The sequence below is a fragment of the Trichosurus vulpecula genome, chromosome 1, assembly GCF_011100635.1.
Source record: "Trichosurus vulpecula isolate mTriVul1 chromosome 1, mTriVul1.pri, whole genome shotgun sequence".
Classification (NCBI taxonomy): Eukaryota; Metazoa; Chordata; class Mammalia; order Diprotodontia; family Phalangeridae; genus Trichosurus; species Trichosurus vulpecula.
The window spans coordinates 35,708,771-35,984,201 of NC_050573.1; the positions used below are offsets into that span (position 1 = coordinate 35,708,771).

Below are 275,431 nucleotides of genomic sequence, written 5' to 3' on the forward strand. Positions count from 1 at the left end.
AAATCAGGGTCAAGTGAGTACCACAGTCACTCAGACCAATGACAAGGCAGGCTGCCAAGGAGCAAAGGAGAAGGACGTGATCTGTAGGTTTGGAAGAGGAATGCTTTAGAAGCAGGGAAGTGCTTGGTGAAACGCTCAGACCAAAAGGAAAAATGTTTCTTTGGTTTCTTTCTTATGAGAGAAAATATTTCTGAGGTTCCAATTTCCTTTATACAGCCCAGGAGTACAGCCAGGGGAAAGGCAGATGATTCCCCTTTTCCTCCAAACCTTTCAAGACAATGTGATATTAATCCGTGCTTCAATTTTGAATTAAAACCTGCCTCCACCCCCGTGTCCCCTCCCCAGCCCCGACAACCACACCCTGCCTCTGGCTGCTCCCCTCCCCATAGATGGTCTCTGGGGCCTCCACCACCCACATTGAATGCCAGCTGAGGGCAGACCCCAAGCTCACCTGCTCGGCGTGGAGCTCAGCTAGGTGACACAGCACCACTGCAAACGACTCCGTGTTGTTCTGCTGCACGCCCAGGTTTAAGGCTTCCAGGCTGTTCATGCTAAGCAGCGTCTGGGCCTGCTGGAGAGCCATGGTGCTGCACATGGAGAAGGACCAGAACCGAGCTTCCACAGCAAGCCCAGGCTCCTCCCTCGACCCCGGCTGGCTACCAGAGCCCACAGCCGGGGACCTGGTCACACTTGGCTCATTTGTTGGGGAGTTCTGCTGAATACCTTTTCTTTCTAATTTTGGTTACAACGGAAGGTTCTCTGAATAAGGACCAGGGGAGGGATACATTTAGAAATAAAGGTGATGTAAAAACAAAAAATACCAACATGTTTTTAAAGTGGAAACATGTGGCTACCTGCCCCTCCCTGGCTCTTGGGGTGCTTGTTTGGGTCTGCAGCAGCCCCAGAGCCCTGCTCTCTTGCCCATAGCCACAGACATTAAAAGCTGAGCCAGGATGGCATCGAGTTGCTATTCAGTGTAAGTGGGAGCTCAGTCTAGACTTACTGTTTCTCCCAAATCCCAACTCCCCACTTTAAAGGCAGTCAGGTAGGCGGCATGTCTGGACAATGCAGACTTGGTGCCATCCTGTCTGAGGCTTTCCTGGAAAGGAGAACGTTTGCTAGGCGGACCAGCTACTGTCCTCACAGCAGAATGGCAGGAAAGGGAACACAAGGAGACCAGGTGAGATGATGGGTGTTTGTGAAAACCAGTAAATTGCTGTGGGGGGAGAGAGCAAAGCAGAAGTTGACCCATCGGGCTTCAGGCTTTGAAGGCTGGTTACAGAAGATCACTCGCAAGTGAGAGGAAACTAAAGGTCCAGGAAAATGAGGGGGAAACAAGCCATTTAAGGGCTTCCCTGGAAAGATGAGAGCTGATGAAGATGCAGCCTTCTTTCTCCCTGCAACAAGGATGAGGGCAGGGAGTCGGCCCCGTGAAGGACGGAGCTCAGTCTGGACCACAACTGATGGCAGAAAGGTGGAGTGTTTTAAACTGTGAGGGCCTTGTCATCCCCTCTCTTCAACTCTGAAGGAGCCCCAGTCCCCAAGAGCCCCCTCGCTCAGGGTGACTTCCCCACTTCCATGCGGCTCATCCCTGAAGGGAGGTAAGGAAACGGACGCCCTATGGGCACACACACAAGCGCAGGAGGGGAGACCCCCTGCTCAGAAACATATACCTGCGCCCATAGAGCCTCCAGATGGCAGTTTTCTGGGCAATGCTGATGTCGATGAGCTCCGACAGGCTGTGCTTCCAGTGCAGGAGGTCAGAGTCCTTCAGGGCGTCCATCAGCTTATTTGCCGTCTTCCCAGCAAAAGCTCTTTGTTGGACTAAGGACTGGATCCCAAGGGATGCTAAATACTAGGGAAACATACCCAGAGGCAGGGTCAGGTTACAGAGCTTCCTGCACTGAAGAACACTGTGACACCCAACAGATTATGAAAAATATTGCTCGAGGGCCTAAACTGTACTTCTGAAAGCTATGTGAAAGGAGAAAAAATGCCATCAGACCAAATTTTCTCACTGATTTCCACTGTAATTTCCAGCAATCTATTTCCAGCAGGGGGGAAAAAAGAGGGCTCCAACAGAGGATAAAACCACCTCGGAGCTTTCTTTTTCTTGCCTTCTCAGTGGGTGGGGAGAGGGGGAAGGAGGATTTGAAGCTGAACAAGAAATAAAACTAAATTAAAAAGTCACTTGTGAACATTCCTTTCTTTTCAGAAGTCCCAGGCACCACTGGTTCTCCTACAGAGCTGCTGCCAGAGAGGAGGCAAAGGGAGGCCCAGGCAGCGTGAGCATGACTCCTTCTACCCCACCCTGCCCCAGAGCAGTGATGAGCATGGTCACTGACTCTCCGGGACCTAAGCAGTGCAGCAAGCAGGCGTCCAGGGACCAGGCGGTGGCCACAATTCTCCAGCCAGGGTCCTCCTACCTCCATTGTGAGGCACAGCTCAGGCAGAGGATCGCCCATACTAACCGTCAGCGATTCCTGACCCAAAACCCTTTTCGGGGGCCACTCAGACTCTGAACAGTCCTGGCCTTGTGAGGGCTGAGAGGAAGCAAGGCTGCACCAATGAGGCTTCTTCCCTAAAAGGGAGGGCATCCTCGCTAGGCACCATGGGGGGAGGGATGGGGCTTGCGCCCCAATTCCTCAAAGCCAGGAAAGGACAAGGCCCAATGTCTGGAGGCTGAGCAAAGGCAACAGTTCAAGCAGGGACTTTTAAAAATGAATTCCCCTCCCCTGGAATTGGGAGTAGGCAAATTACATCACTGGCTCCGGACACTATTAAAGGGGCAAAATGTTAGCCTTTCTCCTCTTTACTAAGTGTTGCGCTAAGCACCCATGACCTGTTATCACAAAACTAAAGAGCTAATAAATAAATGAATAAATAAATGCAAGCTAAAACGAAAGAGACTCAGGTGGGCTAGCAGAGTGCAGAGCACCAGGCCTGGAGTCAGGAAGGAACACTCCTAGCTGCGTGGCCATGAGCAAGTCACTTAACCCCCTGGGGCCTCAGTTTCTCCACCTCTAAAAGGGGTACAGCAGCTCCTACCTCACAGCACACCGTGAGGACCGACTCTAAAGCGCCACGCGTACCAGCTACTGTTACTACTATTATTTTCAGAGTCACATCTGAGAGCTGAGCTCCCTCAGGGATCAAGGGCAGAACTGGCTAAGTCTGTGTGTTGCTAGAATCAAACCAATCATGAAAGGAGTCCCTGCATCAGTCCAGGAGCGAGCAGAAATACGAACGAAGGCTCTGGCCGCCTCCTGCCTCCTGAGTGTAAGAAGCCAGAGTGGCAAGGGGTCCTTACCGGTAACCCAAAATGCACGGCTTTCTTCACCGAATGTTCCAACAGAACGCAGCTGTCGGATCTCTTCTGCTCCAAGATATAAAGCCAGCTCTGGAGGGGGAATCAAGAAAATGTATCACTGCAATGAAATAGCCAAAAAGATCCTGAAATTTCACTGTGAGACGCAGGAAGTATTAATGAGGGATCTGAAAAATCCTCAGAAACATGTGCTTTCAGAAATGAAGCGCCCGTACCAACCTGCCCTGCCTACATCTGACTGGCACTGATGACCCATCAATGATCTCTCTCCCCAGGAGAGCACCGCCCACAACCACCAGTGGCGGGTGTTGGAGAGAAAAGCAGAAAAGCTCTCCATGCCCTTCGATTAAGGGCTCAGGGCTCTAGGGTGATTGCTGAGCGGGTTCTGTGTTCGACACAAACTCATGCTTGCTGACTCTGAGTCTTGCAGGCCGTTGCCTCAGCCAGTGTCTAAGTTTGGCCTATGCCTTTTTATCACCACACTGAAGGAAGGAGGAGGTCAAAGGCTTGCCTTTGGCAGTGAGGGCTAGGTTAAAACACCTAAGTCATAAAAGCTGGATAAGAAGAGAGTGTGTTTCAGATTTGGATATTTGGATAACTCAGACCAGGTGAGACTCTCATCCCTGCCAACATCTGGGGGGCATCATCATCCCACCTGCCTCAGACGGGATGCCCCGGAAGATGGCCTAGCAGGGCCTGGCTGCCTTACCAAGCAGTGCTGGAGACACACATGGTCGTTGGATTCCTGGGCAATCCTGATGGCCTCCTGCAGGGCAAGCTCTGCCTGTTGGCTAATGACAGACTAAGCATTACTATCCCCTTCATGTTAAACACATACAAGGCTCATGCAGAAGCTGAAGAAGTGACAGAACACCACTTATGTCCTCCTTATATGGCTCTGACATCTGGCCTAGAAGACACAGACTGGCCTCCTTCTGGCAGGACCCCAAGCACCAGGGCACGCTCCTTTGTGATGGCAACGTTCAGACACGGGAAGGTGCCCCTCACTTAAGGAGATGGAAGAAATGGCTGTCCCCCACCTTAGCTCTAAAGATTTCTTTTTACAGACCCCATTTCTGTCCTCTGACGTAGGATGCCTTCTCCTGTCCCCATCTCTCCAAATCTTAGACATCCCTCCAGGTTCCTCAAGTCCCACCCAGGGAAGCCTTGATCCCACAGACCTGAAGTCTCTCTTGTTGGCTGCCAGGTGGCACAGGTGCTGAAAATGACAGCTCCATTTCTATCCCAAGTTTAGACTGGCCCAACATTTTAAATGCAGCCTCTCATTAGATCCTCACAACAAGCCTGTGAGGAGTGCTGGGCCTGGAGTCAGGAAGACTCACGTTCCAATCTGGCCTCAGACACCTCCTGGTTGTGTGACTCTGGGCAAGCCCCTTAACCCGTGCTGCCTCAGTTTCTTTATCTATGAAACAGGGATAATAGCAGCGCCCACCTCCCAGGGTTATAGTGAGGATCAAATGAATTCTCTGTAAAGTGCTAGAGAGACGCTGGCTGGGGTCATCATTATCATTCCTGGGTGTATCCACAGAAGCTCCTTGAGGGCAGGCATCAGAGCTGGCGATTTCTTCCTGTCCCCCAATGCCCTGCACGGTGAGTGCTTGTGGAGAGAACACCAACAGCAACGTGAAAGGGGCATTTCTACACTGAAGTTTATTTCAGAAAAGGATGAAGTAGAAATCTTCCAAACATATTCTTATCAGTGGGAAGCACCGCCCCCCCCCAATTTGATTTAGTCCTTCAGCATCACCCTCAGCACCGAGCTACTGAAGAAATCCCCAGGGTCAGAACTAGAACAAGAGCCCCCACAGGAAGATGCTCAGCAGAGGGGGAGAGTGAATCAATAGGGCTTGGAAGAAACAGAGCCCAGAAGCCGGCTAGACGTCCTTATGGAGCAAGGCTTGGGGTCACCTGAGCAGGTAAGTGTCTGCTAGGAAGAAAGGGAACTAAGGACAGGGTGGGGAGGAGCTGTGCACCTGGCAGTTTACCAACTTCCCACTGGTGCTGGCCAGAGGCTGTCAGACAAACACCTGAACAATGCCAGGTTCTCGGCTGCTTTGGCACTGCCATGTCAGAAAAATCCAGAGGCCGCAAATTTCTGTGACAGTTCTCTGGACACCTCCCCATCTCTGACAAGGCAAGTCATAAAGCTGAACCAAGGCTCAGGAAGCGGGAAAGCACTTTAATAAGAAAGTCACCCTTCACCCGCAGCAACTGACACACTCACTGCCCTAAGATGCCTATGCCGTGACAGATGCTTCACCATGGAAGCCTCTGAATCTCCAGAAGGCTCTGGGCAAGTGTCCAAACCCAAGTACAGGCCATTTCTGCACTAGACAAGGCCATCCCTGGGGCCTGTGCAATTTCCTACCCTGGACTTCTGCAGAGGAGGTCATAGGCCTGCCCTGGATGGAACAAGAAGAATGGCTACAGGGATTCCAGACCCTTTTGGCACTGTGACTATGAATATGACACACCAGAAGGGTAACCACAGAGAACCCAGACCAGGGCAGTGACCTTCAGTACAGACATGAAGGGCACCTGGGAAGCAGCCCAGGGCAAGGGCTTGAACCCTCTGCTGAGGTTGGGGCGGGGGGGGCAATGACCACTGACCAGTTCTATCCCTGAGCTTTTCCTCCATGTTCATGTGGAGAAAGGGAGACACAGGAACTTACTAGTGTCCGAATCGGCAGTGCAAGGCAGCCAGATTGAGAGCAGCGTATCTCAAGCTTCGCCCATAGCCTTCATCCCCGTTGCTTTTGCTCTCTGCCCCAGTGAGAATCAGGCGGTCAAAATAATGGAGAAGACTGTGCGTAGAACTAAAAACGTCTTGGACCCGAAGACTGTTTAAGTAGCTTAAGTAATGCTAAAGTCAAAGACAATGAACAGTATTTACAATTTTCTACTACTTGTGGAAATCGGTTCTTAAAGACTGCATGGCAGAGTAACACAGTGATCCCCGGCAGCACATAAGACTCTATCATTGCGGTTAGAGGATGACAGTCCTTGCTAATTTTCCCTCCTCTATGCCAAAGTAAACACTGCTCACAATTCACACAGCTCCCAAGTGGCTTAGATTGCAGGACTTTCAAAAATAATTTCACACTGAAATCCGCATCACATCATAGACTTGTTAGGGCCCATGTGCTGCAAAACATGATTCATGACTTTTTGAAATTCTATTTAATTAAGAAGAACCAAGATGAAAAACAATTGTGCTTCAAAGCAGTCTGAGTTAAAAATAACATTTACAGTGTGGTATTATTGTCAAAACGAGTGTGGCTAGTCTGATTCCAATTCTCAGAAGATGGCGTGTGGAAAGACTTACCGCTTCGGCAAAGTCGGGATTAAATTTCAACAAGTTATTCAATTCTCTCTGTAAAGAAGCTGGAGTGAGAGCTTTCGTCTCATCGTTCTTTAATAAAGAAGCCTGAAATGAAAATAATAAATCAGCTTCAAGAAAATGCAGAGAAATGTAAGCTGAGGATCACATGATAATCCTTTCCTGCAGATGTGGGCTCAGAGAAAGTTTCATAAAGAGGTCAGTGATGCTTAAGTATCAGCCCTAGATTAAGTGATGATAGGGCTTGACCTCCAACTACATACGATAGCCCCTTTATCCAGACAGGTTTTTCCAATTTGTTAAAAATACATCTGCTGAGATCATTTCTTCAAGCTTATCTGGGGCTCTGGCCGCTAAAATGTGCAGATACCAGCAGAGAGCACACTACTCCCAAGTTAAAGGAGGGGAAAGCCCACGGCGCCACCCCCTAAGGCGGGCCACCACAGCAGGCTGGGTCACTGTTGTGTGGCATCACCCCACATCCAGCTGCACCGCTGAGGTGCCACAGGAGGCATCTTTCCCATGCTAGTGGAAGGAAACCACAAGCAGGGAAACCCGAAGGCTGTCAGAGGATGGTATCCATCACCACAGACAGCATCACTGGCCAGGGACTGAGGGAAATGCTGATGTCTGGTGGATTTGTGGATAAACCCAGCGGTATTAAGATCTACTTTGGATCACCACATGGAAGGGGCAGGGCAGTTCAGGCTGCCTTGCTGCAAAGTTAACGCACCTGTTGGGAAAGGAAATATTCAGCCTGTTTCTGGGAAAGAGGCCCACTGCAAGAGATCTCCTCCTCTCTGAAAAAAGAGAAAGACTGTGAGCATGAGGAAGGGCAGCAAACACAGCTACACCACCAAAGCCAGAGAGGGTTTCCTATGAGACCACCTCAAAACTCTTCCTAACAGATTTTCTTTCAATTTCTAAATAAGAGTCAGGATTAAAAACAGGGCAAGAATTCCCACTTTGGAATGATGGTCAGATCTAGAAGTAAATTCAGAGCCCCCCCAAGAAAGCAGCATCATGTAGTGAGACAAGCCTCAGAGAGAGACCCGGGTTCAAGTTCTGGCTCTAACTGTGGCCACGTATGGAGGGCCCCCACCCTTGCCATCCAGATCCATTACAAATGGCCTCTATGTTCTGGAATTGCAGCTGGGTCCCTTGATTCCTCCTTGACCGATGCGTTATCCCCCTCCCCACAGTAGCTGTTACAAACCTTTTCATTTCTCCTCAAGCCTCCTAGCCCCTCCCCACACCCTCCGGACACCCTCTTCATTGTTCGATGCTCCTCACAAGGTACGTCTCCTCCCTTCCCAATTACACAGTTCGGATGACCTCAACAGCCCCAAATCTTCCTTTGCTCCAGTAACCCAGGAAGAGGGGCCCATTTCCAGGTCAAGGCCAACCCCTCCTCCTGAGCCTCTACTCCCATTCTCTCCTCTCTCCTTGGGAGCTCGAATCCAGGACCAGACCATCTCTCGAATCTTCAGTCTTCCTCATCCAAGAGGGTGCCTCCCCTATTGCATACAAACACACCTAAATCTCCATCCTAAAAAATCCTTCTCCTGACCCCACCATTGATCCTCCTTCACCAAATTCTTAGAAGTTGTCTCCATCCGTCACCGGCCCTTTCTTACCTCCTGCTTCCTTCCCGACCCCTCCCAGTGTGGCTTCTAAACCTACCCTCTCCAAGATGACCAATATCTAAACTGCCAAATCACAGATCAGAGCTCTAGAGCTGGAAGGGACCTAAGATACCCATGGCCTTTCTCAGTCACTCTTCTTGACCTATATACAGGCAGCATCTGACACTATGGACCACCCCCTCTCCAAAAACAGTCCATGGGTTTTTGAGACACTGCCCCCTCCAAGCTCTTCTCTGGCCTATCTGGTCCCTCCCTTCCAGTCTCCTTTGCTGGGTTCTGGTTTCACATTAGCAACTGTCTAGTGGACATTTTTTTAAAATCCCTCACATAGATACAAAAATTTTTACCATTAATTTTTTAAAAAATTTTGAGTTCCAAATTCTCTCCCTCTCCTCCTTCCCATCCCCCTCCTTGGGAAGGTAAGCAATTTGCTACAGATTACACACGTGCAGTATGCAAAACACTTCCATGTTATCCATGTTACAAAAGAAAATGAAGAACAAAAAAAAACCAACCCAAGAATAGTAAAAAAGTAAAAAAAAAAAAAGTATGCTTCAGACTGCATTCAAACTCCATCATTGGCTCTCTGGAGATGGGCAGCATTTTCCATCACAGGTTCTTCAGAATTGTCTTGGATCACTGTATCACTGAGAAGAGCTATGTCATTCACAGCTGATCATCACACAGCGTGGCTGTTACTGTGTACGATGTTCTCCTGGTTCTGTTCCCCTCACTCAGCATCTGTTCATGTAAGTCTTCCCAGGTTTTCCTGAGAGCTTCCTGCTCGTCATTCCTTATAGCACAATACTATTCCATCCCAATCACCTACCACAGCTTGTTCAGCCACTCCCCTACTGATGAGCATCCCTTCAATTTCCAATTTTTCCGCCACCACAAAGAGAGCTGCTATAAATATATCTATACATATAGATGCTTTTCCTTTTTCTTTGATCTCTTGGGATACAGACCTAGTAGTGGTATTGCTGGTCAAAGGGTAGGCACAGTTTGGTAGTCTTTTGGGCACAGTTCCAAACTACTCTTCCAGAATGGCTGGATCAGTTCACAACTCCACCAACAATGCATTAGCATCCCAATTTTTCCACATCCCCTCCAACATTTATCATTTCCCTTTTCTGTCATATTAGTTAATCTGGTACCTCAAAGTTGTTTTAATTTGTATTTCTCTAATCAATAGTGATTTAGAGCATTTTTTCTAGATACTTTTGATTTCTTCTGAAAACTGCCTGTTCATATCCTTTGATCATTTATCAATTGAGGTAACTCATTTTTTTATAGATTTTACTCAGTTCTCTACACACTGGAGAAATGAGGCTTTTATCACCCCTGCCAAAGCCTCTGCAGCATCCAAATTAGAGCTTGGGCTTCTCTGAGAGTGCTGAAGGGAAGAGTTCCGACAATCGGAGAGAGGCGACTTCCACAAGGGAAGGAAGAAAAGACAGCCTCCCACAGCAGGGAGGAAGGAAGCCAGGCCACAAGGAAGGAAAAGGATATAGAAAGGGCACCTGAGCAAAGGCAGAGTGGCGGGAAAGGGACAGCGAATAGCTACGTCAGGCTGGTACATAAGGTTCTTGCTGGTAAGGAATAAGTGGGAGCCAGAATACACAGGCCCTGAACAGCAGACTGAGTGGCTTCAACTTCTCTGCTAGGCAACGGGGAGCCGCTGAAGGTGTTGGAGGAGGGGAGGCACATGATGAAAGGATAATGTGGCCTGGGCGTGAAGGATGAATGAGAGAGGAGAACAGAAGTGGGGAGACAGTGAGGAGGCCACGGCAGGAGCCAATAAAGACCTGGTCAAGGCCTGGGATCCTACAAGTTGTCAGCAGTTACTAGTATGAAAGCAAATACATTTTTTCATCTTGCAAACCGGACGACTTCTACATTAAATTGCCAGTGGCCACTTCCAGGGGGTCCCTTGGCAGCACTGGCTGAGGCAAGCCCCCACGGCCTGACCCAAAGTCTGGCACAGCCAAGCCCCCGCTGCTGCCACCGTAAGGGCTGAGACCAGAGATGCCAGGGGAGGCCCGGACTGGTCTCATCCTGCAAATGCAAATGCCGCCACTTGGTGGCAACAAAGCAAATTTAAAGCTAGTTTCTATTACAGCATTTCCCAAGCAATCTGCCAAAAGTACAAGGGAAAAGACACCATCTTCGTTCTCTCCTTTCCAAAAGAGCTTAGCTCCTGTTTTACCAGAAGAACAGCAAGGGCCTCCATGGGGGTTTTGGAAAACTAAGTGCGTGGTGTTCAAGACACGAACAGTCCTTGTTCCCCACCTTCCCAGTTTTACCAAGAGTGACTAGGTGAGGAAAAGGAATGTTAAAATAGAGGTTCTTTAAAGGAGCAGAGATTTTGAGCAGGAAGGCCTCATGATGTCATTTTAGAGAACTCCCTAATTTTATGGAACACAGAAGAAACTGAGACCCAGAAAAATTAAGTGACCTGCCCCATTATACCCATGTACGAAGCAGCAGAGCTGGAATTCCATCCCAAGACCTCTGCCTCTCAATCTTTCGAGTGCATCAAAGACTCTTGAAGGGAGGGAAGGAGAGAAAGGGAAAGAGAGCAAAATACTCTTTCATAAGGCAATCCAAGGTCATGAACTGAACACCACCACAAAAGCTGCCTTTCTAACCGAGAGCAAACGGTGGATCACAGGACTCTGACAAAGCCCTGACAGCAAGCAAAGTGACTTCTTTTCAGACCAACAATCAGCATCATGATGCTTAATGAGAAGGAGGGATGAGCAGCGAGGCACAGTGGAGAGAGGGCTTGTCTTGGAGACATCCTGGCTGTGAGCAGGGACGGGTCATTTACCTCCCCTAAGACGAAAAGTTCCAAACAAATGGCCAGCTGCATCTGTGGAAGACATTTCCACTCTGGAAGTTCCCCACGTCAGTGAAATCCTAGGCCCGGACCACCCCTCTCCCAGAAGACAGCTCAAAGACACATCACACTGCAGCTTCTCCTTTCTACGACTTGGAGCCTCGACAGAAACAACGCTGAGCTCACTGTGCAACAAGTCCTGTCCTCAAGGAGCTTACGATCTAGTCAGAGGAGCCAGCATAGGCACCTCTGGACGTACAGAAAATAAACACGAGGTCATGGGGCCAGGAGAGGCGGCAAACAGAGGAGCCTTGAAGGAGGAGACAGGGAGACAGATTCCAGGCCAAGGGGACAGCCGAGGAAAGGGCACCAGGTGAAACATCACACGTGAGTGACACTGAGAAGAGTCTGGCTTTACAGGAAATGCAGCAAGTGGATCCAGGCAAACCACAGGTGGCCAAGACGTCTACTGAAGCCCTAAGAAAGCCCTTTAACCCACACCTGGAGCGTGTAAAGCCAATGGGTTCTTTTCATAGATCATAACTGAGAGCTGAAGGGATCACCTAGACCAACTCCCTCATTGTACAGATGGGGAAACTGAGCCCCAGAGAGAGGCAGTGATTTGGCCAGTGTCATTAGAAATGGCAGGCAGAGCCAAGATCTGAACCCAGGTCCTTGGTCTCTGAATGCAGAGTACTTTCTGCTGCAATCCCAGCCTTGTGGATGTTGGAAAACAGCTGGTTTCTCTTCAATAGTCTCACATATTCACCCTCCCTGTACACAATTAATTTGCCTAGTAAATAAATCCTTCCATTGTAGACAGTGCCAAGGTAAACGCTGTCTAGATTCTGAGTGAACAGCACCCATCTATCCCTGGCCAGCGTGCTGTCTCAGCCAGGGGATGTGTGTCAGCAGACCAAAGGGTTTACCTTGAAGGCACATCCAGATCTTCTCTTTCCATCGTCCCCACGAGCTGCCCCTCAGGGCTGGTCATGTCCATCTCAGCCTCTTCCACAGCTGCCTTTTTTTCTGCATTTTGAAAGTATTCCTGCAGGGCGGTGTACAGCTTGTACACCTGACTGAAAGAAAGCTTATTGTATGCCAAGATCATGTGACGCAGAAATAAGCCTGGAAGACACAATGCATTTAAGTTTAGTTAATTATGATAGTAGAGGGCTGGACTTGTGAGGGCATTGAGACGGGGACCTCCCAGTATGGAAACTCCCTCTGCGCATCCAGAGTAGCAAGAGAACTGCCCTGGGCAGTGAGAATTCTGTGACCTGGACACCGTCACACATCTAGCATGTGTCCGAGGCAGCATTTGAACCCGAGTCTCTGTAACTCAAAGGCCTTCTAGCCTCATGCTATGTGATCTTTAGGTAACCTACAATTAGTAGGCTCTAGACAAAAGTTTGCTAAATTGAATAGTGATCTTTAAATACAGATGCCAGAGATTTTGAGTAGTACAAACTATTTAAATTTCATTTAAAACTGCAGTAATCCCAAAGGTCAAACTGGAAAGACGTCATTCCTATGCTTGTGAAGTTTAGCTACTATCAGTCCTCTGTGGAAAACTCAGGGATGCTGGATGGGAGCAGTCCCTAAAAGACCGCACACATGAACTTGGTGAAGCAGGCTGATGCATGAATGCAAAGGAGAGCACGGATGAATGGACAGGGGTGAGTACTGAGGAATAACCTGTCCATATGATCTGAAGAAAAGACTCTTCTATTTGACCAAGATTTCAATGGAGAAACAGTGCAGCGTGGTAAACTGAGGGCCAACCTTGGAGGCACAAAGTTCTGGGTTCAAGTCTCGGCTCTGACACATACTGTCCACAACCACAGAGAAGGCCTTAACCTGTCAGCTCCCTAAACCTGCAGATTACAGGTAAGTTGCTGATCCCCTTCAGTACAGGGAACTTCCATACCAGAAATTTTCCTTACCAATGAAATCAGAGAGCTGCCTACCCTCCCTCCCCCAATGATAAAGTTAGTACTTTGTGATTAGACAAAGGCATAGAGTGCTTGCTATGGACTGGTTATCAGATAGAGCTTTCAAAAGGCATTGGCTGATACAAAGAACCAGCTTGCCCTGTTGGAACACCATGGAGATGCACTACAACAAAGAGCTGTGTACTCTGGGGGCAGCTAATGCACAGAAGCGCTCGCTCTCTGACCCTCCTGGAGCAGCCCATACCTACGACACTCGTTTTGTGAACCTCAGGGTCAGTTCCAGAGAAGGAATCCGAAAGGTCATCAAAGAATTGCTCCATATCCTTCAGCTCCCCTTCAGCCATGAGCTTGATTCTGAATGAAAACATTTAGAACCATTCATTTTTATAAAGTCCTATAACCCTCGACCATTTTATGTTTCACAAGGAAGTCTATGATTAACCTACCCCACCACTGTTTCACACTGCAGTGAGGGAGGGAGGGAACCTTGGGGGGAAGGGCATTTCAGACAGAGGAGCAGGGGGCGGGGGGGGGGGGGGCTGGTGCGCAGAGGGGAAGAGTGGGGCTACCCTTCATTCACAGAAGAAGAGGCACACAGTTGATCAGACATGAATCCCAGGATCCCACAGCAGGAACTATATCCAAAGGCTATTAAAACAAAGGCACTTTCCTTACAAAAATACAGCAGGGTGAATTACAACAGCAAAAATCCAGAAGCAATCTTATCTACTTCTTCAGGCATGTGGCAGACCACCCAGTGGAACACGAGCTCCTTGAAGGCAGGGACTGTCCCATTTTCATCTTGGGCTTTGTACCCCACAGCCAAGTACACTGTAGGCAACTAATACATGCTTACTGAATTGATGTCCACTGGCTGAATACACCTATCATTCCATATCAATGTAATGAAACCAGACAGTCCCATAAAAACAGATAATATGAATACAGCAAAATAGAATCTGTAATAAGTAATGCAAAGTCCCGAGAATATACAAACATACAGACTATGACCAGACAGAAACAAACAGCAACAAAACTTATCAAATACACAAATGAAGTGATATTGGAAAGAACGAATGATTACCATTTACATGACTACTTTGAAAATCAAATATTATAGGGCTAATGGTTTTACACAGGAGCCAATTCTCCATTGTGTGTTTATGTTAAGCGTTGTTAAATTTATTATTTCAAAACGCATTTTTTTAAAAAGAAACTATTTACAAGACCAGAGACAAGAGAACCATGACATACGACAAAATCTCCAAGAATATTATTTCCACATTCCCATAAAACAATATCCCAGGTCATTTTCTTCAGTGCCACAAAATTTACCAAAGGATAATGGCACCAGGTGTGGGGATCAATGCCTGCAATCAATCCCAGTGAATCAACTGAGCTTAGGCATTCCGAGCTGCAGTGGGCTCAGCCAATCAGGTGTCCTCGTTACCTTAGGGGGAAAGGCAGGGAAGGGACAGGCTTCCTAAGGGACAGACCAGCCCTGGTTGGAAATGGAGCATGGTCAAGTTCTCACACCAAAAATGTCAGGAAGAGGGCCCACAAGCAGCTGCTGCACCTCTAGGCTGGGTGAGACACAGAGCAGCCAGTCTCAAAACTTAAGGGAAAGAAAAGATGACTCTCACATCTCAGTAAAGGTGGGAGACTACAGCAGAACACCACAGACACTGCTATCCATTATCACATACAGCACCGTATCAGCTATTTTGGCTTAACTGGTCTCCTTTGTTACAAGGGGAATGTTCCAATCTGGGGTTGGGAATCAAGTATCTATTCAGAAATGAGTGTTATATAAAAACAAAAGATAGCAAAAAAAACTTCCTTTAAAAAAAGGGAGAGAGAGAGATAAGCAAAGATTTATTTATCTGTTGCTGACTGGAGAAAATGTGATAGAACAAAACAGTAAACTAAGATTCCAGAGACCTTGCTAACTACAGGACCTTGGCCAAGACCCTTGATCTCCCTGGGCCTTATGTATCATCACCTGTAAAACTAAGTGGTTGAATGTGAATGATCTCTACAGAGCCTTCCAAATCCAACATCTAGTAGTTCTAAAAGAAAACTGGAACAACAAACAGACAGTGAACTCTGGGCTAGTCACTTAACCCTGTCTGCCTCAGTTTCTTCATCTGTAACATGAGCTGGAGAAGGACATGGCAAACCAGTCCAGTACCTTTGCCAAGAAAACCTCAAAGAGTTGGACATGACTGGAAAACAACAACCAAGCCCAAGGACAAAATCTGAGACCTGGAAGAACTCTCAGAAATTGCCTAGAACAAATCACTCATTTTGCAGCTGAGGAAATTAAGCCCTGGGTTGCCCAGAGCAAGCTAAGGGAAGAAACAGATTTCTTGGGTCTCAGGCTAGCATTTTTCCCACTATTTCAAATTATGGAGTTTCTCAAAAGACTTTCTGGGTACTTTCAAAAGACTTTAATTTCATAGGACTGACTTTTAATCATTTAAGTATTTAATTCCTCTTCAAAATGCAGTCATGTCTGACTCTTCTGGGCCCCACTGTGGGGTTTTCTTGGCAAGGATATTGGAGTGGTTTGCCATTTCTTCCTCCAATAGATTAAAGCCAACAGGGTCAAGTGACTTGCGCAGGGTCACACAGATAATAAGTATGTGAAATCACTTTTGAACTCAGATCTTCCTGACTCTGGGCCCAGTGCGCTAACCACTGAACAATCTAGCTGCACATCTTCCCCTAAAAAACAAAAACAAAAAAACCCTACACAGGCTTTAGATCTGGAAGAGAAATTACAGATCAACTAACTTGACTCAGTCATTTTAGAGAGGAAGAAGTTGAGGCCCCACAAGAAAAGGGACTTCCCCAAGGGTACACGTGTTATTCTGGGCCAGTCGGGATGTGAAATCAGATCCTGGGGCGCTGCAGTTTGTACTGCACCCCAAACCATCAATAGGAAAACTAAGTCTCCACTTTCTGTGCCTCAAAAGTGGAATGACAAGAGTGAGGGAAAGAGAGAAAGAGATTTTCAGGAGGTAACAAGGCGAGAGTTGGGCGGTGGAGAACGTGTGTATGTGTGTGGGGGTCTGTGTGTTGTGTCCTGGGAAAGCTGGATTTGCCCGTGAGTCCACAGAGAAAACAAAGCAGTGTCTGAGGCAGAATGACCCGAGCTGCAAACGGTGGAAGACAGAGGAAAGCAGGGGAATAGAGCACGTGCACAATCTCCCAAGGAGGAAGGAGGCAGTCGTCACCTTCACAGCTGGTGTGAGCGGCCACTTCCTCATGGTAATAAGCGAATGGTGGAAAGGCACTATCTGACTTCATAACTCCCTTCTTTACCACTGATAGTTTTACTTGTCTCACGAATCTGAAATCCGGCCTCAGACACCCTGTGTGACCCTGGGCTGTTTTCTCATCTATAAAATGGGGATCGTAATGGTACCTACCTCCCAGAGTTGTGAGGATCCACTATGACAGCTGTAAATCGCTTAGCACAGAAGCTGGCTTATAACAAGTGCTAATATTAATGTCAGTTATTACCATTCTCACCTCAGACAGGGATGTTTATCTTTTGCCTACTGACCTGAGGGAAGGCCACCCACTGAAAACTGTGCAGAACAATAAGGAACCGTGAGCGCGCCACTCGCAGATTCGTGCAGCTGCTAACAAGGCCCGTAATTCCACAGCCAAGGAGCTTCCCTTCATCCAGAACTTCTAAGCCCCATCATGCACCAGACCCAGTCGAGACACTGGGGCCCCAAAGACAAAACCCAATCCTCCTTCCCAAGAAAAGAGAGGAGTTCTTAAGGCAAGCAAACCTCTGACTACGGCTTGTGTTCCTAATATAAACCTGTGCCACCACTACCAGGAAGGCCTAAAACAAACGTTTATATGACAAGGAGCACTTGGGAGAAGAGCCCAGCTCAGTCGCAGGGCTGCTCACACTACGACTCCTTAGAGGGCAATGCAGAGAAAGGGCCGGCCTGGAGTTGGGAGGGCGGGCCAGAAGCACTGACATGAGGCTGTTGAGGCAACTCTAAGCATCTCACCTGACCTCTCCAGCATCAGCTTCTGCATCTGTACAATCATTACTTGGACTAGATGCAGACCACCATGTCCAGCTCTATGGCCTATGGCCTTCAAACTGCATCTACTAATGCTGCTTAAGCATTTCCCTTTGTTACAAGGTTTGGGGGAGAAGAAAAGAGAGGAAAGATGGGGGAGGGGCAGTAGGTGGTATAAAAAGAAACATAAAAATAAAAGACACCAACAAATCTAGACCATCAATCCCAACCTTCAAAGTGTGTCTTTGCTTCTGTGAACCTTAGGTTCATCTGCAAAATGGACATGGTAACATCTGCCCTGCCTACAGTCCCCATAGGATTAGGGGATCAAGGGCTGGCCTGGGAGAAAAGCAGCTGAGGTGGACTCTTCCTGGCTGTGTGACTTCAGGGTCCCAGCCAACCAAGCTTCTAAAGGAGCTATCGATCTGCACTAATGGGAGGCGTGTCCCACACCAAGGAAACCCTGGTCTGTGTCTAGTACCCTGCCCCGCCCCCCAACAGAGCCCCTCCCACTGTCTCTGAACTAGTCTTAGCATTAAACCACCTGCCACTCACTCCCTAAATTATTTTGGCTTTTTTGATAATTATCGAAGTTGTGCAGCAAAGGTAGAGATGTGCAGTTCTACTTTTCAAAGCACTCATAAAAAAAGAAATGAATTTCTTTTTAACATGAAAACCTTCCCATGTGAGCTTCAAGGAAGCAACACTATCAAGGTGTATTTGCCCAGGGTTTACTTTTATTCCCATCCACCTGAACACTTCTTCAAACTGATACTAGAAAAAGGGGGATTTACCTGATTTGAACTGAATTTGCCAACTGTGGACAGGACTCATCGATTGCCTTGTGGAGCCGAGTTAACGTCATATCGGGGCCCTAGGTGACATTAAAGATGAAAAAGGAAAGGGTGTGAACAGACAGGTTTGAGATTGAACACTGACAAATAGCCGATTTGTCCACTTCTTGTGTTCCTCTTCTCTCTCACCCCCATGAGCTAATCCCCCTTCTCTGACCTAAACCAATAAGGAGTAATTAAGTACCTACTGAGTCAGACACCAGGATAAGTGCTGGGCATGCAAAGACAAAAATAAAAACCTCTGCCCTCAAGGAGCTTCTATACTCCTGCAGAGACATACAAATAGGTAAGTGAACGAGTGATCATCTGAGGAAGGAGAGAGTGCTAACAATTTGGTGGGGATCAAGAGAGGCTCCTGATGGGAAGCAGAAAAAGAGCTAAACCTAGAAGCAAGTTGGGAATTCTAAGAACTAGGGATTGGAGGGAGAGAATTCAAGGTATAAAGGTTAACCCACAAAGAGGCAGGAGAGGCCAAGAAAGAGCAATCAGGCCAGTTAGCCAGAGTGCGTGAAGGGGAATATCATGAAACAAACTCAGAAAGGGAGGATGGCTGGGGAAAGCTTTAAATGCTGAGTGGCAAAGGTTGTATTTTAACCCAAAGGTCCAACTAGAGGATAAACTAGGTCTTGAGCAGTGAAGTAACACAATCAAACTTGTGCTTGGGAAAATTACTGCCACAAGTGTGTGGAAAAAGACCCCAAACTTTCTTAAAACAAAGGACTCCTTTCCTGTGAGTGGTCCACAGCCCTGCCAAGCACACATCTTTTTTGTATCTGGGTGGAGGATGAAATGGAATGGAGAGTCCAATGTTGCTGCAAGGGTCCAGGGGGACAGATGAGGGCCTGACCTAGCAGCCATTTCAGTGCAGGAAAGGTGATCAATGCAAAGATGTCACAGGGTCACTAGCAGGAGGAGGGGGGTGAGCGCATAGAAGACACACACATCAAAGTCCCCAATGAGACTGGCCATGAGGGAGTCCCACACAGAACTCTGGGGCCAGGGGGAGGTCCTTTGGATGGCCTACACAGTGAAGCTAGTGACCCTTCTCTTTCCTGCCTTTGCTACCACAGTTCCTGCGCCTAGCATGCTCTCCCTCCTCCTCTTCTTTGCAGACAGACTCCTGACCTGTTCTTTGAAGTCCACCTCAATTACCAAGTCCTCCAGGAACCTACTTCCCATAGGAGTTGTAAAGCTAAATGGGTCATTTCTAACGTGCTTTGCCAACCTTAAATTACCACATAAACGATGGCTATTAATTAGCTATTTAACCATTCGACCCTGACAACAACCCTGCGAAATACGTGATATTACTATACAGATTTTAAAAAGAAGGAAACTGAGGCAGAGGGATTTAATTCACTTGTCCAGGGTCGCCCGGCTACTATGTACCAGAGGGGGAATTTAAACTGGGGTCTCACTCACTCTAAGCATAATATGCCTGACACATATTAAGAACTTAATAAACGTTTGTTGACTGAATCAACCCGTAGCGCATTGGAATCAGAGAATCTTCAGTTGGAAGGAAGCTCAGACACGTTCTAGTCCAATCCAAACCTGAAGAGGATCACCCGCTAAAACATTCTCAGCAAGTAGTCACCTGGCCTTTGCTCGGAAGACCTCTAGTGACAAGGAACACCCCCCACCACCACCACCGCAAGTGCTGCCCATTCCACTTTAGTCAGCTCTCACTGGTCCGGAATTTCTCTCCACCCATGGGTCCTGTTCTGTTCTCTGGGGTCAAAGCACACAAGGGTCTTCCCTCCATCCACAGGATGGTCAAATCCCTGAAAAACTAGAAGAGTAGAAAAAGCACCAGGCAAGCTTGCGATGGAAAAAACAAGTTCTAGAGTGATACTGACCAGCTATAAAACCGTGAGCACTTCACATGGCTCAGTCTCCCCTGATGAGAAATAAGGTGTGGGATTTTGGTGAGGTTGAACTAGAAATCTCGAAGGATCCCGTTCAGCTCCAAATCCCCCACCTTGCTGTCTCTCACTGTCTCACTCTGAGACTCAGCTTCCGTTTCTACAACACGGGGACCACGCGTGGGTGACCCGTCTCTCCCTCCTCATTGCAGCGCCTGAATTCCTTCCTAGCTCTGTTAAAATCTCACCTTATAGGAAAAGCCTTTCTCAAATCCTCTTAATTCTGGGGCCTTCTGGCTAATCATTTCCACTTTTCCTGCCTATAGCTTGTTTGTATATAGTTGTCTACACGCGGTCTCCCCCGTTGGACTACAAGCTCTTTGAGGGCCGGGGCTGTCTTTGCCTTTGTACCCCCGGAGCTTCATAGCAGGTGTGTAATTTCTTTGCCCAACAGACTGTAAGCTCCTTGGGGGCAGGGACAGGGCTTTGCGTTTCCTTGTATCCCCAACACTTAGCACTGTTCTTGGCGCACAGTCAGCGCTTAATACAGGCGTGTTTCCTTCCATCTTTCCCCGTTAGATGATAAGCTCCCTGGGGGCTGGGACTGTCTTTGCCTTTCTTTGTACCCCAGGCCCCTAGCACGGTGCCTGGCACCCAGCGGGTGCTTAATAAATGCTTGCAGACTGTCTCCCCCAGGGCCGCCGCTTAGTGGGCGTGCTCAGTCACCCTGAGGGCGGGAGTCCAGGGGCTCCATCTCCCCGAGCCCGCCGGCTCCTTCCGAGGGCCGGCACGCGGGCGGGCTAGGCCCGGGGCCGGGCGGGACCCCCGCCCCGGGCCGCCGTGGGGCCGGCGCGCGCGCGTCACCTGCAGCAGCGGCAGCAGGAGCTGGTTGAGCCGCCGCCGCTCCAGCAGGCCGATGGCGGAGCCGCCCGCGCGGCCCATCTCGCTCAGCAGCACGAGCACGGCGATCTTGTAGGGCGTCACCCAGTCCTTGATGCCGAACACGTTGGCGTGCACCACGCCGTTGGTCATCATGGGGTTGAAGTAGAGGCTCTCGTGCACGCTCGCCATGACGGCCGCCCCCGCCCCCGCCGCCGCCGCCGCCGCCGCCGCCGCCCACAGCGGCGACTCTCGGAGCCCCGGCTCCTCCAGCGGTAACAGCGGGCCCGTGCGCAGCGCCGTAACCCGGGAAACCAGGCACTTCCGGCCGGCTTGTGCCCGCGACAGCCAACCAGGGCGGCCGGGCCGGGTCAGGTGGGAGGGAGCCGACCAATGAGGAAGCAGAACCCGAAGCGGGACGGTGGAAGTTGTGCGGCGCGAGCTGTGCGCTGATAGATTACATCCCCGTGGAAACCAGCGCTGAAGTGGGAGGGAGTTCAAGGGTCCCCCGGGAAAGAGGCTCCGGCTGGGAGATAGGGAGCCTGGGAGGCCTACGGGAGATAGGGAGAGCGTAGTAACAGGAAGGAAGGAAGGAAGCATGCCACGCGCTTTACAAATATTTTCCCATTTGATCGTCACAACCATCCTGGAGGCGGGTGCTACTGTCATCGCCAATTTACTATTGAGGAAAGAGGTTAAGCGACTTGCCCAGGGTCATACAGCTAGTAACATTTGAACTCAAGCGCAGGGCTCAACCACGGGACCCGCTGGACCTGTGCTGTCACTGATGTAGGGAACTAACAGGCGAGAAAGCGCAGGCACTTTCTCTACCATTTGTAGTCCTAGAGAATTGCCTGGAGCTCTGAGAGATTATGTGTCCGACCAGGGGTCACCGGGCAACATGGTTCAGAGGCAGGATTCGAACTCAGGCCTTCCTAACTCAGGCCTTACTTTATCTCATTTCTGTCTCACAACAACCTTGTCAAGGAAGGAAGGAAGGAAATATTGATGCTAGCTACAACAATAATAATAACACATTATTACATTATAGCTAGCATTTATATAGCGCTCTAAAGTTTGCAGAGCACTTTACAAATGTCTCATTTCGTCCTCACAATACCTCATTTCATCCCCATTTTACAGATGAGGAAACTGAGGCAAGCCGGTTAAATGACTTGCCCAGGGTGTATTGTTAATATATTTTTTGCTTGATGGGAAGATCTGTCCCATCCATTAATAGGCCCGTGTGACCTGCTTAAGTCACATTGAAGCCTAAGTCACATGAGCCGGGGTCACGAGGGTTGTGATGCCCCCTGACCCTGAAGACGTATATATCTACTTGGAGGTTAGCATTTGGCTTTGGGACTCACTCATGGGAAGAGTGTTGGTGACTCTGGGTAGGCTTTAAGGAACTAGTTCCCCTCCCCCTCCCTTTGAAAAACCCAGATGCTTCTCTCTGTGACAACTATGTATGTGTTGTTTTTGGTCAGATGGTTGGAAGCCCTGTCTGTGGGTCTTTGCTTTATATAATTTATATAATTTCTGTTTGTATTTTCTCTGAAGTTCAGGGTGCTGACCTTTCCCCTGAACTAAGTGAATGGTATATATGTTTGATTAAAGTAAGATTGATGACCCCTTAAAGTTGCTTTCCTTTAGAAAGGCAGATCATAGAACCCATGCTAGCAGCCCTCCTGTGTGCTGGTGTTATTGGTCTTACACCCCCACAGCAGCTGCAAGTGACACTGACGTTACACAGGGTCACATAGCTATTTAGTGTCTGAGGCTGGATCTGAACACAGGTCATCCTGACTCTAGGCCCAGAGCTCTGTACACAGTGGTGCCACCTACTGTACGAAGTGCTCAATATGTGCTGAAAAGTAAGGAAAGTGAGTCACATTATTACACAGCTAGTAAGAGAAAAGGCAGATTTGAATCCACTTCTCTCCTGATCCCCAAATCCAGGTTTTTCAACACTATACTACTCCACTTAAAAACACAGCCAAGGGTTGGGAACCTGTGGGCTCAAGGCCCTCAAGATCCTTGGGTGCAGCCTTTTGACTGAGTCCAAGTTTTACAGAAGAAATCCTTTTATGAAGGGGATTTGTTCTTTGCAGTTTGGATTTAGTCAAAGGGCCACACTTGAGGACCTAGAGAGCCACATGTGGCCTCAAGGCCACAGGTTTCCCAGCTCTGGTAAACTACTCCAAATGATACTGCATATAGCTAAGAGCTTCTAAGATCCTTGAGAAGCAGAGTTTGATTCATTTTTGGCTCTGTCTGCCCAGTACCCGGCATAGAGTACATTCAATAAATACTTTTTGACTCATCGATTGATTAACTGATGTCTCCAGTGAGACTATTTGCATCTTCAATGTGGCAGAACCATCTATAAAATGACAAATTCTACCTGCAGAGAAAATTTTAAGAAAGATTTTTTAAATAATCCAGTGTATTTTATGAGTAGAAACAACAAAAAATATGAATCATAGGAATAACAATAAGTCAAAAAATTGACTAGAAAATAGGGATCATTTCATTATTTTGTATTTGTATCCCATTATTGTGCCTGGTACATAATAGGTGCCTAATTAATGCTTGTTAATGGGCTGATTGTATCATTGTTTATTGACTTCATTGTTTAATACCAATATCAGTATCAACAAAAAAAACTTCTGGGGATAAAGGTTTTGAAAAACTAAATGTTTTTCTTAGCATGTCAGCAACAGGGTAAAACTGGGCAGGCTTGCAAATAAATGAAAACTACTGAAGAGAAGAAAATTAGATTCCTACTGAGAATAGAAAATTTACTTCAATATCCTTTTCTTTTTCCAGGTTTCCAGAAACACTCTAAAGATAGGCTGACTAGATTACAGATGAGGGCTCTTGAGCCATAAGAGGTGCAATGTTATAGTTTCTATTGCATGTGTAACAAGCTAATAAGAGATTAAATACTCTTAATTGTAGTTTACCCCCTCAATCTACTACTTGACTCATTCCCATATCATCTTATCATTTTGAACTCTATGATAATTCAGGGTTATGTTCAGATACTTTCTCATTAATCACTATAATAACCAACTAAGCTCAGAGCCCCTAGTCTGGTTCATCAACTATCATTTGTTTGGCAAACTGAAGAGACCTGTTTTTCTCATGCACAGTTGTTTCTATCCCTTGATATATCAAAACTCCTTATCTCCTGTGTCAGTTATTAACAATAATCAATAATAATAATGCAAACACAAGTAACTATTTATAATATTTTAACTGTGCCAAAGACCATAGCCAAGGTCACTTCGAGCCATCGCTAGCTGTGACTGCAGATGATTTTTCCTTACAGTTTCACCAATCAGTTTATTCAAGATGCCAAACAAGTTCTCTTCTCAAGAATTCCTTTTATCCTCTCTTCAAGATAAAGGTTGAAATAGTTCCATTAAGAAAGAAGGGCTCTCCATCTTTTTCTCTCTATTTTTTCTAGTTTCTCTTCAGCAAAGGTAGGAAAACAGTTTCTTCAACTTCTCTCAATCTATTATTCTTTATAGTGTCTCCAAAAAGAGTTTAAAACTACTCACTTACTCAACATTCCATTTGGCTCTTAAAGAGATACTGCATCTGTGATCTTTGTGTGAGAGCCTCTTGAAAAAGGTGCTATACAAGTAATAAATATGAATTGTCTGAGAAGGCGCCAGTGATTGGAGTAACTGTATAGTTCCATTGGGGGTGAGAGGGAATTGTTTAGGTACAGAATTTGGGAGAGAAAAAAAATGTACTCCTTGAAACAAAAACCACCCCATTTGAAAGGAACAGCAGGAGAGGGACTGACATGATGACAAAACACTAGGATGACCAGATTTTAAAAGTTTAGAACCAGCTAAACCAGTGTCTGAACCTCGTTTACCTTTATAACCTAACCTTAGCACAAGAAATAGCATAGGCAGGAAAAATGGAAAGGACAGGTAACCAAAATTCATCCAGAAGCACAGAGTTTATCCATTTTTTTCATCTTAGTCCAAACATGTCTTTTCACCTTATTTTTTTCCTTTCAACTCATTTCTCCTTCCCAAGCTGAATTTTGAAATTGAAACCGACCAAGGCAATAACTGAAGGAGGTGCAGTGGATAGAGTGTTGGGACTAGAGTCAGGAAGATCTGAGTTCAAATTCAGCTTTGTGACCCTGGACAAGTCACTTAATCCTGTTCACCTCTGTTTCCTCATCTGTAAAATGAGCTGGAGAAGGACATAGCAAACCCTTCTAGTATCTTAGCCAAGAAAATTCCAAACAGGGTCACAAAGAGTCAGATATGACTGAAAACAGCAACAACAAGGTATTAACTACTAGTGTCTCCATTTTACAGATAGAGAAACTGAGGAAAATAGGAAAGGTTTAAATTGTTTGTTCATTCTATCTGTAGAGTGCATGAAAGGTAAATCACCGATAATGAGACTGAACAAAGTGTGAAGTGCTTTGCAAACCATAAAGCACCATATAAATGTGAGCTATTACCTATAGATTGTTATTATCATCACCAAGAATTTGTGTATTTCAGATACTGGATAGAAACACTGAGAGAGGCAGTTTGGTTTAGTGGGTAGAGGACAAGTCTTGGAGTCAGGACAGTCTGGGCTGTGGGAATAGCAAAGTCATTTAACCTCTTGGTGTTCTCACTCAACTCTCTAAGACAATTAGTTGCAGAGGAGTTCCTAATGGTATCAGTGAAGGGAGTTCCATATGCTAATGAAATCACCAGTTTGGACAAGAAAAAGAAGAGATCTCCTGGAAGTAATTGTAACACTCTCTCACATACACACACTCTAATATATATATTTTAATTTGAAGAGGGAGTAATCCTTCCTTCTGAGAGAATCTATTAATCAATTAACAAGTCTTCATTAAGTACACACTATGTGGGGGGTGGGGTACTGTCCTAGGTGCTGAAGATACAAACGCTAAAACAGCCTCTGCCGTCAAGAAGCATACATTCTATTGAGGAAATATTTGTATTTTTTTTTCTTACTAGAGCTTTGCAGTAAATATACCTTCATAGAAGCTAATTGGTATTAAGTGTTTAAATGGAAATGGGGTGACAAGGTCTGTTCCCTCAGACTCAACTCAAGCATTACCTTCTACATCCAACTTTTCCTGACCTTGTGCTTTCCCCCCAGAATTATCCTGTTATCTATTTTGTGTGTGTATGTATGTATATCTATGTGTGTATGCATATATACATGTGTGTACACATATATACATGTGTGTATATGTACAATACTCTTGTGGGGGGAGACAACACATGTGCATATACATTTATATCAACACATTGTGTGTATTTATAAATGGATATACATGAATGCATGTATACGTGTGTTGTGTCCCCTCACTATGTTATAAGCTCCTAGAGGAAAAGAATTTTTTTATTGTATGCCCTTAATAAACACATACCGACTGGTTGATAGTCAACTTCATCTTTTTTAATTCAACACAATGATCTAGTCTATCAGGGTCTTTTTGATTATTTCATCATTCAATTCAGCTGATTGAATTCAACAAGCATTCACTGAGCACCCACTTTCTGCAAGTTACTGTATCAGGAACTGGGGATAGAAAGCAAAATGAAACCCAATCCCTTACATCTTGAGGCTTACATTCTAATGGGGAGGGAGTGGGGGAAGATACAACATATTAAGAGATAATCATATGCATGATAATATGAGGAGAAGGGAAAAAACACTTACAACTCAAGGTGTGTGTATGGGGAGGGGGGGTATTGTGAAAGGTTTCCCATTGGAAATGGTACATGGAGAGACCTAGGGATTCTCCGAGATGGAGGTGAGGAGGAAAGTCATCACATGCATAGGAGACAGCATGGGCAAAGGTGCAGAGAGTGGAGATGAGAGAAGGAGAGCCAAGTGTGAGAAATAGCAGATAAACCAGTTTGTCTGAAACAGAGTACATGAAACTGAGGGAGTAATAGAAACTGAGAAAGGTGGGTTAAAGCCATATTGCACAAGACTTTAAATGCCAAGCTGAGGAGTTTGTATTTTATCATAGAGGCAATATGTAGTCACTGAAGTTTCTTGAACAAGAAAACATGACGGTCATCCCTGTGCTTTAGGAAGATTATTCTGACAGCTGTGAGGGGAATGGATGAAAACAAGGGAGGGAAATTCAGGAGATGTTATCAGGGAGAATTGATGAAACACACTGACTGGTGGGACATGGTGGGAGAGGGAGGCAGGGTGAGGAAGAGGGAAGAGTCAAAGATGGCTCCAAAGTTGAGAAGCTGGGTGAGTGGAAGGATGGCAATGTCCCTCAACAGAAGTAAGGAAACTGCTGTGTTAGCTACCTCTCTGAGCTCTGTGCCACTTGAAACATGATGGACAGGGCCATCTATGCCTTTTCCAAGTCAATGATGAAAATGTCAAACAGCACAGGACCAAGTCTAGATCTCTGTGGTACCATGCTGGGCACTTACCCCCTTTTTTATTCCCCTCCCCTTTTGAGGCAATTGAGGTTAAGTGACTTGCCCAGGGTTACACAGATAGTAAGTGTCTGGGGCTGGATTTGAACTCAGGTCCTCCTGAGTCCAGGCCTGGTGCTCTATCCACTCCACCACTTAGCTGCCCATGGGTATTTCTTTCCAAGTCATTGTTGAAACACTGACATTGGCACAGGTCCAGCTAATCTCAGGAAACTATATCTACAACTTTTACCTGATGCCCATAACCTGGAATAATGGCTCTTGGTCAAACCGCACTGGCCTTTTGTGATCACTGCTCCCTTTTCTAGATGTACACTAACCATCCTTTTAATAATAAATGCATCCTAGAATTTTGCCAAGAATTGAAGTCAAGCTTGATTTTGAAAATCTGGATAATGGCCTTTGTCCAGCTGTCCAGTTCTGAAGCTTCTCTTCCCATTCCCACAATCTTTCAAAGGTCACTTACAGTCCCCGAGGATGTATCACTTGGCCTAGTGACTCACATCCATCAAGGCCAAGTTAGTGTTCTCTTTCTATCTCTTTCCTTCTTGGGTGGATGGAAACCCCCATTAGCCATTTTTGTTATGTCAATGATCTTTCTGCAGATATCGATATACCCAATACTTCCAGTATCTATATTCCCAATCTCACCGCCTAGAACACCCATTTACATTGCCAACTGCTTAAGATGTCCAAAAGACAATGAGTTGTTTCTCCCCCAGAATTTATCTCTCCTCTAAATTCCTCTCTTTCCGTTGAAGGGGCAGCATTATCCTTCCAGTCCTGAAGGTTCATTATTTCAGTCTCTTTTTTCTTCCCTTTTCTTTCTTCCCTTTTTCTTTTCTTTTTCTTAATTTTGTTGTTGTTGTTGAGGCAAGTTCATCCCATCTCTCCCAGGCTAAAAGTTATAGTGTTTATTTTGTTGTTTGTTTGTTGTTTGTCCTTCAGTCTAGAAAGGGAGGTGATGCCATGATTTGCAAGTGAATTGGATTTAAGTGAGGCAGGGCTGTGCAATCACCAGCCTCACTTTCTCCTCTGGAACCATCTGGGTCCAGTGGCCAGATATAGATCAGGAAGAATGGAGACGGCCCAGGACACCTGATCCCCAAACTGATCAGCACAGAAGCTTTAACCTGTTCTCTCATCAGGCTGCCTGGTGGCTCCACCCCTGGAGGCTCACCATATTGGTGCAGGTCTTAGTGTAGACACCCAACTGACTTTGGTTCTACTGTAGCTCAGAATCACCAGACAGGATCAATTCATCAGCTTCAGCCTCTGCAGTGGCGGACACAGGCACGCCCAGCTCAGAGTCATCCTCAACTTTTCCCATCCCCTCATCCCTCATATCTAATTAGTTGCCAAATCTTGGGCAACATCCATACCTTCTCTTTACTCACCCAGCCGCCATCCAAGTGCAGGCCCTCAAAAGTTCTTATGTAGATTATTACAAGAACCTAAGTAATTAATCTCCTTGCTTCCTATATCTCCCCTCTCCAACCCATCCTGCATACACTGGCCAAGTTGATATTTCAAGGACAATGATTTAACCATCTCACTCCTCTACTCAAAAACCTTCGGTAGCTCCCTATTACCTCTAGGATAAAATACGATCTCCTCTGCTTAGCAATCTCCTTCTCATTTTTCCAGACTCATTTCATTTATTCCCCTTTATCTGCTTGACATTCTAGACAAACGGCCTCCTGGCAGTTTCCCAAATTCAACTTGTCCTTGTCTCTGTATCTCGTGTATATCTATTACCTGGGCTCTCCTCATCTCTGCCTTTTAGAAGCCCTAGGTTTCTTCAGAACTGAGCCTAAGGACCACTTCCTGAGGAAAGTTTTTCCTGGTGTCAGGAACTGCTGGTTCTCTCTCTCCTGAAAAGACTTAGTCTATGCTAAATAACCTGTGTGCGTGTTCTATTCCACCCCCACCGGGAGAACTCCTGCTCCTTGAAGGCAGGTACTGTTTCATTTCTGTCTTTGTATTCCCAGCACCTAGCACAGGGCCCAGCATAGGAAAAACATGTTACAAATGCTTGTTGATCGATTTACAGAGATAGGTGAGAAACCACACAAACACTAAATACCATGCAGTGAATTTTGAAGTGTTTCAAGGAATGGATGAGGACATGAGCGATCTTGTACAGACCACAGTGCATACCAAACACAGGGTTTTTCCATCGCTCATTCTTCACGTCCCTCATTAGGCAGGGGTGCACCAGGAGCAAAGTGTCTGCACTGAGGCTTCGCCTCCCACAACAGATGGGAAAGCCAGCCGCGTGGCAGAAATCATGCATTACCTGCTGTTGATGTCAGTCGAACAAGAGCTGATACTTTGGAAAATTACAAACTCCAACTACGGTTTTTGGGCAATTCTAAGACAACATGTTAGGGAAAACAGATCACCACTGTGATGGTACTAAACAGGAATTACCCAACAGGGCCTTCCCAAGGAAAATGTAATACACAAACCAACTCTCCTGGGAACATACATACAGAAACTTGGAACATCCTGAGAAAATACAACGTTACCTAGAAACTGAGCCTCCAGGGAGGAAAAGGTCTTTGATGTTGAGTGAGTGCTGACTTTGAAAGGATCAGATCGGCTCCTGGCCCAATCAATACAGAAAGTTCTGGGTAATTAACTGAGCCACTGGAGAAACGTTATCTATTCCCTGACAAGCATCGCTAAAGATTTCCAGACACAAGGTAAAATTCCAGCTTTAAGGCACAAAAAGTGAACTGAACTCCCTCCCTGGGGAAAGCAGATACTTCTCAGCTGCTCACAAGCCCCAGTGTCCCCTGGAAAATAAATGTCACCAGCTGCAGTGGAGAAGATCAATTACCAAATTGATTCATTCAGGCCTAGTTTACACTTCAGTTGCCAACTGGAATAATTTGTTTCTTTAAGCTGACTGCCCCCCTCTTCATTAGAACTCGTCAGCAAGAGATAATATGCTTAATTTCTAGAATTGTGAATTTCATGCCTCCTGCATTTCCTTGAAGGGACCCCACTTATTCTGCCATTACGACAGTTGTAATCAAGAAATAGGTTATAATTTAAGATGATGAATGGGTGATTTTCACAATAGATCTATATATAAGCAGGACTCTGTTTAATGAATAAGCTCATGGCCCTTTCCTCTTCACAACATATTAATTCCTGTTCTTTAGTGTGGCCCAGCAATGAAAGCATAAGCTATGAAGCCAGAAAAACCTGGATTCAAATCCCACCTCTGACACTTATTGGCTGGGTGACCCTGGACAAGTCACTGAACCTCTCAGCAGGCTAGGGTCATGCTCTAAGACTGTGAGTGGCTGACCTGCATTTGGTAGAGGGTATGTCTTCATCTGGGAATTTCCTGTACTGTTAGAATCACAGGTGCAGTCCCTGCCCCCATCTTTAGCATAACTGAGAAAATCCATTTGGATTAGTTGGCTGAACTGTGGAACACAGGCCTTTCCCCTTTAATGTTCCATTCTTGATCCTTTTCTGCATAGCAAAGTGGCAAGACTAGGTCCCAAAAGGGTAGAAACAATCACAATTTGTGTGGTTTTCTTTTTTTAAATATAAAAGTTTTTGTGCAGATGTCAACCACTAGAAGTCCTGGCTCTGCCATTTCATGAGCTGACTTGATTTGTCCTCATCTGTAAAATGGGACCAAAATGCTAGTGGCATTACCCTGGTCAGAACACCACTGGAGCGCTGTGAGCGGGTCTGATCCCAGAGGATATCGATAGCCAGGAAAGCACCCAGGGAAAGAGAGCCAGGGCCTTCAGCTCAGGCCATGGAGGATCAGTCAAACTTCCTGGTTGACATTTACCCTGGAGAAGAGAAGACTTAGAGTAGCTCCCTTGTCTTTGGGAGGAGACAAAGATTGGGGAGGAGATGGAGGGGAAGGACCTCAGTGAGATAAGACAGTTGTCTTCAAGTATTTGAAGGCCTATCTCGTGGAAGAGTGATTAGCTTTCATCTGCTTTGCCCGGAGAGCAGAACAAAGTCACAAGGAGGTGGTTTTAAGCAGGATGTCAGGAAAAACTCCTTCAAATGAGAGCTGTCCCAAGGTGGGGTGGGCTTCCTCAGGAGCCTAGAGGATCCCCCCCCACCCCCCGCCACTGGAGTTCTTCATGCAAAGGACAGGAGATGCTTGTTGGTTACATTGCAGAGGAAATTACTGTCCAGGTATGAGTTGGGCTAGATGGCTGCTGAGGAGCCTTCCACCGTCGCTTTAATTCTGTGAAAATTAAAATCTGTGAAAGCTCACAGGGTTCTTCTGTGCTCAGAAGGAGATGATGTGGGCAGAGCATTTTGTAACCACAAAGCATGATGTAAATGGAAGTTGTTATTCTTACTTATGGGCTGAATTTAATTACTTTAGATGTGGATTTACAACTCTCTTTCATCTACTCCCTTTCTCTCTCACTCACTCTCTCTCTCTCTCCCCGCCCCCTTTCTTTTTCCTCTTCTCTCTTCTTTCTCCTCTCCTCCCTTTTCTCTCTCCTGTCTCTCTCTCTTTTCCCTCTCCTGTCTCTCTTCTCTCTCCTCCTGCTCTCTCTCTCCTTTCTCTCTCTTCTCTCTCTCTCGTTTCTCTCTCTCTTCTCTCTTTCTTTCTCTCTCCTTCTTCCTCCCTCTCCTCTCTTCTCTTCTCTTCTCTCTCTCCCCTTCTTTCTCCCTATCCTCTCTGCTCTCTCTCTTTCCCCTTCTTTCTCCCTATCCTCTCTGCGCTCTCTCTCTCTCTGTCTCTCTCTCTCTCTCTCTGTCTCTCTCTCTCTCTTGCTTTCTCTCTCTCTCTCTCTCTCTTGCTTTCTCTCTCTGTCTCTCCTGCCTTCTCTGTCTCCACCTTTCCTTCCCTCCCCTCTTCCCCTCACTCCTTTCTTTTTCTCCTCCTTCCTGTTCTCCCACAAAGACTAACTTCTTATTGGAACAAGCCAAGAAAAGGCATTATTCCCAGCTGCAGATGTCAGACAGTGCTCTCTGGATCTGAACTTTGCAGCGCCTCTGAGTCTGATCAGAACAAATCAGAAACCCATTCTTAGCGTCTCATATTGAGTCATTATGGTACACTCTCCTTCTTACCCATGCCCAGCATGTGGTATGTACTTGATTCAAGTACTACCTGCTTTGGGTTGATAGTCCTTGTCAAACCAGATTGACAGGACAACTCAAAGCAGTTTCACATTTCCTAGCCTTGGCAATGGAGGGCCCATTTTATGTGAAGCCCTGTAACTTCAGGACACTGATAATTAAATCTCAGAAACTGAATGCTTCTATTCTTCTTTGCTTTCATTATTCTAAATGGCCTTGTACCAAAGAAGCAATTAAGCTACTGGCAAAAACCTGTAATGTTTTGAATGTTTTATGTTCTTGCACTATTATAATCAGTGTATTTCATTGAAAAGCTATTGTAAAAGGCATCATTTCTCAAATATATAGAGAATTGAATCAAATTTGTCATTCCTCAATTGATAAATGGCCAAAGGATGTGAACAGGCAGTTTTTAGTCAAAGAAATCAAAGCTATCTATGGTCATATGAAAAAATGCTCTAAATCACTATTGATAAGAGAAATGCAAATTAAAACAACTCTGAGGTACCACCTCACACCTATCGGTTTGGCTAATATGACAGAAAAGGTAAATGATAAATGTTGGAGGGGATGTGGAAAAATTGAGATGCTAAAACAGTTGTGAACTGATCCATTCTGAAGAACAATTTGGAACTATGCCCAAAGGGCTATAAAACTGTGCATACTCTTTGATCCAGCAATATGACTACTAGGTTTGTAGCCCAAAGAGAAGAAAAGAAGGGGAAAGGACATATTTGTATAAGGGTATTTATAGCAGCTCTTTTTGTGGTGGCTAAGAATTAGAAACTGAAGGGATGCCCATCAATTAGGGAATGGCTGAACAAGTTGTAATGGAATACTATTGTGCTATAAGAAATGATAAGCAGAAAGATTTTGGAAAAAGCTGGAAAGGCTTAAATAAACTGATGCAGAGTGAAGTGAGCAGAACATTGTACATAGTAACAGTAATACTGTAGGATGAATCAACTGTGAATGACTTAGCTCTCCTCAGCGATGCAATGATCCAAGACCATCCCAAAGGGCTCATGATGAAAAATGCGATCCACCTCTAGAGAAAGAACTGGGGAAGTAAGAATACAGACTGAAGCATACTATTTTTCATAGAGGAGGACAACTACAAGTAGGTCCAGAAAGAATGAAGTGGCTGGGCCAAAGGAAGTTCAGCTGTGGATGCATCTGGTGACCAAAGGAAGTCTGATGCTATAAAGATCAATATTGCATAGGAACCTGGAATGGAAGATCAGTGAACTGAGGGAAATTATTTTTCTATTATATTGATAACCAATTATTAAATTGGGATCCAAGCTTTTCATTTTCTATTTCCTCAGTTACGGTCCAACCCATGGAGGTCAGTCGGCCAGTCTCTGAAGGACAAGGCTGATAGATAAGATTGCCCAAATCCTCCTGGAGCATGCTCCTTAATCTTGGGCAACACCCCACCCAACTAGGAGAACCTTACTTCTGTTTAGGGTGTAAATGGAATCTAATCTAGGTTAATTCCAGCCCCAAAGCAATGAACTTATGCCCTTGTACTCCCACAATGGAGTTTAGAGGTAGCCCAGCACATGAAGGAGAAAACCAACCAGAGTGGTCTGAGTGGAGATGGAGGCATCTGAGTCTCATGATCAAGCCACATCCTCAGCAGGAGGAGCTGAAGACTTTTAACCTATTTCTTCATTAATGTGCCTACCCTCTCATTAATTGTTCACAAATTAGGGTCGATTTCTCCTGTCAGGGGCATTCCCTTTCAAAAAAGTATTTAAGATATTCAGTGTCTCCATTAGGTGTCTTTGGTTACAGAGAGAAACCACTATCAATTTATTGATTATTAGCTAGCCTAATTAATAAATTGATTTTTAATTACCGAGAAACTCTGTCTCTCAGGTTTTTCATTTGTCTCAGAACCAAGGTAAACTGAATATGGTCAAAGAGGAGATGGAAAGATTAACATTGACATGTTGGGTGTCAGTGAACTTCATTGGACAGGAATGGGTGAATTTAATTCAGGTGATCATTACACATACTACTGTGGGCAATAATCCCTTAGAAGAAACAGAGTAGCCCTCGTAGTCAATTAAAGGGGAAGAAAAGCAGTACTGGGGTATAATCTCAAAAATGGCTGAATGAGATCTGTTTGAATCCAAGGCAAACTATTCAACACCATTGTAATACAAGTCTATGGCCCAACCACTGATGCTGAAGAGGCCAAAGTTGATCAGTTCTATGAAGACCTACATCTTCTAGAAATAAACCCCCCAAAGAGATGTCACATTCATCATAGGGGATTGGAATGTTAAAGTAGGAAATCAAAAGATAGTTGGAACAACAGACAAGCTTGGCTTTGGAATACCAAATTAACCAGAGGAAAGACTAATGGAGTTTGCTGGTCATAACAAACACTCTTTTTCTACAACCCAAAAGGCGACTCTACACATGGACATCACCAGATGGTCAACATCGAAATAAGATTGATTCTACACTTTGCAGGCAACAGTACAGAAGCTCTATACAGACTTGGAGCTGACTATGACTCAGATTAGGAGATTCGCATTGCAAAACTGAGATTTAAATTGGAGACAGTAAGGAAAACCATCAGACCATATAGGTACGGCCTGAATAACATGCTTTATGAATATGAAGTGGAAGTGATGAGTGGATTTACAGGATTAGAGCTAGTAGAGTGCCTGAAGAACTATGGACAGAGGTTAACAATCTTGTACAGGAGGCAGCAATGATAAACATTTCAAAGAAAAAAAAAAGCAAGAAAGCAAAATGAGATCTGATGAGGCTTTACAAATAGCTGAGGAAAGAAAGAAAGGGAAAGGATAAAGGGAAAGATAGACCCAAGTGAACTCCAGAATTCCATAGAATAGCAAGGACAGATAAGAAGATTTTCTTAACTGAACAATGCAAAGAAATAGAAGAAAATAATGGAATGGGAAAGACAAGAGCTCTCTTCAAGAAAATTAGAGATATCAAGGGAACATTTCATGCAAAAATGGTCATGATAAAAGCCAAAAATAGTAGAGACTTAACAGAAGCAGAAGGGATGAAGGAAAGGTGGCAAGAATATACAGAAGAACTATACAAGAAAGATCTTAGCATCATTCATAACCATGATCATGGAACAACTGATGGGTTTAAGACTGAGAAGGGAATACGACAAGGTTGTACAATGTCACCTTATCATTTAACTTACATGCAGAGTACATCATATGAAATGCCAGACTAAATGAATCTAATGCAGTGATTGGGTGCTTGTGCTTGGACCCCAATTCCAAGATCACATTTCTCCCTAGCCTCAAAACTCTATCCCTGACAGTTTTCTCTCCAGCCCAAGGAAACTATGCCTAGCAATAACTCATGAGTGGGCCCCAGTAAGACAAACTACCTTGCCCTGCTATTACTCATAAACAGGTCCTAGTAAAACAAACTATCTCTCCCCGTCACAAGAACAAGCTGACCTCCGAAGAAATTCTCTTGCGAAAACAGGACTATCTTGTAACCACAGAATTATCATATATTGGTTTCCAAAGTTATCATGTTCAATCCAGAGGTCAAGCTATGGACATCAACTCTCAAAGCTATCTCATTACAGACGTAACAGACCAAAAGTACTCTCCTGAGAAACTCCTTCCCCTGGTGTCCAGTAGTGAATGATGGCTGTGACCAAGGTTGTCAGTTATCACCTAATTAGCATATCGGCCAGATAATCCACTACTTTTCCTATATGAGCTTTAGCATCATTCCCATTAGGTCACAAGGTCCTTAAGGAGCTCTGCCCACTGTATTGGTGTTACAATAAACCTTTGCCACTTTGTCTTGAAGAATACTTGAGTCCACGAGTTCATTCCAGGTGACCCTCTCCTATATTTAAGTTCTTGAGGGGTTCCTCAAACCCCCCTCAAACCTCTTCATCACCACCCCAAAACTCAGCATTTAGGCATCACCTGAGAGCAGGCTGGAGTAGAACTCCCCTCCCCCTACACTGGTTAGTTAAACAGTGAAGTGGTAAGGAATTTAGCTCCCCAAGACTCAGGATGGGAAGGAGAAATAGGTCCCCCAAACACAAATTTTGATTTTTTTTTCGCTTGTGCATGAAGAAGGGAAGGTCTGAAGAAGAGACAGGTGAGTAAATGCACACATTTGCACAGAAATATAGGTATTCATAGATGGAGTGGGACTCCCAGGGAATCAAACTATAATAGTTTGGCAAAATCCTCCCAGGTATGTCCTCAACTGAGAGATGAGGCTCGGTAGGGACTGGGAAAATTATGAGAAAAAGGAAAAAATATTTTGGACAGTTAAGAGATGGCATGAATCAGTTATTATACTCAGTCACAAGTACATCCTGAACTTGATTTGAAGATATATAGCCTAAATAAGCATGGGACTTTCAGTGCTGTTGAGAGAGGCTTTGAAACAGCAATTGCCCTTTAGTGTCATATAAAAAAGGGATTAAAGAAGGGAAAGAGAGATTTAGAAAAACTTTTGGAGGGGCCAGAGGAAGGACCAACCAACCCACATGGGAACATCTACCCTACCCCCACCATAGCTCAGGCCCAAACCCTATTGTGAATAATGGAAATAGATTCGGGGAGAGGGGGAAGTAGGACCTACAAGTGTTTTTAAAACTTTCAAGTCTTTTAAAGAGAAAAAAAAGTGCGCTCTCTCTCTCTCTCTCTCTCTCTCTCTCTCTCTCTCTCTCTCTCTCTCTCTCTCTCTCTCTCTCTCTCTCTCTCCTCCCTCTCTCTCTCTCTCTCTCTCTCTCTCTCTCTCTCTCTCTCTCTCTTCTCTTCTCCCCTCCCCCTCTCCATCTCTCTGTCTGGCTATGGCCAAACTGGAGAGGCAGACAAGAGAGACAGATAAGAGGAAAAGATTTTAATGGCATAAAGTTTAGTTCTATAGATAGTCTGGGATGTAAGCATCTGATTGGGATATAAAAGAAAGTTGTAATCTGAGTAAAAGGAGATTCAGAAAGAGAAGTGAGGAAGGGTTTGATCTCATTAGATAAGAAGAATATGAGAAATTTTATGTGGTTGTTCTTCATAATATTCAGGTAGAAAATCTCAGGCTCAGAAGCTGGGAGATGAAAATTTGATGCTGCTCCTCAGGGCCACTCCTTACCTGAAAAGCTTCAGGGCCAGTAAAAGAGGTTAGGGACTAAGAACTGAGCCAGATCTTTGGGGAAAGCTTATAGGAAGCTGGGATTGCCGCCACATGTCTTTAAAAAATGAGTTTATTGGTAACAATGGGCTCTCTTTTTGGAAGTGCTGACAGTAAATGGCCCTTGGTTGAATTGAGATTTAAATGTTGCCATTAGCAATTATAAATCCAGAGTTGATTTGGTTGAAATCTGTCCTGAAAGTAAATTAGAATGTGCTCCCCTATGAGGATTGTTGTTAAATGCCTTCAGTGAGGACGAATACAGCATTAAGGTTAGCTACAATACTGAGGGTATGTTATTCAGCTTGAAAAGGCTACAAGCCAAGACTAAAGTGCAGGGAATGTTGGTGCATGATTTTCTGTTTGCAGATGATTGTGCACTCTGAGTCTGAGATGCTACAAAATATGGACCTATCCTCTGCTGCTTGTGGTAATTTTGGCCTAACAATAAACACCAAGAAAACACAGGCTCTCCACCAGCCAACACCACACCATCCATATGTGGAACCATCAGTTACTTCAAATGGAGAAATTCTGAATGCTGTGGATAAGTTCACTTACCTTGCTAGTGTACTTTCCAAGGATGTACACATTGATAATGAGGTTAATGCACACATTGCCAGAGCTAGCTCAGTCTTTGGGAGGCTCTGAAGGAAAGTGTGGGAGAGAAGGGAGAGAAGGGAGATTAGGCTGATTACCAAACTGAAGGTCTACAGAGCCATTGTGCTGCATTATTGTATGCCTGTGAAACCTGGACAGTCTACCAGCACCATGCCAGGAAACTGAATCACTTCCATTTGAATTGTCTTAGGAAGATTCTGAAGATCACCTAGCAGGATAAGGTACCAGACACTGAGGTCCTTACTCAAGCTAAACTGCTAAGCTGTCAAACTCTACTGTAGAGAGTGCAACTCCAATGGGCTGGCTACAGTGTTCAAATGCAAAAAATAGGCTTGCCAAAAGACTATTTCATGGAGAACTCATACAGGGCAAGCGTTCACATGGTGGTCAGAAGAAGCAGTACAGGGACACTCTCAAGAATTTTGGAATTGATTGTGTGACATGGAAGACACTGGCACAGGACCACCCAGCATGGCGTGCCCACATCAGAGAAGATGCTGTGCTCTACGAGCAAAGCAGAATTGCAGTAGTTTAAAAGAAACTCTTAAAAGAAAGCTTAAAAGAGATGCACATGGGCAAATTTAAAGATTCCACCCCAAATGTTCACATAGACTATTTGTGCCTGACATGAGGTACAGCCTTCCAAGCTTGTATTGGTCTGATCAGTCATAGTCAGACACACTGTAACTTGACTCTAACATAGTGATATCATTTTGGTCCTATTCAGGAACAAAAGACAAGAACCATTAGAATAGTTGTGGTAAATCAGAACAATGAAGCAATATATTTGCTGTTTGGCATTAAAGCATGAAAATGCTAGAAAATGCATGAATCAGGAAAACCTAAGTTTAAAAAAAACTACTCAGAAATTTGTTAGCTGCGTGACTTTACCTCTCTTAACCTCAGTTTCCCTATCTGTAAAGGGGAAAAATGAAATAATAACACGCACCTCTCAGGGTTGTTGTGAGGAACACATGATTGTAAAGTGTTTAACACAATGCCTGGCAGATGGCAAGCATTATATAAATGTTAACTATTGTTGTTATTATTAATTCTTTAATTAGATGTAATTGTTTCATAGTTTGATAACTTCATACAGGGTTTTAGATGTGATTTAGATTATAGAATGCCAAAGGTGACAGGAGGAATGATTTTCTCTGTAGGATAATTTGGAAATGCATTCCACTGAATTAAGGTCACCTAACTGGTAGTAAGTTTTATTTCAAGTTTCAAATCCATAATATCGTTTGCGTTATTGTTAGGTTTCTAAATTTTCTCACATTGTGAAATTTTGTAAACTATTAGCTGTTAGAAAAGCAACTTTTCTTATAATATGGATATTGTTAGATTATGAACTGAACTATTAAAAGAAGGTGAAAAACATATTTGAAAACTGTTATGTTATCAACTCTACCAGCCACTTGTTGTAATACTCTGAAATGCTGAAACTTAAGAAACTATAGTTATCCTTTCCATATTGTGGGGGTTAGGGACATGGTACCCCCTCAATCTGGAAGATCTGAATAGAATTTTTTGGCCCTCCTTTCATACCAGAGAATAAATCTGAATTTTTTCTTTTTTTATGAGTGTTTACAGTACCTTATTGTAAAATTTGGATTAAGTATTTGGTCACAAGCTCTGTGTTGTCTGCTGGCCTTCATCATCTGTGACTTCTGCAAACCTCCCCCAAATTCCTATTTAATTTCTATACCAATCTCGATATATCAAAACCTCAATAGGGAAAGTCACAATTTGGAAGGGATAACTGTAGAAACTTATAGGTTTGCCTATAGTACAGTGGAAGTTTGAGCTAAAAATTTTTTAGCTATCACATCTGAAAATTATGAGATTGTTAATTAAGTTATTAGGGGTTATTGTCATAGTGTTAAAAGCCTATCAAGTGTTTACATGGGTACATTTTGAAAGGAAAAATTGATAATTAATTACTATGGGAAAAGTACAAAGAAAGGACCTTATACAGTCCCCTTATTTGTAAACTTACAAAGTTTCTTAGGACCATCTAGTCATAAACTCTTATTAGCCATGTGCATCAGCTTGCTGTGTTGAGAAATTCCTAAACAATGAATGAGTTTATTGAGTAAAGGGGACCCCTTCCTCCATTACAAACACTTCTTGCCAAAATGGGGGTGAAATTTTCAATCCTGCTTATAACGTAGACTAAGTTTCATCTAAGGTTATTTGCCCATCACTTACGAAAATTATGAAGTTATACTTGTAATAAGATATGTTGAGGTTATATTTTAAGCCAATTTAATCTCAACAAACTCCAGTCTTAAAGATTTATTTTTGCTTTAAAGGGTAAATATAAAATACCTTGAGAGATGGATATCTGTTAGTGTGGAGATTTGCAGCAATAGGCCAGTGTTGTTTTTCTGGACTTTTGAGTAAACTGGCATATATTCACTCTCTATATTGTGGAATTTTTGAGTAGATTATCATATATTCAATCTATATTCTGGACTGTAATTATTTTCTTGATTTCCGGTGGTAGATGTTTACACCAGGATGAGTTTAAACTCAAAGAAAAGAAGAAAAAGAAGAAAAAGATAGTGAGTAAATTTTTTAAGGCCTGGGAAACTTATTATTGCAACACCATGAGAGATATAAGAATAACTTAGCCCTAAGCTATGACTAGTGAAACTTGCTATTTCAGGTAATGTCTTACAGGATTGTTTTCTGATATTTTTCTAAGTTTGATTTCAGGTGTGATTGTCTGCATTGTCATGAGGCCAATATTCCACCATTCAAAGGGGATGCCATGTGCTGTCTAGAGCAGGGCTGTCCAACCTTAGGTTATCTTAGGGCCGCATTAAAATAAAATAATTATTTGAGGGCCACACCCAGAATAAAAAATACAGTACACTAATAGAAAGTAGGGGAACACGTGCCACCAATATGACAGGCAAAGGTGCGAAGTATGAAAGCAAATACAAAACAACAAAGCAACAACACAACCGTATAAAGGTAGGTGCGTACTACCTAGTCTGCATCATACAGACAGAACGTATCTCACAGATCAATTGAAAATTCTGTGCGATATGTTCCATCCGTAATATTGCTTAAAAACACCAAAGAAAATTAACATCAATGAGATTATTTATTAGTGATGGAATTTAAAAATCTATTACGCATTCCATGCAAATTATTTTATTTTTTCACTCATGAAAATTAAAACCCATACACAGACCATATAAAATCACACTGAGGGCACATGTGGCCCACAGGCTGTATTTTGGAAAGCCCTGGTCTAGAAGAAGTGTAGTCTGGGAACTATTACAGATGAAATGTCAATGCCTAGGAGAGGCTCAGAGGCTGACCTTGGCGTGGCTGAAGGTAGGATGCTTTTGACCCAGTTTCCTCATGGTGTTATTTCCTTTTAAACAAGAATGTTTCCTACCTGATTAAATCCTGAGCCCTTAAACCCCTCGAGGCATAGAGCAGTATTTCAATAACATAATCTGCCTTGGAAGTGATCCTTCTGGGCCCCACCCAAGTAACAAACAGTTCTACTCCCTGTTAAACATAATGGTAAAGGAAATTCAGTTAGAAAACATGTACTAAACTCAAGTCTTAGGAAGGATTTGAACATTTAACTTTTTCTCCCCATTGATCATGAATTCATTTTGAAATTTTAATTTTCAACATATCTTTCCCTATTACAAACACTACAGAGTAATAGAAGAAAGACTGTAAGCCTCTGGATTTCAATCTTCATTTCCAAGCACCAATTATATTGAGTACATAAATTACATGGTTTACTAATTTTTTTTTTCCCTGAGAAAGAGTTAAGGAGGAAATTAAGCAGGAAAGCATCATGCCAATAATTTTATACAAGTAAATACCAGTGATTAAGTGAATGATGAAAATAGAAACAATTAAAAAACCAGAATCCATCCTGAATGGGGTTTATGTCCTACTGATTTTGGGTACCCGGTTATTTTGTCAGGGTCAGAATAATATGGATAAATTTATTTATTCTTAATCTTCCCCTATGCTTTTAGGAACCAGTATGACTCGGCCTTCAATTATTGTCTGAAACCTACTAGAGCAAAATGACTGGCTCCAAGCTCACTGGTGTCATTTTCATTTCACATTGCATTTATACAGAAGGAGAATGAATGAATGAATGAATGAATGAATGAAACAACATTTATTAAGTGCTTACCATGCACCAAGCACTGGGCTAAATACTGGTAGTGCAGATAGAAAATGTGAGGCAGCCCCTGCCCTCAAGGAGGACACTCACACTCTTACTGAGGCAGACATCACCTTCCTGTTATCATGGTCCTTTTGGAGAATGAAGGACAAACAGCAACAGACAAACAACAAGCAGACAGAACACAGAAGAGAGTTCAGCCACAGAGCAGACAGGTACAAAGATAGTATATATGACAAAGTCCAGGGATGGAGGTCTGATGGCAGAGCCCAGAAGTCTGGAAATTGTACTAATAAGAAAGCTGGTAAGACTGGAAGGACGTTAGGGCAGTTCAAGGGCAGATTGTGAGGCCTGGTGGTCCTCCATCTCATCTGAAGTATTGGTGAATCTCAGGTCATTGAAGTAGCATAAGCTGGAGCATCTGAGTCAATCTTCCCAACTGGCTGCTCCATAGGTTCTGAGCAGACCAGAGCTGGGGGAGGGGAAGAAAGGAAAGAGAAAGTGGAAACTCACTTGCTGGTGGATGGGGCCCCAAGGAAATGACATCTTTTCTGGAGGAATTCTTTAAGAACTGGGATAAATAAAACGCATGCTAGGGAAAGGGAAAATTCCAAACCTCTAGGACGTCTGAAGAAATGAAAAGTTGCCCAGAAGTAAGTATCTTGGATTCCCCCGATCAATTCAATAAATAATTCTTAAGTACTTACTAGGCGCAAGGCATAAAACTAGGTCTAGAGGAGGTAGGAGTAAGGGTGCCATATACAACACTTTAGAGCCAGAAGGACCCCCCCCCCATTTTAAATTAAAGGAAATGAAGGTCCGAAGGTTAAGTGACTTGCCTGGCACCACATAAGAAGCATGTCATAGAGGCAGGATTTGAACCTGGGTCCTCTGATTCCAAATCTGGCCTTTTTCTCCACTACATCCCATTGCCCTTTAGAGCCAGGACCAAGCCCACGCCATAATGTCTACTGTTCTTTTTCAAGTTTGTCTAAAAGCTGAGATCCTAGGGTTTGGTGGCAGAGTACAAAAACTTCTGGTTTGATAACTAGTATCTTTATTCCATCACCCAGTGACAGAGACAGAAAAGGAAAGAAAGAACAAAAGAGAGAAAGAAACGAAGGTTTGGGGATGTTACATATACAGTTGAGCCACAGTGTTATCATTTCCTACCTAATGACAGAAAAGTTAATTAAATTTTAAATGCAGTTCTTCAATGACTTTAATCCCTAGTCTTTGGCTTACTCATTCTGAATGGGATAACCGGAGTAATTCAATAAGGTAGAAATTACTATTTGTACTCAAGCGATGACTACAGCAGCCTACGAGGACTTACTCAGCATTCACTAGAACAGTGAGTACCCTGAGCAGACGATCAGGTGTGGTGCCTAAGCCAGAGAACACCCCCAAGAGAACATGACTGACTGGCTGTGGACAGAGCAACTATACAACAGATCACTGATGTCACCATCTGAATCACACTTTTCCCAAAATCAAATAAATGGGAAGTCCCACAATGGTCAGCCTAATAGTCACCGTCCCTCTAGAAATGGACAAAAAGGACTGAGACTGGACCTTGTCATTGCTGCTGTTCGTCCTTGGTTTTCGAAGAGGACCGTGACATAAGGAGGGTAACATGCAAGTGAGCTGGATTCAAGTGAGGCAAGGCTATGCAAAGTCACCAGCCTCACTTTCTCCTCCAGAGCCATCCGGGTCCAGCGGCAAGATATAGATCATGACGAATAGAGACGACCCTCGAGACTGGAGCTATGATTTCATTGGTATGGGAACTCCCAAAGTGGGAAACTACCCCCTGCCAATGCAGGTCTGCGTTTTATAATCTGAGAAGGGTGCCTGCAACAGAGGTACCAAACACACAGCCTGCAACACCCCAAGCGTGGCAGAACCTGGTGGAAGTGTAATTGGGAAATATTTAACAAAATAAATGAAAATATAATAAAACATAGATAATGTTAATACGTGGTTTTCTAAGTCAATATGCAGCCCACAGAGATCCTTAAGCATGACTTGACCCGTCAGAGCCCCCCATTCTACTTGGGTTTAGTGCCGCACAACCAGCATGTGTCTTCTTGCTTCTGAGGGCACCGATCCAATGTACAGCGTGGCCTCTAAAATACTGAAACCGAGTTTACCCTTTGACTTAGTGATCCCCCTCCAAGGATTATAGTCTAAAGGTTTTATTAAAAAGAAAAAGAAAAAAAAGGAAAAAAAAAAACAAGAAAAAAGGGCCCATCTTCACAAAAACATGTCCATAGATACTTTATTTGAGGTAGCTAGGTGGTACAGTGGATAGAATGTATCAGAAAGACCTGAGTTCAAATCCTGCCTTAGATACTTCTTAGCTGTACAGTCCTAGGCAAATTACTTAAGAAGCCTGCCTCAGTTTCCTCATTTGTAAAATGAGAATAATAATTGAACTTGCCTGGATGCTTTCAGAAAAATTCATGCGAAGTGAAGGAGAACCAGGAAACATTGCACACAGTAGCAGCAATATTGTGTGATGATCGACTGCGAATGACTTAGCTATTTTTAGCAATACAATGATCCAAGACAACACTGAAGGACTTCTGATGAAAAATGCTATCCATCTCCAAAGAAAGAACAGATGGAGTCTGAATGCAGATTGAAGCAGACTTTTTTTGCTTCATTATTCTTGGGGTTGGTTTTTTTTTGGGTCTGCGTTTTCTTTTGCAACATGGCTAATATGGAAATGTTTTGCAGGGCAGCACATGTATAATCTATATCGAATTGCTTGCCCTCTCAAAGATAGAGTAGGAGAGGGAAGGAGGAAGAGAATATGGAACTCAAAATTTTTTTTAAAGGAATGTTAAAATTTTTTGTATACATGTAATTGAGAAAAAATAAAATTAAAATTAAATGTAAAAAATGTATAATTGCACCTGCCTCTCAGGGTTGTTGTGAGGATCAAATGAGACAATATTTCTACAGTGTTTTGCAAATCTTAACGTACTGTATAAATATATTTGTGTCCCTTCAGAGGCCTGAGAGCTGTTCCCTGACCCACCACTCCTATCATATCATGACAGAGATAAGCAGAACAGGTGGCATGGATGACCTGTTATTTAATTCTTATCATCATGAGGCCAAAAGTCCATTCAGGACACATTTCTTACCATGGGTGTGCCCATCCCAGGGAAGTGAAAGGAGATTTCTGCAAATATGACGTCTGTGTCTTTAGCCACAAAAACCTGGCTGGAATTCCAAATGGTCATCTAGGTCAGCCTTCTGGCTCTAAGGAAAGAGGCACAAAACTACAGAAAATCAGATTGTTAAGTAATCAACCAATCGATGAAAGAGCATCAGTTGAGCACCCACTGGTATGCCCGGCACTATGCTAAGGATGGAGACAAAAGCAAAAAGCCCCTGTCCTCAAGAAACTCAAGACCTAACTGGGGAAATGATAGGTATATATTTAGGCATATGAACATATAAATATATACAACATTTTGGAATCAGAACACAGTCTCTTGTATAAATGATAGGCATGGGAAGGAAGCTCAAACAGCAGCAAGGGGCTTCAGAAAGGCCTCCCATAGGGGATGATGCTTGAGCTGAGCTTTAAAAGAAACCAAGGAGTTTAAGAGACAAAGGTGAGGAGAGAGGGTTTTCCAGGCAAGGAGGACAGTCTGTGCAAAGATGTGGAGTCTAGAACTAGGATATCATGTGTGAGGAATAGCAAAAAGGCCAGTTTGTCTGGAACATCGGGTCCACGGAAAGGAGTGATGTGCAATGAGGCTACAAGGCAATCTGAAGCTAATTTATTAAAGGCTTTAAATGCCAAACTGAAGTGTTTGCATCGCATTCTCATTGGGACGCCACTGGAGTTTGTGGGCACACCTTTTGCATAAAGAACATTGGTTTCACAGTGTGAAAAGCATGGAGGAGGGGGAAATGCTTGAGGCAGGGAGACCAAGGAGAAGGCTATTGCAGCAGTCCAGGCCAGAGGTGATGATTGTGTGAGCCAGGATGATCATATGAGTGAAGAGAAGGGGATGGATTCGAGAGATGCTACGGAATTGGAATCTGAAAGCGTTGGCAGCAGATTGGACATGTAGAATGAAGGTGAAGACATGTGGAGTGCATATGAGGAGTTGAGTATGACTCTGAGGTTGTAATCCCACATAACTGGAAGGGGGTACTCTGAAAAGAAATAAGGAAATCCAAAAAAGAGGGAGGTTTTGGGGAAAGGCCAATGAGGTCTGTTTTAGTCATGCTGAGTTTGGCATGACTCTGGGATATCCAACAGGAAACATCTTATAGGCTGCCATGACATAGGACCCAGTCTCAGGAAAGAGCCCAGGGCTGGAATTACATAGATCTGGGTGCTATCTCCTAGTGTCAAGATGGTTGTTGAACAAATAATTGTGGATAAAGTCATTAGGAGAGAGAGAGAGTGTAGAGAGAGAAGAGGACACAACCTTAATGTTGTGTTGGGGGATAGAATCGAGATCAAGAGTGTCAAACTCAAATGGAAAGGGGAACCACCAGTCCATTCAGAAGGATCCCCACAGATCACGTATTGACTTAGTTTTAAAATTAAATGTTATTTGTGTTTTTATTTATTCTATTAAATATTTCCTGACTATATTTTAATCTGGTTGGGAGAGCAGCGACTGATTGATTTAGATGATGATTTAGAAAAGAACCAAGAAAGAATAGGGGAGAGCCACCCTCATGGAGAGAATGGCCACCAACAAGAGCCTTGGCCCCAGCTGGTCCACTTTCCTAGCAGACTGCTACTCATAGTTGTTTGGACAGTAGGAGCCAAAGTGAATGTAAAATATCTAATTAGCAGTTCCACTGACAGCTTTATAGTTTGTTTTTTTTTAACACCTTTATTTTACTTTTAGATTCTCTTAACAACTCGCTGGCACAGTAGATAGAGTGCCTGGTCTGGCATCAGGAAGATTCATCTTCCCAAGTTCAAATCTGGCTTCAGACACTTCTAGACAGCTTTATATTCTCATGCAGTTTAAGAATCATCTTCCCAGCACACTAGTTATCATTTAAGCTGCTGAACCCTGTTTTTAAGTTTGTCTTTGTAAAATCCACACTTCTGAGTGTCCTGTGTTTCGCATTTATTTTGAGGGTTAAATGACCAGTCCCATAATGATAATAGCTAGCATTCATAACAAATCTGGCAAAGAGCTTTCCAAATAATATCTCATTTGATCCTTACAACAACCCTGCAAGGTAGATTATCCCCGTTATACAGATGAGGAAACTGAGGCAGACAGAGTTTAAGTGTTTTGTTGAGGGTTACACAGGCAAGTAAGTGTCTAAGGTCAGATTTGAACTCAAGTTTTCCTGACTCGAGGCAGAGTACTCCATCTACTACACCAGGAGTGGGAAACCTGCAGCCTTGAGGCTACGAGGCCCTCCAGGTCCTCAAGTGCAGCCTTTTACTTCAAAGGGCCACATGTAGCCTTGAGTCTGCAGGTTCCCCACCCCCGTACTAAACCATCTAGCTACTTCCTTAATTTGTACTCTGCGTTAAGTACCCTTTTCTACTCCCCCTTTTTGGAGGAGGGCCCTAGATGTTGGCCAATAAGTTAAACCATCCCTGGCAAGCTAAAATTAGTTAAGAGAGGGAACCTAACTCCTCTCAGTGTAGGCAGGCTCAAGCCCCATGCCCTGGGTCCAGAACAGGAAAGGCCCAGTCTTCTTGGATCCTATGTGACCCAGCAGCATTTCTTCCAAGGTTATATAAGTACCAAGTTTAGATCAATTAGGTCAGAATTTAGATCAATTTATTTTCAGTTGACACCTACAGAGAAGAGTGCCAAGAGCAAAGGCTAACTGCCGACCATCATTCCATTATTATCAAATGAGATAAAAATTGTGAAGCACTCAACACAGTGCCTGACACATAGTAAGATCTATAGAAATGTCAGCCATTTTTTTTTAAATTTTATCTTTTTATTTAATATTTTAGTTTTCAACATTGATTTCCATGAGATTTTGAGTTACAAATTTTCTCCCCATTTCTACCCTCCCCCACATTCCAAGATGGCATATATTCTGATTGCCTCATTCCCCAATCAGACTTCCATTCTGTCACCCCACTCCCCCCCCATCCCCTTTCCCCTTACTTTCTTGTAGGACAGGATAGATTTCTATGCCCCATTCCCTATATATCTTGTTTCCCAGCTGCATGCAAAAACAACTTTTTTTTGAGCATCTGCTTTTAAAACTTCGAGTTCCAAATTCTCTCCCCTCTTCCCTTCCTACCCACCCTCCCTAGGAAGGCAAGCAATTCAACATAGATCACACGTGTATCATTATGTAAAACACTTCCACAATACTCATGTTGTGAAAGACTATTTCCTTCCATATTATCCTGTCTCCCTTTATTCAATTTTTTCCCTTGACCCTGTCCCTTTTCAAAAGTATTTGCTTATGATTACCTCCTCTCCCTATCTGCCCTCCCTTCTATCATCCCCTTTTTTTATCTCCTTCCTCCTTCTTTCCTGTGGGGTAAGACACCGAATTGTGTGTGTATGTTACTCCCTCCTCAAGTCAAATCCAACGAGAGCAAGATTCACTCATTCCCCCTCCCCTGCCCTCTCTTCCCTTCCAACAGAACTGCTTTTTCTTGCCACTTTTATGTGAGATAATTTACTCCATTCTGTCTCTCCCTTTCTCCCTCTCTCAATATATTTCTCTCTCACCCCTTAATTTAATTTAATTTTTTAGATATCATCCCTTCATATTCAACTCACACTGTGCCCTCTGTCTATATATATGTATATTCCCTTCAACTACCCTAATACTGAGAAAGGTCTCATGAATTACACATGTCATCTTTCCATGTAGGAATGTAAACAAAACAGTTCAACTTTAGTAAGTCCCTTATGAATTCTCTTTCTTGTTTACCTTTTCATGCTTCTCTTGATTCTTGTGTTTCAAAGTCAAATTTTCTATTCAGGTCTGGTCTTTTCATCAACAATGCTTGAAAGTCCTCTATTTCATTGAAAATCTGTATTTTGCCTTGGAGCATGATACTCAGTTTTGCTGGGTAGGTGATTCTTGGTTTTAATCCTAGCTCCTTTGACCTCCAGAATATCATATTCCAAGCCATTTGATCCCTTAATGTAGAATCTGCTAGATCTTGTGTTATCCTGATTGTGTTTCCACAACACTCAAATTGTTTCTTTCTGACTGCTTGCAATTTTATCTCCTTGACGTGGGAACTCTGGAATTTGGTGACAATATTCCTAGGAGTTTTCTTTTTGGGATCTTTTGCAAGAGGCAATCGGTGGATTCTTTCAATTTCTATTTTACCCTCTGGTTCCAGAATAGCAGGGCAATTTTCCTTGATAATTTCTTGAAAGATGATGTCTAGGCTCTTTTTTTGATCATGGCATTCAGGTAGTCCAATAATTTTTAAATTATCTCTCCCGGATCTATTATTCAGGTCAGTGGTTTTTTTCAATGAGATATTTCACATTGTCTTCCATTTTTTCATTCCTTTGGTTCTGTTTGATAATATCTTGATTTCTCTTAAAGTCACTAGCTTCCACTTGCTCCAATCTAATTTTGAAGGTGGTATTTTCTTCAGTGGTCTTTTGGACCTCCTTTTCCATTTGACTAATTCTGCTTTTCAATGCATTCTTCTCCTCTTTGGCTTTTTGGAGCTCTTTTGACATTTGGGTTAGTCTATTCTTTAAGGTGTTATTTTCTTCAATATTATTTTGGGTTTCCTTTAGCAAGTCATTGATTTGTTTTTCATGGTTTTCTTGCATCACTCTCATTTCTCGTCCCAATTTTTCCTCCACTTCTCTTACTTGCTTTTCTAAATCCTTTTTGAGCTCTTCCATGGCCTGAGACCAATTCATATTTTTCTTGGAGGCTTTTGATGTAGGCTCTTTGACTTTGTTGACTTCTTCTGGCTGTATGTTTTGATCTTCTTTGTTACCAAAACAGGAATGTAGAGTTTGAGTTTGAGTCTGAGTTTGAGTCTGAGATAGTTTTCGCTGCCTGTTCCTGTTCCAAGCCAACTACTTGACCCTTGAGCTTTTCGTCAGGGTATGAGTGCTTGTAGAGTAGAGAGTACTTTGTCCCAAGCTTTAGGGTCCAAGCACTGCTGTTTTCAGAGCTACTTCTACTCCACCGTCACCCCAGGCTCTGTCACAGCAGTGCTCCTCCTCCCCCAAGAACTGCCCACCAGGATCGCAATGCAGATCCAAGCAGGGCACAGCAAGAGAACCTGCCTCTGTGGCCCACAAAGTGCTCTTGCACTCCCGCTCTAATCTGCTGCTAGATTCCTCCCATGTGTGAGCCAGAGACTCGGGAAGCAGCTGATGCTGGAACTCTGGAAGCAGCCTCAGGAGCTTCCTGCTGCTGCCACCGCCACGGCTGCACCACCTCCACCACCTGCAGGGATGGGGCCAGACTGCTCTAAACTCAATCCCACAGTTTCCCCCTGACCTGCTCTTTGGCATTTGTGGGTTGAGAGATCTGGTAACTGCCACAGTTCAATGATTCATGGCTCTAAGGCCTGTTCCAGCTGGATGATTCCCGGTCTGGTCTGTCCTGGTGCAGCCCACACTGGGCCACCCTCTGCTCCCAGCTCCGTGTGATAGACCCTTCCCAGGCACCATCCAGGCTCTCCTGGTCTGGAGACCTGTTTCCCTCTGCTATTTAGTGGGTTCCACAGCTCTAGAATTTGTCCAGAGCCTTTTTTTAATTAATTTATTTAATATATTTAGTTTTCAGCATTGATTTTCACAAGACTTTGAATTATGAATTTTCTCCCCATCTCTATCTTCCCGCCCACTCCAAGATGGCATATGTTCTGGTTGCCCCATTCCCCCATCAGCCCTCCCTTCTGCCACTCCACTCCCCTCCCATCCCCTTTTCCCTTCCTTTCTTGTAGGGCAAGATAAATTTCTACGTCCCACGTCCCATTGCCTATCTTATTTCCTAGTTGCGTGCAAAAACTTTTTTTTTGTTTTCGAACATCTGTTTTTAAAACTTTGAGTTCCAAATTCTCTCCCCTCTTCCCTTCCCACCCACCCTCTCTAAGAAGGCAAGCAATTCAACATAGGCCACATGCATATCATTATGTAAAACCCTTCCACAATACTCATGTTGTGAAAGACTAACTATATTTTGCTCCTTCCTAACCTATCCCCCTTTATTCAGTTTTGTCCCTTGACCCTGTCCCTTTTTGAAAGGGTTTGCTTTTGATTACCTCCTCCCCCTATCTGCCCTCCCTTCTATCGTCTCCCCTTTTTTATCTTCTTCTTCCTTTCCTGTGGGGTAAGATACCCAATTGAGTATGTATGGTATTCCCTCCTCATGTCAAATCCTATGAGAGCAAGATTCATTCACTCCCCCTCACCTGGCCCCTCTTCCCTCCCAACAGAACTGCTTTATCTTGCCACTTTTATGTGAGATAATTTACCCCATTCTATCTCTCCCTTTCTCCCTCTCTCAATATATTCCTCTCTCATCCCTTAATTTGATTTTATTTTTTAGATATCCTCCCTTCATATTCAACTCACCCTGTGCCCTCTGTCTATATATATACACATACATATATACATACATACACACACACATATATATATATACACAAATATATACATATATGTATATGTATATGTGTGTATATATATATGCATATTCCCTTCAGCTACCCTAATACTGAGGTCTCATGAATTATACACATCATCTTTCCATGTAGGAATGTAAACAAAACAGTTCCACTTTAGTAAGTTTAGACCCATTTTTACAGGTGTTTGGAGGGATTTGGGGGAGAGCTTAAGCAAGTCCCCGTTTTCTAGCCACCATCTTGGCTCCAGCCCCCAAAATGTCAGCCATTTTTATAATTATTATTCTCGTATGTTTCATAACAAATGGTAATCCTGGAGTCTTCAGAGACCAGCTCTGATCCAATATTCCTTATGAACAGTAACTTTTTTTAAAGTAATCTTCAACAAGGTTTTGATAGTAATTTAAAAGGTGTTCAGCATATCAATTTCACAGGATTATTATATAGGAAGTGTTTTGTAAAGCATTTATGTGTGTGAGTTTTTACTGCTTTAGGGGCCAGCAGTGGTGACCTTCTAAAGTCTGTAGAAGGTATCCTTTCTCAGATACCAGGAAATCCCCCAAGTCTTCTCTCTTCACCTCTGATTTAAGCCTGACCTACATAAAACAGCTCACAAAAAGTAATTTTAAGTATCAGATGGGAAATAAGGGACTGTTGGGATGGTTAGAAGGCAAGACTTGAAATGAATTAGATTAAGAGTAAAATGGAATTGGTTCTGCTGAAACCCAAATAACGTATTTAGAGCAATCTTCAAAACAAAAGTCAGGAAGGTTGAGGTTTTTATTAAAATGTGGCAGACCAGTCACAGAGTAAACCCAATGGATGATGGATGGTCTCACGGAGCTTACTATCTAATGGTAAAGACAATATGATGTGTGTGTGTGTGTGTGTGTGTGTGTACACACACATACACACAGTCACATACACACACATGCACACATACACACACACACATGACAACCTATATCAAGGATAAATAGGAAATAATTAACAGAGGGAAAACACTAGGATTAAGAGCGTTTGGGGAAGGCTTCCTGTAGAAGGTGGGATTTTAGTTAAAGGAAGCCAGGGAGGTCAGTAATCAGAGTGGAGGAGGGAGAGCATTCCAAGCATGGGGAACAGTCAGAGAAAATATCCAGAGTCAAGCGATGGAGTGTCTGGTTCATGGAACAGCCAGGAGGCCAGCGTCACTGGATTTAAGAGTATGTATTGGGGAGTAAGGTGTAAGAAGACTGGATGGAGCACACTGCAATACATCCCAAATAAAAAATGCAGAGGAGGGAGTAGAGAAGAGGATATCATGTCTATGCAAAAAAAAAAATAATAAAGATGCTCTAGTCACAGGGCGAAGGGGACAGCCACTGGACAAGGCATGACCATCTGCATCCTCATAAGAAAGCAAAAGCCTCCAGATTATTAGGTGGATCCTTAAGAGCAAACTTAGGAGAAGACAGAAACAAGAGTCAACCCAGAAGGGGCAGGGATGGAGGGAGATGATTTACATCATTCTTTGAGGAGGCCACAGATTCAGGTGAATGCTTAAGAGCTCCAGCTTATTCCCCATGATGGATCCCATTGGACAGTAAGTGTAAGTCAGCATCAGTGTTGGACTTGCCTTCAGAGGGCAGGGCCTAGGCCAGGGATGGGGTACCTGTAGCCATGTGCACTGACTGGCTGTGTCACATTTGAAAATTCATATCACCTCTCTTCACCTCAGTTTCCCCATCTGAGAAATGAGGATGGTAATGCCGTCTTCCTCACAGAGCTGTTATGAGGATTGAATGAAACCATATTTGTGAATTGGTTTGTAAACCTTGAATGCTAACCATTATTTTTTTTAATCTCTTGGCTCTGGCTGTCCCCCATGCCTCTCTCTTCCTCTTTGACACTGACCTCACTGACTTCCTTTAAGACCCAATTAAAATTCCGTCTTTTACTGGAAGCCTTCCCCAAACTTTCTTAAGTCTAGTGCCTTCCCTCTGATAATTATTTCCTATTTGTCCTGTATATAGCTTGTTTTGTATAAATTGTCTGTCTGCTGGCTTGTTCATTAGATTGTAAACTCCTTTAGGGCATGCTTCTTTTTGTATCCCCACTGCTTAGCACAGAACCTGGCACATAGTAGGTGCTTCAAAAATGTTTGATTGGTTATTTTTAGCACCTGCTAGTGGTTACCAGAGATCATCAAGGTCATACAATGGATAGAGGGCTGGATCTGGAGTCTGACAGAATCATCTTCCTCATTTCAAATCTGGCTTTGGACACTTCCTAGCTGTGTGACCCTGGGCAAGTCACTTAACCCTGTTTGCTTCAGTTTCCTCATCTGTAAAATGAGATGGAGAAGGAAATGGCAAACCCCTCCAGTATCTTTGCCAAGAAAACCCCAAATGGGGTCACGAAGAGTTGAATACTGTCAAACAACAAAAACAAAGTGGTTCCCAGGAGGATGGGTATCATGACTTAATCTCTTCTTAATAAATTAAGAGGTTGCACTTAGCTGCTAAAAATAATACCATTATGTCTGTGAGCGAATGCTTGAAATGTCACCCTTTCATATTTATATAAATGTTCCATTTGGTTACCATTCTATTAATTTGGAATACTGAAATAACTAAATTTAATAAATTGATCTAATTTGTGTGTTATTCAAAATTAACTAATTCAGTGGGCTGCCACAGTGGAATTCTCTGCCCTGTTCATTAATTAAAGACTTAAATGTTAGAGGTTTATTTTAATTCTTACCAATTGCTAATGAGAAAAGGTTACTTTAATTTTGAATTTTATAACAAATACTAAGAAGTTCTATTTGTTGTCCCAGGATCCAGCCATTGGGCAAAGGTGCTGGGAGTCCAAAGTTTTCCATATGCTGTCCTCTTCCTGGTTGGGGACAAATGACAACCTCTCTGCATTTCAGTTTAGGCCATCTGCTAAGAGGATTTAATGAACAACTATGATGCAGTAAGAGATTTTTGATTTACAGTTTCTCACTAATTTCAAAATGAATGGGAGAAAAAAAAGAAAATATTTTATTCCTCTAGCTATAGATACATTCTGAATCCTCTCAAAACGTAGTCAGTCATTTGGTCAACAAACATGAAAAGTGTAGTCAAGCAGCTAGGCACTATGTGCCAGGCACTCAGTAAGTGCTTAATAACCATTCCATCAATAAATATTTATTAAGCATCTGCTATATGCCAGGCACTATGCTAAGTGGTGGACTTATAAAAAGAGTCAAAAGACCATCCCTGCCCTTAAGGAGCCCACCATCTAATGGGGGAGACAACAAGCAAACTAATATACACATAGCAAGCTATATATAGGATAAATAGGAAATAATTAATATATGGAAGGCACTGGAATTAAGAGGAGTTGGGAGAGGCTTCCTGTAGGAGGTTGGCATTTTAATTGTGACTTACATGAAGCCAGGGAAGTCTGGATTCAGAGCTGAGGAGGGAGAGCATTCCAGGCATAGGGACAGAGAAAATGCCCAGAGCCAAAAAATAAGGAACAGCCACAAGACCAGCGTCACTGGATTGAAAAGTACATGTTAAGGAGACTCAAAAGGTAGGAGGGCACTGGGTTATGAAGGGTTTTGAAAGCCAAACAGAGCATTTTTAATTTGATCCTGAAGACAATAGGGAGCCACTGGAGTTTATTGAATAGGGGGATGTCATGATAAGACTTCCATTTTAGGAAAACCACTTTAATGGCTGATTGGAGAATAGATTGGAATGAGGAAAGACTTGAGGCAGGAAGGCTGACCAGCAGCTATGGCAGTAGTCCTAGTGCTGAAGGCCTGTACCAGGGAGATGGCAGTGCCAGAGGAGAGAAGGAAGCATGTTGGAGAGATGTTTCAAAGGCAAAATCAACAGGCCTTGACAACAGATTGGATATGGTGGGGTGAGAGGGAGTGAGGAGTCCAGGATGACTCCTAAGTTGTGAGCCTGAGGGACTGGGAGGAACATGTTGTCCTCCACAGTAACAGGGAAGGTGGGAGGGAGAAGGGTTTGGGGGAAAGAGAATGAGTTTTATTTTAGACATATTGAAGTTTCAAAAGTCCTCTGGTTGTCCACTTGGAGATGTCTAAGAGACAGTTGGAGATCTGAGTTTGGAGGTCAGCAGAGAGACTGGGGCAGGATAGATGGATTTGTGAATCATTAACACTAAGATGATAATTATATCCATGGGAGCTGATGAGATCACCAAGTGAAGTGGCTGGGATAGAGGGAGAAGAGAAGAGGGCCAAGGAGAGAACACTAAGGGACAGCTATCCTCTAACCTACAGTTAGAGGATATGATTTGGAGGAGGATCCAGCAAAGGAGATGGAGGAGAGGTCAGATAGGTGCAACAGGAACCGGGAGAGACTCATGTCTCTAGAAACCTAGAAAGAAGAGTGTATCAAGGAGGAGAGAGTGATCAACAACGTTGAAAGTTGAAGGCCACAGAGAGGTCAAGGAGAATGAGGACTGAGAAGAGGCCATTGAATTTGGCAACTATTAGACACCGGCAACACAGGTAGTTAGTGCAGGGGATAGAGTGCTAGGCCTGGAGGTCAAGAAGTTCTGAGCTGAAATCCATCCTCAGACATTTACTAGCTTTGTGACCTTGGGCAAGTCACTTAACCTTTCAGTTTCTCATCTGTAAAATGGGGACACACTGGAAAAGGAAATGGCAAACCGCTTCGGTATCTTTGCCAAGAAAATCCCACGGATGAGTCCATAGGGTCATGAAGAGTTGTGTCTGACTCAACAACAGCAAAACTTTGGAGAAAGCAGTTTTGGTGGACAACAAGGGTGGAAGCCAGATTGTAAGAAGAGAGTAGGGATTTAGTTTGAAGAAGGCATGTAGGCTTAAAACAATGGGATAAATAATATTTGAGTGTGAATATATAGTAGAAGGTTGGGAAATGCTGTTTACCGGAAATTTGTAAATGCCTTGTTGTAGAAGACTGACCCAAGCATAAATCTCCAATTCCTTACCCAAATTGTCAGATACAGCCTAGAGACTTCAATCTGGGTCTACTCCGTGATAAACAGTACAAAGAGAGATAAAGTTTTCCAGAGTTGCTAGTCCTATGGATAATGTTACTGAAGATGAAACTTCTGACAGACCCCTCAATTCAAGCTGTCCCATTCACATTACAAGTAAAACATTAATGAAACAAAGGCAGGGAACCCTCTAAAAAATAGAAATTAAAAAAAGGTTCCCTGTGTGAAAAAAAATTTTTCTTAGTAATTATTATCTTGGAGATTCGGAACTTCCCCCCAGCCTCCTTCTTGCAAAGTTCAGAAGGACATTACAAGGGGCAGCTAGGTGAGCCGGTGAGTAGAGCACCAGCCCTGGAGCCAGGAGGACCTGAGTTCAAATCCAGCCTCAGACACTTGACACATTTACTAGCTGTGCGACCTTGGGCAAGTCACTTAACCCCAATTGCCTTGCTTTCCCCCTTCCAAAAAAAAAAAAGGACTTTACTGATAATGAGTTTGCATTGAGTCTCCTTATCCTGGTCAAACCCCAACCCCAAGCCTGAATTGATTTAATCAAAGGTAGGGATGCTCCATTGTGTTCTGCTCTGGCTCAAATGGGAGACAGATTCTTTTGCCTAGATAGCCTAAGGCTGGGAGTGGTCTGGTATGGTTGCGGGGGAGAGGGGTCTGATAGAAGGGTATTTCCTCTGTCTGGAGGTAAAATGATGATGGGGTGATATCAGTCCGTGTTGAAAAGGTATATAAACTGGGCAACCCAATCCCAAAATGAGCTCAGTTCCAACTGTGCGGCTCCATGCATATGCATGCCGCCCACTTTGAGAGAAATAAAATAATGGATACAACCTAATTTCATTTGTCTTTCTTAGATCAGACTCTGCCAGGTTGTCACCTGTAATCTTAGGTTGATCTAAGCAAACAGATAACTCTGATTAGAATGTAAGCTTACATGTTTGTAGCGTACTTAGTATATTGCCTAGCATAACACAAACAGAGGAATGTGTATGATTGATGTCGTTGCTGGGAGGAAAGTAGAACAAAGGTCACCAGCCCATCCAGCAGCTTTCAATCTTACTAGGTGAAAGGCATGGTGGGAATTGAAAAGAGTTGAAAGGAATTTTTTTCACCCTAGCTCAAAGAGCTAGGAGTGACAGCCCAGGCAGAAAAAAAATTAGTTAAAAAGGCAGACACAATGCCTAAGGGTGTCTCTGACTGGCGGACTGGCGGCTGCGGTCTGAATCACAGAGAGCTGGGGATGGGAGCAGGGTAAGAAATATCACTCAGAAAACTGGCAGCAGCAGAAACTCAACAAATGGGAAGATAGCATGGAGCAACCAAGAAAGCATCACCAGAAACTGGTAGCTCTGCAGTAAGCAGCTGCAGTGGAAGTAGAAAAGGCTTCCACTGAGGTTTTTTTTTTTTAATTCAGTTTTATCTTAAGTATATTTCATTCATTGATTCGTTTATTTTCAATTCCAAATTCATTCCCTTCTCCTATCCATTGAGAAGGGAAAAAAACAAAACCCATTACAAATATGTATAATCACGCAAAAAAAAGTCCTACATTAGCTATGTCTTAAAAACAAAACCAACAACAACAAACAAGAAAGAGAGGAAAATATGCTTAAATTTATACTCTGAATATATCAATTCTCTATGTGGAGGTAATTGTCATATTTCATGCTAATCATTCGTCCTTTGGAATTGTGGTCATTGTGTTGATCAGAGTTCCTGAGTCTTTCAAAGTTGATTATCTTTGCAACATTGTTGCTGTTGCATAAATCGTTCTTCTGTTTCTGCTCATGGCACTTTGCATCGGTTCATACAGGTCTTTCAGGTTTTTTTCTGAAACCATTTCCTTCCTCATTTCTTAGAGCACAATAGTATACTTTCATATACCATTCCACTTATATTCCATAACTTGTTCAGTCATTCCCCAAATTGATGGACATCCCCTCAGTTTTCAATTCTTTGCCACATAAAAAGAGCTGCTATCAATATTTTCGTACATGTGGATCCTTTTCCTCTTTCTTCGCTCTCTTGCTAGGTCAAAGGATGTTTACAGTTTAACAGCATTTGGGGCATAGTTCCAAATTGCTTTCCAGAATGGTTATACTAGTTCACAGCTCCACCAACAGTATATTAGTGTACTTTAAGCATTTAGATGCTAAGCCATTTGGCGCACATATTTTTGGTGTTAATATTAATTCACTGTCTATGGTACCTGTTAGCAAAATATAATTTTCTTGTTTATCTCTTTTAAGTCATTTTTGCTTTTGCTTTGTTTGAGATCATGATGGTTACCCCTGCTCTTTAAACTTCAGCTGAAATATAACAGATTCTGCTCCAGTCCTTTATTTTAACTCAATGTGTATCTTTCTGTTTCTAGTGTGTTTCTTGTAAATAACATATTGTTGGATTCTGGTTCCTAATTCATTCTGCTATCCCATTGCATCTTATGGGTGGATTCATCCCACTCACATTCACAGTTATGATTGCTAACTGCGTATTTGCCTCCATTCTATTCTCTTACACTTTCTCTTCCCTTTTTTTTCCCTGCCCCCTCTTTAAGAAATCTGTTTTGCTTCTGACTAATGTCTCCCTTAATCTATCCTTCCTCTTATTCCCCTTTTTTCCTTTAGCCCCTTTCTTTCCTATTTGCCTGATGGGCAAGATGTTTTTTCTGTACTCCACAATGGTATAAGTGTATTCTTTCCTTTAATTCAAACGAGAATACATTTCAAGCATCATCTGCCCCACCCCCTCACTGCCACTTCCTTGCTGTATAAACCCTTCTTTGCACACCACATTCACATAAGATAATTTTCCCCATTCTTCCTCTTTCTCTGCACCCCCTTCCCAGTATATTCTTCTTCCCCACTATCCAAACATAACACAGAATCACATGCAAGCTCTCTTTCTAATTAGACTCCTTCTATGATCCCTAGTGATGATAAAGTTCTGAGGGGCTCTCCACATAAGAATCTAAACAGTTTAACCTTGTTTAGTCTCTTATGATTTCTCACTCATGTTTACCTTTTTCTGCTTCACTTGACTCCTGGGTTGATATATCAATTTTTTAAATTTTGCTCTGGTTTTTTTTTTTTAAGAGAAATGCTTGGAAGTCCTCTATTGTATTAAGGATCCATTTTTCCCCCTGTAGGATTATACTTGGTTTTGCTGAGTACATTATTCTTGATTGTAAGCCTAGATCCTGTGCCTTCTGGAATATCATATTCTAAGGTCTCCATTTATTTATAGTGGTAGCTGCTAAATTTTGTGAGATTTCGATTGTGGCTCCTCAGTACTTGAATTCTTTCTTTCCAGATGCTTATGGTATTTTTTCCTTGATCTTGGAGCTCTGTATTTTGAATATAATATTCCTGCAAATTTTCATTTTGGGATTTCTTTCAGGAAGTGATTGGTAGATTTTTTCAATTTCTACTTTGGACCCTAGTTCTAGGATGACAGTTTTATTAGTTTTTGAAATATGTCTAGGTTCTTTTTTATTTATGGCTTTCACATAATCCAGTAATTCTTAAACTATCTTTCTTTGATCTGTTTTCCAGGTCAGTTGTCTTTTCTATATTTTGAATTTTTTTCTGTTTTTTTCAGTCTTTTGACTTTATTTTATTATTTCTTGATGTCTCATGGGGTCATTAGCTTTGATTTTGATGATTCTAATTTTCAAGGAGTTATTTTCTTCAGTAAGATTTTATACATCTTTTCCTAAGTTGTTAATTCTCTTTTCATATCTCACTTCCCTAACTCTTTTTTAAAACTCCCCCCCAATAGTATTTTATTTTTTCCAGTTACATATAAATATAGTTTTCAATATTCATTTTTATTAAATTTTTAGTTCCAAGCTTTTCTCCCTTCCTCCTTCCCCTTCCCCCATCCCCAAGACAGCAAGCAATCTGATTATGGTTTATACATGTACAATCACGTTAAACATATTTCCACATTAGTCATGTTGTGAAAGAAGAAACAGAAGGAAAAAACCATGAAAAACAAAAAACAAAAAAAAGTAAAAATACTATGCTTCAATCTACATTCAGACTCCGCAGTTCTTTCTCCATATATGGATGGCATTTTCCATCATGAGTCTTTTGGAATTGCCTTGGATTATCATATTGTGGAGAAGAGCTAAATCAATCATAGTTGATCATCACAAAACATTGCTGTTACTTTGTATAATATTCTCCTGGTTCTGTTCACTCCACTCAGCATCAGTTCATGTAAGTCTTTCCAGGTTTTTCTGAAATCTACCAGCTCATCATTTCTTATACTACAATAGTATTCCATTACATTTATAAACTCCAACCTGTTCAGGCATTCCCCAATTGATAGGCATCTCCTCAATTTCCAATTCTTTGCTACAACAAAAAAGAGCTACTATAAATATTTTGGTACATGTGGGTCCTTTCCCCTTTTTTATAATCTCTTTGGGATATAGACCTAGTAGTGATAGTACTGGATCAGTTTTATAGCTCTTTGGGCATAGTTACAAATTGCTCTCCAGAATGGTTGTATCAGATCACAACTCTACCAACAATGCATTAGTGTTCCAATCTTCCCACATCCTCTCCAACATTTATCATAGTCCTTTTCTGTCATATTAACTAATCTGATAGGTGTGAGGTGGTACCTCAGAATTGTTTTAATTAGCATTTCTCTAATCAATAGTGATTTAGAGCATTTTTTTCATATGACTATAGATAGCTTTAATTTCTTCATCTGAAAACTGCCTGCTCATATCCTTTGATCATTTTTCAATTGGGGAATGACTTATATACTTATAAATTTGACACAGTTCTCTATATATTTGAGAAATGAGGCCTTTATCGGAAACACTGGCTGTAAAAATTGTTTCCCAGCTTTCTGCTTTCCTTCTAATCTAGGTTGCATTAGTTTTGTGTGTGTGTATGCATAAAAACCTTTTAATTTAATGTAATCAAAATTATCCATTTTGCATTTCATAATGTTCTCTATCTCTTGCTTGTTTATAAATTCTTCCCTTCTCCGTAGATCTGACAACTAAACTAACTATTCCTTGCTCTCCTAATTTGCTAATGGTATCACCCTTTATGTCTAAATCATGTACTCATTTTTACCTTATCCTGGTATATGGTATGAGATGTTGGTCTATGCTCATTTCGCTAACTCTTGCTTCTTTTGCCATCTTTCCCTTTACTGTTCTTATATGGTTTTTAAAATCATTTCTAATACCTTCTTTAACTCTTTTAGGAATTCTTGTTGGACTTACATCCAAGCTCATTATTCTTCAAGATTGTACTTATAGGTGTTTTTGATTCATCCTCTATGTTCATGTGTTTAGCTTCTCTGTCACCATATCTCTTTATGGTCCAGCATTTTGTTCATTTCTCTAGCCTGCTCCTTGATTTTAGACTGCATGCTAATGCTGGGCTCTGTGTACTTCTTGGGATGTGGGGGGAATGTCTAGCCTGAGCTTCGGTCTTCTTACACACTTCTGTAGTTTTCACAATTCAAGTTAGAGACCTACAAACTCTCAGCACTCCTACAGTGGTGTAATCCCAGGAGAAGGTCTGTTTACTGCCATCCTGGTCTAAGTTCTACAAGTTCCTGACCCACATTAGGACCTATTGTCTAATTTCTGGATGGGAATTTCATCAGACTGTTTCTTGACTCAGTCACTATTGGCCCCATGGGAAGCTCTACATGTTCTGTGAGAAAAATCATCTTACCAAGAATTCCACCTGGCCATGAGTGAATTTAGAAAAAAAAAAAAGATTTTTATTTCATGTCATTTCTGACGAGTGACTTGGCCTTTAATCCCTTGTGAAAAAGAGTCACTTTGAGGGCAAAAGTACACCTCAAGATAATTACAAAACTCTTTTTATAATCATCCTGATTGGAATTTCCCGCTTTGAATCCCACTGGTCAGCATTTCAGGGTTCACTAAACTCCATCCCCTGATTACATCTCATTTTCACATTTCAATCCCCCTCCCTGCTTTTGATCCGCATATACTTTATTCTTTATAAAAGGAAATGCCAAGCCAAAAACACTTTTAGTCTCCTCCCCATTTGTCTGCATCAGATAGCATGAGAAAAGATTTTTCTCAATTGCTAAAAGAATTGACAAAAGCCGAGAGTCTGAAGATTCAAACCCAGGATATCAATGATAAAAAGTCCCATTTTCTAATTCTGGGTTAATGGACCTAATCCTCATCTTTTTTGAGTGACACCTGGCCTGGCAGTTCTTTTGATATACAGGAAAAGGCCTTCTCAGAACAAAGAAAAGGATGTTGATTATCAGGTGGCCAACATCCCCCCACTCTACAAATGGTTTTATTTCTTACATTAGCCACCAGTATTACTTCAAATAATGTTTCATATAATTTCTGTGGAAACAAAATTCAATCGTCCTTTACAATTCTGAACAACCCAACTGCCAGCTCCCTTTTGGTCTATGATGCTACACTCTGCTCCTGGGATCAGAGCCACCCACATAGCTACTGTTTGCTTCTGGAACTATGCTCACTACATGGCTATGGACAGCACTCAGCACTGCTCCTCTCTACTCAGGATCTGTGACTCAGGACTGGGTAGTGGGTGACAGAGCTGCTTGATGACACTCATTCTTGCATCCAGCACTCACTCAGGGATCCCTTGGGATCTCTTTCTGGTGCCCTGCCTCAGCTGTCTCTCAGTCACTGGGTGCTGAAATGCCCACCCCTACTGCCTCAGTCACATGAAATCCTGCTTAAACCCCCTCCCCAATGTAATACACTTCTCTGTATCTCTAAGCCTCTCTGGGCTGGAAAAATGACTCATTGCGACTTTTTCTTGGCTTTCTTGATATGAATTCAGTCTGGTACATTTTCTAGGTCTTTGTTGAGGAGGTGTGGTGGGAGAACCAGACTCCGTTTCCTCCCACTCTACCATCTTGGCTCTGTCGTCTCAATAAGGTCTTAGCCGTAGGAGTGTAAGTTGCCTTGGTTATGTGTGTACCCTGGACATGCATGTTCCCTATGACTATGCCCTCTCCTACATATATGCCCTGGCATATATGTGTTCTCTACACATGTTGTAGCTGTCATCAATGGTGGAAATCTATGGGAGACTTCGTCCTTGTGTTATGGATAGTGGGAATTTTTATTGCCATTTATTTGTCTACATATGCTATTTTGTTAGCAGTCTTTTGCTTTTTAGCTAGTATATCCCCTTGTTGGTTTGGTAAAAAGAAACATTAGGAGGGCTTATGAGCTGTGGCTTTGAGTGGCTGCTGCCTCAAACTGTACTTTGAAACTGAAGTGGCTTTCAAAGCCCCCACCAGTGAGGGGACTTGGGCTACATGAACAAATAAACAAATAAACAAATAAATGGTTTCTTTATTCAATGAGAATTAACTTACAATTTGAGCAAAGGTATAAGAAATCAACACCTCAGAAGGAAAAACAAGCCAGGGAAAATGAGGAAGGGCCTTACTCAAAAATTATAACCTGAATACTGCTCATCAGCACACAACTCTTTATTTTTAAAATGTTTTGAAGTTCAATTCTCTCAATTCCTATCAAACTACTTCTCAAAAAATTATTTTTTAAAAGGAAAGCAAAAGCATCCATATACCCAAGCCTGAAGGGACTGTCACCATCTGATGATAGTGGCCAGAACATGACCATGTGCAGCTGGAAAATCACAAAGCAATGTTTTCATTCAGATCAGATCAGAGGAGCCCCTTCAGGCTCCCCATCCCCAAATGTTAGTCCTTGGGACCTTTTGTCCGCTGGAGTTTGGCTGGAAGCCCTTGGCTCTGAATTCTTGGCTGGAGAACAAAAGCTGAGACAAAGAGACCTTCCCAGTTCTAATCAATAGCCTCTTTGCTCTATCACAGCTGGTGTGCAAAGCCAGGAGCTTCTCTACTAGCAGAAGAAATCAAGTCCCTTTTTTTTGCCCTGGCTTAGAATAAAGGGGACAAGAGTATTTGAGGGTACTTTCTACAGCAAAGATGTAGGGAAACACTTGGGTTCTTTTTTTTCTTTTTTTTTTTTTAGCCAGAGATAACAGTACATAACACTCTGTAATCTCTTCTAAACGTGAAGTATATTTTCTTAGTTTCCTTGCCCTGGACTTTTCTTTCCCTCTTCCTAAAGAGAGAGAGAAGAACCCTGAATTTATTCCTTCCCACCTAAATTAGCTGTCTCACTACACTTGACATTTTTGTTCCCTTCTTTCATGTCCAATTAGTTTCTGTTATTTCAACTTACACCGGTGGGAAATTACGCCCAGTCAGGAATAGCTTCGTTTTATTGGCAGGTGAACTGTCTCCCCAATGTAATGTTTTTACTACATACAGAAGAAGTACATGGCACCATACAAGAATTAACTTGCTTTGTTAGGTCTGAGTCTTTAATAAGATGAGTGAGTGGAGCCCTGGAATGGAAATCAGAAGACCTGGGATCTCTTCCAACTCCCATCACTGACTAGGTAAGCAGGTCAATTAACCTCTGTGTCTCCATTTCCCAAGCTATGAAAAAGGACTGGGCCTCATTCCTTTTCTGTCTGAGAAAGATGGGTACAAATGCTTATAAAGTGCTCTAGCTGCCCAAGAGAAAGCATAAATTCTTCTAATATTATTTGTTATTGTCCTATGGAAACCTATTTAAAATTATATTGTTTCTGTAACACCTTTCATCTCAGAATTTTCAAACATTTAGTAAACTTTAAGACTGAAGCCAAGAAAGGTGACTTCGTAATTATCATCTCCAACAGCTGGAGAGCAGCAAGGCAAAGAAAGATTAAACAAGTTGCCAAACTCTATAAAATAAATCAATAATAGAAAGACCAAATGAACCCAGGAATCCCAAACTGTTAAGGAGCTGCCACCAAGCAGCTGAATAGGCCCGTGCAACATAATGAGGAACTCTTAACTTGGTGTCCATGGACTTGTTCTTTTTAATTCTTTGTATTTATTTTGTTAACTATTTCTCAATTACATTTTAAAAATGTTTAACAATCATTTTTAAAAAATTCTGTGTTCCAAATTCTCTGCCCCCTCCTTGAGAAGGCAAGCAATTTGACATAGGTTATACATGTGCGGTAATGCAAAACACATTTCCATATTAACTATGTGACAAAAGAAAATGCAGATCAAAAAAAAACCCCAAGAAAAATGAAGTTAAATAAAAGTATGCTTCAATATATACTCAGGGTTTATCAGTTCTCTCTCTGGAGGTGGGCAGTATTTTTCATCATGGGTCCTTTGGAATTGTCTTGATCAGAGTAGCTACGTCATTCACAGTTGATCATTCTTATAATGCTGCTGTCACTATGTACAATGTTCTCCTGGTTCTGCTCACTTCAGTTTGCATCAATTCATATAAGTCTTCCCAGGCTTTTTGGAAACTATCCTGTTTGTCATTTCTTATAGCACAACAGTATTCCATCATGATCACATAGCACAACTTGTTCAGCCATTCCCCAATTCCCCAACTGCCTCGATTTCCAATTCTTTGCCACCATAAAAAGGGCTACCATAAAAATTTTTGTACATATGGGTCTTTTTCCTTTTTCTTTGATCTCTTTGGGATACTAGACCTAGTAATGGTACTGCTGGTTCAAAGGGTATGCAAAGTTTGATAGCACTTTGGGCATAGTTCTAAATTGTTCTCCAGAATGGTTAGACTAATTCCTAACAGTGCATTAATGTCATGGACTTGGGTTTTTTCCTAAATATTTTGATAATTGTATTTTGATATAGTTTCCTTTGTAATCCTATGTATTTAAAAACCTTATTTTGAGGAGTTCATAGACTTCGCCAGACTGCCAAAAGGATCCATGACCCAAAAGTGGGCAAGGAACCCTAGAAAAAGCAGGCCAGACAATGAAGCTTCAGATGGGATTTGGATTAGAGTGAAATTAAAATAAAATCTTTTTTTTTCCCATTCCTAATAATTAATACTCACAATTTTGACATATACAAGCTCAGATTAACTAGGGTAGAAGCTGTACCTTGGAGTTTACTAGGGTCCTTGACTAGGACTTAGCTAGCTCTTTGAGAAAGAGTTTTAGTAGGGATTCCTTTCAGTTATATTAAGGATGATTTGTGTTGGTTCACACCTGGGCCATCCAATCCTACTTGGCCTTTAAAAGGGAGAACATGGACAAAGAGAAGAAGAGGATGAGAACTAGAGGGAGACACAGGGAGGACAGGGGCAATGCAAATGGACTCTTAGTTCCCTGGAGAGAAAAAGTCTCTGAAATTCTGAAGTCCCTCCATGGAAACATTCAAGAGAGCAGGAAAGAGTCAGGTTTCTCACCTTATTAATGGACAAATTTTGGCAAGGGTTTGACAAACCCTGGCTTCAGGAGACTCAGGGGGGATGAGCAGGTTCCTTACCGGGTTCCTCCTGGGCACACCCTCTAATACTAGAGTGTGCAAAGAGTCCCTTAGTTCTCCTAAAAGCCATGAAGGTTAAGGAAGATGGATTACACTGAATGGCTGAAATAGTCATTTATGAAGGTGCTCAAGGATAAATACAGCATTCCTCCTCCTCAGATGAACACATCTGGCTCCTATCAAGGCAGCTGGAGCCATGCATATGGATCCAAGGATAGAATTTAATCTAGAGCAGCGACACACTGCACAGTATGTCGAGCCAGAGGAAATATGAGGATTGATTCCATGTGCCCTGGAAATCTACCCAAGTACCTAGTCATACTCCCGTGTTTTAAGGCTCAAAAATACAAAATACTGGGTGACGCCTGTGACATAGCAAATAGGCCGACCACATTTTCTGAGACAAGCAGGTGGTTTGTAAGGGAACAATTTCCTTCAGCCACTAAAATGATATCATACTTCTTGAAATTCGATCCAACTAGCATTAAGTATTTCCTATGTGCTGGGCACTGAGCCAGGGACTAGAACAAAAAACAAAAGACAGACAAAAACAGTCCCTCCCCTCAAAAATCTTATATTCTCCTGGGGATATACCACGTAAACAGGTAAGTGTACACAGAATCATTTGAGGATGAAAAACGTACTAACAAGTTGGGGGGATTAGGGAGGGCTTCCCGTGGGAGGCAGCACCTAAACTAAACTTTGAAAGAAGTTACGGCTTCCAAGAGACGGAGTTGAGTTCCCATTCAGTCATGGGAGCCTCTGCAAATTTGGAGAACAGAAAGTGGGTCAGTTCGTCTTCAAGATGGGGGTGGGGGTAACATATGATAAACCCGAAATGGTAAGTTGGAGCCAGTTTGCGGAGGAATTTTAATACCAAGCTAAGGAGTTTGTATTTAAAATCTAAAGGCAATAGGAAAATACTTTAGATGGGCATTTATTAGGAATATTACGTGTTCTGTGTGGAGGATGGATTAGAGGGAGGAAGAAGAAGAAAGCAAGGAGTCAAATTAGAAGACTGTTACAATTGTGCACCAGAGAGGTGATGAGAGGTTGAACATAATGTGGTGAGGTCAAGCAGATGGGGAGAAGGGGATGGATTTGAGAGATGCTGAGGAAGTAGAATCAAGGGGACTTAGAAAATGACTGGACACTATTGAAATCAACGTATGGTTCTCTAATCAGGTCCATCAGCTCTCTCTTCCTGTTGTTGAAATGTGACCTTTAGATAAGGAGGAAAACCAAAAAATACAATTTGTCTGGAGGATTTAGACAGGAATTTCAGCTTTTGTCCTCTCTGCATGCAGTATATATCCATTTATTGAAAAAAAAAATGTTGACCGGATGTTCTGAGAGAATGTATTGATCTCTTCTTAAACTCTTCCCATGGTCTTTATCCTTTCAGACCATTTAAAAGGAATGCTCTATGTTTCTACTTTGGGGAAAACATGGAAGGTTCTAGTTTGTTTGGTCCATGTCAGAGGCAGAAGAAGGATTCTCAGTCTGAACCAAGTGTGATGACCACTGTTGGACAGCACCAATCTTTTCAAGTATCGACTTCCTTTTAGTTCTAATTTGATAACTCATTATGGAACAGAGATCATCTGGTATGCTCAAAGGTATTTGTGGAAGTTCTGGCCGAGTCCCACCAACCTGGAAAGTCTCTGTATTTGTGCCTTGTGGCAGGGTCTGTTGCTATGTCTTGTCTGTCGTATCTGTTGTGGAAGGACCCACCTAGCCAAATTTGGAGAAGTTCAACATGAGAGCTGATTATCAGGCAATCAGCCACAGTAATGCATTCTCCGCAGAATTCATAAAACTATCTACTATTACAGGAAAGGAAAGTAATCTGCATTGGTGAAGGGTGTTAACTCCACCAATTACATGTGACACACCCAGCAAATTGGCAGAGATAACGGGAATGATGATGATGACAGATTGAGAAAAGACAGGAATAGTGGATAGCAATTATGAAAAGATATACACATTGCATTATTAGTGAAGCTGTGAATTTATACAACCATTCTGTAAAACAACTTGGGATTATGCCAACAAATTGACCCACAGATTCCACTGCTGGGTATGTACGCCAAGGAAGTCACTGACAAAGAAAGTTTCTATGTACATCCAAATGTTTATAACTTTTTGTGGGAGCAAAGAAATGGGAACAAAGTAGATAGTCATTAGTTGGAGAATGGTTTAGATTAGATGAGTGTAATAGAACATTACTATGCAGTAAGAAGTGGTGAATATAGAGAAACATTGAAAGATATTGAACTAATGTTAAATAAAGTAGGCAGTCATGAAAATTAACATAAATGGAAAAAATAACCACAACGAAACAATGGACACTTTATGTTGTAAAGTATAAAGAACAAACTTGGTCCCATAGAGGAAATATGAGACTACTCCCTATGCTCCGATCCTTTGAAGAGGTGACGGTCCACAGGTGTGAAATAGGGCATGTAACATATTTTTTTTCAATGTAATGTTTACTTTTGCTGAAAATTTTTTATTCCTTTTTTTAAAATGTGTATCATAAATGGATGACTCTTGGGAAGGGGAGAGTGATATAGAAGGAACTCTAATAGGCTTTAACAGAGAAGGTGCCTCTTTGATAGGTGTGAACAACTTCAATAAAACTTCACTGGACTTGGATCAAACAGCTTTGGAGGGAGTGGTAAGTATCTTTGACTATACTTGTTGACCCATTCATACCATATTTTTGATGAATCATTGAGTCATGGAATTAATTGGGGGAAAGCAAAGGGAGTGGTTTGATTAGGTCAGGCTATTGTCCATCTCAGTTTTGGGATCTATAAAAAGGAGACAGAGATGCAGTGTAATAAACTGGAAAGGGAGTTGGATTTGGGGTCAAATGACCAGTATTTGAATCCCATCTTTGACCTTTGTTACTTATGTGACCCTGGGTAAGTCATTTTTCTTTTTTAGCCTCAATTCCTCATCAGTAAAATAAGTGGGTGGAACAAAATGACCTCTAAGATCACTTTCATCTCTTAATCGATGATCCCATGGAGAATAATCAATGACCTCATTCTTTAACCTTGTTTAGAAGCCCAGATTTGTTCCTAGTCATACTATCTACCACAATAACATATTCCTTGAACTTTCCAGAAAAAAAGTTTATAATTTTTGTGTAGTTTACTATTTGGAACTAGACTGAGAAGGTAAAGCAATTGATGGTCAGAGATAGTCTTCAACAGAAAAATTGCAAAAGATTAACAACCATATTTTTATAGGCATTCCAGTAGTGGGGGACAATTCATTCAGTACAAAGGTCTGGAAATAAGAGATCGGAGTGTCTCATGCAAATAACAAGGCCAGTTTGGCTTATAGGTCAAATACAGAAAGAAATGTCTCAAATAAACCTAAATATTCATTCCAGCACTTTGGGGCTAGAAACAAAAAAATATGCCCATTGACTTGGGAATGGCTAAACAAATTTTAGTACATAAATATAATGGAATATTACTATGCTTTATGAAATGACAAGACAGACAAAGCATTTTAAGAAACACTTATGGGAGTTGATATTTGTGACCATTTCAAAACTGAGAACAAAGAAACACAAAGCTGAACTGAATCATGTAAGCATAAGGGCAAAGCCTGGCCCCAGCAAAGAGCTCCCTTGGTTTTTTTTTTTTTACTTTTTTTTTCTGAAGTGGGGGAAGGCAGGGCAATTGGGGTTAAGTGACTTACCCAAGGTCACACAGCTAGTAAGTGTGTCAAGTGTCTGCGGTAGGATTTGAACTCAGGTCCTTCTGACTCCAGGGCTCTACTTACTGCGCCACCTAGCTGCCCCGAGCTCCCTTCTTTGAAGAGGTGGGAGGCTATGGGTATGGAATACTCACATAATGTCTGACATGTTTGGGGAATTGTTTGGTTTTGCTGAACAACTTTTTTCTACTTTTAAAGTCTTTGTTATGATGACAGTTTGCTGGGCAGACACTGGGGAAGGCAAAGGAATAAAAATAAGATTTTTAGAAATCAAGTCTATTAATCTGTAATACGAGTGTAGAGGGGTGTGGCTACACTCCCAAACCTGGAGACTGGCAAGGAGGGGCAAGTTAATTGATTCTACTGCCACCAGATCATCTTACATTGGCCCGTGACCAAGGTCCCTTGTCGCGTGGTGGGGCTTTGAAGGCCAAAGACAGAACGCAGTGCGGGGCGTGGGGGGAGTGGAGATGGCCGCGCCGTGGGCCTGGGGAATGGTCCGAGGCGGTCTTGGGCAGAGAGGCCTGGGGGAAGGCCCGGGGCGGGGTGGGGGGAGGGGCTGCTCCGGGCAGAGGCTGGAGCGGGCCTTCCTCTAAGCCAGGCTCCTACAGCCACGTGGCAGGCCTTGAGGGCGGCGGTGACGGGAAGGCGTAGCTCTCCGGAGGCGAGAGATTTGATTGGTGGGGCCCATTTCCTTCTGGACTGACGTCAGAGCCTGGAGGCCCCTGACACCGGAAGTGAAGCCCGAGGGGAGCGAGCGGCACGTGGCTCGAGGCTCGGAGCCGGCAGCGCGGCCAGGCCCACGGGGGACGGTGACGCGCCAGGCCCCGCGACACCGCGAGGCAGCCGGAGCCTTCCGGGACCCCAAAGGTGGGTGTGACGGGACCCTACCATGCTGCGCGGGTGCCCTTGCGTGCGTGCGTGTGTTTGTGTGTGTGTGTATGTGTTTGTGTGTGTGTGGATGCGCGCGCGGGTGCGCGGGTGTAGACGCACTTCCACACCCGTTCACAGACACATTGGCTACACTTATGTGTTGGAATAGGCTGTGTATATATAATCAAGATATTTGTCATAGTCATAGTTACTGGCATAATCATTACTGTGATGTGCATATATTTTCCACAGCTTATGCTTACTGACTCCACTCCCTTGTTAGGGGTATTTTCGGTAAGTATTAACATAAGTGTTAAAGTGTATATATTTTGTATATATTACACTTACAGACTCCGTTTCTGTTAGGGTGTACTGTGTTTATATGTAATTAATGATGATGATCCATATTAACAATTAATACACTGTGCATCTATTTTATGCATCTTATACTTCCTGCCTCACTTCCTTTGTTAGGGTAAATGCTTTTTTGTTGTCGTTTCGTCATTTTTTAGGTGCATCTAACTCTTCCCGACCTCTTTTGGGATTTTCTTAGCAAAGACACTTCTCATGTAACAGATGAGGAAACCGAGGCAAACAGAAGTGACTTGCCTAGGGTCACACAGCTGGGAAGTGTCTGAGTCCAGATTTGACCTGGGGGAGATGAGTGGTCTTCACTCTAGGCTCGGCACTAGCTGTCCATCCATATATACATAGAGAGATCCATAGAGATTTATGTAATCTACGTCTATATTTCTCTCCCTACTTATCTGTAAATCTGCATATCTATATGTACGTAATGACTCCCCTTCCCCATTTAGGGTATTGTGTGTGTGTGTGTACACACACAGAGAGGATATAGATATAGATATCTGTGTGTAAATAAGTGTGTCTGTATTATACATACTGACTGCTTTGTGTGTTACACTGTGTCTGTTTCTATAAATATATAGAGATATGTTTCTATCTCTCTCCCTTTCTATCTGCATACTTACTACTTCCTGTTAGGGCACACCGTATATAAGCTATAGCTATATCAAGTATATATACTTACTGACTTCACTTCCTGTATTCCCCCTCCCCCCCCCTTGACTCCACTTGCTGCGTTAGGGCGTACTTTGTGTGTGTAAGAGTGCACAGATGTGTACACATACTAAGTCAGACTCACAGGCTCCCGTTTTAGGGTAACCCAGTACTTAGGTCAACTTTTACGATCATTCTTTTTATTTTTTTTATTTTTTTAAATTTTTATTTTTAATTACAACTGTACAACAGACCATTTTATTCTTGCATCTTTTCAGTGGTTTCTTCTTTACATTTGTCCTTCTCCTTTCCAACTTGTCGGGATTTGGCTTTACATTCAAGAATCTTTTTGCGGCCTTTGTCCAGTTTTAGTCTGGTGATAACTACCTTACTAGGGTGAATTCCCACATGGACAGTCGTACCATTAGCTTTTTCTCGTTGCACACGTTCAATGTAGATGACATATTTCTTTCTGTAAACCTGGACTACCTTGCCAGTTTGTTGACCTTTGTAGTGTCCACGAACCACATGGACCTCGTCGTCCTTCCGGATGGGCATCGAGCGGACGTTGTATTTCTGCCTGATCCTATCATTCCTTTTATAACCCCAGTATTGAAGTCTCTCCATCCCTTTGATCATTTCCCTTGACCCTCTCTTGATGTTTTCACATTCTGCTAAGTGTTCCAGGTGAGAAGAATCATGGTTTGTACAGTTGACAACCATTTCCTGAATTCTTAGGTGCTGGAAATGCAAGAATGAGGAGGAGGGGTGGTTTGTGTATTACTTGAGGTGCAGAATAATTAGGTATGAGGCTTCTTCTATAGGATCAGCTGCTCTAGGGTTTTGAGAGGAAAGCAGGCTAGTTCAGAAAGGCATCTCTCTCCCACTGTTCAGACACTTACCGATCAGGTGCTTTTCTGTTCCAAGTTCTCCAGAGAGATAGAGGTAAAAGATAACCATGCATCCCAGTAGAAGGAACACTGAATGGAAAGTCAGGACCGGTAATTGGATAAATTGGATTCCTGTTGAAATGAGTGGTTTACAGAGGACTTTTCCCCGAGTCTCTGGATTAAGGTAACTAGTTCTCTTACGATTTTGTTGGGCATTTCTCAGATGCACTTGTGGAACATTGTGTATTACGTCTCTGGGGATTGGTCTCCTTTCTCCTTACAAGCTCCATGAATCAGAGACCAAAGTCTTTCTCTCCCACGGTGCCCAGCCTGTGGGTGGTGCTCTGCACACAGTAGGTCCTCATCACTCTTTCTTAAATTAGTCATGAGATCTCAGAGTTCCAGGATCTCAGCTCAAGTGCCACCTTCTGCACCAGGGCTTTCTTGGCCCTCCTTCCCCACCCAGGTGGTTGTGGCATAAATGACTGACCTCAGAGGGTCTTCGGGAATCTCCGGAGAGGCAGTGTGGTTAGGGGGAAAGAGCAATGAAGTTGGATCCTAGCTTCGTCCCTTCCTCTTTCTCTGTGAACTGTGTCCCTAATGTCTCCTTGTCCTCAGTTCCCTCATGTATAACAAGGAGGTCAGGTTAGAGCGGTCCTCAGGTTCTATTGGCCCTCTACTTGTAAGGGGCTGGGGTGGGGGCATGGTACAAAGCTACCTTTTGGCTCTCGGGGCTTGATGAGGTGCAAACACATCCTTGAATAAGACAAAGCCATGTGTGTGAGACGGGGTCACTCCCCTGAACACTTGGTTTAAAAGGCAGGTCTCAACGAATCCAGGAAGATGAGACTCTGAGGTTTGGAGGATTTTGTTTTCCTGAGGCAAAAACAACCTGAAGGGTGGGATTAGGAGAAAGGAGTGAGGGGGTGTTAGCCAAGAGGACAACCTGACTGGGAGTTGTGGAGTAAGGCATTGTAGACCATAGGGCACGTCGGGCAAGCTGGGGCCTAGAGGAGCTACCGGAAAGAAGGAGGGACCTTTCTTGATGTTAGCTCCATATTACAAATCCCTTGTGCCTTATGCTAGGGTGGAAGCACACTAAGTCCTTTTCCCTCCCCCTCCTCCCAGAAACACTTTCTCAATGTCTCCGTGGTCCAAACCTTTATCTGTATGTGATCATTGCCAAAGGGACAGTGTCTAAAGTCCTTGAGTTTCGTTCTTATCTAAGGCCTCACCATTTCCTGAAGGGACAGGCCAGATCATCTGGGGTAGTCTTCCTCCCTAAGACTGAGTACTCCACCTCAGATACTACTGAGCAGAAGCTGGAAGAAGTCACTGAGCCAGAATTGTGCTGACTAGATCGCAGGGGGGCCCTTGCTGTGTCAAGCCGTCCACTTACACCTCTCTGACTGATTCCCTCTCCCAGGCTTTTCTCAACCTTTTCATCCTTTCCTTGGGTCTCCTGGGCTCCCCTCTTGAACCCTCTCAGCTGAGAGCCTTGCTTCCTGTTTCACTGAGAACTCCCTCTTCTCCCTTTCACCTCCTTGTCTCATAGCCCTCAGGCACCTTCCCTCGCTTTCAGGAAGAGGGTGCCCTTCTGGTGGCCTAGGCACAAGTGATCCCAATCCATGCCATCTTCTGCCGTGTCTGCTGCTTACAGGTATGCCCATGTCTCTCTTATCCTCAGACCCCCCTGATCTTTCTCTCTGTAACAGCAGTGCTGCTTGCCACTACTGTGGCTAAGACCCACAATAAGAGTGCACAGAAAGCTGCCAACACAGGTTCTTTGATCTGCTTTTCTAAAGAAAGCAACTTTAAGGGGTTTACAGTCTCTGTTTAATTAAACTTATCCAATATATCATTCACTTAGTTCAGGGGGAAAAGATCAACCCCTTGAACTTCAGGCCAAATACAAACAGAAATTACACAATCACAGACCTTGTCTGATCAAATCACAATTCATAGTTGCCAGAGAAGTACCAACATCTGGGTCACAAAGCAGGGGGACGGCGGCTTCAACAACTTGCCCAGAGTCTTGTCACCCACATTTCTTTCAATGAGTGTACCCCCAAAAATCAAACGCTAACCTTCCGGTACACATACCCTGTTCAGGATCCTGAAGGCTCGAGGCTCACCATTTAGAGTGTGAGAAATGAGTGTGGGAAAAGCCCCAACCACCATCACCGCATCATGCACAATTCAGCGACTCTCGATTGGCTTAGTGCTGAGGAACGATTCAAGAAAAACAAGATCGCGCTTTACCCATCCCATCCAAACACAGGTCAGATTCATTAAAGTCACCAGAGAAGAACAGAGAAAACCCTGCCTTGATTACCGCAGCACTAGCTCTGCTAGCTTCCCCCGTCTCCTCCCTTTTGTGGCTGTTCTTGAGAAGGCACTCTGCACTGGCTTTGTTCCTGTCCTTATATCCCTGCAGTCTGGTTTCTGACCTCAGCACTCATCCCAAACTGCACCCTTCCGCAGTACCAGTGACCTCCTCTCATCTCTTCTCTCCCCTCATTCTTCTTGACCTTTTTGCAGCATTCAACACCATTAATCCCCCTTCTCCAGGCTGCTCTCTTCTCTCTGGGTTTTCATGAAGCTGTCCTCTCCTGGTTCTCTTCCTGCCTTCTCAGGCTCCTTTGGGTCTCCATGCAGGTCACAGCTGCTAATGGTAGGTTCCCCAGGCTCTGGCCTGGGCTCTCTTCTCTCTCTACTTCATTTGCTGATCTCATCAGTTCCCATGGACTGAATTACCATCTGTTGGCACATGATTCTCACATCTCCAATGGCCTATTGGACATCTGCATCTGGATATCCTGTAGATACCTTGAAACTCAGCATGTCCCAAAGTGAACTCATTAACTTCCCCCCGAAAATCTTCCCTTTTCCTAATTGGCTTATTGTAATCTAGGCTACCACTATCCCTAAAGACCAGTACATCCTCCATTCACCCCTCATGCTCCTACACAGTAAACTCCATGGTTCCCTGTGGCCTCCAGGATCAACTGCGGAATGCTGTGTTTGGATTCAAAGCCCCTCATAACCCACCCCCCTCTTACACCTACTCCCAACCCCTGGCCTTGCTGTTGTTGCATGCGCGGCTCTCTCCCATGCCTGGAACTCTTCCCTTCTCTGCTCCACTGCTGACCCCCCCTGGCATCCTTTAAATCCCAGCTAAAATCCTGCCTTCCACAGGAAGCCTTTCCGGGCCCTCCACGGTGGCTTCCCTCTAACCATTGTTCCTGTATGCATTTTGTCAGGGGCCTGGAACACAGGAGGCATTAGGATGCGGTCAGACTGAGAGCCCCTTGGGTTAATTCAGTAAGAGAAGCCACCTTTAACCAAGTAAGAAGGAGAATCCTTATAAGAGGGAGCCGATCAAAATGGATTGATGGGTTTTAGGGGAGTGATTCTCCAGGGTGCGCCAGAATTAAGTAATGGTGAGTCATTTGGACCATCAGAACAATGACGGGCCCTCTGTGGGCCTTTACTCTCCATTGCAGAGTTTTATCTTTGTTTCTGAGCCCTATAGACGGTATGGGGGAGGGGCTTGGGCAGAGAGATGGCGGCGGCTTGGGGCCCTCTTAGAATGCAGGTACCGTGGCCCGAGCCCCCCGTGTCACAATGGGCCTTGGTCACAGAACTGTGTGGGCTTAGAAGTCCCACGGTGGAAGGGACTCGCAGTGGCCGTTTCGTGCAGCCCCCTCACAGTGCACGCGTGGGCTGCCAGCCTGGCTGAGAGCCCGGAGCTTGGCCTGGCCCTGGCGTGTGCCCTGAGCTTAATGCACCTCCCTGGGGGCCGAGGAGCGGGGTTCAAATCCGCCCAAGACCCCACGTGTCACTTCCTCTGCAAACCCATGGGAGCCGCGGTGGGGGGTCGCTTTGATCAGCAACAAGTTTTTCGGTTTCGTTTTTCCCCAAACTTTGCTGGGCTTTAATGGAGGCTGCGAGGAGCCAGCCCCGCCCCGCGGGGAGTGGGGGGTGGGGGGGAGCGGGGTCGCCAGGGCCTGCACACTGCCGGCGCTTCTTCAGCGCCTTACGTAATGGGGGTTCTCCGGGCTCCCCGAGAAGATCCCAGTCCGAGCATTTATTAAGCACCTCTGGTGTGCCAGGCCCTGGCGGAAGGGAGCCCCAAATGAGTCACCCCGGGTCTTCTAGGAACCTCTGCCCTCCTGACCCTCCCGACCCACTCGTGTGCTCCTAGAGCCCGGAGGGGCGTCGATCGGGCGAAGAGGAGCCTGGGCCTTAGGTGGGGCGCGTGCACGTGCGCGCGCCCCGCGAGGGGCAGTTAGGACCGTTAGAGCCGTTTTGAATTCCCCTCTGCCTTTCGCGCCTCTCCTTTCCCCTCCTCCTCCCCCGGTGACGTCATCACCCCCGCTCTGGGAGGGAGGGGCGGCCCTTTCCTAGGCAGAAAGATGACTAAGGAGCTCTTCTTGTTCCTTACTGGTGAAGTCCGCTCCCCCCGCCCAGCTCATACCCCCGGCCTGGCTGCGGACCCTCCCCTTTGCCTACGCTTGATTGGCTCTCAAGGCCGGTTCCCTTCGGGCTCTCGCCCTGGATTGGCCGCCTCGGCCGCCGCTCGCCCCTCGCTCCCCCTCCCCCTCGTCTTTTCCCGTCCTCGCCTACGTACCCCCACGCCCCTTACGTGGCGACGCCGCCGCCGCTTCCTCCGTAGACAACCGAGCGGCTCGCGGACCGGGAGGCGGCCGAGCTGTGGCTGGAGCAGTTGCGGTCGCCGTCTCCCTGGCCCTGTGAGGACGGGAGGTCGGTGACTGGCGGGGGCTGCTATGGTGCTGAGTTCTCCCGTAGAGCCGACCGAGGAGAGGCGGTTGCGGCCATGAAGGTGAGAGGACTCCCTCCTGGGGGGTTGGGGGGGGCGGGACCGGGGCCGGCGGCGCCGACCACCCCCTCGCGGGTCTCTCAAAGTCCCCCGGCCGTCCCGCCTTCCGCGGCTCGCCTTGGGCTCGCGGGGGGCGGGCGCTGGAAGAGTGACCCGGCCCTCTCGGAAGATCCTCTTCCCGCCCCGGCCGAGCCCCTCAGCCCTCCCTGGCGGCCGGAGAGGCGCCGCCGGCCGGCCTTGGGCGCGCGCCTCCCTCCTGGGCCCCGCCGGCCGCGGGGGGTCGGACCCAGTGAGCTCGAAGCCCGCGCTCCTACGGGACCCCCGAGGGTGGCCTGCCGGCGGTGGGGTGGGCGAGGGGGCCGGGGCAGCCCGGGAGCCATGGCCCCGGCGCTTAGCATCTCGTAAGCTCGCCTGGGGAGCCGGGGCTGTCGCCCCCACGCCCACCGTCTCCTGCTTCCCCGGGCTCAGGCTGAGAAAAGGTGCGATCTCGGAGGTCAGCGAAGACCCGGGATGTAAAGTGGAGGGGCAGCGTCCCGTGACCGTAAACTGCGGCTGTGTTTGTTTTCCAGTTTAGTGAACTTAGTTCATCAACAGCCTCAGTTAGAATCTTCCCAGCAGTGGGTGAAACTGGACCCTCGTCCACAGCCTGCACCCGGCATGTTGGAAGCCCGAGAAAATCCACTTCTCTCTGTCCCTTTAAATTGGTGCCATTCACTTCCGAGCATCAGCCAAGGGTGAAGTGGGGAGGGCTCGGCGAGCCGACTCGGACCTTGAGCTTCTGAAGCAGTGAAATCCGGAAGATTTAGAGCTATTCAGGGGCATTTATCAGAAAGCGACTGGGAATTGAAGTGGAAGGAAATTTTCTGTGAGGTGGGATTTTAGAAGCAGAAAGCATTTGAGTGAACGTCTGACACTGTTCCCAAATGCCACAGTTTTGCGTATTTCGTGCCAATATATTACGAAAATATTGGGATTTGGCAACAGCGAAGCAGAGAGAACGTAACATTTAAGTTAGAGCACTCAACTGATTTTAACCATGTATCTCATAAAACTTCTAAAAAGTATAGGAAGATTGGGGGTTTCTTTAAGGAAATTCTGGTGTTTATTTTTTTTCTTAAATCCTTTTTTTTTTTAGCACTTCACCTGAAAAGTGAATTAAAGTAGCTCTTTTTTTCCTACTAATAACTTTTCTTAATATTGTAATCCAAACGTGCTAACTAAATACTCTCCAAAAGCAGGTTAAATACTTCCATCCTTTAACTTTGCACTCTGACCAACAAAAAAAACTAGAGTACAAAATTCTGGCTAATCCTAAACTTTCCAACTGGTGATTATGATAAAGTTTCTTTACATTTTAGTTTTTGTGAAACTGGCTTTTTCAGGATAGAAGTCTTAGACCAGTTTACTGTATGTAGAATGACAACTGTTTTGTTGAATTGCTTGATTTGTTATTTATGAATCGCTGGTGACGGGTGATGATAATCAGTTTGGGAGCATTCTTGTTCTGCTTTCAGTAGTACTAACTACAGGAATTATAACATGTGGGCATTCACCCAAATAAGTGTTCATTTAAATGAAATTAAAATGAATTTTTAATTACTGGGCTAAACACATTGCAACTTTGCCCTGGAAATGACTGCTTTTAGTGTTTTTTATTTTATTTTAATTTTTAAGAGCATTATCTTTTCCTCTCCCCTCCCCATTGAACAATTTTTTAAAACACCAAAAATTAGAACTCCTACAACAAATATGCATAGTCCAGTAAAAACATATAACCACATTAGCAGTGTTCAGATACACATATTTCATTCTAGATTTTTGAGTCCATCATCTCTAGCAGGAGGTGTGGGTCTCATGATGTATCTTCATTCCTCTGGACTTGTGCTTTATCACTGCATTCATCAGAGTTCTAAAGTCTTTCCATGGTATTTTTCTTTATAATGTTGTAATTGTATAAATTGTCCTAGTCTCCTTAACTTCACTTGACATTAGATCATAAAAGCATTCCTAGTTTTCTCTGAAACTGTCCATTTTGTCATGTCTTATCACACAACAGTCTGTTAGATTCATTTGCCAATGTGTGTTTAGCCATTTTCCAAAATGTGGGCACCTGCTTAATTTACAAGGGAGGGGGAAGGCTATGAAAAAAGCTGCAGCCGATGTAATTATAAATATTTTTGTACATATTGGTGTTTTTGCTCTTTCTTTGATCTTTTTGGAGTAAAGGCCTAGTACTGGTGTAGTTGAGTCATACTCTACATGAATCTAGTATGTGCAGTTTAGTAACTTTTGGAGTATACTTCCAAATTGTTTTCGGGAATGGTTGGACCAGTTCACTGGGCCACCAACAATTCATTGGTGTGCCTCTTTTCCCACAGCCCTCCAAAATATGTCTTCCTCTTTCCATATACTTTTAGTCTTTACTGTCTTAAAATCAAATAATTTTAATATCCTTAAATTGAAGGACAGCTGTTTATCTTCCCATGTTAATTAATCTTAACTCTTATATCTATTCTTCAATGGTCATGGTGGTTCTGACCCAAACTGCATCTGTTATGTATATCCACTAGATTTCTGATTTCATCCTTGTGGAAGCTCCCAGCCAGACAGATGGACAATCATTTGTAACTTAAGAGTTTTAGAGTAGTGTCACTTGCTTGTTCATGCTCCTTAATTACCTATCAGAGGCAAGATTTAAACCAAACATCTGCCACTTCCAAGGCTGTACTGCTTCTCAAATATAACAAGGAGACAGAATGGCAAAATGGAAAGACCTTGGAAGTGTAGTCTTAATACCTAAGTTTAAATCTTGACTGTGCAACCTAGTCCCAGTGTGACCTTGTGCAGGCAGGTAACTCACTTCCCTGGGCCTCTATTTCATATGAAATGAGGGTGTTGGCCTCTGAGGTGCCTTCTCATGCTACATCTGTATATTTATCTGTGACCAGGGTTAAGATAAAACTGTCTTAGGTGAAAATGGGTTCTTCCTCACTGGCAGTTTTCAGAAGACATTTATAGGTAACAATCAGTGTTCCATAATTCTTCAGCGAAGAATACCATACAGATTAATCTGACAATAGTGTGGCAGAATGGGGGTGAATCACCTATTCAGTTTCTCAGCAGCTATTTTTCTTGAATTCTTTACCTAGTGCAAGGTCTGATGTGTTTTGAAGTTAGTGTGTCTGTGTGACTGGCAAGTTTGTTTTGTGAATATTATTCTGGGTAAGTAAAAGTTACCTTAAAATTACTCATTTTCTATTATCTGCAGTAACATAGCACTCAAAATTTTGCAGGATATCTTTTGAGACAATCTCTACTATAGTGCAAATAATGTTGAATATCTGATCAGATATCCTGTGTGAAAATTCATTAAGTTTTTAACACTAATGTCTGTGTAGCAATTTTCATTTCCAAATGACGTTTTGGAAAAACATTTTGAGTCTAGAATTTGTTGAATGAAATAGCATTTATTAAGCACTAAGTATGTATGCATTGGATACTTGTTTCTCTTATACTAGTAGGATGTTTTGGTTTGAGTTCAATATGGGCTGGGTTCTGTATATGACAGACACAAAAGATAATGAATTTTTGGAATTTCTCCACCTACTAACAATAGCTTTTAAAAATAAATCCTTATACTTAGGGTAGTTTCCTCAGGTGTCCCTAGTTAGGGGCAAAATATTAGTTACCATCTTTATATTCTTCTTTGTTCATTTTTAGTAAATGCTCTGAGGAAGGTAACTAATTTGAAATCTTTCCCTCTCTCCTATAAATAATATTTAATTCGTATCAATGCTGAAATTTAGAATTTCTCATTTTGTTAACAGCATTGGATTTGCATTTTGGAGCACTGAGTTTGGATGACACAGAGATTCCTATAGTCCTTCCTTTTCCCGTATAAACTGATGGTGTTAAAACATTCAAATTCTGAAGTTTCTTTCTGTTTCTGAATATTCAAATTCATAAGTCATTCAAGACCTCTTTTCCTCATTAAAACTATCACATAAAATGTTAGTGTGCCTAATTCTTAATTGAGTTTGGAGCCAGTTAAGTAACTTTCCAAATGTGGTCTTAGGTTGTAAATATACTGGATTTGGTCACAGATACAAACTGCAACTTCCTTCTGTTGTTTCATACTACCATTTAATTTCCTGCAACAACAACAGAACAAACCGGTTTTCCCCATTTCCTTTGAGTTTAGTAGTGTTTATGGTGCGATCACTAAAAGGGTTTATAAAGCACCTTTAAACACACTCTCTAGGGCATGGGTTTTTAATGTTGGGCTCTGTGGAACCCCACAAAGGGTTTGTAGATTTGAAGGGGTCTGTGAACTTGAATGGGAGAAATATTACATCTTTGTTAAATTATAATTGGTTTCCTTTGTGACCCAATATATTTTATACATTTAAATTAACAGTTTTATGCATAAGAACATTATTCTGAAAAGGGAGTGGTCCAAGGTTTTAAGAACCCCTGCTCTAGTGACATTAGGACTGTATTTAAAAACATTTTAAAACTCTTTTTAAAAAAAAACTTTTGAAATATCCTTTATGCAAGATTATAAAGTCACATTAGATCTTGTTCCCATAAACAAAATTTAAAATTCAAAGCTATCTGACTGGCTCTTTCTGTCTCTCTCAGAAAAAGCCTCTGTTGTTGCCCTTGCTGTGGAATACATTTTTGTTCAGGGCAAAGATAATGATATGAGACAGTCTGATTTGAGGCTACCTGAAGAATTACTTTAATCTAAAATTTTTTCTAAAGAATTACTTTAAAGTGAGAAAGGTTAGAAGCTAGAGAGCTTGCAGTGTAGTCTTGGAAAAAAGGGCTACAATGGGCCTTTCCTCCAGCATGCAAATTGTTTAGCTTTTTCCACATAAAATTAAACAGTAATATAGTTCCAGTTCCAGGGGCAAGTAGTTTGATTCTCACTACAAGATCTAATAGAGCTTTTTTAACATTTTATCTCAAGGTTCTGGTTTAGCATATGGGCTACTGTGGTTTCACTCTATGAGGTTGTATCTAGACTCCCATCATCTAGGAGGAGAAAGACCAACAAAATATGTAGCTGTGCTAATCTCAAAAGGCAATATTCTTTGAAGCCTTTCCTAATTTTTTAAAGGTCTTTGTTGTACTTATTGGAAGCCAAAATTGGAAGTAATACTTCGGAAGAGGCGATTAAAAAAAAAAAACCTTTTTTTTAAATAGGTAAATTAACTTGACTACTTAGTTCCAAAATAGAATGGGCTCCGTTGATAGCTTGTGAGTTCACGTCATTTAAAAAGTCTTTAAACAAAGGCTGGATGACTACTTGCTAGCAATGTTTTTGTAAAACTTGTTTAGGTGGTGAATGGGACTTGATAGTCCTTTCCAACTGAAATTCTGTGGTCTGCCTTGTAGCTTCCAAATGCAGTATTTTCAGGTACTCCAGTGGATTAGTGCTCTAATTTAACATGGCCACTTTTTCCAGTGATGCCGTAGAGTACCTCTCATCCATACTTTGTCATCCTGTGGGATTCTTGTCCATGTTCTCCTCTACATCCTCCACAAGAGGTTCACCAGCTTTAACCATTCAGCGAGCATTTATTATGAGTCTGTTATGTGTTAGGCATATGTGCTAGGTGGTTCGCTAGAGCCCTGGGCCTTGCAGTCTGGAAGACTTGATCACCTAATCCTGCCACAGACACTAGCTGTGCGACCCTGGACGAGTCATTGGACTTCTCCATGTCTCAGTTTCCTTATCTGTAAAATTGGGGGTAGATTTGATGGCCTCTAAGACTCCTTCCAGTTCGTGTGATTCACTTCAGGGACTGAGTTTTGACAGTGAGATCAAGGTTAGGGCACTACTTCCTTGGATCTTGATTAAGTACTATTAGATTTCTCTGTAGTCCAAAAGAACCTGGGGCCAAGAGGAAAAAAAAAAACTTTCTCTTTCTCTAAAAGAGGAAATGGATTGAGTTTTGTATGCTTCCGTCCCTAGGTCACACCTCAGACAGAGCAAGCAGAATATACTCTTTGACTGTTTCCAAAGGTCAGTAGGATGTACCAGTGTCCCTGAATCATTAAGAATATTGCATCAAGGCAGGAACAATTACCAGGAGTTTCCTTTTGGTACTTAATCTTTGTTCCTATTCAACCTTTGCTCCTTACTAGGCAAAGGAATTGTGAAGAACACCAATGTTGAGTCACAGCTGGGTTTATATATCTCACCTCTAAAACTTCCCATATGACTTTCTGCAAATCATTTAAACTCTGGACTTTATGAAATTTCCTCATCTTTAAAAAAGAGGCTGGACTAGATCTCTGAAGTCCTTTCCAGCGGAAAATGCCTAGAATTTCTTCTATATAGCCCATTATGCTATCGATCAGAGGTTCTTTTTTTTTTTTTTTTTTTAAATTTGAGGGAGGGGAGAAGGCAGGGCAATTGGGGTTAAGTGACTTGCCCAAGGTCACACAGCCAGTAAGTGTGCTAAGTGTCTGAGGTGGGTTTTGAACTCAGGTCTTCCTGACCCCAGGGCCAGTTTTCCACTCACTGTGCCACCTAGCTGCCCATTGATCAGAGGTTCTTAACCACAGGGGTCTGTGAACTTGTGTGTGTATAAAAAAAAATCCAAAACTATTTTGATAACTTTTAAGATAATTGGTTTCCTTGTAAACCTATGCATTTAAAAGCATTCTGAGGTTTCGTCAGACAAATGAGATCCATGATACAAAAAAGATTTAAGAACTTCTGTTCTAGGTGTTTTGTTTAAAAAAAAAAAAGTAATAGTGCCCACTTTCAAAGAACTTTGATGCAGCAAGCTAATCACATAGGAAATACAAGATTAATTTTAGCTCTCTAGAGGCTAAGTGGACAGGAAAGTCTGCCCAAACTGGAAAGTTTCAGAGACTGCATTACTTTGAGATTCTTGGGGAGAGAGGGGATAGAATGCCTGTATGCCTGTAACTATATACAGTAGACATATACTTAAAAGAGTGTGCATAGTTTTTTAAGAAAATAAGTCTTTTCTCAAAAGTACTAGAGAAGCTTACTATATCTGAAAAGGCATAGCAATAAGAAACTCACTTCTTCCTGAGGCGTCCAGCCCTCCTCTTGGATATCTATTTCTTGGGCATGAAGCCTAAATTTGCTTCCACAGCTTCTACCCTCCCCATTGCTCTTAGGGTTATTCTGTAGGGCCAAACTGAGACAGCCCTTCAAATGCTTAAAAATAGGCTTAAGATCTCCACCCCCCGCTAAGTTTTCTCTAGGCTAAACCTTATAGGGAATCGTCTGGGAAATATAGGACACTTTGTCAGGAAAATCACCCCCATATTATGTTTTTAAATTCTAATTTAATATATCTAATTTGCTTAAACACTTATAGATCCCACAGTAATATTCTTTTATATGTCTAGCACTTGCATAATGCTTTGAGGTAACTAAACTTCACAACAAACCCAGGAGATGGGTGCTATTATTATCCATGTTTTACAGATGGGGAAACTGAGGCAGGCAGGTTAAGTGATTTGCCCAGGGTCAAACAAGCTATAAGTGTCTGAGGCCACATTTAAATTCAGGTCTTTGTGACTCCAGCTCCAGCGCTCTATCGCTGTGCCACTAAGCAATCTCTCTTAAAATTCAATTCAATAAACATTTATTGAGAGCCTACTATGTGCTTTCACCGTGGTAAGTGCTTTACAGTTATCTTCTTTGGGCTTCACAGTCCTGAAATATTTAGGTGTTGATATCACTATTATTTATATAAACACTTTCTGTATTGTCAATAAGAATTTATTAAGCACCTACTACGTGTCAGGCATTGTATTAAGTGATGGAGCTACAAAGGAAGCAGCAGCCCCTGCTTTTGAAATCATCCCAGGACCCAGAGGCAGCACTGCATAGAGGAAAGAGTGGATTTAGAGATAACACATCCGAGGTCTGAGCCCCGGGCATCCTTGTGAAAGGTGCTGAATCTCTCTGTACTTCTGTATCCTCATCCTGAAACAGCACTACCTGGATGATCTGTGGTGAAGTTGTAAAGATCACATGAGATTGTGTACAGCAAGTGCTTCCTAACACAGATCAGCAGTTAATCCCAGATGCTGTCCTGTAATTTGGAGGTCTCAGAAGTAGCTTCAGAACCTGGGGCTGTGGTTAGTTTCCCATGCCTTTTCACCATGCTGTTGACCTGTGACTTCCAAGTATCAGCAAGAACTAAAAATAGAGAGTCATCTTTGGATAGACTCTCTAAATTAGACTTTTACAAATACCTAAGAGTTAATATTTAATTGCAGATTCAGATAGGAGAAACTGTTTGGTTCAGATGCTACATGTAACTACATTAAGAACTCAATTATCTGGCAGTCTTACCAGGTAATGCGGCCAAAAACCACCTCTGAACAGCTAAATGTCACAAAGCCTACATGTACTAACGTGCAAGACCTTCAGGCTCTTGCTCAGTTAGCTCTTATTCTGCACACAGTTCTAAAAAGCTTTGTTATCTGGATTCTAAGCCAGATGACAAATTGCTAAGGCAGGGCAAGAACTGGAATTGCGGGGGGCTGCTAAGTGCTGGCACATAGCAGCTAAGAAGTGCCCCCCCCCATATCAAGGTAAGTGGTCTTAACCCTATTTGAGCAAATAAAATAATCATAATGATAACCTTACAACTTTAAGGAAAATTTGTATTATGTTTATTCTTTAAAATGGTAAAAAAAAAATGTAATACATTTTAGGAAGCTTTCTATTCATAAAATGAGAAATCTTGGCACTTAAAGGGTTATTAAACTCTCAGCTAATTCCTAATCATTTTATTTCCAGACAGGTGTCCAAATATCTGAGGCTTACTGTACTTTGAAATGAATTTACTGATTGTCTGGTGGTTTCTTTCAGGCGGGTGCCACATCTATGTGGGCTTCGTGCTGTGGGTTGCTGAATGAAGTCATGGGGACTGGAGCGGTGAGAGGACAACAGTCTGGCTTTGGGGGAGGTACCGGCCCATTCAGATTTGCACCAAACACTGACTTTTCCACATACCCACCAGCAGCTACAGGAGGAGCTAATATAGTTTGCAAAGCCTGTGGACTTTCATTTTCAGTTTTTAGAAAAAAGGTAAGTTTTATTTATTTTTAAAAATATCAGTCTTTGATATCTTAAATCAGGTAACAGGCAAATTCCTTTAGGTGAAACTGTGAACTACTTTATGCTTTTTACCTTTTTGTTTAGTAAAGTCCTCAGAACCAGAAGGGGTTACTTACATTTACTATTTTGTTCTGGTGGCTTACAAGATAAAGCTTGCTTTTAGAATTTGAAGGTTTATGTCAGTTGTGTGTGTATATAAAGGAGTGCTTTGCTGAAACTTCTCACTTTTCTGTTTCCAGTTGCCAGTGTTCAATTCTAAAAGCAAATTTTGAACATTAACAGTTTAGCGCGATTCCTTCTAGCTCTAATATTCAGTGATTCTATGTGTATGTTGATTTGTATTTATGGCTGCTTTAATCTAAAGAGTCTTTAGGGATTTTTTGAAGAAGTACCCTTTGGCACTTTCATTGTATAGGTAAACTGAGGCAGATACCAACTTAAACCACTCCTGAAAGTGGCCTCTTTGACTTTCACAGCTTTCACTGATAGCCAGGAATCATGAGGCTTAAGCTGTTACACTGCAGCCTTTGTCTAAGGAAGAATGAATTGTTTTCATAGAGATTTGTGGTTGATCTAATTGTACCAAATGCCTCTGCCCTTACTTGAAAGGTTTGAGCATTTCCCCAAATTGTCAAGTTGTTATACTATTCTCATCTCAATTTTTCAAAATTATCCATTGGTATTAAGTATTAAATGAGTCAAAATAAAGAACTAGCTGCTGTTCTAATTTCAGAACATTTTCATATTGCAAAGTAACTTTAAATGTTCTTTTTGAGGGTCCTCACATTCCCAGGTTGTCTTGCATTCTCTTAGCAGTTCATATCTTAATTTTTTTTCTTTTAAGAAATATTAATAGCTTGTAGAGACACTGCAACAAACAGAAATAAATGATTGCATTTCTTTAACTACCATCTCTCTAAACTCGGATGTAGAAATAGCTTTGAGAGTGATTAAGGTACAGATTATTGTATTAGCAGGGTTCGCTGTTTCCTAGGATTAACCTTGAAGGATCAGTTGCCTTTCTTCTTTATTCACTCTCGTTGTGTCCTGGTGTTCACATCTTTCTTTAACTGGGAATAAATGTTCTATGAAAAGACCCAGGATAAAAGTTTCTCACTGTTCTTTCTCCACTTGGTGGTGTCAGCTGTGCTTTCAGCTAATTATATGTTTGTGCTAGGGGGTGGAAAGGTTTTAATTCATTAACACAGGCTTGTGTGGTTTTCTGAAAGTGTCTTTATTGGACTTCTGTGAACCCAGATCGTTTCAACAGTTTTGTTTTCAAGTGTTGCTAACCCCCTTATCATCTAAAGACCTGTGAAAATGGGTCAGTGACATAGAGTGCTTCATGACAATGCCATGTAGTATATTAAGAACTGCTAATGCAAGAAAAACAAGCAAGGACTAAAGGAGCTGACAGTCAGGCATCCGTAATTAAGTGGTTTCTTTTCTGTCTATCTTCTTTAGCATGTATGTTGTGACTGCAAGAAGGATTTTTGTTCTGTCTGTTCAGTCATACAAGAAAATTTCCGAAGATGTTGTACTTGTCACTTGTTACAAGAAACTGCCTTTCAGCGCCCTCAGTTAATGCGACTAAAAGTCAAAGATCTGAGGCAGTATCTCATTCTTCGAAATATACCAATAGACACTTGCCGAGAGAAAGCAGACTTGGTTGATCTTGTACTGTGCCATCATGGATTGGGCTCAGAGGAAGACATGGACACGCACAGCCTGAATTCTTCAAGGTCACAGACTTCGGGCTTTTTTACACATCCTTTTTTTTCAACATACCCAGTTCCTTCTCCAACAGTGTCTTCATCGCAGGGAGACCTCGCAAGCCAAAGAGGAAACTCAGTCCCTGCAGCACTTTCACAGGTAGCTGACTTTGGGCTAATTTCTAGAAGTACCTGGAGGTTTGTGAGTCTTCTAGGTACAAAGTTCACTTTATTTCATTAATAAAGATTATTCACATTATTTCATTATACATTATTTGAGTAGGAAGGGCCCACTGAGGATCTTATCTTAAGATAAAGTAGTAAACAAAGTAACTGAAAGCTTTAAGTATGCAAAATAGTACAATTCCATATTTTTTTTATTTTTAGTCTGCAAATTTGAGGCCTTTTCTAACACTAATGAAGGTGTCAGGACTAAGATTGCGTGACTATACCTTTGTATCCCAGCTTTTCTGTTTTAAATGGGAATAACATTCTCTATCATTTTCTGGGGGTGTTGAATTAATGCACATGGTGCAGAATGGATGTTTATGGAATTAAATACATGTAGGTGTGCCAAGTGTTACAGAAATCTTACACCAATTCAGCACTTTGGGGGGTGTTGCCTCACTAATTCACAGTAACTGGGGGGAGAGGTAATACAGGAATACATCTAAGCCAGTATTTAAGGAAAGAAGGTTGAGCAGAATGAGTAGGCTTATCAATTATATATGTAAATTAAAGTGACAGAACTAGGGCCAAAAGAAGTTGACCTATCCTCAAAAATTGTCTTAAATACTGTCTTCCATAATCTTAGTTACATTTTGTCATTCAAGAAATAAGATGCAAAGACATTATGAGGAAAACCTCAGGAGGAAGTCAGACACAGGTAACTGATTCAAAAGAGAGTGAAGTGCTATGAAAGGGTGTCAAGGTCGTCAAAGAGAAGGATCCCAGAAAATGGGGATGAAGTCTGTCATGGGACTGGACACAATGATGAAGGTTAGAATGCAAGGGAGTAATGATGACATAAAGCTCACACGAAAGGTTGATGCTATAGCAGTTAATGCTATTTTTTATTTTTTAAGTAAGCAGAGGGGAAGCAACATGATCAATTCAGTGCATCAGGAAAATTATTTTGGCAGCGGAAAGGATATATTGATCAGAGCAGAAGTTAACTGGACTAGAGGGAGGAAGATTGGTTAAACAAGAGTTCAGTTGAAATGGGAGGAAGGTCTCTGAAAAAGGGTATTGCAGTGGGAGTTGAGAAGGAATGAATGCAAGAGATACTTTATTCAATCTCCAGGATTGGCATTTGGCTGTAAGGAGGGAAAGAGTTAAAGATGACACCCTCCTTATGAGTGTGGGTAACGGGAGAATGGAGCAGAAGGTTTAGGAGGTGGGGGAGGGAGATAAGTTGTTTTGAATGTCAAAAACCTGAAAATAATATCCAGGTGGCAGTAGTAAATAATACAGGACCAGAGCTCTGGGGAGAAGGACCAGATTGGGAGAGGTGGCTACATTGAAAGGGTAAGAGTAGGATGTGAAGACAACAGGAAGAGGGTTGGGTTTTTTTAAGATTTAATTTCTGCCTATCCCTATTTAGGTTTTATTATTACTGTTACTCAGTGGGCGGATATTAGAGAATGGGAAATGCATCTAAATGGAAATTGAAGGCCCTGCCTTTGAACATTAAGAGAATTTTCTTTTGGGGTATCCCAAAAGGAAAGGGCTTTTAAATTTCCTCTAGTACCATTCCTTTTAGCATTGGCATTATAGTTAAAGCAACCATTTCTTTGTGATAATATTCTTATGGTATTTGCAAAATAATGGCTGTTGGACCCTCTTCAATCGAGACTCTGGTTAGGTTATGTGGGAATATGCTAACTTTATAGGGAGTAGTATTCCCTTTACATGGAATCATTCTAGGAAGCATATGGGTGCTCTCTGTGTCCAAGAAGCACCCAAAACATGAGAGACTAGTGCTGTTTATAGAAGTTATTTCCTTACTGTGTGGGAAAAGTCGTTTTTAGATACTAACATGATGGCCTGAGTTTTGTTAGGAAAGTGTCTTTTTGGTCCTGATCAGATTCATTATGTGCGCAGGGACAAGGTGAAACGCCCTCAACCAACACAGAAGATGATGAAGAAAATGCCGAAGAGGTGAGGGAGCCCTCCCAAGTTACCTTTGGCAGGCTAGACTTGGTGGGTGGGGAAGAAAGCAGCATGTTCCATCAGTGCTGGAGCCACACTAGTTTTACCCTAGAGTGCGACATAAAGGATGCTGTCTGTGTTTGTAGACCCCTGGACTCTCGAGAAAGCGGATGAGAGCTTCATTGTCTGATCTGTCAAGTCTTGAAGATGTCGAAGGGATGAGTGTCCGACAATTGAAGGAAATCCTTGCTCGGAATTTTGTCAACTATTCTGGCTGTTGTGAAAAGTGGGAGCTGGTAGAAAGAGTGAACAGACTATACAAAGAAAATGAGGAAAATCAAAAATCATGTAGGTTTGTTTTTCTTTTTTTTTTTTTCCCCTTTCCCACAACTCTTCTACCTCCAGGCTTTCATTTTTAAGGGGAAAACTGGTGGTGGCAGTTGGTATAAAATTTGTTCGAAATAAGGTATGATCTAATTAATCACTTTTGCAGGCCAGTATCTTTTACATTATCTCAAATTTCTTTTTAAAGGTGGCAGTGGGTATTCCTGAAGTGTATTTTGTGACTGAAATTTTTTTCAGTATGAGCCACTGAATAACCTAAAATGGGATATTTGCATCATCCCAGGTCCTCTGACTCCAAATCTAATAGTCTTTTTCACTGTATCAGTCTTCCTTCAAATGATAGGGAACTAGGCCATAAAGTAGTGACTTCAAGTACACAATGTGTGGTCAAGAAAAAAATGCAAAAATTCTGGGGATGATGACAACTTTGTATTTGTCACTTGACAGTCACAGGTTTACTTTACATTCATGCCTCTCGGGCAGTTTTTATTTTGCAATCATTCAGCATTCTCCTGAGTGATGTTATTTCTGAAACATGCAGGAAGTATGTGGACACTGGACAGGAACTTAGGTTCCTGAAATGAACTGTTTTGGTGTAGCAGATGTAGTAGAGACTCACTCATCACCAGGCTTTCCATGGCTGTTACTCTTTTTCTCCAATTCTGGTTCTTCAGCCATCCATGTCCATGACGATATGGTTGTGGAAAGAGAACCCTGAAATTTGGCTCAGCATCATGTCTGGTGCTCGAAATTCCTGTCTCCTTGTTCAGACCTAAATTTTCCTCAGATTATGAATGTAGGCCAGATAACTGTACTGACATGTAAACATGATTTCTTTGTTGGGTAGTTCTGGTAGTTGGGTAGTTTGCTGTTGAAGTTGGGCTGAATTGTCAAGTAGGCATGTGTAGATTTGATCTTAGTTGGCCATCTGCTTGTGGGTGCTGTGGATCACTATGCATTTTCCTGTGGTCCTGCTGCACTTCTGGTTGTCTTTCAGATGGAGATAAGATGCAGCTCAACGATGAAGAAGACGACAACCTCTGCCGGATCTGCATGGATGCCGTCATTGATTGTGTTCTTCTGGAATGTGGCCACATGGTCACCTGCACCAAATGTGGCAAGCGCATGAGCGAGTGTCCCATCTGCCGTCAGTACGTGGTTCGAGCTGTGCATGTGTTTAAATCCTAGAACGCCTCCTATTCAGCCCCATGGTTTTATTTCAAAAGCATTTCAGTAAGCAGACAGGATTTGAAACCATTACTGTTCAAAGGCTGGACTTTTTTGTTTTGTTTGTTTTGGTTTTTTTCTTTTAATTTCATTACGAATTGTGGAATCTTGCTCAGTTTAATGTGGAAACACTTTCTCTGTGACATTTCCTTTGGCAATCTGGGAGGGAGTTTAGGGGTGTAGAAGGATGCCAGGACCTTCCCATTGACGAGAGTTTCCAGCTTTCAGTTTTCCTGTTGCTCTCTTCTTAGCAATACTGCCCCATTGCCTCGACATTATTTTTAACTGCTGCCCCCTTTCAACAAGATCAGTGTCAGTAAGCGGAGCACACCGTGCATTCTAAGCAGTGGTCATGAAGATTATTTACCCTTTTAGTCGAGTGTGTTTAAAATGCTAATTGATAAATGTAAGTTTCCACATTGTTGCTCTTCTAGTGTTTAAATTCAATATAATTGGAGACAAATGAGTCTACATAGAAAACTGCCAGCTCCTTAGAATAAACATGTCAATTTATGTTCTGATTAAGCATTTCCTACCAATGGCTGCATTTGTCATTACAGAAGTTTGTATGTTAAGGAATTTTTTTTTTTTTTTAGCCTGTAACATCATTTTACATTCTTGTATAGTAAAGGTGTTTTTGTTTGTTTTCCCCTCAGTGCTATCCTGCTAACTCATTTCAAGTTTAGGAATAAATTGCAAATTTATAAACAAGTCTTCACAGATGTGCTATCGTGTGCAGTCTTGGTCAATTTCTATAATATGAAAATAACTGTTCAAAATAACATATCATCAGGGTTCTGTAATCTGAGGTCTGTGTACAAAAAGATCACCTAATTTAGAACTTCTAAAGACCCAAAGCATGTCCATTAACATTCTTTTCTTCACTTGCCACTTAACTACAGAAACAATCTACAGAAAGACAGGCTTTTCAAACGGAAATTAATAACTTGAATTGGCTCATTCTCTTTTTACCACTTTTCATCTTTTAATAAGCATTTTTGGGTAGGCAAGCACTTGACTCAGGGGCCTGATGTTAATCCTGCTTAATAAGATCTTGATATTAAACTTTTTGTATTTTTTTTTTAAATTTTTTTTTTGTTTGTTTTTTTTTGGGCAGGGCAGTTGGGGTTAAGTGACTTGCCCAAGGTCACACAGCTAGTACATGTGTCAAGTGTCTGAGGCCGGATTTGAACTCAGGTCCTCCTGACTCCAGGGCCGGTGCTCTACTGACTGCGCCACCTAGCTGCCCCAACTTTTTGTATTTTACTGAACTTAAAAACTTAGTGTGCTGTTCAACGAAGGATCATGTTTCAGTTGACATTCTCAAAATGGGTGAAGGTAGGGTTGAGAAGAGAAGGGTCTTGGAAGCATTTTTTTAGCATTCTTAATTTGAATGTTGGCTGCTTTTAAATCACAGCCGAGGGAGTGTCCCCTCGTCTAGTCAGTGTACTAAGGTACAATTCATGTTAACAATTCATCCTTTTTCTGAAGCATTCCCATGATCCTGCACCTGCTGCCTAAAGCAGCACTCGGCTTTTCTGGTGAAGCACTGAGCTTAGGAGATGTTCTGTTTCCACCAAGCAACAAATAGAGTGGTTTTCCCTCAAACTTCCCATTCCCAGTGTTTTCAGAAATCTGATAAGTAGCAGGTGGTGTTGATATGTTCATGAAACCACAAAGAAGAGCCTAAGCTAGCAGGTTTTAATCCAAACACTAACTTTAAAGCTCTGGTTGTTTTTTAAAAGGGGAACAGAAAAAATGACTTGTGTTTTAAGATACCAAACATTAAAATCATGATCTTTGTATAGGACACAGTCTATGATGGAATTCAAGTGTTTGGGCATCTCAGTGAGGTATTCCCAAATTTACTGCTTTTGAAATCTAGATTCCCTGGATTACGATGTTGAAATCTCATGTGGCAGAATCTTGTTGCTCTTTGGCCTACGAGACATTTGCTGCATCTTGTTGAAGACCTCTAACGTACTTGAAATCAGCTTTTATTTACTTTCCAAATAGGTATTTGGAAACTTGAAGAAAATGGTAGTTTCTTTCCTGATGTTTAGTATTCCCTGGAGAAGCTGGACCTGTGACCACAAATGCATCCAGAGTAGAGCAAGCCTTTTCCCTGGACTCCAGCTCTGAATTCTCTAGCCTCTTCTCTGCACTAGCCTTTGTCCAAGGAAGGGGAAAGGCCCTTTTCTCAATCCTGCCAGGCTGCTAATAACTATGGTCTATGTTGCAGCTGTCAGGGCAGGAGCAGGTAACCTTTTGAAAGCAACTGTAACCACCAAAGAGCCATTCCCAGAAGGAACCTGATTTTCTAGACACAGAAGGGACTTGGAAGACCAGAGCATCGGGAGCGAGCAACAAAAAAACCTTAGCTGCTAGCTGGACCTGTCAGTAGTGAGCACCAGCTAACTGAACTTTACCAGTAACTGAAGCTTTATGAATGAGCCTAGATGGTACTACAGGACTTGGGGGACAGAGCTGGAAGGTAGACGCTGGTCACCCCAAAACTAGATAGATTTGAAAGTTTTTTTGGGGGGCGGCCCAAGTCAAAGATGGAAGTCTGGGTTGAATTTAGAAAGCAAAACACAATGAGTGAGGTTGGCTCTGATCTACTTCATTCTAGATTCTCTTCCATGGCAAAGGGGAGGGGAAGACTAAAAGATGACAGGCCTCCATGGACTAAAAATCTATAGGGGAAAGAGTTCTGAAGGCACGGACAAGACTCCAGTTAAAGGGAGGGACCACCAAGACCCATGTTTTCAGCAGTCGCAGGTGGTGAAAATTGTCCCACCAGAGGCCTAGGGACTAGAGGCCTAGCCCACCGCCTCTTGGCAGGGAGGTGCTAGTGCAGTGGCAGAGATGACTATTAAATTCATTTGGTTTTTGCTGAACTGCACCTTTGTAACAAGGCGGAGTTCTAGTGGGAATCATTGGAGAAGTCTGTATCAGGAATGCTGCGTAACTTAGAGGTGATCTGGAATTGACTGCCAGACCTTTGCTCATGTAGGAAGTCTGCAGTAGAATAGGCCTTGTGCTAGTTTTTATTTTCCTCAGTGACTGTTTAGAGAAAGGCACCAATAACACGCTATTTTGCTAGTGACAGAGCTAGGTGAAAGAGCTAGACCAAAGTCGCAAAGATCCAGACTGGCTACTGGGCCAAATAGAATGTACATTTTTAATAGGAACAAATAGTCATTCAACTTCGGTACTTTATGGGAGCTGCTAGACAACAGTTTGAAAGATCTGGAGCTTTTAGTGGCCTTGAAAGTGAACAAACTCCGCAGTGTGACAGGACCACACTGAGAAGCACAGTGTCCAGGTCCTGCAGTAAACTGGTCAGACCGTGACTGGAAGTTCTAGGCATGGAGTTTCAGAAAAGACATCAGCGATCTAGAGCATCTAGTGAAGAGTTTAGGATGAAGTTGCATGAGAAGTAGAGATGCTGAGCCTCTGGGGGAGAACAGAATAACCAAGAGTCTAGGGGCTGGCTGGCACACAGAAGAGAGATTAAACTTGTTCTGTTTGACCCCAGAAGGCAAAATTAGGAGGAGGAGGAAGGCAGAAATAGTTTCTCAAGTAAGAAAATCAACACTACTAACTGCCCAACAGTGACAGGCTGCCTCTGGAGGTAGTGGGCTCTCAATGGAGAGCTTCTAAAGTTTGATGCCCACTCATTAGGCATGTTGTACAAGGAATTCTTAATTTTGCTGTCGTTGGGATGGATAGCAAAGTCTTTACAAACTGATATTCAGGGAGCTACAAATCCCACCCTGTGCAAAGGGCAAGAGGCTTGATTTTACATCAGCAGGACCCCCGCTCTGTCATTTTTTCTACTACTAACGATTTAATCTAAGCCTCAGTTTACCATTTCTATTTCACAAAAAGCTGCTGTGGACAGGCTGGACCCTACCTCACATCAAGGCTTCTGATGAGGTAGGGTTATCGAACAAAATGGGTATTGGGAGTGCCTTAGTCTGACACAAACAACTGCCATGGACCTTTACATGATGTCTTAGTTTTCCTCCAAAGGATACTGCGGGCATCCTCATTTTACTAGTGATGAGACTGAGGCTTAGAGACAGTGACGTGTGTGGTCACAGGCCTAGCAAATAATGGAGACCCAGAGCTCCTAACCCTCCATGATACCTTCCTACCTCTGGCAGTGGAGGCAAAGTTCAGGATTGAACAGACCCAACAGATACCTTAAAGGGTAGCAACCAAAACAGTAAACATTTTAGAAGTAACTGATTAAAGTCCCACTAAGTCTGTGAGGCTGGTGTCTTAAAACCTTCAGCTCTGCTGGAAGAAACACTGGTAGTTATCCTCATTAGGTCTGGACCCACTTTAAATGAAGCTGCTACTTCTACCTGAAATGTCTGTGATAAAATGTTTGAGGTTCTTCCTCTCCATTTCATAGTATTTGTGGGTGTTTTTTTTGAGGGGGAAGGGATTGCAATTGGGGTTAAGTGATTTGCCCAAGGTCACGCAGCTAGTAAGTGTCAAGTGTCTGAGGCCAAATTTGAACTCACTCCTTTGAACTCCTCACTTCAGGGCTGGGGCTCTATTCACTGCACCACCCAGCTGCCCCCTCTCCATTTCATAGTAATGCCAGAAATGCAATTAGAGTGCTTTCTGAAGAAAATACCAACAAGAAAAAGAAGTGAAAAGTAGACATACACGCCTCCCATACAAATGAGGACTCTGGACAAGTCCACTCAGCCTCCTCAACAAGACGGCCTTGTCTCTTCCAGCTCTATCCAAACCTGGGAGAGTAGTCTGCCTTACTAGGAATCGGAGGGTACTCCTGTTCCCAATGGTGCTTGCTCTCTTGGGACACGGTCAAGATGGGTTTGTCCTCCGAACTGCTTCTTCCCCACCTCCTAGAACAGAAACCCTCAAAGGCTTGTGGTGTTGTCTTTTGTACAATTGTTTATACAAATTCAACAAAGGTAAAACTTCATCGAGAAGGGCTGTGAAAACACCACCTTACAACAATGGCACTTATGAATGCATAACTACAATAAGGAGAGAATGGTGGCCGGAAACCTGAACCGAGAACTCAGCTCACATGGCAAAGGAAAGGAGAAGAGAGACTACGTTTGACCATTTATTCTGCGGCTTGACTCACTGTATAAATTAGGTCTGTGGAGTAACAAGAGAGCTCATGCTGGAGCGAAAATCTCCCATGTGCAAAAGCTGAAATTGGAATTGGAAAATTCTGAGGAAGAAAGGAGAATCCTGTACAGAGAAAACTTGGCCAAATGTCTTACTTCAACTATAATTGACACCGTTTTTGCACAACATGCTTATGTCACTTCTGAAGGATACAAGCAGGATATAAACTCCCATTCAAGCATGCTTTTAAATTGAAAGTGTGAGCCTGCTTGGCCAGACCTGGGCACATCTGCTGATGGATTATTTTTATCTTACGAAGTATAGATAGGTTCTAAGTTCTCTCCTACCTTAAGTAAACCATAAATGTTGGCAATCCCAAACCAAAATCCAAAACGAAAAACAACACTGGTGTGCATTCAAATGTTGCATAAATAACCTTTAAACAATTTGTACAAAAATAGTTCTGCATCATGTATCATGTAACAAAAAAACAAAACACAGGATGGGTTGAGGTGGCAGAAATGCAGCTTGTGGTCCATTGGAAAGATACTAAAAACTTGGCAGGGGGAGGGGGTCACCGTGGGAAAAAGTGGAGCAGAAATAAAAAAATGTCCACTTCCAAGCTCATGCTCTGGTACTTTTTAAATAATATCTCGACAGTCCATCCTTCCCTCCCTCCCCACCCCACTCCCCCCCAGCCCCCAGCTGTGAATGTCTCTTAGGAATCGGCACAAGAGCCAGGGAGTGCAGAGTGCCCCAGCCCGTGCGTGCGCTGGGCGTTCACAACGTGGGAGGTGAACTCGGTCCTTTCCGGGATCAATCCATCAATTGATTGGGCTTGTAAAATGGAATCTTTGCTCTCCTCTGCCAGTCCAAGCTCCAAGTGTAAAATAAAATCCCCATGTATTCTGAAATGAAAGTCATTTTCCCCCTCTCCTTCCCCCCTCCCCAGCCCACTATTTACACACCTGTCCTTGGACTAACTCAGTTTCTGTAGGAGTTTTTCTTCCACTTGCCCAAACTGGACACTCACTGACATTTCAGCTATGAACTGCTCACAGCCTTCCTTGGTCACCTGTTTACAGTACCTTAGGTCAATCTGACAGATATTTCCACAACGTTTAAAGAATGACAGGCACTGGTCAGTAACCTTATTGCAGTCTGCAGTGAAGACAAAACAGAGAAAGGAGACAGCTATCAGTGTTCTTGTGTTTTTCGGGATGCTGACACACTGATGCTCCGGTCATCCGGCAGCAGGAATGACCGAGGGCAGACAGGAAGCCGAAGCTCCCTCCTGGTGTTAAACACCAGGAGTGTTGTGGCTGAACTGCATTAAAATATGACTGGTAAAGATTTTACAAAATAAAAAGAAAACAACGTAGATAATGTGAATATATGCTTTTCTGAGTCAACAGGTAGCCCTTGGGGAGACTTCTGTCTGGTTTAGTGCCCCCATTTCTATTTGAACTTGACCCCACTGCCCTAGATCGTACTGAGAGTCAAGCTCCACTCTGACCCTAATGGTCTTAGATGCTTTGGGTTTGATCAAAGCTGATTTCTGTTGCTGGGAAGCATCAAAGTAGTGTGGTCAAATAAGATTGGAGAGAAGAGTCTGGGTTGGGATCCCAGGGCTTTGCCAGTGACTGCCTGGGTGACCTTGGACAAGCCCCTGACCCCAGCTTCAGCTGCCTCATCCTCCTCCAGGTTCTTACTATGCTCCTGACAGCAAGGACACCTGCTTGAGACCCAAGAAGACAAGCTGTCTGGAAGAAGAACCTGTCCACATCCATAGGACCAGGTTGGGGCCAACACCAGAAAAGAGATCCTGCACGCTGCCTGGCAGGCTGGGGTAAATTAAATTGGGAGCGTGGTCCGCAGAGCCACGTCACATTCTGGGGGGGTTAATGGTAATAAGGGAAAAGGCCAACAACTGGCCTGGGGCAGTCAAACCTGAGAGTCCCTATCAAGTGGCCACACTCTGCCCCTCACCCTAAACAAAGGCTCCCCAGTAAGATGCGTTTCCTTAACCACTGCCAGACTAAGCCATTGTCTGAAAAGGTCATTGGGGGAGCTTGGCTTGAGGATGCTCCTGCTCCTTGGCTCATCTCAGCACCAAGGAGAAGGATGAAACCCTAGGCAGAGTCATAGGGGAGACCCTGGAGCATGGAGGGGCCTTCCAAGCTTCTTCCCAACTAACTGAATCCCCTCCTGTTCTCAGGGAAACAAGAGACTCAAAAAGGTGGATCTTAAGGTGCTACAAATTCTGCAGGCAGGAGTTAGGTTGAGGATTAGGTCAATGTGACCTTCAGAGGCCAAGAGGTGGCTGAGATGTAGCCACCAACCAGCAGAGCCTCCCTCAGTGGAAAAGATGTGGCCCTGTCCTTAGTGACCTTCAGATCTTCATGGGAAAGCAAAACAAATCAAGAGTCCCCTGCAGAGCAAAACTCAGTGGCCGACTGGACCAAGCAGAAGGGAGGGGCAGGTGGGGGCACAGGCAGCCAGGCCCACAAGGGGTCCCGGAGGGATGGCAGAAGCTGAGTCAGCCCAGGGAGAGGGATCTACCGTGTCCGGTGCTAGACACCACAGTCTAGAACTGGAGTCGACCCAGGAGGGCATCTAGGATCCTGAAAAGTCCTAACTTCATGACATGGCAGACCCACTGAAGGAACTGAGAATACAGAACCTAGAGAAAAGGTAGGGGGAAAGGCTCTCTATCAAGTGTCGCAAAGAATGAAAAGATGTCAATCAAGTCTATTTTCAGGCTATCTGCGAAGTGCTGGGGATACAGAACACCCAAGTGAGACAGTCGCTGTCCCTCAGGAGCTCACAGCCGGCACATGGAGGGGAGGCATTTGGGTGTGAGATGTCACAGGGATGTAGATGGGGCCATGACAGTGGAGCCACGTGCTCTTTCCTGAAGCCACGGGAGTGCCACCGATGGGATGTGTCAGGCTCAGAGAGGAGAGAAACACACTCACTTGGAGCAGATGCAGGAACAGGGGTGGAAGTTACAAAGAAGGCAGTTCAGATGTTCAGAGAAACTTCCCAAAGATAGGAGCTGCCCCACAGGGGGAGGGGCTGCTGGAGATGGGGGCACACAGGGTTCCTCTTCTCCTTAGAGGACTTCAAGTATAAAGATGACCACTTGTGGAGGAGGTGAATGGGCAAAGTCACGGATTTAAGCTGGAAGGGATGCCAGCTCGCGCAGAACTGGGGCCACTAGACCACCTAACTATCTGAATCTGCCCCTCTGGGGAGCACTGCAGTGGCAGTGTGCCTGACATCTCCAATCTAGGAGGAGACTGAGGCCCAAAGAATCACCTGCCCAACCAGCAGCCTGTTAGTCTCAAAGCTCCTGCTATTATACCACAAGACCTTGCTCATTAGGCATGGAAGAAGCCTGGCCCACTCGGGACAAAGGGTGGGGCCAGGCCATGGTTGGGGGTGGTGGGGAAGGCTGGGAGCAGAGTTACATGGTGAGCAGAGAGTGATCACCCAGTGATTCTGTAGCCACAGCCATGGCTGGGGGCTCTGAGGGGGCGAGTCTCCAGCAGGGATGGCCGAGGACCAGAGGCATGGATGGGGCTGATGGAGACAGTAGTCAAAGACGACTCCAAGGATCTGGGCCTGGCTCACTCACAGAATGGTGGCTGGGGCAGAAGCTACAAGTGGGGAGACTTGGCAAGAGATGGGGCAAAGGTCTGGGGGAGACAGGCTTAGCCCAAACTACACAGTTCAACAAGACCACAGTGAGCTGGCCAAATGGACAGAGATTTCCCTGGTACCCCAAGGGAAGGAAGAAGGGGAAGGAGGGCTTGAGCTCTATAAATATCCTGGCAATTTTTAGGTGCGGTGTCCTTCAGTTAGATTTGGAGGAGCCGTGAAAGGCACAAACTGAAGAAGAAAACCAGAGCTTACTGTATGAACTAGTAATGCCGCCCGCCCACCCACCCACAGGCTTATACGGGGAGAGGGAGCATGGGCCCAGAGGTGCTGCTGCCGACATGAGATGCGATGGTGCCCACCACCTTGGATGGGTTCACAAGGATGGGTCCTCTAGGAGAAGGGAGCAGCACAGGGGAGCGAGGGAGCAACAAGAGGGCAGCCAGAAACTGCAGACACCTAACCAGCTCTCATCAGCAAAGGCAATCCTCTAAGCTCCAGAGTGCGGCTCCACTTTGGCTAAAGCCTGGCGGCAGTGTCTCCACCAGGTCCCTCCCTCACCAGCCAGACCCTTACCTGATAAGTTAATTTCTGTTAAGGAGTCCCTGGTGGTCGTTCCTACTGCTGTCAGCAGGTTGATGGACTGGTCAGTGACGTGGTTACAGTAACTGAGGTGCAGTTTGGAGAGCAGGGGCATGTGGCGGATGATGAGCCGCAAGGAAGCGTCTGTGATGTCCAGTCCGGCGAGGCGCAGTTCCACAATGTTACGGAGCTTACTCCTGTTGTCGATCTGGCCTGGTCAGGGAAGAACAGACACTAGGTTAAAAGCAAGTAAAAAAAGAAAGTGAGAGAGACAGAGAGAGCATGAGCTGATCCTGGAGCACTCCCAGAAATGGGAGAATGGCCAAGCTGCCACTAGGTTTAGAGGCTGGAGTGACACGGAGCGCAAAGGCTCAGATCCAGATAACCACCCCCGGGTCTGCCGACCTTGGTAGCATCCAGGGACAGAAGGGCAGAGCTGGCCCACAACAGAGGGCACCTATCAAGTACTATGCTGAGGCCCCAGTGACAACATGTAGACATGAAGGGAGGAAGGGGGAAAGGGAGCCAAAAAGGAGCCCGTGCTTGCATGCCCTGGTTTGAGTTGGAGCAAGCATGACTGTGCCATAGCTCCGAGGGTGGCAGACCCAGCGTGCACTTAGCAAATGCTTTTTTTTTTTAATTGAATGCTCCCAAGCCATTACTAGAATGTAACCTAGCTGAAGGCAACAAGTATGCTCCATTTTTGCCTTTTTGCCTAGGGCATGACATAGGGTATTGTAAAGGATTGGAAAGACAGGCCAGCCAGTGAGCAACAGGCTCCAGGCTCCCTCGGCCCCCTTGGCCTTAGAGCTTCAGACAGACTCCATGGAAAGGCAAGTGCCCAAGGCCTTGTGTGCTCTTTACAGTCTGGAAAGGAAGGGCTTGAACCTGCTCTACGCTGCGCCCTGCTGGTCCCGAGTGCGGCCTTAACCTTCTGTCCCTTTGGGCAACAGGGAAAGGATGAACAAACTGTGGAACATAAATGATGGTGTCACTGAGCTGCGAGCAAGTCTGATCAACCTGGGGAAGGCTTGGGAACTAACTGATTGAGGCTGGGTGAAGAAAGCAGCACCAAGAGAATCTACAAAATGACCCCCATGTGAACTGAAAGGACACAAATAAAGGCAAAGACAGTCACTTATAATGACTGCTCCTGGAAAGCCAGGGCACTATGGCTGCAGAATGCTGCATACATATCAGACCAGTTGCTTTTTTTCTCTCCTACAGGGGAAGACTCACTGAGATGGCATTTAAGGGAGGGGATATCTGGGAAAAAAAAAAAAAAGACTGATAAAAAACAAAAAGTATCCAAAAAACCTTAATGACCTGACCACGGGATGTCCCTGAGGCCTGATCTATGTGAGCCTGCTCTAGAGGGCAGGAAGGGGCTGGGGGATGTGCTGGACAGGGAGGAGGTCGCCTGGCTCCCCAGTGCCCAGCTCCAGCACCCTCCCCACTTCCACCTGCCTGCCTGTCTCTTGGATTTACCTATTTATGGGTCCATGGTCTCCACCATGTGAAGGTGAGCTTCTGGGGGCAGAAACAGATGCTTCCCCTTGTACCCTCAAGGCCTGGCACAGTGCCTGGCACACAGTGAATGCTTAATAAATGCTTACTGATTTCCTGCTCCTGGCTTCTGCCCTTGCCCCTGCCTCCTATCGTACCTGGCCGGTTGTCTGTGGGGGGAGACAAGAGGTCCCGCATCTGGGCGTCCTTCAGGCCTTCCACCCACTGCACGTCCAGTGTTCGCAGCAGAGGACAGCTGGAGCTGCACAGGGCGGAGACCGCGATCCAGGAGCAGCCAGACAGTAGCAGATCCCGGAGCCCTGCAGAGACGTACACGCGGTCAGCCATCAGCCACGCGCTACACTCCCCGTCAGCTCTGCCAGCCAGGGGCAGGACCACTCACCAGGAAGCCTGTTGATGAGCCAGCTAAGTTGCTTCTTGGAGATGTTGGTCCAGCTGAGGTCCAGGGTAATGGGCTGTCGGCGGATGATGCCACTGAGCATCAGCGGGGTGATGGATTTGCAGTGGTTCAGGTCGATTTTGGTCCATAACCGCTTATCACAGCACCTGCGACCAATGCCCACAGAGAGAGGGTGAGAGGGCCAGGAAGGGCCCTGGGCACTCATCCCGGCCAGCCTCCTCATTTTACAAGTGAAGGGATGAGCTGCCTGAGCTCAGAGCTGACACAGAGAATCCTCTCTGAGGTAACCTGACAGTTGCCTGCCCTTCCCTTCCCCTCAGCCTAAGGGTACCTCTACAACCCCTTCTAAAGGAATCTCCAGCCCAGAGCACAGACTCCTCACCTTGGGTGGATCATGAATATGAACGGGAAAAAATTTCATCTTTATTTCAACTAACCTCTAACTGAAATTTAGTGTTTCCTTCAATTTAAAGAAAAAAAAAAAAAGATTGTGACTGGCACCTAAAAGCTCCCCCAGGTGGGCAAATACCATAAAAGGGGAGAGCCTCTGAGCTGGACCCGTGGGGCTTGCTCCCACCCAGCTCCCTCGAGCCCGGGATGCCCCAATCCTGAGATGCCCTCCGGGGGCATTTGGGCCCAGTCATTAGTTAGCTGGGTCAGTCCATGCCATGACATCACGGCCTGCGGATACGCCCCAGGTGTCCAGTCCTAGGGTCTGCCTTCCCCAACCTGACCAGTCCCCTGAAGCGAGGCCAGTGCCTCCCCCTCCTCACCAGCGGTTCCAGGTCTTGCAGACCCGCATGCAGACACAGAGGTCACTGTGGCTGAGGTAGCTGAACACGGCCATCCACACTTCCCGCTGCATGACGTGGGCGGCGCCGTCATCCAGGGGCAGCGAGTCTGGCGGGGGGCTGATGGGTGGCGGGCGGATGACGTGCCGCTCCATCTGGATGCACTTGGGTGGGGACAGGGACGGCGGGGGCCGCGCTGGGATGCGGGGGGGGCTGCGCAGGCTGGGCACGAGCGGATGCCGCAGCTCACGGGGGGCCCCATTGAGGCCCTTGCTGAAGCGGGGGGTCCGCTCAACCCCTCCCAGCACGCGCTTGGGCTCCTCATTCTCGCTCTCCGGCTCCGACTTGATGGGCTGGTGGTTCTCGTTGGCGAGGCTGTTCTCGGTCTTCTGGATCTCCTGGTTCAGCTCCTTGCTCAGCTCCTTGCTCAGCTCCTTGTTGGGGAGCCGTCGCTTCCGGCGGACCTTCATCTTCTTGTCAGGGCCCTCGGCACTCTCGGTGCTGGGCCCCGCGGTCGGGGAACTAGACCTGGACTGGTCGCTCTCCTTGTTCTTGGGGGGCGCCTCAGGCAGGTCGTCCTCGGGCTCCTGCTTGAACCGCCGAGGGGGCTTGTTGGCCAGTCCCGCTCGGTCCTCAGCATTCTTCCAGGACCGCCGCTGCAATGACACGTGGCCTGGCCTTAGCTGAAGGCTTCCCTGGAGCACCCCACCCCAGCACCCAGGGGGCCTGAGGTGAGCTCTGACAGTGCGCTCCCAGGCCTCTGGGGTGGAGAGGACACCCAAACACAGGGTTCAGTGGACGCTTGGGGGCTGGGGGGTGGGAGGTACCTTTTTCCTGAAAAGCTTCTCCTCCTTGCTGAGTTTTAGCTGTCACAGGAAAGAAAGAACACAGAGCTTGGCCCCTGTTTCTAGGGGCTGGCCCAGCCCCAATGCAGCTCTCCCATCCTTGCCAGGTCCACGGTCCTGAGAGAGCCCGGGAGCTGGGAGCCAGAGGCAGGCAGGCCTCCAGCTCCATCCCTTTCACTCCCTCGGCAACACCAGACTGACGGGCAGGTGGGCCCTGCCTCTCTGCTTTGGGGGAGAGCAGAAAGGTGTGGCTAGTGGCCAAGGAAGGAGTCAGGACTAGAACAGGAGGCCTCCACAAGTCCTCACCAAACTAGGCTCCTTCCCTTTTGGGAACCTCAAATGCATCTACTAAGAGCCTACAGAGGCCAGCCCCAGGACTTAGGAAAAGCGGAGCCCTCTGGAGGCAACGTCCCAGCCGAGACGGGTCCCAGACGCACAGCAAAGGAGGGGAGAGGCCACAGCAAAGGAGGGGAGAGGCTCTGGGCGCCACCCGGTGGCCAAGGAAGGGAAAGGTGGATGGGACCGTGGCCGGGATCCTGGAGCCACCTTGCCAAAATGATAATTGTTAGAGGTTGGCAAAATGCTTTGCATGCATTAAACCAAGACATCTATCTCTTGAAGAGACAGATGCAGAGACCATTTGCTGCAAGAGGTGGGATGGGTCTGTCCTCCTGCAAGGAACCAACACCTGAGAAAACTATAAGGCACCTGATGCCTTCTGAGCTCTGCAGCTTCCGGGGAAGGCAAGGCTTGAGGAGCCCTGTGCTGGCCTGGCCGGGGAGACACAAAGGCCCCGCTTTCGAGCCGTGCAGGACAGTCATCCCCAGATCCCTCCCTGCTCTGGGGCATTCCTCTCTGTGTTCAGAGCAGCATGTACACGGGATCCCTGGCTGCTTCTTCCACTGGTCCCATCCCCATGGAGCGTGTCAAGGTCCCTGGGCCCACTCTGTCCCCTGGGCTACGGGCCTGGAGCTGAGCTCCGACCCCAGCCGCCTTCTTCTTCCCCTGCCTTCCGCCCAGCCCATCCCTACCCGCTTCCGAGTGTTTAACTCCTGGGGTTTCTCGAATTTCCGCTTCCTCCTCAGGTGAACTTCGTCAGACTTCCTGCGAAGGATGGCGTCGACAGGGGCCTTCTTGGTGTGCTCTTCAGACTTTCGCCGGGCGGCCTCCTCACACTCTCCTCTCCGTTTGGCCAAGTCCGGCCCCTCCTTGTTGTCCCGGTTCATCTTCTGTTCCTTCAGCAGCGAGCCGGGCAGGTTCGAGGCATACTTGAACCCGGGGCCGCGCTTTTGCTTGTACGCCAAAAAGAGAAAAACACAAACAACCTTTATATCTTCGGACTGGAGCCTTCCTTGATTCGCGCCTGCCCCTTGAGATGGCTTCCTGGGGCAGAGGTAAGGCCCCACACGTGGACAAGCCAGCCACAAAGGCCCCGCCCCCTTCCTGGCCCTGTCCTGATTCGCCCTTCCCGACCTGGGACCTGGCCGCTGACACTCACTTTCCCAGTCTTGCCAGCATGATTGCACTTTGGACACTCCCAGCAGTTGGGAAGCTCATCGTTGACCACACCGTCCGACTCCTTCACCTGTAGGAGAGAAGGCATGTGATGAGTGTGGAGGACGAGTGAGTTGCCCTCCGGGCTATCACATTCCTGCACCCCCTTCCAGCACCACCACCACCACTAGTCACACCTAGGCCTGGTCAAAGCCCCACCTTGTCCAGACACAGGAAGAACATGATGGATATGAGGGAAGAGGAGAATGGAGAGAGAGAACTGAACAGACCCTGGACAGCCTCACTCCGAGGCAGCCTTGGGCCCAGGAGGCCTCGTCCTTGGGCACCCTGGGCAGCCTCACCCCGAGGCAGCCTCCACAGTAACCCATGTCCCTCATTCTCTCTCCTCCTGAGCCACCCTCATGCCTACTGCCTGGGCTGGTGCCAGGGGTAAAAAAACGTGCCTGCTGGGGAAAAAGCATCATTTTCCTCTCAAAAAAGTTGCCAGCTACTACAGAAGTGTCTAAGCTGAGGAATACACAGGATGAAGTCATCCTGCCCCTTGGGCACCCAGCTTCTATTCAGGTACAGTGAGGTCAGCCCTGAAGCACTAGTTCCCCCAGCAAATGTCACAAGAGTATATGGGAAATCTCCGGGGCCCCTGGAGAAACCAAGCAACTGAAGACTCCAGAAGGCTGCTGGGTGAGGGAGTGAATGCCCAATATGGCTGGAGAATGTCCCAGCTCAGGGGACGGGCAAACAGTACCTTCCTGCACCAGCCCTGGGGGGCTCCAGGACCTGGCTGGAGCATCAGCTTTGTCCCTTGCTCCCCCCTCCCAGGAGGCAAACAAGTCAGAAATCTGGACTAGGTAAGAGAACAAAGGGCCTGCGTGAGGAGGGAGCCCCCCAACCTGCTCCCACCCTTCCCTAGGTCCCCTGTCTCCACCCAGAAATCACAGCCCCCTCTCCCTCTGCCCCTGCCTCCTTTTCTATGGGAAAGACAACCACAGTGGATTCTGGGAATTGCAGTATAGCTGTGATAATGACCAGGGTGGAAATTCTGACTGACTCCTCAGGAAACCTTCCTCTGAGGTAATGGTGGTGGCCACGCAGAACCTGACAGCTCCAGCCAGCCAGAGGCTTTCCCTGCCAGCCCAAGCAAACAGGCACCAATGGGTATTTGCCGACAGAAGTTGTAGTTTCTAAGTAGGAGTGCCCAGGGCCCAAGCATGCAGTGTCCACTGAGGGCTGAGGTACAGAGGGAAGAGGGGGCTAGGCCTGGAACCACAGGACCTGGCTCTGCCATTCAGGTGCTATGCAACCTTGGGCCTCCTTCGGTTTTCTGATGACACGTGCGGCTCTGGTTCTGTGGCCCCAGGACAGGTCAGAGGGGCACGGCCTAGATTTCCCAGCGGCCGCTCAGGCCACCTCACACCTGCAGTAACACGCCACTTGTCTCTAGGATGGACCACAGCCCTCCTCCCCATAGGGGGCCAACAGCCACAGGATTTGGGCTTGGGTGACCATCCCCATTACAGAAGTCAGATTTAAAGGCTGGGGAGTGACTGTGATGAGCCCACGGCAAGTGCTGCATCCCCGAGCCAACACTCACCTTAAGGCATCCAGGGTGGATGATTTCATTGCAGATGGAACACTCCATAAGCATGAGGTTAAACTTGCCCTCTTCCTCCTCCACCGTGTCTTCCTTTCCAGCCTCTCCACACACCAGACACACAGCAGTGTGGGGCAGCACTGGCTGTGACCGTGGGGGAAGGAGAAAACAGAGGGAGTCAGGCCCTGCAAGCAGGCGGCATCTGTGCCGATCCGTCCAGCACCGGATGACTCCCTGCCATCCCCGAGGTGTGACCCTCAAGTCAACCGTGTGGCTGCTCTGGCTCTAGAAGGTCTGCAGGCTGACTCCAGGACGGAGACCAAGGCACGGACGAAGCCACCAAATGCAGCTCAAGGGAGAAAACCGCGTTCCTTGTTTCTGGGCAGACCCAGGAGGAATGGGACAGAGGCACCACCTTTGAGTTTACATTGACACTTGAGGCCTGGACAAAGTGTTGAAGGGGGGGAGCTCACGGAGTGCTGGGGAGCGGGTCAGGACCAGCTTCCCAGAGGACGGAGAGCGAGAGTGAACCAGCAAGCCCTTGAGAGGCGGTAATGACAGGAGGGCCAGAGCATGTCTGAGCTGGGAGGAGAGGTGAAACAAAGTCCCCCATCCAGAGCAGAGGGAAGAGAAAGCAAAGGAAGGGCCACTAAGTCATCATAGCTCCAGGCCAGTCTGGTGAGGGTCTGAACACAGGGAGAAGAGAGAACAGAGGGCAGAACCCTAAGCACTTGCAGGTCAGACCAGAGCGAGCAGAGGACCAAGGACTCTAGGGGTCAGCACCAGGATGCAGGGTCAGTCTGGGCACCGATGCCAGGGAAACCAGAAAGAATGCCAGATCTGGAGTCAGAGGCCTGGGGCCTAGGAAGCAGCACCACAGCCAGGGACAGCATACAGGTGAGGAGGACTTCATAATGTGCACGTGAGCTAGGAGGGAACAAGCCAGCATGTGCTGTGTGCAACGGGACAGGTCCAGAGGCAGAAAAGCAGACCTGGGAGTCACCTGAGTGGAGGCAACAGCCGAGAGCCCAGGGGTAGACACATCACAGAAGCACAGGTCTTGTGCTGGTGAAACCTTAAAAAGTCATCAAGTGTAACCTCCTCCTTTTATAGGTAGGGAACCTGGGGCTCAGAGAGGTTAGGTGACTTGTCCAAGGTGGCACAGCGGCTAAGCCTCTGGGAAGGGGTACAAACCCAGTCCCTCCTAACTTTTCAATATCCCATTGCTGCCTCTAAGGCTGTGAAAATTAGCAAGGTCCCAAAGTCAAGGTCTAAGACCATCAATCAAGGGCCTCCTCTGTTTCCTTATTCCTTCTGAGTAACAGCCAGAGGCAGCTAGGCAGCTCAGTGCCCGGAGTGCTGGTTCTGGGGTCAGGAAGACCTGAGTTCAAATCCGGTCTCAGACACTTACTAGCCAGGTGACCCTAGGCAAGTCACTTAACCTGTGACTGCCTCAATTCACTGGAGGAGATGGCAAAACCAAGTCAGTATCTTTGCCAAGAAGACTCCATGAAATGGTATGACCCGCAGGGTCACATAGAACTGGACACAACTGAACAACGGCAACAAAGTGCTGGGGAGACAGAGCGAGCCAGGCTACGGTCAGTGCCCAAGCTGGGCAGTGATTCTGGGCAAGGTGAGGGGAACCCCTCCTAAATGACAGCCCAGATCCATGGTGGATGCAGGACCCCACATCCCAGCTTGTCTAACCACCCCCCTCGACACCCACAGAGCTGGTCATAGGCAAGAACTCTGGGAAGAAGAGGGACTGGAACCCGATGGCCAGAGTCTCCCAAGTCGGTGTCTGCTCTCCCCTAGGCACTCACATGGTTGGTCTTAGGGGTCAATCTGATTCCAGGCAGACTCAGCAGTTATCTGACAGGCCCTGTCTGGGACAGGGTCTCTGAAGGACAGACTTATCATCTGTGTACTGCAGTGGCTGTCCAGGGCCAAGGTCATGCCTTGGAGGGCTCAGCTGGGGCCCTGGAACTAGGGCCTGTCTGCCACAGCCCAGTGTCACTGAGAAAGACGTCCAGGGTGGGATCTGGGAGAACACCAGCCCAGCCCCTGTAGGCTGTCAATCACTCCTTATCTCATGCAGGGGTCCCTGGGGAATGGGGCGCTGACCTTCCATCAAGACCCTTTCCTTTGAAAACAGGAAAGGAAAGACCTAAAACTATCATCAACCCAATGACAAACCGCCGGCAGGCAGGTCACAGAACAGGACACGCTGCTGCTGGGGGGTGGGGGGTGGGGAGAACAGAAGCCTCTAAGTTGAATGGAGAGGGACTTGAAAGTGACTCTGCAAAGACCCGAACCTTAGAGAGGATGGAAATGATTTTTTTTTGTTCCCCAGGGCAGATCAGCCCCTCCTCTAGTGATGTCCAGCCATCTTCTGAAGGGGAGCCCAGGAGCCCAAAGAAACTTCATGGCTGCCCACAGGCCGACCTAAGAGAGGGCCCTCTCCCTCTGGCGGGGGGGTCTCTTCCCCACAGTGTGCATTTTCCCATCTTTTTTTCTCTCCTCCAGGTCTCATAGCAGTCTCCAAGCGGCCTCCAAGCGGCCAAGGGCCATGCTGGGGTGAAATCCAGGAGGAGGGGGACTAGCCAACAGCATCATCTGGGAAAGGGGCGGTTCGCTGCCTTTCAGTTCACCCAACTGGGGAGCCGGAGAATTAATAATCAAGTACAGTCAGAGATGGGCAGCCTGTGTGCCCTCCAGGGGCTGCAGTGCCAGGACAGCAGATCAGCTTCCTAGGCAGGCCCCTCCATCCTGAGATCGAATGCACAACGGCAGCCCCAGAGCCCAGGAAAACAAGGCCCAGGGTCCCTGGGCTAGGGCAGCATGGACCCTCCTGGGGCTCCCAGCATCTAGCACAGGCGCTTGATCAATGCTTGGATCGGGCTGTTGGTGCAGAATGAGACTCTCGGAACTTAGAGAGACTAGCCTTTAGGCAGCAGCCATACCACTGGTGGGCAGACTCCATGGCCTGCTGGCTTGGGCGTGGCCAACATGGCCTTTGAGCGAGGCCCATGCTCTAGCCTAATCCCTGAGGTCAGAGCAGCCTGTGTGCACACAAGGGTTACTCAGAGGGAATACTGTCTCTGAGACTGAGGAGGGAGCCCCTGGCTCAGTCATCCCCAAACTCACTGTAAAGGGAAAGAGGAGGGAAAGGCAGGGACTGGCTGAATGGGCCAAGGCGCCCTGGCCCTGACGAAGCCTGCTGGCACTTACCGCGATGCACTGTCTCATGATGCAGGACTGCTTCATCCGCCCAGGCCCCCCAAACTTCTTCATGTCCTTGCAGAAGTGACACTCGCCACACTCGGTCCGCAGGCAGGCCTCGCACTTGCGGCATCTCGTCCGTCGCCGGCGCGCCCCTGCTGTCGTCCGATTGGCAGCCAACTTCACCGCGGAGGCTGGGCCCAGCTTCCCCTTGGGTCGACCTACTGCCCGGTTCTGCAAGACGTCAGAAAACGTGCCTTGGTGAGGAGCTGCCCCATGAAGGCCCTGCAGCTGCGTCCTCACAAGGAGGGCCACTGGCCAAGCACGACATGGACGATGAAGCCCATGTGTTCTCCGCATCTCTGCTGCCCTTGAGGTCCTCGCCCTCTGGGACAGAGAACTAGGGGGCAGGGAGTTCAATCCCAGGGTCTTTATTCCTAACCCCTAGCCCCATCATAGGCCCTAAAGCTTCCTCCAACTCTGAGGGAAGCCCATGCTTACTGGGAATCAGCTGTGTTTCTTTGCTCAAAACCTATTCTGAAAAACCCAAACCCAACTCCAAAAGAGTCATGTTGGTCACATCCAGAGAAAGAATTACAGAGTCTGAATGCAGATTGAGGCAAACTATTTGCTCTCTCTCTGTCTCTTTTTGTTTTGTTTTTCCTTTCTCATGGTTCATTCCATTGGTTATAATTCTTCTTTACAACATGATTAATATGAAAATATGTTTAATGTGAATGTATATTTAGAGCCCATATCGGATTGCATGCCGTCCGGGGTGGGGGGAAGAGAGGGAGGGGGAGAAAATTTGGAACTCAAAAGCTTGTGGAACTGAATATTGTAAACTAAAAATAAGTAATTTAATTTAAAAGGGAAAAAAAACCAATCAAACCCAAAACAAAAAGACCCACAAACATTAGAGGCAGTGTAGGACCATGGAAAGAGCACCAAGTTTGGAGTCAAGTTCAAATGATCCTGAGTTCGAATCCCAGCTCGACAGTGTACCTAAGTGACCCTGGACAAGTCACTTAAACCTCTCTCTGAGTCAGTTTCCTCACCTGTAAAATGGAAACCCCAGCACAGATCAGATTAAAAGCACTTTGCAAACCTTAAGGTACTCTAGAAACACCATTATTACTCAACCATTGTAGGCCCAAGCCCCTCAGCTGTAAAATACGTAACATCTCCTATTTCTGGAGCACCTGGGGGGGTCGTAAACTGCTCTTTTGGTGCTCACACTCCATTTGACACGTGAGGAGACTGAGGCTCCGGGGCAGGACCTGCCCTGATTGATGCCTTCCTGCCTCTGAGATGAAGGGCTGGCCCCCTGCCTCCACTGTCTCTTCAGCTCTAAATCTCAGAAACCATAAATCTCTCCTGGAACAGGAGGCAGAGCTCCCAGGCAGGGCGGAAAAAGGTAAACTGTACACGTCTCTTCCTCTCACCCAGGCCTGGGGCCTGTCTCTAAGTCAGTCCATAGTATTTTATGGTAGTGAGTCAGAAGCCACTTTCTCCAGCCTATAGAAAGCCTTCCCATTAACCCCAGGGCCCTTCTGAAGGCTAAATGTTTGGGAAAGGAGACATCTGCCCCGTTGCAGTTCATTCTACTAGGAACCAGGGGAGTTCATTTTAGATTCTGAACCACCCCCTTCCCAGGAAACCACCCAACTCATCCTTTGTTCCACACACACATCCCTAAACACCCTGGTTGTGGAGCAGGGGAGGAAGAACAGAAAGCCCTCTCTACCTCTGGGGCCCCACATCCCAAGGGGCTGCCTCTGAGAGGAGAACAGGTCTGATAGGACTTCACCAGTGCAGCAGAGGCCTGGCCCCCGGGATGGGCCACCCAGTAGACTGGGAGCCCCTGGTGCCAAGCCTGCCTTCAGTTACCAGGCAGGAAACCTTGGGCAAGTTCCTTAAACTCTGGGGGGCTGGTTTCCTCATCAGTAAAAGAAGAGGCCTGGAATACTGGGCCTCTGAGGCCCCTGGCGGCTCCAACTGTGTGATCCAAGGCACTACGTGTCCCCCCACATGCACAACGGCTGCTCTTCCAGATTACTTCTCCACGTAGCAATTTCAAATTTTACATTTTCCTTGTTGGGAAAGCTCACCTCCATCACTTCTGATGTCAGCTGCTGCTCAAATGTGACTGAAATTCACAATGGGGCACACCCCTACTTCTGTGATCATGAGACCATCTAGAACTGGGACCTCAGAACTCCCATTTTGCAGGTGAGAAGACTGAGACACAGAAGGTAAATGACTTGCCCAGGGTCACCCAAATAGCAAGTATGAAGTTAGGTAACCCAAAGATGTAAGTCCTCCTAATTCTAAGGTCTGCTGTGCCATGCTGAAGTGGCTTCTTCAGCTGATGCCATCTGCTGGGCTCCCCAGGGGAAATCTGCAGTGTCCCCCCAAGATGTGCTCCAGAGCCCCGGGGCAGAAGCTGGCTCTCCAGGCGCCCATCCCCCGGCCTTGCCTCTCCCCTCCCCTTCTGCTGTGTCAGAGCACCCTCCATTCCAGCCAGGCTTCACCCCTAGCCACTGCCCGAGGCTGTTCCAGCAACAAGGCTGGAGTTCCTGTATGGGGAGGTGCTGAGTGAGGGACCCCCCAGGGAAGGGCAGAGGGGAAGGGCCTGCCCACACAGGAGTGTGAAGGGCCTCACCACAGACCCTCCAGGACCATCCCAGCCCCACCCTCCACCAAGCCAAGAGCTTACTAGAAAAGAAGGGAAAGCAAGGCTGACGGCGGAGAAGCAGGAGCAGCCCCAAAGTAAGCAAAACAAGATGGCCTAGGGAGAAGAGGCAAGGGGGCATCTACCGAGGCCACCACCACTGAGGAAGGGATTGATGCCTGGAAGGGAGATCCCCCGCTTGAAAGACCACAGAATCCAAAACCCAGAGCTAGAAGGGGCCTTAGACCGGCCTGTCCAATGCCTTCATTTGGCCGATAGGGAAACTGAGGCCCAGAGAGGGGAGGTGCCTTGCCTACCTAGGTATGGGGCTGAGCCAGGTTCCAAACCCAGATCTTTCCTGACTCCTCACCTACCACAATAACCACTAGATCATGTTGCCTCGTCCCCATCAAACATGCTGTGAATGGCAGGTGGACATGTAGCAGGAAAAAGAAAAGAACTAGACTGAACCACAGTTACAAGGTCCATATGCCATGTCATTTCTAGAAAACCTTACATTTGTAGAACATTTTATTTTTTGCCAGTCTCCCCAACTCAGCCAACCGAACATCCATCCACCCACTGATGCATCCCCCTTGATGTCCACGTGCAACTCCCCAGGTTCACAATAGGGATGAGACACGGCATGGAGGGACAGTGTGTCAAACCCCAAATGGGGCAGACTGCCTGGCAAGGCCAGATTCCCCCTCGCCAGAGGTCCTCACGCCAAGCCTGGGCACAAGTCTTGGGGTCCCTTCCAACTCTGCCATTCTGTGACAGCTTAAGCCTCCCTAACTTGGTACAGGGCATATTCAGAGGGGGCGGATCTGGCCGACATCATCTCCCAGGCCCAAAGACAAGCACCGTATGCGAGGTGTGCCTGTTGTCTCCAAAGACTGCCAGCCTCCCAAGGGTGTGGGTGGCCTTTGAGTCCCCAGCACAGAGCCTGGCAGTGATCGGTGCTTAATAAACACTTGATTAACCGATTGGTAGAAATGTACTCACAGACAATAGGGGGCAGGAGAGATTTAAAGCTACAAGAGCCCTTAGAAGTCACCAAGTCCAACCCCCTCATTTTACAGCTCAGGAAACTGAGGCAAAGAGTGGAGAAAGGTAAGTATCAAGTGGGATTTGAACCCAGGTCCTCCTTTGCCCTCCAGTGGCCCTGGCATCAGTTGTGGTTTGGATGTTGAGGGCATCGTCTCTGATCAACAAGAAGAAGGCGTCTGGAAGGGGAAGGATGAGTGAAGAAGTGGCCCAGCTGGAAAAGGCATGATGGGAAGAGTCTACAGAAAGGGAAATACACAGTGTAGCCAGGCCAGGAAATGGACCGAGACCAGACCCCTGACCCATGAACCACACCCCCATCCACCAGTCTGTAAATACTAAAGACAGTCACATGGCAGGAAGACAGGACCTAGAGAAAGACGTGGGCCGGGACATCCATGGACTCCTTCACTCAACAGCATCCTGCCCTCTCTTCCTCCAACCACGGCTTTCACCAGAAACACAAATGAAACCAAAAACTGCCACATGTAAACAGCTCTGACTTCCCCTCCCCCCAGGGATCGTGGAAGGCAGCAGGGGGCTTCTGGCTCGTCCTCGTTCATATTGGCCATCTAGTTTAATCCTCTCCTTTTACAAGGTCCAGAGAGGCTCCTGAAATGACTTTCCCAGGGTCACACAGGCAGTAAGTGGCAAGGCTGGGATGTGAACCACAGACACCCTGACATCCAAATGGGCTCCCAGATCCTCAGAGCCAGCAGAAACATATCTCAGAAGCCATCGAGCTCAACTCTTACTGACAAAATTCCCTCTACAAACACGAAGGATGGCTCCCTAGAACCACCAGGTGGAAAACAAATTTCTCAGCATGACTTTTAAAGCCTCCCACTCCCCCTTCCAGGTTCATTAAATGTCACTCCACCTTCATGAGCCCTGAGCACCAGTCACACAGGCCTGCGGGCTCTTTCCTCATCTGTGAAATTCCATCTCCCACTCCCAGGTCTCTGCACCAGCCAAGTCCCCAGTGTTTGAAATCACTAATAATTAGAGAATTGAAAACTAAAGCAACTCTGAGGTCCTGCCTCACACCCTTCAGATTGGCCAAGATGACAGAAACGGAAAAGGACAAATGCTGGGGAAGCTGTGGGATGTGCTGCTGATGGAACCATCAGCTAAGCCAACCTTTCTGGAAAGCAATTTGGAACCACGGCCCAAAAAAGCTACTAAGCTGGGCATCACCTTTGGCCAAGGGATGCCACTACTAGCTCTGTATCCCAAAGAGTCAGAGGAAAAGGACCCTTTTTGTGGTGGCAAAGAGTTGGAGACAGAGGGAATGGCTGAACAAGCGGTATAATCTATGAAATGACAGAATATTACTATGCTGTAAGAAACAAAGGAGATGATTTCAGAGAAACCTGGAAGACTTGTTTCAACTGAGGCCAACTGCAGTGAGCAGAACCCGCTTCCTGTTAGGGAAGTAATGGAGACTCGGCATAGACTGAAATCCCATTTTGGGGGAGGTAAGTCAATGCAGGAATTTGTTTTGCGTGACTCTTCACATCTGTAACAGGGGTTTTGTTTTTCTTGCTTTCTAAATGTTGGGGGGAGGGGGGGAAGGTAAGAGGGAAAGCATAAAGACCTGAAATAAAAATAATCAATCTTCTTTTAGGTGCTCATGACTGACTCTTAAGCCCCCTAGGGAGAGGCTGGACTAGATGCGGGTCCCTGCCAGCACCGCACCAGGGATACTCTGATACTGCTATCCTCCCCACTGCAAACGGTTTTAGAAAAATCAACCCTGAGAGCCAGGGAGCCAATGAAGTCTCAGGCCGAAGGGCCTAATTTCAAACAGACTCTTGAGTCGGAAGGGGGCTCCAGGGCCATCTAGCTCCACCCTTTTGAAGAACAACCCCCTCTACAACATATCCAATGAGTCACCGGCTTGAAGCCCACTAATGGGGGTAAGAGGCTCTTTTCCCAAGCTGCTCATTCCAGCCTGGGACAGCTTTAACTACTGGGAAGCTGAAATCTCACTCTCCATGATAGTCCTCTAGACTTGCAGCCCATCAGCCTGGCCCAGGCATCAAGCCCATTTCATACCACTACAGGAAGCCAGCAATTTCTCTTTAGACCTCAGGGCCACCAGGAGGGGGCTAGGTAATCCATTATAAACCTAAGGGACTGGGAAGTAGACACTGGGGCAGCTAGATGGAATAGTGGATAGAGCACCAGGCCTGGAATCAGGAGCACTCATCCTTCTGAGTTCAAATCTGGCCTCGGTCTTGGCTGTGTGACTCTGGGCAAGTCACTTCACCCTGTTTGCCTCAGTTTCCTCATCTGTAAAATTAGCTGGAAAAGGAGATGGCAAAATCACTCTAGTATCTATGCCAAGAAAACCCCAAATGGGGTCATGAAGAGTCAAGACATGACTAAAAAAGACCAAACAAGAAGGGAATGGAGAATGGAAAGATGGTAAAAATGGACTCCTTGGCAGGTCATAAAAGAACTGTGGCTTTAGAGCTGGGACTTCATGAGACCCTTCTTCACTTTACAGATGGGGAAACTGAGGCCCAGGGAGCTACAGTGACTTGTCCAAGGCCATACAACTAGTGAGTATCTGAGATGGGATTTAAGCCCAAGTCCTCCTGGCTCTAACCCCTATGTGACTTTTGTCACTCAACACCACCAGTGCCCAGACCTAACTGTCCCAGCATCTTCAGCAATTCCAACCAGAGGCCTCACCGCCTGAGACAACGCACTGACTGAGGAGTTAGCTCTGGAACCCAGAACCTTGACCCTAGGAGGCACCTGGGCAGCTGTCTGGTTAAGCCCACACACCAAACGAGTGGTCATTCAGCCCATGCCTGAAGGCCTCCATCGAAGAGAAAGCTGCTGCCAAACCAGCCATTGCAGATGCCTCCAAATGAAGCAGCAAGCATTTAGAAAGCCCCTGCTATGCGCTAGACACCATGGAAAACAAATACAAAGAAGGCCACCACCTCAGCTCTCAAGCTTAAATTCTAAGGGTGGTTGGGAGAGAAGGTGGGTACATACAGAAGTCCACGCAGAATCCCAAAGTGAGCACGGTGGGATCTGAGGAGGTGGAAGTGGAAAGCGAGTCCCAGGCTGGGGGACAGCCAGGGCGTCACCAGGGAGGCATGAGAAGGCCGGCTGGACTGGATCAGCAATTCTGGGAGGCAGAGTGATGGATACCGAGGCTAGAACGGGAAGCTGGGGTCAGGGCTTCAATGTCCTACAGAGGAGCTTCTATTTTATCGGAGACAATTACTGTTGGTAGTTTTTCCTTAGCTCCGTTCTAGGCTGGCTTCTCAGCAGCTTCCTTGCCTCTCCCTGTCAGCTCTGCTCCTTCGCTGACGGCCTCCCACGGCTTGGGCTCAAGGCCCTGCACGGGGGTCCTTGGGCATTAGTCCCCCAAATCCCTCAGCTCTAGGGTGCTGAGATTCACACTGGCCTCGAACCCTCAGCCGGGCTCTCAGGCAGGTGTAGTGAGAGATCAGAGCAAAAACCAAACCACAACGTGTGAAGAAGAGAAAGGCTTAGATGGAAATAGGATAAGCCCAGGAGTCTGGGAGCCTTGGCCACTCACCACCCACTCTCCAAAATACCCAGAGAGAGCCCCTGGTGGGAAGGGTAAAGAACACCGTCTCTGGAGTTCAAGGACCTGAGTTCAAATCTCACTTTAATCTTGGACCAATCATGCAACTTTTCTGGGCTTCAGTTTCCTCCCCATGGGGGTGGGTTGGGGGGGGAGATCTGCTGACCTCTGAGGACCCTTTCCAGATCCACATCTACAATCCTATCCAATAGTATAGTCCTGCTCCACCCCTCAAAAACCCCAAAAACCTCACCATGGTAAAGCTGGGCCTACCAGAGACAAAGAAAGTGAGGTCTGGGGAGAAGTGGCTTGCCTGGGGTCCCTGTGCTTTACATGAGATTGGACGCCACCACCCTCCCCTCACCCCCCCCCCATGCTTCTTGCCCCCTGGACTTTGCCCAGGTGGTACATGTCCTCCTCTCCTGCCGGCTCCCGTAGGAAGCCCTTCCTGACTTACCACCCCCTCCCCAGATTTGAGCTCTCTCTCCTCCCCCAAATGACCTTCTCTTTTGTGTTCTATGGTAGAATGGGAACGCTGCTGGCTGAGAGTTACTGCCGTGCATGGAGCTGGGCTCGTTGGACCAAGATCTCCTCTGTCCCTGGAAGAACATGGCAAAGGGGCTGAGGCAGCAGCCAAGTTGTCTCCCAAACACCTCAGGCTTCCTCCAGTCCGTGAAAACATTCATTCATTACAGGCTAGGCACGGACATGCTAAGACAAAAGCAAAACAGTCCCTGCCCTCCCAGAGGATCCACTCTAACGGCAGGTGAGGGGGAGAGCAGGACAAAGACGGCCAGACACAAACAGATGAACGCCAAGTCTACACGAAATGGTACCAGCTTCAAGAAGGAACCAAAACAATCAGGAAAGGTCTAGTGCCCTGAAGGAGCAGAACCAGAACCCCTAAGAAGTAAAGGTGTGGGGGAGGTCCCCAAGCAGACACCCAGAGGCTGCATCCAAGATCTGGCAAACAGGCCAGTCTGAGGTGCATGACATGGGCCTGGAAAGACAGGTGGGAGTCCGAGGGTGAGCAGCTCTAAGTGTCAGCCCAAGGAGCTGATACTTTATTCCAGAGAAAATAGGGAGCCAGGGAAGGCTGCGGAGGGGAGGTAAAAAGCCATTTCTTAGTTTAACTAAGAGGCTACAAATTACTTGGAGCATTGAAAGTTTCCCCAGATGCTCAGGGATGTGATGTGTGGAAGGCACAGAACCCTGACCCCAACTGGTGCAGCGGCTGGTTGGTAGCACCATCCCCAACCTGAGCACTGACAGAGCCCCAACATTCAGAGCCCCCTTGAGAGAGCCTGTGGGGGCACGCTGGACATCTGCACCTTCACTTTACAGACTAAGAACTTGAGGTTCAGCATGGACACTTCTGCCTGGCACCTGACATCTAGATTCCCGTCTGGCCTGCATTTCTCTAAGCTGACACAGAATCACAGAAAGAGAAATGGGTTTAGCAGCCACTAGGTTCCTTGTATGGATGACAATCCCCTCACCACCATATGCTGGGTTCCTACATTGGGGCAAAATTAGGGATCAGAGGGTCTGGGTTCAAATCTCATCTCTGATACTCCATAGTGTGCTCTCAGTGCTCTAAGTCACTTCACTTGCCTGGATCTGCTTCCTTGTATATAAAATAAAGGAATCTGGATGGTCTCTAAGGTCCTGTTCAGCTTTAAATCTATGACCCTATAATCCGAAATCCCACAGTCTTTCTATTGCAGCACACTACTTCACGCCTCCCCCCAGGCCCAAAGCTCTCTGAATTAATGAGGGCCGACGGTGTATCTGATTAGAGAGAACTAGACTAGGTGTCCAGGAGACCTGGTTCCAAATCTGGCCTCAGACACTTACCAGCTGTGTGTCCCTGGGCAAGTCACCTAACCGCGTCTGTAAAAAGAGCCAGCACCTACCTCCCAGGGGTCTAAGAATCAAATGAGACTGTAAAGCCCTTAGCGCAGCACCAGGCACAGAGCAAGCACTATGTCAATGTTGGCTATCACCAGTTGTGTGACCCTGGCTAAGTCATTTCTCCTTCACCCTCAGTTTCCCCATCTATAAAGTGGGTATTATTATACTCGTCCAACAGGCTTATCGTGAGGACTGAATGAGATCGTGTAGGTAAAACCCTCTGCAAACCCTGAAATGTGGCTTTTTATCATTATTTTAATTTTGTTGCTGTTGTCACATTTTAAGTCCTGGGTTGTCTCCCTCTCTGCCTCCCGACCCTAACATTTGGTAAAGATCTCTATGGGGAACCACACGCTACACACATCCACATCCCAGTTCTTTCTCTGCAGGTGGAGATGCGAACATTCACATCAGCCATGCGTAGTGACTCTTTGAACAACACGGCTGTTACTGTATACGGTGTTCTCTCGTTCTGTCCATTCTGCTCTTCGTTATTTCATGCAAGTCCTTCTGTGTTTTTCTAAAATGATGAGCCTGCTCATCATTTCTTATAACGCAGTAGTATTCCACCACAATCACACACCACAACGTGTTCAGCCATTCCCCGACGGATGGGCATCCCCTCAACTTCCAGTTCTTCGCCACCACAAAGAGCTGCTATAAACAGTTTAGAAACAGAGAGGTTCTTTTCCTTTTCCCCTGATCACCTTGGTAAACAGACCTGACAGCGGTATTACAGGGTCAAAGGGTATAGGTAGTTTAATAACTCTTTGGGCATAATTCTGGATTGCTCTCTAGAATAGTTAGACCAGTTCACAGCTCCACCAACAGGGCATGAGCGTCCCAATTTTTCCGTATCTCCTCCGGCATTTGTCATTTTCCCCTTCTATCATTTCAGCCAATCTGACAGGTATGAAACGGTAAACCTCAGAATTGTTTCCATCTGCATTCCTCTAATTGATAATGATTCAGAGCATTTTTACTTCTAGGCCCCTGTTTAGTTATCTAGAAAAAGGGAAGGGTCCGGTCAAGATCCCTTCCGGTTCTAGGTCTATGGCCCTAACATACGGACCTCACTATGGTAAGAGTCAATGGACCCCAAATCCAGCCCAGAGCTGAGGAAATACCACACCTTTAAGAGGTTCCGCACTGTCCCCAGACTCTGTCTCTTCATTAACAGCAGTAATAATAAGGAATATTACACAGCCACTTAAAGTCTGCCACGCACCTCGCCAAGATTATTTGTCACATTCTAATCTCACGACCACCCTGAGAGGGTGTATTATTATAACCCCCCTTTTACAGATGAGGAAACTAAGACATTGAGAGGTTAACTGACTTTCCCATTCCTAATAAGGATCAGAGGCAGGATCTGAACCCAGGTCTTCCTGATACCAAGTGTAGGGCTCTGTCCACGCTGCCTATGAGCTATAACGTTACCTTAAAGCTTCTCTTCTCCAAACTAGCTTCTCCTAGCTCCTTCAACAGCTCCTAGGCTTTTGCACTCCCCTGTCTGAGTTGCCTCTTCGTGTTAGATGGGAAGCTTCTTGAGGGCAGGGAGGGACTTCGTTCTCTACTTTGTATCTCCAGTACTTAGCATGGGGTTTCCCAGGTAGTAAGTGGTTCATTTATTCACAGGATCCTAGATCTGAAAGGGTCCTCATAGGCCATCAAGTGCAAGCAGCTCATGGTACAGGTGAGGAAAGCAAGGCCCAAGGTGAGACCTGACCAAGATCCCAAGCATCAGCGATGAGTGTGGTGCACCACCGGCTGTCTCGTAGGGTGCCTTCTCCTGTCCCCTTGCTGCCCTGGTCACCCTCTTCTTCACAAGCTCTGTGGATGCAGCATCACCAGGCCTCAACCCTCTCCCAACCTCCCCATCGGCACGAGCCTCCACACTCTCAGCTCTTCTCCACACTTTTCCCATCCTGGAGTTGGGAAATGAATCTTTGGAACCCAGCATTCTGAAGCACTTGGCTTGCTCATTGTGGCCCAAAGCTCTAGACTCTGAAGGAATCTTTCTGAATCTGGACTAGCCACTTCTCCTAGCTTTGTCCTCCATGCATCCGACAAGCCTATCATTAGTGCCTTAACAGCCTAGGGCCAAGGGAGAATGAAATCCAAGAAAGGAGAGATACCTGGGGTACTCCACGAGAGACCTCCCTCTAAACTGACCTTGATTCTGGGACAACTCTTGGAGTCTGGTCATTGATCGAGTCCCAAACCTTACTATCTAGCCACTGGTCTTCTGGGCCACCACGTGACACTGTGTAGCATCAGGCAAGACACCGGACCTCTGAGCCTCAGTATTTTTTATCTGTCAGATGGAGGGAACAGCAGGAGTTCACATTTCTATGGTGCTGAGATCTCCATACCTGCTGCTGTCCCTGACACTGCCCGGTCTGCCAGCTGAGTTAGTTACCTGATCAAAAAGGGAAAATGAAGCTCATGACCTGTTCCTAGTGGAGCCGGGTTCCAATCCTGCCTCAGACACCTACTAGCAGTGTGACCCGAGGCAAATCACTTAACTGAACCCCCGCCTCAGCTTCCTCTTCTGAAAATGGGGGTGATAAATTGACCTTCTTCCCCATGAGACACGCAGGCGGAATCTAGAGACACCATAGAAACGGGAATGCTATCACCACTAAAGGAGCCCTACTCACTTGAATAAGGACACACAGGTGGTCGAAGCGACAGGTTCCAATCCAGATGTTCCAACTCCATTATCCTTTCTCTAACATGATGCTGCCTCTCCAGTAGAGACCCCAGGCTGCTGCTTAACTGCTACTTAACACTCACTGGCTGAAAGCACACGACAGACGGCTCCAAGCCAGTTCAGTGGAATGAGCCATGAATCAGGCGTGCTGAATGTGGCCTTGCCAGACCCGAGTTCTAATCCTGACCCTGCCACTCACCACCCGGGTGACCACAGGCAACTCAATGGGCCTCTATGAGCCCAGTTTCCTCACCTGTACAATGAGCGCACTGACTCAGTGGCCTCAGATGTCCCTTCCTGCTCTAGAGCTAGGAAGCCATGGAGCAGTGGATAAGAGACCGTGGCAGCCACAGAGGAGCCAACCCTAACCTGGGGCAGGCCTCTGTCTCGTAACCCTGCACCCAGAAGCCAGGGCTGATGCAAAATTCAGAGGAGCATCAGGGCTTCCCTGGCTCCCCAGCTAGAATTGCACAGACCACATGGATGCCGGGCCAACACCGCCACTTCTTCTGGACCAGGCCTCCGCTCCCCTGGGCCATCAGCAGCCTGGGATCTCTTTCACCAGAGCACTGGCAGCCAGTACCAGGTCAGACCAGGCAGGTTTACTATGGGCCAGGCACTGAGGTGAGCAAAGAAAAGCAAAAACAATCTGTGCTCTCAAGGAGCTCACAGCCTAATAGGGGACAGAGCGTGTAAATAATCAATGACCCACAAGATACAGAGAAGACAGAAGGTAACCTTTGACTTTCTCCCCTTTTAGAATATGAACTCCTTCAGGACTCCCCAGGACCCAGCAACCCTTTATAAATGTTTGTTGACTGACTGGTTGATCCTATGAGCTCCCTCCCAGGGCGAGGGTCAAACCTAGCTCATCCCTGTCTTGCTGCTGCTGCTCTTTAGATGGAGGGATGGAGGGAGGGGAAGGATGAGTCCAGCAGAGTCAGAGGACCAGGAAGTATTTTCCAACAACCATTCAGGAAAACCTTCGGGCTCTACTGCGGTGACACAAGAATGTGGGGAAAACTCAATGGGGTGGGGGGGAGGTTGGGGAGGGAGAGAACACCCCTGTCCTGACCAGGCAGCCTCTTGCACTTGGAGAGGAGTGCTGAAATGCCACCTGACAATGGCGGCTATCCGGATGGGACCAGAGAAAGAGGTGAATCTAGTAGACTTGGAGTCAAAAAAAAAAAGAGGGTTCAGACATCAAAAAGAACAACTGTTAACCCCAGCACAAAGGGCAAGTCACTTGGCCTCTCTGGGCCATGTTTTCTCATCTGCAAAATGGGAGTGTATCTGCTGTGACTACCTCATTGGGTTGTGGCAAGGTCAAATGCAACACTGCATGTAAAGTGCTTCGCAAAATACCAGCTACTATTATTATATGGGATACTGAGGCATCACGGTTAAAGAGCCCACCCACCTTGGCCAGGAAGATCTGGGTTCAAGCTCCAACCCTGACCTGAACTGGCTGCCTGACCCTAGGAGAATCAGTTCATTCCCCCGGGCCCAGGCAACTCCCGAAGACCTGGAATTCAGGCAGGTGTGCCTATCCGCATTGGTAGAAGGCCTTTCCTCATTTAGGGGCCCTTACTTCATCAAAATCCCAAGTCTAGGTGGAAAAAGTGGATGCATGAATCAATAAAGATGGGGGCAGAGTGTCTGTTCTTAAGGAAAGCATTTCATAGCACTATCAGGGTCTCCTTTATACGGATACAGTGTTTTTAAGGCAAGAGAGAGAAGGACTAAGTTCTGCTTTGCGAACTAGAGATAGAACTTACTGACACCAACACCAGGCTGTATGTAACAAGAGCGGGGAGCCACCAGTCACCTCAAATGAAAGCACTAGGAAGCCAAGGGGTGCACACAAGCAGCTTCCCACACCTCACCTGCTGACACACAGCACTTTAGGGGGCCTTAGAAGGGGGCCTCAGTGGCCACATAGCCCAACCCAGGGATGCCCAGGAATCCCCTCTGGGCCACCCCCAGCCTCTGCTTGAAGACCTCCTGGGAGGGGGAGCCCAGTACATGTCCTTGGGCAGTCCAGGCCACCTTGGTCCAGCTGTCTGCAACTCCCACCCACAGCAACTAGACGGGGATCACAGACTCACAACCTGATGGGAATCCCCTCCGTGTCGTTCCCAACAAGAAGCTCACTCTAATGGCTTTAGAGCAGGAGCAGCCCCAGACAGGAAGCCCACCTCTGCTTCATCCTAGCTGTGTGACCTAGGGCGAGTTGCCAAACCTTTCTGGAACCCAGACTCAAAGCCCACCTCTGCTTCTTCCTAGCTATGTGACCTTGGGCAAGCCCGCAAACCTTTCTGGGCCACATTTTTGTCATCTGCAAAATGATGGGTTTGGACTAGACCTTTTCAAGGGTCTATGTAAGTCCTTCTCACCTTCCCAGCAACCTAGTAAGGGAGGTGAGAAACTGAGACCTAAAGTCACAAGGGCCTGAGGCACTACCCCTGAATCCCCAAAGAAGCATTCCAGCCCCACGCCTCTCTAATCATTTAAAAGGCTTATGCACATGATCTCACTTGCTCTTCCAAAGGACCTCCCAGTGATACTGTTGTGCTATTAATATCACCCCTATTTTACAGATGAGAAAACTGAGGCTTGTGGGGGTGTCCACACTGCTTTTAAATATCCAAGGTAGGGATTCAAACCCAGATGTTCCTAACCCCAAGCTCCACATACCAGCTTTTGCCTGAAGACCTCCCAGGAGGGAGAAGCCAGCCGCTGCTTCTTGTGGTAGTAGCCCATCCACCGTGGGCCAGCTCAGGCCATTACCAAGCTTTTCCTGACATCGACCCTAAAGCAGGAGGGTTCACCAGGCCTGGCATGTTCCCCAGCTCTCTCTAGACCTATCTCCCTTCTCATCTTAGCCTCTGGGCTTCTTTCAAGTATCAGCTGAAATCCCACCTTCTACAGGAAGCCTTCCACCTAAATGCTGGTGCTTTCCAAAACTATGCTGACCTACAATATATCCTGTGTATATCTCACAGGTATATAGCTGTTTGTCACTGAGAGCTCCTTGAGAACAGGGGCTGTCTTCTCCTTTTCCTTGTATCCCCGCCCCCTCCCCCCCCCCCCACACACAGTTGGCCTAGTGCTTGGAACATGGCTGGTGCTTAATAAATGTTTACTGACCCACTGACATCAAACTCAGCACTAGGGTCCTAAGTTTAGCACTGGAAGGGACCTCACTCCATCCAACCAGAGGTGAGCCAGGGCCAGCTCTTACAGGTTCTCAAGGGTTAAATTTTCAGGGTAAGCATTTACACTTCAGAAATCTGCAAACGATAGAAATCAGGGCTTGGTTTGTTCGTTGATTGTCTAGACCTGAGTGAAGGAGGAAGAAAATGCTAATAACCCAGATGAAACTTAAAGTTCCAGAGAGGCGATTGTTAAATATTCACTAGTCCATAGATGTTAGTGGCACCCGGGGAATTTGAACCCAGGTGCTCTGATTTTAAATCCACTGCCCTTTCTTCTGTAGCAAAGAAATCGGTGCCAAATTGTGAAAAACTGAGGGGCAATGATGTGCCCAAAGCTACAGGTGGGAGATTTTCCATCAAAATTAAGAGGCACCACTAAGTAAGCCAGTCACACTTCTGTCTGGGCCACCCATCAGCTTGTCAAAAGTTGGCAGGCTCTAAGGAGGGCAGGGGCACTCCTCCAGTTAATCCAGCCCCGATGGCCACAGGGATCTGCAGATCAGAAGGGAAGCAACTGAGTCCTGGAATAAGCCCCGCGGCACAATCAGACAAACTCAAAGAAACTTGGCCGACGATAGCCACAGAAGCACCTAGCGAGCCTGCCTCGGCTTTGCCAGATAATGCGCGTATATGTACACAATGCTTCTGCTTCCTTTCCGGCCTTCTAGTCCGGGCGGCATCTTCGCTTCGATCGGCCCAAGGTTGTGCTCGCTTATTACGGAGAAATCGCCAGGCGCTTCCATGCCCTACCTCCCCTGCCCGGGGCTTGGATGCCTCTTCTCGAGTCGCAGACATAATCTGTACCACATGTTTCTGGTATTATTTTACAGATTACTTCATAAAACCTGAACTTTCTTCCCCTCCCTTAAAACCCAATCTGTTTCAGGAAAGGAAAATACACTTACACACACAACCGAAATCCTTGAAGTAAATTCCGGTTGTGAATACACGACGGCTTTGTTTTACAAGCATTTCTCCCGGTCTACCCACTCCCCTCCCCCCACTTCCCTCCTCCTTGCCCCTAGAGAGATGATTTTTCCTTATAGATCAAATTAAGGCCAATTAATGCGGTCCTGGAGTCAGTTTCCTGCAGCGATCGTGCAAACGTTCTAAGCATCCCCGATTCTCTTAAGTTAAGCCCCCCGAAGCGGCCCGGGCCGGAGCCCCCTTTCCTGTCCTGCCCCCTCCCCGATGAGAGGAAAAAGTCAAGCCAGGACTGTCCCACCAGAGGCGTGCACCTACATCCTCCCCTCCCCCCGGCCCGGTCCCAGCACAACTTTGCAGACTGACAGATCGACGGGCGGACGGGGCGGACGACTGACAAGAGAGGAGAGGAGAGGGATAAAGGCGGCCCGGCAGCCCGGCCCAGCGCGGCCCCCCGCGCCTACCACCCCCGGGCGGGCGATCGGCACGAGCCGCTGCCCGGGCTCCATGTGCTCCCGGGGCACCGCAACTTCCCAAAAGGTGCCCGGCGGCAGGGAGGGCTCACATTGTCTGCTCCCTCCCCCTCCCCTCCCCCAGGCCCCGGCTCCCCAGTCCGGTCCCAGGGGCCGGGCCCGGGCCCCGCGGCGCCCCCCGGGCAGGGCAGGGCCGGGCCGGGGCCGGGTCGCTAGGGGCCGGGCGCCTCAAACTTTGTTGGGCGGCGGGGCCCCTGGGCCCGGGCCGACCCTGCCCCCCCGCGCCCCGGGGCCGACCTGGTCGTGCTCCGGCTCCTCATAGTCGTCCTCCTCGGCGCTCACGGACATGGCCATGGCTCATGGTGGGCCCAGGCTCGGGCTCCCGGGCATGGCGGGAGGAGCCGCCGCCGCCGCTGCCGCCGCCGCTGCACCGCGGGAGGGAGCCCGGGCCGCGGCCGCTGGGCTCGGGCTCCGGCTCCGCTCGCGCACTCTCCCTCCCGTTCCCTCGCACACTCTCGCTCACACTCACACACACTAGCACACGGGGGGAGGGGGAGGGGGGCTCATGCATATTCATGAGGCGAGCCAGGAAGGGGCCGGCCCCCACCCCCCGCCCCACCCCACCCCACCCCCCACCTCCGGTCAGCCAATGGCGGGGCCGCAGCGGGTTCGGATACACACAAAGGGAGCCCTGCCCGCGGTGACACGGGGCCGCCCGGGGGTGGGGGGGGGGGAGGGCGGGGGAGGAGGTCCCCGCCCCCAGCCTCCCCCCTCCCCTCGGGGTCCCTCCTGGCGGGCGGGCGCGGGGCCGGGGGCGGCGTGGGGGCGTGCCCCGCGCGCGGCCCGGGGTGCACATGTGGGGCGGCCGCGGCTCCCGGAATTGCACTCTGGGGCTGGGGTGGGGTCTTTTGTGTGGTCCGACGGATCGCGGCCGGGGGAGGCGGCGGGGGGCAGCGCCCATCCCCCACCCCCGCCGCCTGGACGCTAGGCGGGTGCGCGCTGGGGTTCGGCGACGCTCCGGGTGGACGGGGACCAGACACTGGAGAACGGGAGCGGCCGAAGGAGCAGCAGCCGGGCCCCGGGTCCCTGCCCGTCCCGTCGCCCCCTCCGGGGACCATACAAAGGAAGCAGAGGCTCTCCCGCTTCGAAGCGGGCCGTCTAGGCTTCTGGTCCGGAGAGGGGGCGCTCCCGGTGCGGAAGCGCCCTCCACCGATACCCAGAGCCCGAGGAGTAGGACCAATCAGATGGCCCCCGAGGTCCTGCCCGGCTCGAGACCGCCCCGATCCAGCGAACTTGTCCCCGACTCGGAAACTTAAAGAGTCGCCTCGGGCCGGGTCTACGGTGGTTTGCAAGGAAACAAGAGTCCTCCAGCTCTCTACTCCGGGACAGCCCCTTCCTCCAGGCAGGGCCCGCCCGTCTATCTGGAAAGGCCTCTTGGGCCAAGGGGGAGCCTGACCCACCCACGATGCCCGCTGCTCCCCTGACGCTGAGACCCAGCTTCCTGCCAACCAGCTGCAGGAAGGAGATGGGCCCTAGCAACAGCTGGACCCGGGTGGTGTGGGTAGGGGCCTCTGAGGTTGCAGGACCAAAGTAGTGTTTCCCTATCCAAGGTGTCCAGGGGAGGCACCAATTCTGGCTTCTCATACAGAATAACTTTTCTCTTCATGCAGCAAGAGCTTCATTCCACCCACAGGTCCCAGCCAAAGCAGATAAGGAGAAAGGAAAAACAGTATGGGCCGAGAGAGGGCATGGAGGTCCTGTTCTTCTCACCCTTAGAACACTGAGGATCACACATATTGTCTGCCTTGGCCAAAGTCACTTCCAAGTTTCTATTTTCCTCCTCCTTAAAATGAGGGGGTCAGTCTGAGCCCATTTCTGGGGGTGACTTGCTAATAAACTTTCAGATTGAAATTTTCAGATGAAATAATACAAAGTGACCTCCTGAGATGCTAAAGTCGGGTCAGACCCAAGTAGGTCCACCAGGCCTTCAGGCCAATGACTTCAGTGACCAGCACCACTCAATCCTCAGAGTGGGCACCCAGAGCGTGGCCTCCTTATCCATCACCTCCATTCCAAAGGCAGCATCTCAGCGATGGGAGATGACAGGAGGGCCCTCAGCAGGTCATGGCCTGGGCATGAGCATAGAGGCCTCCTGAAGGAAGCTCAAGAGGGATCAGGAGCCCTGAGATCAACCCTGCTGACGCCTTACATTTTCAAGGATACTTTGTAGACAATCACGACCACCAACCGGCTGCTTGCTCTTGAGATGCTGTCCTGCCCCAACCGTCTATTCTGAGGCCTGATTGGTCCTCGGTAAGATGCCACTACTGAACCAAATACTACAGACAAAATAGATGCCTTGTATCTGGGCAAGTGCTGGGCTAATGGGGTCACAAGAACCTAACAGAATATTGTTGCAGAGTGAGAAGACAGTGATGAGGGGCTCAGAGAAGACACACAGGAGAGCAATAAACACAAAAGAATTCTGTGTAAATTCCAATACTCAAGTCTAACTAGGGGGATTGAATGAGGAAGGTGGGGGGCAAAGGGTACTCAATGCTGCATGCCCTGTTGGCCTGGCTCAAACTGTTAGTTCTTAACTGTTTTATTTCTTCCTTTGTCATAAAGACAGGTTCACTGGGCCAGAGGAGGGGGAAAGAGTATATTTGAAAATGACTGTGAAGTAAAAAAATAATAACTAATAAAACTATTTTCCCTAATCTACTAATATCATAATCTACTTACCCTCAATGGGCCTTATTTTCCTCACCTGGAAAATAAAAGGGTCGGACGGGATAAGCTAGCCCGTGACATCCCTACCTGCTTGGACGTTCAGTGTTCCAGATCCTAACATTCTGTATTCTTGGGTTCTGTCCAGTTTGAAGTCTAAGGATCCCACTGACAATGATAACCCAAAAACAACCCTCAAAATAATTTGATCTAAAGCTCCTAAAAGCCTTCCTAACATTGTGCATTTCCCTCGGTGCTCCTCAGGTTCCATGGTGCCACTGGCCAAGGGCACATAGAGAGGCAGATATGAAAGCCCCATCTTATCAGCAAGTCTATAAGAATTAGGCAAAACCAAGAGAGGGGAGTCAAGGAAACTGTTACTACCAATAAAGAGAACAACAGGGAAGAGGTTCGTCCATTAATAATAACTCTCATTTCATAATGGTTCAAAACTTACAAACAGCTTGCCCTCTACGACCAACCTCCTGAGGTAGGCAGTGCATGTGTTATCATCTCTACTGATGAGGAGTAAGAGGAAGAGAAAGCGACTTGTCCCAAGGTCACACAAGGTAGTTAAGGGGCAGGCCAGAATTTGAACCCAGGTCTTCTGACAGCAAAGCCCGTGCTTACATGCTGCATCCTTGAGCAAGGAGTGAGCCAATGTGTTTGGACTTGCTTTTGAAGCCAGTGTGGTTTTATGATACTCATTCATTTATTCATTCACCAAATGTTTATGAATGAATTTAACTGAATCTCAAAAGTCCTGGGCCAAGTCAGACACAGTCCAAGGAACAATTGATTGGCAAAATAAAAGACATGAATTGCAGTGTCAGATCTGTTGCATGAGGTTAGGGAAGTCTATTCTCCTCTCTGGGCTGTCTGGAAAAAAGAGGGGAGTTGGGCCATCTCCCTCCCAGCTCTTGAGATGCTACAATTTTAACCCCAGATAGGACAGAGAAAAAAAAACCATATCAACAGAATCATCAGCAGCCTAAGAACCATCCTCTTGTCCCCAGTAAATTCAACCTTTCTTCCTGCTGACTCTCTGACGTGCCAGGGTGTTAACTACTAATAAGGGACATTTCTGGCCTGAACTTGTGATTTCCTTGGCCCCGGGGAACTCCTAGTAAAGAAGCTCCCATGTTCAGCAATTTACAGTCTTCCAGACCTGCCTTGGGGAGACTGAGAGGTTATTAAGTGACTGACTTGCCCGGGGTGACATGAAGCCATAAAAGAAGGACCTGAATCCATTTGACAGATGAGAAAACAGAAGTCTGGCCCTCTTCCCACAACCCACCCTCTGTTTCTCTAAAAATAATCCTAATAACCCTAATGGCTGAATGTACAGACTGCTGCAAGTTATGCAAAGTGTAATTTATACCCATCCTCTTGTGTGATTTTCCCAACAGCCCCTACTGGGGATATGATCCCCATTTTATAGATGATAAGACTGAGGCCCAGAGAGTATGAGTGACCGACCCATCCATTGTCACACAGCTAGTGAGTGTCAGAGGCACAATTCCAACCCAAGCCTCCTGTCTCTACTACACTGCACCCCCCCTCTCCCCACCCCACTGCCCTTCTTCCCTATTCTTCCCAACCGTAACCAACGTGACAAAGTCCACAAGGGTGTGAACAGGAGAAAAATGCCCAACAAAGGCCCTCTCTCATCAATACAACACTGTGTACTCCACCCATGGAGAATGGAGAGTCGACTTTAAAAAAAGAAAGAAAGGAGAAACAATTGGCTATGGTGATTGGTGGCCTGCAAACGCGATTCCGCTCCTGTGTCCGGGGGACAGAGTCTCCAAATAGACTATTTCACAGCCAGTGAGGACATAAGAACAGTAACAACAACGTTGATTTGGACTCAAAAGTTCACAAAGAGGGTGGAAGGAGGGCCAGAAAGAAGCACTGACAAGTGGGACACCTTTGAAAGTTACATGCTGAAGTCATGTAACGAAAGAAAGGAAGGAAGGAAGGAAGGAAGGAAGGAAGGAAGGAAGGAAGGAAGGAAGGAAGGAAGGAAGGAAGGAAGGAAGGAAAAGAAATTGAGCTCCACCTAACAGAGATGTTCGGTTTCACTCACAATCCTCTGCCTTTGGCTCTGAAATGTGTATGCAGAGACATTCCGTTATTTGGTGTTTGTTTACTTCACAATATTTTTTCAAGAAGGGGGGGAAGTTTACAAAAAGCATCAGAACCATTATCTCACCGGAGACTCTCAACAACCCTAGAAGACAGGCAATGTTCTCCATTTTACAGCTGAAGAAACTGAGGCTAAGAGATGAAGTGCATTCTCTCTTGTCAGAGGGAGGATTTGAACTCAGGTCTACCTCACCCCAAGCTCAGTGCTCTGGCCGTTCACACCCATTAAACGCCATCAGCACGGCAGTTGATGACGTGGAGAACTATAAAGTTGGGCTCCATCCCAAGCAAGAGCCAGATAAAAGTGTTTTATTTTAAAATAATAATTATGTATATTCATGGGTCTACTACCGTTTACCCAGTAAGCAGTAAATGCCTGATTCTGACATTCAAGGCCCTCTTTAAGCTAATTCTCTTCCACTCCCTCTGGGGGGAGGGGAGGTGTGTCTATGTCTATGTCTGTGTCTGTGTCTGTGTGTGCGCGCGCGCGCGCTCGAGACAGATCACTGGGGCTGGAACTGGGAAGATGACCTGAGTTCAAATTTGATCTCAGACACTTACTAGCTGTGTGACCCTGGGCAAGTCCCTTAATCTTTGTCTGCCTCAGTTTCTTCAACTGTAAAATGGGTATAAAGCAGCACCTGACCCAAAGGGTGGTTGTGAAGAAGATCAGATGAGATATTTGTAAAGGCCATGGCATACGGTAGGCACTTAATAAAAGCTTTTCTTCCTTTCTCTTCCAAGATTATTTTATTATATAACTCTTCCCCTTTCACTAATGGATTATTTTCCGACAGGAGCCCCCTCCCCTCTTTGGGATCATAGAATCTCAGAGTTGGAAGGAACAGCAGAGACCACCTTGTCACCTCCAAGGAGAGAATGTTCTCTGTGAACACCCCAATGGGGGGCTTTGCTGCAGTGGGGGGTAGTTCCAATTCTCTAACCACAGTCCTTTACTCACAGGTCCCCCAGGTGTCATACTGAGCCCCTTGCCCCCTGCAGATGCCCACTCACCACTCTCAATCTCTTTGCTCAAGGGCCCAGCTGCCTCCTCCATGAAGCCCTCCTTCCCCTCCCCCATAGTAGCCTGCAAAGCTCCTGTGGCACTTCTCCCAGCCCTCCCCAATCTCCACTCAGACCATCCACCTGTTAGACAGGTGGCATTCTAGCAGAGAATGTTTTCTGCAGGTCCCAAGACATTCACAGGGTTAGATTTGGAGGCAGAAGGGACCTCAGAGGTCACTGAGTCCAAATGCCTTATTTTACAGATGAGGAAACTGAGGTCCACGCAAGAGAAATGAACAGTCCAAGGTCACACAGGTACCAAGCGTCAGAGGTATGTATGAACTGAACTTAGGTCTTCCCAAGTCCAGGTCTGGGACCATCCTTGGCCAAGGTGGGGCACTGGCCTCCTGCATCACTATTCCTCACACATGACACTTCCTGTCTCCCCACCAGGGTGTACGCCTGTGATTCCACAGCTAACAAAAAAATTAAAAAAAAAAAAAAGAAAACCCCCTAGAGCTCCTCGTCTCAGGTCCTCCTGATTCTCCTATCCACTAAGGCAAGAAGTCTACGGCTGAGTAGTAGCCCTTGTTCTGGTCACTTCTGTTGGCTAAGGACAGCATTGGGGCCCCGGGGAATGAAAAAGATCCGAGCTCACAACTCAGTTATGACCTTTGCAGGCGCTACAACCAGCTCCAAACCAGGCCACTCTCAGTTTCTCTGAGCATCCTCTGAGCCGCAGAGAAGGGCCGCTTTGTGTAGGTGCTAGGAATCTCCGACACCTTGGAAAGCCAGGACACTTGCAAATGGCCACTTGCCTAATGTAAATGATGATTTCTGCTTAGCAAGCAATAAAAGAATGCTGATTTTATTTATTTTCCTACTTGTCTGTGTGTTTTTACTAGCTTAAAAAAATGAAGGGCTAGTTAATGAGGGAGGAAGAGAGGGGAAAAGAGACATTTATTCCAAAGTTTGTAGAGATGAAATGTCACCAAAGCGGGATGTTTATATCACATCTGAGCTGGTATGGAGCCAAGGCCCTAGGGTTCAGGAGAGAAACTACAGAGGGGGGAAAGATGGGCCTGACAGAAAAAGCTACAGACTTTTCTTAAGGAAATTATTAATGTGCTTTCCATGGATGCCTTTTCCTCCTGGGGAGACCCTTCTACAGAGCTCAAAGAGAGAGCATTTATCTCATAGAAGCTTCTAAAACAGATCCCAATTGCTCTTAAAGAGACAGTTCCCTCACGAGGCTCATTTCATGGAGGCAAAGAACTGAGCTTGAGGGACCTTAGAGATCATGAGGGGCCCAGTGCCTTCATTTTCTAGAAACTGGGACCCAGAGAAAGGAGGGAAATCACTCACCTAGCAAGTCACTGCCAGAGCCTGATAGTGAACCCAAGCCTTCAGACGTCAAAGCCAGGGTTGTTTCCATCACTCCACACTGCATTCTCTAAAAGGAAGTAATGCGTGCACGCATGCATGCTGAAGCACATGGAGATCTCAACATAGTCCTTCACTGGGTAGTATAAGTTAGCTCCCTAGGACAGCAGAGCCCTGACCTAGATTGGCATGGAGAGCCCTCCATGAGCTGGCTGCAGCCCTCCTCCCAGCCTTGCTATGCATGGCTGCTCTTTACAGCCAAACCAGCCTTCCTGCTGGTCCTCATCCAGGACCCTCCATCTCTGGTCTCTGGGCCTTCTGAACATGCCTAGAACGCACTCCCCCACCCCCACTCTTAAAACCCACAGATTCCCGCAAAGCTCGTCTCATCCAGCTCCTTTTACAGGAGGGGCTTCCTGGATCCTCCCCAGCTGCTGGAGCCTCTGCTCCAAATGACCTTCATCTGTTACCTCCCCCATTAGACTGGAAGCTCCTGGAAGACAGGATCTGTTTCATTTCTATCCCTGTTCCCCCAGTACCTGGATTCTATTAGAGATTTAATAAGGGCTTGTTGATTAATTCTGGGGCCCCCCCCCCCAATTACTAATGCTCTTCCCTTACCATCAACTGATATGCATTTTGTGGGCCAAGGGGGCAGCAGGCCTGGAGTCAGGAAGACTTGATTTCAAATCTGTAACTTACTAGCTGGGTGACCCTGGGCAAGTCACTTAATGCTGTCTGCCTCAGTTTCCTCATCTGTAAAATGAGCTGGAGAAGGAAATAGCAAACCACCATCTCTGCCAAGAAGACCCCAAATGGGGTCACAAGGAGTAGGCCACAACTGAACAACAACAAAAAGGAGGGAGTTGGGCCAGATGGTCTCCAAGGGCTATTCCCCTCTAATCCTATGATCCTATTAGACTTAGGCTAGCTAGCCCTACAATCAGAACTTTCATTACTGAAAATTCAATGAATATTTGGAATTAAAGGGAAAGACCAGGCTACCGCTTCTGCCCCAAACCAGACTGCCCACCCCAATTTCCTCCAAAGAGAAACTGCAGTGGAGGAATGAATGGGCCCCGATGTGCAGAGGCCTCCTGAGCTTTGAAAGCAGGAAGCAAAAATGGAGGAAATACTGGAAGGGACAGTGTCAGAAGAAATGGGTTCAAATCCCACCTTGGACATACTGGCTGAGTGACCTTGGACAAGTCACAACTTCTCTGGGACTTGGTTTCCTCATTGGTAAAATGAAAGGGCTGGATTGGATTAAGTTAAATTAAACAGCTGTCCTGTGAGATGCTTCCACCTTGAAAACTCCATGAGTCTGTCACTAATTGTGTGGCAAGGTCCCTTCCAGTGCTAAATCTAGGATTAAAATACTGTGTACTTGGGGCAGCTAGGTGGCACAGTGAGTAGAACACCAGCCCTGGAGTCAGGAGGACCTGAGTTCAAATCCAGCCTCAGACACTTGACACATTTACTAGCTGTGTGACCTTGGGCAAGTCACTTAACCCCAATTGCCCTGCCTTCCCCCCTCCAAAAAACAAACAAACTAAACACTGTGTACTCTTTATATAACTGGGCAGCTTGATCCCTAGAACAAGGGGAGGAGGAGAGCAGCTTCCTGGCATCAGGAAGACAGCTCAGTTCGTCCCCAGAAGAACTAGGTTTGAATCTCGACCATCCACATACTACCTGTGGGACAGGCTAACTGGCCTCAGAGATCCCTTCTAGCTCAGAGGTCCAAAGAAGTTTCCATTCTCTTAAAGATAGGCCCAGGTGGGAGAGCTAGGATGCCATGTGGATAGGGAACCAGCCCTGGAGTCAGGAGGACCTGAGTTCAAATCCAACCTCAGGCACTTACATGTATGACCCTAGGCAAGTCACTTAATCCTGTTTTACTTAACCTCGAAAAAAATTTTTTTGCATTTATCCTCTTTATATTTATTTAGCCTTTTTAAAAATGGTTGTTTTTAACTCAAAACTTTTTAAAAATGTAAAAAAAATTTTAACGTGTAATTGGGAGAAAAACATTTTTTTTAAAAAATGTCTGTTTTTAAAATATCCTCTTCCCCTTTCCTCTATATCCACCACACTAAAGAGATTAAATCCAAAATAAGAACTAACATCTTATTGGATGCTGTTCGCCTGGAGCCTGGAAGGGAGGTGCTTTTATTATCCCCACTGTATAGATGAAGAAACTGAGGCAGGGTGGTGGGACAACTCACCTGGGGTCAAAGGGCTAGGATGGGCATTAAGTGGCATCTGAACTTCTCGTTCCCAGTCTAGTTTTCTACCCACTGTACCACCTGACTGCCCCATAAGAAAGGCAAGATGTGGCAGAGAGAGAAAAGAGGGGTGGCGCATTTAGGATCCCTCTGCTGGGTGAGCACAGGCCGCAGTCTGTGCCCCACAGGCCCAAAGCTCTTGCAAGGACTCAGGGGAAGGGCCAAGCCTCCCCAGGCCCAGACAGGAGGGAATGGGGATGTAGCAAACTGAAGAGGACCATCACACCAACGCCGGCACCTGTCTGTCCTCCTTTCAATAGCCTACTAATTAGTCAATAACAATCCGACAAGCATTTATTAAGCACCTCCTGAAGGAAGGGCACTGAGAAGACAAGGACAGAAATAAAAACAGGCCCTGCCCTCAAGGGACCTCCATTCTTTTTTTTTTATTTTTTTTTATTTTTTTATTTATTCTTTTTATTTTTTTTGTGAGTCAGACAAGGCCCCTCCAAGAGATTTTAGGGCTGCTGATGTTGGGAAAGATTGAAGGCAACAGAAGAAGGAGATAGCAGAGGATGAGATGGAGAGTGTCTTGGAAGCAACAAACATGAGCTTGGTCAAACTTTAGGAGATACTGGAGGACAGAACGAGTTCTATGGTCCATATGGTCATAAAGAGTCAGATAAAACTGAACAACAAAAGCTGGTACTGGACACCCTCCAAGACCTCTCTGTCTGCTGTAGGATCTGCTAGGGCCTTGTCCCCTTGTTGCTGGGCTCAGGGTCCACTTCCATGGAATCCCTCCACTGGCTTCAGGTACTGTTCAAACTGGATTTTGCTTAAGGCTTTTCCCCCAAATTTGGCTCTAGCGACTTCTTTCTCTGCTAGGCTATAGCTGGGTTTGGGTCAGGTGGCAGTCGGTCAGCCTCAGGCTCCTTTTCTGGGAGTGCTTTGCTGAACTTCCCTCCTCCCAGGGCTCAGACATCCAGCTATGGAGTTTGCTTGATCTGTGCTCAGTGCTATTTGGCAGAGAATAGTACCACAGTGGGCAACTAGTTGGGTGTGAACAATAGGGGATGGGTCTGGTGTCAGGAAGAGACATTCCTGAGTACAAATCTAACCTCTGACACTAGCTGTGTGGCCCTGGGCAAGTCATTAATCCTGCCTCATTTTTTTTTTATCTCTGTAAAATGAGCTAGAGAAGGCAATGGCAAACTACTCTCGTATCTCTGCCAAGAAAACCCTAAATAGTGTCATGAAGAGTTGTACACAACTGAACAGTAACAACAAAAACAGTATCATTACCGACCACCAAGAGCTCCCAAAAACCACTGTCCTTACAGCTGCAGTAGGCTGTCCTGGGCAGGGCTTGGGCTCTGAGGAGTTGAAGAGGTTTAAAGAGGTTTATTGTCCTGCTACTTCCCACCCTTGATACTATCAGCCTTCAGCTACTTCCCACCCTTAATCCCATTCTCTTGGTTCCTGGCCCTCCTCTAGTCACCCCAGACCACCCCTCAATCCCTCCTACAGTCTTTGTGTATATAAACTCCATCTTGCCTCCGTGAAGGCTCTCGGATCTAGCTCAGCTTAGATTGAATCTGGCCCACTTGTGAAAACAGGCATCACAAAGGGTGGGATTTCTTAAGACAACCCATTATGGCGAATCCCTAATAAACTTTCTCTTTTCCCTTGGCTGAGAAGGCTTGAGTCGAATTCTTTCGGCAGGACCCGGCGTGTTGGTATTTTGGGGTCACGAGAACCTATGGTTCACTATACCACCATCATTTTTCTTTAAACCTCAACTCCTCAGAGCCCAAGGGACCTCCATTCTAACAACAGGGACACAGCCCCCTAAGGGGTCATTCAGGACAACCAACTGCCAGCCACAAGGCAGGAGCAGCTCTAGTCAGGCAATAAATTATTATTAATTAAATTAACTATTAATTAATATATAAATAATTAATTTATTAAGCGCCTACTGTGTACTAGGCACTGTGCTGGACCATGACATCAGGGGAGTGACGCTGTAACTTGCAAGTGAATTGGATTTAAGCGAGGCAGGGCTGTGCAAAGGCACCAGCCTCACTATCTCCTCCGGGGCCATCTGGGTCCAGCAGCGAAATAAGGTCACCAGGGATACAAAAAAAGACAAAAGACAGTCCCTACCCTCTAGAAGCTTACAGTCTAACGTGAGGGAACAACACACCAACAAAGAGGCACGAAAAAGCTCTATCCAGGAGAAACAGGAGATGATTAAAAGAGGAAAGATCCTTTCCAGCTCCACATCTTAGATCCTACGAACCTATGACCCCTCTGCCTCCATTTCCTCACCTGTAAAATGGGAATAAACAGCACGAACCTTCGCAGGGTTGTCCTGAAGCTCAAATGAGCCCCAAAGTGCTATAAAAATGTTAGCTATTAATACAGAGATTTCACATGTGTAACCGACATCATGTTGTTTAACCTCTCAGCGGGTGGGGGAGGACTTGGGAGGGAGAGAATTTTGGAACTCAGAATTAAAAAAAAGTTAAAAATAAATAATAATTTTTTTTGAAGTGTGAAAAAAGGGGGAAAAACACAAGCTGCTATTATCCTCCCCATTTTAAAGAGGAGGAAAGTTGAGGCTCAGAGAAAAAGAAACTTGCCCAGGGTCACACAGCTAAGTGTCTGAGGCAGGATTAGGAGCCCAGGGTCCCTCCTTGTACTGCTTTCTTTAGTGCTAAAAAAATCACCTGCCCACTATCTCTTCCCACACTGCACTGCTGTAAGAGCACAGGTCTGAGCATCCTATATTCCCACTCCATGAAGGTCCATCTCTTCCAGAATCAAATCCATAGACTCCCCTGCTTGCCTCCTCCTAACCTGGTCCTTTCCCAGTTTTCTAGTCTTACACATGAATCTACTCTGGGCACTCTACAGTCCATGCCCTTTATTGCCAGTCTCCATGCCTTTGCCCAGGTTGTGCCCCCTGACTGGAGTGTCCTCCCCCTAATTCCCACCTCTTAAAATCCCTGGCTTCTTTCAAGACTGCTCAAATGCTACCTTTGACAGGAGACCCCTTCCAGTCCCTGCAGCTGCTGGGGACTTATTCTGCCTGGATCTAGTGGATACCTATGTGGTCATGTGAATTCCCTGCCTAGAATGTAAGCTTCTAGAAGGCAGGCCCTGGGCAGCTAGGTAACACAGCAGATAAAGAGCCAGGCCTGGAGTCAGAAGACCTGAGTTCAAATCCAGCCCCAGACACTTCCTATCTGTGTGACCCTGGGCAAGTCACCTCACCCTGTTTGCCTCAGTTTCCTCAACTGTAAAATGAACTGGAGAAGGAAATGGCAAAACCACTCCAGTATCTTTGCCAAGAAAACCCCAAATGGGGTGACGGAGATTCAGACACGACTGAACAACAGTCCCAATATCTTTGTATGTCCAGCACTTAGCCCAGGCATTGATGAGTAGTAAGTCTCAATGACTGCTTGTTGATTGTGCGATCAAACATCTGGGGCTTTAGCCGCACACACTTTCTCAGGGACTTTTCTCCCTGCTCGGCCATTTCCCCTTTTCCTCATCCAGGACCAAACCACCCGTGGCAGCCAAGTGTTATCGGATCACTGCTCCTCCAGCTTCTCTCTTCCCTCTCTGTGTCTTTGTTCTCTCTCTCTCTCTCCCTCCCCCTCCATCTTTCCCTCCTTCTCTCTCTCCTTCTCCCCCTCCCTCCCCCCCTCCCTCCTTCCCTCCCTTTCCCTCCCTTCCTGTCTCTCTCTCTCTCCCTCCCTATCTCTCTCTCTCCCTCCCTGTCTCTCTCTCCCTCCCTCCCTTTCCCTCCATCTTTCCCTCCTTCTCTCTCTCCTTCTCCCCCTCCCTCCCCCCCTCTCCCTCCTTCCCTCCCTTTCCCTCCCTTCCTGTCTCTCTCTCCCTCCCTCCCTCTCCCTCCATCTTCTCCTCCTCCCCCCTCCCTCAGTCTCTCTCTTATACACACACACACACACACACACACACACACACACACACACACACCCCAGCACTGAACTGTCTCCAAAATCCCAGAAGAAAAAGAATTTTGGTCCTAAAATATGAAACCCAAAGGGTTTAAAAGTGGAACTCCCTCTAAAATTGCCCCAGTCCACGGCCAAAGCTCCTCGGGGCCCAGAGCCTGGCCTCCTCGGCTGACCACATGTGGAAGCGGGCAGGTGGGCAGGCATAAAACACTTTCCTTCCATATGATTTTGCTTTCACTTTCTAACCCGTTTTACTGTCCCCTGCTGATACGGGGAGATTTCCGTTTCCTTCACAAACCTACTTCCTATCTGGGGCCCCCACTAGTGATGCTCCCTGACTCGAGCCCTCCCCACACCCCAGATTAACAGCAAATACAGAAGATACAATGGATTCGCTTCATTTCCACCTGAACAAAGTCCCCTCCCCCAGCCCTGGTTGGGGGAGTGGGAAATGTTTTCAAAGGCAACACTTAAGAAAAAAAATCAACCTCTGGTGACCAGCAACCAGCTCCTGACTCTTCCCTGTACCTCTGACTGTGTCACTCCCTTCCACAGGAAACTCCCATGGCTCCCTCTTGCCTCTAGAAGCCAACACTGATGCCTGTTTGGCTGCCAGAGTCTTCCACAACTGGACTCTAGCACACCTGGCTAGGCCTTACTCCCCCTCACTAAACCAGCCTTCTTGCTGCTCCTCAAACAAGACACTGAGTTTCCCATCACCAGGCCTTTGCACAGGTTGTATCCCCATACACTCCCTTTCTTACCTTCAGGAATCTCAAGTTTCCTCCAAAACTCAGTTCAAATGCTATCTCTTCCATGAGGCCTAGCCTGCTTCTCCAGCTGCTAGTGCCTACTCCCAAATCGCTGTGTATGTCTTTAGAATCTATCTTATATACACACACATACACACACATACTGGTTGTGGGAACATCTTCCTCCCAGACAGAATATAAGGTCGTGGCGGGGGGGGGGGGGGTAGGAAAGATCTCATTTTTTGTTTTTGTCTCCCCAGTATGGCATTAGGCAATTAATAAAAATTTGCTGATTGGTCAGCTCATTTATAGAACCTGAGCCACACTGAAAAAATCCTGCACATATATGATTGGGGGGAGCTGAAATGAGGGATGGGACAGTACAGGTCCACGGGATAGGGGATTTAAAACCGGAAGGGACTCACAGGCCGCCCAGTCCAACCCCTTCATTTTGCAAATGAAGAAACTGGGCAGGGAAGGGGCAGGGTATTTGCCCAAGGTCCCACATGGTTACTCCTTGTGGCCAAGGTGGGATTGGAACCCAGATCCTCCCACCCCAAAGCCAACACTACAGAGCCTACTTCTGGAGGCTTCCCTCACTTCCTTCAAAGCCTGGCTCAGGCATCTCTTCCCTCCTCTCCTGATCTCCCAAGTTACCAGCAACATCTCCCTCTTAAAATTACATTGTTTATGTTTCATATTATGCACCTTCTGTATGTTCACCCCCAGGAGAATAACAGCTAGCATTTATCACACACTGTTTTAAAGCCTGCAAAGCCCTTTATACACATTACCTAATCTAATCTTCACAATAGCCTCCATGTTATAGATGGGCCAACTGAGGCTGAGGAAGGTTATGTGACTTGCCCAGGGTCACGAAAGTTAAGTATCTGGGCCAGGATTCGAATTGAGGTCTTCCAGACTCCAAGTCTAGTGTTCTAGCCAACTAGTTGCCTAAATGCGCTCCCGGAAATTAGGGATAGCTTTTCTTCTTTATCTTTGTAGCCCCAGGCACATAGTGCAGTTATTCAGTCCTGTCCAACTGTCTTCCGTTGGGGAGACCCCCAGCTGAACCCCATTGGAGGTTTTCTTGGCAGAGATACTAGAGTGGTTTGCCATTTCCTTCTCCAGCTCAGTTTACAGATGAGGAAACTGAGGCAAACAGGGTGAAATGACTTGCCCGGGGTCACACAGCTAGGAAATGTCTGAGGCTGGATTTGGACTCACAAAGAAAGAGGAGTTTCCCACTGAACCACCCAGAAGCCAGGCACACAGTAGGGAGTTAGTAAAAGCTGGCTGGAGTGGATTAGTTTTGGAGTACTTGTGAGTAATCTCCCTGAAGGCAGGAGCTATCTCTGGTTTCTGTACACCTCCCCTCCCCTCCCCACTCCCACCCAGCCCGAGAACAATGTAGGAACTTTTAATAAATGCTTGTTCACAGAAGCAACAATTTAAAGCTGGTCATGACCTTAAGGGCCATCTAATCCCAACCTTTTCATTTTATAGAGGGGAGAACTCTCCTTGTCACCAAAGGACACCACCTCCAGTCCCAGAAGTCCTAACCACACCTGACTTGTCCAAAGTTGGGCACTAGATACCACCAGAAGTGCCAGCAGCCTAGACATCAAGAGGCGCTCCAGCCAAAGCATCCTTCTCTCCATGGCCCCCAAGTGCTCCAGCATCCCAGAGGGAGGGAAGGGGGGAGGCGGCCATAACAACCTATTACAAATGTCGGCAATCAGAGGTCTCCTTTTAAAATGGAAAAAGATAAGATGGCATTCGAAGAAGTCGCCAAAGTCTGAAGGATTGGCTATTGTTCCGTAAATAAAATCCTGATAATGGAGGGCCATCAGGGACAGCGCCTTGCCTGGTTTTCTAATTATTTCACTAAAGGCCGGAGTCACAATATCTCAATTGCTTCAAAAGAATCTGTCTCTGCCACAATGAACACAGGTATCAGAGCAGGTTATCAGCATAAGAGGGGGCTCTTCCTCGGTGGCAGACACTAATTAAAGGGTATTCGGTCCGGTGATGCCCAAGGGGGGCAAGGAGGTCTGGGTAAAAGAGGAAGGAGGGGAGGTAAAGGAGGTGAGGGAGAGGAGGGGCAAAAACCCAGGAATAGTGCTGAGGAGGAACAGAGGGCAGAAGCCCTTGAATGCAGTGGGTAAGGGAGACCACAGTGTAGTGGAAAGAGCCCCTTATTATTAACTAGCAGCAGTGTGGCTTAGTGGCTAGAGGGCTGGGCTAGGAGAGGGGTTCCCCCAGATCTCTGACCTAGACTGGCTGTGTGACTCTGGGCAAAGTCATATAACATCTCAGTACCCCAGGCAACTCTCTGAGGCTGTAGGTCAATCCACATGGATTTTATTTATTACGGACCAACTGGGGGCTGGAGATACAAAGATGGACACAAACTGTTCCTGCCCCTTGAATCAAGAACTGGAAAATGGGAGGACACCTCACTGGCCATCTGGTCTAGCCCATACAAACTCCCATCACAACATACACCCAAAGGCCACTCACTGTGCCTGAAGCTAAGGAGGGAGAAGCCGGCGCCTTCCACTTGGGAACAGAGTTAATGGTTGAGAAGGTCTTCCCAATCTGGAGTCTTAGTGGGCCTCTGCAGCTCCCCTCCCCTCCATGTGACCCCTGGGGCCAAATGGAGCAAATGGAATCTCCTGTACTGAGGGCCCTACAAAGGCTTGAGGACCCTGAAGCAGAGACTCTTCAGGCCATATGATCCTAGGGCATTAACCTGGACCCTCTTGAGTTACAGAGAAGGTGCACAGTCATATATTAGAAGCAATCACAATCGCTCATCTGGATCTCCTTCAACTCTAGACCAAAAGAGTGGGGGGTGGGGTCAGGGAGGAGGGGGAGGGGAGTGACAGAGAGAGAGAGACAGAAAGAGACAGAGAGAGAGAAGAGGAAAGAGGAGAAAGAAGGGAGAGACAGAGACAGAGATATGGATGGATGGATGGATAGCTATAGCAAGAAACAGAGAGATGTGGACAGTTGGATAGATAGTCGGACAGATGGAAGGGTAGAGAGAGAAAAGGATGGAAAGAGAAAGATGGTTAGATAAAAGGTTAGATGGAAGGATAGACAGAGAGGAAGATGACAGAGAGATACAAAGATAGAAGTAGATGACAGGCTATATTGATAGGAGACAGACAGACAGACAGCTAGAGACAAGACAGGCATTAACTGCATACATCATATGCTCCAGGTACCACACAAAGAGTCCCAAAGACAAAACCCAAGCCATTCCAGTGCTCAAAGGCCTCTCTCTTTCATTATTACTTAAATAATGAGGTAAAGCCATAGTGGGGCCAGGGGCCGGACTTGTGGGTACAGAAGACTTGAGTTTTCTCCCTTCCTATACCTGCCGACCTCACTGAGCTTGTTTCCTGACACACAGGGTTAATACGAGAATCTTACAGAGCGCTGCTGGAGATGGTTATTATTAGGGCTTTAATCGGGAAGAGGCCTCATCTGCAAGGTCTGATCCAAACCCCTCCCTCTGCAGAGGAGAGAACAGGGGCAGGGGACTTGCCCAAGATGAGCCAAGTGGTAAGGAGCAGAGGTGGGATGTGAACCCAGGTCCTCGGACTTCATACTGACCATTCTCTTCCCCATGATCCAATCCCTTTGCCCAAGAAAGAGCAAGCCCATTCGAAGGAAGAACACTGTATCCTAAGGAAATCCTGGTAACATCTTCTGGCACATTCCATCGCCTGCTGGAAATCACTGCACTGACCTCCCTCCCTTCTTTGCAGAGGTGGGGGACTATGGCTACAGAACGAGGCATACCCTGCCAGAATTCAGATCTGCTAGCTGCCTTGGCTATACTTCGTTCTCTCTTTTTATTCTTTATTACAAGGGAAAGGAGGGAAGAGGGACACAAAGAGGACAGAAACAACAAAAGAAAGCACTTAAAAACCTATTTTTTTCTTTAAAGGGGAAAAACAAAAAAAGAAATCACTAAATTGCAAGCAAGTCTCACCTCAGACCCAGCCTAAGCACAGCAATTCTGTAACCCCCAATTCTAGAAATAACATGCCCCAAATCACACAGGCAGCACATGGCAGGGCAGGTAAGAAAACTGAAAGTAAAATAATAAATAGTAGTATTTGTGTAGCATTTTTTTTTCCACTTGGATTTTTTTTTATTTAAATTTATTTATTTAACATATTTGGTTTTCAGCATTGATTTTCACAACAGTTTGAATTACAAATTTTCTCCCCATTTCCACCCTCCCCCCCACTCCAAGATGGCATATATTCTGGTTGCCCTGTTCCCCAGTCACCCCTCCCCTCTATCACCCATTTGTGTAGCATTTTAAGGCCTGTAAAGAGCCTCACAAATATTATCCCATTTTATCCTTACAACAATCCTAGAAGGTAGATGCTGTTATCAACCCTATTTTACAGATAAGGAAACTGAGGAAGAGTGTGAAGTGACTTGCCCAGGGTCACACAGCTAACAAGTATCTTGAGGCTAGATTTGAACTCGGGTCTTCTTAAGTCCAAATTTGGTGATGCTTTGAGTCTTCCTTCTCTAAATCTAGCACAAAATGTATGGGGCAAGGGGAGAGGAGGGAGGGAGGAAGAAGACACAGAAGCCCACGTAGCCTAAACCTGAATCAATATTTTAAAATAAACCTAAGTGTGGCTGACCTGGTGCTGAGGGTAGTCTCAGTCAACTGACTATCAGATTTACAACAGGAAGGGATTTATTTAGATCCGTCATCCAGTCTAACACCCCTCCCTGTTTTGCAGAAGAGGAAACTGAAGCCCACAGAGAACTGACCCAAAGTCACCTAAGTGAGAAGTACCAGTGGTAGGATTCAAACCCAGGTCCCCAATGCCAAAGCCAGCTTTTTGTCCACCTCATCACTCTTTCCTACCCACCTGGGAGAAAGGACACTTCCTCCAATGTCTTCCATATAGAGATCCCATAGGTTAGTGCTCACTGGGCTTCCCTCTCCTACTTTCTGTAAAAGGTCGCCAGTGACCCAGACAGCTGTGCCAGGGGCCTTATGTAGAGGATGTAGAGAGGACTTATTTAGAGAGTCTGAACTGGATTGGGTTCAATTCAACAAGCTTTTATTAAGTACCAAATGCACACCAAGCTCTGTGCTAGGCCTGGGAGTATGAAGACCAAATGGCAAACAGATCCTGACCTCAACAAGCTTACATTCTGCTTGGGGGTAGGGGGTGAGATACACACACACAGACAAAGAAATGACTAGGAGAGGTCAGGAAAGCCTTCCTGGAAGCTGAGCCCTGGAAGACGAGGATTCGAGGAGATGGAGGTGAGGGGGGAGGCCATGTTAGGGACGGAGATGAGAGGGGGAGGCCGCATTAGGGACAAAGTAAAGAGGGAGACTACATTAGGAATGGAGGTGAGGGGGGAGCCCACATTAGGGACGGAGGGGTGGCCACACCAGGGACAGAGGTGAGGAGGGAGGCCACCCTAGGGATGTAGGCCCATGGACAAAGTGGGAGAAGTGATGGCTAACTGACAGACTGCGACAGCACAGTCTGGCTGGAATAGAGACTGGATCAAGTCCAAATGGGTGGGTGGGAGGCAGACTGTAGAGGGTCCTCAAAGCCAGGTTTTAGAGGCAGTGAGGAGCCAACAATGGTTTTTTAGTAGGAAATGTGTCTTATCTAATTCTATTCTATTTCTGACAGTGCCTCACGCAGAAGCACTCTTGTTCAGTCGTTTCATCATGCCTGACTCTTTGTGACCCCTCGGGGGTTTTCTTGGCAGAGATACTGGCGTAGTTTGCCATTTCCTCCTCCAGCTCATTTTCCAGGTGAGGAAAGCAAGGCAAACATGGTCAAGTGACTTGCCCAGGGTCACACAGCTAGGAAGTATCTGAAGCCGGGTGTGAACTCACAAAAGATGAGTTGTCCTGACTCCAGGCCTGGCGCTCTATCGACTGAGCCACCCAGCTGCCCACCTATGCAGGTAATTAATACAGGAGAAAGGGAAGGAGTGTACAGAGGAGGAAAGAAGAGAATGAGAGAGGAGAGGAGGAAGAGAGGGAGAGGAGTGTGGTTTAGCTCCTTAATCTGGACTTAGGCTAGAGCCACATTTTTAATGCTCCACACTCAGTCTTGATAGATCTCACCACCCCACCCCATAAGAAAAGAGATGCCCTTGGCTGTGGGATACCCTTACAATAATTTCAAGGGCTCTGTTCTAAATGGTTCCACTATAATGAAATTTAGTTTTCTGATAATGAGACACATGTACAGAGTGCTTTAAAACGTACAGCCTGCTCTCCTCACACCCCTGATCTCTCCAGGTCCCTTGGAGCTCTAAATCTATGATGATCCTCTAATGGTCCCTGGATTGGAGGAGCCAACACCTCAGAAGACAGGAGAGTGAAGCTCAGTAAGGTCAACCCACTCACCCAAGGCTGTGCAGGTAACGTTAGCAGCAAAGCCATGACTTGACCCTAGCCTAGGTCATCTGGTTTTGTTTTGGAAGCTATACCAATATGCCTCCCCATGCCATGATCTTACCTGGAAGAAGGGAGTCATCTACTAGGCTTTTATATTTTTATTTATTTATTTTTTGGAGGCAATCAGGGTTAAGTGACTTGCCCAGAGTCACACAGCTAGTAAGTGTCTGAGGCTGGTTTTGAATTCAGGTCTTCCTGACTCCAGGGCCAACATTCTAACCACTGATCCACCTAGCTGTCCCAGACACACCTACTAGTAACCTTTTATTTTTGTTATAAAGAGATTTTTGTTGCAATTTGTTTTAAAAATAACCAGTGCTTGCTCTAGGCTCAAATCTCTGGAAGCCCTTGCATTGCTGTATTCTAGTCTGCCATTAGGAAGATTTGTCCCCTTTGGGATTGTGTGCCCCATGACTCCTCCCTTTGGGACCTCTCCCACCCCCACCCTTACCGCCCACCTTACTGCCACTTGCCTCTTTCTTCTCTCCACTCTCTCTGGCTCCACTTTCCCTCCTGGCTTCCTCCCCGACTTCCTGCCTCCTCCTTGCCTTGCAGAGGCCTTTCCACCCTTTGCTCGGACACATCTTGTGTCTCTCGGCCGCTGTCTGCCTGGAATTCCCCCCCTTTGCACCGGCTTTCTGCTCCCTGGGGTGCTCCTGCTCCCATGGGCTCTTTCCCATGGCAGGATGGAAATGCTCCCAAAGCTCTCTGCCCATCCTCAGACTCCACTTCCTCCCCACCTCCCCCATCCGCTGTTCCAACTGCCTCAGAACCCTCAGGGAGCCATTGTCTAGCCCAACTGTCCCAGGCCAGGGTTTCTTGCTCCCTCACAGGGGCACTGGAATTCCAAGGAGGTTATCCAGGTTAATAATAGCAACAGCCCACGTTTCTAGGCTGCTTTGGAAAAGGGGATTTAAAAACCACATCATTCCAGCAGCAAATGAAGGAAGTACAAGCGTTTGGAAGGAAGAAAAGACTTGGGAGAGATGAAATAATACAGATCGTCAAATATTGACAGGACTCTCACATGGGAGAGGGACCAGAATGGTCCCGCTGAGCGCCGGAAGGCAGAACCAGAACCACAGGCCGGGCAGATTTTTGACTCAACGTACGATAACCCACGAACGCTAGAGAGGACGTAGGAAAAATCTAGCTTCAGCTTCCACGTCAGACCCTTGCCGGCTCGGTGATCCTGGGGAGGTCACTTAAGCTTTTGGGCCTCAGTCTCCGTAGCTATAAAATGGACATAAGGCCAGCTGGAGAACTTGGCCAATGGGGTTGTTGGGAAGATCAGATGACAAGACATTTTATAATGCCCTTTGCAAACCTGAAATGCCAGTTACTACTATTGGTATGATTACAATTAATATTATTACTACTACTACCACAACTGTAACTACCCCTACCACTACTACCACCACCACTACTACTACTACATTTCTTTCTATAAGGCTTTCAGGTTTGCAAAGCACTCCAGTTACACAGTGTCCCAAAAGAGTATGAGTTTTAAGGCATTAAATCCAAGCGTACCAAGACTTTTTGGGACACTCTGTAGAAGAGGTGCTGACTTGAACTGGTAAGGAGAGTGTCCTCACCTGGGAGTCCCCAACATGACCGAAACGGCAGTTCCTAGCTCCTATCCCCATCACCTATGACTCTTAGTGAAACACAAGGGAAGAGCCAGACACCACTGAGTCCTCCCAACTGTACTCAGTAAACGGGGTCAGTCACAGATCCTTCCCCTTCTTCAACAAAGAGAGGAAACCCAGGACCTGGGAGGAGGGAGCTCCTGTCACGCTGGGCTCCGCCCCCTCACAAACCACCAGGGCGCCTCCCTCAGGAGCAAATTCCACTAACTCCAGGAATTTTACAATAAATAAAGACTAAGAAAATGTAAAAAGCAGGATTCAACTCTGTCTCTCTGTGTTTCTCTCTCTCTGTCTCTGTGTGTATGTGTGTGTGTCTGTGTGTGTATGTGTGTGTGTCTCTCTCTCAAGACTAGGGAGATGTGGAGAAGGTGCCCACCTGCCTTGGCGGACGGCTTTCCCTCACCTGGGAGTTTCCAACACCAATGGAATCAAAGGTTCAGCACCAAACCATAAATCTATGAAGAGATCTCTCTTCTCGGTGTGACAAAGGGTCCTCCCCAGAACAACTTTCTGAAGAAGGCAATGATAGCTGACACGAACATATCACTTTAAGGACTGCAGAGATCTTGACATAGGTGGTGCTGCAGATGGAGTGTCAGACTTGGGAGTGAGGAGCACCTGAATTTAAATCTTGCCTCAGACACTTAGTAGCTGTGTGACCCTGGCCAGGTCACTTCACCTCTGTCTGCATTAGTCTCCTCAATGATAATAGCACCTACCTCCCAGAGCTGTTGTGAAGATTAAGTGAGATGCATATACAAAACGCTACAAAAATGAGAGCTATTATTTATTGTGGCGGTCATCATCACATTTATCATCGTCTCATTTGAGCCTTACAATAGCCTTGGGAGGGTTCTACCATCCCCATTTTACAAATAAGGAAGCTGAGGACCAGACTGGCCCAAAAAGGTAGTGACAAGCAGGATATGTACCAAGGTTCTCTCTAACTCCAAATTCTAGAAAGCCTTTCCAATTGTACCATGATGCCTATCAGAAGATCAGTGACTTACCCAGGGTCACACAGCTGGTTGAATCCTAGAGATTCCAAACCCAGGCCTTCCTGCCAGCCCTCTAGCCATGACTCTATTAAACCTCCACCTACCCACCATCTATCCTCTGGGATGAACAGATGAGGAAATCAGGACTCGGAAGTGGGAGGATGAAGATTATTCAGTCTCTTAGGTCTCAGTTTCCCCATCCACACAAGGAGGGCTTTAGACTAGATAGTCTTGGGAGGTCCCTTCATGTATACAAATAAATGCCATGCTATTTTATGCCATACATTCATCATTGGTGAGAGAAGCCAGAAGATAAACATTAATTAGGCACCTACCATGTGCCCCACTTTAGGCTAAGCCCTGGGGATACAAAAAAAAAAAGGCAGAAGACAGTCCCGGCCCTTGAGGAGGTCACAATCTAACAGAGGAGATAATATTCAAACAACTATGTACAAATAGAACAAATAGGAAATAATAGGCAGAGGAAAAGGCCCTAGAGTGAAAGGAAATTGAGAAAGGCTTCCTGCCTCTGTGGTGGGATTTCAGCTGAGGCACGAAGGAAGCTGGGGGTTGGGGATGAGCGACAGGACCGGCCAGGGTGGTCACACACACAAGACATACCAACCAAACCCATCTCAGCACCCCAAGCCGGAGGTCCTTGTCCCCCCACTCATGCCAGCCTCACTTTTCTGGAAAAATTACCAGAAATGAGAATTCAAGCGGCATTAATGTTTTAGCCTCTAGAGACAGTAGTACAGAAGTCAGACCTCATTCAATAGTCTCTGTTCTTCCCTCTCCTCTCCTGACTCAGTTCCATCCATAAATCCAGGAGGATCTTTTCCATCTAGAGATTAGACAGGGCCAGTTAGTTCAGCTGGATGGGGGAGGGAGCTAATGAGTCAGGGGTCATGGGTTCAATTCTCTGGGGGCCTCCATCAGCTTGGCTCAGTTCTAAGGTTGCAGACAGCACCCCCCAACTGACCCTGCCAGCTGGACATAAAAAAGGAATGAGGCCAGCGGAGGATGGTCCAGCCAGACACAAATCCACCACCACTTCCGGGGAAACAGTAATTCGTGGTAAATACGGGATGACGGTGATTAGGCAGCGTCTTTGTTGGAGACAAAGCATTTAGCCACGACCTCCTGGCCACTGATTGCTTCCAGAAACAGGCTGCGCCCTCCTTCCAGAAAGGTGTCAGATCAAAGTATTTTCTTAAACTAATCACCATTTAGCACTAATCACTTATTACTTACAGAAGGCAGAAACCAGATCTGCACAAGGGGGAGGGGGCGAGGAAGGGAGGAGGGATCATGACATCCTTCCCAGGTAGCCTTGATCTTTCATCCGGCCCATTTCCTCAAAGCCTCGAAAAGCTAAAGCAGTCTCTTCTTTAATGAGCTTCTGCCTTAATGACCCATACTCTCACCCCTCAACCTCAGGCAGAAGGGCATAAAAATACCAGCAAGGCCCCCTCCCCCTTCCCCCTTTTCTTGCTCCTCTTCCAGTCAGGCTCACTGACCTAAAGCTGGAAGAGACGCCAGAGGCCATCTAGTCCAACCCCGTCATTTCACAGATGGGGAAACTGAGTCCCGGAAAGAAAAAATGCCTTGCACAAAGTCACATGTGGAAATTGTGAACTTTGAGTCAGGGATGATGAGATGACTGGCTTTTACATAACCCATTTCAGTGGGCATCTCCAAGAGAATGTATTCCTTCCATCTCCCCCCCTTTCCTCAGTTCAGAAGTCAGCTCACAGTCTCCTGGGTCTTTATGTCGAAAGGCAGTTTTGCAAGGATGCTGGGAGTAGCCGCCAGGCCCAAGACGAGGGAGGTGTTTCTGGTCCCTGGCAGGATACGGCCCGTGTACAGGCTGAGCCCCTCGTGTGGGTCCCTCCATCAATCCTGAGATGAGCAGGTGGCAGTGAGCTGTCTTTTAGCTGGGTTTGGGGATTTCTTCTCTTAGGAGCCTAGGTTCTATCAATCCTAATAACAGGCTTAAAGCTATTCCCCAGCTGATGGAGAGTCGGGGGTGGGGTGAGTGGACAGCATGGTCCATGGTTCTTCAGCAGCCTCGGGAAGCCTGGCCTGGATGCTGCAGGACCCCTCTGGATGCTGAGCCCCACACCAAAGCCAAGGGTACCTTTGCCATTCCCCAGAAACCTCAAAGCTTAGGGAGACAGAGAAGGGACAAATCTATTCTACAGCCCAATTTTCTTCAATGGGGGCTCTTCACCCAAAGCAACCAGGGACACTTGAAAAAAGCCAGTGAAAAAGAAGAAAAGAAAAATCAACCGAGACTGAGAAGAGCTAACATATCTACAAGAACACACACTGTGAGAGAGTTAAAATGATCCCAAGACCAGAGGACACCAGAGATGGAAACCAGAGCACCAGCCTTGCCAGGACTGTGGGCTCAAAACATTAAAAAAGAAAAACACAGAAACAACCAAAAACCAACCAAGACCAGGAATCTGCCCAGCATGGAGTGAGCCTGTCAAGCCAACCACATCATTCTGAGCACACAGTGGGTCTGTTCTTGATTATTCACATCAGTATTTCATGGGTAAAGCACATGAAAATATAGCCCACCAATGGGTGAAGGAGAGATGCACATGGCGAATGAACACAGGACTTCAAGGTAAAAGACATCCCCAAGGACATGTATGACTGGCCAAGGAGGGAGAGTGGAGCACAGGAGATGGACACCCCAAATGCTGCACTGCTAGGCACACATCTATAGAAGAGACATAGGAAGCTGTCCACAGCATCAGGCACAACTTCTAAGGAAGGGCACGGGCACAGATCACTCAGGGTGAGGAAGGCACTCATCACCTGCACCTCTGCACCGGCAGAAGGAATGCCCCTCCCGCCCCCACACCCCATGCAGGAGTCCCCTGGACACCAAAGTCAACATACTTAGCATTTTAAGCTGCTGAAAGGAAAGCTAAAAATAAAGCATGGAAAGAGAACATTCCAGCCACCCACTAACCTTGGCAAAAGGTTCCAAGAGAAGGGAATACCCAGAGTCAAGGAGGTCCCCTGAAGCCCCAGGGGCACTCTGGCGACTGCTCACCTTTGCTGTCTTCTTGGGCCACGTGACAACAGGCACGCCAGTGATTGCCAGGCTTTGATCATCATCAGCATGCTCCTTCAGGACATTCTGTGGTCAGAGAAAGGATCTGGGTTAGGGCACTGGTTATAAGCCGAAGTTGGGAGAAGAAAGGGAGTGGGGTCTCCTAGTGGCCCTTCTCCCCTTACAGGCCAATGACCAAAAGGGCCACACCTAGGGGATGCATCCAGGATCACAATCCTCTTCTGCTTCTGGGTCTTCCCAGGGCAACCTGGGAGGAGGAAGCTGGCCAGATTCTGAAGGGCAGGCATGAAATAAAGGTTCAACAAAAGAAAGGCCACTGGTTTTGGCCTCCAGTCAAATCACCAGCATGATCCTGGGTGAGTTACTAACCTATCGGGGCTGTTCCCAAACTTATCTGGCCTACTGACCCCTTTAAAAAAAATTACTTAGCTCCCCCCTAGAAATCTACTTCCTTTTAACACTTTTTGTGAAATTTGTGTCACTTCAAAAAACTAAATTTTTTTAAATGACGTATCTTAAATTTAATAATTTATTGTAATTTGTGGGATTTTTTCCTGCGTAGAAATTTTGATGACTCAATATTGCATCATATAACTGTATAATATTGTATTGTGAACAAGTCATTACACGCACATATTCCTGTAAATGCATGCTGGACATCCTGAGAGACAACATGCTCACCTTCCAACACTTGCTTGTTAAGACCTGTCAGTGGACTTGACCCCTGATGGTTATAACTTTCATTTTGTGTGTTTATTTGGAAAATAACGTAATCACTACTACTTTAACTGTTATACAACAGATGAAATGTGTACCAATGGTTTTTCAAAATTTTCTTATTCAATGCCCCCCAATTGCACCTACTACCACCAGCCTCCTCCCTGCCCCCACTGTTCTAGCACCTCCCAGAAGGCAGTATTGCTCACTTTGGGAACCTGTGAACTAGACAGCCCCTAAAGTCCCTCCCATGAGCCTGGGATCCCTACAGGACATAAGCTGCTGGGGGTCACTTTTGTCTTTCTATCCAGTGCCTGGATATACTCAGGAGAGAAACAGAGTGACTGACCAACCAAGCAAAAGGTGCCAGGCACAGTGCTAGATGCTGGAGATACAAAAGCAGAAACAAATAGTCCCTACCCTTGAGAAGCTGACATTCTATCAGGGAGGCAACATACGCTAGTACGGATAGCCAGTCAACTAGCACTTATTAAGCACCACCGTATGCTAGATACTATGTTAAGCACTGAGTTAAATGCAAAATAAATGCAAGGTAATTTTTTTTGTACATAGTAGTACATCTAGTCAGTCAACTAGCACTTATTAAGCATCACTGTATGCCAGACACTCTGCTAAGCACAGAGTTAAATGCAAAATAAACACAAGGTAATTTTTTTACACAGTCAAGTCAACTAGCACTTATTAAGCGAAACTGTATGCCAGATACTACGCTAAGCACAGTTGAATGCAAAATAAACACAAATACACATGGTAGCGTATATAGTCAGTCAACTGGCACTTCTTAAGCACCTACTGTATACCAGACACTGTACTAAGCAGAGTCAAATACAAAATGAACAGAAAAAAAAATTTTTTTTACACAGAATAGTATAAATAGTCGGTCAACTAGCATTTATTAAGCACCTACTGTATGCCAGGCACTGTGCAATGCACTGAGTTATGGTTTTTTTAAGGGGGAGGGAAAGTGAGGAGGCACTCACAGCTGATACTAGAGGACATAACAGCCCTGGACCTGGAATCAGGAAGACTTGGGTTGTATCCTACCTCTGACACTACCTAGGTGACCCCAAGCTAGTCTCAGTCTTGTTGGGCCTAAGGAAACTCTCAAGTGCTCTCTCCAAGGTCCATTCTGGGCACATTCCTTCCCCTCTGCCTCAGTTTCCTCCACTGTCAAATGGGGATAATAACAGCACCTACTTCAAGGTTCTTATGAGGTTCAAAGAAAGAAGTATTTGTAAAATGCTTAGCACAACACCTGACACATGATGGGTACTTAATAAACGCTTGTTTTCTCCTTTCCTAGTTCCAAGTGAGGAATCTCAGGAAATGACTTTCCTAAGATCATCCTGGTAATGCTCAGCTTCCCAGGTCCTCTGACCTGAGATCCAGCACCCTTTATATTATATAGTTGTTCAGTTCTTTCAGTTGTGTCCAACTTCTCGTGACCCCATTTGGGGTTTTCTTGGCAAAGATACTGGAGTGGTTTGCCATTTCCTTCTCTGGCTCATTTTTACAGATGAGGAAACTGAGGCAAACAGAGTTAAGTGACTTGCCTAGGGTCAAGCAGCAAGTAAGTGTCTGAGGCTGGATTTGAACTCAGAAAATGAATCTTCCTGACTCCAGGCCAGGTGCTCTATGTACCATGGTACCACATAACTGAGCCACATTCAAAAATCCACTTATTTACAAAAAGAACAGGCTGGTCTTTAATTCCCAAAGACACTGAAACTCACCTCCCCTACAATCCAGCTTTTTCTCGAGCCCTAGCTCATACACATCACTAAGAATGGAAAACTTAGGGATCCTGGCGCTGGGGCCCGCTGAGACCTGGACCCCATTAAGGGAAGCTAACGTGTCAATCCCAATCCCTTGAAAGTAGGTTGGAATGGTTATTAAAATATGTTTGGATGGCATAATCCGGGCCTGCTAGAGCAGTGAATAACTCACTTTGGTTTCAGATAGAACAATGTGATGAAAAAAACTCAGAAGAACTCGGTATGGTACAATGAAAAAGACTCTGACGCTGGAGAGCCAAACTCAAGAGTCCCAGGGCTTTGCAAGGATCAGATGAGCTACTGTGTGTGTAGGGCCTCCTAATCTGAAAGTACGCTGTGAGTGCGAGCATTTAGGAGGAGGAGTTGTTATTATTATCGTTACCAACCCTAACCTTATTATAACTGTTGTTGCTATTCTTGCTGTTGGTACCAACTGTACCCTTATTATTGTTGTTGGTACCAACCCTAACCCTTACTATTGCCGGCTGCATTCTTATTTACCCCCCCAGGGCAGGGCCTATAAAATCAGAAGCGTACTATAGAACGAAGCTGAGAATACATCTGCGTTCACAAAACCAGGCAGGGGGAAGGCAGAAGCAGACAAGTATTGCTTTGCCAAGGCCAGCATAAACCTTGAAGACCTACAGTAATATGAGGGATTCGAAGTACTACTAATTAACAGCTCCCACTCTAAGTCTCAGCACAGCGTCTGCATCGATAGAGGCGGTTTTCTCACCGTGAGAGTTCCCTCCGCTTGTGACGTCACAGGTCTGATACAAAAAAGGACAAAATATAGAATAATGAATTGGAGAAGCGGCATGGGATAATGACTAGAGCTAGCCTGGGAGTCAGGTTTTAGGTTCAAGTTCTGCTTCACTCATCCTGGCTCGGTGCCTCTAAATTTTTGACTTAATCTCTAAGTATTTCAGACAATTCTCTAAGATTACTGGTAGGAGAAATGCCTCTCAGAAAGTTTTTATACTGACAAAATCATGGATCTAGAATAAAACCAAACAAAAAGCCATCAACAAACTAATTAATAAACAAATATTAGATACTAATATTGGTAATTAATTTAACAGTCAGCAATAGCTTGCTTGGTCATAATTAAATTAATAATGACTTAGTTAATTGGATGGCTTAGCCAGCTGCTTAGTATTTGTGTTAAAGGCCATACTACCTCACTGGCGCTCTGGAGCCTACAGGTTAAGCGCCAATTCATTGGCTTAATACTCTTAATTTAAATGTTAAACTCTTAACATTATTGCTGTGGGCAGTGAGGTGGCACCACAGTGCAGAGCACGGGGCCTCATCTTCCTGAGTTCAAATCCAGCCTCAGATACTCCCTAGCTGTGTGACCCTGGGTAAGTCACGTAACGTCGTCTGCTTCAGTTTCCTCAACTATAAAATGGAGATAATAATTACACTTCCTTCTTAAAGTTGTTGTGAGGCTCAAATGAGAGATCTGTGAAGTGCTTAGCACAGAGCCTGGCACATAGTAGGCACTACATAAATGTTAGCTATTATTATTATTCTATTAAAGGCTCTTTGTATTGGCAACCAAAAATGGGCTCCTTAGCACTTAGTCAACAAGTGGCCTTGACTAGTTTGGCTTTTTCCCCTGAACTGAATGCTGTTTGTATCTTGGACTGGAGTAAGCTTGTCGGCCCCTTCACCTTGCTTCCCTTGCTTAAGCTGATGGAAAGAACCTGTGCTTTCCCGGTCAACCCCTTCACCTTGCTTAAGCAGATTGAAAGAACCTGTGCTTTCCCCGGCGTACCTTACACCCCCGCAGAAGCTGGATAGTTAAAAGCAGCTCCCGTTGGAGCCAGAGGCTGCTACAGCTACAGCCACAGCTGAAGCAGGAGCTGCCAGTAGCAGAGCTGACCTACGGGAGGAAGCTGAACAAAGACTTCAGGCCAGTGGGTAATCTTATTACCATAGAGGGGGAAGCATGATTTTGCTTTACGCAATCATGCTTCTCTGTAGCCTCCTGGTTACTCTTTCAAGGCGTACTTATTGGGCCTGGAAGCTTTTGATCAATATATCAAAATGGGGTTGCTGGTTCATGGGTTGGTTACTGTGGAGCCTAAATATATGTTTTGATTCTTCTGCCTTCTACTTTGAGAGTTTCTTATATTCGGCGGTTCCGAACCTTTCAGACATGTTTATGATCCTCTTTGAGATTATAAACTCTGCCCTCCTATTACACTCTTTCACCGCCAGGACTCAATATGCCTTTCTGGACTTACCTTCCTCCAAAGCCCCAATCTGAGCATGTCCTTCCCCAGTCTAGAAACTCCAGAAACTCCTTTATTTGGGCATTTAAAGCCCATTATAACCTGGCTCAAACTTACCCTTCCAGTCTAATGCTAACAATAGACAAAGTCAGTCCACTAACACTTACTATGCACCTACTGTATGCCAGGCAGGGTGCTTAACACTGAATTAGTGCAATAGTCCCCAAAACAGCCTTCGTGCTGTTTGTCCTATATGATGCACCCATCTCCGGCCTCCATGCTTTTGCACGGACAGTTGCCCATGCCTGGACTACATATCTTCCTCTCTTCTACCTCTTGGAATCTTCAGTTTCCTTCAAAGCTCGGATCCTGATTCTCCCTCCCACCCCACAGCAAATGCCTTCTCCACTCCCCAAAATCACCACGTATTCATATTTTCTGTATAGTTTATACAAAGTGTCCCAAAACTCTGAGTGCAGTCTTAAGCTTTAAGAGCTTTAAATTGTACTAAGGCTTTTGGTACACCTTGTACCTACTGGCCCTTCCCATAGAATATAAGCTCCTTGAGGCAGGGCACTATTTTTCCCCTTTGTACACCCTGGGACTGGCAGAGTGCCAGGCAGAGAGTGAACACTAAACCAATCGATCAATTAATAAATGTATGTTTGTTGACTGACTGCGTGACAGAAGGCTCCTCTGCTTGAGACCAATGGTTCCATTCCCTTTCCCACCAAACCAGTCACGGGAAGGAAAATGCCCGTTTCCCCCCAGCCTCAACAGCCTCAAACATCCCTTTCTCCCTCAATCAATCGATAAATATTTCTTGAGTACCTACTATGTGCCAGGCACTGTGCTAAATGCTGTGAATACAAAAGGAAGCCCTCAAGGAGCTTACAATCAAATGGGAAGAGTTTATTAATATAATTAGTTACTAATTTTGAGTTATTAATTCTTGAGGAGATGACCAATCCAGAACATATAAACTCTTCCTCCTCTAAATCCTAACTGTTCGTTCCACTCTTCTAAAGGAGTGAGATATAGCAGACAGGATACTTCACTTGGAGTAATGAAGCCCTGCATTCAAGACCTGCTCCTGCTACATATAAGGAGTGTGACCCTGAAGAAATGACTGTACCTCTCAGCGTCCCAGGCACCTCCCTCAGAAACTCAAGAAGCTCCAGAGGAGCTGCCAATTGCATTGGTGGGGCAGATTTCCACTTGAAAAGCTCCCTACACTGATGAAATTCAAAAGAGCGGGCAGCTAGGTGGCACCAGCCCTGGAGTCAGGAGGTCTTGAGTTCAAATACGACCTCAGACACTTACTAAATGTGTGACCCTGGGCAAGTCACTTAACCCCACTGCCTCCAAAAAACAACCCAAAAAAAGGACCCTGGATGCCAGTACCAAATAAAGCAAGCACTGAGTTGATTGTTTTAGACAGACTTGAGATTTCACTGGTGCAGAGGACTGCTAGTGCTCACCTACTGCATGTTAGCTCCAATTATCTTATCTAGATGGTGTGTATATAGTTCATTGGACTGGGTGCTCCTTGAGGGCAGGGACTGTTCTTCTAAGGGTCTGCTCCTTGGTCTCTCCAGAAATTAGTAAATAATAAGTGTTAAACAGACAAATGCTAATTGGCTAACTTAAGACAAAAAAATAGGAAAGAAGGAAGGAGGAAAGGAAGGAAGAGAAGGAGGGAGAAAGGAAGGAAGGAAAGAAAGAAAAGGAAGGGAGGGAGGAAAGGAGGGAGGAAGGAAAGGAAGGAAGAGAAGGAGGGAGGGAGGGAACAAGGAAGGAAGGAAGGAAGAAAGGAAGGAAGGAAGGAAAGAAGGAAAGAAGGAAGGAAAAGGAAGGAAGGGAAGGAAGGAGGGAGTGAGGAAGGAAGGAAGGAAGGAAGGAAGGAAGGAAGGAAGGAAGGGAGGGAGGAAGGAAGGAAGGAAAGAAAAGGAAGGGAGGGAGGGAAGGAGGCAGGGAGGAAAGGAAGAAAGAGAAGGAGAAAGGAAGGAAGGAAGGAAAGAAAAGGAAGGGAGGGAGGGAAGGAGGGAGGGAGGAAAGGAAGGAAGAGAAGGAGGGAGAAAGGAAGGAAGGAAGGAAAGAAAAGGAAGGGAGGGAGGGAAGGAGGGAGTGAGGAAGGGAGGGAGGAAGGAAGGAAGGAAGGAAGGAAGGAAGGAAAAGGAAGAAAGGGAAGGAAGGAGGGAGTGAGGAAGGGAGGGAGGAAGGAAGGAAGGAAGGAAGGGAAGAAAAGAGAAAGAGATTAAGAGAAACAGAGACAGAAAAAAATAGAGAAAGAAAAAAAAGAGACAAAGGGAAGAGAGAAACAAAGGAGAGAGAGGAACAAGGGAGAGAGAAGGAGGAACTAGCTGTTTCTGCCTGCAAACCCAATTAGGGCAGGCCAGATCAGGAACAGGGCAGGGGAAAGGAAGAGAGGCAGGTTCCAGACCTAGAAGGGAACCTAACCTGCATGTCAAGAACATCATAACCCCTAAGTTCGAAGCCCCAGAGCTAAGATTGACTAGCCTGGCAGCCTTTGGGTAAATCTCTTCAGTTCCCTGGCTTCAGTTTCCCCATCTGTTAAAGGAGGGGGCTGCACTGGATAACTTCTAAGATCTGCTCCAGCTCATTCTCCTGTGATCCCATGGTGTCTGTGAGGACGAGCAGGTCAGAGAAGTCAAAGTTTTGGGAAGGGCAAAAAAAGCCCCATGAAAAAAGCAGGGGGATTCCTTTTGAATTCCAACTCCCAGAATGCGATTCGATCCTACAAATCAGGGTTTGACTCACTCTGAGAGTCTGGACCTCTGCTAAAAGAGTTCTCCCCATCCAAACATTTGCTAACATACCAAGTCTGTCTGGGTCTCTGCTTCCTCGACCCTCAAACAGTCCTCTGGGACATGACTTAGAAGCCTCTCATGAGCTGGCTGGGTCCCTCTGGCCACTTTCTGACTAATCATGGGAACTTAAGACCAACCTCTTCCTTTTACAAATGAAGAAACTGAGGCAGACAAAGGTAAAGTGACTTAACCAAGGCCACAGCTAGAAGAGTCTAAGACAGGAACAGAACTTTAATGCCCTGTGCACTCTTCTATATCATACGTATCATTCCTACCTTTTGGATGAGATGATTAATGAGATATTTTATCATAACAATAATTACAACTACCAGTAATACTAGTAAAGCAACTGACACCCAGTTCTTTTAAATCACAAATTACCTCCATAGTGAACAGTCCAATTAAAACAAAACAAATTACTCACCACATAGCAGAGCAAGTAATCAGAAAGAGCACTGGGCTGAGAGACAGAAGATCTGAGTTCAAATTCTGATTTTGCCACTGGCTGTATGATCCTGGATAAGTCACTTTACCTATATGCCTCAATTTCCTGAACTTCAAAATGGGGGTGATAATCATAGCACCTCCCCTCCTAGGGCTGTCAGGAGGATCAAATGAGATGACATATTTAAAGTGCTTAGCATAGTGCCCGGCACATAGTAGGCGCTTAATAAATCTTTGTTCCTTTCTTCCTTCCTCTGAGCCTCAGTTAAAAAAAAAGGAGCCCAGATAGAGAAGGTATCTTAGCAGCAAAGGCAATGGATATGGTTATCAGAGGCCCTGAGTTCAAATCCCAGCCCTACCACTTACTAGTTATATGAGCTCTGAGAAAAATACTCAAACCTCTGTTAAGTCCTCTGGGAGATGAGAACGTTAAGTTCAGTGATTCCGAAGCTCCTTTCCAGCTCTGACCTTCAGTCAGAAACCCACTTATCATACAAGGTAAGACCCATATGGCTTCCTGAAGGTGAGTGCTACTGCCCCTGCCGCCTGCACCTGAAGGTTCTCCGACAGTGACCCAAGACTTCCCTCCTCAAGGGAAGAGGACCACTCCTGAAGCTTTCAGGGAAGAAAGTTATAAATCTCAGCTGCTTCTCTGCCCCGCCCCCTTCCCATCCCTGAAATTTACCTGTGTTTCAGCATCAGGGCATTAGAAATGAGAAGTCAAGTGGGGGGCTGAATCTGGTCTCACACTAAGAACTTTCAATAATGAGTAGTATTAATTACTGATTAATTATATTTTTAATTATTTAATAAAAATATTATTAATAATGACCAGCAAATTAAAAAAAAAAAAGAAGAGAAAATGCACCTTCCCTCCCTTCTTTACAGAAGTGGAGGGATACAGGAGTGGAATATTGCATCCATTTTCAGGCAACTGATATGCTTCTAAGTTCTCTTAGCTGTTCTTTTTTTCTCCCCTTTTCCGCTGTCGTTCAATAGTTTTTCAGTCACATTCAACTCTTTATGACCCCATTTGGGGTTTTCTTGGCAGAGATACTGGAGGGGTTTGTCATTTCCTTTTCTGGTTCATTTTACAGATGAGGAAACTGAGGCAAACAGGGTAAAGACACTTGCCCACGGTCATCCAGCTAGTAAGTGTTGGAGGCCAGATTTGAACTCAGGAATACTTGATTCCCAGCCTGGCGCTTTATCCACTGCACCACATAGCTGCCCTTTCTTTTTCATTATTTGTTAAAAAGGAACGGATTGCTGGGGAGGGATATATCTGGGAAGGAAGGTGATGTAAATACAAAAAGACAGCTCTAAAAATTTTAAAGAAATTTAAGAATAACAATCCTATTAACTTATGTAGTACTTTAAAAGTTCTTTCTGTTTATTCATTTTCACCTGTGCCTCAGAACTACCCAGGCACACAGGTCACAGGATATAGGGACGTCATAACAATAACATTACTACTGCCATCTCTATTTCATGGAGATCATGTTCCTGGTCCAGGGTCACACAGTTAAGGGTCTGAGAAGGAATTCAGACCCTCGTCTTCCCAACTGCAAGTCCGCTGCCTTGTAAGCCAGACTGCCTAAGTCACCAAGGCCATCTCTATCCTGGCTTCACGGGTCTCTAAGCAGAGAACACGACTCTGGAGACGGGTCAGACTTTGAATCTATCTCCTTACCAATGACTGGAGATTTCTTCCCCATTGTCTAACTACGGATCATCAACACAGGTTCAAATCTTGACCTTCTCGGCCTGTTTCTCTATCTATAAAATGAAACTAGATGGCCTCAAAGGAACCTTCCAATGTTAAATCTGTGTCCTGTAAAATGGGGATAATCAATCACAAAGCATTTATTAAGCACCTACCACGTACCAGAAGCTACACCAGACATTAGGCATATAGAGACAAAAATGAAACCTACCCTTTAGGGAAAACAATGGGTACATATATAGGCATACAGGAAAACTGATAACCAGGCCTGCAATATTTTGCTCACGGGATTGTTATGGTCCTCCAGAAAAATCACAGACATGACAGGTTCTGATGTCTAGTGGCAGGAGAAATAGCAGTGGCAAAAGAAACACAAAAATTTGAAATCGGAAGAATCCCAGCTAGGACACTCCTTAGTAGGCAAATATGACCAAGCCCTCAATAGTTCTGAGCCTCAGTGGACTCATCTGTTAAAATGGGAGAGCTAAATTGGATCATCCTGAAGGTCCCCCCTCCTGGTATGAAATCCTCTGAATCTCTAAGCCTGCAGACGTGGAAGGATCTCTGCATCCAGAGGACCTTGGTCCAATCCTGCCTCTCACTCTTATGCCGTGTACAACCTTGGGCCTCAACTTCCTCAACCAGAAAATGAGGAGGGGGCAGACTGCAGGAGGAGGTCCAGATGGCCTCCAAGACTTAGGCCCATTGCTTGACACATACTAGTTCTCATAGACACAGTCGACATTTCACAAATGCCTTTCCATCCATTCCATATGTCCTGTAAATGGCACATTAGGTCTATAACCTTTCCTGACACCCCAACACTCCCCTCTTCTCCAGAAATAACACATAAAAGAGTTTTCCCTGCAATGCCCTCCACTACCCACCTTCATGTCCTCCAGAAGCGCCTGGGGATCCTCGATCCCCTCAGGGACACATTTCTTGTTCTCTGGAAGGGATTCAAGCTTCTCGACCAGGGCTTTGAGGCCCTTCAGTTCAAACTCCGTAAGGTGAGTCCACTTGGTGGAGACTTCTGTGGCGGGGGAGCCTGTCGGGGTTTTGGGATAGTCTGTGGTCATGGCGGACTTGACACTCTCATCTGACTCATTGGACAAAGTCCTTTTGAGGTACCGCACGGCGGCTGCTTTGGGCTTTTTCATGGTGGCCTCCTGGCCCTCCGAGGGTGTGCTGGTAGGAGAGGCGGTGGCATGGGGGGGCAGGAAGGGCAGGACAGGTGGGACAGGCGGGATGGGCGGGATAGGAGGGATGAGTGGGACAGGCAGGACCAGCGGAGCCAAAGGCTTGGGTGCTGCCTTGTCCACGCTCTCTTCCTTCTCCTTCTCTTCCTTCTCCTTCTTCCCTTCCTTCTCCTTTTCCTTGTCTTCCTTCTCTTTTTCCTCCTTCTCTTTCTTTTCCTTTTCCTCCTCCTGGGGGTGCAGCTCACAGGATTCCTCATCCATCTCCAGCCAGGAATCAGATGAGAAGCCGTCTACACTGGGTTTTCTCGAGGCATCTGCATGACACAATATAGAAACCATGAAATACGTAAGGCAATCTCTCTCAGAGTGTGTGTGTGTGTTGTGTGTGTGTGTGTGTGTCTCACACACTCATAAACAGAGGCTTAAGATTAGAAGCACCACTGGCATAGCAGATAAAGTGTTGGTTATGGAGTTAGGAAAATGTGGGTTCAAATCCTACCTCTAAAATGGATTCACTGTGTGACCATGGGGCACCTGACTCAATGCCTCCAGAGACCCAGTTTCCTCATCTATAAAATCGGGATGATCACACCAATGGTACCTACACCCCATCAGGCAGTAGTGAGGACTGAGTAAGATGATGAAGGCAAAACGTTTGGCAAACTTTGGAACATTAAATAAATGTGCGCCATTATGGAGCCTGACAAAGCCTGCTTTCCTTACTGAGAGCCTGTGAGGGATGGAGGGCAAGTATTTTTTGTAATATGTTACAGCCCATAAAACCAAGGCCAGACCTTCCTCCCTTCTTGATGAAGGTGGCAGGGCCACAGGTGGGTAATACGGCTTTCTTTTTAATTTATTGTGGCAAGGGATGGCTCGTTGGACGGGAAGGGGACAGAGATAAATGTAGAAATGAAGGCTGTGGAAAAACAATAGATATCAAAACAATGAAAAAAATTATTTTCCAAATAAGTAACTTCTGGCCAAAGAAAGGAAGAGAAAAGAAACCTTTCTCCCTTATTTCCAGAAGTAGGGGGGGCTATGGACGTAGAATGTCCTATAAGCCAACGCATTCAGTTGATGCATTTGAATAGTTTGAGTAACCGCGCCCCGCCCCCGCCCCCCCCCCTGCCTTTTTTATTCCTTGTTATGAGAGAGAGCTCACTGGGGAGGGGAGAAGGGAGAGAGGTAGTTGAAAATGCTGAAGACAGAAGGACAAAACAGCTTCTTCTTTTTCAAGGGAAAAAACACAAATTCCAAAAGGGAAAGGGAATGGGCCAGAATCCGAAGGCTGGTCGGGCAGCAGAACACAGACAGTCACCTATACTTCCTGCCTCTCTGGGGGACATCAAGTCATCTCCTGGGCCTTTGGTGGAAAAGAAGAAATTTGACTAAGGGCTCGGGCAGCTTAGCCAGGCTCTAAATTCTATGATCCTCGTCCCGGCTGGTGTGGCTCCAGGTGAGCATCCCTGCTTGCGAGGGGGAAGGGCACGGCGGCTCTGATGGTGTTATCCATGATGGCCTAACATCTGCTCTTATCCCAGAGGTGGGTCCCTGGCAAACCCTAAGCACTTAAGGGGGGCCTTTCCACCTAGCTGCTGGAAGCTCAGCTTTCTCATCAAGGAAGCAGCTGGTGACATGACCAGGCCTGAAGTCAGGAGAAACCCAAATTCAAATTCAGCCTCAGACAATCACTAGTTGGGTTGTCCTGGGCAAATCCCTTCACCACTGTCTGCCTCAGTTTCCACATCTGTAAAATGGGAATAAAAATAGCACCTCCCTCCCAGGGTTGTTGTGAGGATCAAATGTGACAATGACTGTAAAGCACTCGGCACAGGGCCTGGTGTGGAATAGGCGCTTCATAAATGCTGATTCCCTTCCCTCCCCCTTGAGGACAGGAACCTATTTGTAGCTTAGCACAGTGTCTGACACATACTAAGCTTGCTTCTTCACGCCTTCATCCCTCTATCCATCCATTCAATCTTTCCTTCTACTCTCTCCCTTTCCTTCCTTCCTCTCCCTTCTTTCCTTCTTCCATTCCTTCCTCTCTTTCTTCCTTTCCTTCCTCACTCCCTCTATCCCTCCCTTCCTCTCTTCTCTCCTTTCTTCCTCTTTTCCTCTCTCCTTTCCTTCCTTCCTCAAAGATCAAAATAGGAAACCATGGGATTAAGGACAAGTCACTCAATTCCAAATGCTTCAATACATATCATTTATTGAGGTTTGGTAAAAGTGCAGGTGCGTGCGTGCGCGCACACACATACACACACACACCCACTCACACACCTGCCCCCCAAGACCTAGTCAGTGTTTCTAAGGAAGCAAGACAAGTCCTGCTCTGATGGCCTACAGGACCCCCCCACCTCCCCACCCTGGCCTCGTGGTCTCTGGTGCCACTGCAAGCAACAGAGGATGGGGAAGAGAGGGTTGGGGAGGAGGTCTTGTTGTGTGAAAAAATCTAGAAAAGACAACTGGGAAAGAAAAACAAGAAAGCGGCCAGCCTCCCTCCTCCCTCTGCTGACAAGAATGCCCCTGAATTGAGGGGCACCAAGGCGCACATGCTGGTGACTTGGAGTCGTCAGGAGGACCTGGGTTCAGGTCCCGCCCCAGACACTTACTGGCCAGCTGTGTGACCCTGGGGAAGGGAATAAGCATTTATAAAAGCACCTACTACATACTGGGTACTGCGCTAAGTGCTTTTGTAATCAGAGCCTTGAGACAATCCTGCAGGCTGGGTTATTTTCTATGTTATTTACAACTATTATCTCCTCTCATCCTCTCAACAACCCCGGAAGGTAGGTGCTGCTATGATCCCCATTTTACAGTCGAGAAAAATGAGGCAGACAGAGATTAAGTGACTTGACCAGGGTCACACAGCTAATAAGTATCTGAAGCCACATTTGAACTCTGGTCTTCTTGATTCGAGTCCCAGCCTCTGAGCACTGAGCCATCTGGCTGCCCAGCTTGCCCTGGGCACAGCACTCTCTGAGCCTAATTCCTCATCTAATCTGCCACATGTCTCAGACGAGACACACTTTGCAAACCCTCAATAAGCAGAGACTCCCGGCTGGAGAGCCTGCTTTGCTTGGTCCAGATCTCTACTGCCGTCAGCCGCTGGCATGCAACTTCAGGACTGATGTGTGAGAGAATGAGAAGGCGGAGCCTAGCGTGGGCTGATGTCCCTTTAAATAAAGGCGGGGGGCAGGGCTACCGCAGCTGCGGGAGAAACGCGGTCTCTCCCTGCCTGGATCAGTATCACCCGCCACCCACTGATATCGCTTTCCCAGCCATCCCTCGCCATCTCCCAGCCCGAGTTAACGATGGGCCCCGGGCACTCTCCCCCAGAGCCCCTCTCTTCCACGAGACAAAAGCCACTCACTGATGCAGAAAAACCAACCGGGAACAAATCAAAGGCTTAAAGCAGAAGACATCAGGCTCGCAGGAGCTATGGACACCCCCAAATCTGCAGACACACCGGGGAATGGTCATGCAAAGCGCCACCCACCTCGAGACCCTCCCTTTTGCAAAGGCACAGATGATTTTAAGACTCCCAGGTCCCCAGAGCGCCTTGGTTACCATTATCCACGGCGAGGGACTCTCCCTCCCAAAGGATGACCACTCCCCTGTCAACCCCTGGAGTTTTCCCCCAATGCCCTCATCTCTGAAAAGAATCCACTGAGTTCTGGACTCTCTCCTGCAACATTCAGCAGCTGCCTCTTCCCCACTCCGTAAGACTGAGGCAGCCACGGAGCCAGACCTCCCAGATGCATGGCAAGCCTGCCTCCCTCCCCCAGACCCCCGCCAGCACTCACCAATGAGCATTGATTCTCTCTGGTACTCCTGAGTGAGGTGGGAACGCTGGGTCACGCAGTGTACGTATCTCTCCAAAACATACCAACACATCTCATAGTAGAAAGGGTACCGGAATTTGGCCTGTACCTAGAAGCAACACCCGGTGGGTGGAGGTCAGTTTCCGGAGGAGTGAGCAAAGAAGGGGGGGATTGGGAAGAGGGAAGGGAAGGGGAAGGGGGGAGCAAGAGAAGTTTACAGCAGAGGGGCCCCCTGAGGCATCATTTTCATCATCTTAGCAAGAGAATGAATGATGTGGGGAGGAGAGGGAAGGAGGAGAGGAGGGAGGGAGGGGCTGGAAGGGGGCCAGATGCCAGCAGCATACACAATGAGGCAGCTAGGGGTGATAGCATCGTTTCAGGGTTCACTAACGTGCACACCCAAGGAAGAGAGAGGGGGAGCAGAGGACCAGGGAGCTGTGTGTTCTCCCGAAATGCTCCAAAAATCTCCCAGGGCTCCCCACCCCGCCCCAGCGATTCACCTGGGCCACTCAAACAGGGTGAGCCCATCTAGATTTGAAGTCACTGTTCCGACTACAGCGGAGACAGGCTCCTCTGATTGCCTGAACAATACTTCAGGAAGTCTGCCATCCTTTCTCCCTAACCCACTGAGAAAAGAAAGACTACAACCCCCCCCAGGAAGAAAAAAATTCTTCCCTTTCCATCCTTGTTACCTCTAAGAGCCTAAGCTGACTCCAGAAAGCAGAACCCAGGAGCCAGACAAACAAGAACAAAGGTACCAAGAAGGTCTTCTCCCTCCATCCACCCGCCAGCCTAGAGTTGTGGCTGGGCATGGGTCATCCCCTACAACTCGGCATTCCCCAACGGGGTTCAGGCACTGGACTTCTGCCCATGAGGCCACACAGGGATTAATGGAGCTTCTACCCGTATTTCCCCTTTACTTCTAAGGACTGAGGGGGTGGGATGGGATCACCCTTAGTCGTCATCAGTGGAACAGCACCCAACTCGGCTCGAAACCCCCGGAGCCAGGCAAGCTCGGGAAGGAAAGAGGGGAGAACCTGGGAGAGACCCAGAACAGCCACAGGGCAGCTGCCTCCTTTGCATTTTGCTAGGTTAATGCTACCAAAAGGATAGACGGCCAGGGGAGAGAAGTGGGGGGGGGGAGGGATAGGGAGGGAAAGGGGGAGAGGGATAGGGAGGGGTAGAGGGAAGGGGAGAGACATAGGGAGGGAAGGGGGGAGAGGGATAAGGAGGGAAGGGGGGAGAGAAGAGGAGTGGGGAAGGGGGAGGAGAGAGGGATAGGAAGGTGAGAGGGAGAAGGGGAGAGGGATAGGGAGGGAAGGGGGAGAAGAGGAGGCGGGAGGGAGGAGAGAGGGATAGGAAGGTGGGAGGGAGAAGGGGAGAGAGATAGGGAGGGTGAGGGATAGGGAGGGAAGGGGAGAGAGAAGAGGAATGGGGAAGGGGGAGGAGAGAGGGATAGGAAGGTGAGAGGGAGAAGGGGAGAGGGATAGGGAGGGGAAGGGAGGAGAGGGAGGAGAGGGATGAGGAGGGAAGGGGAGAGAGAAGAGGGGGAGAGGAGGAGAGAGGGATAGGAAGGGGGAAGGGGAGAGGGATAGGGATGGGGAGGGTAGAGGGAGGAGGAGGAGGAGGAAGGAGACAGGAAGGGGAAGGGTCCTTTGCATCTCTCAGGCTTTCTGAATGCCACAGGTGGTCCTGAACACAGCACTCTCTCTCCTCCCCTACTCCCTGCCAAGCCTGGTCACATGCAGGGTTATGGCAGCAGGTGTGAGAACCTCAGGAGGGATGGAAGTTTCCTTCCCCATTAGAGAAGAGCTTGAATTTCTACTTCTCCCGATGTGTGCCGAGGAGACGGGGTAGAAGTCTGAGAGCAAGTGAGGAAGGGGCATCCATGGTGCAGGGGAAAACCCCAGCCTCCCACTTACTGCCTGTGTGATCTTACCCAAGTCACTCACTTCCTAAGGTTCTATTTCCCCATGCATAAAACATGGGATGGGAAGGGGGCAAATTAGGTATCCTCTGAGGTCCCTTTTGACTCTAAACTCTGACTCTCCCCATTCTGAGCCTCAGTTTCTCTCATCTGGAGAACGGGGGGCTTAGACACCTCTGAAATCTCTTTCACTTCTAGATCTAGGATCTATTCAAAGACCTCTGTGTGACCCTGGTTTGGGGCCTTGGTTTCTTCCTCTGTAAAATGAGAGGGTTAGACTGAGGTCCCTTTCAGCTGCACAGCAGGGATCCTATGAACCTCACTTTCCTCTCAGAGGCCAAATCACCAGAGCTGGGAGACAATGTAACCCCACCACAGTCACCTAGCTCAATTGGGGTCTGGGGGATGGAACGGCTTCTGCCATCCCAGGGCCCTTTCACAAAACCCCAAAATCGACAACAGAATCTGCCCCCTCCATAGACAGCAAGGATCACAGCCCCATAGGAGTCCTGCCAGAGTCCACAAGACCTGATGTGTCCACAAGAAAGCAACCAGCCTCCTATCTAGGCTTTCAATGGTCTTAACTGGCCTTGGGGGAAACAGGCCTGAACCTACAAACTTTTCTAGCCCACGGAAACCACCTGGTGTGTTAGCACCACCTTTGGGAATACAACATCCTCTCTGCCAACCTCTGAGGAATCAGCAGGAGCCAACACTGGCCCAAGGCTGCCCTCCATCCCTCCTAGGGGGACCTACTACAGCCTCACTAAACCCACCCAAATAGGAAAACCTGCCAAATTTCCCCTGGATTAAGTAACATCCAACTCTCCTTCTGACTCTGTGGGAACTGGGGCCAGTAAGTTCCCTTTCTGGGACTGCTTCCCTCATCAGTTCACCCTGTTATTCCCTACCTCGGCAGAATGCTATGATATGAAATGAGATTATATGGATCACATATGCCAGGGTGTCTGTCTCTCCCTGCTTCTCTCTTCTCCTTTTCTCTCTTCTTCCTCTCTCCCCCTCCCTCCCTTTCCCCTTTCTCCTCTTCTTCCCTCCCCTTCTCTCTCTCCTTCCTCTCTCCCTCTCCCTCCTTCACTCTTCTTCCTCTCTACCCCTGTCCTTCCCCCATCCCTCTTTCATCTTTTCTTCCTCTCTCTCCTTTTCTTCTTTTCTTTCTCTCTCCCTCCCTTCTTCCTCTTCCTTTCTATTAAACTACACCTGTGATGTCGCTGGTGTTGGGAATGCCTGGTCAGTAATTCCCTCTACCAAGATAACTCAGCACATTCTCTAAAGCACCTAGAGGCCGGTAGCTTGCTCAGGGTCCTGCGACCAGTATTTGTCAGAGGTAGGACTTGAACCCAGGTCTTCTGGCTCTAAGGCCAACTCTCTCTCCCTAGTCATCATGCCCCACTGACTCTCTGGAGGTCTTAGACTTTGGGAACATAGCAGGGGAAATGCATTAGGTTGGGATTCAGATTGAGTCATTCCGATGGCTACATTTTCTTTCCTCAGCTGTCCCAATTTTAGCTGGGTAGAAGATTTTATTATTATATTTTTATCAGTACATCAATTCTCTCTGTGTCTTGAGAAGAAAAAAGGCACTTGGCTAAGGAGCACATCTGATCCTCTCAGGACCAAAGGTCTGCCAGTTCTCTGAGGACCCCTTCCTTCTAGAATTCCTCTCCAATCAGGCCAAGGCCACACTATTCTCCTTTATTCCCTCCCAATAAAATGGAAGATCCTTGAGGACAGGGGCCAGTTCATCTTTAGCTTTTTATCTCCAGCACCTAGGACAGCGCCTGGCTGCTTACTTATGAACTGCATTCTCTGCCTTCTCCTCCAAGCCGGATGCCTCCCTAACTCTGCCTAATGAGACTGGTCGATTCTCTCCACTCCTTTTTATAATACTCTGGGTCAACATGCCATTGGCCAGGCACCAGCACACCCAAGTGTCTTTCTAGATTAAAAAAAAAAAAGGAAAACAACAAAAAAAATCAAAAACTTGGTCATGGATCAGGAGGGAAGGAAAGATCAATCCTCCTCTCAGTTGCTGAACCTCGAGGGAAATCAATCGGGGTGAAAACAGATGCTAACGAAGGAACTCAAAAAATAATAATAATGATGATGATAATTTTTTTTTCCAAGAGAGCACTGCAGAAAACAAAATTTGCGAAAGAATTGACTTACAAACAGGGAGTCGCCTTCCACCCTTCGCCTTCAAAAGGTTTCAGCCACATGCCTGGGGATATTAAAGACAGCATTGCTCAACATTACTTGGTGACAGATTCCAGAGCCTCACCAAATTTCCATGTTACTCATGTTCATCGAATGTGAATAACAAGGCAGTCAGCCTCCAGCATGCAGTGCTCCCGATCTCTCAAGGTTTTGAAGGTTCAAATTGAGTTCCTTCCCATTGACCTCGTTCCTAACCCTGATCTGAGTGAGCTGAGGCATTCTGAGGTACAGCAGCGGGCCTGGGAAGTCCCATAACCGGCTGATACTTCCCTTAGCATTCAGGTGTCAGGTGGTGGAAAAGCCCCAAGTATCTGAAGGAGGTTGGGGTGTTTGTTTTCAATAGATCTTGTTTGAGGGAATGGGGGAGGGAGGGGTCTGTTTGGTTCTTTTCTCCTGGAAAAAAAAAATGGGAGTTTGGAAGCAGTCAATCAGAATGAAATCATTTCCACATCTACAAAGATGGCAAGGAGGTTTCTGTTTAAAGATTGCTAGATTTGGAGTCGGGTGACCTGAGTTCAAATCCTGGCTCTGACACTAACCTGTGCTTTTGGGCACGAGAAAGGCTAAATAATACAGTGGAAACTCTACTGACTCTAAAGTATCTGGACCTGGGTTCGTTCACATCGTGGCTTTGTCACTTCCTACCTAGGTGATCTCAGGTGAAGTCATTCCACATCTTGGCCTGATTCCCTAGCAATAAAATGACAGGTTTCCCATAGGTCCCTTCTAGACCTAATCCTGCATCGTTCTCTGGGCCACAATTTCCTCATCTACTGGACTAAACACAAGACAAAGTTCGCTTCCAGTTCTAAAACTAGGACCCCCAGTTAGTTATTTAACTGCCCTGGGCCTCAGTTTCCCAATACACAAAAAGAAGGAATTGTACCAAGATGGCCTCTACGGTCCTGTGTAGCCCCAAATCAGCACTTAGCATAGTGCCTGGCATGCAGTAAAGGCTTAATAAATGCTTGTTGAATGACCGTTGACTGAGTGGATTGCTCATCCTAAGTCATCTACCTCCTCGGGTCTCGGTTTCTTCATCCACAAAATGAAGGGATCAGAGCAGATGGCTTCTAAGGTCCATTCCAGCTCTAACCCTAAGACTCGAAGCCTTTAAACCTCCCTGCATTCCAGTTTCCTCGTATGTAAAGTGAGGATCAGAGGTGATGGATTCTAAGGTCCCTCTCAGCTCTAAATTGCAGATTCTATGCTCCCAGAAAGGCAGCTAAACGCTGCAGTGGATAGAACGCCCAGCCTGAAGTCAGGAAGACACTGGCCTCAGACACTTACTAGCTGGGTGACCCTGGGCAAGTCATTTCACCCTGTTTGCCTCAGTTTCCTCATCTGGAAAATGAGCCAGAGAAGGAAATGCCAAACCACTCCAGTATCTCTGCCAAGAAGGCCCCAAGTAGGGTCACAAAGAGTCAGACAAGACTGAAACTACTGAACAATAAAATGATCCCAGAGTCCTTGGTTGAAGGGACACTGGGCAGACTATGACTATTAACGTTCCTGGACAACTCATGTGCATTCTATTTTAGAGACACCAGAGAAAGGAGAGAAAAAAGATAATTCTAAGAGAGATATCTGTGCATTAAATGATCACAGGGATGCTTTCCGGTACAGTGATATGCTGAAGAGTATTGCATGGAACGATGAAACAGTTTCCTTCAAGCATCTTACGTGCAGCCCCTGGCTACTCCCAGTGATAGCTGGTTCCTTGAAATGCTTAACCCTTTAGGAGCCATCCAAATTTCTACTGCTTTGGGCCAACCCGAATTAAGTCTTCATGGGGGGAGGGAGGAGAGAAACGAAGACATTACTCCATTTCGAACCAGCTAATGAGGAGAAAGAAGGAGAAAATCGATCCACTGATGATGAAACTTTTAAGATTCCAGGGAAGATAAACAGTAGGAAGTTTTCCATCTGGAAGTGACTACCTCATTTCTATCGGTTTCTTGCAACAGATTCAAACAAATATGCCCAGCTGGGTAGTACTCAAAGAATGAGGATTTATCCATTCCTTGGCAAGCCCAGGAGGGCTGACTGAGGGGCCCAGGGTTGGCTGCCGAGAAAATGTCTTTTGTTCCCCTGGCTGAGTCAGTGGGGGCCAAGCAAGCTTAGTCAACAGACCAGCCAGTTCCCTAGTTTCTATCATGGGACTGAAAAGTCAAAAATGTTATTTTACCCCCTTCCCTTTTTACTAAAGGAGGAAAGAAAACCACAAGGCTTAAATAATGAGTGTTTACCTCTGTTCTCCCATTAGCAGGTGCTTCTAATCCAAGACATGTTTTTTATTACTGCTGAAAAACTATTTTTAAATGGCCATAACCTTCTTTCGAGGTCTCCCAGGGATAGCAAAAATTAAGCCAGAGTGGGCATGACAAGGAAACTTGGTATTTTATCTGACTCTAACAGCCTATTAGCCTCTCTCCTCAGCATCTTTTCCCTTATCTCGGATCCCAAGACACGCCAGGTTTGTAGCCAAACCCCTCCAAAGACCAGAAATTGAAGAGAATTCAACAGCCTGCCAATGAGAGGCAGTCTGCACTTATAGCCCTGCCAGGGGTGGAGGCAGGTGGAAAAGCCCCGTCCAGGGACAATGACTTTGCTCAAGGGTCCCTCAGGGACTTCATCACTCTTTTTCATCCTGCCAAAGGTTTACTATCCCAAAGGAGTTTAAGGTAAAAATTCCTTTCTACCTCATTTCATGGTTGGCAGGGGATCTGGATTACAGATAAAATGATGGGTGTTAAAAAGCAATTCTTTTACCTACTCCTTCCACACCTTCTGGAAGGTGTGACCTGGGGTAAGTGACCTCCATTTCCCCGTCAGTAAAAGGAGGGAGTTGGAACTAGAGCACAGGTGCACAGATTTACAGCAGGAAAGGACCTCCCAGGTCCATCTAGTCCAATCCCACCATCATACAGATGAAGAAACGGAGGTCTGAAGGAGGGATCTGCTCCAGGTTATATGGGCAAAGTGACAGAGGAGAGGATTTTAGGCCCAGGTCCTCTTCCTTAAGGCCCCTTCCTTTGAAAATACATTCACCAAAGACAAGAAGCCAGACTCCTCAGGCCCAACCCCCTGCCCACTCCAGAGAAGAAACAGCTTTTCTAAAGTTTAGAAAGCCTTTAAAATTCCCAGGTTTGTGAAATGCCTGGAAGACCACAGGCATGGGTTTTATCCCCTGGCTATTAGCCTGTAAACAAAATTGGTCATTTCTTATAGGGAATTTAAGGAACATTTGGACCTTAATCCTGGACAGAACTGGAAAGACATTTGTTTGTTTGTCATTAGGAGAATAGGGGTGGTTGAAGGGGGTCAGGTCATCCCGACCTGTGATTTCATCATTTTCTGGAACTTCCAGGCATGGAAACCCCTTCCACTGGTACAGATGGGCAACTCCTCTGCTGCTTTAAAGTCTTCAGAGAATTACCAGGCGCAAGGGCGTGATCAAGCAACTTGCCTGATATAGGTCAGAGGCAGGTCTTGAACCCAGGTTTCCCAGGCCCTCTATCCATTCTATCAGCTCTGGAGGTACAAAGCTCCATGACAATGACTGGCTCTTAGCACCTTCTCCTTGGTCCCAGCATCCCCTCCTGCTGCAGGGGACCTGAGGAAGGACTAGCAGGGAGGAGAGGAACAGTCCCGATTCACACTTAGATGGCGCTTCAGGGCTTGAAAAGCAATTTGTGGGTGAAAGGGAAGAGAGAAGGGGAGGAAAAAGCCCACAAAGGGAAATCTGCAGGGTGGCATTTTCCCTTTAAAAGTATCTGAAAATAGACCATAGTCTGTGGAGTCCTGTGGCAAATACAAGAGACAAATAGTCAAATCTGAAGGTTCCCCTAATTAGTGCATGCATCTGACTGGGACCCCAGTGGGGGAAATGGAATGAGCCCTGGCCTTCCAGGCAGCAGAGACCCAGGTTCAAACCTTGACTGTAACACTAGCTGTATGACCCTGGCCAAGGTGTTTAACTCTCTCTGCCTCAGTGTCCCCATTTGAAAAATGAAGGGGGTTGAAATTGATGACTTCTATGGTTCCTTCCAGACCTAAACCTAGGATCCTCCCAAGGTGGAGAGCCCCAGTGCATCCGTCTCTCCTCCCCGCTCCCCACCCCCTGCCAGCACACGCCACAGGAGACATAACACCAGGCCAGATAGCCAGTCACTGGGGGTCCCTGAGAAGACAATGAATTTTTATTAGAATCCCCAAATCCAGAGGCGTGAAAATGATCAAAGGGAAAATGAGGACTCTACATACCTAGAAAGAGCTAGGTGGCACAGTGGATAGAGTGCCAGGCTTCAGGCCAGAAGATCTGAATTCAAATTCAGCCTCCAGGACTTACTAGCAAATCACTTAACCGCTGTCTGACTCAGTTTACTCAACCAGAAAATGGGATCATAATAGCACCTACCTCCCAACAGTCTCTCTCAGTGGCAGGAATAGAGGGCAGGAGAGAGTGAAGGTTTTAAACAGTGAAGGTCTTGGGGCCATGGCAGGTACAGAGGGAAGTCCCCCCCTCCCCCAATACCCCATCCACCAGAACCCCTTGAGTCCCAGTTTTCTTGAGTTGAGAAGTAAAGGAGAGGCAGCTAGGTAGCACCACAGTACTGGGAGCACTGGGCCTAGAGTCAGCAAGACCCGAGTTCAAACCTGGCCTCAGACACTTCCTAGCTGGGTGACCCTGGGCAAGTCACTTAACCTGTTTCCTCATAGATGTAATTCCAGAGGACTAATGATGAAACATGCTATCTGCCTCCTAATTAGAGAGGTGAGAGAGTACAGACTGCAGATAGATAGACAGACAGACAGAACAGACAGACAGATAGATAGACAGACAGATAGACAGAACAGACAGGCAGATGGATAAATGAAGGAATAGATAGAATAGACAGACAGACAGGTAGATAGACAGATAGACAGACAGAACAGACAGACAGGCAGATAGATAAATGAAGGAATAGACAGATAGAATAGACAGACAGACAGACAGACAGACAGACAGACAGGTAGATAGATAGATAGATAGAGAGACAGATAGACAAACAGATCAGACAGACAGGCAGATAGATAAATGAAGGAATAGATAGAATAGAGAGACAGACAGACAGGTAGATAGATAGACAGTCAAATAGACAGACAGAACAGACAGGCAGATGGATAAATGAAGGAATAGATAAATAGCATAGACAGACAGGTAGGTAGATAGATAGATGGATATACAGACAGATAGACAGAACAGACAGGCAGATGGATAAATGAAGGAATAGATAGAATAGACAGACAGACAGATAGATAGACAGACAGACAGACAGATAGATAGATCAGACAGACAGGCAGATAGATAAATGAAGGAATAGACAGATAGAATAGACAGACAGACAGATAGACAGATAGCTAGAAAGACAGGTAGATAGACAGGCAGACAGACAGACAGATAGATACATATTTAGATAGATAGACAGACAGATAGATAGATAGACAGATAGATAAAGTTAGACAGATAGAGACAGACAGATAGAAAGATAGATGGACAGGTAGATAGGCAGATAGACAGACAGAGACAGACAAATACATAGATAGAGAGAGAGAGAGAGAGAGAGAGAGAGAGATAGATAGATAGATAGACAGATATAGATAGATGGTAGATGGACTGATGGACAGATAGAGATAGATAAAGGCACATAAAATAAATAGAAAGATAAAGTTAGCTAGATATAAAGAGAGGTAGATATAGATAAAACAGATAAAGACAGACATCCCTATAACTAAAAATATATATTTTTATGTTTATATATTCATGTACATGTATTTATATATTTTTCTTTTAGCTATGGCAAACATGGAAATTTGTTTTGCTCAAATATACATTTTGATAACAGGGGTTTTAGCCTGTCATTCTCAATTGTGGGGATGGAGGAGACGAAGTTAAGGGGAAGGGGGATGAAATGGAGGGAGGGCAAACTTTTGCTGATTGATAAACATAAAATTTAATTAAAAAAAAAAACCAGTAGCAAAGGAGAGACTGGGCAGCTAGGTGGCATCACAGTGCACACAGCACTGGGCTTAGAGTCAGGAAGACTTGTCTTCCTGAGTTTGAATCTGGCCTTAGACACTTGCTAGCTGTGTGATGCTGGGCAAGTCACTTCACCCTGTTTGCCTCAGTTTCCTCATCTGGAAAATGGGCTGGAGAAGGAAATGGCAAACCACTCCAGTATCTTTGCCAAGAAAACCCCAAAATGGGGTCATGAAAAGTCAGATACAACTGAACAACTGAACAACAGTAAAAAAGAGAGAGGATGATAGTGCTGTCTGCCAAGCTCATCTTGTGATGGGACACTAGACCCTCAGGCCGGTAGAGATGCGAAGCCAGAGGCAGGGCTCAGGCACCTTTGGGTGTGCCGATCACCACTCATGTTACTTTTGGGCAAGTCATTCCCACTTGGTCCAAAGCCTTCATTGAGATGACTGACTGAAAAATGTTTTCACTTAGTTAGAGTACCAGACTAAAATGGTATGGGGAGAGAGATAGACAAGAGGGCTCCTAAGGACCATCCCAGGTAAAAAATCTGTGCATTTTAAGAGTAGAAAGTCTCACAGCCCAGGACTGAGAATCCAGACAGATGGGTTCCCCTGCCAATCTTGACATTCCCTAGAAAAATGCAAAGCGGTGGCAAAAAAGCCAAGAGGACTAGTTTGTGCCTCAGTTTCCTTAGGGGGTTCCTTTAATGAGTGAGAAACAGGAAGGCCCAGGTTGCCCTGTTTCTTCTGGGTCACTTCCTTATTAACAAGGGGGATTTTGCTACCTAGATGAACAGAAACTCTGGAGAAGGAAGGGACTGGCTGGGCCTGACCTCAAGTGGACATCCTCCTCCCACCCCCTGTTGTCAGGCAACCAGCGTTAGAGACAGGGACAGGGAAGTGGGTCAGTATAACAGCTAGCGCCTGAAGGTGATTCTCCTCCCACACGAATGACCCCAGGAACCTAAGCCGTGCCCCTCTGAGTGTCTGGAGCCAGAGCCCAAGGCCCTGCCCTGGAGTTGAGAGAGAAAGAGGGCTCCTTACCCGCGTCCTGTCCTCTATCTCATGGATGCGGAGCTGCATGGGCACATTAAAACTATGCAAAATGTTTCCGCCAAACACCAGGGAGTCTACGGGCGTGTAGACGGCATGGATCCAGCCTAAGGAAGGAGAGAGGGAGTACAGTGAACTCACACAGTCAGACCATCACAGATTTAGAACAGAAAGTATCGCCAAGGCCTTCTAGGGTGACCTCATTCCCCAGAGGAGAAACTGAGGCTCAGAGAGTTCAAACTCAGTGCCATACAGCAAGGAAGGGGCTGGACGGAGATTTGAACCCAGTCTTTGAACCCCACCCACTAAAGCAGCAATTCTCCAACTTTTTGGTCTCAAGACCCCTTTACTGTCTTAAAAATTATTAAGGACCCCCACCCACTCCCAGGGCAGCTAGGTGGAGCACCAGAGTCAGGAAGATTCATCTTCCCAAGTTCAAACCCACCTCAGACACCTACTACTATCTGTGTGACTCTGAGCAAGTCACTTAACTGTGCTTGCCTGAGTTTCCTCATCTGTAAAATGAGCTGGAGAAGGAAATAGAAAACCACCCCAGTATCTCTGCCAAGAAAACCCCCAAATAGGATGATGAAGCGTCGGACACAACTGAAAAATAACTGAAAATACACCCCTCCAAAGGGATTGTGGTTAGGCGGGTCATGTCCATCATTGTGCCGGAGTCAGCCCATGGGAGACAAATGTTCAATTTGCAATGCGGGCGTTTATACTTTGGAAGTCAGCAAATGCTACAAATCGGGATTTAATATATGGTTTTGTTCTCATTATTTAGACTTAAGAGAGTGATAGGGAAAATAATCATGGAAACTAAATTTCCAAGTGTGCTGGGAACACATTTTTTTTTCCCTAGAGAGACAGTTGTTAAACATTTACCAACACAGATACAGATCTAGTTAGCCATCAATATTTACCATTAGAAATTAAGACATTCTGATGCTACTGTGAAAATAATTTTAATGTGACAGACCGCCCCTCTGAAAGGGTCTCCCATGTCCAGGGGCTCTCACAGCACATTTTGAACTACTGTGCCATAGCAAAGAGGAGGCTCCCTCTGATGCCCCCTGGTTGGCATGGAGACGCTCAGGTGAAGCAGAGAAAGACCCGCCAAAGCAGGCGGAGAGACAGGGAAAGACAAAGAGGTGACGAGAAAGAAGAGGGAAACAGAAATGGCAGGGGGAGGGGAGAGGGAAAGGGGAAGGGGGGGAGGGGGGAAAGAGAAGGAGGGGAGGGGGAAGGAGGAGGAGAGGGGAAGGAGGGGGAGAGGGGAAAGAGGAGGGGGGAGGAGGGGAGGAGGAAGGAGGAGGGAGAGGAAGAGGAAGGGAAGGGGGAGGGGAGGAAGGGAAGGGGGAAAGAGAGGGAAAGGGGAAGGAGGAGGGGGGAAGGAGGGGGAGAGGGAAAAGAGGAGGGGAGGAGGAAGGAGGAGGGAGAGGAAGAGGAAGGGAAGGGGGAGGGGGAGAAAGGGAAAGGGGAAGGGGGAAGGGGAGGGAAAGGGAGAGGAAGGGGAAAACGGAGGGAGAGATGGAAGGAGAGGAAGAGAAAGGGGAGGGGGAGGGATGGGAGGGGGAGGAAAAGGGAAGGGGAACAGGAAGGGAGAGATGGAAGGAGAGAAAGAGGAGGGGGGAGAAAGGGGAGGGGGGAGGAACAGAAGGAGGAAGGAGAGGGGAAAAGGGGATAAAGGGAAGGAGGGAGGGATGGAAGGGGAGGAAGGAAGGATGGAAGGTAGAAGGAGTAGAAAAGGGAGAGGAAGGGGGAAAGAGGAGGGAAAGGGGGAGGAAAGGAGAGATGGAAGGAGAGGGGGGTTAGGATGGAAGGTGGAAGGGGAGGGGGGGAGGGAAAGGGGGAGGAAAGGGAGGGGGAAGGGGAGAAGGGAGGGATGGATGGAAAGGGAGAGGAAGGAAGGATGGAAGGGAGAAGGATTAGGAAAGAGGGAGGAAGGGGAGGGGGAAGGAGGAGGAAGGAGAAGAGGGAGGGATGGAAGAGGGAAGGAGGTAGGAGGGGAGGAGTAGGGAGAGGGAAAGGGAGAGACAAAGAGAGAAGGGGGAGAGAGACAGGGAGGGAGGAGGGGACAGAGGGGACAGAGAGAGAGAAGGAGCGGGAGAGAAGGAGGAGGGAGAGAAATGATCCAGGTATTATCTTTGGGAGTTGAAGAGAGAAAATACACACACACACACACACACACACACACACACACACCCCCTCCCTCTCCCCACAGTCCCACCCCCTCAACCTGAATGACAAGCAACTTTCTCCTATGGAAAGAGACCCAGGGAGGGCCCCAAACCAGGGGACCGCAGAGGGGAGCTGGTGATCTGTCTGACATTCCTGGAAAATGGCAGTGGAATTCCCTTAATGCGCCCTGGTATCAAATGGCCTGGCATCTGTAAAATGCTTTGCAAACTGTCAAGTGCTCTATAAATGCAAGCGACTCCAGCCGTGTAGACGGCAGCAGGCTGATAGCAGTAACAATCACTGACACTGACACAGCGCTTTACAGACCGGGCCTCGGGGGAGCCCCTGCCCGACCACACGGAGTGTGGGCTGCGAGCATTACTGGCCCCCTTCTGCAGATGAGCAAACTGAGGCTCACACAGGTGACCTAACAGCCACAGACACGGCTAGCTCCAGGAGGCAGGATTTGAACCCAGGTCCTGGGACACCAGATGGACTCCTCTCGCTTCTAAATATCTACCTTGCCTTTAAGATTTGCTTTTCATCTCCCGCCCAAGAGCTAAATCCTGGTCTGTTTCTCAGTAACTATGGTTTTTGTTTCTCCCAAGGGGACTGGAAGCCTGGGTTATTATTCGTGGTGCCGCTATTACCATCCTCAGCAAGGCTGCTTTTAAACAGTGTTTCCCAACATTCACGTCCCTGGCCACAGAGTCCCACCCATCACAGCTGGGGCCACCGAGCCAGAGAACGAGAATTCAAGAGGACTGCACCAAGCAGGAAGAAGAAAGGGTCCCTGTGGGCTCAGCTGACGAGAGCAGGCTGCCGGAGAACTCGGGCCTAGCTCTGTGATACTCTGGGCCTCAGTTTCCCTTTTCCCCACCTGTAAAATGGGGAGAATGGGAAGGAAGGAGGGAGGGAGGGAAGGAGGAAGGGAGGGAAGGAGAGGAGGGAGGGATAGGAGGGAAGGAATAATGCTAAAGAAGCCTCTTCCCCCTAGATCTTCGACTCTAGGCTTTCCCCCTCACCCTCCTCCCTAAGCCCCAGCCCACAAAGCCCGGAGCAGCCTGCCCAGCTCCATGGAGGCTCCCTAGCTGGGTTCCAATCCCTGAGCCGGCCCTCCCCCAGCCCCTACCATCTGCTCCAATGTCTAAACATTGTTATCACTGGGATAAAACCCATAAGGTGACGTGAATAATGCTGAAGGCTTCCTGAGCCATTCACAAAAAGCCTCCCCCCACCCCAGCATCTCATTACACCCAGGACTACCAGGTAGCAGGGGTTCCAACACCAGCAGGCTGGTTACCGAATTCAAGGTTGACAAAGGCCTCTGCTTCCGGATTGGAGCCATCATACATGTGGGAGCCAGAACCCCATGGAACCCTGAGGCAGACTGAGCTGGGGAAGGGAGGACAGAGGAACAGACATCCCACAGCAGCTACTTGTGGGGGGGCGGTGGGATCCACTGCTGCAACCCGGCACCCTAGGGCCAAGGCAGTGGTGGGAAAAAAGGGTCAGGACAGAGTGTGGGGTCACCTTCTTCACACCCCATAGGGAAGTAGATGGATGAATGAAGAAACTGCATAGCTGAGCCCCTGGAGAAAGGATCATGATCCAGCGGAAGGGACGCTGGCGAGGGAGTTAGAGGAACTGAGTTCAAATTCACACTCTGATGCTTACTAGCAACGTGACTGCCCAGGGCTTCAGTGTGCTCATGGCCTAGCATGAGGGAGTTGTACTAGGTGGCCTCTGAAGCACTTTCTAGATCTGGACTTATGGTCTTCAGGCAACAGGTTATTTGTCCATTTTATACATGTGAATACTAAGGTTCAAATACAGAAAGGAAATGACGGCACAAATAAATACTTTTTGAATGGACAGGTGGATGGATGGAAGGAAGGATGGATGGATGGATGGAAGGAAGGATGGACAGATGGATGGATGGAAGGAAGGATGGATAGATGGATGGATGGAAGGATGGATAGATGGATGGATGGAAGGATGGATGGACGGATGGAAGGAAGGATGGATAGATGGATGGATGCAAGGATGGATGGATGGAAGGAAGGATGGATAGATGATGGATGGATGGAAGGATGGATAGATGGATGGATGGAAGGAAGGATGGATAGATGGATGGATGGATGGAAGGATGGATAGATGGATGGAAGGAAGGATGGATAGATGGATGGATGGAAGGATGGATGGACGGATGGAAGGAAGGATGGATAGATGGATGGATGGAAGGATGGATAGATGGATGGAAGGAAGGATGGATAGATGGATGGATGGAAGGATGGATGGATGGATGGATGGAGGGATGGGTGGAAGGATGGATGGATGGATGGATGGATGGATGGGTGGATGAATGAAGAGATAAACTGCAAGGTCACAGAGGCAGCCAATGACTGAACCAAAGCCATAACTAGGCCTCCTGGTTCATAAACCACTGACACTACACCAAGCACCTAGCACCCAGTAAGAGCTCAGTAATCAAGAACAGGTGATTTTCCCTAACACTTTTTCTTGTAAGAGATAAAATCACTGTCACATATTCAATTTCACGTGCCCACATCTCTCAGAGATGAAGAAGGCTGAGCTTCAGTCACCGCATTTTCCAGACGGAGAAAGGGAATGTCAGGGTGGAGAACTTGCCCTGACCTCCAGAGGGTACATGCCAACAATTCCAGGGGCCAGATCTACGTCCATGGTAGGGACAGACACAGGGCAGGATGCTGAGAGAATCATCACAGGTCTCCCCAGGTCTCCAAGGCACCAAGTCTACTCCCTTACTACTGAGAAGCAAATTCAAACCCTTTTCTGCCTCCCCTTATCTGCAGCCTCTCCATGGCAAAAAAAAAAAAAAAAAAAAAAAACCATCAATAGCTCCTTGGGTCCCTGCCCATCTGGCAACTGACCTACTGCAAAACCCAAGCCAGTTTGCCCTGGTCCTTGTCTTTCTCTGGCATAGAAATCTGCTTCTCTGTGTTCCTCCCACAACATCGCTTCTAACCTGGATATCGTTTATACAATTCCCCACCCTCGCCCCAGCCTCCCTACCTGTACCTTGACCCAAAGCAAGGGGGTGGGGAGGAAGCCTGCCCACTCTGCCTAATGACCAGAAAAAGGAAGGGCCAATATTTGTTCTAACTCAGGAAAAGTGATGAAGGTGGAAGCTTGTCAGACCTGCAGGCTATGGAATCACAGAAGGCTGGAAGAACCCCAAAATCTGAAAACTGACAGAGCTGGGAAGGAGCTTAGAATGTGGAGTGTCAGAGCTGGGAAGGGCCTTAGAAAAGGCAATGTCAGAGCTGGGGAAGGTCATTAGAACAGGGAATGTCAGAGGTGGAAGGGGCATTAGAACATGGAATGCCAGGACTGGGAGAGGGGCCTTAGAACATGGAATGTCAGAGCTGGAAGGGGCCTTAGAACAGAGAATGTCAAAGCTGGGAGGGGCCTTAGGACAGGGGATGTCAGGGCTGGGAGGGAACTTAGAACAGGGAAATCAGAGCTGAGAGGGGCCTTAGCATAGGGGTGTCAGAGCTGGGAGGAGCCTTAGAACAGGGGATGTCAGAACTGGGAGGGTCCTTAGAACATCATTAGAGATAGGAACTTCCCCTATTTTACTGGAGGACTTGCCATTTGCCCAAGAACATGTAACAGCCCATGGCAGGGCCAAGCCTGAAAGCCGGGCTTTCTGCGCACCCCCAGGAACTACCCTTTCACAGACATCTATTTGCAAATACTCAGAGAATATTGGTCCCAGAAGGACCTTTAGAATCCACCACCAGGGGACAACAGATGGTTTAAAGTCTCCTACAGGGAGGCACCTTCTTTATGGCTTGGTCCCTGCCCTCAGAAGCCCGTCTTCATCCCCTCAAAAGCCTTCAAAAACCAGCCAAGCTTGGAGACCAAGCCAGATCACCACCCATCACTGTTTAGGGAAGTGGTGACAGAGAGTAAGCCTTTACTACTATACCATCTAACACAATGCTATCAGCCTTCCCTGAAGGTCAGTCTGAGCCCTAGGCACCAGCTCAGCCACCTAAATACCCCCCATCCTGAAGATACATTGCTCAGACAAGCTGCCCAGTGACCCACAGCTAGTCATGAGACTGTTAGAAGCCTAACCCTTCATCTTTTGAACCACAGTCTCAGAACTGGAAAGTGACTTTTGGAGGCCACTATCCCAACATCCTGCTCTACGCAGAAATCCTCTCAATATCATCCTATGAGGTCATCCAACCTCCCTCTGCTTAAATACTTCAAATGACAAGGAGCTCACTATCAACGGGGCAAGCCCTTTCCAACCAGAGGTACCAGACAGCACTAACTGAGAAGACTTCTCAACGTCAACCTAATTTTTCCTGGGCAGAACTTCGAGGCCAAGCAAACCAAATGGATAGCCCCTCTTCCACGCGGTGGTCCTTGAGGTCCAAGTGGTATACTAGGTTTCAATTAGGATTCAGATACAACTATTTGAAGTTATACACATGGAAAATATGGCAATTCTATAAAAATACTTCTTCCAATCCAATGGAAACATGTAGTGTGAATCTGAATAATGCAACTACTTCATGGGCTCATGATTCCCACCCCTGATTCACGCCAATCAGGACATGGCTATCATATATTTGGAGTCCATCCTGGAACAGTGAGGTGCTGCCTGTGTGACTTTAGGACAGTCCAATCTTCTATGAAATGAAGTGGACTCAAAGGGTTAAAAATCCTAACTTTGAGACTTAACTGTGTGACCTTGGACCGTCCCTGAACCCTGGACCCTCCTCTGTAGAGGAATTAGAGGATCTCTAAGCTCTAGTAGTTCCCATGCTCTCCTAAGCTCCCTGCTCTCGTCTCCCTTCACTATGTCCTTAGGACGTCCAAAGGCACCCCCCTCCTAGAATGGTGGCACTGGGACCAGGCGAGTGAGATGCTCCTCCTCCCAGGTAATCATTCACTAGGCCTGATGCTGAGGATGCAGAAATAAACAAGAGACTCTAGGCCCTGCCCACAAAATACTCGTCTCCCAACAGGGGAAGATAATAGGGTCATACGTAAAAAAATACAAGATGTATGGGAAAAAATGAGATGGGGAGGTGATGGTAGCTCATAAAGAGCCCAGCTCAGAATTAGGAAGGCCTGGGGCCTGGCTCTCACATAGACTGGTTGTGTGGCTTTGGTCCAAGACACCGTACTGATCAGTACTGTGAGAGGATGCTCCCATGCTGGGAATCCCCCATATCAAGGCAATCACAGACCCAAGCTTCCTGCCCCACCATCCCCCCTCCCCCAGGTCTGACTTCTCCTAATTCAGCCTAAGGTCACTTTAATAGCCACTACTGACTCATAGGGTGCTCAGATCTTATCACATGAATTACTTGTGAAGACACGTCTTTCCCATCCTATATTTATACAGATGATATGACTGGGTTTATTTTTTTAATGTTTCTTGTCACTAAACTCCATCTTATTCCACAGAAGGAAGCTGCCTCACAATCCCCCTTATCTTTGCTCCCAGACTACCCTGGGACAGCTCTGGGCAGTCTCATCAGATTGGAGTCCCAACTACACGGCAGCCCACCTTGTGGACCACAGAATCTTCATGGTCTCTCACCAAGTCAGGACCATTCAGCCTACCCTGGCCCATTCATCAGATCAGGAATCGAGGGGTGGAAGGGACCAGTCCTTTCTATTTTAAGGAGAAACTGAGGGAGTCTGAAGAAGAGAAATAATACACCCAAAGTCACATGGGTGGCAAAGCTGGGGTTCAAAATCTGGTCTTGCTGTACCCCCATTGCCTCCCAGCAAGAGTGAGACCAGGCTCCAGGAAGATCAGGAGAAAAGAATAAAAGTGGGGAACAGAACCCCCATCCCTGAAAAAAAGACCCACCTCCAATAGGTGGCCTTCCTAGACAAAGGGTAGCCCCAAAGGCATCACCAGGGGATGGCGGGATAGTAAATGAAGTTCATCCAGGACCCCCCAAGGAGGTAAGTCTAAAAAGGCCAGACTGTTTCTCAAACAGGCATCTCCCCAGAAAGTAAGTGTAGAGGCAGCCAATGGGCCAAGAGATCATGTCAAAGGAGGGAGAAGACCAGCACAGAGGCGTCAGCCATGGCCCCCAAGAAGGCCTGGGCCCAGGCCACTTACCGGAGGGGATAAAAAACGTGTAGCCCTGGGTCAGCTCAATTCTTTGGCATTGCTCGACTCGGTCTCCCAGGAAGATGTCGCTCTGCTTTCCCGAGAGCACCCACTCTTCATAGAGTTCCAAATTGTGCAAGGTGGGGGGAATCAGCCAGAAGATCTGAGAAAAGAAACCGAGTCCATCACAGCCACGCCCAACTCAAAGCTGGGTCCTCAGACGTTCTCCACCTCTCGGGGAGTGGATGTGGACGTGGACGGAGATTTGGGCAGAGGAGACAGGGACCCAAGCTGGGTGGCTGCTTGGAGTAGTAGATGGCTATGCTGGAAGGCCTGGGTTCAAATCCCACCTTGGCACCAACTCACCAAGTCTCTGTTTCTAATCTCAGTTTTCTCAGCTGTAAAATGAAGACCTCTGTGATCCTATGACCTATGGATGACCTTACTATGAATTCCCCCATGAGGCCACAGACAGGAACTTCTGGCAGCTGGCATTGATGGTGCAGCAAACACAGAGCATTGGGACTGAAGTCAGGAAGATGCGAGTTCAATTCCTGCCTGTGATACTTTCTAAAGGTACGAACCTGGGCAAGTCACTGTCTGCCTCAAGTTTCCTCACCTATAAAAGCACCTACCTCCCACGGTTAGCATACAGGAGGTGCTTAATAAATGCTTGTTGCCTTCCTTCCAACTCTCAATCTATAATCTTTAACAGAAGGGATAATTTGCTTCTGCCTTTGTATCCCTAGCACCGTGCTGGGCACATGGTAGGTGATTTAAAATGACTGTTTTGGTGATCTCATCTGAACCTGGAAACTATCCCAGGAAGTAAAGACCTTGGGTTTTATTATCTCCAATTTACAGAGGAGGAACCTGAAGCTTAGAGCAGTTAAAGGATTGACCCAATAATCAGGCTTCCGTGGCAGGATTCGAACCCAGGGCTCACCAGCTTCCAACTCCAGATCTCCTTCACTACAGCAAACTGCCTCTTCAGTCAAGCGGGGCTCGTGCAGGTCTGAAATCCCAGGGCTCCCCTGTTTTGGATTCTGCCCCGAGAGGAAGGGGCTCCCATGGGATCCCAATCCCCGCTGGTTCATCAGTGTTAAGTGGAGTGGGTGGGGGCAAGGAAATTTCACAGGATTCGCAAATTAAAAATAAAATAAAACAAATCCCCAGCTTCTGTTTGATCAGCAGGAGGAAAAACAACTGGAAGAGAGACTGTAACAAGATTGTGTGCAAAACACACACACACACACACACACACACACAAAGACAGGCAACAGCCATCCCCAGGTCCATGAGGACACGGGACCCAGAAGCCAAAGCAAACCTATAAAGATACACCCGCCCCAGTGTAAAAAACAGAGACAGAAGGTGCCTTAGAGTACCGTCCAACCCCTTCATTTAGTAAATGAAGCCACAGAAGCCGCAGTAAAGTGACTCACCCATGGTCACACATATCCCAAGCAGCTCCTAACGCAAACCCAGATCTTCTGAATACAAATGTGGAGTGTTTTCCCTTAACCTCTGACCAAGGAACAGGAACAACACCAGCACAACGACATTAAAATCTAGAGAGTACTTTAAACTCTATTAACCCTCTGAGCCTCAACTTCCTCGTCCATAAAATGGGGGTACATTTGCTTCACAGGGTTGCTTTATCTTCTCCAATAGAGGGTAAGCAACTTGAGAGCACGAAATGTTTCTTTTTATTTTCTTTTTGGTCTTTGTATCCCCCATTCATTAGCGAAATGCTTCTTTCATAGTGTTTGTTGACTGACTAACTGACTGATGGACTGGGGGCTCAAAGGCAATACTGTATATAAAGCACTTTTTGAACCTCAAAGCTCTATTAATTTTCTGGGATAATAATAATAAAATAGTGAAAAACAACTAACATTTATACAGCGATCTGAGGCCTGCGAAAGGCTTCACAATTATTGTTTCACTTGACCCTCCCGACAACCATGGGGAAGCAGGATCCCCATTTTACAGATGAGAAGACTGAGGCAGACAGACGATGAGTGACTCGCCTAGGGTCATAGGGGAGGAAGCATCTAAGAATCTGAATCAGGTCCGGCGGTCTACTCACTGAGCCACACAGCCACATCTTAACCGTTATCATTAGATTCTACTATTGTAATTCTCACCTCCCTTGAGCCTGGGGAGCGAGAGGCAGCTAGGTGGCAAGCGGATAGAGGGCCGGGCCTGGAGTCAGAAGGATCTGAGTTCAAATCTAACCTGAGATGCTTCCTAGCTATTGTAACCCTGCGTGCCTCAGTTTCCTCAACTGCATAACAGACATATAATAACAGTAATAGCATCAACCTGCCTCCCAGGATTCTTGCTGAGGATCAGATGAGATAATCATTATAAAGGCCTTTGCAAATTTTGAAGCATCGTAGAAATGCTAGCTTTTATTCACCCGTCTTACACAGGAGCAATCAGAGGCTCGGAAAAGTCAAGGTGCTTACCCAGGGTCCCTTAGCTAGTATCACAGGGAGGATTTGGGACCGGCATTCTATGACCACCTGCCGCCTTCTTCTTCCTTGTGTCAAGTCTGCCTCCTCAAGGGTGTTGTCTCAAAGTTGTGGCGAATGCCCCCCAGAGTTTAGGGGTCCCTGTCCTGGGGCTCAAAGCAGAGCCAGAAGAGGTACAGAGTCCATCCCCTCAGTGTACGGATGACAAAACAGGACTAGAGGGATAAGGTGACTTACCCAAGGTCACACAAGTATTAAGCGGCAACATTTGAACTCAGGTCCTCGGACTCAAAAGCCTTTAGTTGCGCTCTCTAGTACTACGTGAACTCTGAACTTTGGGAATCTGATTGAGTTCCCCAAACCCAGACCCTCTGGTCTCCACCCATCAGCCCCAGGGACTGGGTCGAAGCAGGGGGACAGAGTCCAGTCCTGAGGGTGCAGTAGAGGTGTGGGGGGCTCCTGCAGGGCTGAGAAATGATCTATAACCTGGGCAGAGGAGGGGAACAGAGAGAGAAGGAAAATCAAGTCATAGTATTTAAAGCTAGAAGGGCCTGGAGACCATCTCATTCAATCCCTGAATTTTTACAGATGAGGAAACTGAGTCCCCCAAAAAGAAAAAGTGACCCGACCAAGGCGACGTGGGCAGGCAGCGACCGTGATGGAGCCAGGGTTGGAAGCCAGGTCTATGAGCTCTAAAGTCCGTGTCCTTTCAACTCCACCCCCACTCCGGATACAAGTTAGGGAGGGGGCCCTGGCATGAGTCAAGGAGAAGCTTCTCCCATTCACTCACCTTCTTGCCTCGGAAGACGTGGTACCAGACAGATGTGCCTCCAAAATCAATATGGAAGTCCGTGAAGCAGCCTTTGACACTCATCAGACAGTATCTGCAGGCGGGAGAAAAGGAAAAGGAACCCTGAGAGCCTGGGGAGGCCAAGTTCATTGCCTAAAGGTGCCCCACCTTACCTGAGACATAGGGGAATTTTGGGAGGTAAACAGATATCCTCAGGGGAAGGCCCTGGGTGTGGTGGCCATGGCCAGACTGTGACAACCTGCCCTGCTTCTGGCTGGGGGAGTCCTGTTTTCCAGCCACAGGCTATTTCTTGTATCATCATCTCCCCACCTCCTGCTTCCATTCCCAGCTCTGGCCCAGCCCACATGCACTTATAGGTGCCAGTCCCGACCTTTTTCCTCAGCTGGGCCCCAGCTGGGCTTAGAAGTCAGCTGCCTACGCCTAGTTGACGTCTGCATCCCTAACACCAACTGACCCACTCATTTATCCATCCAACTTCTACCGAATACTGAACTGAGGAGGAGACAAGGTTCCTAAGCTGGCTTCCCTGCCCTCAAGAAGCTCCCTGCCTCCTCTGGGGAGGGAGAGAGGCCAAAAGCCAAGGAACAGTATTAGGGGATCACTGGGCAGTCCTTGGTGAGGGGCAAAGGGGGAGCTGGAGGGGTCAAAAGAGGGTCCATAGAGGAGCTAGCAAGAACAGGCAACAAATGCCTGGGCAGGGAAAGACCCAAAGCATCGGATTTAGACGGAACTGCCCAAGCCCTTCATTTTTTGGATGAAGACACCAGCAAATAATAAAGTGACTTGGCCACAGTCATACGGGAAGCAAGAGGCAGAGGCAGGCCTCCAAAGCTGGTCCTTTCCTCCTGTGACACCCCTGCCTCAAGGCCACCCTAGCAAAGCCTTCTAGCAGGGACAATGGTCCCTGCTCCCCCTTTCCCCTGCTCATATCACAACTGCAAAGCGGGAAAAGAAAGGACTGCCCACCTGGAGAGCATGCCCCCTCCTTCCTGGTCTGCCCTCCTGAGTGCTGGGCCATAGTGAAAAGGGAAGAAGGGCGAGCCTGGAAGAGCAGAGCTGAGAGCTCCAGGGAGAGAGCCGGGGCTCCAGACCCCATGGGTCCCCTCCCCAACTGAGGCAGCATGTAGAGCGATGTGCTGCCTCGCTGCATGCACCCCGCTACATCACAGAGCCCGTGCACACACGCTTACCCCACTGACCTCTTTTCCTCGTTCCACATTCCTGTTCCATGGTCTGGGGAAGGGGAGGGCTCGGGGTAAGTGGGAGAGGGCAGCAGCACCTTTGGACCAGACTTGGTCCAGAGAAAGGATGGGTAGGGGGCTGAAGCTCCAGAGAAAGCGGGAGGAGAGAGCTGTCTCCCTTTCCTTTCCTTGCTCCCCCTTCCCACCCCACGTTCAGGTAGAGGAGCATTTGGCAGTATGCAAACGGCGTGCCCCCCATCCCTCCACCCGATAGGCTGGAGGGAACCTTAACCATGTGTCTGCAGGAGGCTAGCAAATCACAGGGCCTTCCCGTACATCAGAGCCTGGCTGCCTAGCAACCCCATCAGAGGGCTGGAGTTGACAGCACAGGGCGCAGCGCTGTCCCCCAGACAGGCAGCAGGCACTGCAGAGTCCTTTTCGGCTGGCCAGCCTCGGCTGGGCTGTGGGCACCTTCTGCTGGAGGCCGATGGGCCGCCGGCCCCCCACCCCCTGCCCAGCCCGGCCCTCGGAACTGGCTGCAGGCTCCAGCTCAACCTATCTCTTCCTTCCTCCAAAGGGGGCAGAGGAGGGGGCGGCATTTGGGAAGCTCGGAACCCACCGCACCTCCAAGGACCAAGTGAACTCTTCAATAGGCATCATTTCAAAATATTAGTCCTCCCCAGCCCCCTCAAATTCTCTCTTCCTTTTAAAATCTTGGCTTGGTTCCTACTGAACGGGAATCTTGTGGGAAAAGCCTCAGAAGCCCATTCTGGGAGGACCCCTTTCGGACTACCGTTACCCCCACCCCGAACTTCTTTTCGTTACTGAAATCGGGCTCAGGTATCTAGAGACAGCAGGGGAGGGAGCTAATAAGGAAGTTCCCTTCCCTTCTATAGATGATGGACGCCAGCCAAACTTTGCCCCCCTGCACCCCCAAACACATCTACTTCTAGAAAACCCACGGACTCCGGGGTATCCTGTTATCCTGAGTTCAATCTTGGTGCCCAAGCCTTTCCGCTGCCCCTCCAGCGGGCACCAACAACTCAAGCCCAAAGTCAGCTGGGGAAAGGAGGTCTAAACTTCTCGACCACACTCCCCCGGGAGGGGGGATTCCCCCTCTGCCAGATGGAGAAAGCCTGGGGTGGCCTCATCCCGTGGGTCCCGGGCTGCCGTCCCTGGCACCACTTGCAATGCTTGCAGCCCCGGAGGCCCAGGGTCCCCTCGGAGCCGCTCCCCTCCTCCCCACCCCCAAGCTGGACGTTCCAGCCATTGTAGCAGTCCGGGCTGTCAGGGAAGGAGAGCCGCTCTGGTCGGCACCGGGAGCTGGCTAGGAGGGGGTGCCGAGAAGGGTGGTCCCTACCATCTCTCCTGTCCTCTCCTCCCCCCCTCCCCTGGCTGCATGGCTTCGGTAAGCTACGCCTTTGCACTGACCTCTGCTGCTTCCTCTTCCAAAGCACACCGCAGTCACATGGGCCACGCACGGCTCTCTGCCACAGCCAACTAATCTCCCCCCCTCCTTCCCCGGCCAGCCCTGGCCGGCTGCTCCTCCCGCGCCCACCCGTGGGCACGGACAGCACACATCCACGCACGTCTGTCTGTCTGTCTGTCTGTCTTGCCGGGTCTCCGGCCTCCAGACTGGCCGCCCCGCTTATCTTGGGCTTTTCCAGGGCGGGAGATGGGGACTACAATTCTCCTACAGTCACAGCCTGGGGGTGGGGGTGCTGAAAGACCCCCGCCCCTGCAAAAATAAAAACAAAAAACTAGAAAGCCCCAAAGTGGACGCCTAGTGGGGCACCCCCTACAATGAGCCCTAATTGGCTGATAACTCGGAGGGTCTGGGCACCTGGGGGCATCAACTTTCCAGTCCCTGCTCAGGGTCCTCCCCCTGGAGGCAGGGAGCGCCCGCGTCCGTCCCCGCCCCCTTCCCCCACCCCCCAGACCTCCAACTTGAGAAAACTCCGCCCGGCCGCCCAGCTGGCGGGGGTGAGCGCGGGGGCTGTGGGCGTCCCCTCCAGCGGAGGTCCGGAGCGCGGACCCCATGGGTGACCAGCAGGGAGGGCGCGCGCGCACACACACATGCACACAAGCATGCACACACACACACACACACACACACACACACACACGATACACATCAGCCTCTCCAACACCCCAGCGCATACACACACACGCGCGCGCGCGCGCGCAGCTCCTGCCCACACAAAGCCCACATATACATACACACACACACACCACACACACACACACGCACACACACTCACACGCGCGCGCACTCACACCCCTAGATCTGCGCACAGAGGCGGGCTAACACACCCGCTCCAGCCACCGCCTCCTCCTCCCCCTCCGGGGCACAAGCTGAAGCCCAGCCCACAACACCCAGCCAGGCGTACACACAACACGCGCGCACACCCCCACGCGGGCACATGCAGCGCTCCAGGGTGGAGGGGGTCTCCCTCCCCAGCCCGGGCCGGCCCTGCCCTCGCCACGCCGCCCCCGCGGGCGCTCGCTGGGGTTACCCCGGCCTCCTCGGCCCCAGCTGCCAGCGAGCCCGGGGAGCCTGGTCTTCCGTCCCCGCCGGGCGGGCTTCCTTCCTTCCTCCCCGGAGCCGGGGGCTAGCTGGCCGCGCTCATCCCCGCGCTGAAACTGAACACCGGCGCCAAGCCGAAGCCCGGGCGGGAGGCGGGCGGGCGGCCGGGTGGCTGGCTGCGAGGGGGGGCCGCGGCGGCGGCGGCGCCCAGCCCCAGCGAGCAGCAGGGGACGCCGCCGCCCACAGCTCGCCCGGCCTGGGAGGGGAGGGGAGGCGAGGGGGGAGGGACACCTTCACTCACTCTCCCAGACCCCCTCCCCCGGCTTCTTCAGACCAGAACCCTCCTCCCCTAGCCCCTGCGCCCCGGGCGTGAGCACCAACGCCCGACGAGGGTCCCAGTGGTTCTCTGCAAAAGTACATCCTTCTCCGAGGTTGGACGTGCCCCGGTGTCCCAGCCACTAAGTAGCATCGAATGGAGAAGAAGGATTGAGCCACAGAGCCGGAGGGAACACAGGGCAGGACCCCCTTGGAAGGGGTGGAAATCTGAGGAGGGGACAGGCAGACAGCCCTGTTAGAGGCTAGAGTGCAGAGCACAATCTAGGACACTGGAAGGGAGTCCAGTGAGTGGTCCCCTAGTCCCACTACCCTCATTTAACATGAAGAAGAAAATGACACCCCAGGGGTTAAGTAACTGCCCCAAGGTCAAGTGGAGGAGGAGACATTTGAACTCAGGCCCTGCAACTACAAGTTCATCCTCTTCTGGTCTCTCCATTTGCTCAGTCACTTCTAAGTGACCTTGGGCAAGTCACTTCCCTCTCTGACACCATGTCTTCAAAAGGAAAGACTCACCGGGACTGTCTAAAAGTCCTCACCAGCTCTAACATTCTAGGAATCCTCCAGGGAAAAGGAGGACCCTGGTTATTTCAAAAGCTGGAAAGAACCTTAGCAGTCCTATAGTCTACAACCCTTCATTTTGCTGGGGTAAGGGAGAAACAAGACCCAAGGAGCCCCATTGCTGGGGGGGTGGGGGGGGGGCCAGGCCAAGATGACGCAGGGGATCCAGCCGAGGTCTCCTGACTTGGGACACAGGCTCCTTTTCACTCTACCACAAGTGACCCCTGAATCACTAAGAGTTAACTGGGTACTAGGAGAAACTGATATAGATGGCCTCTTGCTCCTTATGGGAATGAGCCAAGGGTAGGAGTCTAAATCGAAGATGAGGTCGGTGAGGACTGGCCACCACCAACTATCCCACCTCTTCCCTCATCTTGAAATTAATTTTTTCTTCAGGGAAAAAAAAAGGCAGGAGAAAAGACCTATACGTTGAAAAGAAGTCCAACTAATGGATCTCTAAGGGTTCTAGCTCAAAAGTCTGTATAAGCTTAAGTGACAGATGGAGGCAGATTTTGGCTCTGGAAATCTAAGTTCTAACAATTCTATCTTAGCCAGCAAGCAAACTGACTTTCCGTGGCATCATGATCACCTACTGTGTGCCACAAATGGAAAGAGCTGTAGACTTGGAAATCAGAAAACATGGGTTTGAAAAAGTCTAAACTGAACACTGTGGAATTAAAATGACCAAGTTTGGCCCCAGAGAAAAGCTGAGAAAATTGTACTTCCCTCCCCTCTTTACAGAGGTGGGTCCTATGGTTGTGACATCCTGCATATACTGTTATCCACTGGTAAGGTACTGATTGATTTTGCTGAAATGTCTTCTTTTTCTGTCTTTGCTGTAAGAGATGGCTCATTCCTCCTAGGGGGAAGGCTCACTCCTCTCTCCTCTGAGGGGGAAGGGATAGGTTCAGAAATGAAGATTGGTATGGAGACAAAAAAGTAAAAAAAAAAAAATAAGAAAAAATCTGAGTCGAGTCCTTATTCTACATGCATTCCTCACTTTTGACCTCTTCCACCTCTTAGAATCCTAAGACTCAGCTTAGATGCCATCTCCTATGGGAAGGTTTTTCTGACCCCATTAATGAGCTCGGGGGGTGGGGGGGCTGTCTCCATTCCTGTCTACCATCTCAAATTATCACACAAATATTTATGCATGTACTTTTATATTTCTTCCCAAGAAAATATGTAAAGTCCAGGATGGTATGGGCTATTTTGTCTACGTCCCCTAAATTACTAGCCCTGTGACCTTGGAAAAGTCTCTTCCTTTCTCTGGATCTGTTTCCTTATCTGCTAAATAACAGAGATCACCCAGATCATCTGTTCTCAAACTTTGTGATCTCAGACCCTCTTTTCACTCTTAAAATTACTGAGGAGCCCCCAAAGTGGGTTATATGAATGAATATTTGTGTGTATTGGACACACAGTTTTGACCTTGTAGACCGCACCCCCCCAGGACTGCTAGCCTCAATATCCTCAAAAGGGTTTTTCCAGGTCTATAGCCAAATCTCTCTTCTCCTTTTTCCCTAACCTTGTGACTTGAGACTCCCCCACTTATCCCAAGCTTGAATTTTGGGCAATTCCCTATTTGAAAGAAAAGCATCAGAAAGGAAGGATCACATGATCATAATTAAAAAGGGCCTCTGGGGACAGCTGGAATATCCTCATTTTACAAGGGAGGAAACCCCAGTAACCTCCCACTCCACTCCCCAAGACAGGGGAAGGGATTTGGCCAAGGTCACAGTGGAAGGAAGTAGAAGGGGATTTGAACCCTAGTCCCTCGAGGCTCTTTTCCACTACTACCACCCCCCATCCACAATACCCACTAATAGGGGCTTCTGCTTGTAGAGGATCTGTTTGGTTCTGCTCAGCTTCTGGGTCCAAGGAACCCCAGAGATTAAGCAAGGGCTCGTCTGCCACCACGGCAGCACACGAGACCTCTTTTCCTCATCCCCTGCAGCATCTCCTAAACGCCACTAGGGGGCGGAGGGCCTAGCAGTTTTTCCAAGTGGATTCATTACAGAAATAATGTTTCCTCATTCCCCGTTCCCCATCTTCTGGCTGCCCCTCGGCTTTCCAGCCTTCCAACGGAGGGAGAGAGGCATCTACCCTCTTTGAGGAGGGCAAAAGACCCAGGCTCTGGTCCATGCTTCAAACTCCCCAGTCCTGTCACTGTCCACAAACCACGTCCTTTCTCGTGGCCTCAATTTCCCCATCTGGAGAATGCAGGCGACGATGCTTTACCCTTCCTACCCCAGAAGAAAGGTCTTCTTTTAGTGAGGATCCCAGACGACAACGGAGGTTAAAGCATTTTAAAACTAACAAGAGGAATCCAGACACTTATTTCTTGGGGAGGGGGGACATCTACTCTTAGAGGGCAAAGAACTGCCATGCCTTCTGTCTTTCAGCATAGACTGAGGGTTGAAAGGGACTTCAGATGTCACCTGGCCTAACTCACCGATTTTACAGATCAGGAAAACTGAGGCCCAAGGTCATAGAGGTGGTAAGTTTCACCTCTAAATCCCAGCTTCCCCATTTTCTTCAGGGCTGGTTCAAATCCCAGCTTTAGCAGGAAGCCTCTCCCAGGCCTCCCTCTCTGAGCCTCCTCCCTCTGAGATTAGCTCCCATTTACCCAGGGTGTATCACACTGATAAGGATGTGAGCTACTTAAGGGTAAGGACCCTGTTTTTCCCTATGTTAGGGACTAACTACAGGGTTTGGGTTGGGGGTGGGGAGAAGGGCAGGTTGGAATGAACCTATAATTTCATTGGCTATAAGAAAGTCCCAAGGAGGAAAGTTCCTCCGCCAATGTAGGGGGGGGAGGGGGGGCAGCTAGGTGGCACAGGAAAGCTAGATGGTTCAGTGGATAGAGCTCCAGCATAAAGTCAGGAGGACCTGAGTTCAAATCCAGCCTCAGACACCTCCTACCTGTGTGACCCTGGACAAGTCACTTAACCCCTGATTGCCTCCAAAAAAAAAGTTACCTGGGTGGCGTAGGTGGTTAAGTGACTTGCCCAGGGTAACTCAGTACATGCCAGGGCCAGGACCAAGGTCTTGCTGACCCCAAGCTGGCACTTTATAGTACACCACCTCAACAATACCTATAATAATAGAATGACTGAGAATCAGTGTGGGATAGTGGACATGTACAAACCTCACCTCAAGGTACTTATTAATTATGTGATTACAGGCAAATCACCGAACCTCGATCCACCCCTCTGTAAAATGGGGATCACTATACCGACACCCCCTAATCTCACAGGATTATTGGGAGAAAGGCATTTACCATTCTAGCTGTTACCTTCATGTTACGACATGGGGGGAGGCAGAATTCAAATCCAAGTTTCTCTTGACTCAAGTCCAGCACTAACTACCTCCTAGGATAGTGAGGGAAGCACTATCAAACGGGCAGTTGATTGGCTTAATCCCAAGAGAGATGAATGCCGGGTGGAACAGGTAGTAAGTCTCACCTCTAGCTCCTGGCTTCCCAAGACTCAGCTGAAGTGCTGTCTTCTCCAGGAGGCTACTCTCCCCCACTTCCCCCAGTCCCATCCTTCTGGGATCCCTCAATTATTGAGGGACTGACTGTTGAATCTGTGCGCTCAATAAAAATTGCACCAAGTTACCACATCCTCCAGAGGATGAGTAAGACCCTGGACAAGTCACGTAACCATCAGTGCCCCAGACAATGGTACCGCCACACAGGGGCTCAGTTGTATACATATGGCCAGTTCCCTTCACTTGGGGTTTTCTCTCTACCAAAGAAATCACAGGTCTGGTTAAAAAAAATTAATCACACTGCACGGTTATGCTAAATGTGGACTTTTCCTCAGCCTTTTCCATGACAAATTTCTCTGTTCCCTGACTCTTGCTGAGAGGAAAGAATATGTTGGGGCAAGGGGGTACATGGAAGGTAGTCAGAGGAAGTCAGGAGAAGAGTGGGGATCTTTCACAACTCTTTTGTTTAGTCGTTAAGCAACAATTCTTCAACTCCAATTCACCCTCCCATAGCATCTCCAACCACCTATGAAAACCCCATATTAAAATTTCCACACACACACCCCAGCAACAAAAATCAGGACAGCAATGGAGGGGTGATAAATATTCAGGACTCAGGGCATTACATTTTTAAAACAGCTCATAAGCCCAAGCACTTTTCACAGCACAACCGAACAAGATGGGGAGTTTAGGTATTCTTCTGCGCATTTCACAGATGATAAAACTGAGGTTCGGAGTGCTAAATTATTTGCCCAAAGACACTCAGCTAGTAAGCAGCAGAACCAGGAATTTAAATTGACTCAAGGCAGAGCATTCTTTCTACACATTAGCATGTTAGCTAGAGAAGAGGCCTAAGAGACAGGCCAGCTGCTAATAATACATCTAGCTCAGTTCATTCATTTTGACAATAGGAGAAGGACTTCCCAGAACAGGAATTCCTTGCCCCAGGGGAATCACTGGTGCAGGCTAGGACTGGGGTCTCACCCACAACAACCCAGGGAGGGAGAGGTGCCATTATCCTCCCCATTTTATAGATGAGGAAACTGAGGTAGAAGGTAGCTAAATGCCACACAGCTAGCATCTGAGGCTGGTTTCAGGTTTTCCGACTCCAGGAACCTAGCAATTTCCATTGTCCAAACTAGTCCCCCAACTTTGCATGAAGTCCTTCAGTGGCGGGGCGGGGATCAAACCATCCCCAAGGCTCCTTTTGGACAGCAATACTAGTTTTATAAAGAAGAAATGGGAGCCCTGGAGAAGGGAGGTGACCCACCTAAAAAACACAAGCAGAGCCAGCAGCAGAGAAAACCCAGGTCCTCTGACTCAGTCTAGAACTCTTTCTACTCTACTGAATTATCAGAGGCAGAGAACACTAACTGAAGTCACACGCCCTGTGGCCTATGACCTTGGGCAGGTCCCATTAAGAACCTAGGCCTCAGTTTCTTAGGCTGAAAAATGGGAGGGTTGGATGGAATGGCCTCTGAGAATGTGGGTTTAAATGTCCTACCCCATCTATGAAGCTTCTGACCTGGGGCAATATGATTCAGCTCCCTGGGATTCCACTGTCTTATCTGTGGGATGAAGTCTCTTCCAGAGATGGCACTCACCAGGATGGAAGGGGATTGGGAGGAATGTGGAATGTTTCCTTTTAGGGGCAGAGAGGATAAACAAAACATACCATGCTCCTCCCTCCCACCATTTTTCTTTCTTATGGTCACATCTAGAGGAAATATCCCCAATGGTATTAAGGTTCCAGAGGATTCGTGGGGGCTCATGGTTGTCCCAACACCAGAAGCAACATTATGGAAATCAACATTAAGAGGCAGTGCCACAAATGCACTTCTAGCCAAGAGGAAAGTGCGTGTGAAGGTTGGAGTCTGGTCTCTGTAGCTTCCTGACTAGGGGATCCAGAGCAACCTGCCAGACTGCCTCAGTCTGCTGGTCTATGAAATGGGAGGAATCCATCCAAAGGCCACAAGGGAAGAAAGAGCAAAGAAAACTTTAAGGCGGCTACCACACAACAGCTATTATGGTTTGTTCCAATAGCCCCGGGCTAAGTGTGGGCTCTTTGAGGTCATTCTTTAAAAAGATCACAAAGGAAAAGCACTCATTTTCCAAGTTGGTAATTCTGTGCAGAGGCAGAGAGCCAGCCCACCACACCTGGTGAGGTCTAGCAATTCTGGAGTCCACAGAATGGAGAGCCAAGAGGGGGCTGAGTACACAGAATGTCAAAGCTTCCAGCTCTGGCCCTCAGAACAGGGAATGTCAGAGCTGGGAGGGATCTTAGAACAAGGAATGTCAGAAGCAGAAGAAGCCTTAGAACACAGAAGGTCAAAGCTGGAAAGCCCTCAGAACAGGGAAGGTCAGAGCTGGGAGGGATCTTAGAACAGGGAATGTCAGAAGTAGAAAAAGCCTTAGAACACAGAATGTCAGAACTCAAAGGGATCTTAGAACATGGAATATCAGAGCTGGAGAGGGGGGGAAGCTTTAGAACAAGGAACACTGGGGCTGGGAGGGGCCTCAGAACAGTACTCAAGGGGGCCTTAGAACATGGAACGTTAGAGCTGAGAGGGGCCTTAGAACATGGAATGTCAGAGCTGGGAGGGGTCTTAGAAAACAGAATGTCAGAGCTGGGAGGGATCTTAGAACAGGGAATGTCAGAAGCAGAAGAAGCCTTAGAACACAAAATGTCAGAACTCAAAGGGATCTTAGAACATGGAATATCAGAGCTGAAGAGGGGGGAAGCTTTAGAACAAGGAACGTTGGGGCTAGGAGAGGCCTTAGAACATGGAATGTTAAGAGCTGAGAGGGGCCTTAGAACATGGAATGTCAGAGCTGGGAGGGGTCTTAGAACAAACAATGTCAGAGCTAGAAAAAGCCTTAGAACATAGAATGTTATAGCTGGGAAGGCCCCCAGAACAAAGAATGCCAGAGCTGGGAGAGAACTTAGAACAGGGAATGTCAGAGCAAGGAGGGATCTTAGAACAGAGACTGTCAGAAGCAGAAGAAGCCTTAGAACACAGAATGTCAGAACTCAGAGGGATCTTAGAACATGGAATACCAGAGCTGGAGGGGGGGATGCTTTAGAACAAGGCCTTAGAACAGTACTCAGAATCCAAGCCCCAAGGGGCATTAGAACAAACATTGTCAGAACTAGAAAAAGCCTTAGAACATAGAATGTTATAACTGGGAAGGACCCCAGAACAAAGAATATCAGAGCTGGGAGAGAACTTAGAACAGAGAATGTCAGAGCAAGGAGGGACCTTAGAACAGAGAATGTTAGGGCTGGTAAGGCCCAGAACAGAGAATGTTAGGGCTTGGGGGCTCCTAGAACAGAGAATGTCAGGGTTGGGAGGACCCTTAGAACAGGGAATGTTAGAGCTGAGACGGCCCTTAGAACAGGGAATGTCAGGGTTGGGAGGGGCCTTAAAACATGGAATATCAGAGCTGGGAGGGGCCTTAGAACAGAGAATGTCAGGGCTGGGAGGACCCTTAGAGCAGGGAATGTTAGAGCTGAGAAAGCCCTTAGAACAGGGAATGTCAGGGTTGGGAGGGGCCTTAAAACATGGAATATCAGAGCTGGGAGAGGCCTTAGAACAGAGTATGTCAGGGCTGGGAGAACCCTTAGAACAGAGAATGTCAGGGCTGAGAGGGCCCTTAAACCAGGGAATGTCAGGGTTGGGAGGAGCCTTAGAACATGGAATGTCAGAGCTGGGAGGGGCCTTAGAACAGAGAATGTCAGGGCTGGGAATGTTAGAGCTGAGAGAGACCTTAGAACAGGAAATGTCAGGGTTGGGAGGGGCCTTAGAACCTGGAATATCAGAGCTGGGAGGGGCCTGAAGCTAAGTCAGTGAGCATTCATGAAGGGTATTCTGTAGTAAGGGATGGGGATAGAAAGAAAGATAAAAGACAGTCTCTGCTTTTGAAGGGCACACATTCTAACAGGAGAGACAATATGCAAACAGCTCTACAAACAAGCTGCATACAGGATAAACTGGATGTAATGTCAGCGGACAGGACACTGGAAAAGCCTAGAACACAGAACATCAAAGCTGGAAGGGTCCTTACAACAGAGAAGCCATTCCTTGGGGGGCCTTCGGAGCATAGAATGCCAGGGCCAGGAGGGGCCTTACACAGAACGTCAGAAAGACAAACATAATGACAACAAGAACAGTAAGGAAGACAACACAGAAAGATTGAGAATTCTGAATGCCATGAATTGACTTCATCAGACAGACAGTAAAGGATACCTTAGTGGAGAGGTGGTGAGCTATGGGTGTAGAACGAGGCATATGTCGTCAAACAGGCACAATGCATTAGTCTGTCTTAACTATAGTTCTCTCTTAAAAAGAAGATGGAGGGGTGGTATTCAGAAGTAAAAGCTATCATTTTTAAAAGCATCAATAAAGGGGAAGCTAGGTGACACAGTGAGTAGAGTCCCAGTCCTGTAGTCAGGAGGACCTGAGTTCAAATCCAGCCTCAGGCACTTGACACACTTAGTAGCTGTGTGACCCTGGGCAAGTCACTTAACCCCAATTGCCCTGCTTTCCCCCTCCCCCAAAAAAAGCATCAATAAAGCTTAGTTTAAATAAAAGGTTAGAATTAGAAGGCAGCTTAGAATACAAAGTGACAGAAGTTGGGGGAGGGATCCTTAGAATTTCAGAACTAGGAGGGGCCTTAGGTACAGGGATGGGGAACCTGAGGCCTCCAGGCCACACATGGCCCTCTACGTTCTCAAGTACGGCCCTTTGACTGAATACAAACTTCACAGAACAAACCCTTTTATTAAGGGAATTTGTTTCATGAAGTCTATATTCAGTCAAAAGGCCCCACCTGAGGACCTAGAGGGCCACATGTGGTCTTGAGGCTGCAGGTTCCCCACCCCCTGCACTTAGAACATGAGAATCACAGTTAACAGGGACCTCACAAGATAGAAAGGACCACCGCTGAAAGACACCTTAGAGCACAGAAGGTCAAAGATAAGAGAGAGCATAGAAAACAATGGCAGCTAAACAGACATCCTTAGAAGTGACAGGTATGGATTGGGAGGACCTGGGGTGGAATCTCAGATTTCCTACCTGACCTACAGGTATTGAACCTCACTGGCATTCAGTTTTCTTTCTCGTAAAATGAGAAGATTGGATCAGTTGACATCTCTGGTCTCTAACAGCTCTTCTTTTAGGGGAAGAGGGGTAGGGAAGGGAATAAATATTTATCAAGTTCCTACTATGTGCCAGACACTACGTTAAAGCATTTTTCAAACATTATCTCATTCAATTCTCACAACAAATCTGGCAAGTAGGTTGCTATTATCCCCATTAACTGTTGAAACTGTGGCAGACAGCAGTTAAGTGACTTTCCCAGGGTCACACAGTTAGTAAGTGTCCGAGGCCATATTTGAATTCAGGTCTTCTAGACACCCAGCCAGCATTTTATCCATTGAGACACCTAGTTGCCTTGAGAGATCATATTTGGTTAAAAAAAAAAAGAGAGAGAGGGGCAGCTAGGTGGCACAGTGAGTAGAGCACTGGCCCTGAAGTCAGGAGGACCTGAGTTCAAATCCAGCCTCAGACACTTGACACACCTGCTAGCTGTGTGACCTTGGGCAAGTCACTTAACCCCAACTGCCCTGCCTTCCCCCCTCAAAAAAGGGAGAGAGAGAGATATCTGTAAAGTACTTAGCGCGGTGCCCGGCACATAGTAGGCAAATTATAAATACTAGTAATGGTGATGATAATGATGAGGTTTTAGGGATAGAGTCTAAATTCCCTCATTTTACAAAGAGGACCGAGGTCCAGAGAAATCACACCCAGATTCCCCTCCCTTGGCTTCCCCTGTGTGCCCCTGCGTGACCCAGTGACGCCAGTCTCTTAGTTCGCTCCTGAGACACGACACTCCCATCTCCCAAAGCTGGACACTTCACTGGCTGCCTCCCACGCTCAGAATTCTCTCCCTCCTCATCTCAGACCCCGGTTTTCTCGCCTTCCTCCAAATCCCAGCTAAAATCTCACCTTTCCCGATCCCCCTCAATGCTGCCATCTCGTCTCTAATATCACCTCCACCCATCCTGTCCATATCTTCTTTGTACGTGGCCATTTGCATCTCATTTTCCCCATTACACTGTGAGCTTCTGGCTAAGGAAGACCGGTGGTGGGTGGGGGTAGGGAGTGGGGGGTGGGGGCGTGTCTGGTTTGGTTTTGGCCTTTCTTTGGCCGGCGTTCCACAAAGTCCTTCACAAACACTGAGTTGGCTACTTCCAATAACTGAGGGAAATGGATGGAGCTGCAGGAAGACCCAAGTTCAAGTCCAGCCTCAGATACTTCCTAGCTGTGAGAGCCTGGGCAAACCACTTCACCTGTGTCTCCGTTTCTTCATCAATAAAACGGGGATGATAAATAGCACCTACCTGCCGGGACTGTGAGAAGCAGAAGAGACATAATCTGTAACGTGCTTAGCACGGTGCCTGGCACATACACAGACACCGGCTCTTATTCCTATAATAACAGCATCATCATCGCTGATGCACAAAACCCTAAACGTTTCCCCCAGAAGTCCAGTCTTTGTCACCTACGTTTGTTAAATGACATCCACATTCTTTCTGAGGGAACAAATGGACTCGTTCCAAGGTGATGATTTTCTCTGTGTTACCATTTGAGTACCCATAAGGCACTCGCCTGGCCACCAGCTGGAGCCAGGAAATCTATCTGCCCTACCACACAACAGGCAAATTAGAACAGAATGAGCCCTGAAGGATTGTGTGTAAACCTAATTCCACAAATTCTATTAGGACGTGGAAACAAAAGAGCAGCGTCCATTGCTCTTTAAAAGAATCCCATTCTCAAACCTTTTGGGGGGAAAGTGAAGGCCATTTTCTATAACTGGAGGGCTGATATCACTAATTTTTCTTCAAGATTTGCCAGTAGACAGGGTCTGCCTAACGTGGGGTATGCCTGCCTAGAGACTGGTACGTGACGGTTACTTGTGGAAAAAAAGAAGTGCTGTAAACTCAAATCTCTTTTAAAATCGTACTCGTAGTTCCCTGAAGGCAACAGAAAATGAAATGCCTGGTTCGAGGTCATAGCCACACAACGGTCAGTAGGAGAACAGGCCTGGAATCTCCAAGCCCTCTCCCATCAGCCTGACTTTGGGCTTCCACTCTGGCCCCAGAATGAAGCCTTGGATCTAAGGAAAGAGCAACCAAGGACATGGGAGGTAGGCCCATAGACTCATGTCCACCATGGTGGAATCCTACTGGGGGTTGGGCTTTAATGAGACCCCTGAATGGTTTCTGAGCCAGTGGGCTGATTTTTCTGGGGAAACAACCTCTGTGTTATTACTGATAAGGGCAAGAGCTATTCTACCCACTACAAGGATGGGAAAAGAGAGGCCAAGAAAAGACCAAAGCCCTTACCTGGGCTGTGGCAGAGACTGGATGATGGTAGTCATCTCTGTATGTATCTAAATATGTTACCCAGTTTGCACAGCTCAGGGAAGATTTGATTCCAAGTATGGCGGTCTAACCACGACAACACGCTGCCTGTCGCCATGTCGTATCTGCTCAGTGGCAGTAAGCTCCTTGAGGGCAAAAGCTGCCTTTCATTTTGTTGTATCCCTAGCACCTATGACGGTGACTGGCACACAGCAGGTGCTTAATGTTTGCTGGGTTATAATGATCTGCAGCCCAACTGTGCCCTTTCTACTCAAGACCAAGGTCCAGGGGTTTGAGGACACTTGGGAGAATCCCCAAGAAAGAGTTTGAAGTGTCCCCTAGGGGGCTGGATCAGAATAATGGGAAGCCCCTCTCCACTCCTCAGCCCTCCCTTTAAACTGGGCATCTACACCCAGGCCCATACCACCACCCCCTGCCCTCTACCCCCAACCCTGAATGGCCTTACTTCTTAACCTTGGGGTACTTCATCTCTGCAATGAGATTGGTAGACTCCGTCTGCTTCTCTTTCAGGTGCTGGGGCCACATGTTGTCTACCCAGTCCACCAAGTCGATCTGAAAGCCACATAACCATGCACCCGTCAGGGCAGCTGCCCCTGGCTTGGCTCAGCCTGGCCTGGAGGCCCCGTCCTTCCCTCTCTGCCAGGGCCATACCCTCCATTCTGCTTCTCGGAATCCCAAGCTTCTGTTAAAGCTGGGTTCAGCTATCACCTCCTGCGGGAAGTCTTCCCTGATCTCCTTACCTGAGTGAGAGCTCTTTCCTCCTCAAGGCATCACGTCTATATTCTCTGTTTACACGTTGTATCTCACCACCACCACCACCCCCCTGTCCTTTTGGTAGAACATAAATATCTTTAGAGTGCCTGGCACACAGTAGGCACTTAATAGAGGAGATTGGTTTAGTTAAATTACATGGAGGATATTGATTTGGATTGTGTAAGGCTGACTTGAATTGGGTTGGATTGATTTAGACTGGACTGGATTGGGTTGATGGGATTACACCAAATTGGGTAAGGCTGAGTTGAACTGGACCATGCACCCTAGACACTGCAGACCTTGGGCTCCAAGGAGGAATCTGGAGAGACTCCCTAATATCTCACCTGTTTTATCTAAGCCCCCAATATTCAGCCATCTGCCACACACCCTGTCCAACTCCAGAGTCGAACTGCCCTTTCTTTTCCCCAGGGCAGCCCCCAGAGCCAGGATCTGGTCAAGGTTGGTCACTGCCAACCTCACCTCCTCCCTGGTTTCTCCAATCTTCTTCCTCCAATCACCACTTAAGCCAATGATAGAGAACAGGCAACATGGAGCAATGAATGGAATGAGCATTGGATCTGAAGGATGCTAGGTTCAAATACCACCTGTGTCACCCTGGGTAAGTCGCTAACCCTCTGTGGGTATTAGTTTTCTCATCTAGGAAAGGAGGGGAGTAGGCTAGACTTTATGACCTCTGAGGTCCTGGGTCTGCTACAGTCCAAGGGTTCCCTGGCTCATGACAAAGTCCAGACTGACAGATCATCAGCAGGGCCCAGGGCCAAGGAGCGTGAAGACGGGTGTCCCTGGGGAAGGAGGGGAGGGATCGACGGTCTTTACCACATTGGGCCGCTTGACCAGGTTCTCCAGCTTCGTGTGGCTGAACTCGAGGCTGATGACGTTGTATAATCTCTCCCGCTGGCTTTCAGGCATCTCATAGTAGCGCACGAACTGGGACATGCTCATCTCCGTACCCTTCTGGCTGTTGACGTCCATCACATCCACCAGTCGCCGGCTCCCTGGTGGCAGAACCCACACACAGGTACCCCAGCTGACTCAGGACCCAGAAAGCCGTGGCTTCCCCAGCCTGACCACATCCATGCATCCACAGGGCTGTGAACACAGGCTGGCTTTTGCCTTTTTCTGTATGCCCAGCACCTGGCACCTAGTCGGAGCCTGACCAATGCTTGCTGACTAAGTGACCGAGCAGGGAGCCCCGCTGTCCCCCACAGACTGAGAAAGAGACAAGAGATCTGGGTTCCTAGGGATGCAGCATGACTGGGGTCAGAAGACCCAGGTTCAAATCCTGCCTTTGATGCTTACTGCCTACAGGGAGTCAGACTACACACTGGCTATGGCATCAAGGGACCTGGATTCAAATCCCACTTCTGACACTTGATAGCTATGTGACCCTGGGCAAGTCATGATCTCATTGTGCACATTTTCATCATCTGTAAAATCAGAAGGGCTAGAATAAATGGCCTCTGAGATCCCTTACACATCCTGTGACTCCACAAACCTCACTTTGCTCATCTCAAAAATGGGAGGTAACAATACTTTTCTCACCAGAGAACATTATAGAAATGTGACAAATATCAGCCCTCCGACCAATCACCAACCCTGACTACAGACGACTGAAGGCAAAATATGTGTCCGTCCTCTCAAGCGAGAGGTGAGGGGCTACAAGTGCAGAATGAGGCACACGCTGTTAGACATGACCAATGTGGTGACTTGTCTTGCTTCACTATACTTTGTTGCAAAGGACAGAGTGGGAACCACTGGGATGTGGCTTTAATGTAAAAAAAATTAATATAACACTTATTTATTACATTCTTTACTATATTTATAATGCATTTATATAATTTACATATATCATATATTACAATATATAAATACATATTTATTTCTATTATATCTCAATTTTACTATATTTATTATGTCATTAATATAACATTTATTTATGTTATTTACTATATTTATACTATTCTTATACAATTTATATATTATATATCATACACATTATATAATATATAAATGTATTTCTATTTCTATTACAATGTATATCTATATTTACTTTGATTTAACATTTTTATATTTATATATAAATATCGATATACATACTTATTATGTCACTAATAACATTTATTTATTGTTACTATATCTATATTTATTTATATAATGTATATATATCATATACATTATATAAGATATATTTCTATTTCTATTACAATATATCTAAATTTCACTATATTTACGTCATTAATAAAATATTTATTTATTATGTTATTTACTATATTTATATTTGTTGCATTTGTATATGATTTATATATTATATAGCGTATATATTAGAAATATACTTATGTTTCTATTATAATATACCTGTTTTATTATATTTATATTATTTATTATCTGTCATTAATATAACATTTATTTATGTAAAAGTCTGCAAGGTGAGTCATTAGGATGAAACCCTTTGGAATGCCAGTCGAATCTGAGGGAGCCCAGATTCCCTACACCCATCTCCATAACTGAGTGCCCTCTCGGAAAGCAGTTTAGTATCTCAGTTGGTTCCACACTAGCTTTAGAGTAAAGAATGTCATGTCTGGCACGTTAGCTGTGTGCCCTGGACATCTCTGAGACTCAGTTTCATCTGGAAAATGGGGGTGATAAGAACCGTAGGACCTAGCTCAGGGTTGTTACAAGGCTCGAGCGAGTTGATATGTGTAAAGCATTCTGTGACCACGGGAATTTGCTCAAGCTTAGCCTCCATAAAGAGAGATGCCGAGAACCCTTGCCCCTGCTTCTCTGCAAAGGTGGGGAACTAGGCTGCAAAACACTGGGTATCCATAAGAAATTTTCAACATGTTGATTAGTTTTGATGGAATGGCTTTTTCCTCTTTTTTTCTTCTTTATTACAAGAGATGGCTTTTTAGAAGGGGCAAGGATATCCTGAGAAATGTAGGTGATATAAAAACCAAAGATAGCAATTTTTAAAAATTCTTCATGTTGTTATGGGGAAGAAGAGAAGGTTGGACAGTCTGCCGGGTCGCCTGTTTGGTGTTTGGTTGCCTTGGGCCAAAAAAGACAAATTTCTTTTTCTTTCAGGAGAAGAAATCCACCAGAGGGCATCACTGAACCAAAGCTTGGCCTATAGATGTCCAAATCCTCATCGGAAAATTGTCCCCAAGATCCATTCACAGCTCGCCTTTGGGGCCAACCTTGCTCTCCACCCACCCCCCAATGTCCTCAGCACTGTCCCCCGCCCCTCCCCCAGGCCCCAGCTGGACCTTCTTCTTCCACCAAGGCGGCCAGGATACTGGCACCAGGGGCCTTGGATTCTCTCTTCAGCCCAGTTCGCTGGGCTTGCTTTCCCCCTTAACTCCTCTTGTCTTTCGCTCCACTCTCCTCTTCTCTCTGCCTTGGTGTTTTGTTCAGGGGGCACTGGACAAAGATCCATGGCCTGGGAGTCAGCAAGGCAGGAGATAAGAACTGGCTTATCTACCTTACTTGTCCTGTGCCTCTGAACAAATCTTTTTCCTTCTCTTGTCCCTCATTTTCCCCATCTGTCAAATGGCCATCATAATCCCTTCCCCAGGTCCCTTGCAGGGTGATGACAAGGGGACACTGTCATAACTAGCTAAGATCCAAACCCGACAAGAGTGCTATGAAGAAATAAGGGATTGAGGCAGCTCAGTGGCTTGGTGGATTAGAGCGCTGGACCTGGAATCAGGAAGAGCTGAGTTCGAGTCTTTCTCAGATGCCTACTAGCTCTGTGACCCTCGCCAAGCCATGGTATCAGACAAGACTGAACAACAACAGAATGATACTCCTAATGTATTTTTGAATGCCTCCTTTTCCTCATCTGTAAAATGCGTATGGTAGCAGCATCTACTGCCCAGGATTGCTGTGAGGGCCAAAGTGCTTTATACAGTATCTGGCAAACAGTAGGCACTACATAAATGTCAGCTTTGTGGGTTTTTATTTTCCCATTAACTGAATTTGAAAATTTTTAAATGGCCCTCATGGCTGTGTGGCTCCCTCCTGCTTTTACAGTGACAGTGACAACCAGTACTGAGAATCACATGGTTTTTAGGCCCTCCTCAATCTCCAAATTGGTGACTGGTGAATTTCCCAGTCCAATGTCCAACATGCAGGCATGCTGCTAGAGGAAGGGAATTAAGTCAGATGACTTTTGACGTTCTTTCTATAAAGGAAAGTTCAACAAGGAAGTGTCAGCTAAACGGAAAGATGATTTATAGGTATTTCTTGGAGAAAAATACATTAGGAGTATCATTCTGTTGTTGTTCAGTCTTGTCTGATTCTTCATGATTTGGGGTTTTCTTGGCAAGGATACTGTACTGGTTTACCGTTTCCTTCTCCAGCTCATTTTACAGATGAGGAAACTGAGGCAGAGTGAAGTGACTTGCCCAGGGTCATACAGATAGTAAATGTCTGAGGCTTGGTTTGAATTCAGGTCTTCCTGACTCAAGGCCCAATGCTCTATGCACTGTGACACCAGCTGCCCACTATTACTCTGATGTTGACTTAAAGGGCAAGAGAGAGGCCCATGAGGGTCACCAGAGTAAAGCAGTCCCATTTAACAGCCTGCATGTTCTTAGACTAGTCACTTTGCCAAGGAGGATTTCAGACTAGAAGACCCCTGAGGTCCCTGAGCATATGCTCTGCGATCCCCTAAAGATGCCTTGCACTTGAGAAATAGCACTAAAGACGTCACATCATCAAGGCCTTTAGATTCAGCAATCTGACTACTGGCCAGACTCTAAAGGTGGATCAAAGACCAAAAGAAATGCCCCTTAGGCACCAAGATGTTCACAGCCCCATTTTCTGTGGTTGCTAAAGACTAGTAATGGAATGGTTTCCCAGGATCTGGAGAATGTCTGAACAAACTGCAGCATGTGACTATAGTGTCCTATTACAGCACCAGAAATTCAGAGAAACTTGGGAAAACTTTTATACTTACTGATGCAGAGCAAAGGAAGGGAACCAGAAGAACAATAAACCCAGTGACTCCCATTAATCAAGTCAAGCGGAGCCTTGAACTCAAGTAGAAACAGTGTAGCATGCTGACTTAGAAAACCACAAATTAACATTATCTATGTTACACTGAATTTTTATTTTCTCAATCCTCATGCTCCTTGATCTCTCTGCAGCCACTGACACTGTTGAAGAACCTCTCCTGCCGTGGTACTATCTTCTCCCTGGGTATCTGGGACATCCCTCTCTCCTGGCTTTCCCCTTAGTAATCCAAGGGATCCTCCTTCAGATCATGTCCTCTAACCAGAGGTGTCCCATAGGGCTCTGTCCTGGGTCCTCTCCTCTTCTCTCTCTATACAGCTTCATTGGATGATCTCATCAGCTCCCGTGGATGAAATGACCACCTCTATGCTGATGGTTGGAGAATCTACCTGTTCTGCCCCAGTCTCTCTGCTGATGTCTAGTTTTGCATCTCCAACCATAGACATCTCCAATGGGATGTCCAGTGGACAGCTTAAACTCATGTCCAAAGCAGAACTCATAGTCTTTCCCTCTAAAACCTTCCCCTCTCCACACCACCCCCCTCCCCCAGCCATCCCTTTTACTATTGAAGCATCACCATCATCCCAGTTCCCCAGGCATCAGCCTGGTCACTTCACTAACAGCCTGCTGGTAGGTCTACCTGCCTCCAGTCTCTCCCCACTCCAATCCTTTCTCCATTCAACGAACAAAGAGATTTTCCTAAAATGCAGGTCTGACTGTGTCACCTCCCTTCTCAATAAACTCCAGTGACTCCCTATCACCCCTAGGATCAAATACAAAAATCCTGTCTGGCCTTCAAAGCCCTTTATAACCTGGTCCCCTCCCCCTTTTCTAGTCTTCTTACACCTTACTCCCCAACATAGACATATACGCTTTGATCCAGTAACACTGGCCTCCCAGCTGTTCCACAAACAAGACTCTCTCTCTCAGCTCCAGTCACTTTCTCTGTCTGTCCCCCCATGTCCAGAAGGCTCTCCTGCCATCACAATGACTACTGTCTTCCCTGGCTTCCCCAAAGTCCCAACCAATATCCCCTCTTTTACAGCAAGTTTTCCCCAACCCCCCTTAATTCCAGTGACTTGTCTCTGTTGATTATTTCCTATTCCTCCTGCACATAGCTTGCTTTGTACACACTTGTGTACATGTTTTCTTCCCCTTTAGACTGTAAGCTCCTTGAGGGCAGGGATGGTCTTTTGACTCTTTTCGTATCTCCAGCACTTAACACAGTGCCTGATACATGGTAGGCGCTTAATAAATGCTCATCGACTGATTATTTATTTTGTTAAACATTTCCCAATTACATTTGATCTGCTCCTTCTGTTGCTCAAGAGTTTCTGTGGCCTACAAGTTTTACATATCTGAAGTAAATGATTGTTTTTGTTCAGTCCTGTCCGACTCTCCATGACCTCATTGGGGTTTTTCTTGGCAGAGATACAGGAATGGTTTGCTATTTCCTTCTCCAGCTCATTTTACAGACGAGAAAACTGAGTCACCCAGGGTTAAGTCACTTACCCAGGGTGGCACAGGTAGTAAGTATCTGAGGCTGAATTTGAACTCAAGATGAGTCTTCCTGACTCTAGACCTGGTGCTCTGTGCACTATGGCACCACCTAGGTGCCCCAAAGTAAATGATAGCAACACTGAAAAGGAGCCCAACTCCAAAAACTTGTAACAGCAAGGCTTAAGTCTGGAGAGCCCAAGATGAAGTCTTATCTCCCTCCTCTTGGTGAGGGGCCACAGGGGTAAAATGGTACATACACTGTCTGGCATGGCTGGGTTTACTTGACTCTGTTGGTTTGCAAAGAGGGAGGGTTCACTGATGGGGGTGGTACAAAACTCGCTATGATGAAGGAAGAAAGAGGTACCAATAAAACTTTTACCCCAGAAAGAGAAAAATACCATGAAGGAAACGTGCGAATGCAAAAAGAGGTGTGAAAAGGGTGGTAAGAATGAGCGATAACCTCAGAAGCGGTCAAGAAGCAGCTTCCTCCATGAGGCAGAAAGGTGGAGGGCTCCAGGAGCAGGAAGGTGTATACACTATCACCAATGTCATGCTGAAAGAGACATTTGAGGTCACCTAGTCCACCCCTCTTGTTTTATAGATGAAGAAAGGGAGAACCAGAGAAACAAAGTGATTTGCTGAGGGCTCAAAGGTAGTAAGCATCAAAGTCAACAGTGGTGTGCTTGCTGATAAATATTCGACTACCAGCTTGGGGAGGGGGGGAAGGGAAACTGCACACACTTTTAAGTTTAATATACATTATAAACATTTTCTCCATCACTTTCTTAACTCCAGACAATCCACACAACCATATGACTAAAAGCCCACTGGGTAGCGTTTGTCGATTTCAGAGAAATGTATGCTCACGCTGAAAAAGTTTGTCCTGCCTGCAACAGACCCCTGAGAAGCATGATTTGAACTCAGATCCTCTGACTTCAAGGTCACTGGCACTTTCCATCACACCACACTGCCTCCTTATCCCAGATGGTGACTTCATTCATGGGTTTTCCTTCACTGTTTTTCTTTGGCAAGGTACTGCCTCTTTGTTATATGGACATTTTGGATGCAGAAAGGAGAGGGGGAAAATTATGTATGGAACCTTGATAAAATCCACTTGAGAAGAAACACAGCCCCTCAAATAAAAAGGCTTGAGGAGAGACACAGGCTGTCCTAAGAAGCTGAGACAAAAAGGAACCCTCCGCTAACTGTCTTACCAGGACTTCTAGGAAGGCAGAGCACTGAGGGAGGTGGAGATGTCTGGAGGGCATTGTGGTATAGGGTTCATTTGCATATGACTCTTTTCAGAGTTTTGAAGGTTATCACTAAGAAACTGTAAATCAAAGAACTATTTGGGGACTATGGGACGAGAAAACAGGAGCTGTCAAGGTCATATCTGACAAAGAGCAGATTTTTTTTCCATCTTAAGTTAGAGATGGGTACTCCTTAGGGAAAAAAAACTCGGATTTGAGACAAAAGAAGAATTGAGAGGCTGCTAAATGAAGACAGAAGCAGGAGAAGCAGATGAATTCATGAGGAGTTAGGAACAGAAGACACAAGGGTCAACCAGAAGAGATGTTCACAGAGCTGCCTGACAGTGGAGATCTGTGGATTTTTGCTGGTATCTTCACTGTTTGGAGGAGAGGTAATGCTTCACTGAGAGCTGATCGGATGAAGAAATACAATATTGCCTGCCCCTCAGAACTATCGACCTTCTGAGAAAAGGGAAACCTCTCAGAGATCTGCCTTTTCTGCTTACTTTGATAGAGATGCTTCTATGATAGATAGAGCACTGGTGCTAGAATCAAGAAGACCTGAGTTCAAATACAGCTTTAGACACTCAGCTGTGTGACCCTGCCAAGTCTCTTAACCTCTGTCTCAGTTTCCTCAATCTGTTGAAAAAAATGACAATAATAACCACAACTATCTCTCAGGATGGTTATTAGGATAAAACGAGACAATGTTTAGAAAGCACTTTGTGAACCTTAAAGTGCTATAGAAATACTAGTTATTACTGTTGTTATGTTTCACATGAGGAGAAGAAATAGAGGGAGATAGTTTGACATCCGAACCGCCGACTGAAGAAAGGATGTGGCTTTGCTGAGAGCTGACTGGAGAAAACAGAATCTTCTGCTATTTGAGGAGTGGATTTTAGCAAGGCAAGCTAACCCTATCCCTATTCTCAGAGGCCCAGAGAAGATCTGAGGGACCTGGCAGTTCTCAGGCTCTATCAGATTGCTTTGTCGATAAAAGTGCACAACAATTTCACAGCCCCCCTGCCAAGGGTGGCTATGTGCCAAAAAGAGCTTGACCCTGTTTTAGCAGCCCAAGAGTAACAGAGAAACAGCTTTTCCCAACAGATGATGCACGGTTAAGATTATTCTCTAAAGACAGCAAGTTGTCTTAAATCACGAGTCTGCCCAGACACAAGGGTTTTCCCACTTGTGTGTTTCATATTGAAGGTCTCTTTACGTGTGTGCCTACTCTCCCCCATGGACAATGCCAGCATTAGTGGGAGAGTCTGACTCACAAATGAGTTATGGTTAGACTTATATTTAATTACTCTCACCTCCTACCTAGTATGTGTTATGATAAGATATTCCCGGTTTATACTCAATAGAAGAAGATGTGTCATGATTATCCTTCCTCTTGTTTTCTACTAAGTAAACATTCTGGTTATCATTTTCGTGTTCATTTGGAAAGTGTTTCTTGTTTAAGAATCCATTTAGTTGTGATTGATTTTATATAAATGGTAAACATATGCTTGGCAGTTCAAAGGCGATGGTGGTAAGTAAGAGGGCATTTTTCCCCTCCTCCCCTACCCAGGGTTACTCCTAGAACCTTGAGACAATCTGAGCTGTAGCAGCATGGTTATACCACCTTTACCTGCTCACTGGGTACAGATGGGGTGAACAGAACAGCCCCAGCTCAGGGGGAGAATGAGATACAGAGAGTCAGAGAGAGAGAGACACACAAAGATAGTGACAGAAACAGAGAGAGACAGAAAGACAGAAAGAGACTCAGGGAGGCACACAGAGATGCTGACAGAGACAGAGAGACACACAGAGATAGTGACAGTGACAGAAAGACAGAAAGAGACTCAGACAGACAGAGAGGCACACAGAGACTGTGACTGAGAGAGACACAGAGATAGTGACAGAGACAGACAGACTCAGAGGGACAGAGAGGCACACAGAGACGGTAACTGAGACAGAGAGAGACAGAGATAGTGACAGAGACAGAGAGAGACAGAAAGAGACTCAGAGAGAGATAGAGACAGACTGGGGAGAGTTAGACGTTGGTGTCTGTTTTTGGTTTGGGGTTGTGAGTAAAGATTAATATCTAAAAAGCTAAAATGAGGAAAAGGAATGAAAAAGGTAAAGCTCTGAGATCTCTCTCTAGATCTATGATCCTATGAACTAATAAAACTTACTTTTAAATAATAAAAATAGCTAACATTTCTATAGTACTTACTAAGTGCCAAGCTCTGTGCCAAGCACTTTACAATGATCTCATTTGATCCCCACAACAACCCTGGGAGATAGGTGCAATCATTCTCCCCATTTTACAGATGGGGAAGCTGAGGCAAACGGGTCAAGCAACTTGCCCAGGATCCCACAGTAAGTGTCTGAGGCTGAATTTGAATTCAGGTCTTCCTGACTCCAGTGTTCTATCCACTGTGCCAAAGTGAGAGAAAGAAAATGAACAGCTGAAATGCTCCACTGGTCCTCAAGAAATACTTAACACCCAGGGGAGGACATCAGGCACATTGAGGAGTTTCTCACTGGAAGATTATGTGAAGAACCTCACAGGAGAAGTTATGGATGGGCTGGGATATGGACCACGAAGGAAATACTGCCCAATGATGAAGTCCTATTGTTCTGGCCTCAGGCAGGGCCTGCTCTTCCCAGACCAGCAGACTCTCCTCAAAACTCCTGCCCAATGAGTCAAAATCCACAGTCAGCAGGCATTTCTTAAGCGCTTATTATGGACTAGTCAGAACACTCCACCCCTATCCCAGGCCCTCCTCACTTTAAAGATCTCTCCTCTCCCCATCCCATCCCCCTGGCAGCTCCCCACCATTACTGACCCTCAAAGGGAGTCACCGAGCTGGTCGGTTAAGCCCTGGGCCCAGACTCCACACTCCCTCTGAGTGATCTCAGAAGCTCCAAATGGGTCAATAAGCATCTCTGTGCAGACGGTAACCGAGTGTACTGAGCCAGGCCCAACCCAGCTTCCTGAAGCACAAGCCCATTTTACCAACAACCTGGAGGAGAGCTCCATGCTGCCTCCCCACCCACATCCTCATCTCAAACTCCACAATACAAAACAAGTCATAGACCTCCTCCCCAAATCCACCCCTCATCTAGGCTGTCCCCGTTCTGTTCAGGACAACACCATCCTTCCAGTTTGCTCAGGTGGCATACCGGAAAGAATGATCGACATGGAGTCTGAAAGACCTTGGCTGAAATCGCTCCTTAGATACTTGTTAGCTGAAAGACTCCGGGGCAAATAATTTACCCCACAGCTAGGTGGTACATAGAGTGCTGGGCCTGGAGTCAAGAAGACCCGAGTTCAAATACGGCCTCAGACACTTACTAACTGTTGTGACCCTGAGCAAGTCACTTAACCTGTTTGCCTCAATTTCCCTAACTGTAAAATATTAATAGTAACAGCACCTACCCTGCATGGTTATTGTAAGGATTAAATGAGATGATAATTGTAAAGCATTTAGCCATAGTAAGCCCCATATTTTATGGTTGCCCAGTCATTTCAGTTGTGTCTGAATCTTTGTGGCTCCCCCCCATCTGGGGTTTTCTTGGCAGATACTGGAGCGGTCTGCCATCTCCTTCTCTGGCTCATTTGACAGATGAGGAAACTGAGGCAAACAGGGTGAAGTGACTTGTCCAGGGTCACACAGCTAGTAAGTGTCTGAGGCCACATTTGAACTCAGGAAGCTGGGTCTTCCTGACGCCAGGCCCTGAGCTCTATGCACTATGGTGCCACCCGGCTGCCTAAGCCCTATATTAATATTAGCTATCATTATGACAATTATTTTAAATTTTTCTGTTTTGATTTCTTCATCTGGAAAATGGGATAATAAAAGCACCTACCTCCCTACGTTGTTGTGAGGGTCAAACGAGGTAACACACCCTGTGTTTTAACAACCTTAAATTGATATACAAATGAATGTTGGATATTCTCCTTCTTCCACTCACCCTGGGTCCTAACCTTAGTTAACAGCATCTTTCACCGTTCTCCCTCCATCATTCCCCCATCAAATCGGTCACCAAGTTTTGTCTCCTTCCGTAACACCAATGACATCCACCTGCATGTTTCTTCTCCCATCACTGCCAGCCTAATTCAGTCCCTCATTTTATATTTTTAGCAAACTGAGGCCCAGTTAAGGGTCTGGATCAAACGTCATATTATGTCAGGTGCTATACAGACCTTGGAGTGACAAATTAATTGATCCTCATCAATACCCACAAGCCATACACATCATTTCTCATCCTAGCATCAACCCATCTGGTCCAGCCCAGACCAGGAAGGGAAGTCCTACGGGCAAAGCTGTGATTCGCACCCACGTCTGGGGCTGGATGTATGCCAAAGTTGGCTTCTGAGCCTCCTTCTCTGCTTGGGTACCAGGTTCACTCATCACTCAGCCCAGGAAAGTGGCCTAACATCCTCACATTCCACCAGAAGCCAAGGCCTGAGCCAGAGGTGAGAAGAGGGAGCGGGAGGCAGCAGTCACTGTATTAGGAGCTGAAGGCATACGGGGACGGTGATTTACAGGGTTGTTCTGTGCTAAGAATAGCCAGGCTGCTCAGAGCTCCAGGGTGAGATTCTGGACAGGCCACAGCTCCCCAGGTATCCTGGAAGCCGTGGCCTCACTGACTGCTGAGTGCCACGACCAGAGGGAGCAGACCAAAATCAGTGCTCCTCTGAGTCAATTAGCCACGTCTGGGACCCACTGGAAGCTGATGGTCCCTCCTCCCCTTATTAACACGAATAAACACATAACAGAGGTAGCATTTGGGTCACAGAGGGCTGGGAGATTTAAATTCAAATATGATTTATAAAGGGTATGACCCAAAGAACTCACAGAATCATCTGAGTCAACGCAGAATTAACCCCTCATCTCTTCGTTTTGTTCATATCCGTCCTATCCCAAAGTTTAGCACAATGCCTGGTACACAGTAGGGGGCTAATAAATGTTTATTGATTATTTAATCCCTGTATGTATATGGACAGCTAGGTGTCACAGTCGACAAGACCTGCCAGCCGGGAAGTCAGGAGGACCTGAGTTCAAATGCAGCATCAGACACTTACTAGCTGTGTGACCCTGGGCAAGTCACCTTGCCCTGTTTGCCTCAGTTTCCTCATCTGTCAAATGAGCTAGAGAAAAAAATGACCAACTACTCCAGTAATCTTTGCCAAGAAAACTCCAAAAAGGGTCATGAAAAGTCAGATACAACTGAACAACAACACACTTACACATGCAAACATTGTGTCCACCAAGAGAAAAGTTAGTTCCATGAAGCCTATTTCATTTTTGACTCTGTATCCCCAGGCACTAGCACAAGGCCTCGCATAATTCTATTTAATAATAATAATAACCTTTTAAGGTTTGCAAAGCACTTTACAAATATTATCTCAACTGACCCCACAACAGCCTTGCCAAGTAGGTACCTTTATCATCCTCATTATTTTCCAGATGAGAAAGGCTAGGCAGAGAGGTTCAGTGACTTGCCCAGGGTCACACAGGTACTAGGTGGCTGAGGTCACATTTGCACTCAGATCTTCCTGACCCCAGGCCTAAGTGCCTCGGAGTATAATATAAATGCTAAGTAACGACTGTGAGTTGGGACTTGGCACCAAAGAGAGATTGAGAAGGCACAGAGCGACAACTCCACATAATGTCAGACCTTGTCTAAAAAAGCTGCTTAGTTTTATTAACCTGCTTTCTTTTCCCCTTCTTTCCTTGCTTTCTGAGAGGGGGAGAAAGGAGAGAGACACTGAGAGAGGAAATATTTTTAAAAAACCAATAAAAACTGTATCTTGAAAAAATAAAATACCTCCTTGTTGGTTGACTGGTTGGTTGGTCATTGATCAGTCAACAAGCATTTTTTTAAATGCATTTTTATTTATTACATTAAATACTTCCCAATTGCACATAAAAAAATTTATTTTTTTAAGATTGAGTTCCATACTTTCTCCCTCTCTCCCACCTCTCAAGAAAGCAAGCAATGCATCGATTATACACATGAAGTCATGCAAAACCTATTTCTATATTAGCTACAGCAAGCATTTCTTAAGCACCTACTATGTGCTGCTACATACTAGCATGGTATGGTAGGCCTCACAGCTCTATCTCTCTGAGGCCAGCTACCCAAAACCTCCCTAGAGAGCCCTGAGTCTTTCATCAGTTTCACCTTCCACAAAATGGGCATGATACCTGGTCCTACTTTTGAAGATTAACGAGATCGTGCAGAAGAATGCTTTGCAACAAGCCAAGTGATTTATCCTAGCTCTGCTCTGCTCTAACTCAGAGTTAGGACCTAGGGATGTTGGAAGGATAAAAATGGGATAATATTTGTGACGTATCTGGCACATAGTAGGTGCTTTATAAATGGTAGCTATTATCATTAGTAGAGACATTCTCTTTTTCAATCCAGCCTCCTAAACAGCATCCAGGAACTCTGCCACCAACTCCAATTATTTCCCACCCCATCTCAAGAATATACACCAAGTTCACCTCCTGGGCTGGGGGGAAGAAGCCAGGTATGCCCCTGACACACAGATGTATCATTCAATAGGCTGGGGATGGAGGGGCATCAGAGAGGATTCCATAAGCTCTCTGCTTCTGATAGAGGTCCACAGACTGAGTAAATAAAGGACAGAGACCTTCCTAGAAGCAGAGATTAATTGTACATGACCAACTCCCTGCCCAGTGTAGACAAAAGTGACCAGCCCGCTGTACACACGGACCTCCTCTACCCCAAAAGGATTCCTTCCACTTTCAATAGTCAACACACATTTATTAAGTGCCAGGCACTATGCTAAATGCTGGGGATACAAAAGAGGCAAAAACTAGTCCTGCCCTCAAGAAGCTTATGGTCTAACAGGGGAGACACCAACCAATGATGGACAAACAGGACAGGATATAAATATACACACACACACACACATACACACACACACACACACACACACATATATATGTATATTTAGAGAGAGGGAGGGAGGGAAAGAGAGAGACACCGAGACACAGAGAGAAAGAGAGGGGGAGGGAGGGAGGGAGGGAAAGAGGGAGGGAGAGAGGATAAATAGAAAACAATGAGAGGAAAGGCACTGGAATTAAAAGCAATTGAGAAAGGCTTTCTGTAGAAGGTAAGGTTTTAGCTGTACTTAAAAGAAGCCAGGGAAGTTTGTAGTGAAACAATCACTGAATTTGGTGTCAGATCTGTATTCAAATCCTGATTCCAACATGTAGCAGCTGGACAGCTGGGCAGCTGGGCAGAAGTCACTCTGCAGATGTAAAATGCAGAGCGACAGGATCCTCGGGCCATAGATTTAGAGCTAGAAGGACCTTAGAGGCTGTCCTGCCAATGCCTTCATTTTACAGATGAGGAAACCAAGGCCCAGAGGTCTAGCAGGAAGCACTGCCTCTAGAAATGAGCCGTTCTCTCCCCTGCCAACCTGTTCCTGACCGTCTGGACTCCAGAGCCATGCATCAGCTGCTGTCTGCTCCTGGAACTTGGCACAGAAGCTGGAGCCCCCTCACCCTGGAACATCCTGTCACCCTGAAGCTCTCCACAAGGCCAACTGCCCTTCTCCCACTGGAGAGGTCCTCCTGGGGCCTGCCATCTTGGGAAGATGCCCCTGCCTGCCAGCCTTCATCCCTACCAGCCCTGCTCCTGACTCTGAAGGCTTCAAAACTCAAGCTGCCCATGGCCAGGACCTCCTCCTCAACCCTGCTTTTCTACTCCCCTTGGAACAGAAGCTCCTTGAGGCCAGGGACTGTTTTTCTTTTTGCTTGTACTTTTATCGCCAGTATTTAGCACAGTTCCTGGTATATAGTAAGTGCTTAATAAATCCTTCCTTCCTCCCTTCCTCTCCTCCTTCCTTCCGTTCTTCTCATCTCTCCTTTCTTCCTTCCACTCTTTTCTCCCTCCCTTTCTACCCTTCCTTCCATTCTTATCTTCTTCCCATCCTTCCTTCCACACTTTCCTTCCTCTTTTTCTTCCTTCCATTCTTTCTTCCATTTCCTTCTTTCCCTTCCTCCATTCCATTCTTCCCTCCCTCCTTTCCTTTCCTCTCCTCCTTCATTCTTATCTTTTTCCTTCCTTTCTTTTCTCTCTCCCTTTCTACCCTTTCTTCCATTCTTACCTTTTTCCTATCCTTCCTTCCATTCTTTCCTTTCTTCCTTCTATTTTTCCTCCTTTCCTTTCCTCCATTCCATCTTCCCTCCCTCCCTTCTTTTCCTCCCCTCCTTTCTTCCATTCTTTCCTTCTTCCTTTCCTTCCCTCCTTCCCATCCTTTTCTTCCATTCTTTCCTTCCTTTCATTCTTCCCTCTCTTCCATTCTTCCCTTTCCCCTTTCCTTCCTTTCCTTGTTTCCTTCTCCCTTCCTTCCTCCCACTCTCCCTTTCCTCTCTCCTTTTCTTCCTTCCTCCCATCCTTTTCTCCCTCTCTTCCATTCTTCCCTTCCTCTCTCTTTTCCTTCCTTTCACTCTTCTCTCCCTTCCTTCTTTCCATCCTTCCCTTTTCCCCTTTTCTTCCTTTCTTCCCTCCATTTTTCCCTTCCTCCCATTCCTCCTCCTTCTTTCTTCTTCTCCTTTCTTCCTCCCTCCTTTCCTTTCTTCCTTTTGTCCTGTACTACCCATATATGTCAAATGTAAGAGCCCCAGTCTCCCCTCCTCCCAGTCTGGTCTTCTATCTACTATACTTAACAATCTCTCCAATATGCAGATTATTAACATAATAAATTACCCAGCTGTACTCCAGACCTATGACTTCATCAGTGATGAAGCAAACGCCCTGGATCAAGCCAGCTCAGCACCTTTCACGCACCTTCCAGAGGTCTTAGTCTGCCTGAGTTCCCTACCTGAAAAGTAAAATGATTTATCCAGGGCCACACAGCCAGTAGTTACGAAAGGTAAGACCCGAACCCAGATTTTTCTGACCCTAAATCCACTTCCTCACGATTTCTCCCAGACAGAATCAATTTTAATTAAGTATTGATGTAAATAACTACAGAATTGCACAAGAATTTATCTCAGGAGTGAATGAGTCATTCTGAGCATCCTCCATAGGCGCTGGTTATCTAGGCTGGAAGTTCTAATGCCCTCATCGGATTCCACTTGGGAGGCAGTGTCCTGCCCTGAGCAATGGCTAGGGCCTGGGGTATGTATGACATCATCGGGTCTGGGTTCAAACCCCAGCTGTGCTCCTGCCCTCCTACCTCTCCAGGCCTCAGTCTCCTATAGCAGAAAGGAGAAAAGCCTGGACAGATGGTATCTAAGGCCTCACTTAGTTCTGAAATTTCTTGGCTACTCAGTCTGTTACTTCCCCGGGAGCTGGGAGAGTCTCCGCTCTAATCCTACTGATCTGGGCCACTTTGGGGCAGAGGCCTCCCCCCAGATTCCTGGCTGCATGTGGGTGACCCCCACCTCCATCACCCCCATTCTGACCCCCAATCTGGCTGTTTGACACTTTAGCTGGACCTGAGAAGAATCTCAGGGCCAGGGCATCAGGAAGCTGAGTTCTTCATGGGGGTCAGAGCATATCCCAAAGCTCTCCTTTGGGGACTGCTGACTCTTGGACCCCAGGGTCCTATAGGCCCACAGTTCTGGAATCCTAAGGCGCCGTAAAGTCTTTAAATTACAGCAGGAATTCTCCACTTGCAAGTGGAGCCTAACAGTCCTAAGTAGGCCAACAGCCTCCATGCCCCCTCCCCGCCTCTTCTTCTCCTCCTTCTCCATTTGCATTCTCAGCTCACAGCCCCAGCCTCCCGCTGCAGGCACATCAGACAAATTCCAAGGGGAAATTAATCCTCTGCCCGCCTACAGCTTTAAAGAATCCCTTGCCCCACCCCAACCCCCATCCCCTACCCAGGGTCCAGCATGTGGGGCCCAGAGCTGGCTACCCAGGCCTAGAGCTGGCTTAGCACAGTCTATTTTAAAGTCCCATTGAAATAAAAGCCTAGTGTTTGACCTGAGCTTGAGGGCACCCAAAGACTTTGACCACCCCCTCCTCCAGGCACCCCTTCTCTCCCCTGGTCTCAACCAAGGACGGGCCAGGAAATGCTTGGATTTCACCCCCTCCCCAGCTCCAACTCCTCAGATAAAGGCCAGCGCCAGCAACCCACCCAGTCACCAGCACTGCACGATCTGGAGCTGTCCACACAGGACGTCTCACTCCGGCCTTCATGCCTTGGCATGGACTGTATCCTGGTAGGGGCTCTTTCCCCTCTTCCAAACCTCATGAAAGCCCCCTCTCCAGTCGAGGTCAGCTCAAGCAGCGCCTGCTTCAGGAATCGTCCTGCCACCCTCCTTCATCAGCGCACTCTTCCCCTGCCCCAACTGCTTTTATCTGCTTTGTTATTTTGCATTAATTGGTCTACTCACATGCTGCCTGCATTCAACAGACTTGGATGAATTAGTGTCATTATTAGCTGTCATCTCAATCCATCAATATTTACTAAAGACCTCCTGTGTGCCAGGTGGGCAGCTAGGTGGCACCATAGTACATAGAGCTCTGGCCTGGAGTCAGGAAGACTCCTCTTCCAGTGTTCAAAGGTGGCCTCAGACACTTCCTAGCTGTGTGACCCTGAGCAATCACGTAATTTTGTTTGCCTCAGTTTCCTCATCTGTAAAATCAGCTGGAGAAGGAAATGGCAAACCACCCAGTATCTCTGCCAAGAAAGAGTGGGACACCAAAAACAAAAACTAAACAAAGTACCAGGCACAGTAGTCCAGGTCCACCAATTTTTTCTGGCATACAGCAAGTGTATAATAAATGCTCAGCAAGTTCAGTTGAGGTTATTCATCATGACATAGTCAAGAAAAGACATAAGCACCCAGAGGGCAGGGCCCGATTTCTTCCTTGCCATTCTATCCTTAATGCCAAGCACAGTGCCTGGCATGGGGTGGTTACATAATAAAAGTCTGTTGATTAAGTAAATCCTGAACTGGGGAGTCAAGAGAGCTGGGTTCTCTCTAATCCCAGCTCTGCCTTGCTCTGTGTGGTGGGGGAGAGGGAAAGGAGAGAAGGAATTAAAAAGCATCGATGATGATATGGGCAGCTAGGTGATGCCGTGAACAAAGCACTGGGCCTGGAGTCAGAAAGACTCACCTTCTAGAGTTGAAATATGGCCTAACACACTGATTATCTGTGTGACCCTGGACAAGTCACTTAACCCTGCATGCCTCAGTTATAAAATGACCTGGAGAAGGAAACAGCAAACCACTCCAGTATTTTTGCCAAGAAGACCCCAAATGGGGGCAGCTAGGTGGTACGGTGGATAGAGTGCTGGCCCTGGAGTCAGGAGGACTCAGGTTCAAATCCAGCCTCACTTACTAGTTGTATGACCCTGATTGCCTCAAAAAGAAAAGAAAAAAAAAACAAATGGGGGCATGAAGAGCCGAACACAACTAAAAAACAATTTAACACAAATAGGTGATAATAACAACACTCTGTTTTTCTGTAACATTCAAAGCACTTTGTTTACAATAACTCTGCCATGGATTTGAAGTCATGGGTTCAAATCCCATCCCTGACACTAACTATGCAAACTTTGGCAAAGAATTTAACCTCCCTGGGGCTTAGTTTTCCCCTGTGCAGAATGAATAGATTGGAGCAGATTTTTAAGGTCCCTTCCAGCTATGGGGGGGGACACATAGAACTACTATCCCCCTTTAAGGGGGCAGCACCTTGTAGGAGAAAGAGTATTCCTGCCTTCAGGCAGGAGACAACGAATCCCAACTCAGACAATTCAACTACTGGCTTCTTGACAACAAAGAGTAAGATAACTTCTCTGGGCCTCTGCAAAGTTAAACCACTTGAAAAAGCACCACCAAGGCTTTTTCCTGTGGCGAGGGAAGCCAGGGGTAAACCTTGGATGACCATTTTTGGGGTATCATGGCACTGCACAGCACAGCGGGTTTTGGAACCAGAGAACCTGTCTGACCTTGGGGAAGTTCCTTAACATCTCTGGGTCTCAGTTCTCTCTTCTGTAAAATGAAGAACCTGAACTATTTGGGCCTCTGAGATTCCGAGATCTGCAGGTTCTAGAGCCATGTGTGCAGGAAAGGAATTTAAAATCTCTGGGTTCCTCACTTGGACTTAAATGGCCTCTGAGATGCCTTCCAGCTTGAAGTCTATGACCCAATGATCCATGTTATAGAGTAAGAAAAGTAGAGTTCAGCCAAGGGGCCTGAGTAGCCTCCTTCTGGTCAACCGACTAAGGCCAGAGCAGATGGATGATCTAATGATCCGTGAGACACTCACCAAGCAGTTAGGAAGCACTAGTGATAGAACCAGGCACAGTGCTAAGTGCTCCGGGTACAAAGAAAGACAAAAAACCTAGCACAGTGAGCCCTGGCTCTTGAGTCTTGTCTGACACTGGACACCTGTGTGACCTTTCACAAGGCATTCACCTTGCGCGGGAGTCAGTCTCCTTCTCTGTACAATGGGGTGAGGGGGTGCCTGAGGTCCTTCACCTAGTCCTCTGCCTCCAAGCCAGGTCTACACCCCACTCACTGTCTCTGAGAACACTTCTATCTTGAAAGTTGGATGATTCCACACTACATTGGAACCTTAAGCTACATTCTAACACCCTGCTTAGTCAGGAAACACCTCCCCCTTTCCTTTCTGGGAAATGCAGACAAAATGTAAAAAGTCTGGTGTAAAATCAGTGAAATCCACTGGAAAAAAGGGTATAAGAGGTGAAAATGGAGTAGGGGAAGGGAAGGAGAGAAATGAGAGAAGGAAAGGGAGGGAGGGAAGAAGAGAGGGAGGAAAGAAGAGAGGGAAGGAGGGAAGAAGGGAGGAAAGAGAAGGAGGGAGGAAAGAAAAAAGGGAGAGAAGGAGAGAGGAAAGAATAGAAGGAGGAAGGGACAAAGGGAAGCAGGAGGGAGGGAAGAAGAAAGGAAGGGAAAGAAGGGAGGGAAGAAAGGGAGGGAAGGAAGGAAAGAAGGAAGGAAAAGAAGGGAAAGGAGGGAGGGAAGAAGAGAGAGGGAAGAAGAGAGGAAGGGAAAGAAGGGAGGAAAGAAAGGGAGAGAAAGAAGGAAAGAAGGAGGGAGGAAGGGAAAGAATGGAGGGAAGAAGGGAGGAAAGAAGGGAGAGGGAAGGAAGAGGAAAGAAGAGAAAGAGGAAGGGAGGGAAGAAGGGGGGAAGAAAGGAAGGGAAGGAAAGAAGGAAGGGAAAGGAGGGAAGGAAAAAGAAAAAAGGAAGGCAAGAAGCAAGGGAAAGAAGAAGGGAGGAAAGAAGAGAGGGAGGGAGGAAGGAGGAAGAGAAGAAGAGGAAAGAGGGAAGAAGAGAGGAAAGGAAAGAAGGGAGGGAAGGAAAGAAAGAAGGGAAAGGACAAAAGGAAGAAGAAAAAGGGAAGGCAGGAAGCAAGGGAGGAAAGAAGAGAGGAAGGAAAGAGAGAGAGAAGAAGAGAGGAAGGGAAGGAAGGAAAGAAGGAAGGAAGGGAGGAAGGAAGGAAAGAGGAAGAAAGGGAAAGGAGGGAGGGAAAAAGAAAAAAGGAAGGCAGGAAGGAAGAGAGGGAGGAAGGGAGGAGGGAAGAAGAGGAGAGAGAGAAGAAGAGAGGAAAGGAAAGAAGGGAGGGAAGGAAGGAGGGAGGGAAAGAAAAGAGGGAGGGAGGGAGAGAGAACGAAGAATGGGAGGAAAAAGAGAGAACAGATGGGAAATTGAGAAAAAAAATCCAAACAAAAATTTCCCCAACAACTACACTAGAGGGGGATAATTCACCTTCCAGGAGACAAAGAAAAGGCTTTCCACCTTCCTGAGCTCCCCAGAAAAGCAGCTAAGTCCGCCTGCAGCTCCAGCAAGGCAGCAGGGAGGGACAAAGGTCAAAGAGGAGGGTAGCTGACCCCACCCCCCCTTACAGGATAGCCCCAGGAAAAGAAGAGAAAACATTTCTGAGAAGAAAGTCAGTAGGGAAATCCCAACCAATTAACACCTAACTTTCTAGTTAACAGCTCCTGGAAATTCTGAGGCTGTCCGAGGGGCCCCCATCAGCCTAGTCTCCGGTGAAGAGATTTCCAGAAACCAAATACATTTCCAGCCCGTGGGTTCCTAGTCTGCAAGGGTCAGCCCCACCCTCCACCAGGAAAGGACAGTGATTTAGCCAGGTAAAGCCCGCTCCCATCCTCTCCCAAATGTCCCCCATACCTAAGTGAGATAAAGTTCTTTCAGACTCTTAAAGAAATGGTAGTAGGCCAACAGAACACACTTTTTAAAATTTTATTCAAGGAGGCAGAAAGATAAACTTGGGTTCAAATCCTACCTAAGCCACACAGTGACTGCGTGACCCTGGACAAGTCACTTAACCTCTATGGGTTCTAAGCAACTCTCTAAGACCATAAGTTACAGAGAAGGCCCTCAGGGAAACTACCTCCTTGGAGGACATCAGAGGTCAAGTTAAAAAAAAAAAGTTCTTCCTCCTACTTCCCCCTTTACAGAAATGGTTAAGTATGGGTTTGCAAAACTAGAAACTGATGTCTCCCAACTGGAGGACTGACTCATTTTGCTCAACTGTTTTTTTTTCCTCTTTCTTTTAAAATGTGTCCTACAGAGGATGGTTCCTTGGGTAGAAAAGAAAAGGGAAACATTCTGAAATGAAACTTCAACAAGAGACAATAAATAAAAATAGGATTAAAACTGAAAGATAATAATAAACTAGGGATGGACCAGTGATTTCATTGGCAAGAGGAACTCCCAGATGAAGAAACTCCCTCAATCAAAGCAGGTCAGCCCTTTCACAGTCATTTAGAATCTTAAGAGAGTTGCCCTGGGCACAGAGAGGTTTAGTAACTTGCCCAGGGTCACAAAGCAGGACTTGAATTCAGGTCTTCCTGGCTCCAGGGCTCCAAAACTAGTTCTCTCATCCACTACGCCATGCTTCCATCCTAAATCAAACATGATGTACTTTTTAAATAAAAATAAAATTTTCATTTTTGAATAAAAATAAAATTTTCCTTTTTAAATAAAAATAAAATTTTCCTTTTTAAATAAAAAATGGACTTTTATCATGAAGGCAGGAATCAGAAAGCTCAAGCTGGAGCTGACTGTAACACAGAAAAGGCCCCAGTCTTGGCAAGAAGTAATGCTGGCCTATGTGCTTCCTTATTACTTATGGAGGGCACCACCAGCCTTCCAATCATCCAGGTTTACATCAACAGCCTCCATGTCATCCTTGCCTCCTCACCTTCACCCACCCCACAGATCCAATCAGTTACCAAATGTTGTCAGTTCTGTTTGCACATCTTCCCCTTCTCTGCACTCACACTGCCACTACCCTAGTTCACATCCTCATCCCCTCTCCCGTGGATTATTGCCAGTTTCCTCATAGGTATCCCAGCCTCTCAAGCCTCTCCCTGTTCTAACCCATGCTCAGGGCCAAAGTGATTTTTCTAAATCACAGATCTGACCAGCTGTGGTGACCAGTCACCCTCCTCCCCTAATCAATAAACTCCAGTGGCTCTTTACCCTCCTTCTCACGGTCCAACCCCAGCAGCCTGTGCCTCACTCACGTCTATCACTCCAGATTATGGCTGGAATGCTTTCCCTCCTCACCTTCATCTCTTTGAATCTCTGGCATCTTTTATTACAGACTCAGCTGAAGTGGCAGCTGCTATAGGATGTCTTTCCCCCATCCCCCCACCATGGTTACCTTATACCTACTTACATTTGCATGTACCTCGTATACACCTCCTTGTGGGCATAATCTCCTTCATTCCAATGTAAACTTTTTGAAAGCAAGGACTAATTTTGATTTTTCTTTGTATTCTCAGAACTTAGCCAAGTGCCTCCACACACTGTTAGAGCTGACTGACTGATTTCAAAATTGAAAATTTCATGTAACTACAAAAATATTGATAACAGCTCTTTTAGCAGCAGCCCAAAACTGGAAACACCTATGGGGGAATGGCGAAAATGAGCCTGGGATACAAGTGTGATGGAACGTTACTGTGCCTTAAGAAATGACCAAAAAGACAGTTTCAGAGGAAACTGGGAAGATCTTGGAGATCTGATGTTGATGAAACCAGAACCAAGAAAATAATTCACACAATGCCAACAATGTTACAGAGAAAACTGCTTTAAGAAACTTCAGAATGCCAATCAATGCAAGGACAAACCACAATTCTGGAAGAAAGAAGTTGAAACACAATACCCACCTCCTACTGGAGAGGTGATGAAGTTAAAACCCAGAATGAGACATACATTTTTAGGCACGGTCAATATGGGAATTTGTTTTGCTACACTATGAGTGTTTGGTGTAAGGGTTTTATCATTTTTTTAACTGTTCGATTAGGAGAGGCAGTGAGGAGAGAAATATGAAATGAAAGAAAGATAATACGAAAGGAAGAAAAGAAAGAAAAAGAAAGAAGAAGGAAGGAAGGGAATGAGGGAGGGAGGAAGGAGGAAGGGAGGAAGGAGGAGGAAGGAAGGAAGGAAGGAAGGAAGGAAGGAAGGAAGGAAGGGAGGATGGAGGGAAGGGAGGGAGGAAGGAAGGAAGGAAGGAAGGAAGGAAGGAAGGAAGGAAGGAAGGAAGGAAGGAAGGAAGGGAAAAGAAGATAAATAAAAAAGAAAATAAAGAAAGATGTTAAAATACGATTCTATCTTAAGCCCTTCCAACTAAAGTCGTTTGGTATGGGCGTGACCCTCTTTTGATGCCCTTATTCCTTTAGGAAACCACCCCCTTCCATTTTACCTTCACCTCTAAAACTGTCCGGCTCTTTTCCCTCAGTCATTCCATAAACTTCAGTCTTTGACAAATCTCAAAAAGGCACCTCCTCCAGGTCTTCTAATTAAGCCAGATCTGCCTGCCGCTGTCTAGCACACAAGCTGCTGAACACTTGGGAGTATTTGGAGTAGAATCTCCCATAATATGCACATCCAGAACACTTCTGTTCATTCATCTTCCCTCTGTTGGACCATTCACTTCTGGTTGGCCAAGGATCAGTTTTTAAGAAGCTCTGAGAGCCCCCAGGACCCAGACAAAGATCATAATTTGCCAAAGACCTCAATCCAAATCAGTGTCCTGTTGGGAACAGCTACTGGGCCAATCCAAAGAGCAGGCGGTCAGGGAAATTGAGGAAAGGAGAAAGACAAGCTCCCTAAGCCTGGAAAGTGTGTACCTCTCCCTGGAGAAAAAAGTCTCCTTCCCAGGGACTTCAAAAACCTAACACAGATTGCACCTAAGCCCAGAAAAGACCCAAAGTGGGTGAGCTGGGACATCCTAGGACAGTAGAGAAAACCTTGGGCTAGATTCCAGTCCCAGGACTGTGGTTGTTTCCTCCTTTGTAAAAAGTGTATGACTGGACAGCTCTGACATTCCCTGTTCCAAGGCCCCTCCCAGCCCTGACATTCTGTGTTCAAAGGATCTCCCAGCCCTGACTTTCCCTGTTCTAAGGCCACTCCCAGCTCTGATATCCCCTGTTTTGATGTTGCTCCCAGCCCTGACTTTCCCTGTTCTAAGGGTCCCTCCCAGCTCTGACTTCTGTGTTTTCCTATTACTCTACTGGGCACTGAAGTGAAGTCTGCCAACCTCCATACTCTAGTTCTATCTCTCTTGGGGCTGGTGTCAGAGCCCCCACCAAGCTGTCTCTTGGAGAAAGATGGTGGCAACACCCATAGGACCAGGGGCCGTTCCCTTCAGTCTCCTGCTCCCTCTCCACCACCTCCCAGGGTACCTCCATGCCTCCCCAAGACACCCAAGGGCTTTTATTCCAGGGCAGAAAAAGGAAAAACCAAGCAACTTACCCACTAGGAGTTTGACATCTCGCACGGTAAAGTCAGGGTCAGGCATCCTGGGGGCAAAAGATACCAAGTAAGGAAACGGAATAAAGAAAGCCCGGGAATCAGAGTTTCAGAGCTAGAGGGAACCTTAGGGGCCCTGGAACTCCAGCTCATACGCTGAAAGGAAACCCCACCCAACAAGTGACCATCCCACTTCTACCTAGAGACCTCCAACGAGGGAGAAATACATGATCTCCCAAGGCAACCTATTCATTGCACTTGTAGACAGACAGTTTTCATTCTTGGGCAGTTCTTCCTAATGTCTAACCTAAAAGTGCCCTCATGGCAGTTTCTACCCCTTGCTTCCAGAAATCCCTTGAGTTCTCAGGTTCTTTACTCAACAGCCTTCTATGGCGTGAGATCTTACTTGATCTTAGATCGAGAGCTTGGGGAGAGCTCCTAAATCATCTAATCTGAGCATTCCAGAATGTCAGCAACCAGGTAAAAATGAAATTGTGAGATGTTTAACAAAATAAATTTAAAAAATATGAGAGAACGTAGACAGTGTGAATATGTGGTTTTCTAAGTCGATATGCATGGATTTCAATACTTATGTCCAGATTAGTGACCCCATTTCTATTTAAGTTTGACACCAACAATCTATTCCAATGTCCTCAATTTTCGAATGAGGAAATGGAGACCCATGCAAGTCACGTGATTTGCCCAAAGGTCACACAGGTAGTTATCAGAGGCAGGTCATAAGATCAAAGATCGAAGCTCAAAGAGACCTCAGAGGCCATTTTGTCTAATTTCCTCATTTTACAGAAAAGGAAACAGAGGCCCAGACACGTGAAGGATTTGCTCAAGGTCACACAATTAGTAAAAGGCAGAACCATATTTCAAAACTAGGTACTGACTACAAAAACAGCACCTCCCACCCTAAGTCTTTTCTAACACACCTATAATTCCTCCCATTTACATGCTCCATGGCATACGGCCCTTCACCATCCTGGATGCCCTCCTCTAGACACTGTCCACTTTGTCAAAGGCCTTCTTAAAGCCAGAGGGCACCCAGAACTAAATACAACAATCCTTATGGGGTCAGACCCAGGCACAGGTATAGGGTTTGGGGAGGAAGCAATTTCCCCAAAAGGTCCAGGCGTTCTTAGGTGAGGACCAGTCAACGGGATGGGGAAAGGCCATGAAGGTGCCAATCTTGAACTCAGGGGCCTAAGCCACTTCCTTCTGCTACCATCCTCCACTGCTCTCTCTGACAGGCAGCCCATGCCTGGGCTGCTCTCTCCCCTCTCCCATCAACCACCTGATCTTCTATGGCCAAATCCAGAAGAGAAGATGCAGACTTCCCATCCCTGCCTCACAGCTGAAAAAGGAGGGAGAAGGTAGGAATCACAGCATCATAGATCTAGGCAGTGGTTCTGAAAATCTGGGGGTCTCGCGACACTCCTTTACATTCTTAAACATTACTGGAAAGCTCCTGAAGAGTGTTTACATAGGTTATATCTCCCAATATTTACTATATTGGAAATAAAAATGTTTTATTTTTATGAAAAGTCTTGACCTCAAGGACCCCTGGAAAAGTTTATTGTGTTTGTCCTTTGTTCTTGAAGAGGACCATGACAACAGGGAGATGATGACATGACTTGCAGTTGACTTTGATTTGAGTGAGGGAGGCTGTGCAAGGTCACCAGCCTCGATTTCTCCTCCAGAGCCATCTAGGTGCAGTGGCCTGATATTCATCAGGATGACTAGAGATGGCCCAGGATGTTTATACTTTGAGAATCACTGACTTAGATTGTAGAAGGAAACTTGAAGAGCCTGATTGTTCCTCATACATCCCACTTCAGTTGTCTGTGCACCAGTGATTTCCCCTGCCTGGAATGCTTTCACCTCCACTTCTTAGAATCCTCGATTTCCTTCAAGATTCAGCTGAACCCTAATTTAGATTGTAAGCTCCTTGAGGGCAAGGGCTGTCTGGATATCCCCAGAGCTTAGCACAGTGTCTGGCACATAGTAGGCACTTAATGTTTATTGAACTGAACCACCAACTCTTTAGGAGGTCTTTCCCACTCCCCCCCCTTAACTCTCTCCCAGGTTATACTGTATCAGTGTTTTATACGTGTGTGTGTGTGTGTGTGTGTGTGTGTGTGTGTGTGTGTAAGTATATGTTGTCTCTCCTTAAAATGTAAGCTATAAGAAGGACAGTCTAATTGTGTGGGTGTCTGACTTTGAGCCCAGTGCCTGGTACACAGCAGGCACTTAATAAATGCTTGTTGACTGATTCACTGACTAATGCCAAAAAGTGGTGCCTGGATCAGAGGTAGATGAAGGTGGGGGGGGAGCTCAAATACCTGACTTCCTTGGGGATCCAGGGACCTCTTGTATATATTTCTCCTCCCAGGACTTCCTCTCCTCACTTCCATTCCCTAATTCCCACAGGGCCACTTGCTGAGCCAGAGAGGTTATTGGGTGGGGGGGGGGGACATAAATCTTCAAAGGGATTTGTCATCATTAACCATAATGGCTGTGGCGGTATTAATTAGCTGGCTATAAGGGACTGGCTCTATGATTTCACTGGCACAGGGAACTCCCTCCTGAATGAGGAAGTTAGCACCATTGAGACAACTTACAGCATTAAAAAGCTGCCTTTTATTAACCAGGAATTAATAACACTACAGCTGATTTCAGTCCAGCTTCACAGAATTAAGGATCAGAGCCCAGCACCCTTCCAACGCTGGACATGAGACCTGAGTGATGGGATCGAAGCCTCCTCCCTTTGCTCCCTCCGCAAAGGCAGAAACCAGTTCTTCCAGCCTCCGCTTTCCCGGCCCAGCCATCCAGCTGCTCTCATCTCCCTCCCTCCCTCGCTTTCTGGGTTTTGACACATCTCAACGTGAAAGAATGTAAACAGGGGGGGGAAAGAGGAGGCATGCCGAGGGAAGGAGATAAAAATACAAGCCCCCTAGCAAACAAGCCCAGAGAGAGAAAGGTAAATCCAGCATCCGTAGAAGAGGGGGAAGGAGGATCCAAGGGGGCAAGTACCATGAACCCAGTACCATGAGGCCCTCATCTGGAAAGTGGTCTCCTGCCAACCTCCCAGCTGGGACTCGGATCTCTTTCTGTCCTAGGAAAGCCTTGTTCTGGGGTTATCTAAAAGGGACCACTGGGGATGAATGCAAAGTCAAATACCAGCCAGTCTAGGCCTTCCAGTAGCTCTCATTCCATACAGGATTACAAAAAATAGATACAATGTAAGGGGGTCTAAGGGAAAGGGTGTGAGTTAAAGGATACTTAAGAAAATGTAGATTGATTAGGCCAGCTACTCTTCAAAAGGGCAACCCTCTTCATTCCTTTCACCCACTGTCAGAAAACTTGGCTGCCAGGAAGATGCAGAGGGAGGGAGAAAACACGTAATGACATTGACTTACTTAATTCCTAGTCCATCAGGATTTGGGAAGACCAGAGGCACTCTGAGGGCTTCTCTCTGTACGTACTCAAAGTTGAAATCTGAACATTTGGATTAAAGCAAATCAATCAATACACAAAGGAATGAAGGAAATTCCCAATCTGCCATTTACCCCCTGTAAAACTGCAGCTGCTAGGCCTCCCTGGGCCTCAGTTTCTCTTAGCTTTGTAAAAGGAGGCAGTCAGACTAGATGGCTATCTCTAGCCAGGCTGGTCCCCATGATTAAAATGCACCCCCTGTTCACATCTGCCTCTTATAATCCCTAGATTCCTTCAAGGCAGAATTTATGTGTTACTTCCTACTGCAAGCCCTTCCCAATCCCCATAATCCTTAGGGCTCTCTCCTTCCTCCTCATAATTCTCGGTTGACAGGTTACATTCCCCCTGGAGGATGCAAGTTTCTTGAGAGTAAGGATTCTTTTTCATTTTGTATTAGCAGCCCAAGGACCTACCACAGCACTTAGTACACAACAGCTTTTAAGAAATGCAGCGAGGTGTCACAGTGGCTAGATCAATGGGCCTGGAGTCAGCCGGGAAGACCCAAGTTCAAATCCCACCAGAGAAACTTTGCTCTGTGACCCTGGGCAAAGTAACTTAATCTCTGTCTCAGTTTCCTCATCTGTAAAACCTGGATAATAATTGGCATCTACCTTCCAGAGGCATTGTGAAGTTTAAATCTAAAATCTATACTCCTGAGAATCTTTAAGGTCCTTTCCAGTTCCAAGTCTATTTCCCAGCTGGATAATAAGCCAAGGCATGCCTGGCATCAGGGAGGGGAGATGGTTGTTGCCTGAAGAAACAACCCCAGATAAGCAGAGCCCAGCCTGCCCCTCTTCCTACTCAGTCATTCCTAAACCCACTGGTCAGAACTTGTCAAGAAACACCCTGAGGTTTGGTTGTTTGGGTTTTTTTTGGGGGGGGGGCAGATGGAATAGGGGTGTGGAAGGAAGCCTGGATTAGGCACAACTTGGAACCTGGAGCTATGGCCAGTATCGGGGTGGAGCCCCAGACCCAGGCAGGGCTCAAGAGAGGCACCCTCCCCATCCCTTCCTGACACCTGGATAGATGGGCAGAGTAGTAAAGCTTGGAGGGCTCCCATTGTAGCCACAGATCTGTGAAGGCCTTATTGTAATTGCCTGTATAGTGAAGGGGAGGGGAAGAGAGCCGTTTCCCTGGAAACTATGTATTTGGTGCCAAAATAACCAGGGAGTTTAGGTACAATACTGTTGTCTTGACAGTGACGATTCTGCTACATCGATCTTATATTTCCTTCACCTAGAGGATTAGCTAAGCTTTTGCGGGGGGAAGGGGAGCTGAGACAGATGGGGAGACAGAGAAGTCTCAATTAACTCTAAAAACCCCCAGGTGGTAGCCCTGTCCCCTCATCCTGAGGCCGATCTGGGGTTTATTTTAGAACCAGGGACTCCCCAAATTTCAGAGAACAGGGCTTTACATTCATTTATTTTTCCTAATGAATTGTCTCTAGAAATGCTGTGGAGTATTCACACAAAAATCGTCTCAACTTCTGCCTTCCTCCAAGCCCCACAGCGGACTCAGATACAATTCTGGGACAAGTCAAGTCAGGAAGATGGGATAAGAGACACTACCAGAGAACCAAGAGATAGGGTGAGGATTCCACCCCCACCCTCTGACACACACTCCCATCCCCACAAGGCAAATGTCACTCTGGTCATCCCAGCTCTAGGGACGGATGAATAAGCCCTTTCCTGGTTCAGGGGCCCGAGTGCAGTGAGATGGAAGAGGTTTTAGCTAAGACTCAGGCCGAGGACAGGGACACTCACACTCTCCCCTCCCCCAACTCTCCCAACCATACCAGGGGCAGTTTCCCTGGGGGCAGGTCACCCGGAACTCCACACAAACCCACTTTCAGGGAGAGAATGAAGGAAAAACATAAAACTAGCAAAGAGTTAGGGGTGGCCATTTTCAGAGCCCCAAGGGCTCAAATATGCAGGATTAAGAAGGGCTGTACAAAAGTTTAACAACTGAATGCAAAGGGTAGCAAGATCCAGCGCAAAGAGGCCAGGATTTGGAGTAAAAAGATTAAATACCCAAAGACCTGGGCCAAGTCATTGCCTCCACCAGGGATTCCTTTTTCCAATTCGGCACCCCACCTAGAATGCCACAGCCTCCCCCTCTACTCAAGGTCATGGCTTCCGCAGGTCCAGAAAGAAATCTCCATAGATTTAAGGAAGAGATCTCAGTGGCGCCAGCTAAAGAATCCTCCCCCACCCCCAACACCTCCCCAGGAACCCAGCCCTTCTCCGTCTTCCTCAAAAAAGCTCCCAAGGTGCTAGGAGATCCACACGTGAAAGGAGGAAGGGAAGCTCTCCTCTTTTTTTTTTTTCTCCTCCCCAAGCTAGAGCTGGGGAGAGTAGCGAACTAACGTTAAAGAGTAATAGGCAGAAAGGCTAGGAAGAAATTCCTTCCAATCCCAAGCTTTTAGGCCCAGCCCCAGGGGCTCGGAACACAACTTCTAAACCAAAGACAAATGCAAAGTGAGGTTCTGCCTTTCCTGGGGTGGAGAGGGAGGCTGAATCGTGCATACATCCCAGCAACTAAGGTCGTATGACTTGGTTTAAAAGAGAGGAGAGCAAACCAAATGAAATCGAGGAGATCTGAATAAAATAAAAAGGCTTTTTTTGATAAAACGGGGGAAAAAATCAAACCAGAAAGGAAACGCCAAGAGAATATAAATTAGGGGTGCAAAAGTAAAGATTTCCCCCTAAAACTACGCGAAAGGACAGTCTTAGCTGGGCTCCCAGCGGCCTGAGGTGTACCAGAACAGTGCCGGGCCAGACGGGCGGCGCACAGGGCGCCAGGCTCCAGCGCAGGGAGCTGTCCCGGCCTGGATCGACTACCAGGCGACCAGGCTCAGGTGCGGAGGCCGGAAAGAAACCCACAAAGCCAAGCTAGCCCTCTCCTACCCTTTTAGGGCTGGGGACCTACTTCCTCTAGGACCTCGGGCTGAAAAGTGGAAAAAGGCTGCCGGTGGGCAAACAGGCGGGGAGGAACAGGAAGGGAGTGCGGGCCCGGAGAGCGCTCTGGGTGGAGGGCAAAGCCAGGATTGCACCAGCCGGCCAGGGGAGCCCGCAGGAGAACCGCAGAGGAGACGGCCGAACTAAGAGGACTAGACGGCCTGGTCCCAGGCGCACATCCCCCTCCCCTCAAGCTCGGAACCAGGGAACCAGTATGACCGGGTGACAGGCATAGAACTGGCCTAGGCCCCACTGGGCTACCCACCCCTAACCCTGGCCGTCACCCTTCCCCCAGCCCACACCCTCCCCCACCCCCCCCATGGCTCAGCCTCATTTCGTCACCGGATCCCCTGGAATGGGGGACAGGAGCGCGAAATACGAACCAGCCACAGCTTTCCCACGTGCGCGCACCGCCGACTGGGATGTTCTGGGCTGGCCTGTGCTGCTCAGCTCGCAGCTGGCCCGGGACCCCTGGGTGCCAAGCAAAGATGGGCAGAATAAATAGGAGAAGTGGGCACGCTGGGCCAGGCTCACCTTTCCCGTCCATGGCGCGCACGAAGTCCCCCTGGTAGTGGTGGCTGCGTAATTTCTCCTCCAGGCTGAAACCCCTGACGCTCACAATCTCCTCCACGTCCGAGGAGTCCTCGTTCTCGTCATATCCCTGACGGTTGATGGAACGCTGCGGGGACCCAAGCCAGAGACCCCGCAGGCGTTACTGCGGGGGGCATTTAGGGTGTCCATTGGGTCTGCCAGCCCGCACCAACCCGACCCACCGAGCAGGTGCAGGCGCAGGGTACCCATACAGTCGACCCCAGGCAGACCCTCGCAACCAGCGAACGGGCGAAGTCACTTTTACAATTGGGGCAGGGGTCAGGGGTTTCTCCCCCCTCGTTAAGCTAGCCAGTGGACAAGCTCGCCTACAGCTATTCCTTCCTAGTCCCAGCCGGATAATCGAAAGCGAAGGGACCCTCACGCAGCTGGCCACACCCCTACTACTTTGGGGGTGCCCCACTACTCTATGATATCGCCCCACCAGCGGAAGCCGCGGGCCAAAGCCCGGGTTATGTAAACTAAGGGAGCTCCAGGCGAGGGAAAGCCAAGCGCTTCGGCCGGACTGGGCTGGGCTGGGGGGGGCGCCGCGAGGAGGATTGGAGGTGAGGGGCCTGGGGAAGGTAGGCTGCTAGGGAGGGGGGCTGTAGGCCCCGAGAGCTTGCAAAGCCTGGCCCGGTAGCAGCGGGTGGCGGCGGCTCACTGGGAGCTGGACCCGGGTGGAAGAAAGGAAGACCTGGGTATCGGGGAAGCGAGGTGCCCCCAAGGGCCTCCAGGGGAGCCGGGCAGCTGCTGTACATTGAGCTCGCCCTGCGCCCGCTCTAAGAATGGGGGTGGGGGGAGAGCAGGGACAGGAGAAAGGTGGCCAGCCGCTCACAAAGCTCCCACTGGGGACCCCAAACACACCAGCAGCTGCTTCCATCCGCTGTTCATCCCCCCCACCACACACACACACACACACACACACACACTCACGCACGCGGCGTGGAGGGACATCCCCCCACCCCTTTCCCCACATCTCCAGCTCTACAATCCTCCCACACACACCCCCCCATCACCACCACGCTGGCGAGTCCTAATCCCCAGCGATCGCCCCCCACACCCCGTTCCCACTCAGGCAGCCACCTCCCCCAGCTGCCCCCCACCCCACCTAAGTGTCTGAGCTGGGGGGCCAAGAGTAAACTGCCTGCTTCCTTTTGCATGCAATTTATTATTTCTTTTCCGGTCCTCTTCAACACACGGAAAGGAAAGAGAACGCAGGGGAGGAGAGGGGGGAGGAGGAGGAAAAATTAGAGATCTATAATATACAGACACAGATTAAAAAAAAAAACAGCTACACACCAATCTTCGTCCAGAGCCTTTCTCTGCCTCCATTTTTTTTGGGAGAGTTCACCAATTAATTGGCAACACTCCTGCCCCCTGCATTTTGGCCCCGAGGGGGAAGGAAGAAGGACCGAAGGAAACAAAACAAAAACAGAATCTGAAAGAAAAAGAAGCCAAAAAAAAAAAAGCCCCAGCCGAGATCTACAAAGTTTTTTGCACCAACACTTTGGGGAGATCCGTTTTGCAAAGTCCTAGGAAACCATTTTCACTGGGGAGGGGGGGGAGGAGGAGGGCGGCGACGTCATAATCCCCGGAACGTAAACATTGTTGCCGATCGCGTTCGGAGCTGGGAGGCTCGGCCGGGAAGGGCGGGGGCGGGGGCAGAGAGCGGAGGGGGCGGGGGGGGGGGTGAGAATTCGGCCGGGCGGGGGCGGAGGCTGAGGCTGCAGCGGGAGAGAGAGCCCGGAATGCACCGGGCGGGCGGGCGAAGCTACTGGCTTCCCATTGCTGGGTTTGGTGGTCGGGTCACGAGTGTGCAGCAGGCAGCACGCCTGCGCCGCCGCCGAGGGCTGCGGGGACTTCTGAGGGTTCCGTTGGCCCCTGGGTTGCTGCAGCCGAGAGGGGGTGGGGGGACGGCGGGGAGGGAGGGGCAGACTACTGGAGGGAGCACCCCCACCCCAGACCTGGAGCCTCCCCTTCCCGGCTGCATCCCTCCCCGCCCCCCTACATCTGTCCCAGGATATCCCATTTCTAGTCTCCGAACCTTTGCTCAGTCTGTCCCTCATGCCTGCCTCCCGGTTTTTAGACTCCCTAGCTTCCTTGAGACTTGGCTCGCTCACCGCCTTTTGCAGGAGTCCTTCTGTGATCCTCCCAACCAGAAAGTATCTTGTATGTACCCATTGTCCCTTCTAAAAAAATGGAAGTTCCTTGAGGGCTGGAGCTGATTCGTTGGGGTTTTGTTTTTTTCTTTACATCCCCTAAACCCAGCACAGCGCCTGGCACTCTGTAGGACCTTTAAAAAGTCAGTGGACGTTTATTAAGTGCCCACTATGTTCCAGGCTTTGTGCTAAATGCTAAATATAGAAAGATCCCTGTTTTCAAGGAGCTCGAAATCTAAAGGGACAGTAGGTAATCTGCACAAGCTATGTACAAATGCAGGGAAAATTGGAGATCATCCCCGGGGAAGACACCAGAGTTAAGGAGATCAGGAAAAGCTTCTCGTAGAACTGGGAATTTTGGCTGGAACTTGAGGAAGCCAGAAGGTGGAAATGAAGAGGAGAGCACTAGATGCATTGGGGACAGACACGAAAAATGGCCAGAGCCGAGAGATGCAGTGTCTCATTCCGGGAATAGCAAGGAGACCCCAGTCGCTGAAGAGTACACGGGAGGGGAGGGTCTTCAATTATACAAATACAATTAATAAGAGCTAATAATTATGTAGCTAATATCTATTGCTTGATCTTCACAGCCATCCAGTAGGGCACCATCCCCAGTTTACAGACGACAATTACTGACCCCTGGATTCCTTCAACTGCCATCTAAAATTCCACTTTGTACAGGAAGCCTTTCCCAACTCCTAAATTCCTTCTGTTAATTATTTCTTCTTTATTCTGTGTATAGTGTGCTTTGTATATATTTGTCTGCATATTGTCTCTCCCATTAGATTATGAGCTCTTTGAGGGCAGGGACTGAACATTGCCTCTTTTTATATCCCCACAGCTTAGCACATAGTAGGCACTTTATACATGTTTATTGAGTTAAATTGAATTGAACTCAATCTGCTTGCCTAGAGTAGCAAAGCTAGCAAGCTAATGAGTAAGACAAGATTCAAACCCAGCTCTTCTCACCCTCTCTCCAGGGGCACCTATCTGCTTCCTTGTCTAGAAAGGAAGGAAATCCTACTAAATGAAGTGTGGGGTTGGGGGAAGAGGGTCTGGAGAGACTTTTCAAAAGAAGCAGGAGCCCCTATACACAGTAGGTACAGATAACTTATTTCCCTTTGTTTCATTTTGAATCCGTTATGCTCTAACTCAATTAACAGGAGATTCATTTTGCTGGGGCCCAGATCCAACAGCCCCTAGACATTCTCTGCTCTCAGACAGCTTCCTGTCTGAAATGGGCAAACCCCAAAATGGAGACGTTTGTGTTCTGAGGTTCTGTCTCTACCACTGAAGCCCTCTGAAGTCTAATCATCCTTTAGTATCTGGCCCACAAGGCCTGCTTTCTGCTCCTCGCCTGTGACGGTTCACCTCTTGCTTGTGGGCCTTCCATCCAGATTGGCCTGAGAACCTGGAATGCACTCCATCCCAAATTGCCTTCTTCAAAGGTCAGCCTAAGCCTCACCTCCTCCACCTAGCCCACTAGACCCTACAAGGGCCCATCCTTCAGTGACTTGGTAATATAGTCTGTATATATTTAGCATCTATATACAGACTATGTTTATATGGTTACATATTATTTCTTATATGGTTGCATATCATTTCCAAAATGGAAAGTAAACTCCCTAAGGGCAAGGACTTTCTTTGTGTGTGTGTGTGTCTTTATATTCCCAATGTCTGAGTGCTAGACCTGGAGTCAGGAAGACTAGGGTTCAAATCCTGCCTCAGAAACTTGCTAGCTATGTGACCCTGGGCAAGTCACTTCACCTATATTTACCTCAGCTTCTTCATCTATAAATCAGGGGTGATAATAGCACTTACCTCCCAAATTAGTTAACCTTAATGTGCTCTAGAAATGCCTGCTATTATAAATAATAAATGTTGCTGATTGGTGGATGGACAGATGGATTGGAGATTCTCCAGAGTTATATACCAGTTTCTGGCAGGTCCCACTCAAACTGGAAAGGGTTCTAATAGAGGCCCCAGGCTGGATTATATCTTTTATTCAGATTGGCCTTATTCGAAGAGGCTTGGATCCAGAAAATTGGCCACCAGCTGAGGAATTTAAGGGGGTTCGTAGCAAGCCAAGGCCTGTTCACAAAGGCAAAGAGGGGGTTGGGCTTTGCATGGAGGACAGATTCCCCTTCCATGATTAAATTCAAAGATTCTCGAAGCATTGAGGGTCTGTGTGGTATCCTGGCCAACAGCCTGGACTTGGCTGGAGACAGGAGAGATCTGGGTTTTCAGTAAGAGGATAGGGGTCCAAATCCCAATTCTGCCATCTGTGTGATCTTGGTCAAGCCACCGGCCTCAACTCCTACCCTGTGTTAGAGGCTGAAGCTTCAGAGACAATTAATACCATCCCTGCCTTCAAGGAGCTTCCACTCTGTTGTAGGAGAGATACAAGATTTACAGAGATAGGTTCATGGTAGATGGAAGTCTAGATTTGAACCTAGGTCTTCCGGACTCCAGGTCCAGTACTCTGTCTTCCTTATTCCACCTAGCTGATGGGTGCTGAGAATACAAACATACAAAAATGATAAAACAGTCCTTGCCCTCAGGGGGTTTACCCTGTATTAGGGAAATTATATGTAAGCACAGGAGTAGATACAACATGTATAGGGATTGAACAACGGTGACTCTTGTGGCTGCAGAAGGTAGCATGGGAGCCTTGAAGGAAGCAGAGATGACACAGGAGTTGATCCCGACCACCACGCCAGATGGCATCCCCTTCGAAAAGCACCAAGGAGGGAGATGGAATGTCAAGTTCAGAGAACAGGCGGTTTGGCTGGAACATGGAGTGCATGAAGAGGAGTAATAAAACAAGACTGAAAAGATAGATGGGAGCCAGAATGGGGGTGGAGTCCTAAGATGCCAGGCAGGGAATGATCTTGGCAGCTGTGTGAAAGATAAATGGGAAAAGAGGAGAGAGTGGAGACAGGGAGACTGCCTAGGAAGTGATAGATCAGAGATCAGAGCCCCAGAGGGACCCCAGGGACCATCTAGCCCAACTCCCTCATTAAAGATGAGGAAACCAAGGCACAAGGAAGTTAAGCAAATTAGTTTGGGTCACACAGTGGTAGAATTAGGGTTGGAATCAGTGCCCTTCCCACCCGACCAGGCTGTGTTGCCTTCATTACAGTTGTCAAGGGGAAGTGGGTGGGGAGGGGTAGAGATGATGAGTATTGAACTCTTAAACTGGAGTGGTGAGCCCTATGATCATGAAGGAGATTTATAACAATAAATACTCAGGGCAGTGGACGGATTGACGGGCTTGGAGTAAGGAAGACCTCAGTTCAAATCCAGCTTCAGACACTAGCTGGGTGACCCTGAGCAAGTCACTTAACCCTGTTTGCCTCAGTTTCCTCATCTGGAAAATGAGCCAGAGAAGGAAATGGAAATCACTCCAGTATCTCTGTCAAGAAAACCCCAAATGGGGTCACCAAGAGTCATGAGACATGACTGAACTGGAGTAATGCCTCCAGGTGAACTTGGAGAAAGATTTAGAACAATAAATATTTGTTAAAGCCAAGGATTGTAGATTTTAAGTTGGAAGTCAAACACACAGTCCAGCACCTTCATTTTAGAGATGAAGCAACTAATGTTGAGAGGAGTTAAATGATTCTCCCAGAGTCATGCCGTTAGAGTCCGAAACAGGATTAGAAACCAAGGTGATCCTGCCTCCAAGGCCAGCACCCTATCCCTTAATTTTGGTTTGGTTCTGACAATTCATTTGCTTCATTTTCCCCAATCATTTAATTTTGAAATCCTAATTTATTTATTATGTATTAGGTATTATGGCTGTCTGAAGGTGCATCCTATCCCCCATTAGATTATAAACTTCAGGAAGGCAGGGGCCTTGTCTTATCCTTAATCTCCCTCTGGGCCTAGCAGTCCTTAGAACATAGTAACAGTAGACCCTGACAAAGAAGGAATTAAGAATCTAGGAAGAAAGAAGATTCATACTTTGTATCCTTTGGAGAGATAGGAGCTACACTCTGAACTCAGAAGAATTGAATGCTTGAGCCAGCATGGTGGCAGCGGATAGATCAGAGGATGTGGGTTCAAATCTTGACTTGGTCGCCTCTGTGACCTTGGACAAGCTACCCAACTTCCCTCAGTTTCTTCTTTCCCAAAATGAGGGGATAGCTTAGGAGATAGTGTGCTGGGCTCCAAGTCAAAAACATCCGAGTTCTAATCCTGGGACACTAGCTAGGTACCCTGGGCAAATCACTTAACTCCTCTAGGTTTCAGTTTCTTGATGTTTAAAAAGAGGGACTAGATCTGAGCACCTCTAAAGTCTTCCGGTTCTACAGTTAAGTTACTTTGACCTTGAATCTCTAAAGGCCAGTTCTGGAATCAAAAGACTTCATTGAGATTGAACCTTGCCTCCACTTCTTGCTATGTGGATGACTGTGGGCAAGTCTCCTTCCCTTTTGGGGACCTCAGTTTCCTCATCCGTAAAATGAGCTGGAGAAGGAAATGGCAAAACCCCAAATGGGATCAGGTAGAGTCAGAGCTGACTAACGCACTGAACAGCTACACTGAACTAACTCATCAAGTCTGGAAATAAAAGGTGAAAGCCAATCTCTGCCCACAGTGAGCTTACATTCTAATGGCGGAAGGCAATACATAAAAAGAAGTGGGACAGGGGGCGTAGCCGGGAGATGAAGGCATCCAGGAGGGAGAGTAAAAGAGAGTCGGGAGGTGTGGAGGAATGGGCAGCTTGGGCATTCTCCTTAAAATGGAGGTTTGGGGAGGAGCCAGAAAATCAGAGGGAGGGGCCACAGGGGCAGTGGGTACTTCCAACGTGGGAACCCCAGAGCTGAAGGGTCTTTCCACTTTAGAGGGACTTTCAGGACGTGGTAGAGGAAGACTGGGAGAAGAGTCAGGAAGGCAAACCGGAGAAGAATGAACTGCCCGTATTTGTACTGCACCCCGATATTTACAAATCACTTTAGCTCGTGCGGAGGCTTATAACCATCCTATGAGGTAGGAGGCTACAAATTTTAATTTGCCAATTTTACGGATTAGGGAAGTAAGGCTTAGCGGGGAAAGCGGGTTACCCACTCTCCTGGTCCCAATTCTAGCGTTCTATCCACAAAGTAATGGCTTGAGATCAGGGATTATTGGGGAAAGGAGAAGACTATGCAGGACCTTCCTTAACTCCTCCGAAAATGTAGTCCCAGGCAGAGCCTCCTCTAGGCTGCAAAGAGGCCTTTCTCCTTTTTTCATTCGAATAGAGTGCCTCTGGAAGTGCCCGGAAGTGCTTAATGAGTGAATGTCTGTCGACTCGTTAATTTCTCTTGGTTTTCAGTCTTAGCGCTATAGATGGAAACAATCAGTTCCCCTGTCCTATGAACAATCAATGTTTACAGTGGTGGAAATAATTTTTCCCCAAGGCCAATTAGTGTAATTCAACAAACATCTATTAAAGCTGCTACTACATTTAAGGCGCTGTACTTACTGAGTAATGACATAGAAGCAGTTCCTGCCCTCAGTGAGCTTATACTCCACTAAGTAACAAAGAGGAAAGATGATCTGGCCTGGGACCCAGGAGACATTTTGATGCCATAGGAAGAACCCTGGATTCTCAAAGTCAGAGGACCAGGCATAGGGGTGGGGAACCTGCAGCCTTGAGGTCATACGAACAAAACAATCTGTGATGTTTGCACTTAGTCAGAGGGACTTGAATACCTAGAGGTCCACATGTGGCCTCAGCCTCCAGGCAGAAGGTTCCTCACTCGTGTCTTAGAGCATAGGTCTGACTGACCACATCACTTCCCTGCTCAATACACTCCTATGGCTCCCTATTACTTTTGTTTTAAATTTAAAACCCTTTACACCCTGCCTCCATCCCGCCTTTCCAGGCTTACTATTTCTCCCCTCAAACTGGTCTGTTTGCTGAAGCTCACAATAGGATTGTGTGTCTCCTGTTTCCAGACTTTTGCACAGGTGGTACCCCATGCCCAGAATGCACTCCTTCACTGCTGCTTCTCAGAAGCCCTCAGCTCCAAAGTTAGCTTAATTGCTACCTCTTACATGAGACCTTTCCTGATCCTTCCAGCTATTGGGGCTTTTCCCCTCCAAATTTACCTGATACTTGTTTTAAACATGTGTATTCTGGTATTTATATGTGTTATGTGTTATCTCTTAATAGAATGCATGTTCTATGAGGTTAAGGATGGCTTCATTTTTCTTTGTATCTCCTGGTCTAGTTCGGTATCTTGTATGTTTTATTGTTTTGGGTTTTTTTTTTGGGAGGGAGGAAGGCAAGGCAATTGGGGTTAATTAAGTGACTTACCCAAGGTCACACAGCTAGTAAGTGTCAAGTATCTGAGGTCAGATTTGAACTCAGGTCCTCCTGACTCCAGGGCCAGGGCTATATTCACTGAACCACCTAGCTGCCTCTTTTTTTCTTTTCTTTTTTTAATTGTTTTTTTTTGTTGTTGTTGTTGTTATTCATTTATTTTTAATTTTATTTTAGACTCAAGGGCCAGAACACAAATACAGAATAGAGGAAAGAAACAAAACATATCATAAACTTAAATATTGAAACTTATATACAAAGAAAGAAAAAAAGCATGTCATATGCATAACAGAATGTAAGAGAGGATTCAAAATATATAACAGTAAATTTTCATTTTAAGAAAGCATGTATGACAGATAATACATGTTGTGTTGAGAATTGTCCATCTTTTCTTTGCTTCCTTGTGAGTTTTCTTTTGTTCTCTGCTGTGCACTTTTAAACTTTTTTTTCCCTCCCCTCACCCTCAGTACCTTGTATGTTAACAAATACTTGTTAGAGTGAACTAGGTGGCAAAGCTAGGGAATCAGGAAACCTGAGTTTGAATCCTGCCATCGACATTGTCTACATGACCGGGCAAGGTCATTTAACTGCTTTCAGTCTCGGTTTTCTCATCTGTAAAATGGGCATAATAATGACCCCGTCCTCACAGGGCTCTGGTGAGACAAATAAGATAATATATGTAAAGAGCTTTGCCAGCCTTTAAAGCACAGCATAACAACTAGCTGTTATTATTGTCTCAGTGTTCTGAGAGGAAAAAAAAATTGGCCAGGGTCCAATTCCCTTCTAGTTCTCCAGCTATGATCTCAAGACTTGAGTCCTAGAGCTTCCAAACTTAGGGTAATAGTCGGTCCTTCACTTGCCTTCTCAGATCCCCAGTGTTCTCTTTTTTAAAATAAGGGGACTGGAGTCAGTGAGCCCTGAGGTCTGATAAACTAACCTTGATTTTTGCACTGAGTTGAAGTAGCTATTGGCCCTGCCCCCACCACCTGTCCCTCACGGAGGCCTCCCCTCAAATACCCCTAAGGCAGTTATCCTTATGTGACCTCCTTCTGAGTCCAAGGTTCCTCAAGTCAACAAGTGTTTATTAAGTATCCACTAGATGCCAGGCACTGTGCTAAGACACACAAAAAAAGAAAAAGACAGTCCCTGCTCTCGGGGAGATCACAGTCTAATAAGGGAGACCGCCCGGAAACAATTATGTGCAAACTGGATGTAGACTAGATAAAAACGGAGGTAATCCCTAGAGGGAAGGTACTAACTCTAAGTGGGGGGGAGGGGGGGAATGAGGAAAGACTTCCTGTAGAAGGTGGGATTTTATCTGGGACTTGAAGAAAGCCGGAGAGCCAGGAGGCAGAGATGAGGGGAGAGAGAGAGAGAGAGAGAGAGAGAGAGAGAGAGAGAGAGAGAGACACTTGCCCATGTATCAGGGACACCTTGTGAAAATATCCAAAGCCCAGAAGTGGAACCTGGGCCAAGACACACCATAGGAAGCCAGTGTCACTGAATTATGGGTTTGGGGGAAGAGTAAAGTGTAAGAAGACCCCAGAAAGCCAGGCAGGTTATGAAGGGTTTTGAAAGCCAAACGGGATTTTTATATTCAATCCAGGAGGTGATAGCGAGCCACTGGAGTTTATTAAATTGGGGGGAGGGGGGTGTAACATGGCCAGATCTGAATTAGAAAGTTCAGTTTGACAGATGAGTAGCAGATGGACTGGAGCAGGGAAAAGAGCTGAGGCAGGCAGACCCACCAGCAGGCTGTTGCAGTAATCTGGGGGTGAGGTGATGAGGGTCTGCCCTAGGAAGAGGAGAGAGGAGGCACATACGTACAAGAGATATCACAAAGGTGGAATCCATAGGCCTTGGTAACAGATTGGATATGGTAGAGGAGGGGAGAAGAGGCAAGGATGATACCCTGGGAGCCTGGGGGACTGGAAAGACTATGGTGCCCTTGACCTATTAAGAAAGTTCTAGAAAGGTAAGGGGTGGGGTGTGGGGCAAGAAAATGAGTCGGGGAAGGTCTCCTCTTTAATCTCGAATTCCTAGTAATAAATATGTGTGGGATGGATGAATGACAGACAGTGAACAAAGGAAGAATCACTAATTTGGAAATGGAAGATTGGGAGACTGTCCTTTTAGCTTTATCATAGAGGAATAGTACTAATCCCTCACATCTGTTTTGGGGGTTTCTTTTCAATTTATTTTAAACTTAAATGCATAAAGATAAAAAAGAAAGAACATTTCCATGTGCACAGCCCAACATAAAAAGAATATTCATTATAAAACCACAAATTTACATTTCACACTATTTACTTTTTTTCGAAAAACTATGTATCATTTTTAAAGCTACTCTGCTTTCTTTGCTTCCTTCTAAATTTTTATACTTTTATTCTCTGCAATGTGCTTTCTAAACTTTTTTCCTCTCTCCCTACCCCACCTCAGACATGGCTACCATTAGATACATATATACGTAAATGTATCTATACATGTGTGTATAGATGTGTGTGTGTGTGTGTGTGTGTGTGTGTGTGCGCGCGCGTGTGTAAACCATACTACACATACTTCTGTTTATCAGTTCTTTCTCTAGAGGCAAATTGATTTTTTTTTTTTGGACTACGTTAAAGAGGCTAGCCTTAATCACTGAATGGGCTTTGCCTTAGTCAAACTGAGACTTGTTAAAAACCTTAGCTTTGAAAGGCCAAGGTCTTCCACTGCATCTGGGGTCATCTCTAGTCCTCCCGATGTGTATCTCTGGCCACTGGACCCAGATGGCTCTGGAGGAGAGAGTGAGGCTGGTGACTTTACGCAGCCCTGCCTCACTTCAGTCCAGTTCACCTGCATATCATGGCATCACCTCCCTGATGTCATGGTCCCTTTCGAGGAACAAAGAACAAACAATAACAACAACAGAGGCAGATGACATCTTCCTTCATAGGACCTTTGTAGTTGACTTGATTATCTATACTCAAAATGGGTTATTTATAATACTCAAAATGGGTTAGTTGCTCAAAGTTGTTCTTAAAACAGTACGACTGTTACTGTATACAGCATTCTCTTGGTTCTGCTCGTTTGTTTTAAAAGAGCAAGCCACAGTGTCCAGAGGCTCAATGAGGTAAGCTGAGTCATTCAAAGAAAACAAAGGCCATTCTGGTTACATCGTTTCACTCTTCATTATTTCATGTAAGTCTTTCCACATTTTTCTATAATCAACCAGTTCCTCATTTCTTATGGCACAGTAGTATTCCATTAAATTCATATACCACAACTTGTTCAGCCATTCCCCACTCGATGGGCATCCCCTCAATTTCCAATTCTTTGCCACCACAAAAAGAGCTGCCCTAAATATTTTAGAACACATAGATTCTTTTTCTTTTTCCCTGATCATTTTTGGAAACCGACCTGATAATGATAATGCTAGGTCAAAGGGTATATACAGTTTTATAACTCTTTGGGCACAATTCCAGATTGCTCTCCCGAATGGTTGGATCAGCTCACAGTTCCTGCGACGGTGAATTAGTGTCTCGATTTTTCTACATCCCCTCCAACATTTGCCCTTTTCCCCTTCTATCATTTTAGCCAATCTGATAGGTGTAAGATGACATCTCAAAGTTGTTTAATGTGCATTTTTCTAATCAATAATGATTTAGACCATTTTTATGTAACTATAAATTGTTTTGATTTCTTCATCGGAAAACTGCCTGGTCCATATCCTTTGACCATTAATCAAGATCCCCTTACATTTATAAACTAGAAAAGAGATAGTGGGATCTCTTCAGTTCTCTGGGCAGCCCAGAGAAGTCAGAGCAGATATTATCTGGATTTTACTGATAAGGAAACTGAGGCTTGGAGAGGAAAACACTTCACTCAGATCTGCCAAGCTCCCCCAAGATTGAAGCCCAGTGTTTCACGCTGACCGTCCTACATACCCCCTGCCTCTCATTTGGGCCTCCTAACAGTTCATAACGGTGGGTGCTACTGGCATTATTATGTCCCTTTTATAGATAAGAATTTGAAATTCAGTGTGAGTAGGTCACATAGTTAGTAAGTGCCTGCAAATCTGATTTGATCCTAGGACTTTGTGGCTCCCCGCCTAGCATTTTCTATCTACTATCCCACCCAGGCTGTCTGTTCCAGCAGCCCAGAAAAAACCCATCACCCACAAAAATACATCTCCCAAAATGGGATAGTCACACTCCAAGAGATAGCTGAGTGAAGTGGGAGAGTGGAGGGAGAGGAGGTGCAAAGAAAAGCTGGCTGGTTAACTTCCTAGCCCAGGTCAAAACTGTGAAATTGGGCCTTATGTTTCTCTTGCAGGCTTCTTCCCCCCCAGAAGCAGCCCCTCTCCCTTGCCAGGCATCAGCCTATGAAAATGTCATTGCCAGAAGTAAACTGGATATTATCACCCCTGGCTGACCAGACTGTAAGTTTCTCCTGGGAAGGACAGTCTCCTAAATCTAGAATGTCCAAAAGGAACCTTAGATATCTCAGAGGAGGCCTGTTGCCTCTAAGGTAAAATACCAATTTGTCTCTTTGTCTTTTAGGGCCCTTCACCACTGTCTGGCTCCCATCTGCCTTTCCAGGGGTTATTACACATAACAACCCTTCATGTACTCTTAGGTCCAGTAGCTCTGACCTCTCTGCAACAGAACATAACTTTCCTGTCCCTGCCTTGGCCCAGGCTGTCCTTCATGCCTGGAATGCACTTCCTCCTCAGTCCTGGTCAGAATACCCAAGGATCCTTCTAAGGTCAGTTGAAATGCCATCTCCTATATGAGCCTCTTCTTACCCAACCAGGGCTAGTTTCTCTCCTCGAAAATTACCTTACTTCATTTACTCTGTGTGTGTGTGTAGATAGACAGACAGACAGACAGATAGATATGAACCTATATATTTATTTATTTTCTCACATAGAAGGTAGGGTCCTTGAGGGCTGTCTGGTTTTATTTGTGTCTTCTATCCTTGTGTACCCAGGGCCTAGTCCAGGGTTAAGGAACCTGTGGCCTCAAGGCCACCTGTGGCGCTCTCGGTCCTCAAGTTTGGCCTGTCAAAATTTGAAGTCAGAAGGCCACACTTGAGGACCTAGAGGGCTACTTGTGGTCTCCAGGCCTCAGGTTCCCCACCCCCTGAACTAGTCCCTCTTCAATTATTTGAACTATTGATTTCAAGGGCTCCTAACTTTTCTATGTTACGTACCCCTTATCAAAATCATGCTAGGTAACCCATTGGATAGATTGTTTGGTCTGGAGTCAGGAAATTCAAATCTAGCTTCAGTTATATATTAGCTGTGTGACCCTGAGCAAGTCACTTTACCTCTGTGTGCCTCAATTGCTTCATCTGTAAAATGCGGATAACAATAGTGCCTACCTCCTAGGGTTGTTTTGAGGATCATGATAATTGTCAGCTGCTTGGCACAGTGCCTGGCATGTAGGAAGAGCTACATAAATGTTAGTTTGTGTTATTATGTTCTTAAATGTATAAAATGAAATACGTAGGATTATAAAAGAAACCAATTATCGTGAAATAGTTATTACAATATTAAAAAAAAATTAGGAATCTCCTTGTCATCTATCCATTAAGATTAAGACCCCTGAGGAGCAGCTAGGTGGCGCAGTGAGTAAAGCACCAGCTCTGGAGTCAGGAGGACCGGAGTTCAAATTCGGCCTCAGACACTTGACACACTTACTAGCTGTGTGACCTCGGGCAAGTCACTTAACCCCAATTGCCCCGCCCTCCAAAAAAAAAAAAGATTAAGACCCCTGGTCTAGGGAAAGGATAGAGTCGTTAGGTTACACACACACACACACACACACACACACACACACGCACAGGGCAGAACTAGAGACAATGGGGACTAGTAAGAAAATTTTGACTGTATAAGGAAAAGCTTCCTAATCATGAGACCTGTCCAGAAGTGGAAGGAGCTACCTTGGAAAGTAATGGGGTTTCCCATCCATGCTGGTCTTCACTCTGGATGGCCACTAGTATGAATGAATGGAAGACATAGCTTACATCCCACCTTCCTCGGAAGACCCAACCCTCCCCAGTGCCTGCGGTCCCAGATTAATTTCCACTTACTCTGTATACAACTTTTATGCATCTAGTTTTTCACCGTCATCCAATAGAACTTAAACCTCTCTTTGCACCCCCACCCCCACCCCAGTACCTAGCCCAAGGCTTATAAATGCTTTCTGACTCTGTGCCAGGCTCCTTGCTAAAAATCTGAGGGTTCAATTACAGGATACAGACAGTTCCTGCCCTCCAGGAGCGTGCTTTCAAAACGGGGAGACAAAAGCCTCATTTGTTGGGGGCATTGGACAGGGGCCCCTGGTTCTGGTAGCATTTGGACTATGGGGACTGTGCGTTCCTTTCAGCTCAAGGATTCTGTGACCCTCTTTTTATCTGGGTGGAATCTGAGGACCTGAGAGGGAGAGAGAGTGACAGTACCTTGCTCTGAGGAGGTTTAATAGATGTGTGTTGTATTCAATCTTCTTACCCAAACAAAGTCCCACTGAGAATCTTACTCTTCTTTGTAACTGGGGGTGGATGGGGCCTGGGGGTTCTCCAAGGGAAGGCATTCAGTAAATATTTGTCGATTGATGGATTTGCTCTCTCTGGGCTATTTGCATTTTAAGCTTTATCTCTAATTGGGAAATGAAAGGCTTTGTTGCACTGCTGGAAGAATTTCAGACTCCGGGAGGGGGGTAGGAAGGGGGCGGAGGAGGGGACTGAGAAGAACCCTTTGAAATCCTTCTGGTCAATTCTCTTTAACCTTACCGGACACCCCCACCCCCACCTCCAGTGGAATCGTGGCAGAAAATGTGCCAGATTAAAAGTCCCTGGGCCCATCATGCTTGGAACATAGTATGTGCTTAATAAATGTTTTTCCATTCATTTGTCCACACATCGAACTCTCTGTCCGTCTGCTCATGCATCTGTCCATGTCCATACATCCATCCATTCATTCAAAGATTTAAGCTGGAAGCGATCTTACAGGAATTCCCACTCCACACTCGATCTCTTGTCCAAAGACTTTGCACTGGTTCTTCCCCCTGCCTGAGATAAATTCCCTCCCCTCTTGGCCTCTTGGAATCTCTGGTTTCCTTCAAAAAACGCAGCTCAAGTGACAAAGGCCTGAGGCCTTTGCTGGTTCCGCAGCCACTAATGCTTTTGCCCATCTGGTTGCCTTTCATCTGTTTGGTATACATCCATATGTGTGTACCTCGTCTCCCCCATAGAGGGAGAGCTCATTGAGGGCAGACACTGTTTCTGTGTCCCCAGCACCTGGCATGGCACCTCCAACAAAGTTGCCACTTAATAAATGCTTATTGAAGGATTGGTGAGTTTAGTCCAACAAAGTCTTCTTACAATTAAAGAAACCGAGGCCAAATAAGGCAGGTAGCACCCAGTCAGATAGATTTGGATGAAGGTCCTCTGGCTCCAATCCAGTGACCTTCCCAAGGCACCGGGCTGCCTTAGATTTCAGGCTTGGATTCTTCTTATCACCCCTCGTGCCTACCCCTGCTTTTCCAATCTTATTTTGAATTACCCCTCTCCGTGCACCCCATTGTGGTCAGCTGGGCTTACTAATATCAGTGGAATTCCATTGCCTCTTTCTATGCCTTTGAACATCCCTCCCATCTGGAGTGCTTTCCTTTCAATATCCACCTTTTAGAATCCTCAGCCCCCTTCACAGGGGCAGCTAGCTAGGTGACACAGTAGATAGAGTGCTGGGCCTAGAGTCTGGGAGACCTGAGTTCAAATCCTGCTTCAGATGCTTACTAGCTATGTGACCGTGGGTAAGTCATTTAACCTTGTTTGCCTCAGTTTCCTCATTGGTAAAATGAGCTGGAGAAAGGAAAGTCAAACCGCTCTAATATGTTTGCCAAGAAAATCCCACATGGCGTCATGAAGAATCAGACATAACTGAAATAACAGCACCAAGAAGCCTCAGGTGTTGCCTCCACTACCAGGCTGCCCTCATCAGATTGTGAGCTTTTGCCTTTCTTTGGTATTCCCAGCACTCAGCCCAGTGCCTCCCACAGAGTAGCTGCTTAATTAATATTTATTAACTGCCTGATCCCACCAACTTTTAGGGCTCCCAATTTCTTGGAATTACTTTGTATAATTTCTATCTTTGTATTTACTCCTCTGTATGATCAATCAATCACTAAGCATTTATTAAATGCTTACTGTATGCCAGGCACTGTGCTGGGCATAGAAAAAGGTAAAGGGAAACAAAAGATAAAAATTAAATAGCTCTGGCTTCAAGGAGTTTCCATTTTACTGGGGAGGTAGTATGTATGTATACACACACACACACATAAACATATCTAGGTACATACACATACATATGTTTATATAGGTACACGTAGGTATGTATACACACACACATATATATATATATATGTTTATATACACACACATATGGGAATATGCCCGTATACACATACACAAATATACGTATTTAGATATACACACATACGTATATAGATATATAGATATAGATATATATATACACACACAAATACAGAATAACCAGTAAAGGTTCCTTGAATTCCACTCACCTCTAAGTCCTCTGATCTGTGTTTGGCCCAGCCCCAGCTGGGTTGGGTGGGCAGTTCCTAGAAGGGAGAGTGAGCTGATAGGTCCAGAGGGGGAGGCTGGGTAGAAAAGCAGCTTTTGAAGGGAGCACGGGAAGTTGATTATTTTAACTTTGCTGAAAGCTCTAATTTAGGCACTGTGGTAAGGCTTCTAAGCCTCCTGGAATACAAGGTGTGTTAGGGGAAAAAATACCGTAATCACAATAATAATAACTTCCACAGTAACACCTTCTGCTCACTCACCCAGAAAAACAGCCTGAAGCAGGAATGTGTGTGGCCCCATTCACACAACCCTGTATTTATGAAGACCATACAATGTGCCCAGCCCTGAGCTCAGAAATCTAGGTCATCGTAGGAGCATAGGGTCATAGACAGAGAGCCGGAAGGGGTCTCTGAAGCCATCAGTCCACTCCTTGCATGATTTGAAAGGTACCTAGAGAGAGACAAAGAGGACCGACTGACTGGGTTGGAATTCTGGCTCTCTTATTTAGAAGCTTTGTGACCTTAGACAAGTCATCCTCTATCTAAGATGGAGCCTCTGTTTGAGTATGTGTAAAATACAGGTGTCGAACTAAAGGATCTTAAAATTTCCTCCCAATTCTAAATTTTATAATCTAATGAAAGAAACAGAGAAATATAGATCATGTATTTATATCTGGAAGCAGCCGTATGCTGGTAAATGGTTAACATCTGACTGGTGGGGGGAGGGAAATTTTTTGTGCTTGACACACTTTCAAGTTTAATCTGCTTTATAACATTTTCTCCTTTGCTTTCTTAGGCCTAGAGACAATCAACAAAACAATAAATCATGTCCTTATTTGTAGCGTTTCCTGATTTCTGAGCATTCTGCAATTACTTATAACTGTTTTCGGGAGCTCCAGCACACTGCAGGCTGGAAGAAAGGCCAGCTAGTTCGATGCACCTATTTTATATATTGCCTTGAAAAACTCTAAGGCTACTGATAACCAACTCCTGCTTGGCACCGATGAGAGTTCTCTACAGAGTAAGGCTAGCAACATGTCACCCTAAGAATTCTAGTGAAGCCCTTGAGGGGCTGTGGATTTCTTCTAATGCTATGGGCTGAAGTCCACCCATCACAGTCTCTCTCTTCTATCGTGGAGTGATTAGGATGCTAGTATCATTCAATTAATTAGTTAATATTGGTTGATCATTTAATTAATCTTTAAAATGACTGATCATTTAATTAATTAGTTGATATCGATTGCCTTCAATATTTGCTGAGGTTTGCTGATCTTTGTTAAATCTTGGTTACAAGTGATTGCTTGCTGTGAAATGGAGGAAGAGGGATATATTCAAAAAGAAAGCTGATGTAAAAATAAAAGATGTCAACAATCTAATAGGAGGGACCACATGCAAACAAACGTATATGAAGCAAGCTGTTAGAGGGCAAATAGGAAATAATGAACAGAGGGAAGGCCCTGGAATTAAAAAGGTTGGGGGAAGGCTTCCTGTAGATAATGGGATTTTAGTTGGGACTTAAGGAAGCCAGGAAGGTCAGTAGTAGAAGTGGAGGAGGAAGAGCATCGCCAGCATGGAGGGACAGCCAGAGAGAATGGCCAGAGTCGAAGGATGGAGTGTTGGGCTTGTGACAGCACCAGAAGGAAGTGTCAGGGGTGGAATTTGAACCAAGCTCTTATTCTAAAGTCAGTGCTCTTTCCACAGTCCCACCAAGAGAACAATATATAAAGACTTAGCTAATGTAAAAGATTTTCTGGTCAAGACTTTGGTCAAGAGAACACTATACATTGAGCCCCCTAAGAGGTTGCCGGGGCACCAAGAGGTTTAGTCGCTAGCTTGTGACCACACAGCTTATAGAATCAGAGATTTAGAGCTGGAAAGGACTCCAGAGGCCATGTAGTACAAGCTCCCCATCTTACAAATGAAGAAACCAAAAGTTCGGTTAAAAATTACCTGAGTATTACCCGAGGGAGGACTCGAACCCTGGTTTTCCGGACTTCAGTGGCCAGCCCTCTCTCCACTGAGCCACAACTCCTCAAAGCAGGGGAATTGTAGCAACAAACACTTAAAAGCACAGGCTAGAATTTTCATCCCAGATAACTGAAAAGGTAACATACCTCTCTCATCTCAGTGGAGAGATCGGGGACCAACCATGGATGTAGAACAATGTACATACTGTCAGTCACAGGGTTTTTAGCGGATTTTGATTAGTTGTTTTTCTTTTTAAACCTGAAAAGACTTTTATGAATTGATGCAAAGTGAAATGAACAGCAGCACTGTGCGATGATCAACCGTGATTGACTTAGCTCTCCTCAGCAGTACCATGATCCAAGACAAGTCCAAAAGACTCATGATGGAAAATGCTATCCACATCTAGCGGAAGAAGTGATGGAGTCTGAATACAGATCAGGGCGTTCTATTTTCACTTTATTTTTTGTAGTTTTTTTCCCTTTTATTCTGTTTCTTCCTTCACAACATAACCGACATGGAAATATGTTTTACATGACTGCACATATATAACCTATATCAAATTGCTTACCATCTTGGGGGGAGGAAGGAGTGGAAGGGAAGGAGAAAATTAGGAATTTAAAATTCTATTTAAAAAAATAAATGTTAATCATAAGAAAAAGTTTTTCTTTTTTATATGGAAGAGTTCCATGGATGAGAGTAAGGGTAAGATGGAAATGATTGTGGTGGTGTTAAAAAAAAAAGACGGGGCAGCTAGGTGGCACAGCAAGTAGAACACTGGCCTTGGAGTCAGGAGGACCTGAGTTCAGATCCAGCCTCAGACACTTGACACATGTACTAGCTGTGTGACCTTGGGCAAGTCACTTAACCCCAATTGCCCTCCCCCCCCCCCAAAAGGCAATAGAACTGTTTTGTTTTAAGAAATAGAATAGCTCCTAAAACAAGGCTTCTACATCTTTTATTTTTATCATGGATCCACTTGAAAGTGATGAAACCTAAAGACTCCTCAGAATTATAGTTTTAAATAAGTAAAATAACATATATAAGATTACAAAAGAAATCACTTGAAATATAGATAAAATATTTTTAAAAGTTCAGAAAATTTAAAACTCAAAATCTTATAAAAGTTAATGTTGAAAGCTAAAAATAAATAAATAATTTTTTTTAGATTCAGAGACCTCAGGTTTAGAACTGCTGCCTTAAAATCAAATGGGAGAAGTAGAGTATTCACTTTGAACCTACTTACCTTTTCCCAGACTGTAATCTCTCCAATCCCCTAAACTCCCCAGCATTTTATATCACAAGTTTTCAGGTCTGTGTTTTAGGATTGTATCTTATTCATCTTTGTAACCCAAAGGACCACAGAGGAATACACCAAAGAGAAGAAAGAGAGATTTTTCCATCTCATTTCTTGGTACAGAGATTGCCAGAACTAATTTATCAGCCAGACAGCTTTTTTATGTTATTATAGTTTACAAACTGAGAGTCAAGAGGAGAAAGAGAGCTGACCTAGGACTGCATGTCCTACCTGTCATCTTAGTGCACTCATGTGACCCCTCTAGCAAGGCTTCTTTTTTAAAAAAATTATTTATTTTTAGTTTTCAATATTCTTTTCCATAAGTTTTAAATTTTCTCTGCCTCCCTCCCTTTTCCCCTCCCCAAGACAGCTTGCAATCTGATATAGGTCTACATATACATTCTTATTAAACATATTTTCACATTAGTCATATTGTATAGAAGAATTAGGACTAATGGGAGGAACCATGAGTGACCAAAAAAGCAAGCAAATAGTCTGCTTCAATCTGCATTCAAATTCCATTTCTTTTTCTGGATGTGGATTGGCATTTTCCATGATGAGTCTTTTGGAATTGTTTTAGGTCCTTGCATTGCTGAGAAGAGCTAAGTCTGTCAAAGTCAGTCATCACACACTGTGGCTGTTACTGTATACAGTGTTCTCAATGTTCTCATGGTTCTGCTCACTTCACTCTGCATCAGTTCATATAAGTCTTTCCAGGTTTTTCTGAAGTCCACCTGCTCATCATTTCTTATAGCACAGTAGTATTCCATTACATTCATGTACCACAACTTGTTCAGCCATTCCCCAGGTGATGCGCAGCCCTTCAATTTCCAATTCTTGGCTACCACAAAAAGAGTTGTTATGAATATTTTTGTACATGTGGGTCCCTTTCCCACTCATCTCTTTGAGATACAGCCCTAGAAGTTGATTGCTGGGTCAAAGGGTATACACATTTTCATAGCCCTTTGGGCATAGTTCCAAATTAGCAAGACTTCTTAACCTGCAGTTCACGAACTTATTTTTTAAATATATTTTGATAACTGTCTTTACATACAATTACTTTCCTTTATAATCCTCTGTATTTTATTTTATGAATTTTCCCCAAATTTTTAACATTTTTATTTAAAAATTTGAATTTCAAATTCTGTTCCCTCCTTTCTCTCCTCCCCCCTTCCTGAGACAGTAAGCAGTTCAGTTATAGGTTATATATGGTGGCACCAATTATGGTGGACTGCCCCAGGCTTGGAGCCTTCCTGCAGGCCTTTGCTGTGAGGCTGGCTGCTGCTGCTGCTACTGGACCTCAGTCCCCTGATACCCCAGTGAGATAGCCCTTTCCTGCCTGCCTGTAAGCTGCTTCCCTGCTCCTAGATCCAATTCTAGTTGTTTGGAGGGGAATTTGGAAGGGCTTCAGAGGGCCGTTCCTCATTCTGCCATCTTGGCACTGGAAGTCTATTTTATGGGAAAGGGTTTATGTTGTTTTTCAGCCATTTTTTCATCATGTCTGACTCTTTGTGACCCCATTTGGGATAGTCTTGGCAGAGATGCTGGAGTGGTCTGCCATTTTCTTGTCCAGGGTCACACAGCTAGTGAGTATCTGAAGCCAGATTTAAACTCAGGTCTTCTTGACTCCAAGTCCGGCTGGGCCTATTCACTAGGCCTCACCAAACTACCAAAGGGAGTGCCTGCTCTAAAGACTGTAATTGGAGAGCAGATAGTGATTTTTAACTTGCATAGCTAAAGGAAGTTTCCTGACAAGAGTGGCCCTTATATCAATGAAATCACTAGTCCAGTTAAAAAAGGTACCCATCACTGACCACAAACACAAACAGTGCATTACATAGAAGCATTTATAGCATCACAGATTTAAAGCTAGCAGGGATCTCAGAGACTATGCAGTCCAAGCCCCTCGTTTCATTTTTAAAGATTTTTTTTTTAATTACGAACTTAACAATCAAGAATATTTCAGCATACAAAGAGCAGAAAAAGAATTTCGTAGGGAACAGTGAATCTTTTTTATTCAGCTATTTAAAAGTTTCCATTAGGGGCAGCTAGGTGGCACAGCGAGTGGAGCACCAGCCCTGGAGTCAGGAGTACCTGAGTTCAAATACGGCCTCAGACACTTGACGCACTTACTAGCTGTGTGACCTTGGACAAGTCACTTAACCCCAATTGCCCTGCCTTCCCCCCTCCAAAAAACAAACTAAAAAAATTAAAATAAAATAAAAAAATTTAAACACTGTACAGAGTGCCAACACTGCCTGAGTTGACCATGGCCCCTTTTGTATGGCCTTCTGCTCTCTTCTGTGTATTGTTTATTTCATTAAGGCACTTTTTCTTTCTTCCTTCCTTTCTGGTTTTTTTTTGTTGTTTGTTTGGTTTTTTTACAAAAAAGTGAATGAAAAGCATTATTAAGCAATTTGCTGTCTGCCAAGTAGGGTGAAGGTGACACATGGTTTCAGGGAGTTCAGAGATTACCCAACCACCTCCACTCACAACCCTCCCTTAACAATATAGAAGCTCTCCTTTTTCATAAATAAGAGTGGTGAAGCAAAACATATTGATGGTTTGGCTATGTGTAAAAATGTATGTTTCCTTCTGCACCTTTAATCTGCTATCTCTCTACCAAGACATGCTTCATCATTGGTATATGGAATTTTGATTGGTCATTGTATTCTTTTTCTTTTTGTTTTGTTTTTTTTTTGGAGGGGGGAAGGCAGGGCAATTGGGGTTAAGTGACTTGCCCAAGGTCACACAGCTAGTAAGTATATCACGTGTCTGAGGTTGAATTTGAACTCAGGTCCTCCTGACCTGACCAGTGCTCTATTCGCTGCGCCACCTAGCCGCCCCTTGGTCATTGTATTGATCTGAGTTAAATCTTTGAAAGGTACAGGGTTTCCTTTACTTTATGTTAGTCACTGTATAAATTGTTCTCCCGGTACTTCTCACTTCTCTCTGTATCAGGTCCTACAAGTCTTCTAAAGTGTCTCCAAATCTGTTCCTTTTGCCAACTCTAACAGTACAATAATATTTTATCGCATTAATATGCAAGTTTGCTGAGTCATTACTCCAACTGATGGATAACTCACTTTCCTTCCAGTTCTTTTTTTATGACAAAAGTGCTGCACATATGGGTACTTTCCTCCATCTTTGATCTCTTTCAGGTAAATGCCTAGAAGTGATAATGCTGGGTCAAAGGGAATGCTCTCTTTAGTGGCTTTCTGGGTATAATTCCAGTTTGCTTTCTAAAATGGTTGTACCAATTCATAGATCCTCCAAAAAGGGCCCATTAGTGTGCCTATCTTCCCCTAGCCCTCCAACAATTGTCATTTTCCTTCATTCCTGTTTGCCAATCTGATGGGTGTGAGGTAGAACCTCACAGTTGTTTTAATTTACATTTCTGGAATAATTAATGGTATTTCAAGATTTCTCTTATTTGTTAATGAATGGTTGTTAATCAGCTCCTTTCACAGATGAAGAAACAGAGGCCCAAGGAGGTTGAATCAGAGGATTTGCCTAAGGTCACCCCAGTAGCTAATTAGCATCAGAGGTGAAATTTGAATTTAGCTCTTCTGACACTCCAGCTAAAGTATTTCAGGCTGAACCACATTAAGCCTTGCACAGCCAAGATCTCATTTGCCCCCAGACTCCAACCATTTTAGGCAGTCAGGGCTGACATGATTCTCTCCCATTTTTTTTTTTTTACAGATAAGGAAACTGAGTCCACAGAAGAGAAAATAGCTTGCCCATGGTTACGCAGGTAGGAAGAGTTAGGACTAGAACTTAAGTTTCATGAACCCTGTTCTTTGCAGAAAGTCTAAGTATGATTAGCTTTAGTTATGAAAGGCTTCTTAAAAGAAAGGCCCCAGCATGTAGACATGTTCCTTTTTTCTTAGGAGCATGTGCATTGAGAGCCGGAAAGGACCTGAGAAGTCATCTAGTCCAACCCTCTCATTTTACAAATTAGGAAACTGAGGTCTAGACAGGAGAAAGTGATTTACCCAAGGTCACACAGCTAGTTAATTATAGAGCTGATCTCAAACCCAGACTCTAAATCCAGATCTAATTCCTCTGTATTAGACTACTTCCCAGGTTTTACAAAAGAAGAAACTTTAATATTGGTCTCTTAAACTTAATAATGTGCATTATCTTTGCTCAGAGTATTAGTAATTGAGAAATATGTGATTTTAAAACTTAATTCCATTTTTTTCAATGAACAAAGATCTATTTTGTCTCTATTCCACCTTCCCATGGGAAAAGAAAAAGAAATTCCTTGTAACAAATATACATAGCTAGGCAAAGCAAATTCTCACATTGGCCATATTAAAAAAAAATGTATATCTTGTTCAGCACCCTGAGTCTGTGTGTCCATCTGAAGAGGTTAAATCAAAATGATGATGGTGTAGTGAACCATAGGTTTCTAAGGGTGCTCGTGACCCCAAAATACCAACACACCGGGTCCTGCCGAAAGAATCCGACTCAAGCCTTCTCAGCCAAGGGAAAAGACAAAGTTTATTAGGGATTCACCATAATGGGTTGCCTTAAGAAATCCCACCCTTTGTGATGCCTGTTTTCACAAAAGGGCCAGATTCAATCTCAGCTGAGCTAGATTGAATCTGAGCACCTTCATGGAGGCAAGATGGAGATTATATACACAAAGCTTGTAGGAGGGATTGGGGGTGGTCTGGGGTGACTAGAGGAGGGCCAGGAACCAAGAGAATGGGATTAAAGGTAGGAAGTAGCTGAAGGCATGGATAGATAGTATCAAGGGTGGGAAGTAGCTAGACAATAAAGGGCCAGGCTAGGTAGAGATTTGGGCCTAATGATAATGTAAGGCTTATGGCCTTAGGGGAAGGCCAGATCTAGTTGGAAGACTCAAGGAGAGTTCAAGGGGGCTCCCAGAGACTGTATTCCAGATTCAAGGGGGTTCCCAGAGACTGTGGCCTCATCACATCTGCAACCTGAGTAATCTGTGAGGACATGTTAAGTAGTTAAATGGAACTGGTGTGGTAGTCCCTGGACACCTAAAAATAAGGACAGCACCACTGATGGGGGCTCAAGCTGATGGCAGAGAAAAGAGATACCCACAAATTCTTTAGGATACCCCTCAAACCCAAGGAGAAATATAGCCCACCTTACCATGAGAGAAGGGGCCAAAACGATCCATGTTCCATAAGAATGCATTAAAAAATACTTTAAAAAATAATCCATCCCCTGGAACACTATTGTCCTATAAGAAATGATGAGCAGCATGATTTCAGAAAAACCTGGGAAGATTTATATGAACTGATGCAAAGTGAAGTGAGCAGAACCAGGAGAAAATTGCACACAATACCAGCAATATTGTAAGGATGATCAACTGTGAAAGATGGCTACTCTGATCAAGACAGTGATCCAAGACAATTCCAAAGAACTTGTGATGAAAAATGTTATCCACCTCAGAGAAAGAACTGATGAACTCTGAGATTGAAACATACCTTTTTTTTTACTTTTTTTGTTTTGTGTGTGTGTGTGTGTTTTCTTTTGCACATCTTTTGCAATGTGGCCAGTATGAGAATATGTTTTGTATAACTTCACATGTATAGTTGGTATCATAGTGCTTCCTTCTCAAGAGGTGGGGGAGGGCTGAGAGGGAGAGAATTTGGAATTCAAAATTTGAAAACATGAATGTTAAAAAATGTACATGTAATTGGGGAACATTTAATTAAATAAAAATATATTTTTAAGAAATAATCCATCGTCATTGATACTCTCTGTGAAAGGCAAAGTTTCTTTGTGGGACTGCTAGACCTAAATTTCACTTTCACTCCAAGCCTGTACTGTCTTGAGTGACTTGTGAGATTCAGATTTCCTGGACAACTAGGGTGTGGCTTGAATTTTCTTAGTCCTTTCAGCCATGGCATCCTCCTGGCAGAAATGCTGCTTCTCCTTCTCCAAGAAATGGTCTAGCTCAAAGAACTGGAAATTGAGGAGATGCCCATCAATTGGAGAATGACTGACCAAGCTGCGGTACATGAATATAATGGAATACTATTGTGCTATAAGAAATGATGAGCAGGCAGATTTCAGAAAAACCTGGAAAGACATATATGAACTGATGCTGAGTGAAGTGAGCAGAACCAGGAGAACATTGTACACAGTAACAGCAGCATTGTGCGATGATCAACTATCGTTGACTTAGCTCTTCTCAGCAATGTAATGATCTAAGATAATTCCAGATGACTCATGATGGAAAATGCTATCTACATCCAGGGAAAGAACTATGGAGTCTGAATGCAGATCAAAACATACTCTTTTCACTTGTTTGTTTTTTGTGGCTTTTCCCCTTTGTTCTGTTTCTTCTTTCACAACATGACTAATGTGGAAATATGTTTACATGATTGCACATGTACAACCTATATCAGATTGTTTGCCACCTTGGGGAGGGGAGATGGGAGGGAAGGAGAAAAAATTGGAAACTCAAAATCTTATTAAAAATTAATGTTGAAAACTATCTTTACATGTAATTGGAAGAAGATACTATTTACCAAAAAAGAAAGGAAGGAAGGAAGGAAGGAAGAAAGAAAGAAAGAAAGAAAGAAAGAAAGAAAGAAAGAAAGAAAGAAAGAAAGAAAGAAAAGGAAGAAAGAAAGAAAAGGAAGAAAGAAAGAAAAGGAAGAAAGAGAAAGAGAGAGAGAGAGAAAGGAAGAAAGAAAGAGAAAGGAAAGAAAGAAAAGAAAAAGAAGAAAGGATTTACAGGAAGTGTCTTTTTCTGGGCAGCTGGCACTAATCCAGGAACATAGGACTTCTCAAATTTGACAAGTAGTAGCCAAGGCTGGAAATTCCCATGTCTCTCAGAATTACTGTTCAAAGAAATGTGCTCAGGCATTCAAGTCTGCTTTGCTGCTGCACTCTAAAAACCACAGGATCTTTCCATCTGACTGGCAGCTGAAGCCTTCCATATGTGTTGTTTTCCCCATTAGAATGAGCTCTTTGGGAACAGGGACTTTTCTATGTGTATCCCCGGTACTTAGCACAGTTCTTTATAGACAGTGTTTAATAAATGCTTTACTTATGCAGTTATTCAGAAAAATACATAAGGCAGGCCCCGACCTCTCGGAACCTACAATCTTGGAATTCAAAGATGGGGCTCATTGTTGAGGGAGGAAGAAGACTAGGAGACACATTGTGCCTCCCAGAGCAAAGAAGAGCGACCTTCAGTCTCCTGTTATCTGTCCCTTGAAGGAAGAGGAAGAGAAGAGTCAGTAGGGATTGGGATTTCCATCTCCTGCCTAATCCCCAGCCTCTGGAGAGAAGATGAGGAGTGAAATGGGGCCTCTCACCTGACTATGTGCCTTCCATCTCATACCTCGAATGTCTCCTGCCTGATTTCCAGTCTCCTCTGGGAAGGGGAATTGTATTTGTCACCGAATGATTAACGTGCTCCTGTCTGGTCATACCCTACACATCCCATTGATTCTGAACTCCTGTAGGTCATCACCCAAACCCCATTTACACCCTCATTACCAGATCCCTTATTCTCATCTTTCTCAAACTTTGTACCCCAAAGTCCCAACCAAACACTACCCTCCCCTTCTACTGTGCATTCTGGAATGCCTGTTCCATAGACGATTAACTTACCTACTTCTTCCATCTTCCAGCCATCATTAATCTGGCTCCCCAATGCTGACAAAGCCTCCCTGGATACCCTTTTGAGTACTGGCTGTACCTTCACTCATGCCCCTCAGCTTACTGGTTGAGGTAAGGGAGTTGGGGGATTTGCCCCCTTCTCTCCTTCAGAACTAAAACCACTTCTTTTACAAGCCTCCTCACCTTATGCTTGGAGTATTATAATAGCTGCTGGTGGGTCTGCCTGCCAGAAGTCCCTCTTCTCTCCAATCTGTCTCCAGCCACCAGAATAATTTTCCTAAAGCTCAGGTCTGACCATGTTACCTCCCCTACTCAATAAACTCGAGTGACTCCCTGTCACCTCCAAGATCAAATACAAATTCTCTGTTTAGCTTTTTAAAGCCCTTCATAACCTAGATTCCCCACCCCCACCCCCCAACCTTTCCAGTGTTCTTACACCTTAATCCCTACCACCAACTCTTTGATCTAGTGGTAATGGTCTCCTTGCTTTTCCTCAAACAAGGCTCTCATAGTTTGTGTCCTTTCCGTCTTGGCCTCCATCTTCCATATTTTGTGTCCTTTCCTTCTTGGCCTCCATCTTCCATAGTTTGTGTCCTTTCCTTCTTGGCCTCCATCTCTGATATTTCGTGTCCTTTCCTTCTTGGCTCTGGGTGTTTGCCCTGGCTCTCCTCCATGCCTGGAATACACTTCCTCTTCATCTCTTCCTCCTGGCTTTCCTGGCTTCTTTCAAGCCCCACTTAAAATCCCACCTTCTACAAGGAGCCTTCCCCAACCTCTCTTCATTCTAGTGCCTTCCCTCTGTTAATTATTTCCTGTGTAATTTATTTGTAAGTGGTTTTTTGCTTGTTTTCTCCCCCATTAAATTGAGAGCTCCTTGGAGGCAAGAACTGGGGTTTTTGGCCTCTTCTTATATCTCCGGTGCTTAGCACAGTGTCTGACATATAAGAGACATTTAATAAATGCTAATTGGCTCACTGACTGGTAGCCAAAGTATCTCAGATGCATTTTAAAAATCTTTTATTTATGATTTTAGAGGTGAAGGTAAATCTAGATGGAAACATCTGCTTAACCTAGAGCAAAATCACTGTTAGTGCCTCTCTTCAGCATCTCTACAACTAGGCTTTGTGACCTGAAAATTGGTTCTGCTTTTCAGAGGTAGGTCAGGGTGTCCTTAATTAAAACAAGGAATTTCCTAAGCAACCAGGTAACAAAGGAGGGGATGGGCTGTTGTTGGTCACTGACCAAATTGAAGAAGTTCCTCAGTCAGTCCTATGGCACATTATATGATATAATCCATAGGGAGGAACCCAGGAATCTCCATGTGATTGGCAGGCTGGGAATCAGCCATATGCCTTGCAGCCTATAAAAGCCAATTGGACCAGCTCTGTTGTGACTTTCAGCTTGTGAGGACCTCACCTTTCCCTTTGTGCATCTTTAGAGTGCAGGAGGGGAGGATTTCCCCATCCCAGCCAGAATAAGCAGTGGTAGCTACCTGCAGAAGCACATGGCCATAGGAGACATCTGCTTTCTTAGAAGAGGGGTGATTCTGAATTCCCTAGACAGCATGACCCCAGAATCTAGTCTTCTAGCAGAGAAAGGAGATCTCTTGTTTAGCAGCAGCTTATAAGACTGCTTCAGGGTTTGAGAGTTCCAGATATTGGATCTTCTTGAAAGAAGAATTTTGGGATGCATTCTCTTCTATCGAGAAGGGAAAAGATAGTCCAGATCTTTCTGGGACAACATCTGGCAGTGCCCAGCTGAGCAGCATGGGACACACATGTTCCCTACATTTGTACCTTTCAAATCATGACATCTGTATGCATCCACTTTTGCCACCAGTGGCACAGGAGTATACCCCACAGGTCTGTGGGGGAGGTGTTCTGTCACTGTTTTTCCTTCAACTTTATTTCAGTAAATGCCTTTTCTTTGAGCTAATAATGTCCTCAGGTTGACTATTGTAAGAGTAGGGTGATTGACATATTCGGCCCCTCTTGAAGTCAGTGATGAAATGACCAATAAATCTCATAGACCTTAGATGAAGCATAGGAAAGTCCTTTGAACTACAGTAACATGGCCCAAGAATCATATTCAAACAGGTGGAGGATATTTGGTCATGCCCCAAGGGTCTCATGCCGGGGCCCAGTCAGTGAGTAAGTTGGAGCAAGTGTAGTGTTCCAGGACACCCCTAAGGGACAAAGGAAGGACTGAGCTACAGCAGAGGAGGGCCATTGGCTCTGTAGGGATCTTAGAGCTGAAGATTCAGGCTGAGAAGTCCCAAGAAAAGGTCAGCCTTTTCCCCAGCTTCCCCTCCCAGTGGCCGCCTACCCACAGAAACTATACTATAATATAATCCGCTCTTTAATTATTTAAAAATTTTCAATAAACTGAAATTTTCCTCATCCATGAAAAGACCAAGGATTAACTAGAGGTATAAATGGAAGTGGGCAGAGAGCCCGACTGCTATGTTAATAGTGGGAATTTTCCTATCTGGAGGCTGCAAAATAATTGTAATTGAATTCATAATTTTTCATCTCAGAAGCTTTTTAAAACCAAAAAGGAGAGAATTACTTGTACCTTAGGGAAGGAAACAAACATTTATCAAGAACTTACTACATTCCAGGCACTGGGCTCAGTGTTTTATAAATATGATGATCTCGTTTGATCCTCACGATAGCCCTGGGAGGTAGGTGCAAATATTACAACCCCCTTTGCAGTTGAGGAAACTGAGGCAGACAGCCATCACATGACTAATAAGTATCTGAGGCTGGATTTGAACTCAGATCTCCAGTCCTCCAGACCTAACGCTCTATCTACTGCACCACCAAGCTGTCTGAGGCCGCCATTTTATTGGCTCTAGGCGTAAACGAGTTAATTAGTATGACAGGGTGCCACACTATTAAAATGTAGACACATCAATAAAGCCTACTAGATTACAGTTTTAGAGGTGTGGACCCGCAGAATACCTTGAACCTTGTAAAAGGCACTAAGCTGTAGCATGGGGAAACAGAACTAGATGGTCTTGTTTCTTTCCTGAGCTGACATTCGCTGCTCCATGGGCCCTCCCAGACCTGACCTGTTTCAGAACCCGTCCCTGGCCCTGCTCTGGCAGTCTGGATTTTGTGTCTCTTCCTACTTTACATTTTCACAATTTTAACCAATAAAATGTCAGTACCAAGCACTACTTCTCTGTGCACTCTTCTCATCAATTCATTGTCCCTGAGGGGCTGGGCTGTTGTGCCTGGAGTTTAAACCTATGATAAAATACACATTTGTTTTATTGTACTTGACAAAAGATACGAGATGACCTGGCACAGAACCATCTAACCGGCGTTAGATTTGGAAAGAACTGTGTGACCTGAGTCTGAATCAGTCTCTGCCTTTTAATAATTGTGTGATCTTGCCCCTGTCATTTCCTTCACCTCTGGGTATCAGTTTGCCCACCTTTAAAATGGGAATAATAATTTCTCCTCTCCCAACCCACAAGATTGGTATGGAGAACACTTTAATGATGTGTGATTTCTTCACTTTGAGAACTCCTGTTGTTTAATCTGTGTCTGACCCTTTTGGGGGTCTTCTTGGCAGCGATCCTGAAGTGCTTTGCCATTCTCTTCTCCAGCTCATTTTACAGGTGAGGAAACTGAGGTGAACAGGGTCCTCTCCAGGGTCACACAGTTAGTGTCTGAGGTTGGATTTGAACTCAGATCTCCCTGACTCCAGGCCCAGCATTCTATCCACTGAGCCACCAGCTGCCTCTCGGGAACCCTATAACTAATATGACTAGGTCCTGATTAGTGTGAATAATGAATCCCAGCAAGTGATCACATTGATTCAATTAGCACTGAATATTTCTTTGGGATGGAACTGATTACCATATTTTACATAATGATAATTTCAAATATTTGGATTTCTGAGGCTGCTCACAAGGATTCATTATTCACATTGGGGCTTAGGTGTTATTTGTACTCATTGGGATCTAGTTTTTCAGTTGTATTTGACTCTTCATGACTCTGTTTGGGGTTTTCTTGGCAGAGATACTGGAGTGGTTTGACATTTCCTTCTCCAGCCCATTTTATAGATCAAGAAACTGAGGCAAACAGGGTTAAGTGACTTTTCCAGGGTCATGCAGTTAGGAAGTGTCTGAGGCTAGATTTGAACTCAGGTCCTCTTAACTCCAGCTGCCCCTTATTGAGACCTAGTCTTGAGCCTAAGGCTCAGAGAGGGTCCCCAGGTCACAGAGCTAGGAAGGGGCAGAGAGAAGATTAATTCATCTTCCACTCAACTGCCCAAGCAGTCTTTCTTTTTTTAAAAAATATTATTTATTTTATACTTAAATACTAAAACTTAAATACACAATAAGAAAAAAACATAAACTTGAATACTAAAACTTAAATATGAAATAAGCAAAAAAAAAGCATTGTCATGTGCACGGCTGAACGTAAGAGAGGATTCGAAATATACAGCAGTAAGTTTCTGTTTCAAGAAAACCTGTATAATAAATACTCGTGATCAGAGCTGTTTATCTTTTCTTTGCTTCCCTGTAAATTTTCCTTTGTTCTCTGCTGGGCATTTTTTACTTTGTTCTTTTCCCCCCTTCCTCTCCCCACTCCTCCAAGAAGGCTACAATTAAGCGCAGATATATTCATGTACATATATACACACATGCACATACATATACATTCATATAGATATATACACACATGCACACATATACATGCATACATATGTATATATTGATCTTTCTAAAGTACAGATCTGATATCCCTCCCCTACTCAGCAGACTCCAGGGGCTCTCTCTCCATTACCTCCAGGATCAAATATAATGTGCTCTGTTTGGCATTCAAAGCCCTTCCCAACCTGGCCCCTTCCTACCTCCCTGCAATTCTTGGAGAGAATACCCACGCCTGCCCAAATGTGATCTCAGTGGAATGGGGACAAAGAAAGGGTCCAGACACAATATTCTGAGAACATTTGAGGAGAGTGATGGTATTTTCAGCTGGTCAGGGGAGAGGAAGAGGTGGGAGATCACTAAAGATTTCATGGAGGAATTGGGACAGTAGCTGAGTCTTGAAGGAAGAAAAAGATTTCAGGTTACTTGCCTTATTTTACAGATGGGGAATTAGGCTCTGAGTGTGACTTACCCGTGGCAAGCTAGGTAGTGAAACAGTTCAGTGGTTAGAGCTCTGGAGTCAGGAAGACCTGAGTTCAAATCTTCTTTTAGATTCTTACTAGCCCTGTGACCCTGGACAAGTCATTTAACCTGTTTGCCTGAATTTCCTCCTCTGTAAAATAGGGATTTCCACAGTGCTTTCAGGTTTGCAAAGCACTTTACAAATATTATTTCATTTTATCTTCACGACAACCCCAGGAGGTAGGTTCGATTATTGCCCCCAGTTTACAGATAAGAAAAATGAGGCTGAGAAATGTTAAGCAACTTGCCCCTAAGTCTTTGAGGCTGGATTTGAACTCCAGACTCCAACCCAGTGCACTCTCTCACTGTACCATGTAGCACTTTCCAGGCCTGGGAGATATCTTA

The 275,431-nt window shown here is 46.3% G+C and overlaps 3 protein-coding genes across 6 annotated transcripts in view; 1 reads left to right on the forward strand and 2 right to left on the reverse strand.

Annotated features, from left to right (window-relative positions):
• The window catches only part of ANAPC5 (anaphase promoting complex subunit 5), a 29,436-nt gene extending 8,343 nt beyond the window's left edge, over nt 1–21,093 (reverse strand). The window contains exons 1-11 of the mRNA XM_036741730.1: nt 20,768–21,093; nt 17,979–18,058; nt 13,377–13,486; nt 12,107–12,305; nt 7,423–7,489; nt 6,675–6,776; nt 6,022–6,212; nt 4,038–4,119; nt 3,311–3,400; nt 1,674–1,855; nt 452–587 (exon numbers count right to left, since the gene is read on the reverse strand). Of these exons, the coding sequence (XP_036597625.1) occupies nt 452–587; nt 1,674–1,855; nt 3,311–3,400; nt 4,038–4,119; nt 6,022–6,212; nt 6,675–6,776; nt 7,423–7,489; nt 12,107–12,305; nt 13,377–13,486; nt 17,979–18,058; nt 20,768–20,974 (1,446 nt within the window). The 5' untranslated portion in view covers nt 20,975–21,093. The remainder of the gene's footprint in view (nt 1–451; nt 588–1,673; nt 1,856–3,310; nt 3,401–4,037; nt 4,120–6,021; nt 6,213–6,674; nt 6,777–7,422; nt 7,490–12,106; nt 12,306–13,376; nt 13,487–17,978; nt 18,059–20,767) is intronic.
• Nucleotides 21,094–78,434: 57,341 nt separating this feature from the next.
• RNF34 (ring finger protein 34) lies at nt 78,435–93,919 on the forward strand. Its single transcript, XM_036741102.1, has 6 exons — nt 78,435–78,641; nt 87,514–87,732; nt 89,227–89,634; nt 91,578–91,634; nt 91,772–91,973; nt 92,968–93,919. The coding sequence occupies exons 1-6, from the start codon at nt 78,636–78,638 to the stop codon at nt 93,156–93,158; spliced, it is 1,083 nt and encodes a 360-aa protein (XP_036596997.1). The 5' UTR covers nt 78,435–78,635; the 3' UTR covers nt 93,159–93,919.
• Nucleotides 93,920–98,300: 4,381 nt separating this feature from the next.
• KDM2B (lysine demethylase 2B) lies at nt 98,301–243,304 on the reverse strand. 4 transcript variants are annotated; one of them, XM_036741979.1, is made up of 22 exons: nt 243,262–243,304; nt 241,906–242,050; nt 238,339–238,417; nt 234,917–234,963; nt 210,228–210,406; nt 209,083–209,189; nt 193,073–193,166; nt 189,812–189,965; nt 181,471–181,586; nt 170,220–170,346; nt 166,099–166,724; nt 155,437–155,523; nt 112,470–112,694; nt 109,236–109,379; nt 107,628–107,714; nt 107,161–107,421; nt 106,112–106,150; nt 105,267–105,940; nt 104,476–104,639; nt 104,231–104,392; nt 102,561–102,779; nt 98,301–99,482 (listed from the first exon to the last, which is right to left on the reverse strand). In XM_036741979.1, exons 1-22 carry the CDS (start codon nt 243,292–243,294, stop codon nt 99,301–99,303), a joined length of 3,951 nt encoding a protein of 1,316 aa, XP_036597874.1. In that variant the 5' UTR covers nt 243,295–243,304; the 3' UTR covers nt 98,301–99,300. The 4 variants fall into 4 exon arrangements, with proteins under 4 accessions (XP_036597874.1, XP_036597873.1, XP_036597876.1 ...); XM_036741978.1 differs by having other exon boundaries at nt 107,161–107,430; XM_036741980.1 differs by lacking the exon at nt 106,112–106,150 and having other exon boundaries at nt 99,279–99,482; nt 107,161–107,430.
• Between the last annotated feature and the right edge of the window lie 32,127 nt (nt 243,305–275,431).

Bases quoted from the DNA above. Each gene is read 5' to 3' on its own strand.
- RNF34 (XM_036741102.1), top strand. The intron at 87,733-89,226 runs GTAAGTTTTATT...TATCTTCTTTAG, and splicing joins TTTCAGTTTTTAGAAAAAAG to CATGTATGTTGTGACTGCAA. The intron at 91,974-92,967 runs GTAGGTTTGTTT...GTTGTCTTTCAG, and splicing joins TGAGGAAAATCAAAAATCAT to ATGGAGATAAGATGCAGCTC.
- KDM2B (XM_036741978.1), bottom strand. From the start codon at position 243,294: ATGGAGGCAGAGAAAGGCTCTGGACGAAGATTG. The intron at 234,964-238,338 runs GTAAGTCAATGT...TTTTGCCCCCAG, and splicing joins CCTGATGGACTAGGAATTAA to GATGCCTGACCCTGACTTTA. The intron at 107,431-107,627 runs GTGAGTGTCAGC...TTTCTCTTTTTG, and splicing joins ATGCTGGCAAGACTGGGAAA to GCGTACAAGCAAAAGCGCGG.